This window comes from Rattus norvegicus, chromosome 15 (genome assembly GCF_021556685.1).
Source record: "Rattus norvegicus strain SHRSP/BbbUtx chromosome 15, alternate assembly SHRSP_T2T, whole genome shotgun sequence".
In the NCBI taxonomy this organism is placed as follows: Eukaryota; Metazoa; Chordata; class Mammalia; order Rodentia; family Muridae; genus Rattus; species Rattus norvegicus.
Window position 1 is genome coordinate 24,084,187 of NC_141548.1, and position 288,358 is coordinate 24,372,544.

A 288,358-nucleotide genomic window follows, 5' to 3' on the forward strand; every position below is an offset into this window, starting at 1 on the left:
TTGGGAGGCAGAGGCAGGTGGGTCTCTGTGAATTCCTGCTCACCCCGTCTACATAATGAGTTCTAGAGAACTCAGGCCAGTCAGAGAGATACGATGTGACAGCCTGTCTCAAGACAGAAACACTACCTTCTGACTCTGGCCCGCAGTGGAGCAGACAGAGCTACACGGAAGCAATCCCCACGCCTAGAAAAGGCTTTAGTGTGTCAGTGGAGCAAGATAGTCCAAAGTGCGTTCCGTGCTGCAGCCGGAGCGTAGCCGGGAGGCCTGGATCTCCCTCCACCCTGTCATCTAGAAGCATCCTCAGTGTTAGCCTCCATGCTAGCCTGATGGCCTTTCCATGCTAGCCTGATGGCCTTTCCATGCTAGCCTGATGGCCTTTCCATGCCTTTGTACCAAACTGCCCTAGATGTGCCATTGCTTCCTGTGGAGGTGCCGTTTTAGTAACTGCAGTTATAGTAGTAATACTGTCCTATTTTTCATAGGGTTTTTTTTTTTTTTTTTTTTTTTGGTTCTTTTTTTTCGGAGCTGGGGACTGAACCCAGGGCCTTGCGCTTCCTAGGCAAGCGCTCTACCGCTGAGCTAAATCCCCAACCCCAGGGTTTTTTTTTTTTAATGGAGCAAAATACATGCCACATAGAATGGACCATTTTAAGCATCCGTGGCATTAAGTTTATTTGTGCTGTTGTATGGCCATCCCCGCCGTCCATTTCCAGAACTCGAATTCCGTATCCAAGCTCTAATTCTGTATTCTCTTAGCGCCAGTCCCACTCCCCCCACCCCCACCCCCAACCAAGTGTCACACTGTTTACTGTGACAGCCTTGGACTGGCTATCCTGGCAACTTTACACAACCGGAGCTACCCGATGTCTTCGAGGTCTGTGCTTGCTCAGTTAACTAAGAGGGTCTTTTAGAGGCTAAATCATAGTTCACCTCTCCACACCCATTTCCTGTTTATTTCTAAATGATTTTTAAATATAATTTACCTTGGTTTCCCTCCCTGCAGCTAAAGTTAATTGTTTGTCCTGCCCTCGGTGGTATGGGGGTATGGGTATGAGGAGTTCAGTGACGTAATCAAGTTTTTTTTTTTTGTTTTTTGTTTTTTGTTTTTTGTTTTTTTTTTTGAGTCAGGGTCTCTGTAAAGTCCTAGCTGGCCTGCACTTTGTAGGCTAGGCTGATATCAAACTCTGAGATCTGCCTGCCTCTGCCTGTGGAGTGCTGGGACTAAAGTCGTGCACCACAACATCCAATTACATTTATTTATTTATTTTTAGGGTCAGTTAGAGTACACCGCCGCTGTCTTCACACACACCGGAAGAGGGCTTGGATTCCATTACTGATGGTTGTGAGCCGCCATGTGGATGATGGGAATTGAACTCAAGACCTTTAGAAAAGCAGTCAATGCCTGCTGAACCATCTCTCCAGCCCCCAATTACAACTCTTAATAATGCTGGTACTTGAGAAATTTTGGTTACAATGTTGCAAATGTGATGTGCATTCAATGGAGGGCTTACTTCAAATGTTAGGTGGTCTACTTTCCTGGGTTAGGGATGCTTAACAAGAACCATGACAGGGGGGTTGGGGATTTAGCTCAGTGGTAGAGCGCTTGCCTAGCAAGCGTAAGGCCCTGGTTCGGTCCCCAGCTCCGAAAAAAAAAAAAAAAAAAAAAAAAAGAACCATGACAGGACAGGGCATCTGCAGGAGGCACAGCTCTTGGTCACACAATCATCAGTGCGAACCGCTGTGTGACACAGTTACCATGCTGACTGGAAGAGCTGCGTTCAATGCACGATCTGTGTGCAGCATTTTCAACTTCCCTTTGTTGACCCAGATAGAACTCCTCAGAAGGAACCTTGTGGGTGGTGGCCTTGTATTGTTAGTCTGATTTTCATAAAACTTCATTGTAGTAAAATATACACTACATAAAGTTTACTATTTTAAGCATTTTAAATGTAAAATTAGTGATAATAAGTATATTTATGGACTCTGGAGAGGCTTATGTCAGAATTCGCCGTGAACAATGACACTGTGTGAAAATATCTGTAAAAGCATTTGGTTTGAGTGCCTTATTAGAAAGAAAATATTTGGTTCTTTGATTCTGTGAAACCCCACCCCGGGGCCGTATGTGGGCAGACTTCACAGGTGAGAGCCGCTTCCTCATTCAGCCCCTCCATTCTTCTCGGCTTGGTGACCACTGAGAGTTTCTAATGTCTGAACAAACTCTCAGAAAGGATTGGAACTGTCTCTTAAGCACTGCACACAACCTTTGAATTCTCCCTCGTGGCGCTGGCCTGTTTCGTTAATGCCTTTTTATTAGTTTGAGAGTGAAAAGCTTTACTGAAGTTTGTCCTTGAAGCTCTTTGGGCAAGGTGGGAGGAAATCTCGTCAGACTCCTGCACTTGTTGTAACTCTGGCTGGCCCCGCCCCGCCCTCAAGAGCATCCTAAAACCATTTTCCAGGCCCTAAACACTTCGTTCCCTCCCCAGTGACCACAACTCTGTCTTTCTATGCCTTCCTTCTAAACTGCTTTCATCTTAAATCTTGGTCACCATGGCCTCTATTCTCTAGGCTCTCGAGTAACCTCATAATTCATTACCTTGCTCCTGAGTTCTCAGGTCAGCTGTACCAAATGTATCTTTTATCTTTGTTTCCCCGACCTGGTCACGTTCCCTGTCCTCCAATCCACAAACTAGGCTGAACTCAATTAACTCCTGTTGGTATGTATATGTGGGTAGGTGTGTGTGCCTGCGTGCCTGCGTGCCTGCGTGCCTGCGTGCCTGCGTGTGAAATGGGGTTTTACTTTGTAGCCCTGACTGACCTGGAACTCACAGTATAGCCCTACCTTTCCCAGACTTGCAGCAATCCTCCTTTGCTTCCTGGGTCCTGTAGATGTGTGCCGCCATGTTTTATTATTTTACAGTAGCAGGACCTGACCACTGTGAGGCCACCTTCTCAGTGATATCTGGACCCCCAGTGTGCTTGGCAATCCCCTCCAAATTCTCCATCGCTTCTCAAACCTCTTCTGCAGCTGTGTCCCGTAGCTCCAAACACTTCCAGCAAAGAACCTTCCCAAACTTAGGTCTGTCAGGGTTCGGGCCCAACTCTGCTATTATTCCTCCTGTATAGAATGGTACTAGATCTCCCCACAGGCTGTAGGGAGGCTCGTGCCAGTTAGCAGGTGTGAAATGTGTAGGCCTAGGCATACTGCAGAGCAAGCTACATGTGTCGGTGGCTTTCCTGGAGTGCAGTCATTCCCTCGTTCCCCTCAGACAAGGGTGTATTCTGTCTCCTTTAAGGTTAACTTTCTACTCGCCTTCCTGATCTCATCTGCGAGTGCTGCTGACATGTCACAGATATTCTGCCTTGTTTGGACATTGGCTATCATATAAGCAATGCGCATAGCGGATGAAAGGCCTGGCTTTATAGCCTGCATTCTAATAGAGAGAGGCTACATTCTAATAGACCACATTCTAATAGAGAGAGGCTACATTCTAATAGACCACATTCTAATAGAGAGAGGCTACATTCTAATAGACCACATTCTAATAGAGAGAGGCTACATTCTAATAGACCACATTCTAATAGAGAGAGGCTACATTCTAATAGAGAGAGGCTACATTCTAATAGACCACATTCTAATAAGGAGAGGCTACATTCTAATAGAGAGAGGCGAGCCAGTAGAGGCTGCAGTGGGCCAGATGGAGGCAGTGCCCTGGAGGAGACAAAGTGGAGGGTGAAGGTGGGGTCAAAATGTCAAACACACTGTTAGGGGGAGTCTCTTTGGGCCTTTTAGAAGGTACCTGAGGGTGGCTCAGGGCCATAGGAGAATGTAGGTGAGAGGCCGTCATGGTGACTAGGCTGAGAGCTGCAGATGGAGTCAGCTAGAGACCGAGCAGGTTTGGAGAGGAAGAATTCTGGTTCTGTTCAGATGGTAATTGGAAATCTAAGTGGAGACGTGAGATACACAGGTGAATGTGCTTACTGCTCTGTAGAGTGCAGAGGCACGGTCCATTCGAGGACAGAAAATTAGAGTCATTAGCGGGGCGTTTGAAGCCACACAGCTTCTGGGAGGGAGCACAGGCACAGACTGACTTGTGGTTGGGGTGTTGGGCACCCTAATATTTAAAGAAATTAAGGAGGAGCCAGTAGATTAAGAATGGAGAGAGGAGGGGTTGGGGATTTAGCTCAGTAGTACAGCGCTTGCCTAGCAAGCGCAAGGCCCTGGGTTCAGTCCCCAGCTCTGAAAAAAAAAGAGAAAAAAAAAAAAAAAGAGTGGAGAGAGGAGAACATAGGAGAAGACCTCTCCTATTATAGTTACTATTATAATATATATTGTATTTTATTATATATCCTATTATAATATACAATATAATTATATTAATAATATATAATATAACATTAATTAATATATAATAAAATTAGTATATAATATTATATATCCTATTGTAATATATAATATAGTTATTATCATAGTTACCTATTAAGCTCCACCACTGTAGGGCAGCGGGCTGTGAAAGGTACCCTGATTTCTGGTCGAGATAGGTCAAATCTCCAGGGACCCTAAAAGGGATGGCAGGCCCATTCCCAGTCTCCCAGGAGATCAGGGCCTTCTCACGTACCTGCAGCCCCCAACAACCCCTGTAGAAAGGTTTGAGACAGACCAGTCAGGTAGGGCAATGTCCACAGGTGAGGACATGAGCACAGGTCACATAAGCTCAAGACAGAGCAGTCATAGAAGCAGGACCACGCCCCCAAATATGTAGATGAGGTTTTCCCAAGCTCTCAAGCCAAACCAATAGGAAGTACCTGCTGTCAGACACTGACCCATCCAAAAACTGTATTTAAGAATCCTGTTCAGGGCTGGAGAGATGGCTCAGTGGTTAAGAGCACCGACTGCTCTTCTAGAGGTCCTGAGTTCAAATCCCAGCAACCACATGGTGGCTCACAACCATCTGTAATGGAATCCGATGCCCTCTTCTGATGTGTCAGAAGACAGCTACAGTGTACTCATATACAAAATAAATAAATAAATCTTAAAAAAAAATCCTGTTCAGAAGGATTAAAGGTGTGCAGGAATTATTCCATCATCGAGAGCTTCTGTCATAAGAGCTGTAACACTTGGGAAAGAGCTTGGGGAAGAGATCTGCTCTCTGGAAACCACTGCTAGAAGCTCCCCTGCACCCCTGGCAGACTAGTCAGCCTCCTGCTGGCTCAGCCCAGCCAGAGCAGGGGCAGTGGCTGAAAGGAGCAGAACCAGCAGCAGAGGAGGCAGAAGCAGTCCCCTCTCCCTGCCTGAGTTCTCTCCCCCTTACCGGAACCCAGCACCTAGCCTAGCCAGATATCTCTGGGGAAAGCCCTCGGCATGCAGCCCCACGCACCACCCACAGACTGAATTGTGTAAGACTTTCATTGTGCTGCCCTCGCAGATTCTGTGGCAGGGATTAGGAATGCTATACTGCAGATTGCCTTGCTTGGGACATCTTTCTCGAAGACTCGGGAGACCAGGGGTGATTTAAAGGCCAGGGACTAAACTCTTGACTTGTGGTGTCTCAGAAACCGAGCTAGAAAGTGTGGCCTCTCCATGCAACTTGGGCTCTGTTGTGCCTGGTGGCTTCAGGGAGGTCAGCTCTGTAAACTGGGACTAGGGCCCTAAGGACAAAGTCGACAATGATTGTTCTTGAAGTTGTAGGATCCTTTCTGTTTTGTTCATTAAAAGTTATGGAAATCTGGACACACACACACACACACACACACACACACACACACACACACACACACACAAATTATTATCAAGTATAATAGTAGCCCGGCATGCTCATAATGTTGTACATCCACTAACAATCAATTTCAGAGCATTTTCCATTACTTGCTAAAGGGAGCCATCTGTCTGTCAGGTCCATCCCCATCCCCCATCTTCTCCTAGCCCCAGGCAAACACATCTTCTTTCTGCCTTTATACAGTTGCCCGTTCCAACAATTTCATGAACAGAATCACGTGCAAAGGAAGTGGCATTTGTGGCCTTTTATGGCTGGCTCCCATCTTACCTATCACAATGTATTCAAGGTTCATCCCCGTCATAGCACGAATCGCTCCTACCCAGGTTCATCCCTGTCACGGCCTGAATTGCTCCTACTCACTGCTGACATACATGCCACTGGGTTCACTGTACCCTTTGTTTCCATCCACCCACCAGCGGGCGAGAGAGCACGTGGCCTCTTCCGCCTCTTACAGGGCGAGAGTGACGCTGCAGAGAGTACTCAGGCACACGCCGGTATGCGCATGCGCGTTTCCCTTCTCTCCGTATATGCTGTGCAGAAGGCAAGACAACTCTTTTAGGTTTAGTGTTTGGGGTCTGAATGAAATGACAGCTAACAGGGAGGGAGACATTTTTAATTGTATGCAGAGTGGAGATCACAAAGAAATGTAATTCAGGGCTGGAGAGATGGCTCAGCGGTTAGGAGTACTGGCTGCTCTTCCACAGGCCCGGGGTTCAATTCCCAGCACCCACATAGTGGCTTACAAATACCTGTAATCCAATTTCAAGGAATCCTAGGTTCTCTTTTTGGCCTCTGAAAGTTATATATATGCAGACATGTATGCAGGCAAAACACATACAAAATAAAGAAATGTGACCCAAAAGGGTGGTTTAAAACGTTGGGGTCATGGGGCTGGAACAATGTCTCACCCTTAAGAGTGAGTTCTCACTGCCCTTGCAGAGGACCTGTGGCTGGTTCCCAGCACCCACCTCAGGGCAGACATCCACTCCAGTTGTTGTCGATTTGACACCTTGGTCTCCAAGGGAACGTGCACTCATGGGCACACCTGCACACAGACATGTAAGCATAACTACAATTATAAAAAGAACTCGGGATTTGATAAATGAAGGAGACACAGAGAAATGTTCTTCCATGAAAATGACCTTCTTGTTTTGAGAAAGGGACTTGTGTAGCCCAGGCTGGCCTTGAACTGCTGATCTTCCACCTCTACCTCCCCAGGATTATCTGTGTTTAGGAAAATGGCTTCCAGGACAAGCAAATGCTCTGTGGTTGGAAAATATGAGAGAGATGGTTGTTGTTTTTTTAAAAAAAAAAAAATCTCTCCAGGTCCAGGAGACTCCCACTTCCAGTGATATCACCTTCCTCGAGATAGGGGGACTAGGGCCACTGAGGTCTTTAGAAGACTCTGTTTTCATTCAGGCAAGAGACCAGGAACTCATGATTCCTAAGAATCTTTTGTGCAACATGGTCAGGACACCTTAATAGTGCCAGCGATGTGCTGGGTCATATGGTAATGTGCAAAACATTTTGAGGTCTCTGTGACTTCCCAAGGCCATTGGGACACAGCAACACATGTAGGGGATGGGGAGTGTTTCAGTCTCTCTACGCCCTCACGATAATTGTTATCATTTCACAGTGCGACTAGCGTTATGCTTGTGGGTGTTAAGTGGCATAATTGTACTTTTTTTTTTTAACTCCAGTGAAAACAATGTGTAGCAGAACTTAACCACCGTAACTACTCATAGTGTGAAGTGTATTCACACTCACAACAGCTGGTAGCCAGTACTGTTTTCACCCCCGAAACTGGAAATCTATGCTCGTGAACTCTGTCCCCTACACGCAGCTCCGGACAACCACTGTTCTGAGACACGGGTGTGACTTTCTTATTTGCATTTCCCTAGCGAGCAGATGTTGAGTATATTTTCTTGATTTTTTTAGCCATGTATATCCAGACTTTTAAAAGTGATTGGGGGACTGGGGATTTAGCTCAGCGGTAGAGCGCTTACCTAGGAAGCGCCAGGCCCTGGGTTCGGTCCCCAGCTCCGAAAAAAAGAACCAAATAAATAAATAAATAAATAAAAAGTGATTGGTTTTGTTACGTGTGTGTGTGTGTGTGTGTGTGTGTGTGTGTGTGTGTGTACGAGTGAGGTACACGTGTGCCAGAGCACGTGTGTGGAGGTCAGAGGACAGCTTTATGAATTGGTTCTCTTTCCTTTGTGGTTCTGAGATCATGGATCATGCTCCTGGCTTGCTTGGCAAGCACTTTTATCTATGGAGTCATCTTGTTGGCCCTAGCCACATCTTTTTCTCATTTAAAATGGTGCTATTTGGCTTTCTGTTATTAAGTTATAAGAAATCTTGATTATTTCTGGCTTCAAATCTCTTATATACTATTTGAGTTATCCTTCCTTCATTTCTTTCCTTTTCTTCTTTTTTCATTTTGTTTTGTTTTTTTCTGAAACAGCATCTTTTTTTTTTTTTTTTGGTTCTTTTTTTCGGAGCTGGGGACCCAGGGCCTCGCGCTTCCTAGGCAAGCGCTCTACCACTGAGCTAAATCCTCAACCCCGAGACAGCATCTTTCTATGTAGCCCTAACTGTCCTAGAACTCACTCTGTAGACCAGGCTGGCCTTGAACTCATAGATTTCCGCCTGCCTCTGCCTCCTGAGTGCTGCGAATAAAGATGTGCCCCACCACCACCTGGCTATTTTTTCTTTTTCTTTTTCTTTTTCTTTTCTTTTTTTTTTTGAAAGGTTCTAAATTTTATTACTGGACAAATTAGTTCAGACACAAGTAAATCTCTAGGTTAAAAATGTTGAAATCCATCTGGTCGGACTGATCGATGACGGCGATTCAGTAGAAATCCTCAGTCTGGCCGTAGTGTGACTCCTTACAGACCCAGCTTCGTTCTCCTCCAGTGTCTTCTCTTAGAGTTGTACCTGATTTTGTTACCAGTTTTCATCCGAATCCATTGAGGAATAGGACGATTTTGCTTTTGTTTCTTTGCCAGGAATCGCTTGATTCTGAAAGTCTTGTGAGAAGACATGGCGAGGATCTGAATCAGGCGCAGAGCGCACGATGGCGGAGGAAAGGCTCTTTTTCTTTTCTTAATGGTGCGTTTTGAGCTTTTTGGCATACAGCTTTGTAAACTGTTTTTAAAAAATTTATTCCAGTTTATAAACAGTTTATAGTTAAATAAACAGTTTATTTTTTCAGTGCTATTATAGATGTGAATATCTTCTTTTATTATTGTTCTCCTTCTGCCTCATGTACCTCTTCCTTTCCTTCTCCCACTGTTTGTGTGTGTGTGTGTGTGAGTGTGTGTGTGTTTGCATGTGTGCACGTGTGCGCATGTGTACCTATATATGTTCGAGGCTGTGGAGACCAGAGGTGGGCTTCGGCTGTTGTCTCCAACTACTCTCCATTTTATTTTTTGAGATAAGAACTTATCCAACCTGGCATTAAAACAGGATCTGTCACTTTTGGCTAGTCTTCCTGGGCAGGGGACCGCAAGGACTCACCTATGTCTGCCCTTGCAACCCTATGCTGTGTTACAGATGTGTGCTGCTGTGCATAGCTAACGTGTGTGCTGGGGATCCGGCCTTGAGTTCCCCTGCTTTCACAGAAAGCAGAGATCCACCCAGCCACCTTCCCAGCCCTGAACCGCTTTCCTTATGGCACTCTCAACTTCTTCAGTGCTGGAGAACAGAAATGTCATTCATTTTGTATTGATGGCATGCCCCGCAGCTCTGTGGAACTTGTTTTGTGGCCTTAAGAGCTCTTTACAGCATGTTTATGCCTTTTGGGGCACAAGCTGTTCTCACAGAAAAGCAGAGGTGATGTCCCTTCTTCACCCCCCTCCTTCTCTCCCTCCCTCCCTCCCTCTCTCCCTCCCTCCCTCCCTTCCCCTCTCTCTTCCCTTCTTCCTACATTTTCTCACTAGATTTCTCCAAACAAACGTTAGGTAAAAGTGAGCAGAGGAAACAATTTTTGCTTGTGCCTGGTGTTCTGTGTCCCAGCTTGAACGCCACACAGAACCGTTCCCCTTGTTCCCTTGTGGTCAAAGCATACCCAGGTTCAAAGGGAAAGGCAGATTCCTCTTCATGGAAAGAATTTTAAATAATTTAAATAATTTTCAGTTATTTTTCAAAAGCTGTCACCGGTTAGTTTCCTAGACACTAAGTATAAACTCAGAGAGGAGAGAGATGTCAGGTGAATGCTGCTGCTATTTTCTGTGAGACCTACGTGGGTTTAGCACTGTAGAGCTCATTTGGGGACTGCTCTTGAGTGATGAGGAACTCTCTGGGATGGAGTCTGGAACATGGGAGGTAGAAAATGGAGAGAGCAAATATGAACAATCCCTCAGGGGACTGTGATAGTAAAAGTAGGAGGGGCGTGTGCTCGTGTGCTCGTTGGTGTTTGATTTTAGGTTAAGGGCAAACAGCCCCGCAGGTGAATGCTGGTCCCGGCAGAAGACATCAGTGCTGTGGGGCTGATAGGAACACTTCCTGGCTGGGAGACCTTGAAGAGCAAACACCAAAGCTTAACTCCTTCCCTTCCATGTACCCCTCTGCTCTTCCAGGGTTACTCATTTTAGTGACCGGTAGCATCTGTAACCTCATTCCCAAGCCAGAAGGGCGCCACCATTTCTCACGCTCTCCTTCTTCTGCCTCCTGCCTGCTCTCATCCCTAACAGCTAAACGACTTTGCCTTGGTCTGTGATCCCTGCCTCTACCCAACAAAAATACTTTGTTTCCACACCCAGCCAAGAATGTCTCAATTTGATGTTGTTGTTTTTACGTACCAGTGTGTGGTACTGCATGGATGCTGGAGCTCTTGAAGGCGGGAAGTGTCATCTCCCCTGGAACTAAATTATAGGAAGTTGTAGGCCACTTGACATGGGTACTAAGAACTAATTCAAGTCTTGTATGTGGGTAGTACACTTTCTAAACTACTGAGTCATCTTTCCAGTCATTGATTGATTGATTGATTGATTGATTGATATATTGTATTTCAAGACAGGGTTTCTCTATGCATTCCTCTCTGTCCTGGAACACGCTAGGTAGACTAGCCTGGTCTTGAACTCATAGATCTGCCTGCCTCTGCCTCCTGAGTGCTGGGATTAAAGGCCTGTGCCACCAGCACTCGGCCCTATTTTTATCTCTTAAAGCTACTTTTGACTAAAATATATCAGTGACTTCTTTTACCAAGGGAAAAAAAAATTCCAAATCCTACCTGATCTCTTGTAGATCCTTACCTCCGTTATCCTGCAGGCTTGTCCCCTCTGTTCTCTCTCCTTCACACCACATTCCAGCTATGCAGGGACCATTTCCATGTCCTCAAGCTCAGAATGACCCATACATGCTGTTCCTTCTTTCTGGCTAACACCTAACTGTCTCTCAGGTCTGGCTTCTGTCAGTTCTGGAACGTTGTGTCCCCTGTCCTTCCCTAAGATTCCCTGCGTAAGCTCCTCTCTGCACTTAGCACTTTATGTCTCGTGTGCTTGTTTAGGCCTCGGTGTCCTAACACACTAGAGCCGCTCGGGACAGGATCTGGCTCGGTTCTCTGTTCATTCATTGCTCTGCACAGAGCCCACCATTCAACAAGTATCTGTTGAATGAGTGAGCGCATCGTAAGAAGGAGCCTTGGGAACTCTTGCAGTAATTTTAATGGAGTGATACGACCAGGTTTGCATCTTAGGAATCTGAGCATGAAGGTGGCTCAAGGTATGACACGAGGGAAAGAATTAGGACTCATGATTATTTTTATCTGCACAGAATCTTGAATTTTACCAGTGTCGAATTGGCTGTGGAGATCTATATCTATATCTAATCTATATCTATATCTATATCTATCTATTATGTATATATATATTATATATATATATATCCTGGCAGAAGAGTTTAGTGTTTGAGTGTTTGAAGTGGGGGAGTTTGAGGATGAGAAGATTAAGGCTCTAAACATTTCATCGCTGACCCTGTAATGAGTGGTCTAATTTACGAACTGCCTTATTTAAGGATAATTATCTTAAAGACACCGTGTGCTTCTGGCTTGGCAGAGGAAGTGACTGCGAACTGGGAGCGAATGTCCATTGCTTTGGCTTGAGTATGGTTTGAGTAGCTCCCAACGTGTTCAAATTTAAGCCCCCAAAGGAAGGCTTTCAACGGACAGGGACTTAATCCAACTACGATATTTAAAGGTGGGGCCTTTGGAAAGGATTAGGACTCAAGAAAGTCATCAAGATGAATCCCTCCTGGTGGAATTGTGGTGGCTTTCTAAGAGAGGTAGGAAAAAAGATCAGAGGAGACACACACACACACACACACACACACACACACACACACACACACGCCCAGCCTTATACCATGTGATGTTGTGATGTATGTGCTGACTGGATGCTCACCAAAGCCGCCATCGGATGTGAGCCCTCAGAACTTTAGAAGCTGTGGGCTAAAATATTTTTTTACCCCCTACAGGTTTATTGCAGTGACAATAACAACAACAGAAGGACTGCTGCATACACTTCCCCATTTAACTGTTGGCCCTGGTGGTCAGGTTCTGTCCTATTTGTGTCTACATTTATTTACTCGGTCTTTCCATAACCCATCTATTGATTCATCAGATACTATACTTTGACCTATCAGCTGCTTTTGGAAGAGGACAAGATACCAGAGGCCTTTGCCCTCCTGAAACTCACTTGGGTAGATAGGAGGTAAAGGGAGATAATTATCTGAAACAATTATCTGAAACTATCATAAACTAATTAAACAGCAAATGAAAAAGAGAGGTAACACCATTGTGTGTTTCATGCTATGAGGGGAACAGTTGGGGCAACTACAGTCGCAGTGGTACCAGGGAAAGCCTTTCTGAAATCACTGAGCTCTGAGTGTTTAGAGACAATGTCCTTATAAGAGACAGGGCACAGTGGTTTGCATGAAGGACAGACAGCCTGAAGACCCAAGGGAAGAAAGCACTGTGCGGTGGTAAGAACAGAGAAGAGGCCCATGTGACTGAAACCAAAGGAACAGGAAGGAACAGCGTGGCTCTGGGCGGGCTCTACAGGCTGGCCCTGAACACGGGCAGGGGTGAGTGGGAGGAGTCTCCTCTACAGTGGGAAGGCGGGAGATCAGGGGGATGATGTACTTTGCGTTACACATTAGAAGCCTGAGGGAGGGAGATATTTGGGGAAGAGAAGAGAAGCAGGTTAAGAGTTCAGTCTTAGATGTTTTACACACGAGAGGTAATGTTTAGCCTGTTTCGTTTGCTTTGTTCAATTTGTTGACAATCCAGGCACTTCATCTACGTTTGTCTTACAGGAATTCGGCAGATAGATACCATGTACAGGACTGGGTCAGGTCCCGTGAGGAAGAATAGAAATCAGATAGGTTTTCTAAGCATTAAATGCTCTGCACTGTGCCATTGGTTAAACTTATTTTTCTGTACCAAGTCTACTCTTTCCCTTTCTTTTTTTCTCTTATGGGTCTGGTATTTTGTATGTGTGTGCATGTTTGCACGTGTGTGGGCACACGAGTGTAGGAGTGAATGTGTATGGAGGCTGGACACTGATGGGGAGAACCACTGCTCACTCTTCCACTGCACTCAACGAGGCAGGGTCTCTTAGTCAATCCAGAGCTTGCCCATATGGCCAGACTACTACTCTCCCTCGTCAGATTACTGTCTCCGCCTTCCAGGGTTGGAATTGTGCCTTAACCTCTGTGCCATCTCCCCAGCATCCATTTCAAGCTGTCTAACCTGGGCTACATGATTCTGAAGCTAGGACTCAGGCAACAGCATGTATGCAGTGCCAGCTACCTCTGTGAGGCTTCCAAAAACAGAGCAATTGCAGAAGACAGGAAGGGAGAGAGGATTTCCCCCTTCTTAGTTCCGTTTCCTGTTGTCCCGGTAGAGTATCCTGACAAAAGCAACTTCATGGAGAAAGGGTTTATTTTAGTTCACAATGTGAAGTTTGTTATAGCAGAGAAGCCAAGGCTGCAGGGACTAGAAGCCCCTAGTCACATTCAGTTCAGCGTGCAGAGAAAAGGATACACGCCCGCCTACCGGCACCCACCAGCTCTCTCTCGTTTTCCCATCAGTCCAGGGTCCAGTCTATGAAATGTCCACCTCAATCAACCCAATCAAGGTACCTACGTCCCACAGACCAACCTGACCAAGAGCACATCCCACTGAGACTCTCCTCCCAGGTAGTTCAAGAGTTCATCAAATTGACAGTTAAAACCAGCCACCACCAAGTCACCCCCAGCCTCTCTGTCACCTTCACTTCTAGAAGCAGCATCAACTGGGTCTGGAGGACAGATTTTCCCATCTCCCCCTAAGAAGTCCACAATCCCCCTCACCTACCCAACCCAGCAGCAAACTTCCTTCCGGTTGGAGATGTGACCATTTCATTCCGTAGAGACATTCGTCGAACTTCTACATCCCCATAAGGGCAGCTGCTTTGTTCTCTCAGCTCGATGGCTGGTCGCTGCTTCCTGGGACTGTTCCCAGTTTCCAGATAATGGTTCCATATTCATAATCTCTGACAAGGATCATGCCTCTTGGCTGGATTTCAGTCAATGTAATTAGATGTGATCTCATAGAATCCTGAGAGAATTTACTGTGGTAGACAGAAAACTGAGACGAGATAGGGTAAACAATTAGCTCCTAACGCATAGCTATTTGGTGGGGGAATCGGAATTTGAACTGAGTTCACTTTTGTCTGAGGCATGGGCTCCTAGATGTCCCCAGCCTTTTGACTTAGTCACTCCACCTTGGCTTCTGCAAAGGTCATGCTCAAGAACCGCATAATCAGGTTACAAATAGGGATCAACACACACACACACACACACACACACACACACATACACACATACACACACACGTTGTAAGTACATTTTAGGATCCTGTGCTAAGCGGCATTCAGGATTCCCTGGGATACCTGTGACCTGGGGACAACAGGTTAAACACACCCGTGCATCTAAACACCAGCAGCCTTTCTATGATGCCCGAACTATACATACATGTTGTGCTCCAACATGAAACTGTATGCACCATTTCCAAACTCCTTTTTATAGCTTTAATTTGTAACCTCAAAATACATGTCTGGCAACACCACCACCACCACCACCACCACCACCACCACCACCACCACCACCACAAGGCTTGGTGGCTTCTAGACAAGTAATTGCAGGAGTCACCACATCCTGTACTTAGCAGAAGAGTCCCAGTGAGCATTAGCCTAACAAAGGCTTGGAAAATCTTGCAAAAAAAAATGTCTAATATGGACTGGAGCAGTCTCTCAAACTCTCTGATGAGGAATACCTCAACAATGGGGCTGCCATGGTTTACGTGTCGCATCCCCGAAGTTCCAAGTGCTGGAAGCTTGTTCTTCAACCTGACACCACTAGAGCTATGAAACCTTTCAAAGGTAGGACCTGCAGGTTGAGGGGATGGCTCAGTGGTTAGAGCAGTTGGCTTGCAAGCACAAGGACCTGAGTTCAGATCCCCAGTAACACTGTTCATGCCAGGTGGGTGCCGCAGCCTGTCTTAGAAAGCAAACATGGGGTTGAAGGAGTAGCTCGCTCACCTGAGGTGAACAGATTGGCTATTGACGGAGGAAAACTCCTGATGTCTGCCTCAGACCTCAACACATACCTGTACACACACACACACACACACACACACACACACACACACACACACAAGCATTCTTGCAACATATCATACAAACATAAACTGGGAAAGAGGAGATTTTTAAAAGATTGTTTTTTTAAAGAAAAGCAAAAAAAAATGGTGGGTCCCAACAGGAAGTCTTCAGGCCATCTGAGTTGAGGTGCTCTTGGCAAGACAGTAGGGCTCTGACCTGTTCCTTTTACTTCCTGGTCAAGAGAAAACTGTTTTTGTCCTGCTTTAAGCTTTGCTGTGAGGGGCTACCTCACCACAATCCCAAAGCCATGGAATGGAGCCGATCAGTCACGGGCAGAGATCCCCGAAACTGTGAACCAAGGCAAACCTTTCCTTCTGGGAAGTTCGTCGTGTCATATTTGTCATATTATCTGTTATAACAACAGACGTCTATAAGAAGGATCGATTGTCATTAAATCTAACAAATCTCGTTACGTGGGGAGTGGGGGGTGGGGTGGGGAGTGAGGGTGGGGAATGGGGGTTGGGGGTGGGGAGTGGGGATTGGGGGTGGGGAGTGGGGAGTGGGGATTGGGGGGTGAGGGGTGAGGGGTGGGGAGTGGGGATTGGGGGTGGGGAGTGGGGAGTGGGGAGTGAGGGAGTGGGGGTGGGGGGTGGGGGTGGGGAGTATAGACTGTTTCCGTCATATCGGAATTCAATATGTCGTGTACTTGGATCCCTAGGTTCTAAAATCATAGCTTTAAGTTTGTTCTCCTGCTTTGGAGGTCAACTATCTAGAACTACAAGCATATTTCAACTATATGGAAAAGAGTCAGGCAGTTCTTTCTCTTATCCATTCTCCCGAGACTCGGTCTTGTCACACAGAAAATTATATCGCCATCTAGCAAATCCCTGGCCGGATTACCACTGTGCATCACCAGGCCCGTGCACCCGCCACTTGCTCAGGGGCAGAAGAAGGAGTTGGTGACGTCCAGTAGGAGCAATGTCTACTTCTTTCCTTGGTGCCAACCTAAGACAAGCGCTTTCCCACTTCTCAGATCCTGACCCACATAGATCCTGCGAATAGGATTCACAGTACTTACAGTTAACCTCCTGACTGCATTTCTCCAATAGTTTATGGCACATTATGAGATGTTCCGCAGAAAAATTATAATTAATGCTTCACACATTTGTTTATTTTTAAGAAGTGTGAATCTATCTGCATTTGTGTTGGAGATTGAATCCTCGTTTGCTTGTATTTCCCGGATTTGGTTAACATTACCAGTTAATTGGTTTGAATTATAGTGTTTACAAATCTGTCAAAAAGACAGTGTGTTTAAGTCTTTGAAGGAAAAATAGAGTCAAGCCTTCTCATCTGACTCTATTCCAGGGAAAGATGCTCAGTGCTTTTCTTCATGGGCTATACAGCCGCCTTGCATGTTGACTGCCTGTTGTCTTCAACTCTCTGAGCCTGGGGCTGGAAACAGCAGAGAGGAAGGACTGAGGGGCATGCCATGTGTTACAACCTGGAGCGCCTTATGCTAAACACACCATAAAAGACAAATATTGTTCCATTCCACTTACAGAAGATGTTTGGAGTGTTTGGGTTTATGTAGGTAGGGTGCAGAATGGCAGCAACGAGGGTTAGAGCCTTGAACTCAAGAACTCAAAAGTTTGCTATGTAGCGAAGATTTCCTGCCTTTACTTCCCAAGTGCTGGATTAACGTCATGCACCACCCTATCTGGCTTATGTGGCACTGAAAATTGAACCCACGGCCTTGTGTATACTAGGGAAGCACTATTCCAACACACACACACACACACACATGCGCACACACACACACACACACACACACACACACGCATGCACACACACACACACACACACAAAGTTTTTTTCTTCTTTGAGATGATTTCACTACGTAGGTCTAGCTGGATTAGAGATTTCTATTTAGACGTGCTGGCCTGAGACTCACAGAGATCTGTTGGCCTGTGCTTCTACAGTACCGAGATAAAAGAAAAGTCCCCCGCCACCAACGAGCACACTTTTTTCTCTGTGTATGTGGCGTATGCCTATGTATGTACAGAAATCAATATTGGGGTCTCCTTCCAGGCATTTCCACCTTATGTTTCTGCCCAGAGTCTCTCTTTGACCCTAAAGCTCACAGTTGGCAAAGGCTGGCTGGCCAGGGAGACTCCCCGAGTTCCTCCTGCTTCTGCCTCTCTGGGCTGAGATTAGAAACATGCAGACTTGCACCCAACTTCTCAACGTGAGGCTTGAGATCTGAACTCAGGTCTTACTTTGTCCACTGAGCCATCTCCTCAGCCCTTTCATAATACTTGCCACGAGTAGTGTGTGTACTCATCAGTGTGCAAGTGTGTGCATTTGTTGGTGTGCCTTTATATATAGACCTGAGGTAGATGTAGAGGTCTTTTCTCAATCACTTTCATATTTGTTTCTTGAGACAAACACCATGCCCCCTCACCCTCACCTCAGCACGAACATCCCTTAACAGAGAAGAGATGCTCTCTATAGCCACAGGGGCATTGGGACAATTATTGAAAGCAAGAGCAATGCCAATCTGAGCTAGTTCTCAGCCTATGTTCCGTTTCCCACCTGTCCCCAAAATGTCTCTTTTAGCTATTTTTGCAAATCTGAATGCAATAAAAATGTACACACTGCCTATGGTTGCTATGAGCCTTTTGTCTCTTTTAATTTACTATTCTTCTAGGTCAGCTATCTTGGAGCCTGTCCCTGTTTCTGGAGTTGTCTGATTTTTCTTTGTACAGTTGCATTCAACATTAAAACAAACACAGAAAGCCACTGTGTTCTGTGTTGTGCTCTTCTCTCCATTCCTTACATATCTGTTGTTGCACACATATTCACCGTTGCACACATATCCACTAATACGCACATAACCACTATGGCACACATATCCACTGTTGCACACATATCCATTGTTGCACACATATCCACCATTGTACACATATCCACCATTATACACATATCCACCATTGCACACATATTCACCATTGCACACATATTCACCATGGCACACATATCCACCATTGCCCACATATCCACCATTCCACACATATTCACCATGGCACACATATCTTCCATTGCACACATATCCACCGTTGCACACATATACACCATTGCCCACATATCCACCATTGCACACATATCCACTATTGCACACATATCCACCATTCCACACATATTCACCATGACACACATATCTTCCATTGCACACATATCCACCATTGCCCACATATCCACCATTGCACACATATTCACCATGGCACACATATCCACTGTTGCACACATATCCACCATTGCACGCATATCCGCCATTGCACACATATCCACCGTTGCACACATATCCTCCATTGCACACATATCCGCCATTGCACACATATCCGCCATTGCACACATATCCACCATGGCACACATATCCACTGTTGCACACATATCCACCATTGCACACATATCCGCCATTGCGCACATATCCGCCATTGCACACATATCCACTGTTGCACACATATCCTCCATTGCACACATATCCGCCATTGCACACATATCCACTGTTGCACACATATCCTCCATTGCACACATATCCGCCATTGCACACATATTCACCATGGCACAAATATCCACTGTTGCACACATATCCTCCATTGCACACATATACACTAATGCACACATATTTCTGATAGAGAAAGACACAAATCTTTAGCTCCTCTTAACTCCATCTTCTTTCAAGTAGTCATGATTAATGACAGTATTTTAGGCACCACTTTAAGAAATATAGATATACTGAGGACTTTATTAGTCATAATGACAACAAGGTTGGATTATTACCAATAAAGCTGGGGTTCAGGGTGGGAAATGTCTTAGGGCCACAGAGCTGGTAAGTAATGGGTCTGGGCTCCGAGATGGGATTCCCAGTCTTAAGCTGACGTTCTCTCTTCTTTAAATTTTTTCATTAGCCTACCGAAAATTAAACTCGTTATAGCATTTTTCAAGAATATGTTTTGGTTGTTTCTTTTCTTCCCGTCTTCCTGCCCTGCCCCTGTTTCTCTTGGGTTTCCTCTCCATCCCTCATTCCTTTCCATTTTCATGGTACAAGTGACAGTTGTATCTTTCTGGGACCAGCTCACCTTACTCAATACGATCCTTTTCGGTTACAGCAATTATTTCTGTAAATTCCATAGCTTCAGTTTTCTTGACGACTGAATAGCATCCCTTGTGCATATATGCCATGCTTTCCTTACCCAGGCACCAGCTGAGGGAAAGATAGGGTGGCTCCATTCCCATGCATTTGTGAACAGAACAGCAGAAAACATGGGCATGTGGGTATCTCTGTGGCAGGATAAGCTCGGGAACAGGGGATCTGGGTGGCATGCCAGTCAGTTACCCTTTTGCTACTTCGAAGGACCCCGGTCTGGTTTCCATTGTCATTGCATTAGTAAGCACCCTACCAACAGTGGATACGTGACCTGCGTACTCCACAAACTCTCCAGTCAGTCGACTGTTTCCTTCTTCACAGCCATTCTGCCGGGGTGAGACGGAATCTCACACTGCTTTTGAATTTGCCTGACACAGATGGAACGACGGCTTCTTTGGAAATGTTCAACCTCCTTACCCATTAGAGCTGACTTTCCTAATCACACAAAAAATAGAATTATAGAATAGATTTCGGAGGAATAAATTTTCCAGGCCATTTGTATACCACTGGCCTATTCCTTTTGAATCTCTTACTAGAAAGAATTCTAAGTGCTGAAAAGTTGGAAGAGTTAAATGGCAAATACAACCCATTCCTATACTCAATATTTTGGCTGTATTATTATTATTATTATTATTATTTTGTATATATGAAGTGAGTACTTGGCTGCACCTTTTCACACGTTAATTTACCTCTCTGTTCCTCTAGGAGTTCATCAATCTGTTGTATTTGGAAACACTGTTCTCAAATATAACTTACTTTTGAAGACAGGTGTATTGAGGTGGACGTTTGATAGTTTACTGACCCATGATTCTATTCTGTTCTTGCTATTTCAAATGACACCGAATGTCAATCTTGTACTTTAATACTGTTTGTCTTACACTAATAGTGTTTTTTACTTTAGTAGGGTAGAGTTCTAAAAATTGTATTACCAGGAAATCCAAAAAGGGATACTCCTCACTTAGATGCCACGGGGCTGCTTGCCACTGAAATTCAGTAGCAATGTGGAGGAGGGCCTCCTCTCTCCTTGTTTTACCTATTACTGCCAAAGTAAAACTTAAAACACACAAACGCAGAGTCCTCCAGATACCATATGGATACAAACAATATATATATATATATATATATATATGTATATATATCCACCTCTTGCTGGATTCATCAATGGTTAAAATTTTGTCCATCTCGGCTAAAGCAATTAATTCCAGTAACGCTGGCTCAGGCTCAGGAGGAAACATCCACAGTGCTTTCTTCATTTCCTGGCAGAAGGCCTGTCTTTCTGGACTTTCTCAACTCTGAAGCTTGCCTCGATGTAACCCACTTGATACTGCACATACTGTGCGTGCGGACGTGTACACCACCCCCCCACACACACATACATGTATATCACAAGTATATTATCTCAGGCTTTCAGTTAGAGAGTCAAAAGATCAATGTGTCTCCTACCTTCTTTGATCCTCCCTCTTTGACAGTGTAGTGTCCTATATTTAATAAGCGCCCCTCGTTGAACGAAAGAGCAGATTTATTGAAGAGAAGCTCAAAGAAACAGAAAATGCTCGAGTTCTAGTCTTTCTATGCCAACCTGAAGAATCTGAAATGTAAATGTTGTCTGAACTGTCAAGGAAGCTAAGAGCTGAGGTAGGAAGCCTGGGTAGATGGTAGGACAAGACTAAATGAAGGAGCCTGAGAGGCTCCCTATCAGTTCCTGGGATGTGCAGGCCTGAGATTTACAGTCCAGTGCTCCCTTCTCTGTGGTGCTAGGAATCCAACTCAGGGCCTTCCAGCTGTGGGACAGCGCTCTACATGAGCATTACCAGCATAGTTCTTAAGGAATCTTCTAACTTGGGGCAGCAGTTGTAAGCTCATGCAGTATTTTGTTCTCATTTTTAAGCTTCTTGTAGAAAAGAGAGAGACAAGACAATAATCATCAGAAATGCCACACATTTCTTTTTAGGGAAAATAATCACACTTTAGGGTAATATCGTACATTCTCATATGCCATGTATATATAAAATGAACATCGAATACCTATATTTTCTTAGCATGTTAAATAATTACATACTTTGAGGAATGTAGATTTTACTTATATATTTCTTCGTATAGTAAATACTCCTATATCATATAAGCTTCCATATTGGATGAAGATTGCCATCTGTCTTTAGTGTTCCTTCTTGAGGACCTGGCACAGAATAAGTATCCATACATACTTATTGAATGGTTGAAAGAAAAGCATGATGACCATATATCTTTATGCAGAGTTTTGCAAATGTTTCCCAGCCCACGAAATAAACAGCTCTAATGCTTCTATAAGTCTATGTGATGTGTATATCCCCCCTCTTGCCCCGTTGTGCATCTTATATTTTTCTCAACCTTATTTTTAAAGACAGGGTCTTTCTCTGACCCTGCAGCACACTGTCTAGGCTAGGCGGTCGACCGGCAGGCCTCGGTAACCAGTCGGGGCACTGTGCAGTCAAACTTGCAAAAGGCGCTTTATTTACTGGGCTGTGTGGTAATTTATCTTACTTCTAGAAGTTTCATTGAAATAACATAAACATAGGGTTCTCCGGGATACCTGTAATTAAAAAAAATACTTAGAAAGGCAACTGACCTTTTTGGAATCGATAATCTTTCAAACACACCCGAACATTTGAGTTGTTGTCCAGGGATATTATTTGCTAAGCAAACATCAGGAGAAGCAAAAAAATGCAAAATCATGCTGAACAGCAAGACTTCAATGATGATCTAAGTATGACACTGGTTCCTAGGTTAAAGACTGCCTTCAGAACCACGCTTCTCCCGTAGGTGGCACTATTTTCTTTCATCGCTGTGTTTGCAACTTAACTCTCTGGACTTAACCGTCTGGACCCCCTGGTTTACTAGCCCTATTTTTGTAGCAGACGACAATAGTTACGTTATCGGTGTATCATTGGTTTTCTTTAACAATAACAGCAACAATCCATTGGGGGACATCTAAAACCCTTGGCTGAGTTAGCACCGCGTGGTCCCATCTCTCATTGGCTTCCCTATTTTCTGGCAGAAGTACTACCAAGGAGTAGCTGACATGCTAGGGTGGAGGGTGGGGGACTCTACAAAACTGTCCTGCTTCTATGATAATAAAATAAATCAGAAATCAAACTCTGACTCCGGGATTAGTGTTTCCTAAATAGAGCAAGCTAGTCATCAAATTTTGCAGATACCTCCTCTGGGTGGTTAATAGTGAACTTTTAAAAATTCACACACTCAGTTGTGATGGAAACATTGGCAAAACATTGTGCCACCCTACAAGCCCTTTCAATACCCTAAGAGATGGGAGGTGTTGTTACACTGGCAGGACCTACACGGGGCAGAAATGAAATCTGAGCACTGGGGTACGAAAGGTTTGGAAATCCAGATGCAAGTGTGGGAGCTGAAAGATGGCGGAATAAGGCCTTGGATACTTTACCTTAAAAACTGTGCTAGCTAGAGCATGGCAGGCAGGCCCGCGTTTGTTTTTCCAGCACTCCTTAACAAATTCAAGTTCGAAGGCTCGGCCTTTCTCCCTGAAAACAGGACGGATTTTGGCCGAGTTCCTTTGTGAATGCTTACATTAGAGGGTGCAGAGAGGTTTAGGCTTTGGGGTATTTTTAGCCAACCCCCTTCTTTTGGGAAATTGACCCATGCATGCATTTTGTAGTAGGAGACCTAGAGCTGCCAGCCGCAAATCCCTGCCCAGCCTCCGGCCCCGCCCTTTCCAGGCACAGGTGAAAGCTGCGTCCCCCGAACTCCGCGGTGCTGACAGGTGGTCTCGCCACGCCTCCCCGTCGCCCAGGGCGCCTGGGGCCACAGCTCCCGGCCACCAGCCACAGCCGCGCGCCAAGCATAGCTTGAGATCAGGCTCCCGAAGTCCGCCTCCTCTTCCCGGGAAAGCGAGGCCGGAGGCGGGTGCCCGTGACTGCAAAAGCAAAGGGCATCCGGCGCCCGACTTGGGCCGAGGGTGGTCCACCAGGCGCTGCTTGCTTTTCCTGGACAAGGGCCTCGTGGAGTCCTACGACCAGGCACGTCCAGCCCTGCGCTGTGCCCTTCGCCGCCCTCTGCCACTTCCCGGGTCCCATCCCCCAGGAACCCATCCAAGCCCCCAGAGACAGTGACTCCGGGTGTTTACGGTCTACACCAGTCAGCCACCCACGGGTCCCAGACCAAAGGGTCACTGGACCTGGCGAGCCACATTCCCAAGGGCGAGCGGCGGGTGGCAGCACCGTTCCCGCTCCGGTCCAGCTCGGTTGGGATTCACTCCTGTCCCATCTCCGGCGGCTCCAGTGCCCTGGCCGCTGTAGAACACGCGGGTGGCAGCCGGGAGGAATTCGCCCGGACCCCTCCCCTTCCCCAAACTTCTGTGTTTCGCTACGCAGATCTTCCAATCTGTGCTCTTCCGCTCCTCCCACTTGGCTCCCTCCTCCTCTATGGTCCGGGCTTAGGAATCCGTCCCTCCCCCCAGCCCGCCGCCCGCCGGGCCCGGGGATCCTCCCCCCGACTCCCCCGCGTGCCGCCGCCGCCGCCCGGGTTCCTCTCCCCCCGCTCGGGCGCTCCCTGCCAAGCCCATGATGTAATGGTGTATGTTAATCAGTAGCATGTGGGGAGCTCCGGGCGGCTCAGTCCTTCGCGAGCCGACACTGGAGGCAGCAGCGGCGGCAGCGATAGCGCCCCGAACCCGCAGCGCTGCCCTCTCCGCGCGCCGCCAGCCCCGACGGCATGGCCGGCACCCCGCGCTCGGAGCGCCCTCAACCCCGTTGATTGCTGCTACGGCCCCGGACCCGTGCGCAGGGCCCCAAACCGCAGGGATGAACTGCGTGGAGGTGAGTGTCCCTTTTGCTTCCCCGGGAGAGGCACCCAGCGGTCCCTCCGACCCTTTCCGGGAGGCTTCGCTTTTCTACCCAGAAGTTCTGGGTGGCAGATGCTGGACGCGAGCGGCTCCAAGAGAGCCGAGCGGTTAGTCTCTCCTCGCCGCGCCACGGGAGCTGTATGGGACCATGGAACCCCTAAACCTAACTTTTCTTCTCTGAGGTCCTTGGGGGGCGTGTGCCGAAGGGAGGGACCTGCTTTTCCCTCGGGGACCGCCCTGCCACCTGGGAAAGCCGTGCTACCGGCTCCCGCGGTCTCCGCGTAAGGCGTGCGCCCCCAACCGCATCGCCTTGGGCCTGGGACCGGAGGGCGAGGACACTCGGGCCCGCAGGCGGCGGCGGGGACCGGGGCAGGATGCCTAAATCACACGCGCGCACACGCACATCTGATCGCCGTGGGCTAAGCAGGCCCAGGGAAACCTCCCGGGTGGGCTGGCGCAGCTCTGGGGAGTGAGGGCTCCGACTGAGCCGCGCCGAGCTTTGGGTAGGGAGAGTTTATTTTTGTCTCGAGCTGTCGCTGCGGCTGCTCACGGCCTAAATCCAGAGGGGAGCCTGGCGGCTGAGATGCTGGCTGTTGCTGTAGATGGAGCTGCAGCCGTACGGCTGCTTCTCCGGGAGGAGGAGGAGGAGGAGGGAGGAGGGAGGAGGGAGGGAGGGAAGGAATAGGAGGAGGGATGGGGAGGAGGAGGAGGAGGAGGAGGGGGAGGAGGAGGAGGAGGAGGAGGAGGAGGAGGAGGAGGAGGAGGAGGAGGAGGAGGAGGAGGAGGAGGAGGCGGCGGCGGCTGGAACCCTGGTTGCCTCTGTCACCGCCTCTGCTTTGCATTAGCCCCCACCCCACCCCCGCGCCCCTTCGCAGCCGCATTGCAAGTTTTCAGCGCGGGGAGGATCTGTTGCTGGTGCTGGCGTTCGCAGACACAGCCCCAGAGGCCACTCCGGGTGGGGCGTGCAGGGAGCACTTGCGGGTCACAGCCGCAGCAACAGGAAGCCGCGGGGTCTCCTCCCGCACCTGGGAAGGAAGCTGTGGCAATAGCTCAGCTCGCGCATCCGAGTGTGGAGGGGCCGGCTGGAATTTAGGGGACTTCCCTTCGCGGGACACCCCCCCCAGCCTCGGCTCCCACACACCCCCTACCGAGCTCCCGCTCACGCCCGGATCCCCCTAGACGCTCTCGTCTAGGTCTCTCGTGCCGAGGTCTCACTGCAGCTCTTTCTGTCCTTTCAGTAGTGATCGCCGCTTGGGAATGCGGGTGTGAAGGGTCCGAGCTGCCGCCCAGCGGGGAGGAGACCCCAGGACGCCGGAAATCACCATCCTGAAGCTACGAGAAAAGGGGAAAGAGCGTTCTTCATTCAGTTTTGTGCCTTGTGAGGGATTTACATTTTTAATCGCTAATTTTTTAAAAAAAAATATATCTCCATGCTACTGTCTGTCATCGTCTCTGGAGAATCAACCAGAACCACCGGAACGTAACTGAACCGATAGGGAGAGGAGAGCGAGGCAGGAGCAGAGTCAGTACCTGCAGCGCCCGGGCACCGGAGACCTTGGAACCCGAACGCGTCTCGGGAGGCCGCGGGGCTGCGGCTCCGCCAAACTTTGGGGCGGGCAGGAGCGCCAAGGGGCTTCGTAGACGGAGGGCGGCCCCCTAACCATGATGTTTCGCGACCAGGTCGGGGTGCTGGCGGGCTGGTTTAAGGGCTGGAACGAGTGCGAGCAGACTGTTGCGCTGCTGTCGCTGCTCAAGCGCGTAAGCCAGACCCAGGCCCGCTTCCTTCAGCTCTGCCTGGAGCACTCGCTGGCCGACTGCGCCGAGCTGCACGTCCTGGAAGGAGAGGCCAACAGCCCGGGTAAGTGCGCGGCCGTGGATCCCCGCGGCTCCCCGGGAATCCAGTCTCCCCGCCTCCCGCCCGAGCTCCGCCCCCCCCACCCCGCCTCCACTCCGCGGGGACCTGGTCCTCACTGGCCTCCGGGCTCTTGAGCATCTGCCTCGAACCCGGTCCCTCTTCACTTCCCCTGTCCGCTTTGGGGGTTTTGACCATTGTGAACTCCTTGGTCCATTCCGTGTGGTAGCTACCGTAGCATGAATGATTGATTTTTCTCTCCTGCGCTTTCCTTGGAAATAAGTAAGTCAGGTCACGTAGAGTCTGGATTTTCTGCCACCACCACCCCCCCCTCCCGCTTCTTTCGGGTAACGTGGCTCGTTGTGTTCAGCAATACACCAGGAAGCACAGGACTGCCTCTTCAGTCGCCAAGCTCAGACAGGCTGTAAGAATACCTGAAAAATGCGATTCTATTATTCATTCTCCTTCAACCCCCCCACGGATAGCACTGCTTTAGAGGTTTGTCTTCTGAATAATACGTAGGTGACGCTATAGGCTGTCAAAATGACATTTGCAGCATGCCTGTGATGTGGCTACACTTACTGGTCATGACGTTATCCGCATTGATAAGAGATCTTGTGGGAAGACCAGGCGTGGATTGGGCTCCGCGGCGTGTGGCTTTTGTTAGGAAACTTTAAGGAAGGGAACAGCATTGTTTATTAGTAACCCTTTGGCAATTCACAGTCAAAGCAACCATTACAGAAAGTAAATACAGTCGGAACACCCAGTGGTTTGACTTCTGCCTTTCTGGGTGGTAAAGGGAGGCCGGAGATGGGGGGCGGAGGGGTGACGTGGGAGAACCTGGCGATTTGTTGCGGGGGAGGCAGGGAAATTCTTTGGTTCCTGCTGGTGCAGGAGGGTGAACAGAGCCCCCAGTGTTTATGCAGAGTAAAGAAAGCAGGGTCCTCTTCCAGCTGTTCTATGTTAGCTGCGAGTCTGGATTGCCATTTGTTGACAAGGTCCAGTCCAGGCCAGTGGGGACTGAAGGCTGCAATGACTGAGCCTTCAGGACAGCAGAGAAGGGCCTGTGGCTTCCTCATTCTTCCAGCCTGATACAGCGCTTACGATGCCGAACACACTAGAATGAGATGTTTCCTTATATAGACTCCTAGGGTGGAAGTGGAACTAGAAAATCCTGCAGGCCTTTTCCTAACTGCGTCCAAAGGATCCTGAACTGCCAAGTATGGAGGGTCATTCCGAGGGGACTCCACTGAGCCCCAGCCTGGCAGCCCAGCCCAGTTACTCAGAAGGGCACAGTAGCTGGGCCCCCTTGCTGAAGCTTGAGTGCCACATTTATAAATAGCTGAGCCAGCCTCCTTCCTCTGGGTGCAGAAACATGACTGGTGGGGGGACGGATGATCTGCTCGCCTTGCCTCTGTCCTTAATGTCAGAGCACAGCTTTCCACCTGCTTAAACTTGCTTCCTTGGATTTGACAAACAGGATTATGTAAACTTTTCCTTTTGCAGAGTGCAGAGGATCCTAGTACAGTCACTTATGTCCGATGCTTGGCTTCGGGAAGCTCAGGGACCGGTTAAACTAACAATAATTTGTCTTTATGTTACTCAGATGTTGGTCTGACATTTCTTCCCTTTGAGTAGTGGAGAGGATTTTTCTCCCCAAGAAAGTAGCTGTCAAGTCAGTAGGCAAAGCAATTAAATGTACGATAGAGAAATAAGGGCCTTCATTCAGGCACCTTATAACTTAACAAACAAAGAGAATTAAAATTATGTCTGCTTTTGAGGCACATTTCATAATTTTTCTCTTTTAAACTTAATGGGGTTGGGGATTTAGCTCAGTGGTAGAGCGCTTGCCTAGGAAGCACAAGGCCCTGGGTTTGGTCCCCAGCTCCAGAAAAAAAGAACCAAAAAAAAAAAAAAAAACAAAAAAACAAAAACAAAAAAAACAAAAAATAAAAACTTAAAAACATTGTGCAAAACATCTACCAATTTGTGCTGCTAAATGATATAGAAATATAAAATACGAAACCGTTGCGTATGATAGGAACCATTTTCCAGCTTATGGGTTCATCTTTCCACCTAAATATTTCACCTACCTAGAGACCCTTTGCCCTTGATTTGCTGTGAGGCAGTGTGTAGAGGGAGGCGAGTGATGGTTTCCAATCAGACGGTGGAGGATAGAAAGTATCCAGAGGTGTCAAAGCAAACCTGTTGCACTTCTCTTCTCTGCACTTAGCCAGGGACCAGGAAGCAGAGGTAAAAGAATCTGGTTAGCAGCCAGAGAAGATGGTATAAAATAGGTAGAAAACGTTGGCTTTCTCGAAACACACCATTTTTCTAGGTACAACTCTTTTTTCTTTCTTTCCCTAACGTAGGACCTCTTTTAGCCTAGCCGAGCCTCAAACTTGCTGTGTTAGGCACCTTTAACTTCTAATCTTCCTAAGGACTAGGAGTAGAGGTTCCTGCTATCACACTGGCTTATGTGGTGCTGGGGATGGAACTCAGGGCCTTGTGTGTGTGAGGTGAGCACTCTGTCGAACTGAATTACATCCCCAAGTGCATACAACCTTTAAATTTTTTACACACTAATCCATGTCATCACATATTTAGAAGCGGTTGCAAAACTTCTCTAGCCGTCAGTGAGAAGTGACTCCAAAGACAGACAGAAAGGAAAGACAGAACAATGATATCTCTAGATATAGCCCTGAAGCCTTGGGATTACTAAGGCAAGCACCCTTTACCAACTCTCTCGTTTTCCCCGCACAATCATATAAAGCAGTGGTTGCTGTCTACAGTGTAAGCAGCTAAATATCACAAGGTACCTTTTAAAAAAATATTCCTTAAGAAGACAAGAAAATGTTCAGCGTACGTGAGGAATGTTTACAGCCGAGGTAATTAACCTCCAATCTGTTCTGGTGTGCTTCAATGATTCGGTTAGCTAGGCTGGGCCGAGTGACTCATTCATTGAGTGGCTCAGATTTCCCAGATCCTAGTTGTCCTGTGTTGTTTCTTTTGTAATCAACAATTAAAACACACACACACACACACACACACACACACACACACACACACACAGTTCTTTTAGTGCTTGGAGGTTTTAAAACTCTGTCGATGAGACTCAAATTTGTATCTGAGGCTCTTTTATTTTTTATTCTCATGAGAAAAATTTCCCATGCACTGACTTTGAATAGGCTGCACGTTGAACGTGGTTCCTTGAAGATCTGTGGGTATCTTCTGTTCTAGCTTCTCATCCCCTTAGCCTTATTAAGAATCTAGTGATTCACAGGTTCAGTCTTTACCTTAGGTTCAAGGCCACCAGAGATCCAAAGGAAGTAGCTGACTTGGTTTCTACGGTAGCTCTGCTGTGGAATGCCCCTGAAGGTCTAAAGGCTTGAATTCCAGAGTCTGGTGGGAGCCTTCAAAGAGAGGACAGTGGGGCCTGCCCCTTCTTCTCCTTGGCGCTCTGCCCTTCGCTTTGCCGTGATGTATCACCATGGGCCCAAGGCAACAAGACCAACTAACTGTGGACCGAAACCTCCCACTCTATGAGGCAGAACAAACCCTTTCTCTTTGTAAATTGATCACTGCTGTCATTGTGTGTTGCAGTTACAGAAAGCTGACTAGCGTAGTTCCCGTGTATTTGTGTGACTGTTTTGACCTTTTCACAGCAGACTTAGTCAAGGATGGGCGGTCACGTCCTCTCTTTAAGTAACAGCTTGTTTTCGGGACTCTTGGGCCCAATGTGAACTAGTTCAGGTTCACACAGAGGCTCCTCTTCCTTGGTAGGGTCGGCTTCTGGGACTATCCAGGTACTTCAATATTAACGTAATGACAAAAGTGGAATTCCACAAATTCACTCGAAGTTTTGGGGAAAAAAAGTCACGTCACACTGCTCCTGACTTTTTGTCATTTGCATTATGTTTGTTGGTGAAAAGCAGATGGTAAGTCAAGATCTACAAGCTAACCCATAAAGACACTTTTTAAAAAATTATTTAATGTATGAGTGAATGTTTTGCTGCATATACATCTGCCTGCCTGAAGGGGCATCGGATCTCCCGATAGATGGTTGTGAGCCACCATGTGTGGTTGCTGGGAATTGAACTCAGGACCTCTGGAAGAGCAACCGGTGCTCTTAACCGCTGAGCCATCTATCCAGCCCTCATAAAGACTTTTATTCACAAATTGCACATATTCTGAGGGGATACACTATGCACATATTATGGGTGCTTGTATAAGTTAATGTCTAAAAGAAAAATTGTTGCATGCCTCTAATCAAACAAGAGAGATGTTGGGGTCATAGGAAGTGGCGGTGCTTGAGATGAGACTGGCTGGCAGTAGGAGGGCATTGGTGTACCTGCTCACATTGGTCGGTGAAGATGCTGGTTCTGTGGGTTTCCACAGTGTGGCTATGCTGTTTTCTCTCCCCTCTTGACTTCTTCTATCACAAATGGAGTAAAAGGAGAACAGCAGAGGAGGTTTTCTTGATAATATATTCGTTACAGTTTTTCTGTTCATTTATTCATTCAACAAACACTTTACAACTGCCTGCCATTTTTCTGGCCCAATGTTATGCAGTGGGGATACAGAGATAACCCTCTGCATTCCAGTGCCTGGCCCATGATAGATATTTTCAGTGCTGAGTGAATAACTAGTTCACCAAACGTGCTGGAGCATAGGTATAGTCAGAAAACATATGGAGAGGCATGCTGGGGGCGGCGTGAATACAGCAGCAAGTGGTTCCGGCAAGGTGGAGAGGAATTCACTGAGCTGGACCTGGATGGAGCTGGATCTTGAATGGCAAATATGGTCGGCATAAAGACAATTATAATGAGAAGGCAAAACAACACTTCCACAGCAGAGAGGATAGCACGCGTGCGACTGTTCTGGTGAGGCAGTGCATGTAGAGTGGCTGAGTTCAAAGATGTGCAAGTTAAAAACAGAAATGGTATGTGTGCTTGGCGTGTCCAGCCAAGGGGGGACTTAGAATTCATTCTGCAGAGGTGACTAAAAGCCGTCGTGGATTCAGGGGCAGGGGGATGCTGGGAAGAAAGAGGGAAGGGAATGGGTGTTAGGAAGGATGTGTATGGTACAAGTACCATAGACTGCATGATGTGTTTGATGTGTCTGTGTGTCTTGTGTGGATGTGTGGTATGTGCAACATGCATGGTGTGTAGGCATGTGTGAGTAGTGTGATGTGTGGATTTGTATGTAGAATGGTCAGGGTAGTGTGTGTGTGTTATGTATATGTAATGTAGTATATGGACAAGTGACATTTTGGGGTATGGTATCATGGTGTAGCTGGTGTATTTAGTATGTGGCATATTGGTAGTATGGTATATATGTGATAAATATGACTGGTCTGTGCTATGTGTATGGCTCATATATGATGTGTGTTCTCTGTGTGTGTGTGTTATGTATGGTGCAGGGTGTAAATGGTGTGGCATTTAAGTCTGTATGTATGGTATGGGTAGTATAGGGTGTATGGTGGATGTATGTTGTACATATGTGAGTTCTGTGATGTGTGGTTGTATGAATGGCATGTAGGAATGTGGATATATATGTATATACACACACTATGGGTGTGAGTAGTGGGTCTGTGGGTATGCTAAAGTATGGATAGTGCAAGGCGTATGTAGGATGTATGTATGGTATGTGGATGTCAGTGTGGTGCTATGTGGCTATATGTGCATGGCATAGGTAGTATGATATGTGCAAGACGTGGGTATGATAGTGTGGGATGTGGGCATGTGTGTGGTCAGGGTTGTGCTTGTCTTTCTGTGTTGTTAGACTTGTGGGGAGAAGATGACCTGGAATACATGCTCTTCCCCCTAGAGACGGAAGTGTGGAAGAGAGGCAACTTGGTGCTGGCAGTTTCCATTGGTGCCATTGCTTGGGGCAGTGTGGGTGCTGTCGGCACCAGTGTGAAGGGAAGAAAGAAGGACTGAGAGAGAAAGAATAGAAAGATATTGTCTCTGAGCTTGTTCATCCATATCCACAGGCAGGTAGACATTATAGAGCATTCTTGGAGTGCGGATTTGAGATCTGTCAGACAGGACGACTAAGTCAATTTCCGAGCTTCAGTTTTTCTCGTGATGATGGTGATAAACCTCATTGTTCATTGTCTAGAAGTCCCTGGTTAATGACCCAACAAAGCTCTGTTTTATCCTTCAGGTTTGAACTTGTCTTTCATTATAGGGGAAAACTGGCACCGTACTGTTTTCCTCAATGAAGACCTTTGCATTTAAAAATTATCAAGGAGATGTTGGAGCCAACTGGAAAAGATTTCACTGTCATGAACGACCTTTTTAGCTTGGTTATTCAAAAAATTGCAACCCCCAACTTAATTTTTCCAAGTAAATGGTCAAGTTTTTTTCTTTAGTTGGTATGTGAGAAGAATTCATTAGGTTGAGCGACTATACAGACAGAGCTTCTATAAATACACAGTTCAGGTAGGACATTGACACACACTATCTTTGAGTTGGCCTGGAATAGACCAGCAAGTTACAACTGCTACATTTGTAGCCAGTGCTAAGACTCAACACCCTGTGCTGTGAATGACTTGAATTTGGTTGTTTACTGTGGGGGATCACTGGTGTCAGCTACTAGAATATGTTAGAGTCCACCCCATCAAAGCAGATACAGGACAGACTTCCCAGCAGTCAAGTTGGCTTGTTTGTATCTCCATAAAATCAAGAGAAGACGAACTGAAGGCTGGGAGGGCTGAGAAGCCACTGAAAGTTCCCAGAGTCCTGCAGAGGTGTCATTCCGAGGAGAAAGGGTAGGACCGAGGAGAAAGGGTAGGACCAAGAAGAGGAGGCAGAAGGTGGTCACTTATCTGCCAAGTGCCCATGTCACTTCATTTGCCCAGCAAAATGGGGAGCTCAGAACCTCATGTTTTGTTTGTTTGTTTGTTTTTTGTTTGTTTGTTTGTTTGTGTTTTATACAATCACTTCCTGAGTTTTTAGCCTGGTCCTGCCCTTTCATCCCTCATAATGATTTCTCCTGAGACCTGGCTGAACTCACTCTCCACTTACAGATTAAGATGCCGAATCAGGCATCTATCTCTTCTGGAAGCTGCCCCGGGGCAGAATTCTCCCAATGAAAGCAGAACTTTGAGAACTAGAGCGAGTGCTCTCTCTTAGTATGCCGGTCAAGATTCAGGCTCTGTCCTGAAGCCTGCAGTCTCAGAGCCAATGCAGAGTGCCCAGAAACTGACTTGCTCTTGGACTTCTTAGATCTCAGAAGCCAGTCCATGGGTTTTGTTCACTCTCCAAGTAACATACAATACAGTTTTACCATTCCAGTCTACCGGGTAAAGCCTAAATGATTCTTTGGCTTCTCCTGTACACTAGATATTACCATTTGGATGGTACCGAGACATGAACGCACTGTAATAAACTGTGGGGCCAGGGTTCATCGGGACATGCAAATTCTCCACCTACTGAAGAGCTGGGTGCTTTGCCAAGAAGTGGAGCCGTGGTAGTAATTTATCTCAAGGAGCTCCTACTCAACTTGCTGATGGAAAACAAACACAAATGCAACAGTTACACCATATACAGCTGCTCTGTGCTATGATTCGAGCGGCAGAACCAGACCAGACTTGACTGAAGGGGCAAGAGCTGGGTGCTTGGCATAGCGTAAGAAGATGAATGTGGATGGCGGTGGCTTGAGTCTAGCATTTGGAGGACGTGCCTTAATGTTCACGAGACACCGGCCTCTCTTATTATGTGTGATGCCAATTTCACTAGGGAACTCGCACATAGGAAGGGAGACTCCCTGTATGTGCCACATAGGGGGCAGGCATCACAGCCATTAATGGGTGACCGTAACAGAGAGGGAGTGGGTATGAGACAGATTGGGAATGGGTTCTGGGTCAATCCAGGCAGTCATTGTTCCAAAGATATTTACATGTAGGAGAACAAAACGAAACATCTGATCCTCTAGTACGTCTTCGCCTCTCCAATGGTCCATGAAAGTCTGACATGTTAATAGACCTCTTGGTTCCTCCCAGTGCAGCGCTCTTACAGGGAACATTGTTCAGGACCTCACGTAAAGCACCAGCTTCTGAAACATTGATTGGAAAAGATAAAGTAGTTTACCCTTGTCTCTCCCCAAGTTTCATGTACAGACAAATTTATTCTGGGGTCTTGACACAGACCCTCTGATTAAGGGTGTCATGGTGGAGCCAGACCCTTGTTTGTCCTGAGTTCCCCCGGCCATGTGGGTGCTGGATGTCTGTGGATCTGGCTTTGAGCAGAGGGAACGCAGGATCAGAGAGGTGATGTGATGCTGAGGCGATGGGACGTGGTGCCGTTCAAGCTGTGGGCGTGCCTCACGATATTTTAGTTTGCGAGCGTAAACTTACCCTGGAGTTTATGGAAAAGGGCTGCCCTTGTGCTAATGAACGTCTGAATGGAGGCTAATGGTGGTTCTCCCAGACTGCTAGGTGGCACATTGGTTGGCAGTCATGAGCAGCTGGTCTGGGACTAGGATTGGACTCTCCTAGACCCAGTTCTCATTTCACCCTCTCCACTTCCGCCCAGTGTCATTCGGCCTGCTAGAGTCTTCATTCAAGTTTGCTTTGTACACAGACCCCACGGCTCTGTGTTAGTTAGATGGGGGGGCCATCTTTCTTTTGACAGTTTGAACTTGCTTATGTGGGAGAAAGGTGATTCACTGGGTCTTTTAGGGTAGCTTCACCAGTCGAATGAAGGAAGTTCTTTTCTTTGGTGGCAGCCATCTTTGGAAGTTAAGGGCAGAAGAGAACGAACAGGATGCATCGCGGTCAACTGTAATTAGGAATCCACACCCAGCTAGCTCCCTAGGCCTTGAAAAAAATCCCTTTGGGTTGTTTTGCTCCAAGAGTATAGTACACCTACCGGTGATGTTAATGACTCTCATACAATGGAACTGCTCGCCCAAAATCCTTTTTAAGCGCTATTTAGACGCACGGGCACCACGCCAGGACTGCTTTCGTCTCTGCACTGTGAACACCCATTACGCCACCAAACTCTTTATATACGGGTTTCCAGCCACCATTCACCGCCTGATTCTTGGACACAGACTGAAGTGAGCCTGCCTTTGAGGCAGGCAGAGCTGGGGCCCTGTCATGGCACTGCCCCGAGCCTTTAGGATGGACCCTGCTGGAATTTCCGAGCATTCCGACGATCCTTTTCCAGGAGCCTCATTTTTTTTTTTTTCTTCACGATCCCAATGAGATGTATCGGGAATGGTTTCTGGGTCAATCCAAGCAGTCGTGGTTTCAAGGATATTTACGTGTAAGAAAACAAGATGTAGAACTCCCCCACCCCACCCCATTTCATCAGGGGCATAGGAAACAAGGCTCCTGAAAAGATACTGTTTTTCACATTGTAATTTTTCCTCATGCTGGGGGACTGCAGGGGCGGGCTGGAAAGACTAAGAATGTGAATTCCAGAGGCCGGATAGGGGGAACCTCGTCCCACTTCCTCCGCTTTCTCTCACACAGCACAGACACTGGAATTTCTGAAACGGCATATCCTGATCTGTCAGTAGAATCAGTTACATGTGTGCAGCGTAAAGCCACAAGCAGCATGGCCGAGCACGGTATACGTCCCTGTCTGTGCATGGGCACTGGTGTGTCAGTGCAGCGGTCAAGAGCATGACCACAGCGTCGGGAGGTTCTTTCCCATGTTTGAGGAGTCAGAGGAATGGAAACAGTTACAAAATCGCTAAGTTCAGTAATTTTGTTTCAGTTTGAAAAGGAGGAAGGAGAAGTTGGACTTGAAGGCACATACCTGTGATCCCAGCACTCAGGAGGCCGAAGCAGGAAGAATATGAGATTTAAGGCTAGCCTGGGCTACCGGGTCATTTCCTGTCTCCAAAAGAACAGGGGGAGGAGGATGAAGAGGGAGAAGGAGGTTCTGTGCACTGTGGGAATTGTTAAGGTGTGGGTTTTCTTGTACAGTATCCCAGAAGGGCATGTAAACCATGATTTGTGCAGTTGGAGAGAGGGCTTGGGCCATACAGTGATTTTTGAACAAGCATGAGGACGTGGGTTCCACCCAAAGCACATGCCTGGCATCCCAGACTGGGAGGTGACATAGATGGATACAGGGGGATCCCCAGCTCTCCGGGCTAGCTGAAAGAGCAAGCTCCAGGTTTAGTAAGAGGATCTGACCCCCTCTTACCTACACCCTCAAAAGGTAGAGAGTGATAGAGGAAGATATTACACATAGTGTTGACCTCTGGCCTCTGGCCTCTTGGGTGTGCAACGCATGCGACCAACACACACACACTCACTCACTCACACACACACACTCATACACACTCGCACACACACTCACGCAGACACACACATGCACTCACACACACTCACACATACTTACACACACACTCACTCAGACACACACATTCATACACACATACATACACACACTCACACATACTTACACACACACACACACACACACACACACACACACACTGTGATTTGCAAGCATTGGGTGGAGGAATGGGAACAGCCTGAGCCTTCTAAGAATGGGAAGGCTGTTCCATCCAGGGTTAATGTCCTTTTGCTGATTGTAAATTGGTGGGAGAGAGGGAGGGAGAGAGCTTTCTCTGAGAGGCTGCTGTGTTGGGGCAGTCCCAGGAATTCTGGTGGGCGTCTCTTATTTAAGTTTTCACAGAGCTTTGACAAAGCCCCTATGTCTTGATGAGTCAAATACAAAGTCTGGGGCTGGGTGATGCGTCTAGTGTGTGGCCTTAGAATGGCTTCAGTGATTGACAGGCTTGGCTCTGGTAGCTGTCATCGAAGGGAGGTCTCTGCTTCGGTGCCTCAGGGTACACATGTTTAGTATCACTGTTCTGCCAGTGGAGTCTGACTTAGCCCAGGGCCCCCAGGAAAACACAGCCCACGGCAATGGCTGGTCATGCAGATGTTTTATTTTGGGCACTAATCCTAGAAAACAGAAAAAGGAGCCAGGAAGAGAGAAATGACAGGGAACCTGGATGCCCTCTGATGGATCTGCTCCTTGCCTAGGGCAGTGAGGCCCTCTTCTCCCCAGATCAGCTCCCAGGAGCCAGGTGGCATGGGCTTTAGAAGCGACCAAGGGACAGGGAGTTTGGCTGGTATGCTGGTCCAGTTTTCCCAGATGTTAAGTCTCTGAGCCTCCAGGTTTGCCTATGTGAGTGCGTTCAACCGTGTCTTCAAGTGTCTCATGCCAGGATGGGAGAGAAGCAGAGTGGGACCCCAGAGTTTGAAATTTTCTAAGGGGCACTGCCGAAGCACTGTGCCTCCTCGTTAGGAGGGTGGCAAACTTTGAGGCACAGATGGGTGGGCAGAGAATCGTGAGCCCAGACGGTTCAGTGAACCCAGACATAGTTCCGCACTGGCATTCCCGAAACCTTAGGGGAGGCATCGCTCATCAATAGCAGCCGGGAAGGACTTGGACTTCAGTAGACTTGGAACCCATGGGTGAGCGGTGTCACCGTGTGACCACCTCCCGCTAAACTCCTTGATACAACTGTTATATTCAGAAAGGTTATGCCCCATTGGCCGGACTCTCCCCGGAGACTGAAGTGCAGTTCTGGATGCGTGAGTCAGGATGTGGCCAGGGGAGAGAGGGTGGTGAGAAAACCCACTCGGAAACCAAGGACACGGAGAAGAAGGTGAACAGGGAACTTGTTTGCGGTTGGCCCCTGGGGGGGAACTGGTTTGGAGTAGGGGAGTTGAATTCTCTATCTATAGAGCAGCCAGCTCAAAATAATGGACAACTGTCCTGATTCCAGATGCCCAGACACTGTGGGTACACGGAAGAGGTGACTGGGTTTCAACAGAGGAAGAAGAGACTTGGCCTGGGCAGCAAATCATACTTCTAACCAAGATGGGCTCTTACTTAATAAGCACCTGCTCCGTGCCAAGCATCTTCCTAAGTTACTCACCCACAGTATCTCAGTCACTTATGAGATGGGGGCCGCCATTGCTCCACTTAGAAAAAAGTTCAGAGAGGTTGGGGATTTAGCTCAGCAGTAGAGCGCTTGCCTAGCACTCGCGAGGCCCTGGGTTCGGTCCCCAGCTCCGGAAAAAAAAAAGAAAAAAAGAAAAAAAGAAAAAAGTTCAGAGGACCCCTACATCTCTCTGCTGCAGGAATACAGGCTTTTTCATTAAGAAAAGAAGCTGTGCCCTTCTGGGTGACCCCCAAAGTCCCTTCTGAGTTGAAGATTCTATAACTTTTATGAGTCATCAGGAGTGAAGACTAGAGGGACAGAGTTATTGTGGAGGAAGAGGAGGGCGGTGGGGGAGGGGCAGGAGCAAAAAGCTCATGAGCCTCGTTAAAAGACTTCCGGTATGTTCCTGATCTCCTGGGTGGTTTGGGTCACCAATGTGTGGCTTGTTGTTGGTGAATTACACCAATAGAGCAATTTTGTCCTCTTTTTGAAGTAGGCAGTGAGGTCAGCTAGGGCAGCTTGAGGAACAGGGCTGCCACATTTAAGGAAGGAGGTAATGAGAGGAATGGAACATTGTTGCTTCGTTGATGTCGACGCTCAAAGCTTTCTTTTGAGTTTTTGCAGCTTGTCAGGGTTAGGCTTCTGGATAAGGAATGCTCAACCCCAACTTGTGTCTCCCCTCCCCCTTCCCATCCTCTTTCCCATTTCTCTTAGCACTTTGTGTGTGCTGAGCAGCGGGTAGATACAAACCTCTCCAATTATGGAATGGATGAATGGCATCAGCAGCGGAACCAGTGGTGGGAAATTAAAGCAATCTATTACAGTAGATAATACACTCAGCTTGCAGACAGGACGCTTAGACACAGGAAGTGCTTAGCTGCTGTCTAACATTCCCATCGTGTAAACATGGAGGCTTAGGGTTCAAGTGGTTGGCTCTGTGGCTGAGGGGACCAGGATGCTTCCGATTCCCGTGTAAAATGTGCTGTCCTGTGAAGGCTGCAGGTCTCTCTGTTACTTAGGAGAAATAAAAGGATTGGGATTTAAAAGAAAAAAAATAGCAACCGGGTCTGGAGATGTAGCTTATCATATATCAATTCCCAGCATAAATAAATAAGAAAACCCCTTCAGAATTTGCAATGTCAGCCTTTAAATGTTTGCTGTAATGTGTTAGATATTTAAACTAGGGTTGGACTTGCCCACTTCAGGGTCTCTGTGTGTGTTCTTATTTTTTTTTTCTTTTTTTTTTCCGAGCTGGGGACTGAACTCAGGGCCTTGCGCTTGCTAAGCTAGGCAAGCACCCTACCACTGAGCTAAATCCCCAACCCCGTGTGTTCCATTTTTAGCCCATGTGCCTTGGTCTCTTTTTCAATAGTCTTTCTCCTTTTCTTCCTCCTCTTCTTGCTTCTTCTTCTTCTTCTCTTTTAATGTAAATGTATCCTTTTGAACTATGTCTTCCCTTAAGGAGGAAGGATGCTTCTGCTCCCTCTGCATGGGTGGCAGGACTTTGGGAGGGAAACAGGCTTCCCAAGTCTGAGGAAAGACTCAGGAATGTGTTACTCAATAGCGCAGGAGCCCTTGACTTTGACAGAGTAGGAATGGCTGGCTTAGATTAAGAACTCTTTAGGGCCTGCAATGGAAGGACCTAGCTCTAGGGTTGTTTGTCAAAATGGGCTCTCCTCTTGCCTGCAAAGAGTGAGGCATTTCTGAATATTAATTTACAAGACGTGTTACAGAAACAGCTGGGCAAGACCTTTCCTGCCACGGCCTTTTGTCGAAGATTTGGGAAGACAGACCCAGGTCAGCTATGCACACCTGTTTGTTGGCAAAGGGCTACTGTGAGTCCCAATTGCCTTCTAACCACTTGTGATCTAGATTTTGACGTCTGACCATGCTCTTCTCATGATCAACTCTTATCACACTGGACAACTGGGGCCTTCTTTGTATCTCTGTTCATAATAAATGGAAGGTGTGTGTGTGTGTGTGTGTGTGTGTGTGTGTGTGTGTGTGTGTGTGTGTGTACATGCATGCTTTGTGGTGTTATGTATACAGAGAGTTTGATGTCCGGTGTCTTCCTTCGCCTCTCCATCCCCACCCCCGAATTTTGGAGACAAGGTCTCTTACTGAACCTAGAGCTCACAGACTGGGATAGACTGGGATAGACTGACTAGCCAATGAGCTCCGAGGATTCACTTGTCTCTGCCCACCCCCCTACCCTCCCCAGCATGAAGATTGCAGACTCCCACCACCGAGCCAGGACTTTGATGCGGGTGCTGCAAATCTGGACTCAGGTCTTCGGGTTTTCACAGCAAGCTCTTCACCCGCTGTGCCATCTCCCCAGTTCCCGCAGGTTTTATTTTTATTGGATGGCAACTAGCAGTCGTATTTTGAATTTGCAGAGTGGTGTGTAGGAAGGCTTGGCTGGAGTTTAGCATGTTTTATCCACAGTTCCAGTAATGTCCTCCGGGTTTATGCAGAGTCTGACTCAGCCATTCTGAAGTTAGCCTAGATCCCAGCAGGAACTGGGTGTCATTCATGACTGCCTGCTGCTTGTGGGAGGGGATTTCATTCATCTACTGCATAGGCACATCCTGACTAGGGGTCCATCTGTGTGGGGGATGTGGAGGTAGTCGACCTCAGGCTCCTCCTCAGCGTGCCTCATATCTCAGGGGGCTGGCCAGCATCTTGCATGTAACTCTGTGTAGAACTCCAGGAGAAGACTGATTCTGTCCACTACAGCTTGCCCTCATTGGGCCCCAGTTTACCCCTATCCTCTCATAACATATCTGGCACGCAGAGGGTCTCAGTACCCTGCTCGTTCGTTTTGAGACAGGGTCTCACTATACATCTTTGGCTGGCCTGGAACTCGCTTTGTAGACCAGGCTGGCCTTGAGCCCTTACAGATCCATCTGTCTTTGTCTCCTAAGTACTGGGATTAAAGGCATGTTCCACCATAACCACCCTCAGGACATTCTGTTGTTGTTGTTTTAAGAAGGGAAAAAAGGATGCAAAGAAGTGTAACTCCTAGCTCCATTCCTGAAGAGACTAGTAGCCATTTAGATCGTAGCCGTTTAGAGGGAAAGAGAGAGGCTTACAGATGCCATAGCAGACAAGATGGGGTTGTTGTCAAGAAGTTTGTAATAAAGACCAGGTGAAAATACAGGCTTGGGACCTTGGCTTAGAACATGTTTCATAAGCGTGCTACCTTCTAAATTCTAGTTACACTTCTGGGCCTTCAGTAGACTCATCTGTGAGAGGAAGCTGTTACTGTGGAAGACACAGGCCTACTAGCAGGATTATACACATGCATGTGTGTGTGCACGCTCGCGCGCGCGCGCGCGCACACACACACACACACACACACACACACACACACACACACATCCAGGCCTTTGTAAACTACATCAAAGATTTTTTTTTAAACAGAAGGTTGACAACCATGCAGATGTTTAAAAGGACCAAGGCAGATAATTATATTTGGTTCCTCCTCCCCTCATTTAGCAAGAAGGGAAATCGATGCATGATTCTTTTGATGATCAACAATCACCTAGGACCTGGGTCCGTCCGGGTCAGCTGGGATTATAAACTATGGGAAAGGACCCCAGAAATCTAGCCTTTCTGTAACCCACCCAAGTTAATTTCGTGTCAAATTTTGTGCTTGTCGTTCATTACGTAATTGCACACTCTCCTTATGTACAAAACACACAGAGATCATTGCTAAAGAATTCTTTTCAAAGGAGATGGGGCTGGAGAGACAGCTCGGTAGTTAAGAGCACTTGTTGCTCTTATAGAGGACCTGGATTTTAAACATGGTGGCTCACAACCCTCTCTGACTTCGGTTGCAGGAGAGCCAACCAGCATCCCTGTGGCACATGTATTTAGGCAAAGAATTCATACACACGAAATAATTTTTAAAATATTTAAAGGGGAATGTTTTGAAGGAAAGTTACACAAAACCATATACTGTGATAAGTGTTTCTACCTATAAATACCCCAATATGAGCATACATGGAGCCTTTTAAAAGGTGAAGGCTGTACATTAGTAGTCTGCATTCTTGAATTTTTAATTATTGTTTAAAAGAATTGCTTGTGAAAAGATAACACTTTGCAAAGGCTGACGTTTTAACCTGAAACCCTTCCAAGAAGACCTTTAAGTCTTTTTCTTGCACACCTTGCTAAAGGAGAAAGTAATTGTGCCTTTTCTCATTACTCTCCTCAGTATTATTTCCACCTGTGCCTTCCTTTGGAGGAGCGGGAGGTTCCTTGTCCGAATTCTTTGTTGTTGTTTAACCAGGGCCTTTCTCTCTTCACATTCCTTTTGGGGGCAGAATGAGCGAGGTTAGCACATTTTCCAGATTTTTGTGGCATTTGCAGATAATCTGAGCTCAGTCAAAACTCTGAAACCCAGCACAGGAAGGTCAGACCCGACTCTCATGTGGTTCAGATGCTAAGCTGCTGGCTGCCGAGGTGACAGCCAGTATCGTGTGTGTGTGTGTGTGTGTGTGTGTGTGTGTGTGTGTGTGTGTGTGTGTATACTTAGCTTAGTACTTTCACCAGGGAGAGTTGGTTGAGGATGGCGGCTACTTTTTTTAAAGCCTCTCTCTTACTTTCCTACTGAAGGAGGAAGAGACTCCCCAGTGTTTAACATTTTGCAATTTCGCTGAACTCTGAGCTGGAATGGGGTGTGGTATTCATTAGCGGTCCTTGAATAGAGCAGAATAGTTCACCTAAGACAAAGAAAGAGGCACTTTGTTGTCTGTCTCCTGGCCTTCCCATGCCGCCTCCGTACGTCATGGCTGTGCACTTGGTATCTTGGCTAAGGTGCCAGGGTGAAGGAAGCCACCAAGATGTGCCAAATAAGAGTAACCAAGGATTCTAGGTTGGACCTTGCATGGGAAAAGCAAGACCACAGGGAACAAAATTGGAACAGTGTGTTGCATTTGAATGTGAACTGTGTATTAGGACATGTCCCGGTGTCAGCTATCGGCATCCTCGTGTCGTAGCCCCTTGGTCATATTAGGAAACGACATCATAGCGGTCACAGACTGATATTTGTGAAGGATTGTGGTGTCCCCAGACTTACCTTATCTCCAGCATAAAGTGACAAAGATTAAGGATTGATAATTTTTCCTGAAAGGTAGAATGAATTATACCACAGATTTAACTTTTGGTACAGTTTGAAAGACTTTTTTTTTTAAAGGAGAAAATTAAGCCGTCGTTATTTTAAGCATTTAGCTAGCCTCTCAGAACTTCTGGGCACTGGGTCTGGCAGAGCAGACCTTGTATGGTTTACTCTTCTGTGTGGATGCCAGAGAAACGGCAGGACCCTGGTTAACCTTGAACTGCAGATACCCCGTGAATATCAGGGCACAGTTCTACCCAAACAAAAGACGTTACTCATGGTGCATGTGTGAAATGAAGTTAACTGGAATGCCTGTAATTCCCTCACTCAATCTGGCAACTCCCTCTCTTAGTAGCAGTGCCTCAAGTGCCTAGGTGTAGGTGGCCCAGAGGTACATAAAGGACAGACCCTGATCAGGTCTGAACCCAGGGCAAGACTGTATAACTGGGCATGATCTCTTTGTCTTTCCTTTGACGGGTCATGGATCCGTGCTTCCTCCACTTCTCTGTAGCTGGAGGAGTGTTTTAAAGGATGTCACCCACATCCTGACACTCCTTGGCAATTTTAAGATCTTCTCCCAACACTCTGGAGTAAAATGGATACTGGAATCTATTTTGACAGCTGTTGAAAAGCGAAGCTGTTTTTACAAGGAGGTTAAAGAGGGTATTTGTAACACTCACTATTCAAGGAACCTCTTGGAAAAGGCGTGCGCCCCCGTTCAGGCGAGCCTTTTGTAGAATTTAAATGCCTTCGGCTTTCACAGTTATATTACACCTTGCACCAAATGTAAAGGCTCCGAGGATCTTATAGCTAGCGATGCTTTTGATTAATTTCCACCACCAATATGGCAATATATGTAGAGTATGATAGTTTCAACAGCAGTGCCATTTCAAACGCAAGCGTACAGTCTCTAAAAACAGCCAGCCTGTAATCAGCAGTCCCACCGATACCATCCCCCCAAAAGTGACCTTTGAGCAATTTCATTAGGAATGAATATTTATAGCATTTTGTTGTTGAGCTGCTAAAAGAGGGCTGGTTCAAGATACGTAACAGGTGGCTCCATTTGGCTAGCTTCCGCTGAAAGCTGATTCAGATGAAATGCCGCCCGCCTTTGCCATTGGACTGTGATTCTGTGCTAGACTGATGTCACTTTTGGCAAGTTGTGTTCCAGCGTTGAGTTCTGGATCCATCATGTGACGTCATATCATGTAGTGGTGGAAAAGAAAGCTTTTCTGACCATTCGTAGTGGCTGAGGGGAAAAATACCAGGGTCTTCAGGACAAGACAGAGGGGCCGACTCTCTTCTAAGCTGTAGGTTTAGGGCAACTGTTCCGATTAACCCTTTGAATTGAAATTTCCTTTGATCTCATGTCCTCAGCACTGATGAGTTAAATATCTTTAAAGTGATTTATCCATGGTAGGCACTCAAAGTGGGACTTGATAGACTGAACTAGATAACCAGTTAGGACTATTATTTAACTTGGGCATAATTTAATACTTTGAAACAAAAGGTCTTTATGTTACTGCCCTCTACCCGATTGCATGGCAATGCAATTACCACGGTTTTTTATTTAAAAAAAGATGTTCTGCTCTAGGTTTACATTAAATAAGAATATAGCATGAAGAACTTTAAGTGTTAAATGGATCAAGTGGGTTTTGGCATATGAGAGAATTCTTTTTTTTCCAGATTTTTTTTTGAAAAAAAAATCGAGATTATAACTGCATTTCTCCCTTCTCTTTCCTCTCTCTAAACCTGTGGTTCTCAACCCGTGGGTTGTGACCCCTTCACAGGAGTCACCTAAGGTGATCTGAAACACACAGATATTTACATTCCGATGTGTAACAGTAGCCAAATTACAGTTATAAAGTGGCAATGAAAATAATTTCATGGTTAAGGGTCACTAAAACAGGAGGAACTGAATTAAAAAGGGTCTCGGCCTTAGGAAGATGGAGAACCGCTGGTCAACACACACACACACACACACACACACACACACACACACACACACACACACATCCCTCCTCACTCTCCTTCAAATTCCTGGCCTTTTTCATGATTGTTACTGTGTGTTTATATGTTCCTTTCCGAGAAGATACATTAACTACACTGTCTCCTGACCCAACAGCGCCACAAATCAGATCCTAGAAAACTGGGTAGAAAGGGGTTTCATTTTGTTTCATTTTTAACAACCACATTCTTAAAGGAAGTATTTCTACTGCAGAAATTTGACAAAAGAGATAACAGCACAGAAATAGCATATTCTTTAGTTTGTTAGACATCTTTTTTCTTTCCTCCGAGTCCACAATATTCTGACCATGAGAATGTATTGCACAGAATACATGTGTATTGTGTAGTGAAGACTGTGTTAGAACTACCCTTTACACTCACGACAGCTCTGGTGTTTTGATGACTGTTGTAAATTCTTTTACAACAACATTGTAAGTGACTGTGTAGCATTCTGTGTATGACCGAGTGATGCTCGCTAAATCAAAACCCAGAGACTTGGCCATCCAGGTTATTCAACTGTTTACATTTTTAATAATGGTGTAATGAAAATCCTTTAAAGCAGTTATCACTTCCGAATGTATATCTATAGGTGTAATTTCTGGATCATGCATCCTAACAGTTTTGGATATGGGTTTGCTAGCCAAAGTATCTTTCTGCAAGGTTGAGCCTGGGTGTCCTGTAACACTTAGGAGGCTCACTCTATACTTTTCTACAGTGGCTCTGGATGTAAGGTCTCCCTGAAACTCGTGTCCTTACTGGGTTCCTTTAGGCATTTCCCATGTTTTGTGGTTCAGTTAGTTTGTGTTCATGCTCCAATTTTTTTTCTGTTCTAGCCTTCGTTTGTTTCTTGCTAATTTATTAGTTCTCTGTCATATATATCTTTTCTTTCATCAAGATTTTATCTATCTGGTGTCTGAAAATTTAAAATTTGTGTGCTGTCCGTCGGGAGAAAACAATGTATTTTTTTTTTTTTTTTTGGTTCTTTTTTTCGGAGCTGGGGACCGAACCCAGGGCCTTGCGCTTCTTAGGTAAGCAAAACAATGTATTTTTTAGGAGCAAGCGAAGCTTCACTTAAAAGTTGTTTTCTAGCTGGATGTGGTGACGTGCACCTGTAATCCAAGCAAATGGGATGCTGAGACAGGGGGATCACCATGAGTTTGAGACCAGCCTAGAGTACATAGAAAGACTTTGTGTCAGAAAATCAAACCAATCCAAAGAAAACAAACCAGAGCAACCAAACCAAACTAAAGTTTCCCCAAGTCCTGTGGCGGGTTTTCTGATCATAGGAAGAGGTAGTGGTTAAATTCTAAATTAATCCTCACATAAGAGTTTAAAAATTGTTAAATTTTACAATACCAGTGTGTTAAGAGTTATGAAAAAAAATTTTGTATTTGCATGTATATTTGAGGACTATATCAAGGAACCTAAGCAAGTGTTTTATCTTGGTTTCGATTTTACAGTTTGGTCTATTTAATACCAATTGAAGGCACATTAGTGATAAGACAAGAGTTAAAATGGATAAATGACTATGTATGTATGATGTATGTGAGTGGTGTACTTAAAAATATTTTCTGCATCTTTCTTCATCAGGGCTCCTATTCCTGCACAAAACATCATGACCAAGAAGCAAGTTGGGGAGGAAAGGGTTTATTCAATGTACACTTCCACTTTGCTGTTCATCACCAAAGAAAGCTGGGACAGGAACTCACACAGGGTAGGAATCTGGAGGCAGGAGATGATGCAGAGGCCATGGAGGGACGTTACTTACTGCCTTGCTTCCCCTGGCTTGCTCAGCTTGCTTTCTTATAGAACCCAAGACCTCCAGCCCAGGGATGGCACCACCCACAATGGCCCTCCCACCCTTGATCACTAATTGAGAAAATGCCTTACAGCTGGGTCCTATGGAGGCTTTTCCTCAGGGGAGGCTCTTTTCTCTGTGATAATTTCAGATTGTGTCAAGTTGACACACGAAACCAGCCAGTACAGCATCTACCGTAAGTTATCGATGTAAGTATTAAGACATCACTACTATGCGGGATTATTTAATTAGCCAAGTGATGTCAAAATCAGTCAGCGGTACTCGACAGGCAGAACAAGATGGCTGGCACTTGCCAGTCAGTGATGCTCTAAGGGAAGAAGACGACAGCTGGTGCTCACTCCTTTCCCAGGTCATTTATGTTTGGTTATTCCCACGCTTACTTATTCCTTTGTTTTGTGCATGTTTAGAGCTCTAGTTTTTCTAAGAAAGAACAAATTCTTGCTAGAAGTGACCTCCTTCCAACCCAGAACCTACATTTTTGGGTACAAGACATAGCTGCTTCCATAATTGGAAAGCAGATCCCCTGGCTATGGTTTGTTCTGCCCTGTCTGTGAGTCATGGTATCGACTTTATTTTTCATCTGAGGCAGGGGCTCGCCGAGATTTGACCGTCTGATGCTTGTGTGGCTCGCTTCTTGGGGCCCCTCCATTTTCTGCCTGTATATCTCCTCAAGAAAGCCATGCTGACCACCTCTCTACCCCCTGCCCCCCTTTAGAGTTTGGTCTGTTTTATACCAATTTGAATGAGTTAAGAATCCTGAATTCTGGGGTTGGGGATTTAGCTCAGTGGTAGAGCGCTTGCCTAGGAAGCGCAAGGCCCTGGGTTCGGTCCCCAGCTCCGGGAAAAAAAAAAAAAAAAGAATCCTGAATTCTTTACTTCACACTGTTCTTACTGAGTAAGAACTTACCTTTGAGTAGCTATAAAGCGGGTGCTGGAACTGCCAGCTTTTCTTCCCCCAGCCTTAAGGTAGTGGGTGGAATGAACCAATGCACTGAGGATGATGGTGGTGTGCATCCTGACACTGTGGCGCTAAGTCCATGAAGAATGAGGCAGTCTGAAGGGAAAGGAAATCCTGAAATCCATCTGTCTCAGTGGTGCCGCGCTATAAAAGGCAAGGGGACGCTGACCAGCCTTCCTCCCTTTTCTGTCTCTCCATGTCACCGCATCTTCTCTTCTCCTCCCCCTCCAGCGGGTCACGCACCTACCTGGTCAGTGGGGCCAGGTCCTTCCAAGAGCGGCGTGACATTATTTTCATGACCTTCCCATGAGTGACATAAAAACCCAGATGAGGACAACTCGTGAGCCCAGTGGGCAGCGTGCCGTCACAACAGGGCAGGTAGCTCTTTCCAGACATGGCTCACACGGACATCCCTACTTGGGATGCTGAAACCGATGCGCCAGTCCGCATGCGCGGTAATCCCAGCGATGTAGCCGATCTGGCCACTGCACCGGGTCTCTTAGAAGTTTCTGCCTGAATACTTACTTTCGTAATGCATTGTATAGTCTTATGAGTGATTTTCCTTTCCTTTACCCCCTACAGTGAGCTCACAATGCTTAGTTAAAATTATATGCTGATTTAGATTTGCTCCCTGGCTTTCGTCTCTGTCTAGTCAAGGGGGCGTGGACAGATGGGCGACTGAAACCTTCCACACGCCTGCATTCAGTCGTGTATCACAGGCCACTCTTCTTTATGAACTGTGCTCTACCAACTCTGTGTTCTGTTTTCTTCCCCCTCCATGTGTGCCTTGAACTCAACCTGCCTTTCCTCCTCCAGGTTCTTCTGTCTTCCCCTCTGAATCCCGCCCAGCCATCAAAGCCAATCTCCCTGGCAGCCTGGTGCCACCCTCTCCCCAGATCTATTGCAGCGCTAGTATTTTCTATTTCTTCCGAGCCACCCAGCATCTGTAGGAACTCCTCCCTCTGCTCCCATCTACTGTCTGGTAGCATTCGATATCACCCTGCAGTGAAATGTTCTCCTCAGATAGCTCACCTGAGAGCTGCTTACACAATCAGTCTCCTTTATCCCTCGTATCCATGGACTGGGTGCTCCTGTCTTGCCCACAGTACGTATATTTCTGACCTTTTATTGTGCTAGTTGCTACAGTGAACATTTTCACTGCTAAGATAGTTTTTAAGAATATCGAAGGGGGCTGGGGATTTAGCTCAGTGGTAGAGCGCTTACCTAGGAAGCGCAAGGCCCTGGGTTCGGTCCCCAGCTCCGAAAAAAAGAACCAAAAAAAAAAAAAAATATCGAAGTAGAAGAAGAAAACTGCCTCTCCGACCCGACTGCCCGAGCCAGTCTTGCCTATCATACAATGGCCCATACTTCTCGCTGTCTGCTCTGTGTTCACATTTGAGAAAAAAGAAATATTACACACGTTGTAGAGTTTGTATTTTACTTTTTTCCCCCTGACACATTTCAGTCAACACTCTATCAAGAGCATCTTTCTAGATCACTGGTGTTGGAAACATATATCTACAAAAACTGCAAAAGGTACGATGCTGTTGTCACCCCCAAAGTCAACCGTGGTAGGGGTGTGTCGTCATTCTATTCTTTCGAAGGTGCCTGACGTTCTCACGTCTTGGTTATTGAAAATTTGGGTGATTTCTAGTTTTCTCTAATTATAAACGCTTATGCTTTATTCCTTTTGGTCACAGTTACTGTCATTATACTTGTTTCTTAGAAACCTAATTAATTTCTCTAGAATTAAGTATTTCTTGATTATCATTAGTTTCATATCTCGAAGGTTTTTTTCTTTTTACTGTATTTTATGCCTAGGACTATTTTCATCATCATTCCTCTTTTCTCTATTGAGCAAGAGTTTCTTGTGTAAGTCAGAATGAGTTATAGGGTTCAGATGGGCCGTAATGACAAACTATAGTTTTCCATGCATTTTTCAAAAGAGAAGATTAACTCTGAAGACTGGCGAGGTAAGAAGGTGGCTTTGACCACCTTCTCTGTAGCTAGTGGGAGCGTGAGGAGGAGTGAGAAGAGAACCGGGGAGGGGTGATCCTCATTGACAGTAAGCTCTACCCTGCGGAAATTACAAATATTTAATTGTAACTGAAAAACGGTTTCCCTTTAAAGGCTGGAAGAGGGCCATCTAAGCTAAAGGCATTTGAAAGCAGTGTGCATAGTTGTTCTCCTGGGGCTGCTTCACACTTGTAATTTAACAGGGGTGCTTAGTGTTTCGAAGACCCAGCCTCCGAATGGAGAAGCCCTGTGTGCAGCTTCTCTTTGGAAGAGATGCTGTCTCAGACTGGGCAGATGGCGTCCTTTGATCTGGTCCGGCCTGGTGTGAGTCTTGGGAGGATGAACCATGTGGTGGAGGCAGAGCCTGGTGAGTTCACTAGTGCTTTGTGGGAGTTCGGGAAGGATGACCATTGTTCCAATTCTGATGGGATTTCTCCAGCAATACCTGAAGATTGCCTACCCAAGGGAGGATGACTGGTGTGCTCACCTATTGTAAGATGTCCACATTTCTTCTGTTATGCATAAAAGAAGCCCACAATAATGCTATTTTTAAAAGTAGATTTCCAGGAATGTATAAGAGAGACATGGAACACAGAAAATGAGTCTCCCCACAGTTCAGGGAGATTCGCCTTGTTTGTCAGTATCCCCATCATAGCACATTGTCTGCCTAAGGCAAGAAAAGAAATGCTACTTTTTAACTCTATGATGTTAATTGGATAACCATTGAGTGTTGAAGTATGAGAACATAGGTAGACCTCCTGGTTAGAACTAACACCCGGTGAGGACTTGTCAGGTGTGGAAAGCTGCAACTGAGGCAAAGTACAAGGGTTCAAAGCCCAGGTTTTTATTTTTACTCAAAGATGCAGTTGTGCTGGTGAATCAGTTCCACGTGTGTCTGTACTTGTCCTTTGGGAATGTATTCAGGCACCATGACAAGACGACTCACTCAAGGATGAGTTTAAGAGCTGGCTGGTGACATGCGTGCCTTTAGTCCAGGAACTCAGGATGCAGAGGCAGTCAGATCTCTGAGTTCAAGGCCAGCCTGGTCTACAGAGGGAGTTCTGGGACAGCCAGGACTACCCAGAGAAACCCTGTCTCAAAAAACCAATGGTGTGCATGTGAAGTTTAAGATGTTAAGTGTCTGGGCATAACAACGAAACAGTAATTCTAAGCTCACTCTTTGGCTAGGGAACTTAAGTATCAGGGGCATGTATGGTGGACATTTGACTCGTTTAATTATTTACTTAACACAAATATTTAACACAAAATTTATTTAACACAGCACCATCCCTGACTCCCAACTTGAAGGCAGAACTAGAAAGACAAGAGGTCACTAATCTCAAGAAACCTAGCTACCCTGTGTTGAGAAGACAAGATAATGTTGTTGCTATTGTTATTGTTATTTTGAGACAAGGTTTCTCAGCGTACTTCGGATGCCCTAGGACTTACTCTGTAGACCAGGCTGGCCTTGAAGATCTGCCTGCCTCTGCCTCCTGAGTGCTGGGATTAAAGGTGGGCCCCGTCACTGCCTGACTCCAGTCAGAAAATCTGACCACAGATTTTCAATGTATGATACTGGGAATGGAATACTTGGACTATGTAGAAAGCTAAAAGTATCTACTGATGTTTAACTTGAAGAAAGAGTATAGTTTAGCGTTTCCTGAATGGCGTAGCTCATTCAAAACTCTATGAAATTATCAATCTGTACGTGGGTGTTTTAAGAAAGTAAGTAACATGGCACCCACATTATTATATTTTTAGCAGGAGGACACTGTCTCCAGTTTTTTTATGATAATCACTCCAGAGAGAGGTTAATGGTTTTAGGGCCTTAATGACTCAGAAGTGTGATTGAGAATTTAGAAACCATGGGGTATTTTGAGAAATAGTATCTTTTCAACAGGAGAGAAAAATCAATCAAGGTAGCTGCACTCTGGGCTTTGTAGTATTGGGCAATTAGTCTCATGGGTCTGGAAGGGAAGGATCTTGGTTGGGCCTACTTCTTCTGGTAACTAGACCATGAAGTGTGGTTTGGACAGACTTTCCCATATCAGGGAGGTACCTTACAGAGAAGATGTGATGTTTCAAGATGGGTACACAAGTAGATGCTAGGCATAGCTACCACCGTGGTAGGCTGGGTTCAGAGAGCCCAACAAGGAGGCAGAAGATCCCATGCATAGCCATAGGAAAGGGGCTCTAGTGAAGTCTGGGGAAGACTAGATTATCAGAAGGAGCATCTTTCTTAGGGAAGGCTCTAGACAGGTGCCTGCACGACTGCCAGGGTAGGAAATACTCCCTCCTTTCTCCTTTTCTTTCCTTCCTTTTCTTATTGGGACCCCCAGTATAACCTAAAGGGACCCAGAGCATAGGGCCTGAAAGCTATAGTCCAAGATGGCTGCCTACCAGCGGACACAGCAAGATGAGAAGGATAGAGGGAGAACTAGAGGAAAGAAAGAGGAGGTACAGATAGGAGAGGAGGTCGTTGGGCTCCGAAGAACACCCTCCCACCATCCAGAACAGTACTATGTTCCCTCCAGGCTGATTGGTACTCTTCAGAATTCACGAAAAGGGCATCTGAAGTGGTTCAGACAGCAGTCTCTCCAAAAGGAAAACAAACGAACAAACAAAATCAAATCTAGTACCCAAACTACCTATTTAAGTTGGCTTTGGGGTCTTTCACTTTGAACCACCTTGAAACGTAGATTTGTCATGGGCATTCCCATGTGGGACAATTTGTTGTCATGGATATTCCCACAAAGGACAGTTTATTGTTCTCAGTAGGAGCTGAATCCCTAAAGAGCCGGGCACTCCCCACTCTACCCTAATCCCACCACTCCTTTTCAGAGTCTCAAATCCACCTTGCTTCCAGCTGTAGACATTCAAGGTTGTGGTCTCTGGCCTCAATAGAGCAGATCCGAGAAGGAAGGAGAAATGTGAACACAGTCTAGAGTCCAGACCTGAAGTGGCTACATTGTATTGTCCACCAAGGCTGGTCCTATCTTTCTATAGGTTCCTCAGTCGTTATCCTTTACATGTTATACACATTACACACAAGGACGCAACAGTGTTTCTAATCCTACTTTTCAATTTGCTATATATGAACAACAACAACAACAACAAAAAAAAAACCAAGCATAAACATTTTTCTAAGTATGAGATGACCAATCTTGTCGTCATAAATATCACCAATAGAGAGATTACAGTAGAGAATTGCTCCTTCTCTTTCGTCATTATAAAATATGACAACATACCTTTTCTATATACAATTAAACATTTTCTATTTTATTATCATCGTCAGTGTGTGTGTGTGTGTGTGTGTGTGTGTGTGTGTGTGTGTGTCTGCATTTGCAGGTGGTGGCCGGAAGACTATTCTAGCCTTCTATTCTCCTTCCACCTTTATGCAGGAACAGGACATTGAACCCCGGCCATCAGGCCTGTGTGGCAAGTGCCTTTACCCGACCAGTCATCTTGTCAGCCCTTTATACACATATTTTGAAACACTCATCTGACTCTTTAGGAAAAAGCAGAGTTGCTGTGTCAGAAGTTATCCTTCCTCTTTTTCACTGCCCTTAAAAAATATTTATTTTCCCAGTTTTGAAGGAAACAGGCTCGTAGTAAAAACAAAGCAAAATGGCAAAACAAGCGACCATAAAGATAAGGTGGGAGAAGGGAGCCGGTCTGTAATTTATGAGCTCCAGCACCACCACTGGGGACTTCCTGTTGCTCACATCTGTGTGGAATTGCCTTTATTTCTCTTAGCACAAATTCAAACTATAAAAAAATGGGGGAGGGGCAGGGCATACGCTTAAATTTTTAATAGATATCTGGAATAGTATCCTTATTTTTAAGACATTTAGTTCCTTTGACAAATTGCCATGCATATATGCAGGGACAGCCACAATTTGAAGAAAGGCTACTTGGAACACATATACTGCCCCACCTCTGTGTGGTGATCACAAACACTGTAGCTTGGCGTGGGACGCCCCCTTTCATAGGTGATCTCAGTCCTGGAACTGACTTTTATTTTCCCCTATGCATGTAATAGCTGAGGTCTGCTATTTTTCCCATGATTTTTTTTCCTTTGCACTCTAAAATAACGTCAACTATACTGTACTGAGTGTGTAACTTAGCAGATGCTTGCCTAGCATGCACTGAAGCCCTGAGTTCGAACCCCAGTGCTGCAGAAACATTCTGGCACTCACCTGCAGTCTCTGCTCTCAAGAGTCGACGGACTGCCAGTCCAAAGTCACTACTGCCTATATGGGGCATTCTCAGAGATTCTGAGCTCAGTGAGCACTGCCCTGCTCAGATCCCATTAAGACAGCAGTTACCAACCTGCCAGGCAGAACCTCTTTGGGATTCTACATTGTATCAATGGTTGTTTAAGACCATCAAAAAAAAAAATCACCCACAGAGGTTTACATTATAATTCATAAAAGTAGCAAAATTACAGCTAGGAAGTAGCAACAATAATCTTATGGTTGGGGGTCGCCACACATGAGGAACTGCATTAAAGGGTCACAGCATAAGGAATGTTGAAAAGCGCTCCCTGAGAAACTGTTTCTCATGTCTTCTGTGAGGACTTGAAGCTGGGAGGACTGGCTCTGTTTGACCAAGTGCTGGGGAAAGGCCACTTTGCCTGTTAGTCCTCTGTCTACTTAGTGGAGGAAGTATTATAACTGACATGCAAGCTATTGTTAACAATTAAATAAGATAATATCAAAGAGGAAAAGGTAAAAACCTATTAGAGGCTGCAGTGTGAGCTTAGTGCTCCTTTCCTATGAGCCTAGTGCTCCTCTCCTATGAGCCTGGTGCTCCTCCCATGCAGCCTAGAGCTCCTCCCCGCCGAATTCTCTGTCCTGATCACTCTTCATTCTGCACGGTGGTTACTTATGCAGTCAGTATCTTCAATCCCTGCATCCCTCCCCTCTGAGATAAAGATCTGGGGAGACTTTATAGTCTTTTGTAGTCTTGGATGGATCCTGGGGAAAAGAGCCATGTGTTCCCATATATCCCCATCACTCTGGGTTTAAATTCTACTCCAGACCTCAGACCTCATCATTTCTAACGGCCAGACCCGGGGGAAGAGCCGCACCTTTCAAGCTGATTGTATTTCCCTGATTATAATTAGAACCCAGGAAGCAAGGCTGGGTCCTGGTTTTCGGTTTTCTTTTTTTAATTATAGCAAAACACCTGTTTTCTGGCTAAGGGGGGGAGCAAGACACCAGATTTCTGCAGAGCAAACATGGCCCCTCCTCCTGAGTATGTCTTGGCTTAATCCCAGGGTAACCTGGTGACACAGTTTCTTAGGAAATATTTCAGCTTTGGACTTGGGATAGAGCTCAGTTTGGGGAGTGCTTGCCTAACGTGAAAAGGGTCCTGAGTTTTTCCCTCAGAACTACATAAAACGGGTAAGTGGCACTGGCCCGTTATTTCTGTACTTGAAAACTAGTGAGCTGGGAAGTGGGGGGTGGGGGTGGGGATTAGGAGTTCAAGGTCATTCTCAGCTACATAGGGAGTTCAAGGCCAGCCTGGACTACATGAGACTCTATCTCTTTTTTTTTTTTTCTGGAGCTGGGGACCGAACCCAAGGCCTTGCGCTTGCTAAGCAAGCGCTCTACCACTGAGCCAAATCCCCAAACCCGAGACTCTATCTCAAAAGAAAGAAAGAAAGAAAGAAAGAAAGAAAGAAAGAAAGAAAAAAAGAAAGGAAGAAAGAAAGGAGGGAGGGGGAAGGAGGGAGGGAAGGAGGGAGGCAGGGAGGGAAACATTACTGGACCCACACCTACAACTAGGCTCACTGGAAGGTTATTTTCTAAGACTCCATTGTTACTGAAAACGCTGATAATTTCATTCCGTTTCCTTCTTTTATTTGTTGCCTGAAAGATGTTTGTTAAGTTCATCTAATACACCCACTGATCCACTGCTGGGATCATACTGTACGAGGTCCACGGAACACCATTTCACTCTGAATTTGTTCTACTAAAACTGAACTACAGAATCTCAGAGACTGAGCCAGCCACCAGATAACCTTTCCCCTCAATTTTCTAGGCTAAAATGGTTTTCCTCTGGTGTCTGAAACGTCGCCTTGGTATCTTACACATAACCGTTTGGAATAACAGGCATGTTAATAAAAGTAATAAGAAGTAGTACGTGCCTTGCCTGTGCCAGCCCAGGGCGAAAGTCTCTTTCCCGTTTCAAACGTCTTCCCGAGCGCGTTGGCAGGCAGCTGAGCCAGGCTGTGCCTGACACTGGCCAGCAGTCATTGTTCAGTGTTTCTCCCTTGAGGAAGAAAGTCTCCAGGGCAGGTGAGGACTCCGCTGCTCTAGCTTCTCCGTGAGCGAGAGTCCCGTCCTAACTACTAAGCACTAGAAGGCCCACATGCGGCATGCTAACTGCGGTTGGGGAACTTTGGAGAGACAAGACCTTCTTGAATGCATTTCAGAGTTTGGACGTGACTCCCACCAGCAGTTTGAAGGAACACATTGATTCCTCAATTCTGCCGAAATCGTCCTTCCTGGTTTCATGGGGGGGGCACTGCCTTAGGAGTTCCTCTTTGACCTAAGCAGTGAGGAATGGTGGCCTGTGCTGACCAGTCCACGAGCTTCCTGATGAAACCAAGATTCCACTTGCTGCTGCGTTTCCTTTCTAGCTTGGGTTTCCTAAAGCCCCAGCCAGAATTAGTCTTTGTAACAATAGCGCTCTTGTCTGCTTCCTGGTGGCTATCCCTTCTTTTTTCCATGTGGATTAGCCCTTCTTCTCTTCGTTTCAGCTATCCTGTGCACGCGTTTATTTTAAGACATCTTAAATCCGTTATGGAAGTAGGTAGAGTCCAGAGTCTAAATAAAATGGCTGGTCTTAGTATCATGGTCACACGGCACCAGCTTCGGTGTCAGTCTCCCTCAGTCTCTCTGGACTTCTTTGTCCTTTGGGTTTGTTCGTGCTAGGACGCAGAGGAGATGGAGCCTATGAGCAGAGCAGGATGGAGGCGAGCCTCGCAGCTCTTTAAAGTGCTTAGCTTTCAACGCTTATTGCGCAAATATTTTCAGTTTCTTGTAGACCAAAGGTTATCCCTCTACTTGGGTACAGTGCAAGTGTGAGAGCAGTTAGTGAACCGACCATCTTGAGGTTGAACAAGTTGGCTACCTGGCCAAGGGCTTTCTAGAGCCTTCGGGGTCAGGGTTTGTAGTTGACGTTCGTGTTAGGGTAAAAAGAGGGGTCTTTCAGGTAGAAATCAAGAATGTCAATTTAGAGTGAAGATCCTGACCCTACCCCTACCCCATCCTCGACTTTCTTAGGTCATTATCCTAAGAACTGCCGTAAGTACCGGGCCGTGGAGTTATATCTGACGCATGCGTCTTAAGACTTCAGAGTAAGATGAGACCGTTAGGCCCCAGGAGAAAGAATAAAACTCCATAAATAGCTGGTGGTAATGGTAGGGAGAAAACAATATTAAAAATGGGGAGGGAAGAGAAGGCAAAAACCACACATCCATTTAGCAAACAGGAGTAGAAACTTCCCGTCTAAGGCAATATGGCCTCCTCGCCTGCAGGCTTTCGACCAGGTTTACTGTACCAGATGGGAATTGCCTCCTGCAGAGCAGGCTCGGATCCAACCAGGCATCAGTTGGCAATGCTGCTTATTTTAACTCTAGAGTGATGTGTTTTTTGCTTCAGGACCATCTGAAGACAAAACCAAGTGACAGCACCCAAACAGAACAGCCTGATTGTGGCTTTCAGAGAGGCAACTCCCTTAGTGCCTTCCTGGGCCTTCTTATGAGTGGAACAGAAGCCAGTACAGACAAGTTGAAGGAGAGGAGGACTTATTGCAGTTTGCCAAAATGTGCTCATGGGACTGACTGGAGAACCCCCACAAGTAGAGTCCTTCCCAGCCTCTTGGGAGTGCTGGGCTTGGGAAACTTTTGAGACACAAACTTCTTCTTTGTTCTTGGGCTATGGATTGTGATTGTCAGACCGAACGTCTGGGTCCTTGTAGGACAGACTGGAAGAGCCGGCAGTGTAGATATATCTGGGATCTTGCTGTAAATACAGCTGCTCTGTTTTCCTGTTGGAGTTTGAGGACCACTAGTGTGGGTCTCTCGCTGCCGTACTCACGTGTCCGCCCCATGCAGTCTTCCTGAGTAAGGAGGCTGGTCAGGGCCATGAACCAAGTTTGACCACAGTTAGTGCTGAAGGAGAAGAGGCGAGAGGTATATCTTACATAATGCCTAAGATCTTCGGGTTTTCCTTTACTATACAGTATCTGTCTCTTGGACTCCCCTGTCTAAGACAAAGCTGGTCTATTTAATAATAAGCCAAACTAAATGCATCACCACTGCTCTTTAAAAAAATATCGTTCCATTTAAATCTTACTTTTCATTAGCCCAGATAGAATTAAACTCGAAGGTGGGGTAGAATATGCATTGTGCAGGCACTTTTATGAGTATAGACTTTTAAACTCTGACCTGAGTGAGCTTGCTGGTGATTTAGTAACAGCTCCCTCGTGCTCAGAGCTGGCAGAAGCTGTCCAGTGTTGTCATTCTATAGCTTAGTGTCCAGGGTCTGTGTGTGTACAACTTTGGCTTCCACTATGCCCATTGGCCCATGAAACTGATTGGAAAGAAAAATTGTCTGAGCAGGCAATTGGCCCATAGCCACAGAATGATGGAGCAAGTGAGTCCTGTTTTCAGTATAGCCCTCTAAGTGAGCAGTGGGGCCATTCGGGACTGGTGTATGTGGACCTTTGGTTCCTGGGCCGGTTCTTCTGTGTTTTACGTAGTCAGCATTTTGGAAAGTTGAGAGAAAAATAGAAGATCCCTTCTACTTCTGTTGTTTGCTCTGACCTTCCTCCCTGCCACTGACCCTTGCTAGCCAACTCTGGTTGTTGATGGTACAATTAGTGATCTGTCTTTTCGGGGGATTTTGAGGTGCTGTTCCGTCAAGAACACTAGATTTCCACAATGCCTTTAAATCAGGCCATTTAAACACATGATGATTTTCTCTCCAGATTTACTATCGAAGCATAAATTAAGTCTGCGCCTATTCACAAGAAATTGAGGAGATTGAAAAGCAGCTCAGTCAGGAAGGAGAGAGGTCAGGAAGCGGGGTTTAGAATTGCTGTTATGAAATACGAAATGTGTGTTTAAAATGAGAACCCTCAGCTCTAAAGAAGTTCACGGGCCGTGTGTAAGACAGACTTTTATTTGTGGATCGCCACTAGAAGGCATTAGATTAGTCTAATTTAGAAACTCACAATCATTTACAAATCTAAAATGAAGAGAAAAAGAACTCTCTGACTTAAGTTTATGCTCTGCCGAATCCACACATTTTAAGTACAGTTTCTGCTGGACTTGTGATCTTTGTAACACATACAAAAATATGCAACGACTTTGTGCTATGAGTGTTAGCAAGATGAATTCCTCGTGTCTACAACAAGTCCAAGAAATCAACAGTACCAGTGACTTTGACGTGTCTTTGTAGACTCTCATTCTGGACCAGGGTAACTCACTGGAGTGTGCACCACCATGCTTTAGTTGTGGACATCAAGTGACAGTGGCCGAGGCACTTTTATGCCCAAATTCTCAGATTTCTTGTTATTCTCATTTGAACTTTAGAGCAGTCTGGTTTTACCCCTTATAAAGTTAATATTCAATACAACTAGATATTCTATCCACCAAACGGGTGCTATTTAAGAGCTTAAAATTCTCACTTTCCTCACAACTATGGTTCCTTGAGCACAAGGTGGAGAACCTTGCACGAAGCCTCTGCTATAGGGATGAGTGGAAAGCTGTCACCAGGGCAACCATCTTGGAGCCATTGCCATTAACTCTGGAGGCAATGGTGGCATTTCTGGGAGTGTCTACCAGGCTCTCAAGTTTTACTCTTCTATGTCTAGTGTGGGTTTTTACCGCGCAACATTCCAAAGCATCCAAACTGAGTGTTCAGCAGCTGTTAAATTGAGTTGTCTAAAACAAGTCAGGAAAGCTGGGTATGGTAGTGTGGGATATTTTTTTTCTTTTTTCTTTTTTTCAGAGCTGGGGCCCGAACCCAGGGCCTTGCGCTTGCTAGGCAAGCGCTCTACCACTGAGCTAAACTCCCAACCCTGAGAGAGAGAGAAGGAAGGAAGAGAGAGAGGAAGGGAGGGAGGGAAAGAGAGAAAGAAAGAGAAATAGAAAAGGAGCCAGGGCGGCGTATGGTGGTCCTGAAGGCTGACAGGAATGTGTAAAGGATACCACTGAAAGCTTACCTAATGGGGGCATGGCTTCATACCAGAGGCCTGGAACTCTTCTAGCTAAAATCATTTCTACATTGTTCAATTGTTTGGTTTTGACTATTATGATTAATGTCCTAGATACTTTAGAGTCATCCTGTATTTTATTAAAGTGGCAGTATTGGTGTATATGTAACTTTCAAAGACACAAAATGACCACTTTCCAATACAGACTCTCTCTGTGTGTTTCTGTCTCTCTCTTTCTGTCTCTCTCTCTCTGTGTCTCTCTCTCTTTGTGTATGTGTATATGTATGTGAGAGAGAGAGAGAGAGAGAGAGAGAGAGAGAGAGAGAGAGAGAGAGAGATGGGCATGTGTAAGTTGAAACACATGTAGAGGGCAACTTCTGGGAGTCAGTTCTCTTCTCACGCCTTGTGTTGAGGTGGGGTCTTTTATTTCTGCTGTGCTGTGGGCAAGCTTCCAGGTGGTTCTCCCATCCCCCTTCGCACCTCACTATGGGAGGCTTGGGATCACACATGTGCCCATGTAATCTGGCTGGCTTCTTTAAGTTCCAAGGATTGAACTTGTGCTGTCAAACTTGTAGAGGAAGTGAACCCTCTCAGCCCATGGCTTTGTTCCTGCTCTATAGATGTTTTAAGGAGCTCCTATGCTTCTAACATCCCTGTTGGGTGTTTAGAAGCAAGTGCCCTCATTGTTCTGGTTGCGCTGGTAGAGACGGTCGAGAGCACGATTTAAAATAAGATAACAGTGAATCTGTATTTTGACAGGTGCTTGTTAACACCCATTTTTACCTGTCCATGTTTCTAAGGCCTAGGGAGATGTAAAAGGTTCTTTTTGGTTTTGTTCTTGTTTGTTTTAAGCAATTTAAGGAACAGCCCTGCCTTTTAGGAAACACGAAACATGTTCTTTCTCCTCGAAGGAATAGTATAGACATGTGTGCTTAGTTCTGGCACCGTAGTGATAGAGGTGTGTGTGTGTGTGTGTGTGTGTGTGTGTGTGTGTGTGTGTGTGTGTGTAGGATGCCCTCCATCAGCTTGTCCATGTTCACTCTTGTTTTTTTTTTTTTTTTTTTGGTCTTTTTTTTCGGAGCTGGGGACCGAACCCAGGGCCTTGTGCTTCCTAGGCAAGCGCTCTACCACTGAGCTAAATCCCCAGCCCCCATGTTCACTCTTGTAATAGCGCTCCTGTGCCCCGGCCCCAGCCTCTGTAGTTGTTCCAGTTTGCAGGGCACATGGGTGGCACAGGTTTGGGCAGCCTTGATGTTTACAAGCTGTTTGTGTGTGTTGCTGGGAGCCGCTGCACCTGTGGCATGTGTGTGCTCCCAGCATGCGCCTCTGTGGGAGGCAGGCAGAGTTGGGAAGGGAAAGGAGTTTGCCCTGCATTGTCAGCCTGTGGGGGCGAGGCTGCTGGACATGGCCCCGTGGCAGGTGCAGTAACCTTGCAAAGATAAAGGGCACAGGCGCATCAGTTTCCCCGTTGTAGAATCAGCACCAGGCTCATGGCACGGCGGCATTCATTGAGCACCTTTCTTTGGGCTCTTCTAGGAAATCTTCACTTTCAAAAATCCGGAGACTTAATGACTTGGAAAGATTTGAAGTTGGCATGCTATAGTGTCCTTAAAAGGGCTCACCTCCCCATCCCTTTAGTGTGCGGCTAGGGAGAACCTGTGGGTTGGTTCTTTCTCTTCCGTGGGAAATGCTTTTAAAGGCATTCTGACTTGACGGCACCATCAAGTATTTCTAGCACGGAGTTCAGGATTCCCCAGGAAAAGAGGAGACTCAAGCTTGCTCCAAAGTCTGTGTCATCCTCCTGATGGATTAGGAGAGACAGTTAGGGTTTAGGGAGCAGGGAATAGCTGGCTAGAGGGGAGCCCACAAGGCCCAGGGGAGTTTCTTATCACAGTGAGAGGATTAGTACCAGGATAATGTGGCCTCAACAGAGCATGGCACAAAGGAGCGGTGGGGTGGTGAATTCAAGGTCAGTGGGTTACACAGTGGTGCCAGGGAAGGCGAGAGGGCACAGAGCTGAGGTCAGAGCAGGGCATACAGAGTGCAGATAACATCGCGTAGTGTAGGGGTTTGATTGAGAATGACTCTCACATGCTCATCTGTCTGAGAGCTTAGTCGCATGCTGACGAGATTGGAAAGATTGGCAGGTGTAGCCTTTTGGGGGGAGCATGTCCTCTGTCTCTGTCTGCCTTCTGCTTGCCTTGTGTGTGGAGTAGAATGCAAAGCTCTCAGCCACTGGTCCAGCACCCTGGTGTTTGGCATCCCTGTATGATGATCATGGACGAACCTTCTAAAACTGTCAGCAAGCCCATGGTTGTTTTGTAAGAGTTACTTTGGTCATGGTCTCTACAACACTAGAACAGTGACTAAGACCTACTGAATGAAGGCTTGAAAGTCCAGGGCCTTACTGCTGACTGCGTGTGACCTCGATCAACAGAACGAACTCTGTGGAGCCAAATTGCTCGCCTGCAGCTTGCGGGGAGATAGCACGATGTCTGGCAGGCGAGCCCCGGCTGCAGTGTGGATCTGAGAAACGTGGTGGGAAGCACTCGGACCGCAGGCGTCCAGGACAGAACTTAGTTGTGACTTAATCCACGCCCTCACCTGTCGCAGTGACCGTTCACTTTTGCTGCACACCTCCAGATTTAGTTATGCTCAAGAGTCTGCTCTCAAACAGGCACCTCCCAGGAAAGGGGAGCCGATAACAGAAAACAAGCGGCTTTGAAGTTACCCAGGGAGTATGGAAAGATGCTAAGAGCTGCTACCTCTGTTCAGAACCAGATGTGCTGGATCAGCACCTAGTAGGTGTTGCTATTACTTCCGATGCACGGGTGTCCTGCTACATTTCTCCTGCAATGGACTTTGCAGTTAGGCCAGCTAGAGGCAGGCAGCTAAGCCCAGGGCACAACACCTTTGTGCTTTTAGTACGAGATGAAGGCTGCAGCTTTCTTTCCTTTTTTTTTTTTTTTTTTTCGGAGCTGGGGATCGAACCCAGGGCCTTGCGTTTGCTAGGCAAGCGCTCTACCACTGAGCTAAATCCCCAACCCCAGGCTGCAGCTTTCTTAGGTGAGAACATAGCAAGAGTTGTAGACTAGAGGTGGGCGAGACACTGAGAAAAGCAGAGGGGGAGCCTTACTGCAAGCGCCTGAATCTACAGCTTCAGGATGGTGTTAAAACCACTTGGTGGAAGGCACCTTACAGGGCTCAGAAGATAATCATTCTCAGGCGACTTTAAACCAGGGCAACCATCCGGGATCATTCAAGTGGACTTTATATAGTCACGGTGACCTTACAAGTGGACAAGGAAGGTGAAAGAAGAATCAGTGTCAGGAAGATCCCATGTAAGAAAGGCTCGGCCGCCATTGCTGACTTCAAAGAGGAAGAAGATAGCCACAAGTCAAGGAACAGGAATAGCTTCTAGAGTCTGGGGAAGGTAAGGAAATGAATTCTCCCTTAGAGCATCCGGAAGAGGCCAAGCATGGCTGACGCTTTGATTTTAGTCTGGTGGGGCTCATCTCCGATGTCTGACATCCAAAGCTATAAGGTGACAACAGAAGGGGTTTGAAGCCTCTCAAACGGGGGTCATTCGCTTGTGTTGGATGCCAGAAGGAAATGAACACAACTTCAGTCTGACTGCAGAGGGAGACCGTGTCCCTGTGGGCCATTGGTCAGGTCCTGTCTGCACTCTGGTGCTTTCAAGGAGGGGTCATTTATGACATCTGGAGAGGGAGATGTACTGTCCAGGACATTAATGTAAACAGACAGACAAACAGACAAACAAACAAACAAACAAACAAAAAACCAGCTGCGTGGTGGACCTGCGAGTTAACAAGGGCTCTTCTGTGTCATGCTGCACTTCCCTCTCTGTCCCATGCTTATTCGGAGCAGAGCCTTCCTAAGTGTTGAGAAACTGATCTGCAGTTAGGCGGACACACAGCAAAGTTTGGCAGAATATAGAATGTCTTGGAGAGGCTGGACTTGTTTGCAGGATGGAAGCCATTAGTCTTCGAAGTAGAGTCACCCTGTCCTCGTGTAGTTTTTATTTGTGCTCTGAGGCATCCATTTGTTCTCCAAGAGATGAGAGCCTGCGGTAACTCCCCTGCCCTCACACCCCCTTTTTAAAAGACACATCCTTGCTATGCAGCCTAGGCTGGCCTTGAACTCATGATATAGCACAGGCTGACACTTACTGTGTAGCCAGGCTGGCCTTGTTCTTTTCACCTATGTCTGAGCCTGGTGAATGCGTAGAATATAGAAGTGTGCCCCCAACCCCAACCAGGCTAGACTCTGATCCTCTGATCTGGTGCTGCAGATATAAAGTGGGAATATCTCAGGTGGGTAGGTGAGGTGTGCGCTGGATTTTGGGTTTGGGGTTTTTAATCCCCAGCTGGCTGGTGGGTTTCTCTGTCTTTTTATCTTTTTCCAGCCTGGAGAGCATCTAGCTACAATATGACACCCCTCCTCCAGAACTAGATCCCTTTCCTTGCTTTGAATATTTCTTAAACGTTTCCAAAATAAACAAGGGTGTTTGTAGCATTTTCTTTTCCAAACAAACTTAAGCCCCGTTGCTCCAAATGGGGAGGAAACTGAAGTGCGGCCAAGTCACCAGGTCCACTTGAGGTGATGAGAGCCATCACTGCTGAAATGTGTGCCCAGCCTGAGCTTTCAGAGAGGGAACGGCCGCCTGTGGGAAGCCATCTGGCCTGAGTTCACACAGTGCCCAGGATAGCCCCAGAAAGGCCTTAGCTCTACCAGAGGATGTCCCAGCCAGCCGGGCCTGGCACCACTGTGGCTGACATCAGCTCACTCTTCTCGGTCCACTCCAGCTCGGAGAAGCACTTATTTTGAGGCATATTTCTTTGAACTTTGGTTCTGTGCTTGTATAGCTAGATGGCTCTCAGAGCTTGATGTTCCTTGTGATAAAACTAATTTCTGCAGCCTTCTCTTTTTTATTTTAAGCCAAATTGAGCTAAGTCCCTGTTAATAAAGCCTTACGCTATGAAAGTCCATTTTTGACTTTGTGCATCCCCAGACAGTCCCATTGCCAGCAAAACTCCAGATAGCCAGTGGTTACACAACTTGCATCTGCCATGGCTTTGAAATGGTTCAGATCTGATGCATTCTTCGGGGCTGAGTGTAGAAAAAGAAAAATCTATAAAAAGCACTTGTGGTCAAATGGAAAAAGAAAGTTTGGTTCCTCTCTCTCTCTCTCTTCCTCCTCTTCCCCACCCCAAATCTGTGGAACTATCGTAAAACAAAAACCTGCTAAGAGGTCCAGTGGTGTTATAGCTTCTCTAATGCCTTACCTAGGAGCAAAGCTGTAAGCCCAGCATGGTGATAATTAGAGTTTACAGCATATTTAATTTCTGCATCAGAAATCATGCTACTCGTGATTGCTCAGGGCTATATAGTGCAAAACAATGGTGGAGGAGAAACGTGCTTTATGAAGAAAGCCTTGGACTGTAGTTGGACACAGAAACCTTAAAGGAAGCAGCATCTAGAACACCCAAAGCTGGATTAATGAAGATGCATGTTACTCTCTTCGCTTTTTTACTCACAAGCCCCATCAGAACAATGCTGTCCATACACTCCAGCTGTCCCCCACAGGGGCCTTTGAAGTCTCCTGCAGCCCTTAGTTGGGTGAGTAAGCCTCACTCTGCACACCAGTGGCCTTTGAAAGTGGGCAGCCCCAGTCTCAGGAAACCATTTGACTCATCTGAACCTAACCCACGGCCTTGGGACAGCCTTAGGGGTGACTCCTCCTCCTGCTATCTTTCTCCCTCTTGTGAGACTTAGGGATGAACTTGGTGCTGGCGAGATGGCTCTTTTGATAAAGACTTTCCCACACAAGCAGAAGCACCAGAGTTCGGAACTCCAGCACCTACGTAAAAACTGGGCAGCCTGCCTGCAGCGCCAGCATTAGCAAGGCAGACAGAGCCCGGGGCGAGCTCTCCTTAGCGAGACAACTCTAATTGGTGAGCTCTGGGTTCGGGGAGAGATCATACCTCAGTAGATTAATAGAGAAGGTTGCTTGATGTCAACCTCTGGCCTCCACCCACACGCACACACACAGGTAAGTCTCCTCCAATGGTGGACATACACCGGTGACCCGCCTTCACCCTTGCAAGCCCAGAACCGCACACGCCTTTGCTGGGATGAGCTGGGTGAGAAGCAGTGGTGACTACAGGGGCGATGCTTTATGGGACTGAAACCAGAGCTTTAAGAAGCTGGTTCTTTATTATGTTCAGGGAGAAAGAATTAAATAAGAACATACGTGGAAAACTTCCATTTGAGAAAGTCGGCCAGGTTCTTATCAATTTTGCTTTCCTTCAGCCTGCCCGCAAACATCAGTTTTTTCCCCCCACATCAGGCTGCTACCGAGTTTGCTTTTGCTAGAAGGTGACAGACTGTTGGCATGTGTCGCCCCATCCCTTTTGAGTTCACAGGAGCCCTTTCCGGCTTGATACAATTTGGACTGTTATTAATTTTATCTCTTATGTAAAAACCTCATCTTTCCTTGAATGTGAATGTGTTCATTTCCCCTAATGCCTGTTCTGTCAACTCTAATTGCTGTTTCTTCAGTCCAGGGTCATCTTCATTAGTTTAATTACTATAGCAGCCTCTTTCCTAAGGGTACTAATAGCAGGAAGATGACTTATTTCCATTTTCTGTCATGTAATAAGAAGCAGAAGGGGGAGTCACACGAGAAGACTGAAGAACACTGGTTTTCTTGAATTACCCACTCAGGGGTGATTCCTTCCCAACCTCATACCTAGGTACCAGACTTGGATGTGGGGGCTAAAGGTGGCACACACCACCAAGCAGCGGTTACCCGAGGCAGCCAGCAGCGGAAGGAGCCACATCCTCATGGGAAGTCAGAGCTGAGACGAGCAAAGACACACTTCAGTTCTCATAGGAACAGGACCCCATGTGGCCTGAGAAGGCCTGCACAAAGACCAAGGTGGCATTTGGAGGGAATGGGGACCAGGTTCAAATGAAAGCAAAGCAGGGGGTAGCAGGTTGCCATGACCTAGCATTCCTGACCTCTCTATGTTGGTTATTTCTCTCCAAATATCTGACAGAAACAACCGAAGGGAAGGTTCTCTTTGCTCACAGTTTGTGGTTAATCCATTACATCATGGGCAACGTGGTTGTGTTTGTGGCTGAAGAATCCTGCCACTGGGACTTCTTGTTACATAGTAAACACCAGGAAGCAGAAGGCTTAGACCAGAAGGTGAAAGGACCCAGGATCCCATTTCCTCCAGCCTAAAGGTCCCATCAGCAGTGTCGCCAGGTTAACTGTCCGAACACAGGAACCTAGAGGGAACATTTCACATGCTTAGCCTGACAGTAACAAATTCCTGGTGCATGACATGCACTATACACATATGTACTAACTGAATTTCCCTAACTTAAATGTCCATTGTAAGTATTCTATAAACATGTGGGAAACATTCAGTTACTATTTACTCTTTTTTCATAAAATGGTTCAGGTTGCCGATAATACTTAATAAAGGCAAGCAGCATTGTCCTTTATGACTAAGGAGCACCAAGCCTTATAAACATCACTGCATCGATTCTGTGAGTCATTCCTTAAAATACAAGCATCCTGACATCAGCCCAGCAGAGGAGATGCTGCATGGCTTCCCCAGTTGAGAGATCCAGTGACATGGAAACTGGCTGGCTGTGTTTGATGACACCCCAAAGTCAGAGGTGAGGCCTGTCATGGGGCCTGATAATCTTGCTTCAGCCCAGTCATTGCTGAATGTATTTATTTCTGTCTGGAGATATGACAGGTATGGTGGTTTGTAGAGAAAAGGGTGTTTCAGATGTGAATCTAGTGCAGAGGGAGGTAGACCAGATGTCCAGGGTCTTGACTCCTCCCATTCCTCCCCCATTGTTTCCCTCCTTTTCTCTTTCTCTCCTCAAACTCTGATTCATCACCCAGCCTTACTGGTCCTTCAAGGTCATTAGTCATTGAAGAATTCTTCACCTGGGAGGTGTGTGTGTGTGTGTGTGTGTGTGTGTGTGTGTGTGTGTGTGTGTGTGTGTGTGTCTGTGTCTGTGTGTGTGTGTGTGTGTGTGTGTGTGTGTGAGTGTGTGTGCGCATGAGTTACAATGTAACTTTCATGTACTTTCATTCAATTCAAAATAGTGGACTCTGGGGTAGAGATGCCACAGGTATCTTAGATCATGGGATGAGATTTGCAACATCTCGTTGTTTTATTCTGGTTCTTAGCAGGTGTGTTATGGTCTCTGGCCCCAATTCAAAGCACTTTCACTGGAAGATGTGCTTTACTCCTTAAGTTGGAGCTCTGAAATATTTCTTGGAAGCTGGAGTACAGTATGTTTCCTGATCACTGTGGGCCAGGTGCATATTATGGGCTGTCCCATGTCCTTGGTTTTTCTTACAGCCTTACTTCTTTAAAAAACGTCTTTCAGGTTCCTCACACCCTATTTATAGATGAACTTTTAGAACACGAAGCCTTCTGTAATCGGGAACCGTCTGTGTTCTATTTTAGTCTATGCCATTTTTATTGTTACTTCCTTGAGATAGGTGGCATTGCTAGTATTTGAAGTGTTCAAATATTACCTGACACGCTAACATTAAAAACATACTGTGGCTTGGTGTGGTGGCTCACACCTTTACTCCTTTGCTGGGAGGAAGAACCAGGGAGATCTCTGCAAGTTTGAGGTCAGCCTGCGCTATGTAAGGAGACCCTGTCTCAAAACCAAAACCAAACAAACAAACAAAAAACAAATCTTAAACAGTTTTGTTGCCGTCTTTTATTACATATAGGGGGCCTCCCCTGCCTTCACTACAGGCAGATTAGTGGCGACTTTTTTTTTTCTCTTATTAGGAATTTCCTGTACAAAAACAAAATCTCCTCGTATTCGAGTCCTACGTGAAATATACTTGTTTTTACAGTTCATGGTGTATCCCATGAGACACTGCTTACAGAAAGGATCGTGGTGAGCAGGCAGCTACTCACTTCAGCTGGAGAATCAGAGGAAAAACTCCCCATCGAGAAGAGGATAAATTACTTTGCTCCCTCTGCTCTTACACAGTTGTACCGGCCCTGGCCCTCCAGTGTTACTACAGGTCCTTAAATTCTGTAGGGGAGGGGTATTCCTGTAACTGTCTTACATCTCAAGGCCCCTTTCTTACTTTTGTTTTGTTTCTTTGGGACATGGTGTCACCTGGAGCTCAGGCTAGCCTCAGGCTTTGTCTGGGGTAACCTTGAACTCCTGATCCCCCTGCCCTACCTCCCGAATGCTAGGATTGCAGATGTGTGTCACCATACAAGCTTTATGCGCCTCCAGGGTTTGAACCAAGGGCTTATTGTATGCTCACCCACTATTCTACTGACTGAGTTACACCCCCAGCCCTTCTTTTTTGATGGTTAGAACTTAAGGCTTTGATGAACAGGCATGTGTACATGACCACACTCAGGGAACCACCGACACGCACCTGTCTTGCAATGGGGAAGTCTGTCCTGCCACGCAGGACTTTGCATCTTTGTCTGAAGTTCTGTGTGTTCTGGAGCTTATAGAGCTACTGGGCCAGGCAGAGCCTGTGATGTGGAAAGCCTCGCTCCTGGTTAAGCCCTCAGGCTGGCAAGGCAAAGACCCAGTCGCCGAAACACATCTTTTTGCAGCTACGGCCAATACACTCTCAACTATTAGCTCATTTCTTCATCCCCACCCCCAATCACCATCCCATCCCCCATCCCACCCCGGAGACAGGGTTTCTCTGTGTATAGCTTTGGCTATCCTGGAACTCAGTTTATAGACCAGGCTGGTCTTGAACTCATAGATCTCCACCGGCCTTTGCTGTCTGAGTGCTGGGATTAAAGTTGAGCCCACCACTGCTTGGCTCATTTCCTCACTTATGATTGTGAAAATTTAACTATTCCGGGTTCCTTTGCTTAAGTTTTCATTTTATCAATTTTTGTCTTGTTTGGACATCATGTCACGTAGCTCAGGCAGGCCTTGATGCTACTACATAGCCAGGGATTTCTTTGAACCCTGGTCCTCCTGCTTCTACGTCCCAAGATCTTAGATTACAGACCCTTGTGAGGTATTTTGTTTTGGCAATTCAATTTAATGCTTGTCAACAACCTTATAATTATTTTTACTCCAATTCTCTGAAGTACTAATACACAATGAAACAATTCATGATGATGATGATGGTGTGTGTGTGTGTGTGTGTGTGTGTGTGTGTGTGTGTGTGCGCGCGTGTGCGCATGCGTGTGTGCACGTGCATGAGTGTGTTTAATAGTGCGAATGTAGATGCCGGAGGGTAACTTTACAATTGGAGTTGGTACAGAATTCAGACGCCTAGACTTGCCCAACTAGCCTCTTTACACATTGAGCCATCCTGTAGGCCCTAGCATTTTTTTTTTAAAGAAAAGTTTTCATTTTAAGAGGCAGAAATGGAGGAACAGCGACTTTTAATTTTGAAAGTATTTGAATGTGAGTTCATAAAGGATGAGAAAGCCAGGATGGCAGTTTGCTCCCAACCAATATGCCTTTGAGGGCAAAATCTGCCCTTGTCCCATAATGTGTCAAACAATTTATTCAAGACCCTGATGAATAGCAAAAATATATTTATAAACCAGGGGAGTTTTAAGGGCTTCGAAATTAAATATTTAATTAGCGTGATGATGTTTAAATATGGTAATGCTCTCTGCAGCACTTTGAGGACAGAGGGAAAGGATTCTGTTTCTTGCTCAGATGCACATGAAAGGGTTGTGACTCCCACACTTGTACTGGGCACACTTAACAAACACAATCCGTCTATGAATCCAGCGACACAGATAACCAGCGGATTCTGTTATCAGAACACACAAATGCTCTTTACGAGCGACTGGACTGAAAGCTCCGGCCGTTTTCTTCCCTCGGTGACAGGGGTCCAAGCTCGACTTCTTCTTCTTCTTTTTTTTTTTTTTGGTTCTTTTTTTTCCGGAGCTGGGGACCGAACCTAGGCAAGCGCTCTACCACTGAGCTAAATCCCCAACCCCCCAAGCTCGACTTCTTAGAACGTGTGTGGAAAAAGCTGTAAGGGACAAGGGACCCCTTCCTTCTGTTTTCCGAGGAAACAGGGAGATGGCGTAGATCTGGCCAGTTCCCTGCAACATCACTTTTGTCTTCGAAGTTGAGAAAGTGAACAAATCCTGGTATGGCAGGCATAGAGTCATTTTGAAGAGACACTGGATTTTAATGATTTAGCTCTTAAAAAGGATTTTAATTATTTAATGTAGTAATGTTGCACAATGATACTTTTCACTATGACTTTTGCATGTATGCATTTTGATCATGTATACCTCCCATTATCCTCTCTTGCCTCGTTCCTCTTCCCAACCAGCCCCCATCTCCCCCTTCTAGGACCCTGTCTTTCTTCCCCTCCTCTCTTTTGGCCTTTTTTTTCTATGAACGAATGAGTTCAAGTAGAGTTATAGGTAAGCGGACGTTCACGGCCGCACGGGCAATTCGGTGGCTACACCACTGAAGAAAACATTTCTTCCTCCCTCAGCAGCTGCCTGTAGATCCTCAGAGAGCCTCATGAACCACCATGCTCCCAGCCACTGTTAGCTTTCACGATTAGTTTTAAGAAGCCGTTTTGTCACTTTAGCTCCTCAGCTGCACCTGACACATGTCACCAAGAGGTTTGCTCATCAGGCCTGGTGGGGCAACGGCTCACTGAGTAAAGTGTTTACTGTGCAGCCGTGAGGACCTAAGTCTAGATTCCCAGCACCCATGTAAAACCCAGGCATAACAACGGAGTTAAAACCCTGGAGCGGGTAGGGAGAGAGGCAGATGTATCACGGGGCGTGCTGGACACCTAGTCTGGCCTAAACAACTAGCGCCAAGTTCAGTCAGAGACTTTGTCTCAAACAAATAAAGTGGAGAGATGTTGGCCTCATGTCTCCCCGTGCACACACATAGGGGAGCATCCCCACCTTTACACGCATGCATGCGTGCGTGTGTGCACACACACATGCCCATACTCATGCACATGCGCACATGCTCACATGCATACACACCAAGGGAACATGAAATTTCAGCTACAACAAATCTGAGCCCAAATACCGTGCTCAGTGAGGTTTAAATAAAGGCCTACAACTTAGGGTTACTAGCTGTAATGGAGCACCATGACCAAAGCAACCTGGGGAGGAAAGGCTTTCGTAGGCTGACACTTCCTCATCACCATTGATGAGAAGACGCCAGGACAGGAACCCAAACAGAGCAGGAACCTGGAGGCAGGAGCTGATGCAGAGACCATGGAGGGGGGCTGCTTACTGATTAGCTCCTCATTCATTGCTTGTTCAGCCTCCTCCTCCTCCTCCTCCTCCTCCTCCTCCTCCTCCTCCTCCTCCTCCTCCTCCTCCTCCTTCTTCTTCTCCTCCTCCTCCTCCTCCTCCTCCTCCTCCTTCTCCTTCTCCTTCCCCTTCCTCTTCTTTTTCCTCCTCCTCCTCTCCCCTCTTCTTCCTCCTCCTCTCCCCTCCTCCTCTCCCCCTCCTCCCCTTCCTCCTCCTTCTTCTCCTCCTCCTCCTTCTTCTTTTTCCTCTTCTTCCTTCTCCTCCTCCTCCTCTTCCTCCTCCTTCATGATGTGCTTCAGGTTGTGGTAAACCTCTGCTTCAATGCACATGGCTTCCCGGAAAGAGGATGCCCCCACAGGCAGGATCATGAACTCTTGCATGGCCAGCTTGTTGCCAGCGTGAGAACCGCCATTGATCACATTGAAAGCTGGAACCCGCAGGATGACTTCAGGGTTGCCGGCCAAGTCAGCAATGTGATGGTAAAGGGGCACCCCCTTCTCCATGGCACCAGCCTTGCAGACAGCCAGGGACACTCCCAGGATGACGTTTGCACTGAATTTAGATTTATCCTCCATGCTGTCCATCTCGATCATCAGCTGGTCAATCTTCTGCTCCACAACATTCAGTCTCTTGCTAACCAGAGCAGGTGCAATAGTGGTATTGATATGCTCAACAGCCTTTGAGACACCCTTCCCCATGAAGAGGGTCTTATAGTCTCGGAGTTCTAGGGCCTCGTAGATGCCAGTGGACGCACCACTGGGCACCACAGCACGGAAGAGACCTTTTGCGGTGAAGAGATCCACCTCAACAGTGGGATTCCCATGGGAGTCAAAGATCTCTCTGGCATGGACCTTGAGAATGGACATGGTAAAGTTCTGGCAGTAGGATCGCTGCGGAGGAAGGAAAGCTCAGCCTGCTTCTTATAGAACTCAGGACCAGCAGCCCAGGGGTGGCCACAACCATAATGGGTCTGGCCGTCCCTCATTAATCACTAATTAAGAAAATACACTGCAGGATTCCTTACAGCCCAGTCTTATGGATGTATTTTCTCAACTGAGGCTCCCTTATCTCTAGGGACTCTAGCTTGTGTCCATCCTGTTGACATAAAGCTAGCCAGCACAAGGGTCTAGGCAGATGACTCAGTGTATGAAGTACTTGTAGAAGCGTGAGAACCTGAGTTCAGATCAAAAGCACTCATGTAAAAGGAGTCAGGCATGGCTTTGCACTTCTGTAATACCAGCACTGGGAGGCACAGACAGGCAGATCCTGGGCCTCCCTGGCCAGCCAGTCCAGGAGAAAGGATGAGCCCCAGCTTCAGTGACCAACCCCAGCCTGGAAAATAAGGCGGAGAGTGATACACAATAGTAGTCAGATATCAGCCTCTGTGGTTTTGGGCAAGCAAATGTAGGACATGAATACATGTATGTATGTATGTATGTATGTATGTATGTGTGTATGCATGTATGTATGATCTATCATCTCTATCTATCTGTCATCTGTCTATCATCTACCTACCTATCTTTATGTCCAGTGGAGACCCAAAAGGTCACTGCAGCCTTCCTTCTCAGTCACCTGGGACTGTAAACAGACTCAGAGAACGAACAAAACAGGCAAGAGAACTGCAGTTTTACTTATATTATTACATAATTACAAAGCTTCTTAATCACTAAGTTCAATGAACAGTTCTTACAGCTACTTCCCAATGTACAGGGAAACCTAAGAAAACAGACGGGTGTGTGCGTGTGCGTGTTCATGTGTGTCCGCGTGTGCGTGTGGCAGAGTGACCCTAAATGACTAAAACAGGGAGGAAATGACAAAGACATGCAGGAAAAAAATGTTTAAAGGCAATATAAGATTTCGGAATGCCTTTCGAGTGCTTTACAAGCGTAAGGATCTTGTCAACCAATAGAGTCTGAGGCAGACATCTGGAGCTGACAGCAGCCGTCTGCCTGCTCTGTCAGAAGAAACCGCACAGGCCGAGTCTCCCAGCATCCTCTGCACACACCACTAGCACCAAATGATGGCTTCTTGCCTTGTAGCTTTCAGAGTTATGGGGCCTGTTTCTTTTTTATTAATTCCCTTACCTCCAGCCCCTGGCCTCAAAGATTTCACGGGGTTAGGCACCCCTGCCCCAAAGGGCCAATGATACTCCATTGCTAATTTTGGAAGTATAATCTCACAGAGTGGAGTCCTGGGCTTTCCCGCTGTCATGTTGGTGGTAGATGGGCTTACTGAGCAATTACCTTCCTTCCCTAGTCCTCTCGCAACACTCCAGTTACCAGACTCCTCTTTACTAGATCTGAGGTTGTAGGGAACAGAATGTAAATGTCACCCTTCTGAAATTAGCTGCGGGACAGTTCAGCAGTGAGCATGGCAAGAATGTTTCCTTTCAGAGAAGGCCAGTTTACTCCGTGAGTCCAAACAGACCTTGGTTTTTTAAGGATACTGTATTTATTTTTCTTTTTTGTACATTGGTGGTTTGACTGCATGCATCTCTGAGTGAGTGTGTTGGATCCTCTGGGAAAGGGGTTACAGACAGTTGGGAACACCATGTGGGTGCTGGGAATTGAACTCAGGACCTCTGGAAGAGCAGCCAGTGCTCTGAACTGCTGAGCCATCTCTCTAGCCTCTGCAGATCCTGTTTTTTGACAAATGGTGACTCTTCTCATCAGGTGATATTTACAGAATAAAATGGTAAACCCTTTCATATATATAAACAAAAGAAAGGAAGAAAAAGAAAGAAAGAAAAACTATTCCCTACTTGCAAGTATTCTTAGGGAGAGAGGCCCATAGTCAAATGCATGCGAATGCCAAGTGTAAAACACACAGAAAGTACCTAATCTCTTCAAACTCCAATGCGCGGCCTCATCTCTGTTCCTAAGATGTTTAGCCCATGACTACTGCTCGCTCTGGCTTTTTGAAGGTTTTCCCATATTTATGCTCTAAGCCTAGCGTCTAAGGTGACCCACTACAGTGTGATATCTCTTGACTTCTAGTTTAAAAATCCTCTAGCCATTTAAAAGCCACACTGAACAAAGCCAACATTAGCATCTAACCATCTGTGGGGGAGCATTGGGCCATCCTTCATGGACAACCATCATACCGCTGGTTGTATATTTGTGTGTGTGTGTGTGTGTGTGTGTGTGTGTGTGTGCGTGTGTGCGTGTGTGTATGTGTGTGTGTGTGTGTGTGTGTGTGTGTGTGAACTGTCTTGACCTTAGACCCCAGTTCCAGGAGTTCCTCCATCGGTTATGGGGTCATTACCACAATAGATGTTGGCACTTGGCTCTTGCCGTCAGAACCTCCCCTTTATAGAGCACTGCGTTCCTCTCAGGACGGTCTGTATGCTGGTGATCTCTAAACTGCCAGCTGAGATAGTAAGTGGTTCTAATTCAGTTCCAACACTATGAGCAGGGGTGGAGAGGCAGCCGGTGGGTGGGGTGAGACGCTGCTTGTGAATTCTCAGTGATAGTGTGATTAAGGAAGCAGTTACGTGTCCTGTAGGGTGCTGTGCCTTTGGAAGGCCGTCAGATGGTTTGCTGACGGCTGATTGCATTGGTTATCCAGGCTTCTCTGTGAAACCTGCTTTCAGAAAACTGGTCAGACATCTACGTGCATAATTGTTTAATATGTTTTGGTTCTCAGGTACACGTGGTCTCGGTGGCAGATAGAGGAAGTCCAGGGAAGGCCAAGGTGTTTACACATAGCAGGAGACATCCATTCTGTACAGTCAAGCTGCGAGCCAAGGAGAAAGAGCACTGTACACAGAACAGTACTTCATAGTTTACAGACGCCATTCAGGACAGCGGTTACATCTATCCTCTTCCTAGCTCAGTTCAGGGCAATGGGGCTTGATGGAAACACTGGGCTGATAAAGTAGCAGGGCCAAGTAAAGGCCTTGAATCTTCTGCTCCATGGGATTCTCTCTGATTGCATCTTATTTCTCCCTTTTGTCCGTATAATTTCATATCAGTTACTTTTGCATTGTTTTTCTAAGGTGTATCTTCAGTATTTTTAAGTGTGTGTGTGTGTGTGTGTGTGTGTGTGTGTGTGTGTGTGTGTGTGTGCGCCTGAGTTTCACACCATTGTGAGCCATCTGATATGGGTGCTGGGAACCACTGAGCCATCTCTCCAGCCCCTACTTCTGTATTATTTTGGTGGCCACACCTGGACAAAACATTAAATTTCGGCGAGAACAACTGTATTTACCCTCACAGCTTCAGAGGGGCTCAGCCAACCATTCTGGGCCGGGCACAGTGGAGTTCTGTCAGTGGAGGTATGTGTTGGAGGCTGTTTACCTCATGATGGAAGGGAAGCAAAGCAGTGCAGGAACCGGGACTGGGCTTGAACTTTGAAAGGCCGCCCCACTGACCTACTTTCAGTGGCCTAACCCAAGCAACACCACTCACTGGGGAAGCGGTGGGGGGCACCTCGGCGCCGACCACAACAACATCTTTGTAGAATTCCTTCTTTTACTCTTTACAAATCAGAAAAGAAAACAGAAAACTTCTTACCATTTTAGCCAAGCAACACCTTTTACCTCCTGGTCCCCACACCCTGGCATTAAGTTTACTCTTTTATATTTTCCCTACCTCAAGCTTTGAGGGAATGTCATAGGAAAAGAGAAAGGGTCAGAAAGTAGAGAATCAGGCCAAGCAATGTCTGGGGGTTGGGGGTGGGGTCTGCTTTTTTTTTTCTTTCTTTTTAGTTTTCTCAGACAGGGTTTCTCTGCATAGCCCTGGCTGTCCTGGATCTCACTTTGTAGACCAGGCTGGCCTGGAACTTACGAAGATCCGCCTGCTTCTCTCCACCCCACTGGTCAGATTGTACACCTTCCAAGTGTGTGGACACAGCCGTAATCTGTGATTTGCATCGCTCAACTGACGTTTACCTTGTGGATATATATCCCTTAGAGCTCCCCCAGAATGTCCACAGTGGCAGAGTCTCAGCGAGCTTAAGGAGCTAGTGTTAGTTCCTGCACAGATGGGTGGAGCCTCCTCTGGAATATGGGGTTGTTGGGGATTTCCGGGGCCTGGGTTGTCAGGGTTGCCAGAGTTGCCTGGGTTGCGGGGAGGGGGGTGTTCTGGGGGTTTCTGGGTATTGCTGGGTGGTGTGGGGGTGCTGCCGGAGGGGACTGCTGGGGGTTCCCAGGCAGTTTCCATTGCCATTCTTCCCTCCTGTTCCTTAAACCAGTCAAAGAGAAAGGCCCAACTTCAACTTGTGCCTGGCTGCTTGCTTATTTGTAAACTGCAGGTCAAAAAAGAAGTAATCTGTATAAAATCCAGACTGGACAATTGCTCATTTCATGCCCAGAGGGGGTAAATGGGAGCCAGCCGATTTCCTGACTAGCTGAATGAAGTGTGAATTTTAGTTTCTGTCCTCTTAGGAGATGGCATGTGAATAGAGTACTTGTATAAGCAGGCTTTTCTTTTTTGTCAATGGTTGGAAATTTGTTAAAAAAAGGAGTCTGTTTATTTTAGCAAACCAAGAGTCTCTTTCTCTCTCTCTCTCTCTCTCTCTCTCTCTCTCTCTCTCTCTCTCTCTGTGTGTGTGTGTGTGTGTGTGTGTGTGTGAGAGAGAGAGAGAGAGAGAAAGAGAGAGAGAGAGAGAGAGAGAGAGAGAGAGAGAGAGAGAGAGAGAAGCAGAAATAGGCATCTTGGAGTCCTTTGGTGGTCTCCAGTCCTGAAATTCTATTCTCTCTCTCTCTCTCTCTCTCTCTCTCTCTCTCTCTCTCTCTCTCTCTCTCCCTCCCTCCCTCCCTCCCTCCCTCCCTCTCTCTCTCTCTCTCTCTCTCTCTGCCCAAAGTTGTTGGGGTTGCCATAGCAACATGACTCCTCCCCCACAACCGTGTAAGATTAACTGGATACAGATTTAGCAGCAAGTCAGGCCAACCAAGCAAGTCAAAATCCAAATATAGGACCCTGATCGCAGAAAGTGGGAGGCCGATGGCTCAGGCCTGCGCACACCTCCCTCCGGCAGTGCGTGCAGGGCCAGGCCTTTTGACTGGATGGCTTAGGCGGCCTTGCATACTGTGTCTGGATGGGGAAGGGAGCTGGATACCTGTGCGGAAGAATATTTAACCCTGTGTCTGTGAAATCACTGAGGACATGGAGTGCTTGGCAAACAGAGGAGTCAGTGGGTGAATGGTACAGAGATAAAGGTGCCCAGTCACCGAAGCTCCCTTCCCTGATGCCTTCAGTGACACTTCGGTAGTTGTGACAGCAGTTGTACATGCTGAGTGCTTGCCGTGTCTTAGACAGGCTTCTACCTACTTTGTAGCTCATTTCTTTCCAACAACCCTTTGAGTTCCATAGAGTTGTCTGTATGGAGGTGGAAACTGAGGCACAAAGAGCTTAACGAGCTTCCTTGAGGCCATCGTGTAGCTGGCAAGTGGCTGAGCTGGGAGCTGTCGCACTGCCTCCTAAGTGCAGGCTCTTGATTGACACGCCACTGCCCGTAACCGCTAGGCTGGTGCTCTTTAGGGCTGATCCTTGACTGGATCATACAAGGAAGCGGAACTGGACTTTTTAGTTTTATTTTCTTGGGTGAAGACTGAACACAGGACCTCACCTATTCTTAGGAATCACCCTACCACTGAACTATATCCCTAGCTCTGACTTATGTGTGTGTGTGTGTGTATGTATGCATGTGTGTATATGTATGTATGTGTGTATGTGTGTATGTATGTGTGTATGTATGTGTATGTATGCATGTGTGTATATATATCTATGTATGACTGTGTATGTATGTATGTGCGTGTGTATGTATGTGTGTGTATATATGTGTGTATGTATGTGTGTTTATGTATGTATGTGTATGTGTGTATGTATGTATATGTATATATGTATGTGTGTATGTGTGTATGTATGTATGTGTGTATGTGTGTGCATGTGTGTATATATGTATGTATGTGTGTATGTGTGTGCATGTGTGTATATATGTATGTATGTGTGTATGTATGTATGTATGTATGTGTGTGTGTATGTGTGTATGTATTTGTGTTATTCTTGAGTTACTATCCACCTTATTTTTTTAAGATGGAGTCTCCCACTGACCCATGGCTAGCCAATTTAGCCAGCAAGCCACAGAGGTCCTCCCGTCTCCACCTTTCCTATGCTGGGGTTCCAAGCACATCCCATCATGCCCAGCTCTTTTCAGTGTGGATTCTGGGAATTGGACCCCCTATCTTCATGCCTGCATGGCGGCAAGCACTTTACTATCTTTGTAACTCCAGGAGTTTCCTTATAGTGTGTGTGTGTATGTTAATATGCGCATGCGTGTGTATATGTAGGTTCGTGTGCATACAAACTGAGGCCAGAGGCTGACATGGGCGTGTGTTTCTCCATTGCTTTACATCTTAGGTAATGAGGCAGGGCCTCTCTCTGAGCCTTGAGCTCCCTGATTTGGCTTGAGTTGACTTGAATGGCTGGCCAGCAAGCACCAGGGCTTGCCTGTCTCTAGCTCCCCTCCCCTCCCCCAGCACTGGGGTTATAAACGTGCCCCTTCATAGCAGCTATTATAACTGTGTCAAGGATCCGAGCTTGGGTCCTCACACTCACAAAACGAACACTTGACCAACTGAGCCATCTCCCCATCACATTGTCATTTGTTTTGTTTTGTTTTGCTTTGCTTTTTTTGAGACAGGGTTTCTTGGTGTAGCCCTGGCTTTCCTTGAACTCCCTCTGTAGACCAGGCTGGACTTGAACTCAGGGATCTGGCTATCTCTGCCTCCCAAGTGCAGGGATTAAAGGCATGTGCTACCGAATCCAGCAATAGATTTATTGTAAGAGGAGTACCAAGTGCAAGCACAAGGCCTGGAGTTAAATCTCCAGAACGCACATAAAAGCTGGTGTGTCACGGTGTGACTGGGAGACCTGCCCTGGGGAGGCAGAGGCAAAAGCTCCTTACGGATTTTTGAGCAGCTAGTCTAGCCCAACCAGAGAGCTCCAGCTTCCATGGGAAACCGAGTTTCAGAAAAGTAAGACGGACAGTGATTGAGGAAGTCACCTGACTTTAACTTCTCGCTTCCATATATGCGTATGATGCACATATATCCATGCATGTGTGCACGCATGCCCTTGTGTATACACACATATGCATACACATACACACATGCACGCACATACACACATGCATACACAGGCACACACATGTACACATGCACACACACATGCATACCAGGCACACACACACATACATGTGCATACACATGCACACATGCACACACACAGTGCATGCACAGGCACACACACATATGCATGCACACACACATACATACACAAGCAAGCAGATACATCTGCACACCCACGTGCATACACATGCTGACACACGCATACATGCATACATGCACATGTACACACACTCGCACGTGCACACATACATTGTGGAGATGCGTGTGCACATTGCTAATGCCCTATAATCAAAGTGACCACAGAGACTGAGACTGGACTAATTCAGCTGTAGGCTGAAATTCCCCAAGCTCTGGTGGCCATCAGTAGCAAAAATGCAAGGAAGGATTCTGTCCTGAGTCTCAGAGAGACTAGGTCCTGGTAAAGCCTTCATTTCTTCTCGCACATGCTCAATGGGACTCCGCCTTGATGGAAGACCTGGGTCAACAGGAACATGTTTGTTATTCTCTCTCAGGGTTGCTGTAATCAGGCCTCCCAGGATTGGGAGGCAATAAAGGTGATTGTAAAGTTAATCTTATATTGTGTGTGTAGGCATGATGTATGTGGGCACACATGCTATGATTCTCATACGGAGGTCAGAGGACAACTGAGGGTTGGGTCTCTCTTTTCACCTCCATGTGGGTAGTTTCTTTTGTTTGTTTTGCTTGATTGCCTGATTGATTGATTGTTTTTTGAGACAGGGTTTCTCTGTGTAGCCCTGGCTATCCTGGAACTCCATCTGTAGACGAGACTGGCCTTGAACTTAGAGATCTGAATGCAGGGATTAAAGGAGTGTGTCAGCAGCACCCCACATTGTGGTAGTTGTTTACAGAAGGCTTGAGAAACAATCATGTCCCTGTTGACCCAGGTTCTGTCAAGACCGAGTCCCACTGAGCATGTGCGAGTCATCAGCTTTCTTTCTCGGCTCCCCTGTAGCATGGCTTGCTAGGCACACTCGAGCTCCTTCCTGTGTCTAAGCATCCACGTTGTCTTTTTATCTGATGGGATTCTGAGCATCTTCTGCAGCATTGGTTTTTTTTTTTTCCCCGAAGTTCGTTGGCATGTCTTGGAGCCAAGTTTCTAGATTGAAAAGCTTTAAGTTGCGATAAAAGGCACATAAAATTTACCAGCTTGATTTTATTTGCGTATGCAGTTCAGCAACTCGAGAACACTCACACGGCCGTTCAGCCACCACCACCGTCCCCGTGCGGAACTCTTTGCATCTTGCAGAACTGAAGCTCTGTTTACACACTAAAAATTAACCCCAGGGACGGGGTAGAGAATGCGCCTACTGGGCAAGTGAAAGGACCACAGTTGAGCTCCCAGAGCTTGTGGAGCCAAGGCAGGTCGCACGTCTGCAACCCCAGCACAGCTTCATCGAGATGGGAGGTGGAGGCAGCACAATCTTGAGAAGCTCTTGGGCCAGCTAGCCTAGCATCTGAAGCAGAGAAGGGCAAGAGACCCTGCCTCAAACAAAAAGGAAGGGCAGGGCCGACACTTGAAGACACTCTCTGGTTCCTATGGGCTCATGCTCACACACAGAATCCCTACGCAGCCTGGCAAGCATCGTTCGCTTTCTGCCTTCACAAACCTGACGGCTCTCGGTACCCTATAGGTAAAGTCACACAATACTGCTTCCCGGGTGTCTTATTTCATTCTACATGGCGTTCATTCATGTTTTTCATGTATAAGAATGCTTTCAGGGCTGAGGGATATGGCAGTGTAGGTATCTACGACATTACCTTTCCTTTGCCTGCTACCCACCGGTGGACACTTGGGAATAATACTGCTCTGAGCCTGGGTGTGCCACTGTCCCAGGTCTGTTATATACTGATAGGTGGGATTGCCAGATTGTGTATCTGCCTTCAAACATGGAGAGCTCTTCCCATTACTGAGCCAATCGGTGATCATTTTCAAAACTGCAGACCGCCTGGATACGACTGCATTTGTGCACGCATCCAGACGACATTTCTAAACTTGTCCGTGTCTAAAGGCTCGAGTTAAGTTCTTTTCGTCACATACCCTTCTCGTTTATCGATATCGTTTCAACAGCTTCTGGATTTTTGAGTAGAGCTGTCCCTTAGAGTTCTGGGCCTGAGATTTTAACTTTTCATACCATAAGAGACGTATTAGATCTCACATCGATCACTTTTGTGCACTTTTAATCCAAAAGGTCCTGGTGCCGTTAACTCTTGGCTTATCTCAGCTCTCAGCACTTGCTACTCTTTCTCTGGGGCTTCAGTACCCCGGCAAGTGTTGGCACTGGGCCACCGAACTGTGATAACCCTGCCCCTTTCAGCTTAAACTGTACTACGGTCTCCTGAGTGTGCCCTGCTTCTCAGCACTGCAGAGAAAACCCAAATAATGTTAAGTAATGATTCTAGTGGAGACACAAGTGGTTACTAATAAACAAGCTATTTTCTGTTAGACACAGAAAGAAGAACCACAGGCAATATGGTAGTGGCTTGCACATATTCTTTTTGCTTTTGGAAAACTCTCAACTTAGCCATCTGTTTACTCTTCCTTGTTTGAGCAGGCAGTATGCGTATGTTCGTGGACAGGCAGTGGAAACCGGGCAGCAATCAATGGGTCTTCCCCAGACCTCGACCTTCACCCAGAGTGTCTCTTTCTGGGGTAGCCGTCTTCTCTTTCTTTTCTTACATTCTCACTGTTTCTTCTTAGGCTTTACTTAGTCCTACACAACATACATATTTGGGTTCTCTTTAAAAAAAAAAAAAAAAAGGAAAGCAAAAAGCAAAGCTCCAAGTGGTTAAACTTGACGCTCCTCTCCTTTTGTGACTTAACTGCCTGTCTTGGAGAATAGCCCATGAGGAATAGCCCTGAGGTCAAAGGGTTCCGTGAAGAAATGCATATTGGAAGGTGGTTTTACATAGAGATCAAGAGTGTGGGACCTGATCTCCCAGCTTACCGCTTGGCAGTTATGTATGTTGGGCAAATACCTCTATGCTCTCTATGCCCTAGCTTTTTTTCATATAAAATAAGGTATGTGATGGAATTTAGCTCTCAGAAGTTGTAGTGAGATGTGTAGAAAGTGTCTAATGAGTTTTCAATCCTATTTAAGGAGGCTCTGTGAGTGGGCATTTAGGGCATGGCTAGAATTTTGTAACTCAGCAGTAAATAAGGCTGATATATAATTTCACACATGTACATGTTTATATTTAGAATTAAATTTTTGAGGTAGAAATTCTGGCTTAAATGAGAATAGATGTGCATTCAGGTTTTGTTAGGTCTTGCCATTTGTCTGTTCAAAGAGTTGTACCAATCTTAGGGTCTTTATTGCTGTGAAGAGACACCGTGACCACAGCACTCTTATAAAAGAAAGCATTTAATTGAGGCTGGCTTACAGTTTCAGAGGTCTAGTCCATTACTGTCATGGTGAGAAACTTGGCACCACATAGGGAGACATGGTGCTGGAAAAGGAGCTGAGAGTTCTACATCTTGGTCTTCAGGCAGCAGAAGGAGACTGGAGACACTCTGGGTGTAGCTTGAGTATAGAAGACCTCAAAGCCTGCCCCCCAAAAGTGACACACTTCCTCCAACAAGCCACACCTCCTAATAGTGCTACTCCCTATGGGCCAAGCATTCAAATACATGAGTCTATGAGAGGGTGGGGGGAGTATGCCTATTCAAATTACCACACTACCATAGTGTATAATTCTGGATATGTGGGAGGGAATACTTCAGCTTGGGTGGTCACAGAAGTACACTCTGTGGATGTAACATTGACATTAAGTCCTAAACGATGAAAGAAAACTAACTACATAAGCTCTGGGAACACAAAAAGCTGGGTTTGACTCTTGTGTACTCAAAGATTAGAAAGTAGGCCAGAGCCAGTATTGGACAACATACTTAAAACCCAGCATTGAGAAGCTGAGGCAGGAAAGTCACTGAAAGTTTGAGGCCAGCCTGGGCTATGTAGAGAGGTCATGTTGGGAGAGGAAGGAAGGAAACAAAGAAAGAAGGAAAAGCAAAAAGGAAATGAACAGGCCAGAGGAGCTGTAGGTGGGTGATGAGGAGGCAGGTGAATCCACATGTGGGTGATGAGGAGGCAGGTGCAGCCGCAGGTGGGTGATGAGGAGGCAGGTGCAGCCACAGGTGGGCAGTGAGGAGGCAGGTGAATCCACATGTGGGCAGTGAGGAGGCAGGTACAGCCACAGGTGGGCAGTGAGGAGGCAGGTGCAGCCACAGGTGGGCAGTGAGGAGGGAGGTGCAGCCACAGGTAGGTGATGAGGAGGCAGGTGCAGCCACAGATGGGCAGTGAGGAGGCAGGTGCAGCCAAAGGTGGGCAGTGAGGAGGCAGGTGAATCCACATGTGGGCAGTGAGGAGGCAGGTGCAGCCACAGGTGGGCAGTGAGGAGGGAGGTGCAGCCACAGGTGGGCAGTGAGGAGGGAGATACAGCCACAGGTGGACAGTGAGGAAGCAGGTGTAGCCACAGGTGGGTGATGAGGAGGGAGGTGCAGCCACAGGTAGGTGATGAGGAGGCAGGTGCAGCCACAGGTGGGCAGTGAGGAGGGAGATACAGCCAAAGGTGGGCAGTGAGGAGGCAGGTGAATCCACATGTGGGCAGTGAGGAGGCAGGTGCAGCCACAGGTGGACAGTGAGGAGGCAGGTGAATCCACATGTGGGCAGTGAGGAGGCAGGTGCAGCCACAGGTGGGCAGTGAGGAGGCAGGTGCAGCCACAGGTGGGCAGTGAGGAGGCAGGTGCAGCCACAGGTGGGCAGTGAGGAGGCAGGTGCAGCCACAGGTGGGCAGTGAGGAGGCAGGTGCAGCCACAGGTGGGCAGTGAGGAGGCAGGTGCAGCCACAGGTGGACAGTGAGGAAGCAGGTGTAGCCACAGGTGGGTGATGAGGAGGGAGGTGCAGCCACAGGTGGGCAGTGAGGAGGGAGGTGCAGCCACAGGTAGGTGATGAGGAGGCAGGTGCAGCCACAGATGGGCAGTGAGGAGGCAGGTGCAGCCAAAGGTGGGCAGTGAGGAGGCAGGTACAGAGCTGTGGTTAAGATGGGAAAGCAAGGTTTGTATAGACTCTACATAGGATTGTGTTTTAAGTACAACAGAAATTAGTAAAAGTCTATTTGTATTGTTGCTTTTATTTTGTTTTGAGACAGGGTCTCTCTTTGGGTCTGGGCTGGTCTTGAACACATTAGCTGAGAAAGACCTGCCTCTGCCTCCAAGTCATAGGATTAAGGGCGTGGGGCACCACATTTAGTCCCATTAGAGAATTTAAGGTTTTTTGTTTTGTTTTGTTTTTAATTATTTCTCATCTTAGAGAATAAAAAGTTGGAGGCAAGAAGAGGGGACAGGAAGATGAGTTAAGAGGTACTTACTGACCAGTTCCAGAGGAACTGGAGATGGAGGGGTGGAGCCTGCTGACTTGACTGATGCCTTGGGTATAAAGGCCTGAGGGAAGGGCAGTGAGACAGAAGAGAGAGAACCCAAGGACTTTGCTGTTCTCTTGGCTCTGCTATTACTAGAGGTGTGACCTTGAACAGTGGTCCTTCTTATCAGTTCTTTAATGTTCATGTAAAATGAAGAGTCATTCCCCTGTGGTGGTATGAGTTAAAGGTGATGTACATATATACATACATATTCATATATATGTGTATATATGTCTCTCTATATATACATGCATGTATGGATGGATGGATGGATGGTAGGATGGATGGATGTCATGCATTGAGCTGGGGAAGGATGGAGACATGGGGTGAGCCATTCTTATCTGCTTTACTACTCTGCCCTTAGTTTACACAGCAGTATTTGCATGTAGTAGCCATTCAGTACTGTTGAATGAAATGATTGAATGAGCAGAAACAAGACCCATGAGAAGCAGAATGGGACTGGGCAAATGTCAAGAGAGACATCGCACTACAATATACATCCATACTTATAGTGGAAAGCACTTTTGCTATTTGTATAATGAAGACTAAAACTTCGAAAGGATTTAAAAAGATACGGACACATTACCATAAATAGTGGTGTCAGCAGAACTTTCGAGTGAAGTTTTTCCTGTAGGCTTCGGATTTGCAGGAACCAAGAACCAAGGTTTGACACCTGAAGCTCTTCTGTGCTCCCTGGGCAACTCCACGACATTGTTTGGACCCTGGAACTTGTAACTCAAGAACATTTATAGAGAGAAATAAATCTCGTTTCTTAGTAGCTCATAAATGCCTTTATAATTAAACGTAGAGTGAGGAAGGCATACAGAAATCTTAGGAATTAAATAATCCGAAAGAGGTGAAATAAGTCAGGGGTGCTTCAGCGCACTTGAGGGTTTGTGAGAGCTGCAGGATGCTGAGGGGAAGCAAACGGGCAGGCAGAAGACTGCGTCTGGAAAGTTAGAAACCGTGTGGTATGAGCCTCACAGGAGAAAGGGACTTACAGAGAGAGATTCGTTTGCATTTGGGAGAAGGTTGCTCTGTGTACCAAGAACAGCTGTTTTCACATCCTCAATCATGTCTGAGCCTTATTTTTAAAGACAGGGTCTTTCAATGAACCTATAGCTCACTGGTTGACGAGACTGACTGGCCAGTAAGCCTTGGGGATCCTGTCTCCGTCTCAGCACAGGGATTATGTGTGCATGCGGCTGCCACGCCTGACTTTTTATGGGGATGCTGGTGGTCCATGTGCTGTATAGCCAGCACCCCGATGATGGAGCCATCTCCCTGCCTCCGTGACTTAGACATTAAAAGTGGAATTTGGCTTTTGGAACGAGAACCAACTCTTCTGAGAAATGGGCAGACCAGTTAGGAAGTTGGAGGAGTAAGACAGATAATACTGGGTCACTCTGGACTGACACGTTCTGTGGAAATGGGTCGGATCTCCCTGGAAGGCAGTCATCAAACTTTCCTCACACTGGATACAGGTGTGAGAAAAGTAGTGAAGAATTACCCCACCACACCCCCAGATCTTTGGCCTGGACAACTGAAAGGGTGAAGATTTCATCAACTGAGGCAGAGGGCCTGGGGTGACATCCAGAAAAGCAGTCTGGGGCATGTCATGGATGGTAGGTACGTCACCAAGCCCTAATGTTGAACAAGTGATTGGATATGTAAGTCTGGAGTTTGAGGGAGAGTGAACATAGCAGATAAATAAATCTGGGAATTATTGGTCTATGACCGCCTATATGACAAAAGACACATGAGCTCATGAAGGATTGAGGGAAGACAGAGTGGGGTCAAGGAAGAGGGGGCCGGGTAGTGGACTAAGAAGCAGGAAGAGATGTAGGAATTAGCAGGAGTGTAGCTGACACAAAGCCAAGATATGAAGAAAACCTGAAGCCAAGAAAGAACATTGAGAGGGAGCTGTATCCTGTGAGATGGGGGACAGTCAGGCTACTCCTGTCACCCAGAGAGACACCAATGGTGACATCAGTACTGGAGTGGCAATGCAGAGAAATGGAGAGAGAGGCCTCAAGGTCCTGGAGAGCACACCGTCCACCACCTCCCTTAGAGAAGGAAGCCTCTCTCTCGTACCAGCTGTCCGGCTTCTCCAGGCACAGAGAAAGGAACAGGCTGGAAATAGCATTTTGAGCGACACAGCGACGTGCCTTTGACCCTTCTGTGACACTAGTTACATTAAACCAGTCCTAAATGGCCCTTGGGGATCCCAAGCAGATAAGATTTCTTTCTCTTTTGTTTCATGTGCCACTCAGGACCTCTTGAATGCTTGCACTTTTTATTAAGAATCCCTTATCCACCAATAAGCAACACACAGCCCCTTCCCCCCCCCCCCCCCGCCTCGACCTCTGTGGTACCGGATTGCACTGTTATTTAAGGATGGTCTGAGGCACCAGGATGGACCGGTCATTGCCCAAAGCCTCAATCGTATTAACCACTTGCCAAATGGTCAGCCTCTGTTCTTCCTTCCTTCCTGGAAGCGTTCTCAATCCCCAAAGCTATTTTTGTAGCAAAGAGATTATGACAACATATGGAGGCCTCACTCTGCTCTCCCCAGAGCACAACAAAGTCTTGTCTTTGCTTCAGCCAGCCACTTGGTGAATGCCGCAGGCTTTGGGCAACTGTGAACCCTCGTGATTTGTGGGACTGTACCAGAGAGCCACGGCGCACACAGCAGCTGGTCCGAGGAACATACTAACCTAATGCTTCCCATTCGTGGACAGCATGGAATTTTCTCCATTTGTCAAGCAGAGTTGGTTCTGTCAATCCCACAAATCCCTGGGTGCATTCATCGCTGTGCCTTGAACAAAGGCAGTACAATTCTAGAAGACTGGCATGCGGAGAGCAGTGGAACGCAGCGAGGGCCGTTGAAGACTTTTTGCTTTAAATGTATCTCTCTTTTCAAATAAGCATAAAAGAAAAGGAGACATTGTTTAAAAGTGGACTCACCTATAAGCAGAAACATTATTATTCTTTGAGCAACAAGCAAACCGGAGTAGGCGGTTGTCAGTTGTTTATTAGAGTGTTCTCTCCTGTCTCAGGATAGAGCACACTGCCGGTTACAACAGAATCCCCAAACTAATTTATATCATCGTGGCAACTAGTTACAGTAATTTCTAGCCAGGCTCGCAATTGAAAAGTTCATTTTGCTGTCTGGATCCATGGTCGTTCCACGAGAGCAGACACTTGGCAGCTCAATTTTTAAATGTTGTCGAAGAAAAATCCCTCCCCGTACCGATCACATTATTTTGGCTTTGGGGAACTTACTCCTTTTTAAAGAAAATCTGACCTCGTTCAGGTTTCTTCACCTTAGGGCACAGAAGCCCTCTTTCTTTTTTTTTTTTTTTTTTTTTTTTTTTTTTGGTTCTTTTTTTTTTCCCAGGGCCTTGCGCTTCCTAGGCAAGCGCTCTACCACTGAGCTAAATCCCCAGCCCCAGAAGCCCTCTTTCTTATCTTACTCCAGGCCTGAACACTCCAGGCTCACTAAGCGCCAAGGACATAGCTGATCAGATTTATGGCCCATGACCCTGAGTGCTAACGGACCCCAGCACATTAATACCTCTTGCCTCCTGTTTCTTCATCTCTGTCGTTGAAAAATGGCCTTTGCTGTAAATCTATGTGAAGTTGTCAGGAGTGCCTGTTGTAGTCACTGACGTTATAATGCTTTTACCACAGGCTTGACCATGGGGGAAATATGATGTAGGTTAACATCAGCATGCATTCCTCATCTGCATCCTCTACCCTATGAAGACTTCAGGTCAGGGGTGAAAGGGCCAGATAAGAACTACAGGGGTGGTCAGCTACATGTGTAGGGACACTCTTCATGGCCACCATCAATTAGACCACATAAAGCAGCAAGTAGCCAAGCGGTCTCTTGGGCAGGGCCAGCACCACCCTTTTTGTGGCTGTCAGTCAGCTTTGATTGAGTGAACATCTTTTGCTTAGGGATTTCAGACTAAACAGAACACTCACTCTGTTACTTGCCTATCTCAATGAGATGTCCCAGGCAGCAGCTGGTGTGTGTGTGTGTGTGTGTGTGTGTGTGTGTGTGTGTGTGTGTGTGTAGAGTAGTCGAAACACACATACACTCAGCCTTTCTACTGATTCTTGATTCTGCATCTGGCTTCTCAACAAGGAAGGACGTTGAGAGATCTGACATTCTGGTATTGACTTTCCCTTAAAATACTAGCTCCTTAGAATTCTGTTTCTTTTCAACAGACTGTGTTTGGCCAGAAAGTCTAAGTGAATCGAAGAACTGAAGTAAAATATTTGGGTTTGATTGAAAATAGATATAACTTTAGGACTTTGTTTGCGATGTGATTTCAGAACGCTGTCTGAAAACATGACACTGGAGGCAAGCCAGGGAAGGGTCGCTCCTGTCATTGCTCTTCCAGGGGAACGTACCAAACATACCACCACTGCCTTTTCTCCTTCTCTGGAAGCCTACAGCCCAGCCCCCAGCACTTGACAATTTGGTATTTGTTCTAGGGATTTCCATCTGCACTCTGGTTTTTCGACTTTGTTTTTGCAACCACAGAGATCAGTGGTTAACCTGTGAAGTATCTTACCTGTGTTCGGAACGTAAGGGGTCCTTGTCGATGTTGGTGGTTTTCTCAGACAGTCCTGTGTGGGACCCTCCCTCCAGAGATGCCCGTTCCCCGTGGAAAGAGCCCCTTTCCTGCATGGAGAGGGCTTTGGCTTAACTGGGGGAGAACCTGGCCATCTCGTCTGCAGACTTTTGGTTTTTCATTAGCAGTCTGGTGGGGACAGCGAGTCCTAGCTGTGTCTTCCTGTCACCAGCTCCCAGGAATGGCACTGAGTGCTCAGAGCTGGCAAAGAGAGAGCTTCAGGGATGGCAGGGGCTTCACCAACGTGCCCTCCCTCCAGCCCTCAATGGTCACAGAAACAGGTCCTGCCTCTAAGAGTGAGAACATTGTTGATTAGCGTGCTTGGTGTATTGGGGCAGGCTGTGGGGGAAAAAACGCCATGGTGTGTCTGCACCAATTTCTCAACAATTACGTTTTCAACTGCCTACTGACCCCTTCCACACAGGTGACTTCTTCTTTTTGTCTCCACTACAAAGAAATCCCTTCTCACAATAGGATTCTCAAAGGTTTCTTCTCCACCTCTGGTGATTCCTTCCACCCTTGCTCTCACCCATGTCTCTGCACTCTTTCAGTCTTGGTTAATGAAGACTCCACCCCCTCCTTTTTTTTCTTACAGACACTTTTACCATCTGAGACAATGATTTCTTCAAAGGAAAATGCACGCTGAGGAGATCCCCCTCAGTGAGGGCTGGAAACACCAGCCGTTGCTTGCTTTCCTGCCTGTGGGCTCTGAAGTATTGTTTACTTCACAGCTATCTTTAGGACGGACAAGACAATGTGGGTAGGGTGTGGTGGAGGGCTCTGTTGGTAAAGCACTAGCTATTCAGGCGTGAGAATCTGACTCGGAACCCTCGGAACCCATGTAAAGGTGAGTGTAGCAGCTTGTATCTGTAATCCTGGTGTCCACGTGTCGAGGAGGAAGGTGGAAACAGGAGAACCCCTGGAGCCCCCAGGTCCAGGTAGCCTGGGAGACACAGTGGTGAATAAAAGAGAGGCCCTGTCTCAGACAGGGTGGATACGGTCAGGGCTAACACCTAGGGCTGTCTTCGGGCCTTCTGCGGGCCTGCTGTCTGTCTCCCAGTTACCTTTACCTTTCACATGAGCACAAGAGGCAATGTGTGGTAAATATTCCAAATCGATGTGCCATAGCCACCCGATAAAGGCCCCATTGCCAGGGTCCCTTTCATCACCGATGTGTCCAGGAACATACCAGGTCTACAAGCAAGATCCTCCTGTGGTTTTTAGGCCACCGTTTCATAGCTGCTGCAGATCGCAACCCATGTCGCCGTAGAAACACAGCTAACGAGATAATGATTTCTTCTTCTTGTGTCTCTCCTCCAGTTCTTGGGATTAAACCCAGGCTTGGTGTTGTTAGGCAAACATTACCACTAAGCTGCCCCCCAAGTCCCCCTCTCCCCACTTAGGGTCTCTCTAAGTTCCTCAGGCTAGACTTGAACTCACTCTAGCTCAGGCTAGCCTTGAACTTGAAATCCTGCTTCAGCCTCCATAGTAGCTGAGGCTACAGGCCAGCGTCACCAAGCTCGGGTCCCCTTCTCCAGAATAGCCTTTTCGCGCTTTCTTCTCTGGTACGTTTTACTCCACTCACACGAGTTTTTAAAAGCTGTTTTCTAGAGGTTCTCACGTTGGATCCTTGCAACAGCCCTGTGAGGCATGGCTCTCTCTCTCCTCTACTTACATTTGAAAACCTTCCAGATCAGAAAGACTACCTGTTGGGTTTAACACACTCAACCAGTGAGAGGCTAGCCCAGTTCTCAAACCCGAGGCTTCTGACTCCAAGTCCAGTATAGTTTTGTTTTGTTTTTCTATGTGGGGTTGTGTGTGTGTGTGTGTGTGTGTGTGTGTGTGTGTGTACGCTTGTGCATGTGTGTGTGCACATGCATGTGTGTCCCCAGCAGACTTGAGTCTTCTGATATTTTTACCAAAAAGTCAACAAGTTCTAAGTCCCCCAAGTGGTAGATACTAATTCTGAGTCTCTCTCTAAGAGTGTATGTCTAGTTTCCCTAGGCCTTGAGTTCCTTCCTGACCTCTCACTAAGGGCAGAGCCAAAGGTCACGGTAATGTAGAAGAAGCTTTACTGAGACTGGAAGTCATCCTGTAGGAGGAAGTACAATACAAGGGCACCCTGTCTACTGAGAGCGTGTCCTCTGGGATTAAAGGGAGCAGGTGTTGCTGCCCTCATCCTCCAGTCACCCTGGCAATGCCTCTCCGAGGAGAGCCCTTTCTGATCCACACGGCTCTGAAGCATCTTAGGGGCCTGACCTGGATCTCAGATCCCCAGATAAGCCCCTTACCCCGTGATCCCCCAGGTACCCTTTGCTCTCTTCAGCTCACCTCATTCTGCCTTCTCAACATCCCTGAATGAAAAAGAACCACGGGAACACACGAAAAGGCAGGCTCCAGAAATACTTAGCCTAGTTGCAGAATTCATGGAGTAATCGTGTGCTTGGCGGAAGTCAATACAAACAGTGAACATTCTATGTCAGCACCCCTGACAGTGTAAACCTCACACCCTCGACTGGCTGTGCTTTTAACTGTCACAGTGCCACTAAGCAGGATGCTGGCACGTGATTGTCCGCTATGGAAATACCAGACTTACGCAAGAGAGTTTTCTGGGCTCAAATAGATGCAGGTGAGCGCTCCGTACATTGTTATCAGTCCTCGTGACCTGTTCAAAATATTCTGGAAATGTTTTGACCATGTGCTTAACCACTTTAATTTCCAGTTAGGCTGGCCGCAGGGATTAGCATGCTCTTGGGAGTTTTGTGGTGTTAAAAGACACTGGAGAAGTATGTGCGGTCAGGTATTCCCGGTATGTTTAAACCTTCGGTTCCTGCCGAGTCTGTGTGTGACATCAAAGAATGTTTTGTTAAGCAGGTCAGAGAGATTTGATTACTTCTTGTCTGCTGAGACAAGAGTGGAAAACTACTTCCTTTAGATTTGAAAGAGAATTAATCACAGGGTTTTTGTTTATTTCTTTCTGTCTCTTTTCGCTTTCAGCCTAGAGAACTTTCAGCCTCTGTACCGAAGAGTAGGAGAAAAGAGGGTCTTCATGGAGGCCTGGGAGGCTGCTTGACACTGAACTGGGAGTGCGGTAGGGTCAGGAAGCAGTATCAGGACAAATGCTCCCTGTGGCATCTGCGGTGGGGAAACAATGCAAGGTCACTTGTATGATCTGGAAACTGGAGCGCCGACTCCTGGGATGTGTGTTTGATTTCCAGGCGTAAGCTAAGTACAACTTTTGTGTTAGGGAACTTTGTCATTCTGTTAAGGAGAGAGAGAGAGAGACCAAGATGAGTGCTTTGCCTCAGACTTGTGAACACAACTCTTCTCGAAAAGGGAGTGTCATCAGATATTGAAAAGGATGCCATAGCTGTAATTGTGCCACGTCTTAACTTAGATGCTGGTTGATAATGGGTAAGGTTTACTGGGCACCTACTAGGTACCAGGTCCTTGGCTACTTCTCCGTATTGATTATTCTATTTGATCGTCAGTGCTTTAACAGCCAGGCATCGTCTCTCACTGTCATGTCATGAGGGGAGGACTCAGCAAGACCCACAACCGATCACTGGAGGTGCCAGACTGGGCAGACAACGCTCACGTCTGTGACCTCATCCGTCTATCCATCTGCCAACCACAGGCCAGTCGTGATGACATCCAACTTTGGTTGCAGTGGACTCCAAAGTTTACAAAACTGTACTGTGCTCATGAGTGCAATCCGGATGGTGAATTGAGTGTGAATGGAGTGTTGCTGCAGGAACGCAGGATGGCAGGCAAGACGATGTGACTTTTAACAGGGCAGGAGCAGAGACAGCAAACGGTTGAGGATGCCCATGGAGTCTGCTGTAATGTCAATGAATCATTCCACATGAGAGTAAGGTCATCGCCTTATGCTCTGTGTGTACCACACTGGATGCGATGCTCACTTGAGCTGTTACCTAAGGGTTTATCTGTGTGTGAGTCTGTGTATGTATGCGTACATGCATGTGTGCCAGAAGACATGTACAGGGAGGCGGGAAATGAATCTCGAGAGCCATTCCTCGGGTGCTGTCCACATTGGTTTCTGAAACGAAGTCTTGTTTGCCTGACTGATTGACCAGTGATCGCCAGAGATCTTCCTGTCTCCTCCTCCCCAAAGCCAGGATTACCAGCACACCATCATGCTTGGATTTCTGGGGATCGGACTTGGGTCCTTGTGCACTTTACTGACTGCCTTTTCTCTTTAGGCCCACCTGAGCTTCTTGTGTGACATTCTGTGTAATGGATACCAAGGTTAATGACCCTCAAGTGCAGTCTTATTATTTTAAAAGTGATTTCTGGTACAGCTTTTAAAATTGTACAGAATGTCTATGACGTTATATAAACTGTCAGACCTGAGGTTTTAAGAGACAAAGGGCAAACTTGTGCTGTGCCACCCTGGCTGCCCAGACCTGAGAGTTACATTTTCCCCTCGCAGAAACTGCCTGGCCTTCAACTCTTTCAGTATATATTTTTCATAGATTTATGAGTGACTCCTTATGTTATCTTAGTTAAAAAGAGCATAACAATCCTCTTTGGAAAAAAAATCTCTAAACCGTGTTTTTAAGAAAGCACAAGACATAAAATTTATGCATATCGAATTTTATTTCTTCCACTAAAAATAAATATGACACTCTGCTGGGGAATACGTTTGAATTACGAAAATATAACTAACTGTCAACCTGAGAGATGCAATGGAGTATTAAAAAGAGCTTTCATTTTGTTTTGGATCTTTCAGCAAAATACAAAAAAAAAAATGACATCAGAGGCCTTCTTGCTCACAAGTCCTTATGTGTGACCATTTGAACTTGGTAGTCCAGTGAATGAGGTTATTCTTGAGTTTTGACTGTTAGAAATATCACATCTTGGAGCTGGAGAGGTAGCTCAATGGTTAAAGCACCGACTGCTTTTTCAGAGGATCCAGGTTTGATTCCCAGCACCCACATGGTGGCTCACAACTGTCTGTAACTCCAGTACCGTGGGATATGATGCCCTCTTCTGGCCTTTGAGGGTACCAGGCATCCACATGATGCACAGATATATAGAGGCAAAGAACCCAGGCGCACAAAACAAAACAAAAAATAAAAAAAAAAACATAGAAATGTTATGTTTTGCAAAACACCTGCAGAAGGGTCCCTGTAGCTCTCTTTTTTCTTTGTCATATACCCAGTGGGGTTTCATTAAATAATAATAAATTCAAAAGGGCTTCTGAAAGAGGTTGATGGAGCTTTCTTAAATTAACCAGGTTACTCGGTCCTTTATATTAGCCCATCTCTTATCATAAATAAGTAATTCTTATCATAAAGGCCAAGTACATTAAACCATATCATTTTGAGCCAAGTTTCCCCTGGCTTCATTCTCAATGATAGACAAAATAAGTAATAGCAAGATTAGCTTTCTCCGTGCAGCCTACCTTTGGGTGCCAGAGACTGATTATAAAAGTCCCGTTACCTAGGATCTGCTTAACATTACAAATGTTAAGCACAACACAGAGTCAAGTCTTCGTTACACAGACTGAACCCGTTGTGTGTCAATATAGGTAAGAAGCAGCTGAAGGCGTTTTCAACACCACCCGAGGCCTAATGACGTCACTACTGGAACTGCCTCAAATACGGAGCACATGAACCTCAAAGAGAGGGCAGAACTGTACTCCCACACTGGGGCACCAGGAACCCTTTTGGGGTGCTGTGCATATGTGAGAGCCAGGGGCAGGAGATGATGTTTTGGTGCAGCAGGTCACAGCTGCTGCTGCTATTGGTGGTCTAGGTTGTACACATGGAGAACTTTGGCTCAGGGCTTGCAGAAACCATAGCAAAAGTTGTCCTAAACAAATATATCCGACTCTGAATCTTAGCTATTGAAAGCAAGGAAAGAGGAACTCTCCAAGCATGTGGGGGGCATGTGCCTATTTTATTTTCTCTATGAGATGAGTTTAGACTCATTCGGTGAAGACAAATGTTCACACACTTCAGATTACAATCCCCCTGCCCGACGGCCCCTTATTGTTGCAGTTCCTTGGGATTTTTCTAGAAGACCTGCGCGGCGAGCTGGACCCTCCCTATTCAGCCTCATTCCGTGGGCATTTCACTTTTAAAATCAAATCGCCCTTCTAGCATTTAAGGCATGGAAACTTGTTCAGCTTGCCAAGCATGGGTTCACCATTCCTGAGACGAATTTTCCAAAGGTCTGGAAAAAAATCTACATGCTTCATACAGTAGACGGAATGGAAATGTTTGCATTCGTGGTACTCTAAAACGTATTTTCCAGGCCTCGATATCGAGGGCATACAGATTACAGTGCACCTGAAGACATTCATTTAACCCTGTCTGGCAAGAGATTGCATTCGACCTCCTCCTGTGATATTTAAGTTTATTTTTGTTTGTTGCTCTTCAGTGTAATTGATGTACCACCTACAGCTTCGCTGACAGAAGCCACGTAAAATCTATGGCTAAATGATTTACAGGTATACACTCATTTAATTATCACTATAAGAAAAACTTACTGTTTTTTAAAATAGAAGCTTCTACTGAGAATTCTAAAAGATTACGTAACCCCAAGGCTAACAATTGGCAACATAGATTTAGGCCTGGAGAACTCTGAAGCCTGAATGCTTCCCACTGTGTTAGTGTCTTTATTAAAATGTGTTCTTTAAAGAGGCTTCTATGTTTGGCACAGAAAAGGCCTAACAGCCAAGCCAGCGTTGAAGACATATAAACTGGCTGTTAGTTTGTAAATATTTACACAATAAATAAGGCTATGGGAATAAACATCAAGTTTCTGTAGCATAGGGCATACAGTCTAAGTGTTGCTTGAAAATCGGGGGGTGGAAATCTCAGGCGCTCCTTAAAATGAAAAGCTGAGACCCAAAGAGAACAGGTTGGTTGGAAGGGCTTGCAGGGTGTGTGGTTTACTCATTATTGGGTTCTGCTGGGGGAGGGTAGTAAGTGGTAGCACTTTCAGGAGACTTTGCTGTGCTGATAGGACAGGAGAGCATAGCGGCCCATTAACCGCGTGTAGGTAGCCATGGTTAATACAGCCGAGGCACGGAGGTTTTTAATTTTAAGTAGCTGACATTGAAACAGCCACACGTGGATAGTGGACACCCGTACTGAACAGCACACACCATAGAAGGCCACAGGAAAGTTGAGTACCCAGAGATGGGGGGAAGGAATGGAAAAGCCAGTTGAACTTTGTGAATGGCCACTCTGAATACAGTCCAGAGGAGGCTTCGGTGAAGGAGTTGAGGAACGGTGAGTTCTTGTTCCTGTTGCCAGAGAAACAGTACCCAATGGGGGGACCGATGGGGGGACATTCTTTTCTTTTTGAATTGGTTGATACATATATATATATATATATATATATATATATATATATATATAATATGATATGATATATATATATATATATAATGTATACTGAGTGAGTATCCAAGTTTTCAACCAAGATCAAGTTTTAAGCACATTAAGTTGGTTTCCTACTAGGTATTCGGAACGGAGGATGGGGTAGGGCTGAAGGTGTGGTCCTAGAGTTCTCTCCTGGTGTGGTAAGACACGGTTTAAGGCATTGTGGAGAAGGGAGGGGCCAGAAAAGAAAAACAAGCCGAGCGATGTGAGAACTCAGGGTGGGACAGAGGTCCTAGAGGGTAGAAGTCACAAGCTCTTGTGACCTTGGAGGAAGGGAATCAATCCATCTTTGGGGAGAACGAGCTCTCCTGGACATGATGTCATTAAACCTGACAGCAGAGACTGGTGTGGTGAGGAGTATAAAGGCAAGAACACGCTCAGGGTCCTCAGAGTGATTCTGGGTGGAGGGGGAGTGTCGGTGAAGAAGTCTAGGCTGAGCGACCTGCAGACAGAGCTGCAGAAGTTGGGTGACTTCTGCCCCCGACAGGATGACTTTGTCACGGGGTAAGTCGGTTGTTGCCTGCCCCTGGGACATAAAGGTGTTTGTGGGCCATCTAGTCAAATTTCATGCCTCAAGGTTGGATAACAGACTTGGAAGTGTTGGCTTGAAACGTTTTTCTAGAGACAGTATAAATGTCAGAATTTAGGAGAAATGCTTGCTGAAAAATATTAGTTTATTTCAGAAAGGGGAACTTTTTTCTACTTTTCCTCATTTGCCTGTGTTCATCGCACATAATCAATCACCTTGCCTGCGTTTTTATAAATGTACGATTCCCATTTACATGTCACTTCCTATTTTTTACATATTAAAAATAGCCAGGGTTGACCCTATTTGGCATTCATTTCTAGTCCATTTAAGCTTTCAAATGTTTGCTTTAAAAAGCAAGATTATTTTTTTTTGTCATCGTTACCGACTTCCAGTGTGCCAATAGGGTCTATAAGGAGCTCTGGAGAAGCCTTACTTGAATGATTATCCCAGAGATAATTCTGCCTTCTCTCTTTCTGTTCTCTGTTCACTGACCGTCACCTGACAAAAATCAAAAGGACTATGAACAATGAGACCTAAATCCATCAGAGTCACAAGTTAGAAGCACTGATCTGGTTGGGGAGGGAGACATGGGGATAGTTACTCTGCAAACCTGAGGCCCTGAGTTCAATCCCCAGAGCACACACGCGCGCGCGCGCATACACACACACACACACACACACACACACACACACACCCACCCACGCTCATACAGCACACACACATGGGGCACGGGCATAAATAAAAATAATAAAAAGTAAGTCTTAAGAAAAGTTTATGCCTGGTGGCGTGTACTTATAATCGCAGCCCTGGGGAGATAGAGACAGACAGATCTCTAGAGTTTACCTAATTGCCAGCCAAACCTACTTGGCAAGCTCTAGGCTGAAAGATCCTGCCTCAGAAAAAGATGGACAGTGGTTGCAAATGATCACAAATTATCCTCTGCCCTCCACACACATGTGCACACAGTTGTGCACGCCCCCTTACGTAGCACGCAGACATAACTACACTCACTCACATGCATACAAACTCTGCCCTTCAAACAGATGGGGTAGTGGGTTGCGTGAGAAATGCCTCCCATGGTCTTGGGCACAGGAACACTTGGCCCCCATTGGTCTTACTGTTTGAGGAGGCTCAGGAGCTGTAGCGTTACTGGAGGAAGTGTGCCATTGAGGGTAGGCTTTGAGAGCTCAAAGCCTCGTCTCCTGTTGGCTTGGTATTTATGCTTCTTGCTTGTGGTTGAGGGAGTGAGCTTTGAGCATCCCGCCCCTGCCCTGATGCTGGGCCATCATGATGGAGTCACTTCATGGGAGCCATAAACCCAAATAAACTCTTTTTTCTATAAGTTGCCTTGTTCGTGGGTTTTTAACACAGCAGTAGGAACCGAATACAGAAGTGTTGCTTTAAAGAGAAAATACACGAACCTCTATATCAGTTATAAAAATCACTAGTTCCTCATCACGTTTCTGTTCTAACATCTCAGCCAAAACATTCATTCGCCCATTGAAGGTGTTAAGTGTACCCCCAGCCTGTTCCTGAACTGTCTATAATGGTTGCCTAAACGGACACAATTAGATTTCCTCCCACGAGTCCCATTGCTGAAAGAATTCCGATGCCACTGGCCTGTGACTTCTCCTCTCTTCTATATGGGTCACAATGTCCCCACTGTTGGAGATCTCCAGGCATCACTACTAAGTGTCAGATCAGGCAGATGAATAGTCAGGGTCAGATCACACTCAAGTTTCGCCTCACGGGTTGGTAGCAGGGAAGAGGCTTTCCCTTCTGACGCTTCTGCTCACGCAGTTGCTGCTTCTCCCCAAATACCCCTTACCCTTACCAGCTCCCAGCTGCTGCTTTTGTCTGAGAGGCCAGAATATGTCAATGGCACCTCAAGACGCAGTTTCTTCCTTAGCACCAGCTTTTATCCCCCTAAGAAGTGCTTATGTGATCCTCTGGCTTTCTCTGTCCAAGGAAAAGTTCCACCCCCTATGCCCCACCCCACTCCCCAGCCCTCGTCTCTCTCTCTCTCTCTCTCTCTCTCTCTCTCTCTCTCTCTCTCTCTCTCTCTCTCACACACACACACACACACACACACACACACACACACACACACACTCCACAGAGCCAGGCGCCCTGAGTCACACACTTGTACTGAGTATTTTTTTCAAGTCTCTCACTTGCCCTTTTCATCCTGTCTTTCAGTCTTTTAACCCATCAAGAGCTCCAGACTACAGGGAGGTCAGGGTTTAAAACCCTGCCTGTGTGCATGTGACCAGGGGCTTTTCTTCCGAACGTTAACTCCTTGATCGTTGGGTGTCACAGAGGTCGCCCTGGCTATGACCCTTGCCACAGATTCTGTCACTATTTTAGGTTAAGGTTTAAGGAATCCTGTTGATTGTCCTAAACACCGTGGCCTTTTCTCCTGGTGTAGGTTTCCTCCAGGGCTTCTGCAGTTAGGTGTCTTGCTTGCCTGGGGATAACTGGGGTTCGAAGTTCCTTTGGCCACTTGTAGAGGAGCATTCCTGATTAGGGGATCTATCATACTGTTTCTTGTAAAGCACAAGGTGAAAAGGAGTTGACAGGCTCCCACTTAATGATGCTGTACGGACACAGCGATTGTGCCCGAGATCAATGAATGCTTCATTACTCATCTTGTGAAGTAAGTCCTCAACTTCTCTCTCATTTGACAGGCTCGATTGGCATTTAACAGATTTGCTTCATGGGAGGTACACTTCTGCTTTCTAAGGATAAATGAATGCTTCGGGATTTAACGGACAAGATGTTAGAATTTGAACGCATTGAAGAGTCAGTGGTTTTAATGAACATACTAGCAAGTGTGTACCACACACAAAAGATTTAGAAAATCAGCTACTCTGAATAATTATTATTTATATGGAGTCACACTGATATCTTATTCAGAGGCTTCTGGAATCCATAGCAGTTTCCTTATTAAGGAGTTATCCACACACTCTCATGTCAACTTATCTAAGACATTCATCACAGAGTAATTCATATCTGGCTTGGTCTTTTCTGCTCCTCGAAGGCACATCTTACGTTTGGAAGAATCACCACGGTTTCACACCAAGCAACTCTGTGACCATAGCTGTCACCCAAACATCCAAGGACGTGACTTGACAGTCTCTGGCCGCTGCTTTTAGCGGCTGCCCTCACCGTGGCTGCCCTCACCGCCTGCAACGTTGGCCCTTGTGTGACTCAGCCTTCCCCTCTTCGCCCCTGTCGAAAAGAACCCGGAAATGCACCCGATCCTCTTCCCACAGCATCATATCACAGCTGTGGAAGAGAACCAGAAGCGGGGTCCCCCTCACCCTTCACCCTCACTCCTAACCTGTGCTTAAACCTCTCTCAGAGTATCCCCCACCTCCTCAGACCATCTGGAATCCCTCTGAATGCTCTCATTTTGGTAGATTCCGGAGACTGCTGACAGCTATGCTTGCTTTTGTGGTTTTTCAGCCAGAGAATAGAAACAGGTAAAGGGATGACCGAGGCTGTCAGACGCGAGCGTCCCTGCTCTTTCCCTTCTAAATGAGTCACAGCGACCTACGGATGGAAGGATGGAGCTCACCAGAGTCCTTTGGGATTTTCTGGAGTCGTATGGAAACTCCGCATTCTTCTGACTAGCTTGTGGCTCGATAGCACATTCCTCTCCAATGAGGTGGAGGAATCCTGGTGTTCAGGCCGGGATTTGATGACCTGGGGTGGGGAGAGCTGCTGTTTAAAAATACACTTAATTATATTCCTTTTCTGCTGTAACACGGATGCCACTTTTGCCTCACCACAAATACTGTGATTTTCATTTAAATCACATCCATTATCTTATTGACCTAGATTTTATTTGGTAATCAAAATGTTCTATTTCTAGAAAGCTTAGCCCAGAATCTTTTCTTGTTGTTGTCGTTCGTGGTGGTGGTGGTGGTTTTTGAAAGGTTATGAACCCTTTGTGCAGTCTCTCCTCCTTCTGTATCTGTGCACAGAAGAACTACATCTGAATTCACAAAATATGGTATGATACTGGTTTGAGAGAGTGGGTTTTTTGTTGCTGAGCCCTTATACTTCATGGGGACAGGGTTAGTCATGGGACCTCATTTCTGTCCGTTTTCTTGAACACAGTGGGAGGGTTGTATTCTATTTCTATTTAAAAACTCGATGTAGAAAACCCAGTACTCCTTTGCTCTTCCCTTGTATGCTGCTCCTCTTTGGGAATTTCTCCTCTCCCTTCTCCTGCCATGAACCATCTTGTGGCTCATGCTGACTCTTAAATCCTTTTGAGGCCTGGAAGAGCCCATGTATATTAGGCCTGAACCACACCCTTCCCTGCCTCCCTTCTCCCTCTTTTCCCTCTCTCTGTGGCCCTCTAGAAATGTCCCCGGGACTCTGTTCTATCAACTCCTATTCACCCTCATCCAGTCAGGCTCTTGGCAAACTTGCATGTTCTAACTTTTCTTTGAGACCTTTTTTTTTTTTTTTTAAGGTATGTATTTTATCTTGGGGGCAGGGCAGCATTGCCATGGTTCACAGTGGAAGTCAAAGGATGACTAACAGGACCAGGTTCTCTTCTTTCCCCCCCACCCCCCCACCCCCCCACCCCGGGGACTTGAGGCAAAGTATGTTTACCAGTCAAGCCACCTCTTAAGACTGTCTTTCTCTCTCTCTCTGTCTCTCTGTCTCTCTGTCTCTCTGTCTCTCTCTCTCTCTCTCTCTCTCCCCACTCCCCCCAAATTGGTTTCTCAAGACTGTTTTCTGTTTAACTCTAGCTCTCCTGGAACTCGATCCATAGACCAGGCTTAAAGGTGTGCACCATCACCTCCCAGCTTTCATATTGTTTCCTCCTGTCCTTCTTGAGTTAGGAATGTAGCTCATGCTTTCTCCTCAGACGCTGAATTGAGTCTGAACAATTCAGGGTTCAGCCTCTGTGGCTTCTTGTTTGGCGAACTTGAAACTGATTCTGCCTAAGATCCTAGGATGCATTAGCGGCTGAACTGAGCTCCCCACCCCAGAGCTCGACACCTCTTGGGGTCCACTCTTCCTAACTAGGAATTGCTGCAGACGCCATGTCTGGTTTCTTGTAGGGTTCCCCTCTCTCAGTCATTAGCTGTGTGGGGTTTGGAAGCCTGGTGCGAACTTGTTGAACCCCAGCCCCGAGGAGGCAGAGGGAGGTAGATTTCTAAGAGTTGAAGGCCAACCTGGTCTACTGTAGTGAGTTCCAAGCCAGCCAAAGCCTCAGCCAAAGACGAAGAAGGAAACTGTTGCGAAATGACGGGATTGCATGCCATTTTACGCGTACAGAAGACACAGGCGATGCTGCTCTCTGTTGCAAGCCCTTGCCGCGGATTTTCCCAGGAACCCTGTTTCGCCCTGGTTCCTCTCTGTTGATGTTTTCATTCACAAGAAGTGGTGGGTGATGAGGACATAGACTATTCTAGCCCGAGTTCCTTCCTGCCTGCCGGAGTCTCCCTTTTAATCAGGAAACCACATTCAAAGCTGTGTTCTGAACTCTGCCCAGCATGACAGCACGGCTCGGAAGGAGAGGGAATTCCTACTGGTAGCAGCCCTTGGGGAGCAGGGGAGTAACTTGAGGTCAGATCCATCTTCATAAGGACACGTTTGAGCCCTTTGGGGGCTGCCTTTTAATTTGCTGAATCTTTCCTGGTTGAAGCAAGATGAAACCCAAGAATGCATCCCTGGGCTGGTGTTTGCATACTGTGGGAATTTACCATCTAACAAAACCAAAGCCACGTTTTAGGGGAAAGGGTTTTTTGTTTTTTTTCTTTTGCCGTTTTCATTTTTTTTTTTTTTGTCTTATGTTTTCAAGACTGGATCTTACTGTCTATATCTGTCTGTGTAGACCAGGTTAGTCCCCAGCTAACAGAGGCTGACCTCTGCCTTCAAGTACTGAGACTGAAGGCAGCCACCACTAAAGTTTGCTAAAAAAAAAAAAAAAGAAAAAAAGAAAAAACTGGAAACAAACAAACAAACAAACAAACAAACAAACAAACAAACATGTTCGGGGCCCTGAAGAGATGGCTCAGCAGTTTAGCACTCGTTGCTCTTGTAGGGAACCCTGGTTTGATTCCCAGCACTCCCATGGTGGCACACAACCATTTGTAACTACAGTTCCAGAGGCCCTGTTCTGGCCTCAGACCAGGCATGCATGTGGTATACATACATACATACATGTAAGCAAAACATTCGTAAGCAAAAAAATAAGTCTAAAAACAATATTTAATCCTATTTTCAATTGAATAGGCTCATTGCAATGTTAGCTTTTATCTTGAAATATCAAGATATTAAAGATATTAAGATATTAAAAGCATGGTCATATCACAAGTTTTGAGAAAACATAAGAGAAAAAACACTTGAGTATCAGTATGAGGAAGATTCCAGAAGCCCCTGCCACAGTGACTTCCAGCGAGCGTGCGGAGGATGGATGGAGGAGGTGCTGTGTGTAGTGGATGCCCCAGCTGCTGGCTGGGGATGTCCTTAAGTCTCCTGGGAAGTCACAGGGCCGAGTGCCTGGGGACAATCAAAGCCAGGGTCCTATGCTTGCCACTCCCAGTCCATGGTCATGCCTAGATAGGTTTGTCTTGATGTCAACACAAGTGAAGTACTTTCAAAGAGTGATTGGCATTGAATGGGCAATACTGACTATGGCTACAATAGGGTCCAGTTAGTTTGTGGTGGAAGTGGAGAAGGACTAAGATTCAGACAGGCAGAGTGGGCCGCAGTCTTTGATTTTGTTTGTTTTTGGCTTGGTTTGTTTGTTTTTAGAAGCAGGGTCTCTTGTATCTTAGGCTGTCCTAGAACTTACTGTGTATGCAAGACTGGCCTTACACTCCTAATCCTGCTTCCACCTCATCAGGGCTGGGAGGAGAGGTGTGTGCCATCAAGCCTAGCTTAGAGTTCTATCTATCTATCTATCTATCTATCTATCTATCTATCTATCTATCTATCTATCTATCATCTGTCTATCTATATCTATCTATCTATCTATCATCTGTCTATCTATCTATATCTATCTATCTATCATCTGTCTATCTATCTATCTATCTATCTATCTATCTACCTATCATCTGTCTGTCTATCTATCCCTATCTATCTATCTATCATCTGTCTGTCTGCACACACACACACACACACACACACACACACACACACACACACACTTAAAGGCTTGTTTATTGGGAAGCTGCTCTTGGGTGAATTCACTAGCCCCAAGGATTAAAGTCAGGGGAGTCACCATCGGGAGGGATGGGAGAGAGAAGAAAGAGAGAAAGGACATGTGTAACAGAGAGAGAAGAGGAGAGCAAGTCTTATCTTTTTAACTTTCCTTGTCGTTAAATTCAGCTCTCCACTAACCTTTGGCTTCTATACGTTACCCTCCGTCTTTTCAGTAGATGACAGCATCCTTCCTTTTACTTGCTTTTTACTTGGTTGCATTTTCCTGGTTGCCTACGGGAGAGGGACACGTTGACGTGAAACTTTCAAAGGTGTCTCTCTCCAGGTCACGCCTCGCTCGGACAGAGGCAGTCCGAGGCGTGTGCTCCTGCTCAGGTTTCCCTTTTAGAGGTCACCATTTTCTGGCTTTTGCTCCTTGAGTTTGGTCTTTGGCTTATGCGGTGGAAACAGAAGTCCTGTCACTCCTGACATAGGGTGCATAGACCTCTCCTGGGCACAAAGATGACGAGATGCATACACAGCTGACCTCTAAGATCGGTGAGAGTAAGAGAGAGATGGAAATGGGCTTCTGTGCCTTCCTATATTCTGTCACTCCTGGAGGACAAAGCAACAAGTACCCAGCCTTTCCCCTGGAACAACTTAGCAATGATTTTATGGTGGAAGTCAATGGCAACTTGACTGGTATTCAGGATGCCTTCTGGAGTCAAATGACCCGTGTGTCCCATCTTTGGATGCTTCTGGTGCCTGCACTTCGATCACCTTTCAGCTTCCTCCCTAATCTGACAGTGACAAACTGCGTTTAATGTTGACTGTTAAGACAGTCCAGGCACGTTGCCACTGCAGCAACCAAATCTACCCACCACCTATCCGTGGTATAATGAGAAGTTACAGTTGCTAGCCCATCAAAGCTTTCCTTCTGTCTTGCTATCATTCATGCTTTAAAGGATTTTTTTTTGCTCACAACTCTGCTGCCTGCCCATCCCTTTCACAGGCTTCCTCCACTGAATACCTTCCACTTTTCTAGGTAGCTGGGGGAGCAATGTGATTGGCTGTGTGCCTATCTTGTTGGTTCATTGCCAGTAGAGGAGGCAGATAGATGCATGGTTTCTGATGGGGAGCAGGAAGGTGGCCGGAACTACTGATCTGTGTAGCTCTGTAGCTGGTGAGTAATGTCACAGCCCAATGCTGGGGTTGAGCTCGCTTCCTGCTAAGACTTAGGTACCCTCGTATTTTTCTGCAGTGATGCAGCCCACACAAAATGACTTTCGGGCTCCTTCCTAAGGGGCAACTGCTCTAGTGACATGGGTCAGCTGTACCCAAGCAAGTGACCATCTCAGGAATCACATCCTGAGAGCTGGGAGTTAGATAAGGCACACCTTTAATCCCAGCACTCTAAAAGCAGAGGCAAGCAGATCTATGTGAGTTCCAGGTCCATCACAGAGGGAAGTCAATGCAAGGACTTTGAGCAGCTGCTCATGGACATAGTCAAGAGCAGAGGGAAATAAATGCTTATGTGCTCACTTCTCTAAAACAGTTTGGCCCCATTGCCTAGGGAATGGTGCCACCCATATTGGACTGTGTCTTCCCACATCAATTGAATTAAGACAATCACCAATGGAAATACCAGCAGGCTAGGCCAATGTAGATAACCCTTTAACGAGATTATTTTCTCAGGCGATTCTAGATTATGTCAAGATGACTATTAAAGATAAGATGACTATTAAAGCTTAAGTGTTACCTGGATGACGGCTGACTGGGCACCTCTGCAGAGACTGGTGCAAAAAACAGGATTACTTTGGCCAAGTAACTTGCCTTCTTTGAAGCTCAGTTTGCATACCTCTAAGTTGGGGATGCTAGCCTATGAGGCACTCGTGAGAATTTGACATCAGGAGCAAGAAACCAGGCAGGATTAGTGGTACCTGGTATCCAGGACCACCCCCTTGTACTTGATTGTGATGCACAAAGAAGACTTTCATGGTTGTAGTTCTGCATGGCCAATTCTTGGTGTCTGACAGGTTTTCCCAGCCTTTTTATTACCCAGGTATGTGGTAGCGTTTGTTCCATATCATGGAGTAGCTCAGGTATGCTTGGCCTTCCTCAGCGGTTTGAAGGCTGGTGGGTCTGCCGGCTTGGATTGTGTTCAGAATGAGTTGCAGCCAAAATTGCTGCTTGGAGCCTCATGACTCAGTGCCTCAGGTCCTAGATGCTAGTATCTTCCCAACCGGAAGCCTCTGTGCATTCTTGTTAGGGCCATCTTGTCAAATCTGAGGGAGTCGTGTGAGGGAGTTGTGTACTTTGCATTTGGACTGTGTCTTCAGAAGCCTTCCTTTGCCTGGACCGTGAGTCGACACCCAGCGACTTAGCCCATCTCCTCCCGCAAACATCGCTTGGGGACATTGCACTTGGTTCCCTCAACAAAGTCAAGAGCCCCAGAGGTCAGTGTGAGAAGCACTCGACTCTGGAAATTTGGCGTGCAAAGTACTCAGGCTGTATCGCTCGCTCTGCCTGGTTTCCCTCAAAGCCCTTTGGCACTGTCTCAGCTCAGGTGTGTTCCAATTCCTTTCGGAAGAACATGGCTCTCAGAGAAGAATTCCAGAAGGGCCCTTGTTCTAATGCCCGTTCTCTCATTGGAACTTGGCAGTTCTAATTTCTAAGACCTTGCTAGTATGGAAACTCACAGATCAACCCCTCTTACCTTTCATCCTTGGGTGATCATGGGATGGGGGATCTACTTTCTTTTCTTATGTTTTAATTGGGGAAACCAGACTCCTATGAGAAGCTGTGCCATTTGTTTCAGGAAGGGAAGGGCTGGGGACCAAAGTCCAGGGAACTGTTACTAACGGCTTCTCCATGATGACGGTGCAGAACTAGTGTCAGAGAGAGACTATCTTGATCTGCCTGTGGAAAATCCAGTCATTACAACCCATTTTTCCTGCCTGCTGGCTCACCCACTTTACGTGCTTTTATGGAAAGTGTGGAGAGTTACAGTTTTCTTGTTTAGAGTCTCATTATGTCTAATAGCCGTCCCAGGGAACAGCATTTGTACAGCCGTTTTGTAAGCAGGACTCCTCTATGATTCTCCCCCTGCATCCTTGAAGGACTTAACCCAGACTGGCTATGCAGGCAGATGTCTCCAGTCCTTTCAGTTACAAAATCACTTCCCTGTTGAAACCCGAATTTCTGTGTGCACACACGGAGAGGTCATGCAAGCCAAGCGATCTCGTGCTGTTCAGATCTCTTGTGAGCCCCACGAGGGCTTTCTCTCTCTCTCTCTCTCTCTCTCTCTCTCTCTCTCTGTAAACTCAGTCACTCTTCTGCCCCAGGAAGAAGAGAGTGAAGAGCACTGTGAACTTCAACCCAAACATCCAAGATTTAGGCCCCAGGAAAGCAGCCCCCACCCCTACCACAGAACCTTGGCATCCTGGTCTGTCCACGAAGGTTGTAATAATGACGGCTCTAAATTTTTGGAAGCTCATTCATTATTTTGTTTGTTTGTTTGTTTCAGTGCTTGCAGTGTAACCCGGGGCTTTGAGCATGCTAAGTAGACGCTCTAACATGAGCTCAATCTTCAGTTCTAGGGTGCCTCTTGAATAGCCAATTAAAACCTTTTGGTCTGAATAGATACTTTTATTGAGAAGAAAGATACAAATTTACTTACACTGTCATATTAGAAAACTATAGAAAGGGGCTGGGGATTTAGCTCAGTGGTAGAGCGCTTACCTAGGAAGCGCAAGGCCCTGGGTTCGGTCCCCAGCTCCGAAAAAAAAGAACCAAAAAAAAAAAAAAGAAAACTATAGAAAAACATTTCCTTTTCCTACTTACGTTTCAGATCTTCAGGGTGTTTTTTTTCCCCTCTGATGACTTTTTATTTCTGTGGAATTAAAATCTGTGCCTGGGTGCATCTGCTGTGTTTAAAAGTCTGTAATCGGTTAGCTAGCTAGCTAGAATGGACTGCTAATTAGCAGAGAGAAACAGAGTATGACGTAGACCCTCTGGGAGTCTATCCTTGATTTTTCTCACCTTTGAAGGTCGCTCCCACCCCGGTCAATAGCGACACTTGGGTCTTGTCTGGGCACTGACCTCAGTCTTTATTGAACCTGTATGATTTATGAATTCTTTCTTTGTACAAAGATTCAGCCAGTTGTTCCCAGATGCTGGTTCTTGGTGTCAAAGGGATTTGTGGATGGTGCGTCTCAAATATGTCCCTGCTAATAGCAAAACATCTCCAGCTAGCCCAAAGCATCGCCGTTCGGAGGGGTCAGCCCTTTACCTCAGCAGCCGTGAAGAAGGTACCAAACACATTTTCTCTCAAAGAGAAGATTCCCAGGCATGCTCGAGTTATGTGAGCATATTACATGATTGCACGAAATGCTTTATGGGGGGAGAAGAGAGACGACATCAAATACAAATTGAGATTGGCAGTGACTATTCACATAAGAAAGAGCCAAGACCAGGGGTTTGGGGAGCCAGAGAAGGTAGAAGGAAGTGACTCCCAGGCACTAGGACACTTCCGGCCTTTTATTGGCAGCCACATGTGGCAGGTGCCACCCGAGGTTCTTTGAAGCCATCACCTGGCAGGTAATGAGTTGTGGCAAAGTTAAATTAGGTACCTATGAAACCCAGAAGGGTCAGCAGTACACTGAGATGATTACTGTGGGTTTTCTGCACCCCGAGTTGGACTTGACAGGAGTGCATATACATAAGAAGAGACCAAGCCTTGGCCTTGGTCCCTCTGCACAGGTGCGGCTCTGCTAATGACTCTGTGACCGGTGGGCGATCTTCATACTCTACACCGCCTCCAGAGAGGCCTTGCACACCAAAGGGGATGCCCTGCTAAGTTCCACCAGGGTTTCCGGTGCTTCCTTACTCGAGGAAGCTAACCAAAGGTCACAGACTCTGCCTCTGTGCAGCCTTTCTTGTCAGCGGAAGGTCTGGACCACAGGAGTCCAACTTAATTGATCACACTGGGGAGACTTCTCAATTGACGCTGGACCTAGCAGGATGAGAGAGGGATGACTGAACTGATTAAGGGCGAGTTTAACCGAAGAGCTATGCTGCCTCAAATCCTTCATGGAAGGAGACAGGATGTGAGTAATAACGTATAAATCAGTAAAACTCAAGAGCTCAACGAAGGCTCTTTAAATGTGCAACCCTCAGAGCTACAAGGGACTTGAGATAGAATTGGCCAGTGTGTACTCAAGGCTGACACTAGATCTGTCCTCAGTCTGTTTTATCCAAACATTTTTCTCTGAGCTCATGTCGTAGCAGTGGTAGGTAATCCTATGGTCTGAGGTCACACCCACTGAACTAAAGCAAGGAAAGCTCGTTTTTCAACTCAGCCAGAGTTTCAGAGATTAAAGTTTTTAGTCAGAGAATCTCAAAATACAACATGAACCTCTACTCTGTGGGAAGCACTAGAAACACAAAACCAAAGAGAGAAGTCTGTATTCTGCCTTTCGGCCTCTGCTCTGTTAGAAGCAGGGTTGCTGCCTTTGAAGGTCGGTAGTCTATAACATAAAAATTGACAGACAGAATCACTCAGCAAGCTTATAGTAAGCCATCAGGTTAGAGACCAGTCTATAAGCCTTCTATGGTTCTGGTAAGCTCTCTCTCTCTCTCTCTCTCTCTCTCTCTCTCTCTCTCTCTGTATGTGTGTGTGTCTCCCTCTCTGTCTCTCTCTATCTCTCTGTCTCTCTATCTCCTTCTCTCTGTCTCTCTTTCTCTCTCTCTCTTTCTCTCTCTCTCTGTGTGTCTCCCTCTCTGTCTCTCTCTGTCTCTCTGTCTCTATCTCCCTCTCTCTGTCTCTCTTTCTCTCTTTCTCTCTCTCTCTGTGTCTCCCTCTCTGTCTCTCTCTGTCTCTCTGTCTTTCTATCTCCTTCTCTCTGTCTCTCTGTCTGTCTCTCTCTCTGTCTGTCTCTCTCTCTGTGTGTGTATGTGTCTCCCTCTCTGTCTCTCTGTCTCTCTGTCTTTCTATCTCCTTCTTTCTGTCTCTCTGTCTCTCTCTCTTTCTCTGTCTCTCTCTCCCCCTCCCTCTGTGTGTCTGTCTATCTGTCTTTGTCCCCAGTGTTAGAATAGATCACTAGCTATTTCTTTGAGTCTTAGATGTGGTGCGAAATAAATTCACGCCATCCGTTTACCAATCCACCTGTGCTCTCCCTTCTCTCTAAGGGACATGTCTACCAATCTCTATCTACGGCCCACTGAGCTCAGTGCTCCCTAGGGGCCCCTGTACAAGCCCGCCAGCCGCACTGGAAGACTGTGGACAGTTGTGTGCTCCTAAACCTGTTTAGGACAGTTATTCTTGCTCTGTGTAACACGTGTAACTGAAGAGCATTTGATCAAACGAAGTGTTAGTGTGGAGCGAAGACTCATTTCTACGAAAGCCATCGTTACCTCAGAAAGACTTGTTAATTAACAGTGAGTTTGCTTTAAAACATGGGGCCAAATTAAATATGAACAAGCTTATAGACTGAGGAGAAAACCATTAAAATCTAGGCGGATTATGCATGGCTCTTGGGTTTATTTAGGAGAGGTGACTAAGAGTTCCAGGCAGCAGAACCTTCTCCTAAGACAAGGTTTTGTCACTAAACCAAGCTGTTAATGAGTAAATGCTCCTATATTTGTAAGTATGTGCATGTTTCAGGTATGAGAATAAACTTTCTATGGTCATAGACTTCAGACATTGTTTTAAATTAAGTGACATTGAACCCATCTTGATTATATTAAAGGATTGCTCTTTTTAAGTTTTTAAAAATTTATTTATTTATTTTTATTGGATAATTTATATATTTATATTTCCCCTCCCCCTCCTCCTTCTCCTCCCACTACTTCTATGAGGGTGCTCCCACTCCCACCCACCCACTCCCACATCACTACCCTGACATTCCCCTACACTGGGGCATCAAGCCTTCCCAGGACCAAGGGCTTTTCCTCCCACTGATGCCTGACAAGCCATCCTCTGCTACATATGTGAATGGAGCCATGGGTCCTTCCATGTGTACTCTTTTGTTGGTGGTTTAGTCCCTGGGAGCTCTGGGTGTGTCTGGTTGGTTGATATTGTTGTTCTTCCTATGGGGTTACAAACCCCTTCAGCTCCTTCAGTCCTTTCTCTAACTCCTCCACTGGGGTTCCCGTGCTCAGTTCAATGGTTGGCTGCGAGCATCCACCTCTGTATTTGTCATGCTCTAGCAGAGCCTCTCAGGAGACAGCTATATCAGGCTCCTGTCAGCAAGCACTTCTTGGCTTCAGCAATAGTGAATGGGTTTGGTGCCTACAGATGGGGATCCTCAGGTGGGGCAGTCTCTGGATGGCCCTTCCTTCAGTCTCCGCTCCACTCTTTCTCCCTGTATTTCCTCCAGTGAGTATTTTGTTTTCTTTCTTTTTTTTTTTTTTTTTTTTTGGTTTTTTTTTTTTTTTTTTTCGGAGCTGGGGACCGAACCCAGGGCCTTGCGCTTCCTAGGCAAGCGCTCTACCACTGAGCTAAATCTCCCCCCCCCCCCGTGAGTATTTTGTAATATTGGCAACAGCCAGCTGTGCTGTCCAAGAGCCACATGACTGCTGACCAGCACATCAGGACACTCGCACTGTGTGTGTGGCAGAGGACTGAGCCAGGCAGAGGAGAGAGCCCACTCCCAGCCTCCTGGTCCTGTTCAGTGGGGCCTGAGCAAATCCAGGGAAGCTGAGCAGAGCTGTTTTCACAGGCTCTCACACAGGCACGCTTCCTCTCTCCCAGCCCTTCCTCTCTTCTGCTTCCTCTCCCCTCCTCTTTCCTCAAGCGAGGACAAAGAACTGAAATACTCTTCCGAGCCGACCCTGAAATAAACAAAGGAGAAGCATATGGTGCAGCGGACCGCATTTTGCAGGCCCTGTTCTAGAGTAGAGAGATGTTGAAAAAGGGCTTCCAGAATGAACACGTTCTTATTTATTTATTTATTTATTTATTTATTTATTTATTTATTTATTTATTTGGCAGCGCTGGGGATCGAACCGAGGGCCTTGCCCTTGCCTGGCAGTCGTTCTACTACTGAGCCACACCCCCAGCCAAGCTTTTACTTTCTTCCTACATGTGTGCCTCATGGAGTGAGGTTAGGCCGTAGCGAAAGAAACCTTGCAGGAAATATGGTAAAGTCCGGCGTGTTTCAGATGGGCTTCCTGTCTGCTTTGGAGAGTTCATGGTCTTTTCCTGTCCTGTGTCTAAGCTTTGCATCTGAGCGCAAACAGCGGTAGGGGGAGATGTACGGACGCCTGCAGACGCGGGAACCCGTGGACAGAAGAATTTGAGAACCTGCAGGCAGGATACGATCTCACAGTGAGGTGGTTGCTGTCTCCCGCAGTAAAAGCCATCGGAATGTACGGTGGCTTCTGCGGGCGTGGCACGCTTGCAATCGTAGAGTGGGTATGATTGTTCGATCCCTGTTTACTCAGAGAATGCGGATCCCAAAGATAAAGAGGCCGGAGGAACACGAGCTTCGTGGGAAAGCTTGCTCCCTCCACTCAGGAAGACGCAGCCGTCTAGCACTCCTTGTGGCTTTAATCTGGACTTTCTGAGGTGCTTTTTTTCTAGAGCATAAAAGATGATTTTTTTTTTCTAAGTAATGGGGGAGTGACCGATGGATGGCTACCGGACCAACTAGAAAAGATTCCTCTCTGGATTTCTGTACAACCCTGTAACTCAGTAGCACTTCATCTGACCCGGCTTTCAGGATTAATGGTTGTGTCTTCCATCCCGAGGGTTCCGTCTCAGTTTGGAGCAGAGGGCAGAAAAGATGGGTAGCTATGGAGGTTTGCAGGTGGTATTGGCTGCATTCGGTTCCTTGGTCCCTACTGATTCTTGACTGATCACCATCCCCCTTGATTTCTGAGGATCTTCTGGGGCCACAACCATGAAGGGGTGCCGACCGAACTCACAACAGGCTTAAAGAACTAGCTGGGTGGGGTTTCAGGCTGATGGAAGAGTCTGGCTTAACCCGAAGTCTTATTTCCCTTGCTCTGAGTGACAGCACTGTCCTCTATTCTGCTAATAAGGAAACAGCGTCAGAGTTTGAACCCCCAGATTCAGGGAGAAATTGCTTCCACTTTTATTCAGTTAAACTTTGGTTTTAGGTCCTCTGGTGGAGACTCAGCCGATGATGTCTGAGCAAGACTGACCCCTTGCTCATTACCGAAAACGGCATAAAATAGCAAATGACTGTAGGGCACCCCAATCTGATTGCTGGCGCGGCGGGGGGGGGGCAGGCCAAGGAGAGAGCTATGGGAAATGCCATGTGCAGCAGCTCCCTGTGGTAGGGTTTCCCACCCGAGCTTCCTGCTCAGCAGCCAAATCTCCTCAGCTACCACTTAGGGCAGCCTCGGGAGTCAGCCTGATGGTTTCTGCTCCTTTCTGGATGTCCCTCTGCTAACCGATTGCATGACTATTGTGTTTATTATCGTTGAATTAGCTTCCATTCCGAGGCAGATGCCACTGGCGTACAAATAGTACGCATTGTCAGAGGCACTTCACCGAGAAGACGAGTGACACCCCGGTGTTAACCCTTTACTTGCCACTGCTCTACAAGCATGTGGATACCCGACCTTGGTGGAGTAGGATAAGTTCTAAGACCTGGGAGAAGGTATTCAAGAGGTAGACCATTAGTTTTAAGAAAAATTGAACAAGTGTGGCATCTTCCTTCCTTCCTTCCCTGCTTTTTTTTTCAACTTTTTCAATAAGCAGCTACAAGGGGTTCAGCGTACGGATGCCTGCTGATATCGGAACATGTTAACAGAGTATTTGAGAACTTTCGGACAGAATACTATCTCACAGCGAGGTTGTTAAGAAAAGCCACACGAATGTGCTCTAACTTAAGTTCCCTGCACCCCTCAGTCTACCTGCAAGACAGGATTTCTCTGTGCATAGCCTTGGCTATCCTAGAACTTGCTCCGCAGACCAGGGTGGCCTTGAACTCAGAGTGCCCCTGCCTCCCGAGTGCTGGAATAAAAAGCGTGTGTCACTACCACCTGACAAATGTGACTTTTTTTCCCCAGTGCTCTTTTTTTTTTTTAAACTTGTGCAGAATGGCATTTTATAAGTTGACTGAGAAATAAATCAATACTTAAGCCAACTTTTCACCTTTCATGCAAGGCCCAATTTCAGTAGTCATTATCAATGGATAATAGGACTTAGAGCCGGAGCTGATGACCAAGTGGGGAGAGAACTTGCTGTGTAAGCTCGATGACCTGGGCTCAGATCTCCAGGACCCAAGAGTGGGGGTGGGGAGGGTGGGAGGAGGGGGTGGAGGGTGGGGTGGGAAGACAGATGTGGAGGTGTGTGCTGACAGTCCTAGTGCTGGGAGGTGGAGGCAGGCTAATGGTCAGGGCTTGCTAGCTAGTCAGTCTAACTATTAGCAAGCTCCAGACCCAGTATAAAACCCAGCAGCTACCTCTGGCCATTATACCCTCTTGAATAGGTGCCATTTGCACACACACACACACACACACACACACACAAGCTCGCATGGACGCACACACTCATTAATGATGATGATGGTGGTGGTGGTGGTGGTGATGATGATGGTGGTGGTAATGATGATGATGGTGGTGGTGGTGATGATGATGATGATAAAAAATAGAACAAATGAGATTTGGACAGATATTGAAGCTTTATTTCTACTTTCATGCTCTATATTTTGAGGTGAAATTTTAGACCAGTCTGTTAAAACCAACTGAGGCAAACCAGCCCAGAGAACACTTGGGAGTGAGGGTCAGGTTTTCAAAGCCAAGAAGTCCTTGACCATGAGTTCATCTGTCGCACGCTCACCCAAAGACCTTGACCCAGTTTCCTTATCTTGGAAATGGGAATGGTGGTGTGTGCAGACCGCTGTAACAGACTCAGGCTCTGGAACCAACAGTAGGTAGATCACTCTCTGGCCTTGGGCTGGAGTTTAGAAACCAGGCGTCTCTTTCTCTGGGGACTCTGATGTTTGTAGGTCAAAGTTCCAGGCACAAAGTGGAGTTGGCTTTAGGCTCTCCCCTGTCCACGCCTGAAACACGGTGACCGGGATGGTCATCTGACTGAGGAGCAGGGAGAGACTCGCTCAGTTACCTGTGTGGGAAGACTCCTGAGGCTCGGCAGCACCCCTCCCTCTCTCTTGCTGTCACCCGCTGTCCATCTCACCAGTGACTGACTCTCAGGTAAACAGTGACTGTTCTGTCATCGTTGTCTCATGACTGTCACCTTGTCTCCTGGGTCACTTGGCAGGCGCCTTAGCATGTGTTGGGCACTGTCTCTGTGAAGCTTCAGTGGGCCTCATTCGAAATGGAGACAGCTACATGAGATCAGGAAGGCTCTGGGAGTCTGGACAAGGCCAACCTGGCCTCTGCCTCTCATCCCCTCTGCCTCTCATCCCTGATGATGTCCTCTCTCCCTGCTGGCAACCGCCACCAGATTCATCTCCCACAGTGCCACTCTGATATGGCTTTGAATTCAAGGACCGCCCATCATTTTACCACATGCCCCTTGCAGTTTGCCCTCCTATTCTCCTAATCCTTCTCTCAAATGGGACTACTAGAATGTCCCATTTGCCAATACCCAAACACCCACATGCCTGTGGACACAATGCTTCCTCCTTCCAAAGCCTCCTCTGTCACCCACATCACTCGGTCTTCAGGGGGGGAAGCTACCCTGCCTTCTGAGATGGCCCAATGTCAAAAATCCCCAAAGAGGTTGGTGACACCCTTGCCACAGCAGGGGACAGCAGGAGAGAAGAGTATAAAGGAGCCATTTCTGAAGCATCAGTCCTAGGAGACAGGGAGATGATGGAGGGGAACCTTTCTTCATTCCTCCCACAGATACCCTAGGTACCTGGACACTTCTACTGCCCAGCCTGGTCACTGTGTTTAGTGAAGGCATGGGACCAGGGTCTAAGTTTCCCCCGGATTCCAGACCAGTAATTATCTTCCTCTTCTAGCTTTCCCCACGTTTCCTATCACCAAACTGTAGCCCGTAACTTTGCATAAATGATGTTTGAAAGAAAGTGAAAGAAGATACAAAGGAAGCTGTAGAGCTGGCTGACATTTCTAGGGCACTTTGTTTTTTTCTCTGAAGCACCCCTCTTCGTTCCCACCTTCTAATATCCGTAGGAGGTAGCATATTCAGCAAGGCTGCCTGGCCAGTGATTCCCCCAAACGTTTCTACCTCCTCAGCCCCGAGATTACAGATATGCTATGCCGAGCTGGGCCTTTTGACGTGGGTTTTGGGGTTGGAACCCAGGTCTCCGTGCTAGTGTGCCACACGCTTTACCAATTGAGCTACCTCCCCGGGCTTTGAGCGTACATTTTGATTAGGTCATGGTTTGCCTTCTGTCAGTTTGAAGAGAAATGGAGTGGGGAAGTGGGAGCTGGCGAGGCTGCACCCATTGTCGTAACTACCCGGGTTTCTGTTAGATCAGAACTAACAGGACGCTCCCCGAACCCTTCACCTACATCCCCCCTGCACGTTCTGTTCATTCCAAGAGCCTCAGCAAAAGGACTCTGAAACAGTCAGTTCCCAAAATCAGAGCCTCTCAGAGAAGTCATCTTGTTGCTGTCCCCTGGGGTCCATCCCAGACTCTCAGACTCTCAAGGAAGGATGGGGCAAGCTGATGGACACTGACCAGAACGGGGTACCAGTGTCAGGCTGGGCTGAAACCAGCTGACCAAGAATATCCAATGGGGCTTCTGGGCTTCATTTAATCCTTTGTCGATGATGCTGGGTCCCAGCCTCTGTAGGTGTTGATGAGAGTCATGGAAACAAGGCTGAGGACCCGTCTGGAAGACGGACACTTAGCAGTCTGGAAGATGACTTTGCGACTGCGTCCCCAACACTGAGACTCCCAGAGTGAGCAGACTGCACTCCAGGCGTGATGAGTCAGACTGGATCGTGAGGGAGGAAGTGTGCTGCCGCTTGAGGGATTCCCTGCCTGTCCCCTTCCCTAGGTGGAAGGAAACCACTTTCCCTGTGTAAAGAACGTATGCAGTTTACGCCCAGACCACAGACTTGGCTTTGTGGCCATGTTGTGGGTGCCTTGAATGTTGTGACCCAACGAATCTTTACAGGTTAATGAAGCGCAATAAGCCTGTTTCTTTTAAACAAAACGTTGTGCTTCTCTCTGCTTGCTTGACTCCAAGTAAGTCTCTCTGAGGGCCTCCCATCCCTGCCTGCTCCATGATCTCGTGACTGTCTTGGTGTGCGTGTGTGTGTGTGTGTGTGTGTGTGTGTGTGTGTGTGTGTGTGTGTGCACGCGCATCTTTTCACTTAAAAGGCCAAGCCACAAAGGACATCCAGGAAGTGCAGAATGAATGGTTTCAGCTAACTAGTCTTTTTTTTTTTTTTTTTTGGCACAACAGGAGCCAAAAGAGATACTGCCATAAAGTGAATGCAGCCAAACTGATCTTGGCGTGGCTGGACTCGGTTTCAGCCTCCCTGCTGTGTTCTAACAGCTCTTAACCTTGGCCAAACGACTGCATCCCAGTTCTCATCTGTAAAGTAAGAGTGATGAGGTCACGTGCGCAGGATTTCAATACAGGACCGAAGTGGCTAGTCTGTGCCGAACAATAATTGCAATTGTCACGGCCATGGCTTTCAGCCCTGACATTCTGTCATCGCCACTACCCCCTGTGTGTGGAAAGAACAAAAGGGTGACTGACCACAGTCCTGCCTGTCTCCTAAGACACGGCTCTGTGTGTCAAGGCTACCTGCTATTGTGAATGAAAAATAGCAAGCGTATAAGGGTGGGAACAAAAGATGGGGTGGCCCCTCCCGCCAGGTGAAGTCCCAGAGCTGAATGACTCTCTCCCTTCCCTGTTTCCTTTTCTTCGCCCCTGAATATAGATGGGCATACACCCAGAGTGATCGGGGGTAGAGTGAACCATGAGAACCAAAGTAGAATCTGGTGTGTGGATTCCGTGTGTGGGTTCCATTTCTTAGGAACGTCATGCCTATCAGGAAAGATGAAAAACCCACAAAAATCAAAATACCGAGGGCATAAGAGATACAACCAAAGGCATGGGACTCATGGAGAAGAAGAAATCAATGAGGAAATGAGAGGGGGTCCCCATGCTTCCCCTTCCTCGTCTTTCAAGCTGGTCTGAGGGCTAGCATGGTCGCTCAGCATGGACAGGCACTTCCTACAAAACCTGATGGCCTGAGTTTGATCTTCAAGGCCCACGAGTCCTCTGAGTTCTCCATGTGTTTTGACACGGAAGTGTACTCGAGGGCAGAGACACAAACATACAACACAATGAGCCAGCAAGCGGATCAAAGCACCATGGGGCTAATAACAATACCTGAGTTGTACGAATTAAGCGGGACATGAGAAGTTCTTGGAGCAGACTTTGTAAGTCTTTCCGTGTTCATTGAATTTGTCAAAATGCCAAGTACGGGGTTGCTCTTGAAGTAGAGATGGGCAGTATCCTTCCAGACTGAAGGGCAGAACGAGCCAAGGCAGCGTCTACACTGAAGTATACAGTTGGGGAAAGCAGCTGGAACAAGAAGTAGCTTAGGAAGCCGGGACAAGATTGTGGAGTCTCGAGTGTCAACACTGGAGTCCTAGACTTTACTGAACACGTGACATGAGCTTAGTCCCCTGGAACCAGGCAGTCACTGGGATTGAAGCTAGAATCCAGGCCGCTCTCGGGGGAAGTCTCTCCATCTTAGTGTCATGAGATTGAAGCTTGGACCATCAGGGCTTAGACTTGAATGGACCCCTCAGGGAAGGGTCCCGCAGAGTCCAAGTTGGAAATTAGACTGTAGGGCAAATTAGACTGTATATTAGGGATCCAGGGGTGTGGTGGGAAGAGGGACAGAGAGAGGGAGGAGAGAGTAAAGAGCATCACCCCTGTCACCATCTGCCGCAGCTTCTCAGTGATGGCGTTTGCCTTTCGTCAGAAGACTGTTAGCTTCGCTGGCTTCGTGTTTTCTCTTCTGAGTCTTAGAGTGTATAAATACCCCTTAAATGCAGTTACCTTTATTCTCTATAAGAGTAGGCAGAGGATGCACTGGGGTAGACAAAGGCGAAGGTGAACGAGACGCTATTATTGTCTATGCACCTGGAAACCTACGCCTCCCGGTCTCTCCTGAACATCGGCAGATAAGGTCCGGGAGGACACCACAAAGGGCTGACCAGGCTCACCGTGTCCCCAAGAAGATTCCCTATCAACCTTGAGATGTACTTGAAAATTTAGAATTAGATAGTTTGAGCAATCGATTTGATCGTTTTTTCAACTCCAGCTACCTACAATTTTTAAAAATTACCCAAGGGTCACATTGGCTTTGTGTGTGTGTGTGTGTGTGTGTGTGTGTGTGTGTGTGTGTGTGTGTGATTTAATATTAATGGGGCAATGATATTTAATGAAACAGGGTAATGGGAGCAGTTCCTCAGACCTTGTGTATGCATTTAAAATTCTTTTGGGAGTGAGAAAGCACATAAATAAATCTATGTACAAACCAAATCAAGGCCAATTACCGTAAAACATCTATGCAGCATGGCAGCCATAAGCAGACTTAGTAAGAGTTTCAAGTCCTCTGTTGCTCTGAAGTCAGATCTGCATCTTCCCAGGAGACAAAGGGGAGCAAAGTGACTGCATTACTGGAGGGCGAGCTCCTGGTCCACACCTGCATCCGAGGTTTACAGAAAGAATTCTCAGATGGTCTCTGGAGAGGAGTCTGTCTGGTATGCTTCTCAAAGGCTCCATGCTGCCATCCCGGAAGGGAGAGCGGCTACGTCTCCCAGAATGAAAAGTATTTGCTGGTTAGGGCTTTAAAAACATTTTCTTCATACTCCTCCGGTGGCTCATTTTCAGAGCTCTGTTTTCTAGGCTGGGAAGCCCTGACTTACCCGTTGCATCCTTGCTCAAGGGGGGTGGGGGGGAAGCTTGCCCTCAGCTGTGTGAGAGCCAAGTCACCCTGACTTCAATGGGATCAGCACATGTTTGTCTAAAGGCTCTTTCTCTTTCAGACCGAAGAGGTCTGTTTGTTATATTATGTAAGAAACAGTGAGGTCATATAAATACTCATGGCTCCTACCTTGAACCAAAAGCCATCCTTATTTGGTGCTTCTTCCAGAGTTACAAAACGATACAGGCACGAGAAACATTCTCGGGGTCACCGAAGAAATAATGGCTGCCTTGTACTTGACCATGGGTTTGGAGGCAGCTTCGGAGGCAAAGTAGGCCGCCTGCTGCGTTCAGTACTTGAAACCTGGACTCACTTCATTAACCTCTCAGCTGCTAAAAAGAACACTGGAAATACAGTCTTCACCTTTGCCAGGATGCCCAGGCGTCACAGGGGGTGGGGGGGTTTACCAAGGCCCCATGATGTGAGGCAAAAGGCTCCTTGCAGCCCTTGAGAGTGAAACCGTTTCCTATCAGCACCGCCACTTCAAAGCACCCTTGGTCAGCTGAGTCTACAGAGAGTCAGCTTAACTCTCCTCTTGACATCACGCCGGCTGACCTGAAGGAAGCGCAAATGTCGGTCTTCAGTCTATGTAAATATGAACAGACATTAACCCCCAGTTCATGAGTCTGGATCACATTCCTTCGGGGACCCAAGCACCAAAGGCTACTCTCTCCTGCTTCTGAAGCACCTGATGCCTGCCTGAGTCATAAGAGGCCAGGCTTGGGGACATTCAGTTAAGTGAGAGGAGTGCTAAGAATACGTTCACTTCTCCCTGCCGCGACCTAGATCCATTTTAACATCCTACTTAGGTCCAGCTGGAACCACGAAGGTGAAACGGTGGAGTTCCTGTTCTATACCTCTCAGGAGTTTATGCAAAGGAAGGCCAGGCCTCTGCCATGGCAGGCAGGAAGCTGAGCAGGAAGCCTGTCTCCTTTGGACAGTAAAGACATTCAGTGGCAGCAAGCAAGCTACTAAGGAAGTTTATCCCATTTTTAGGAAGAAAAGAAAGGACAGAGCCTTTGCCATTCCTTCATATTGTTTTCCTGCTGTGGATTTTCTGCATAGGTTTCTTCCTTCCTTCCTTCCTTCCTTCCTTCCTTCCTTCCCTCCTTCCTTCCTTCCTTCCTTCCTTCCTTCCTTTCTTTCCTTCTTTCTTTCTTTCTTCCCTTTTTTCTTTCTTTCTTTCCTCCTTTCTTTCCACCTTTCTTTCTTCCTCTTTCTTCCTTCTTTCTTCCTTCTTTCTTTCCTCCTTTCTTTCTTTCCTTCTTTCTTCCTTTCTTTCCTCCTTTCTTTCTTTCTTTCTTTCTTTCTTTCTTTCTTTCTTTCTTTCTTTCCTTCCTTCCTCTCCATCTCTGTTGTTCGTCTGCCTGTCTTTCACATACTAGATGCATTTATTTTTACTTTACGCATATGGTTGTTTTTCCTTCATGTATGTCTGTGGGCCACATGAATGCCTGGTGCCCACAGAAGCTGGAGGAGGGCATCGGATCCCCTAGAACTGGAACTGTGGGTGATGGTGAGCTGCCGTGTGGATGCTGAACCTCGAACCCAAGTCCTCTGGAAGAGAAACCAGTGCTCTTAACCACTGAGCTGTCTCTCCTCACCTGCATGGTTTTTCTTTAAAAGTCACACTGCAAATGCAGCTTTCTTAAGACCTGAGCTCACTGTGTGCCCAGAAGTTTGTGCATCAAAGGAGAAAGCCACAGTTCTTCTCTCTAAAGCCCCTCGCATGCTGCAGAGAGCCGGAGTTCTTACACAGGGACATGACTTCTGCCAACACAGTGCCAAGTCTTATCTCCTGCGGATATCTTAGGACGACAAGACAATGAGGAGGAACTCCCCCGACTCATCAGCCATGGATCCAGTAACATCTGTGCAGCTGTGCTCTGAGTGACTTTGGAAGGCAGACAGACAGACAGACACCCCAAGACCATGGCCAGTAGTGTTTATTATGACCCCCCGAAGCCACAAAAAGTTTGCGAACCTTTTTGCTGGAGGGCAGCCTTTGAAATCTGTTCCTTAGCCGTGCTCCCGTTTTGATCACACAGTAACGTGAGCATGCAGGGACCCATGTTTCAGCAGCAGAGAGCTTCGGGTCTTCAGTTTGTGAATTCTAGGAGTGCTGTGATTTAATCAAAATGATTGCTTCTGGTAGCAACTTAGTAGAGGTGTCATGTCAAATTAAGTTTTCTCAAGTTTCACTAGAGAGAGAGGCTCAGTCAGGACACCAACACAGCCTGCACTCCCTGTGCTCATGAAACCAAGGCCGGAGACACGCTTTGATGCCAAGGCGGTCTTAGTGGACCTGTTTTGATGCTCTGGGTCTTGGGGGACATCGGAGTGCAGTGAACCTATGAGTGACTGTTCAGAAACCTCAGGGTAGAGTCCTTGCTTGCAAGGTTCAGAAAAGTCAGGTTTTTACCTTCATCTCCATATGAAAAAAAGCTAGGGAAGATTTGGCAGAAGGTCCCTTAAATTAGGTCGTGTGATCTATTCATCTGTGTAGGCCGAGTCAAGCCTAAGCATTGGAGGCTTCTCCATCCCTTCAAAATGAAAGAAGGGAGGGAGGGAGGGAGGGAAAGGAAGTGGAGGGAGGGAAGAAGGAGGGAAGAAGGAATAAAAGAAGGAAGGAAGGAAGGAAGGAAGGGTGGAAGGAAGGAAGGAAGGCAGGCAGGCAGGCCAAGCCAAGCCCATGACTCAACACTGGGAAAGACAGACCACTGAGTGTGCCCTAGGAGAAGATGCTGTTGCTTGCCACAGTAGGTCCTGTTGGAAGAGAGCTGCACAGGCTCCTGTCAGTTGTCTCTGTAATTACCTACTCCTGATGGCTTTAAACATCTGAGCAAACTTGTTTGTCTCCATTTTTCATGACGGGGCTTAGTTTCGAAATCATCTTAACAGTTTCAAACCGCAGTTGTTAAGTTTCAAACCCAGGACGAACGGCTGAGGCCATTGTTTGGCCTTCGGGTTCTCCCAGCATCCTCCAGTCCCCACCTATGACAGAGTATGGCTGGTGCACCTTCACCTCCTACCTGGAACTCTTCAGCCCAGGGCCTGGGCTGCCCTCACCCAGGAGGCTCTTCTCTATATAATCCAGACATTTTGGGCTCTTTTGTACCCTTGACCTCCTGGCTGCAGCTCCCCCATTTCCCTGCTCCCTTTCCCTTCCCATTTCCCCACATGGCTCAGGGTCCTGTCCATTCCAGACTTTCCCAGATATGTCTGCCTCTGTAATATATATTATAATATGAATATAATATATCCACATGTTTATAATAAACCTTCTCCCCCACTATGCTTAAAAGTAGGCCTGTCTTTTTTATCTTTCTTCCCTTCAGTAGATACATTCACCGGTTCTGAAGACAAGCTAACACTTTGTTTCATTTCTTCTGAGACAGGATCTCATTTTGTAGCTCTGGCTACCCTAGAGCTTTCTATGCTGACCAGAATGGCCTTGAACTGATGAGATCTGCTTGTCTTTGCCTCATAAGTGCTGGGATTAAAGGCATCCCAATATTTCAAAATATCAGGAAATTTCTAGGCGTATGAGGTATACTAAATTCTTTAATCTATGGTCCTGGATTATAATGCTCTAAACCTTCATATCTTATGCAGAGTTGAGCGAATTCTCAAGACAGAATTGAGCTAAGGAGATATGCATCCAATTTACCGGAACTAGAATGCAAGAAGGAGCCTGACAGGGCGTCAGAGAGATCACCACAAGCCAGAGTCCTGCCTTACACCTGTGGCTTTAAATTTGTAGCTTGGCTATGCTTTCATTCTGACTAATTAATAATGTAAGAACACGAGAATCCTGTAACCCTGTTAGGGAGGCTGAGACAGGAGGACCCCAAGTCAGGTCCCACCTTCTCTACAGAGTAAGGTCAAGGCTAGCCTGGGCAACTTTGTAAGGTCTTGTTTCAAAATAAAAATATTTTTGTTGTTGTTTTTAGTTAGTTTGTTTTTAAAAGGGGGACTGAGACTGTAGCTTACCCAGCACACACAAGACCCCATTGCTTCCCCAGCACCACATGTAAATGAAGTTAATGGTAATTGGGTTGAATTTTTCTTTTGCTATATGTGATGAAGTGGATTTTGAGAGTGTTTCTATTTAAAGACTGCAAACCATTAACAAAAAGCCCAGTCCATGTTACCCCAGGTCCTCTATGCACATAGGACACTGCCCAATCCCTGTTACCCAGCTCCTCCACAGAGTAAGTCGATGTGGTTTTTTTCTGACCCTGAATCATTCAGCTTTTCTCCTGGAAGTTGTCAGGATGGATGCCTGGTTAATGGAGAAAATCAGTGCACTGCCCAGACTACACAATGCCATGACTCATTCCTGGCATTTCGGAGGCTTTGTAATGGAAATTGTGGTGCTGGGCCACGGTTTGTACCAGGCGGACGTGTGCATATTAATGAAACAAGGCAGAAGCCTCTAAGGGTCCTGCATAATTCTCACCCCAGATTCCATGTCTGTGTGACGGAAGGAAGATGTTTGTGGGGTGGATTGTTCCTTGCCGTAACCCACACATGGCTTGAACACCACAATATTGTTTTAATTGGGCTTATAAAGCACAGTAAAATATTTGTCCTTGGTAGAAGAAGGAAATTCTCTCGTAGGTTGGAATGTTTTGTTGAAAGGGTATTTGTGTCTATTGAATTAATCTGTTGGGGATTACTCTAGTATTTGAATGCTTTTTTTAAACAGTCTTTAATGTTCTGCAATTCACATCCTATCAGTCAATCTATCACCTTCCTTCCTTCCTCTCTCTCTCTCTCTCTCTCTCTCTCTCTCTCTCTCTCTCTCTTTCTTTCTTTCTTTCCCATCATTGGGCTCCCAGTTGAAGCTCCAATTACAAAAGGTAGTATTTGGGCCAGAGAGATGGCTCAGGGGTTAAGAGTACTTACCACTCTTATGACAGACCTGGTTCAGTTCCTAATACCTACATGGTGTCTCACAAGCATCTGTAGCCCCTATCCCGGGAATCCATTGCCATCTGGCCTGCCAGGACACTAGGTGTGCACATGACACACATGTATGCATGCAGGCAAAACAGTCATGCAAATAAAGTCTTTTTAAAACAAGGATAGGATAGAAGTTGGTGTGCCCACATTTTAGATGACACAGAACAAAGCCACACAGAAGAAGAGGAACTGCTGTGTTTTGATGCTTCAGGTTGAAGAGAGAACAGAACAGTGTGTAAAGCAAAACCTGGGAGAATGGTCGTGGTTTGGCAACGATACGCGGGATGGGGACTTCACATCTGTCTAGCTCCTTCCCGGCACGTCTGTGTCTTCAAGGATGGCCAGGTCTCTTTGCTCCACATCAGTTCCTTTGGAGTGAAGTTCTAAGACCTGCCTCAGGGGAGGACAGGGGTCAATAGAGTGCCCTTCCTACCTTAGCCATTTGCTTGGGTGCCGTCAGCCCGTGTTACGGGAAGTCTGTGGGGACACTGTGGAAAATGTGAAATCCTGGACAATGACAACTCTTTATATCACTTTTTTCTCTTTGCCTAACACTGACCAGAAACTTCTGTCAAAGGCCACCCCCTTTTGTGCTATGTAATGTAAATAGCCAAGAGGTAAACCACAGAAAGCAACAGAGGGTAACCAGGGCAGACCATTCTGACACACGTCTTCTGTAAAGTTGCATTTGAACTTGGATGTGACGGGCCAGCAGGACGCCTACAGAACTCACGGATAAGACTTCCCCATTAGTGTTTGAGACAAAAAGTCAAATATTTAAAGTTGGGTTTGGAGGGGTCGCCATGAATCTATAGCGCCTTGGAGCAAGGATATTTTGGGGTAGCTCATTGGAAGTCGGTGTGTAGAAGGCATTTTCAGCAGCAGAGAATGCCCATTTGCCTTCTAACTCAGACACTTTATTCCACTCCTGTCTCCTCTAACAATAGCTCCCTGCCTCGTGCTCTTAAGACGCGAGTGCTAATATTACGAGGAATGAATTGTATGAGAAACAGTCTAATCTTTTCTAAAAGTGCTAAAAATACCCATCTACCACCAAGAATGCTTAAGCATGCTCTCCCACTTCCAGAAGCCGTGGGATGTCAGGCCAAGTTGCACGTCAGTGGACACGGTGGAGTCTGGGCAGGAGTAGACGTTTAGCCCACAGAAAACTGAGAGTCCCAGATGAGGATGTTCAGAGCAAATGCCAGCCATTACACCAGAGCTGGGTAGTTAGGTACACGAACCGTTCTTTTCCAGAACATTCCTTGAAAGTAACTTGTAGTAGAAGAATCGCTCTCTCTCTTTTTTTTTTCTTTTTCTTTTCTCTCCCAAGGAAACTGAGGAGTAAGCCATTACATTCCCAGAGTTGAGGGAGATGTCTCATTCACCACGGTCCTTAGACCGGTATTCAGATCCTCACCACCTGTGTATAAAACTGGATGTGGTGGCATGTGTCTGCACACAGTGACTTGTGCTGTCATCCTAGCACTGAGGGGGTGGAGACAGGAGGATGCCTAGAGCTCCCTGGTCAGCCAGATCTGTGGACTCCAGTCTCAATGAGAAACCTTGTCTCGAAAAACAATGTGGAGAGTGACTGGAAAAAAAATTCCACATCGACTTCTGGGCTCCACACTCATACACACGGGAATGAACATTTACATGCATGAAGGAGGGAGGGAGGGAGGGCGACTGTGCTCGTGTTACAGACCTAGAACCTTGTGGTCCCTGAGGTCCTGTGTGGAGTTAAGAGACCAAGCAGAACCAAACACCTGCCATCTCCTCATTGGCTCCTGCCCAGTCCCCTCCCATCCCCTGAGCCACATCCAGTCAGAGCCTCAGAACATCTGAAGGGCAGTATTTCCTTCTGCTTGATAGTCTTCAGGTTTGCCAAGAAGGCCTCAGACAAGACCTGGAGTGAACTGGAGGATATGGAAGCAAAATGATTAAGGGACAAATTGTGCGTGCGTGCGTGTGTGTGTGTGTGTGTGTGTGTGTGTGTGTGTGTGTGTGTGTGTGTCCCCAAACAAGAAGGAACGATAGGCTTACAGTTTCCCAGAGCCGCACCCCGAGTCTTGGGTTCACACATGATGTTCGCTCATCCCGGTGTACCCCTCCCCCAATCCCTTCCTATTCTATATGTCTGCTAGGAAATCTCCCAGGCCTGCCTCAAGTCAGTCTGTCTTTTCTTTTCTTTTTTTTTTTTTCTTTTCTTTTTTTCGGAGCTGGGGACCGAACCCAGGGCCTTGCGCTTGCTAGGCAAGAGCTCTACCACTGAGCTAAATCCCCAACCCCCAGTCTGTCTTTTCTTAATCTTTGTAAAGTTGTAGACACGGAACTATGAAAGGAAGGTGTTATGTCGCTCTTAATAAAAACAACAAGATTTTCTATCTGGGGGCGGGGGGGGGGAAGACACAACTTTTCAAAATATAAAAGGCAGTAAGATGTGAGTGCATGGTGAATGATGCCTTACCAACAAACGTTTGCTTTCTATTTTTTTTTTTTTTTTTGGTTCTTTTTTTCCGGAGCTGGGGACCGAACCCAGGGCCTTGCGCTTCCTAGGCAAGCACTCTACCACTGAGCTAAATCCCCAGCCCCCACTGAGCTAAATCCCCAACCCCAAACATTTGCTTTCTAAACGTAGATTTCATTGCAAAATGGCTCACTGCTGACACCGTGTGAGGCTGAGGCCTGCCTCTGGCACTCCAGTTGTTTGTATTTCTGGACTGATTTGCTAAGGTGATATTTAAGCTTGTAATGCATTTGAGTTATGGTTGTTGGTTTTGTTTTTTTCTTCTTTCTTCTGTGTGATTACTCTTTGATGTAGTTATTTTAAGGGAGAAGCCAGCTTACCTAATTTACATTTAACCAAACACCTTTTCTCCAAAGAGCGAAAAGTGACAGTTGAGACGAGACCCTGAAATCTCCACTCAGCATTTCTGCTGGCTTCCAGTGTTTCAGTTCCAAGAGAGCTTCAAGCCACTAGGGTCGCGGACAGATCATGGAGTCATTTGTATTTTAGCTTTATTATTTCACCTCAGGAACTTGCCGAGATGGAGAGGGAACCTTAAGGCTTTAGTCTCTTCAAAGGGCTTTGCCAGGAAGAGCACTGTTATTATTAGATAATCATATTGGTATGTTCTAGAGTCCTTCTCCTCATCTGACACACCCAGTTCCCTCACAGCCCGCCAGCAGAGCCAGAGAGTGGGGAGTAAAGCAATGGCTTGTTTGCTCTCGGAATTTGATTCTGTATTGCTCTGGAGGCATGCTGGGATATGCTTTTTCACCTGTGATTAAATTTCTAATGTCTGTCAAGGTTTGGATTTCCTACCAAGGGGAAAACCAAGAAATCATAAAAGAAGCTAGGAGACCCCTCTTCAGCTGGTGACGGCTTTCAGCCTCCACGAGGGAAAGGCAGGGGACATCGGGGCTGCTAGGAACATGAGTGAACCTTAGTTTCACTGCCAGCTGCCAGGCACACTTATTTTGGAAATGAGAAGTAATTGTACTTGGGAAAAAGATTTTGCAACCTTTTGAAAACACGACTACACACTTAGTAAATGCCATCAGCCCGCCAGACACAAATAGGGGATTGAGCAGGTAAACGTCGGCTGCGTGTACCCATTGTCATTTGGTTGTAGGGAGGGGATGCCTGTAATTTTAGAAAAGTTTGACTTCATGCAATGTGAACGGAGTGCCAAATTAAAAAAAAAAAACGTAGAAGCCAGTTTAGCAGAGCTTCTCTGAGGAGAGAGAAAGGGGGAGGGGAGGAGAGGGGAGAGGGAGAGAGAGAAAGGCGGAGGGGAGGAGAGGGGAGGGGAAGAGAGAGAGAAAGGGGGAGCAAGCGCTGGAAATCTCCCAGAAGCCAAGCTGTAGGGGTGAGCTGGAACACAAACACTGCTCTCAAGTGGGGCAGGATTTACGATGGATACAGTATTCCTCTTCAATAGGAAGTGTGTAGCTATTGAAGAGAGACCACAAAATCGTTACGTTGTCATAACATGCAATCTCTGGTCATGGGGCCGGTCCGATGGGGACGGTTGGGGTGAATAGCTCAAACACACGCAGAGATGGAAGGGGTCTGTGGTTTCACAAATCTCTCATGAAAGAAGGATCGTGGTGACAAATGGCCGTATCAGCTTTAGTGCTTAGGGATGTGGGAAAGGGTCTGGGGAAACGGATCACAGAGGGAAAAAATCCTAATCCAATACCCAGGGCTTGGGAGAGGCGACAGAAATAGCCGGGCCTTGCTCAGTTCGCTAGCACCTTCCTGCTCCTCCTGTTCTGCTCTATCTTCCTCTCCTACGTGGCCCTTGTGTCTTCCCCGGCCATGCCTGCATACAGGAAAGCTGCAGAGTCTTCCCTTGGGCCAATTGTAACCAGGTAACAAACACGGAACTTACCTGGGTCCTGCCTTCTGAACCCAGCTCGGCTTGCACACAGCTCCTGGAGTCTCTTTTTTGTGACTCTCAGGTATGTCCCCGATCTCAGAAACCTTATTGATCGTGCCTGCTGCTCAATGGCTGTATTTTAAGCATCTGCTTATGCAGACCCTGGTTCTATGGAATCAGGTCTCCGTGACGTTCTGCTCTTGGTATATACTCAATGGCTTCATTCTTTCAAACAATAATTTAAAGAAAAATGATGCAGTGAAAAAAATAAACACACGCTAAACTAAAGGGAGATAAACTGAGACAAAAGTTCCTCTTTACCAGCAACACAGGACAGCCAGGGGTTTTGTGGCTTATACTTGACCAATGCTGCCTTGTATGTAATAGGGCTGGACTCACTGGTACTTAGAGCCAGAACGATGGCTCATTGGTTCACAGCCCTGGTTGCTCTTTCGGAAGACCCGGGTTCGAATCCCAATGCCCGTGTGATGATTTATAGCACTCCTTAACTCCAGTCTCTGAACCTCTAATGCCATCCCCTGGCCTCCATGGGCTCTGAACAGACACAGTGCCCATGCACACATGCAGGCAGAACTCTACCCATACGCATAAAATAAAAAATAAATCTTCAAAAGAAATATTTCTGGGGTGCAGACTATCAACCGAGTTTTCTCTGTAGCCTGCATGCTGACTTATTCTGTTCTCAGATGCCACGTGATGCTCCCCAGGGCAGCCACGTCCCGGAGGAACAAAAGTGGCAACTGGTATTCTGACCCTCCAGAGATGGGTTCTGTTCTATCTGCAGAAGACTAGGAAGGCCAGTCATTTCCCTCCCCAAATCATCTCTCCAGGACACCTCCAAAGGGACTGGAATGGAAGGCAAACGGGATTTTCCCCAGGGTAATCCTTGTGAGGAAGCTGAAAACCCAGGTATAAATGAGTTTGAGGCCCAGGCTCGGGTTCAGGGAGACTGGTGCAATCCCTCCTTCTGTCTCAGGAGATCAGTGGATGACAGGGAGATCTCAGAGCCGCCATTTGTGACTCTAGGTTCTTTACCGAAAGGGCAACTTCTAACAGGTTACAAGGGCTGCGGTAGTGAAGGGACTGGGATCCTGGATGACCTTTTGTCTGTCTTTTGCGATTCTTCAACCAGAGTACTTCTTGACTTAGTTTATTCCCACCTAAGAGCCCACCACCCAGAGACTTAACTTCGTCCCCCGTACAGTGTTCCAAACCTCCCTCTGTCTCTATAGCGCTCGTAAGAAAATGTAGACTCCTATGGCCGGCCTATTTCACGGAGGTGGGAGAACAGGGACCTTTTTTAAAGGGAAAAGTGATCATGAAGGAGTTCAGTTTTTATTCTTCAGAGTGAAGGTCTCGTCCCGGGTGACCGAAGACTAAGCTGTTGCACACAAGAGAGAAAATCTCCTGCTTACCCAAGTGTGGTCAACACAGGGGAAAGGTGGGACCGAGGCTCATGTTGCGGGCACAGACTTCTGGAGATGGCAGGTTCTTAAGAACCTCTCTGGCAAGTTCCAAAACCGAAAGATTTCCAGAAAGGGTAGTTTTTAACTCCGCCATTTTAAACTCCAGACAAAATACTGCCATTGGAAAAAGTTTTCCAAAGCCAACCTATTATTGGCTCCGATATTAACAGAAAATCAGAAGTGAAGAAATGAAGGTAGAGAAATTAGTCAGCCCTATTGATACTTCTTTGTCCAGCTAGGAGGCACACATACATGGTTACACACACACACACACACACACACACACACACACACACACACACACCTTATACATGCATACATGCACATACATACCCTATCATACATGTATAAGCACACACATCCTATACATTCATGCATGTAAACACACACACCCTATACATGTATGTACACACACACACACACACACACACACACACACACACACACACACACACACACACAGAGCTTTTCCCAGGTATATAACTCACCTGCTAGGAATTAATTTTTAAAGGTTACCCCATGAAGGGTCATTCATTTGACAACTAAGTGACACCCCTTAGAAAAGCTGCGTGCTGTGTTGTGAATATTTACTAAGTTAGCAACACTTCACATGGCACCCCCAAATCACTGGTCCACTTCCAAAGGGTGGGCAGTTCACTTTCAAGAAAATGGCTGACTCCCATGGAATGAGACCAACACACAGGGTGTTCATGTCAACTGATCTCAAAATGCAGAAACAAATTCTCCTGCCTCAAACTTTACAACCTTTTTCAGATGGCAGAGGGTCTTTACACACAGTGGGGTGCAATCTGCTCATCTCTGGGGGCAACATGCACTTAGACTTTTCTGAACACCCTGATCCTGCCCCGGCTTATGGTAGAGTACAGAGAAGCAGCCATCGAGACCCCTGCCCATTTCCGTTTGCCCAACACCCAGAAACCATCGGAAATCTCTTGAAAGGCCCGTGTGTGCTGAGCTGAGCCTCTCCCATTGCCTTCTCTGGGCCAGTTTCTCAGCTGCAACTGGCCACAGCCATCTGGGGAACAGAGCCAGGTCTGGGACAGTGGGCGGTGAGGTAGTTTCTTGTTTTTAATTCCTAGACCTTTGTCCTAGTAGCAGAAGCAGGGAGTCAGGGGACCCACTCTGTGCAATTCTAAGTGTTGGGGCTAAAGGGGTACCTCAGGACAAGACCCTACAGAGAGGGCAGCTGAACCCAGTGCAAGGCTCAGCTCTGGACACCTGGTTTTCAGTACTCGGAGGAGGGAGGCCGAGAGATGGGAGTGCCTAGAAATCACATCTCCAAGATTAATTTTCAAATGCCGTGAGCTTTAGGCTAATAAGACAGATATGGGGGAATAGCTGTTTTGTGGAAAGAAAAGCAGATTTATCTTTCTATATTTTTACTGTCATAAACTCCTAACGTTAAATTCACCCGTTTTAACCATTCTAAGTACTGTTCTGGTATTAATCACATTCACGATGTTGAGGGGCCATCGGCGCACTTCCGTTCTAAAGTTTCTTTGCCGTCTTAAACAAGAGCCCTGTACCAATTAAACGGTGAGCCCTCTTCCTCTTGTCCCTGCCACTAGCGACTTCTATTTTGCTTTCTAACTCTGAGAAACTGATTCGTGTAAGTGGAACTGTACATTATTCACCCCCTTTTAATCTAGATTAATCCACTGGGCATAACGTCCTAGAAGCTCATGGATGTCACCTCCTTCCCTATGAAGGGTGAATACTATTCTGTGTACGTCCCCCATTCTGTTTATCAGCTGAGAGACCTTTGAGTCCTTCCTTGCATGTTGTATGACTACTGCAAACAACGGCCTGTGAGCGTCATCGATGTATTCTTCACCGCTTTAGGAAAACGGATCCCAGTTAACTGGGTAAATGTTCCAGAGGCCAAGTCTGGCTTTGGAGACCCAGTTCTCTGACCGTGGAGGAGATCATCTGTCCAGGTGACTCTTAGGCAAGAATTCTTTGATAGAGAAATGCATATCCAGTAAAGGGGGGCCCCTTCCAACTCTATAATCCCGTGATTTAAGACAGAGTTTGTAGTCCCTAAAAGCCAAGTGTGGAAAGAATTGTAGCTATGTCAGAGGAACCTTCATCCCCAGAGGAATGGGAAAGAGCTGGGATGTGAGAATGAGAAACAGGATCCATCACTGTTTCCAGGCCGAACCTGGACTCACAGGCTGGTACACTGGTAAGCTCAGATGGAGATTCTGCACCGAGCTGAGGAGCTCTGTTCAGGGCGTGGCAGGCAGTTTCCTTGGACCATAGCATGCTGGGAAGGATGTTGAGTCCGGTGCCCTTAGCACAGTCTTTCATGTCTGTGTGTCTGCTGGGAAGAGAACACTTTCCAGGGAGGCCCATCCCTGACCCGATTTCCTCCCAGACCATGAGACATCTCAGGGTGAATGGGGACAAGTGGATGCAGGACCCCCTTGGGGATTTCGGGGTGGCTTCTCAGCCTAGGTGGGAATGCCCTGGGCTCTCTCCCAATTGGTTTCATCCTGCTACTGTTGGGGGCGGGGTGAGTTCTTATCATTGGTTGAGACGGTCCTGCCAGAGAATTCCAGTATTCCGGAGTAAGTCTAATTGTGACTGATTTCATACTGTCCTTTTTATGTTGAAGACAGAGGCTTGTATCATATGATGCAGCTGAATTCGGGGAGGTTTTTATTTGCATGTGAATCATAGCTTTTCCAGCTGAATGTCACTTACTTGGAATTTTCGTCTGATTTTGTTTTTGTTTTTGTCTCTTGGTGTTTTTCCATCGGGCTCTTGGCTAACCAGAAGAAGAAGAAGGGGGGGAAAAGTAGGGAGGGCTCAGTCTGCCTGGAGCAGGGTTTGAGTTGGCAACTCCAAGGGGGAGTATTATGAATGTGAAAATAAGAAAACGGATGCTTTATTTTGCTTTGAGGAAGGAACCAAAGCCAAGTCAAATTGAGAGCTCTAATTTGGGAATAGTGTTATTACAGGTCATTGGGAGTTGGGTACGCGCTAAATTGGGAGGCCAGTCACATGAGGAGGCAGCAAAAGCAGTCACACGGGGGACAGCCGAGGCTCATTTACAATGAAATTTTATTTTATTTACTACGTGGCTAAAAGCAATTTATGGCAGATTCAGAAACCCAATCACCTCGGTTGTTGCTGTTCTCTCTGGCTCCTGGAGAATCAGTTGTTTCATACCCAGGGCAGAAGAACTCCCTCTGTGTGTGTGTGTGTGTGTGTGTGTGTGTGTGTGTGTGTGTGTGTGTGTGTGTGTGTGTGTGTTTGCTTTCTGGGTGGGGCTTTATTTAGGATGTGGAATCTGTTCTTTGATGAGTTGAGCAGGCCATGTGCTAAAGCTTCTGTCTGTTCCCCACCTCAGGTGGCTTGCTTCCTTTTTCTCTGAAGTCCCTAGGTATTTTGTGCATGAGGATCAAGGTGCCTTGATATTCTCTCTCTCTCTCTCTCTCTCTCTCTCTCTCTCTCTCTCTCTCTCTCTCTCACACACACACACACACACACACACACACACGGATAGACAGATGGACAGAGAGGCACACCCACACCACCTTCCAATTTCATTTCTTTCCTCAGCACTAATGCTGCAAATGTCAGATTGAATTTAAAAAAGAAAAAAAGAAAAAAAAAGAGGTAAATCCCGTCCCTACTATGGAGTTATGGGTAGAACCCTCTTCCTACCTACTTCCTCCTGCCAATTTTTGATGTTGTCGGCATCCTGGGAAGGACCAGGGTTGTGTGAACTAAACTGCTGGTTTTTCTTGACTCTAAGTTGCATTTCCAGATGTTCTCATCTGGGCTTAGTTAGCTGCATTGGGGAGAAGATGTAAACAGCTGAAGACACTCTAGACCCAGAGAACTGACATCCAGTGCAAACACGTTGTGGGTCACGGTCCTAAATGGAGTGCCTTACTAAGAGTGTGACAGTCTGCTGGTGCCACCGAAGCACATGGGCCAGCAGTACTTGTGATCACCGTTAGGAATAGAAGGTGTGTGGAAACTTTCTATAATAACAGCCTGGCCCTCCAGTCTGGCCTGGACAAGTGATCAGGGACTCTGGCACCATCCGCAGTGGTACCAGGGTATTGGTGTGTGACCTCAGGCAACTTGCACGGACACCTTGGTTTCCTGCGTGGGTTTGGGAATAGGGAGGATAATTTCAGGAGGTTCGAGAAGTGGAGTGTGGTCAGGTAAACAGAGAGCACGGGGACATGTTCTGAGAGCCCATACCACAGTCACACATGTGCCGGAGCAAAAGCCCAGAGGGCTCGCCCCCTCTTAGCATTGCTCTCTATGGCTGACGCCTCTGACATCACAATACTCAGGTGGCCACTCAATAATGGTGAGCTTCCCCCAGCAGACACCAGAGGAGGGGAGAAAAAGGAGGAGGACGAAGTGGAGAGGGAGGAGATGGAGCAGTCCCTTAAGTGATCATTCCATCCACGCACACGGCTTTCACCTAACATCTGGTTCAAGTGTAATGTTTTCAGCTCCGCACCACCTGGACAGCGTCTGTGCCCTCCCCTTCAAATGCAGCTCAGTATTATGGTCCTCTAACCAAGAGAACCGTGCTCCCCTCGCCGCATGTCTCGTGGTTCACCGGCAGACCAGTGAGTTCACACGTCTTCACCAGACGACTCTCCGGAGCAGCTGTTTAGAGGTAATGCTCTTGCTGCCCTGGCTTCTGCCAGACGCATCCGAGCCCTCCTCCTGGGAGTGGGGCTGCACTCTGTAGACTATGTAGAGGCCACGAGGGTCGGAGTCTGGGGCTTGGGTGGAGACAGTGCTGACAGGTTTGCTCCATTGTGCCTGTGGCCACCCCAGGCTGGTTCACACCTTACTGTGCAACACACTAAAATCCGAAGAAGTAGAGCCATCCCGTCCCCGCCCATCCTTAGAGGGGCTTTGTATCCCTCTTCACTGAGTAGACTAGAAAACCGGGGAGGTCTGCCCTGCCTTAGAAATATGGTGGCATTTCCATGACTTGTTTATTGTTTTAAACTTGGCGACTTCTTAGAAGGAAGGAAAGAAGGAAGGAAGGAAGGAAGGAAGGAAAGAAGGAAAGAAGGAAAGAAGGAAAGAAGGAAAGAAAAGAATAGAAAAAAAGGTCCACGCCACTCTTGAAGCAATTCCTCCGAGCCTTTCTCCTGGCAAGAAGGCTCCCCCTTTCTCCCCTGGCTTCACACTAACGTTCCCTGGGGATTATACTATTAAAACATGGAGGCTATGCTTCTCCTGGTTCCTCCTGTCAGTCATCTTCAAACATAAAGAAGCCTCGATCTCAGTCGTCTGGAAAGCTAGTCAAACAGGGTCTGCGCGTTCAGTACCAGGGGTGGGATGTGGGGGTGGAACCTGCATTTCTAACAAGTTCCCAGACACACACACAGGCTCCTGTCCCTAAGCAGCTCTTAGACCGTTTGGACCAGTCCTCCCAAGTTCTTAGAGCCCAGTGGAGATTTGAGCTCAGATGGTCCTGTGCTAGGCCTTGAGTTCCATCTTCTTCGGTCCCATCCCACCTCCCACTGCATCACCTAGAATCTCCAGCCATCTTCCGTAGCTCTTGGAAAGGAATGTCTCCAGATGCTGTCCCTAGAGTGCAGCTTGGGTACTTACACTAGTCCCCAGGGGACTCAACCTCTCCTGTGTGAGGAGAGGCAGGACTGATCTATGATCCATGGTACGGAGATCTATGGAGTGTCTGGCTTAGGGGAAACTGGTGCGGAAGCTGCTGGGAGCACGTTTGTAGGCAAAGGCTGGTCTGTCTTCTCCTGGGCCCCACTCATTATGGCAACTGTGCCTTGGTTTCTACTTTTGATGCTGAGCTTTACTGTCTGGGGTATCTGAGGAGAAAGGACAGACTGTTGTCAATCAGCTATCACAGAAAAATTAACGTGTAGCTTCCGACCCGCGCAAGACTGTGTGGTCAGCCCCAATTTAGGGAAGGGAGTAGCGGACTGCTCATGGGGCAGGGCTATGACTAAAGAGAATGATGTGGCCAGGTCAGCGATGGGGCTCAAAGGCATATGGGCTGAAGTGAAAAAATGAGCTTAGGGGTGGGAGGCAGAATCTTCAGATGATGGCACGGGTGACGGAAGGGACAGAAGAGAAGAGGGGAGAATTTGGAATGTATAGGAGGTACATCTCCAGGGGAGAGTATCTAAGTCAAAAATAGAGCTCTCCTAAAGGATTTAAACCGCTGATCGCCATCCCCACTAGAAGAGCAACTATAGACCCAGATCCCAGTGGGTTCTGATTCTTGCCAAGGAGTGTGTTGGTTGCTGGCTGGGGATCTCCCCCGAGAGCTGAGGATCTTCCACATCGGAGAGTAGCTGCTTTTGACAGCAGTGCGTTTGCTTCCAAAGATGGAGGCCTTCTCAGAGTCTCTCTCTACTCCTGTAGTCTGATTCCTCCTAAATTAGTCTCACTCAAGACATTTCTATGGTTTCAGCACTTTCTCCAAGGTCTACCAATTGTATGGAAAAGGGTAGGTCCCAGTGCCAGGCTGCGCACCTTGACGGAGACTAAAGATAAGTAGCAGAGAGTTTAACAGGCACATCCTTGTCTAACGGTGGCTGTGTAAGCCGTTAAAACGAAGCAACACAGTATTGCTGCTGCAGCCTCAGCTCACGACCAGTGAGGTTAGAGCTTCACATTGTCTCTCTCCTCACAGGGCCGTGTCCCCAAGACCTGGAGGTAAAGATGGGGCCAGTCGGCGAGTTTTAAAACCCCTGGACTTAGAAGCTCACCCTTCCTTCCTCCTACCTCCTGCCATAACCATCAGGAGATTTATCTCCTGGAAGGAGGCCCTCCCACCCAGGTTTCGCCTCTCAGTAGTGAGATGGGGCTCAGAGCGTAGCATGTGAGGCTGCTGGACCTGGGCTGTTTAAAGTGGATGAAGAAAGATCACTCATGTCTGGACCCTGCTGCCCTGGGCCTTTTCTTCACCCTCTGTCCTTCCTTGTTCCCCATGACTTCCCCTCCTGCTTGGGTCTTGTCCCTTCTTATAGAATTCCAGACAGCATCCTTGACTTCAGGAAGCACGCGTCGCATTCTACCTAGGTATGGCCTCAGTTTTTGTCTCCTGCAGTCTCTCACCAAGTTAACCAAAGCAAGAGGCCCCCACCTGGTCAGCCCAACTAGCTCTGCTCTAGCCATTGACCTGTAGCCTTGCTTAGTCCTGGGCTCCAAAGAGAGGACATGGCCGTGGCCATTTCATTCTTTACCGTCACCTTCCCTGGTGTCCTTGCTGCTCTCTGGTCCCAAGACTGAAACCTGGGTCTGACCACGTCATCAAACCTACTAACCTGTGACGCTGCAGCACATACAGCAGCAGTTTTCGAGCCAGCTTTTACTAGTAGCCTCTGCACAAATTCCCAGGGTAATAGCTTGGGAGTGGAGCAGGAAGGGAGGCCTACCTCTAACTCCCTCTACAGGGCTGTGCTGGTACAACCCAAATGCGTGCCTTCCGGGGTCACCTAGCTCTGTTCTTGTGGTTAATCCAGGCTTTCTGTCCTAAGGCAATGCAGGGTTAATTTGCAAGAGAGATTCAAATATCTTACATCAGGAAGAACCGTTCGTTTCTTCTCCATAGGATGACTTACATGTGCAGTGCTTCAGATGTTTATGCCGAAATGCAAAACATACAAACTTCACCATCAGCACCTTCGATATAGCACGCTTTGGGAAAGTCACCGTGCTCTTTCTTGATGACGGTATTTACATATCTACACCCCATAGCAGAAACTCACACATTCATACCAATGCGCTAGATCCCCAGCTCTTCAGATGAAATCGTTTGCCTATCCGTGAAGAAACTCTGTTTAGTTTAGGAAGTGTGGGACCCCGTGGAGGAGCAGTCTGGGCTCACTTTAGAGAACATCATTCTGGTGCTAGGGTGGAAGCGTTGGCTGTAACTCTCCTCACACTTCCTAGGGTTAACTCCTATTGGGTGAATTAGCTGCTGTCCACGTTGGCCCATGTGATCAAGCAGGAACTATCAAAGCTCTTTTGTGAACTGCTAAGTTCTTCAAGATACTGGCCCCGGCTCTCCTCTCCAGGCCGTACCAAGCACTTAGACCTTGGCATTGTCTAAGTCTACTTTACAGTGCAGTGGACATCGTAGAGCACAGATACTATGGGATTCTGTCGGGATCCTCATTTCTTCTTCCCGTGGGACAATGACCAATGCTCGTGCAGTTTTACCAAGCACGAGCTTTTATTTTCTTTTATCAACTCAGCACGAGGATTGCTGAGTCATTGTTTTATTAAGACTCAGAGCTTTACTTCCTGCTGTAGAGGGGTTGGGGCTTCGGTGGGGGTGGGGGTGGGGGTGAAGATTGACAAGTGCAGAAACTCAAGCCTTCACACACTATGTGCTCTCCAGAAAGGCTTCCAATACTAGCGGTGATGTGAACGGCACTTGTAAGGTTGCGTCATGTGGTTGTCAAGAGCAAGGGAATGGTGTTTCGATCTCCAATTTCCATAAGTTTTTGGGGCCCTGGCCCTAGGACATTTTATTAAAACTGTCACCATTTTGACATAAACCATCTTGACACAATGCCACTGGGATTGCTTTTCTTTCGCTCTTCAACAGATGTTTGCAAAAGAGTTGTATTAAATACATTTAATTCTGCTATCTCAGCCCCCCCTCTCAGTGTGTGTGTGTGTGTGTGTGTGTGTGTGTGTGTGTGTGAAGATTTCTTTAATTGGTGTCAGGACAATCAGGGAGAGCACCCAGAATGCTTTTGTTCTGCACCAGAATTTTCCACCCTAAACAGAATGTTAGGAAGGGAGTTCAGTAAAGACCTGGAAATTGAACTGTTTTGTCTTCTGTTAGACACCCAGCAGGCGATGCAGGGAGAAGCACTGTGAGAATAAAGCAGGGATGGGCGAAGGCAGGGTGAGGTGGCGGGGTGAGCAGCTGAGTATGATCGAGGTTTCACTGGAAGAGTGACATTTGCACAACAGTGAGCTGATAGGTGTGACATGTGACTCGGGGGGGGGGGGGCGGGGAGTGTTCTAGGAAGAGAAAACACCAAGGTTCCAAGAGAGGTGTGCTTCTGACATGTTAAAGGGACCTAGACTGGAACAAAGCAAAAGGGACAGTAGCAGAGTGGGACTGAATTATAGACCCAGGAGGACGCTGGCTTTTACTCACGATGAGACTATGTGTTGGTCCATTTCCTACCACCCTAGCAGAATATCAGAGACATGGGTTCCCTACAAGGAAAGGAGGCTTTTTTAGCTCATAGATTTGGAGGCTAAAAGGCTAAGCCCCGACCTAGTCCAGCCCAGTTGGTCGAGCCTCTGGTGAGAACCTCATGGTATCGCAGTGGGAAGAATCTATGCAGAAGGGAAGTGTTGATAAGACAAAAAGCCAGAGACAGTCAGGGGATGAAGCTTGCTCTTTTTTGCAACTCACGGTCATGGCACCTAACAAGTGTCCACTCAGTTCCTTCTGAGGACGGTCACCTATCATCTGATTAGCTTCTGACAAAGCCCTACCTCTTAGAAGTTATGTCATCTCTGTATTACCACATGGGACCCAATCGTCCAACATGTGAGCCTTCGGGGCATCCTCTCCCCATCCCTAGATCATTGCAGATGGGTAGCACTCCAGTCTTTAATCGGGAGAGCAATCAAGCTCATTCTTGCAAAACGATGGTTATGATTCCTAGACCTTCACTGATGATGGAGTGGGATGTCTAAGCATGTTCAGACTCTGGGTATATTCTGAATGCGCTAACAGATTAAGCACATGACAACGTCTGGAGGGAGAAAAAGGGTGGAGTATACTCTCTTTGGACATGGAGCTTTGAGACCCTGGAAGTGGAGATAAGAGTAAAGTTGAATCCATGTCTAGAGATCAACAGAGAGATCCGGGCTATAAACATAGATGTGGTAATTTCCCTGCGCATTCATGGCTCAGAGGTCAGAGCCCAGGCAGGTGGTTGGGGAAGTCAGCTTGTTTTAAACACTTTCTGGGAATGAGTGCCTCACCTACAAAAGTTAAGCAGAGCCAGCAGGGCTCAGACACTGAAAGAGAACCACAACCCTGACCAGAACTCTTGGCCAAGAGACTTCAGGATGAAATCCCAGCACTCCTGGGTCCTTCAGGAGCCAAGGAACCTTCCTAGAGTACCCAGCTCTGCCAGAGCCTAGGGAAAGTGGCTGTAGATGGAAGGTCCTGGTTGAAGAGACCACCAGACTACTTTTCAGGGGTAGCAGGTCTTTACTGGGGATGGAGATTCCTCATAGCTTTGAACATCTGTATAGTAGAACCATGAAGCCTGACAGCCTTCTCTGAGGGCAGGAAACCATTTGGTGCTGGCCATCCATGGGCACCTGGTGACATTCAAAGCAATCAGCAGTTGACTACCAATAACTCCTCATTTAGGGCTGGAGGCTCATGACTCCCTTCTCTCATCCATGCTGGAATTTTGGTTGGCTTGATCTTGTGCAAGTCTTGTGTCTTGGACAGTTGCCAAGAGCTGTGTCCTGTCCACAGCAAGCCCCTCTTACATTCTTCCCACCTCCTCTTGCAAGATGTTCCCTGAGCCTGGGCAGGATTTTTCATTTGTCGTTTACTAAATATACAAAAGCCCTTGTCTTAGTTAACTGTTGCTATGGGGTGGGGGCGGTGGTTGGAGGGATGCCTCAGCAGTCTAGAGCTTTGCTGCTCTTCCAAAGGACTGGGGTTCAATTCCCAGCACCACATGCTGTCTCACATCATCCATAACTCCTGTTCCAGGAAATCAGATACCTTCGTCTGACCTCCAAGGGTACCAGACACTGGTGGCACACAGGCACACATATAAGCAAAACACTCATACACGTAAAACAAAATAATAAAAATTTTAGAAACTATATTTTTTTTAAAAAAATACCTCCAAACTTAATGGCTTAACAGAACAGCCCACTTGGGTAGATCAGGTCCAAAGTGTCTGACCACATCACTGTCACAATATTAACTGGAGCTGGAGCAGTACTTTCAAGGCGGCTCAGCGACGTGTCTGATAAGCCTGTTCTGACTGAGCAGAGGGCCTGAGCCTTCATCTCCTTCTCTGGAGATGCCCAAGTCTCTTCATAATTGGTATCACTGGCTTCCCCCACAGCAAGGGAATAGAGAAAGCAAGATAGGAACTGAAAGCTTATCAAGGCCTCTCTGCCACATTCTGTTAGTCGCACAGATGTGTGATTGGTGTAGGAGAGTACATAGGGTGTGAATGCCAGAAGAGAGGACTAGTGGGCACCATTTGACAAGGGAGAGACTCCCTGACTCCCTCAAACAAAGCACTGGTTACAAAGGACTTTAGTAACTCCAGACATTTGGATCTCGCATGATAAGTGATATGTCAACACAATTTGTAGACCCCCCCTCCAAGTTACCCAGATTTTTCTCCCAGCTGAAGAAGATACCTTGAGAGACAAGAGGCAAGAGTAGGTACCTACGTGGGAGGCTCACTGCTCGCTCGCATGCTGCATTTGCCACATCAGGGGATTCCCTGTGTCAGCTCATTTCCCATCAAATGCTTGCTATATGATGCTATCGTTTGTTTTGTTTGCTTGTTGGTTTGTTTCGTTTCTGTTTTTTGAGTTGTACTAAATTTAGAAGCCTTCTGTCTCTGCTGCGCCCTGGACCGAGTTTGTAATGTAAATTCTAACCAGGACTATTAACCATCAGCTCCCACTGGTGTTACAGCCTTGTAGCAAGCACATGTATTCAGCCAGTGCTTCACGCGAGTGTGCACGTCATTCCTGGCCATTTCTTGCATGAACGAATTGTCTAAATGCACTTGTGAGAAAGCCTCTTTATGGTGAACGTCGTTAAACTGAAAACAGGGGTATAATAAGATATCGATTTAAGGGTAATTTACTAACAATTGCAGCCTTTAAACACTGACATACGACTGTGTGGCGATGATACTGAACTCGTCACCCCGAGAATTGTGGGACGGTTTTCTAATCCTCGTGGTCTTTAACAAGAACTTTCGATTTTTCTTTTACTCTTCTTATGTCATTGGATTAAAATTGGTAAATCGTTAATGTTCTCCTCCATCGAATCCCCAGCACGTCTGGGCTCCTCACTTAGAGAAGGCGCTCAGAGGATGTTGAGATGGGTTGCATCATCAAAACTCATAGATTTTGGACTTTAGTTTCCCGTGTTTAGTTCTCATTCCATACAGGCTGATGCTGTGGGTGAGTCAGGAAGAGATTAAGGGACCTAGACACCCCAAAGAAGGCTGGTGGCATCTAGTGGGATTTAGCTAGCTGACATCTCCTAATCTCCTCGTGTAGGATCTCTTCTGTTTGATGGTAGAGACGTTCACTCCTGCGGTATTGTCACAGATGCTCTTGCCGAGAGGCTAACTCGCGCCGTCTGGAAAGCAGGGAGGTAGACCCTGCAGCATTGGCTTGGTAATTTGATTTGGGGAGCTGTGGTTGGCAGGATGTACTGAAAATCCAGATGATCAGCACACAACTTCCTGTGAGCAGACCACCGCGGGAGGCCAAATTATAATCAGAAACCATTTTCTAAGTCGCCCCGAAAAATCTCACCCCTTAATGTGGGCATAGCTCCAGGCTCCATGATCAGTACATTCTTATCCTGAAGGCACCTAGGGAGCTAACTCATGGCCTATCTTTGTTGGTGAGCAGGAGGTTGGGGTAAGGGAGGTGACAGAGGTGTTTAGTAGCAGCAGGTTAGTGTCCTGGGTCTGTTTCAGAATAGGAACAGCAATGTCAGATGGACTGAACATTCGAAGCCAAATGGCTAAAGCTTCCTTTTTTCCTTAGAGGCACTTGGATAAACATTAGTTATCTTTGGCCGTGAAACAAATTACTCAGGGCTTGGCTGATTAGAACGATACATATGTAATCACACACTTTCTGTGGATCTTGAAATGTGTGGCCATGGCTCAGGGTTCCTCAGAATGCTTGCTGACTGGAACTCTCTAGTCATGTGAAGACTCTGAACAGGGCTGAGATTTCCTTTACAAGGGGGCTAGCCTTACATAACCAGCATCTTTGAGGTGGAGATTGACAGAGGACCCCTGGCTGGTGAATCTTATGTCACTCTTAAACAAACTAGAGTCACCAGAGAGGGAGCTTCAGCTGAGAAAAGGCCTCTGCTTGGTGGTGGCGATGGCACACACCTTTCAGTACCAACACTGGGGAGGCAGAGACAGGCGGATCTCTGAGTTTGAGGTCTGTGTGGTCTACAGAGGGAGTTCCAGGACAGCCTGGGCAACACAGAGAAACCTTGACTTGAATAAACCAAGCCAAGCCAAAACCAACCAAACAAACACAGGAGAAAATGTCCTTAGAGGATCCAGCTGCAGGCAAGCCTGTTGGGCAGTTTCTTAATGACTGATGGGGGAGGGCCAGCCTTTAATCCCAGCATTCAGGAAGCAGAGACAGGTAGATTTCTGAATTTGACAACATCCAGGTCTACAGAGCAAGTTCCAGGGACAGCCGGGACTACATAGAGAAACTCTGTCTAAAACAAAAAAGCAAGCAAGCAAGCAAACAAGTAGCAGCCCTCCACAGGATCTGTATCTCAGGTTCCTGCCTTGTGGGCATTCCCGCCCTGACTTCCTCCTCAAGTTGCTTTTGCTCATGGTGTTTCATTGAAGCACTAGAGTGACATCCTTGGTTCCTCACCAGAATAACCTCATTGGGTGGCTTCCTGGGTGAAGAGTGACCTCTCAGTAGGACTGCTGACTTTCCTCAGAGTGAGCCTTCAAGAGCAGAGAGCAAGGCAGCAGCTTCATTTTTTATACCCAGAACCCTCAAGACCCTGAACCCTAAAATGCACACTGCCATCTCTACCACACTGCTTCAGGAAACTCACTAAACATCCCCGCCCCCATAGACCTCAGAGAACAGCCTGAAGTTCCCTTCCAAAGACAAGTATCAAAAGAAACTAAGAGCACCCGAAGACCACAAAAAGTATCATCTCCATTGTCTGCGAGGCTCCTTTTGCTACACTTCCACAGCTTCGTTACTATGGCTACCCATCTATACACAGTCCATGTAACGACTACATACCACCACAAATACTAAAATATCTAGCTTATGGTCTTTTCTAGCGTGATAACCATCTGTAGCCAGAGCTAATTTGTCTGCCTCCATTCTGCCTGTTCACTAGTCAAGGGACCGATGGCAACTTAGTTGTTCCACCTACGTCTCTGTCTCTCTCGTCTGCAAAAGAAGGCTAGTTATGAGATCCGCCACCCCGCCCCCTCTTGCTAAACTCCTTGAGAGCATTCAATGAGTAATTAAATGCACAGGGCTTACAAGGAGAGCCCGGCCCACAGAAACCACTCAATACTGTTAGCTGTCAGCATGACAGCTAAAGCAATACAAGTTTGAGCCAGTAGGTGTGGTTAGCTTCAGAAAGCAGCCTTATAGCTGAGCTCCCAGGAGGGGTAAGCAAAAACCACGTTGCTTTTTCATGTCTTTCTAGCTACACCACAGCCTCAAACCAGCCGATGTTTATTCCCACAGATAGTGCTATTTCAGCCCTAGAAGGGACCAGGGACAGAGACCTCTCACCCTCCCTCTCTGTCATACTTCTTCCTCAGAGTCCTGGGTTAATCCTTGGCAGAAAGTCGTTGCTGAAGATAACCTGTGTCACTAGCACTCTGAGTCCTATTTACGTTTTATTTTCGTCCTGACATTTTTTTTTATAAGATCGACCTTTTGTGAGGGCAGAATATCTAAACAGGGAAGTGGCCTAGCAGGAGTCTAGGAAGTTCTTTAGCCTCGTGCACTTTTATTAAAAGTGCTTCCCGAATTTAATTGTAAGGATATGTGTGTGTGCGCGGCCTGCCCCAGCTCACTGCTGGCTTATGACACCTCTGTTCTTCCTCTGGGTCTTTTTGTTTCCTTCCTGGGACTCTTGAGACCCTTGGACAGACTGACTAGGTTTCTTTTCCTCCTAAATATAGCCATCATGTAAAGGATGCCAGGCGCATGCCCCGGGCCTGCCGTCTCAGCACAGAGCCTGATGCAAAAGGGTTGCTATGAGTTGGAGGCCGGAAGGAGCCGTGTAGTGAGACTCTGTCCCCAGACAAATGAAAAATACCTCAGAGTGCAGGAAAAAACAGAAACCGGTGCTGACAAAATATGGGTAGGATGGAGATATTATGGAGGGTTTTTATACATCTCCCAGACCCTGTTAAAAAGAGAGGTTCGGTCTAGTGAGACACCTGAAGTTCTTGTATCTGGTGGCAATCAAATATATATCATACCTAGTGGCAACTAGCCAAATCATCAGAGAGCTGAGAAGGACCTCCCGGGGTCACCTGCTTCATGTCCACCTTCTTTAGAATGCCTTTAGCCTATGCTGACATGCTCACCAGCCACGAGCGTGACAGCATAGCTCATTCAAATGCGGATGTGTCGGTGGTAACGTAAGCCCTGGATTTCAAAAATTTAACTCAAGTCCAAAGAGGACACGTGTCTATCTCCCTAGTGATCTGTAATAATTGCATGTTGAAATGATATTTTAGTGTTGGCTTAAATCAAATAGCTCGTTGCTTTTTTTTTTTTTTTTTTTGTAATTTGATTACTGCAAAGTTTCAGGTACTGTACATGGCTCGTGGTATTTTTACTAAGAATCTGTGCTGCTGGTATGATATCTAATATTAGTGGGGGTGTAGATGTAAGAGTATTCAGATACCTCACCCCCATCCCAGTGCCCCACCCCCATCTCCACCCTCTATCCCTCATGCCTCGCCCACCCCCCCCGCCCCAAACGCCTGTCACTGCCCTGGGAACAAGGATTTTAGACGCTTCCACCACAACTCTTCCGTGCCTTTTATGCTTCTGGCTTCCCATTTCTTCCCTGAAGTCTTCCTCAGTCTTAAGGTTAGCGGCTTTTGCTTCACACAGAAAAGCCCACATGAAGAGAGTCCAGTCTTGCTTCTTACTGTTAGAAGGGCAGTCCTAGCTCTCTGACAATTTAGCTGATTGCCACCAGATAGAAGAACTTCACCTGTTCCATCAGGCAGGGCCTCTTTTTTTTTTTTTTTTTTTGGTTCTTTTTTTCGGAGCTGGGGACCGAACCCAGGGCCTTGCACTTCCTAGGTAAGCGCTCTACCACTGAGCTAAATCCCCAGCCCCGTGGGCCTCTTTTTTAAAGGGGGCCTGGGAAGATGAGTGAGACTCACCATAGCACTCGCCTCCCTCGCTCCTGATCTTTTTTCCAGCTTGGTGATGTTTTTAATGACTTCCTTAGTGTCCTCCCTGTTTGTAATAAGCTGCTTACCTCATCTTTCTGTGGGTCTGACTGATGTAGAGCAAAGGGAGAGGGTGGTTTCTACCATCAAATACTCAACTGGTCCTTTCTTACCTCATCCCATTTAATCCAAGGAAGGCAGAAGCTACTGGTACCTACTACCCATGACTGATGTGACAGTAAAGGCTCGAACAGGTTAAGCAATTCCACCAGAAATTAAATGGCAGGTCTGGGATTAATTCCCACGCCTGGCTCCAAAGACACCATGTCCCCAATGCTAATTGGTTAACTTTGTCACTGTAACACAGTATCCAAGAGAAAAATCTGCTTAAAATGAGGGAAGTTTTATTTTCACTCACAGTTTGGAAGACTCCAGTCCGTAATGGTTGGTTAAGAAAACTGTAACTCGGGGTTGGGGATTTAGCTCAGCGGTAGAGCACTTGCCTAGCAAGCACAAGGCCCTGGGTTCGGTCCCCAGCTCCAAAAAAAAGAAAAAAGAAAAGAAAACTGTAACTCGTGAGAGCCAAGAAGCAAAAAGGGAGAAAGATGAGGTATACACCGAAGTGATCAGGAAATCTCCTACTAGACACCACTGTGAATATCTCCAAACTGGGGACCACGCCTTCAGCGTGGGACCTTCAGGGAACTCTAGATGAAGGCACAATGCTGAGATTTTTCTTTGCAAGTTCTCTGAAAAGGCCTTAGTGCATGCCTATGAGTTCGTAGCTTACAATTAACCCCTCTGACCTGAAGACACCATGTGAAAGCCATTGGGGTTGCCCCACTCTGTCTGTCTCCAAAACTCAACAGGCACCATGCATCACTTGTCATTCGAGTGGGACAGGGAGGGACGTGTTAAGGAGCGAATCTTCGCATGCATGAACCTGGAGGAAACTAGAGAGGCATGAGGCATTCAGTGGTAATACTGGGCAGGGTGCTTCCTGTCTGCTGTCCCAGCATCTGGGAGGCCAAGATGGAGTCAACCGTGAGTTCGAGGCTAACCAGGGCTTCAGAGTCTGAGACCTTGTCTCAAATAATGAAAAGACAAACACCGAGGCCCCCTTGTCTGAGGTACCTAGAGCAAAACCAGGTTCTTGGGGACAGAAAATGGAATGGGGGCATGCCAGAGGCTAGGAAAGGGGTGAGGGGGGTTGGTTTGTTTTGATGAAGACAGACTTTTGATTTGGAAGTTAATGAAGGACTATAGCCATGGTCCTCAGCCCTCCTAAGACTACGCCCCTTTAATACAGTATCTCATGCCATGATGAGACACCAACCATAAAATTGTTTCCACTGCTATTCGTAACTGTAATGTTGCTACTCTTGTGAAAAATAGTGTAGGGGCTGGAGAAATGGCTCAGCGGTTAAGAGCACTGATTGTTCTTCCAGAAGTCCTGAGTTCAAATCCCAGCAACCACATGGTGGCTCACAACCATCTGCAATGGGATCTGATGTCCTCTTCTGGTGTGTCTGAAGACAGCTACAGTGTATGCATACATAATAAATAAATCTTTAAAAAAAAGAAAGAAAAATAGTGTAGACATCTGTGTTTTCCAGTGGCTGTGGGCAACCCTTGTGAAAGGGTCGTTAAAACCCCCGTAGGGGTCTCGATCCACTGGTGGAGAACTACTTTTCTACAGGCAATTACATGCTATTGTAAGTGTCCTTAGTGACACCAAAGCACATGCTTAAAATGCCTAAGTATGAGAACCCATGTAAAATGCCAGGCATAGGGGTTCATGCTTGTAATTCCAGCCCTGCAAGGCAGAGGCAGGAGCATCCCTGGGGCTCACTGGCCAGCCAGCCTAGTCTGGTTGAGTTCTGGGGAGACGTCATCTAAACAGATGTAGGCGACGTTCCTTAGAATAGCATCCAGCGTGCTCTGCTGTCCTTGCACACACACATGCACATGTGCCACATTCACTCATACATCAAAACCAATAAAATTTTTAAATTAAAAACGAAGTGTTAATACAACCGCACACAGAGACCTTTGCAGAAAGATGAATAACCTACCATTGTGTGGCTTCCAGGGCGTCCCTGGAGCTGTACGGCTCCTTTGCTCCGATATTTCCTTATAAGGAGGCTGCAGCTCTCAACACTAAGATTCGGGGACCGTGGTGTTGGGTCCCTTTTCCTGACATGTTCTTCTGTGTACGAAGTTGAACCAGCTTCACACACATCCCTTCTCCAGCACTTGCAGTCGATGTCTGGAGTGGAGAGGCAGCTTCGCTCCAAGAATTCCTTCATGCGGACCCTCAGTTGATGCAAATTTTATCACGCTCGGCCCCTGTCTATCTAGGGTTGTGCCTAGTCTTGTCTAAGAAGGAAGACGGGGCTGTCGATTCTCGTTGGTTGGACCCAAGTAGTCATCTCTTTGACAGTTAAGCATTTGTTAGTTTTAAGATTTAGATTTTTTATTTTATGTTTTATTATATATATTAATATATTATATGTATAATACATATGCATAATAAAATATCCCATATTTTATTATAAAATGGAGATTGAGTCTATTCTATGGATATGTGTGTGCCTGCATGTATGTCTGGGCACCATGTGTGTTTATGGTACCTGAGAGAGTGAGAGGACAGTGTCAGGTCCCCTGGGACTGGAGTTATTGGCAGCTGTGAGCTGAGTGCTGGGAATTAAGTACAGGCTCCCTGGGAAAGCAGCCAGTGGTCTCAACCACTGAGCCGTGTCTCCAGCTCTAAGGATCTGAGAGGAGGTTTTATGTAGTTCATGCCGCCTCAGACTTCCTAAGTAGTGGTGGATGGCCTTGAACTTCTGAGCCTTCTGTCTCCACCTTCCACGTACACCAAGAACACCTGTAATCAGTGCTCACTGTGATAGTCAGATTTTATTCAGTGCAAAGGATCACGCATTCTCCCGGCTGCCCTCTCTAGGAAGTCTTGACCTGTACCTCATTGAAGTCCCCGGCCCCTACGAGCCTTTAAGCCAGTGAACCCGAATTGTATGCAGCTGAAAACATTCAGCCAGGGTTCCGAAGCAGGGGCCCCGAGCCACAGAAACGTAGAGTGCGGTGTTTTGTGTGACCGTGGGTGTATTTGCTCATGTGTCATGTGTACTTTCCCTTTCAGGAATCATTAACCAATGGCAACAGGAATCCAAGGATAAAGTGATTTCCCTTCTGCTAACTCACCTGCCTTTGCTGAAGCCAGGAAACCTCGACGCGAAAGTAGAGTATATGAAACTGCTGCCCAAGATCCTGGCACACTCTATCGACCATAACCAGCACATTGAGGAGAGCAGGCAGCTGCTGTCCTATGCTTTGATCCACCCTGCCACTTCCCTGGAAGACCGCAGTGCACTAGCCATGTGGCTGAACCACTTGGAGGACCGCACATCCACCAGCTTCGGTAGTCAGAACCGAGGCCGCTCGGACTCTGTGGATTACGGACAGACCCACTACTATCACCAAAGACAGAACTCTGAGGACAAGCTCAATGGCTGGCAGAACTCTCGGGATTCTGGGATTTGCATCAGCGCCTCCAACTGGCAGGACAAGAGCCTGGGCTGTGAGAACGGCCACGTGCCCCTGTATTCTTCCTCGTCTGTCCCCGCCACGATCAACACGATTGGAACCAGCACAAGTACGAGTAAGTCCCCTGGAACCCCGTTAACGCATTTCTGGTTTGGTGATTTGCTGTGTGTGGCACGTCCTGCTGACATGGTCTGCTCTGAGCACCCTTGTAACCCTGGGAGAAGGAGGGCTGGTGGCACTCGGCTATGGGAGAGGGCTCTTTGGACCCGGTATTTGCCGCTCTTTGGCTCTGGAAAGATGAAAATTCTGGGCAGGTTAAAATGATGGATGGTCCAGATTTGAGGTTTAGACAGATCAAAAATAAAAAAATGAGAGGAAAGAGAGAGAGTCAATGGTGAAAGAAGGAACCATTCTGTTTCCACAAATAAAAATGCCTTTCACCCTGGGGCTCAGGGATTTGCAGACACTGAGTTACTGTGTGCTTCTCAGAACCTGATGTTAACCCATGGTAGACCAGACAGCTCAGCCTCACGGCTTCATGCTCTGTCCTCCTCCTCTTCCCACTCCTCCTCTCACTCCTCCTCCTCCCTCCTCTTCCCACTCCTCCTCTCACTCCTCCTCCTCCCTCCTCCCACTCCTCCTCCTCCTTCCTCCCACTCCTCCTCCTCCTTCCTCCTCCTCCCTCCTCCCACTCCTCCTCCTCCTTCCTCCTCCCTCTTCCATGTTCTATCCTCCTCTTCTTCTTCCTCCTCATCCTCTTCCTCCTCTCCTGCTCCTCCTCCTTCCTCCTCATCCTCCTCCTCCTTCTCCTCCTCACTCCCTCCTCCTCCTGCTCCTCCTCCTGCTTCTCCTCCTCCTCTTCTTCCTCCTCCTCCTCACTCCCTCCTCATCCTCCTGCTTCTCCTCCTCTTCCTCCTCCTCCTGCTCCCCCTCTTCCTGCTTCTCCTCCTCCTCCTCTTCTTCCTTCTCCTCCTCTTCATCCTCATCCCCCTCTTCTTCCTCCTCTTCCTCCTCCTCCTCCTCCTCACTCTCTCCTCATCCTCCTTCTTTCTTTTTGTATGTATATAAAAAAAATCACGTGGACTATCCTCTTGCATTTTCTGGTTGAACCCAGTTGGTTGGGTGGCCCCCAGCAGGAGGAGCAGGTTTGCTGACTGAGAATCCTGCTTTGTGCTGTGAGCTAATGTGAGTGCTGTGGGTCTCTTCTCACTCAGTCTAACATGTTGTGAAAAGAGGGTCAGGAGATACCCTGTGGAAAGAGAGAGCAAATGACAACCTCCTCACTCTTTTGACCACTCTATACTGGGCATGAGGGCTTGGAGTCCTTTCTACGGTATCTGACTTAGGCCAAGCAAGGTGGCCAACCTTCACTCGTGCCTGTATGTAGCAGCGCTGGGGGTGGGTGACTCCCATCGAACAGCTTTCCCTAGTGCTGGCTTGCACATATCTGAGACTGTTGTGGCACTTCCAAGATAACTAACTCTAAGCTTTCTTAGGGGAAAAGTTTTGCAATTGAACCCAATGTACCTGCCAACACGCAGGTAAACCAGAAGAGGAGCTGAGGGTGTAGAGAGGCCTAGCATGTGTGAGACCTGCACCCCAGCACCATAAACAGATTGGAGGGGGGATAAGAGAAGCTTTAAAATGAGCAGGGATGCCTTGGCCTCTCCTCAAATCTTTTGGCTGCTAGACCTTTTTAAAATAGCTTTTTCAAATAGCTAAGAACAAATCATAGCTGCGTTAGTCCGACAGCACATTGCTAGAATATTTCAACATAGAAGACCATACTCTTCTTGGAGCACAATCTAAGTCATTCTTTGTTTTTTTTTTTTTTAACTTTTATCTATAAGTAACTTGAACAGTTGTGAGATGGGAGGGACTTAGGAATCTCTTAGTGTCCTTTACAGACCGGTGATCCAGCAAGAACAACTTCGACCAGCCTCTGTGTACCAAAGAATGGCTGAGACTACAGCTGATGGGAAGGTCTGTTAGCCTGGGTTTTCTGGGTGAGTGACAGGGTCCAGTTATGGTCACAAAAGGCCTTGACGGCCTCAAGCAACCCGTCATCGTCTTTATCTGCTTGTATAGTCTGTGCCATTCACCCTGAACTCAGTCTCAGACCCTCGCACATTCCCTTTTGCAGATTGACCTACTCAGGGTCAGGTCTTACAACCTTGACACGTTGAACATGCTCAGCGGATTGGAGTTGGTAATCCCACTCCCTCGCTCAGTGACTGCGCAGACTAACAGGGAAGGCATTATAGATGGCTGCCATGACTGTCTTGATGTGGGAAGCCTTGTGTACTTGAGCTGCAAAGGACTTGGAGGCTTAGCCAGATGATGACATAGCACATATCTAGAAGAAGACAAGAATTTTAGAACATCAGCAGAGGGCTGGAGAGAGGGCTCAGCAGTTAAGAGCACTGACTGCTCTTCCAGAGGTCCTGAGTTCAAATCCCAGCAACCACATGGTGGCTCACAACCATCTGTAATGAGATCCGATGCCCTCTTCTGGTGTGTCTGAGGACAGCTTCAGTGTACTTAGATATGATAAATAATAAATCTTTAAAAAAAGAAAAGAACATCAGGAGAAAATATGAAAGATCTCAGATCTATCCCACAGAGTATTCCCTCCAGGCACTTAGACCATATCAACTTTGAATTTTACTGTGCCCATGGTGGGTCGGTTGTGTTTTTCCAAACCACAAGCTCATTAGTTTAGTCATGAGTCTATATATTACACACTGAGTCCTGAGAGGGAGCCTGACAAAGTAGAAAGCTCATAGACTAGAGTTTCAGTGCCCTCCAAGGTCTAAAACTAGACCTCAAATTTGCTATCTACAACTTGCTCAGGCCATTAAGTCCTCTGAACAAAGCTCCCAATTGTAAAGTGAGAAGATTCTGATGCCCCCTCTCTCAGTCCGTGGGAAGACCATGTCTTGGCCAGAGTGACAGAGAGTGCACCAGAAGTATGTGCTGGATGGATACCTGGGAATCTGGTGAACCTAGAAAGGAGCTAGGTTGATGGTGATGTCCACAGTCTGTAGCCTTGCTTTCAGTTCTGAATGCCTCACAGAGAAACACCTTTCCCTAAGTCTAAGTCTACAGGCGCTCATTGACTCAAGTGACCTTTGTCCCAATAAACCCATTAAAAATGTCATAAGCTGGGGTTGGGGATTTAGCTCAGTGGTAGAGCGCTTGCCTAGGAAGCGCAAGGCCCTGGGTTCTGTCCCCAGCTCCGAAAAAAAGAAAAAAAATGTCATAAGCCAAGACTTCACTTGACAGACCTAACCTTCTGAGCATCGTGACTTGACCTGTCCTGCCTTAGATATGTTCAGAACACTTACATTAGTGTGCACTGGGGACATCATCTGACACAAGGCGATCGCTTACTGAGTATTTAAAGGCGGAAAATGGAAGGCTGTGCACATGTGCTTTTAGACAGCTTCAAAGTTAAGACATCGCTAAGCCCAGCCACTGCAAGTTGGTGACCAAGTGTAGTCCAGGGGACTGGAATTGCACCATGACCTTGGCTACTCCCCCGAAGTAGAAAGTGGGCACAGTTTCTTCCACTGTGCTAAAGAGCTGCATTTCTTCTTTCAAAGTGGGAAACAGCAGCTCTCACAACATAGCATATTTTAAGACCTTAAGCAGCGATTGCTGCCACGTTAACGACAGGCAGTGCAGAGTAACTCATTGCAAAGCCACGCCCTTAGAATTTTGTTTAAAACCTTACGTAAAAGACTTTAAAGATTTGTGTATTTTTATGTGTGTATGGGTGTTTGGCTTGCGTGTATATCTGTGTGCCATGTGCATGCCTGGGATCCATGGAGGCCGGAAGAGGGTTTCAGATACCCTGGAACTGGGGTTACAGATGCTTATGAGCCTATGAACCTGGGTTCTCTGGAAGAGCAACAAGTGCTCTTAACCAATGACCCATCTCTCCAGCTCTCTTACTTTAGTTTTCAACTTAATCTGAGTCCATGACTTTTTTCTTATATCCTGTAGGTCATTAGACCTTCAAGAAATCTCTCAGCCTTTGTGGTTTCTTCCCTGTACAGGTTCCTAGTCCTCTAGCCACTGTACAGATACTTTCTGTCTTTTTTGTGCTGAGGCTGTTGGAATCTATGGGAAACATTAGCAGAAGGCCTTGCTCCTTGCTTGCAGGAAGCGAGAACCCATGACAGTGTCATAATTAAAAATCAAAGATGTCTTTCTGTATGACTTATTTTCCAAAGAATGGCACGTTTCTGAATTATGGAAAAGCAAAGTCTAACACAATTGGTAGTTCCTGTTGCAATGCTTGTAGTTTCCGTTATTTGGATGGACGGCTGTCTCAGCCTGTTTTGTGTAGCTATAACAGAATACCGTGGGCTGGGTAATGTACACACCAGAGAGGTTGGTTTGGCGTGTGGTTCTAGGGGATGGGAAGGCTCAGAAAGAGGAGCCACCTCTGGGGAGTGTCTTCTACTGCATGGTAACATGGCAGATGGCGTCTCATGGCAAGAAGGATAATTGTGAGTGTGCAAAGGAGGAGTGAGCCCGCTTTTGTAACCAAACATTAATTCATTCATAATGGCAAAGCCCTGTGACCTTTTCAGTTCCTCAGGGGCTCACGGCTCAACCCCGTTGCCTTGGGACCGGGTTTCTCATTCATGAGCTTTGGGGAGCACATTCAGACTGCAGTAGGCTGTACACTGTAAGGGTTATGAATGTCTGGAATGGAAAGATTCTCGTGATCTGGGGGCGTGGACGGGGTCAAGCTTGAGCAGAGGGAATGAGAAGCGGGGCGGAAAACTGGAGGAGGGCTCAGGGAGGAATGTCCACTCTGAGCAAAAGGATGAAGCAGCGGGTGTGAAGACAGGTTGACAGAAGAGGAAAAGGACAGCTCACGAAGGGACGGACAGAGTGAGGGGCAGCAGTGAACAAAGACTGAAGGGGGATCGGCAAGCCTAGAGCTGCTGGACAGAGTATGAGCAGAGAGGAGCAGGGATTGGTCATTTACAGGCAGACAGCAAACAGTGGGTGTGGTCAATGAATCTCAGAGCCTGTGCTGTTAAATCACACGAGCGTCGTTGGGATGACAGTAGGAACAAGGCACCAAGGAAGGTCTGGGTGGTCACCCACAGCTGATCACAACGTAGGCTAAACCATGTGAACTAATGCAGCCACCATGGAGGCTTCTCAGGAAGCTGATGACAGGGGCTGGGGAGATGCCTCAGCAGTCATGAACTTGCTGCTCTTGCAGAGAACCCCCACGGGGCAGCTCACAACTGCCAGGAACTCCTCCCGGATGAGGGGAATCCAGTGTCTTCTTCTGGCCTCTCTCAACACTCACATTCGTATGCACATGCCCACACATGGGCACATAACTTAAAAGTTCTTAACTAAACAAACCGGACAATCGTTATTCCACATAACACAGCTGAACCACTGTGGAATGTCACGGCACCATTTACAGAAGCTAAGTTATAGAACGAACTTAGGTGTCCCCGAAACAGGAGAATGGCCGAGGAAAATGTGGACAGTACACAAGGAAACCTTCCTCAGTCATTCATACATATACAGTTATATATGAAACTTCAAAGTAGAAGGAAATCTGTCCAGGGTGGGGGGTGAGTGAAGGGGGGAAAGAGAAAGGGATGATGGGAAGCGTTCTCAGCATACACACACACGAAAATTGTTTTAAAGGAAAACCTTTGTTCCTAGGAGAACTCATTAGATTAGGATTCAGTATTGGTGTGGATAAGCATTATTAATTGATTCATTTGGTCATTCATGTAGAAAAATTTTATTGAAGCTTCTGTAGGACCTAGGCTGCCTGAGGAATCTTGGACACCATTGGAGAAGCCCAACTCACTTTTGCCTGGGGAGATACACACACACACACACACACACACACACACACACAATCAATTAGAGTATGAAAGTAAAGCATATGGTTCATTAGAACTTGGCAAGTCATATGGCGGGAGAGTCAACTACATAGAAGTGGGCTCAGATGGTAAAGCAATTTGGGTATGAAGTTAGTTGGTTAGGGTAGGCCTTATTGGGAATTGATGCTGGTCAGGAAGTAGTGAGACATCCAAGGGAAAGACCAAAAAGCTAGGACAGAGATCCCTAGACCTCATGACCAATGTATTCATTGCAAGGCAAGAAGGCTGTTGCCTGAGGGAGCACGAGGCAGACAGGCTAGGATTACTGAGCAGAGGGCACGGCCTGCTGGGACAAAGACTTTGACTTCGACTCTAGGCAAACCAGGAAACCACTGGGAATTTTTGGCAGATGAGTGGCCTGACCTGCCTCACAGGCTAAAGGGACTCATTGGCTGCTATATCTGTAGATAGATTGTACCAGGGCAAATATGGATTCAGAGAGATCATTTTGGAGGCTGACATCATCATCACCCAGGCAAGAGACCATGATGGTTGGAACCAGTAATAGTCACAGTAGAGGGGTGAAACCAACTGGTGTACCAACCAATCCGTCTACTCCAGAAGTAAAGTCCTCGTTATTTCTCATTCACGTTGCAACTAGTGAAGGGGATGAGAGAGAGGACTCCAAGGTAGCTCCAGTGAGGTTTGCCTGAGCCACTCCTGGAAGGATGGGGTCACTTCCAGTTGAGATGAGTAAGTCAGACTCGGTCGAGCAGAGGGGCTTTAGGGTAAGAGGCTGAGCTCAGTGTCAGAGCTTGTGAGTCTGACCAGGGTGGTGGAGAATAAGAGATGTTAGGGAGGAGGCAGGACATGTAGCTGTGTAAACCACACAGCTTGGGAAAGAGGACGGACCTGAGGCTTTGTGACTGGGTAGCCTTTCAAGCAATAAGATTAAGTGATATTGCAAGGTGGAGACATCCAGGGAGTCACAGCCTGGGCTCTTAAACCTGGAGGCCAGAGGGACAGAGGCAAAGGAGGGGCTGGAGAGATAACTCAGAGGGTAAGAACACTGGCTGCTCTTCCAGAGGTCCTGAGTTCAATTCCCAGCAACCACATGGTGGCTCACAACCATCTGTAATGAGATCTGATGCCCTCTTCTGGCACATAGGCAGACATGTAGGAGAATACTGTATAATAAAAAATAAATCTTCGTTAAAAAAAAACAAACAAACCCCAATTGGATCCATTGGGAAGCTCCCCAGTTAGAGAATTAGAATGCCTTACCAGGCAAATGAAGAAGACCCTTCAGAAAGAAAGGAATAATGAACTGAGTCTAGTGTATTGCTAGGACCAAGAGTTCGTCATCAAGGAAGGATGACAGGGATAAGTCGAGAGCTCTTAGCACATGATGAGCATTGAGGGTTAAGCCAGTGATTGTCAAGAGATAGGATGTGGAGCGAGAGCCAAGCTTGGCTTAGGGTGGGCGATGGCTTTTAGAAGAGGTTGTAACATGGAGATGGAGGAAAATGTTGTCTACTGAGGGTATAAAAATGGCTGGACGAGGGGTTGGGGATTTAGCTCAGTGGTAGAGCGCTTGCCTAGGAAGCGCAAGGCCCTGGGTTCGGTCCCCAGCTCCGAAAAAAAGAACCAAAAAAAAAAATGGCTGGACGAGCCACTCAGGTTTTTGAAGGAAAAGAACAGGATAAGGTCAGAAATAGTGGCCCCAAGCTAAGTCCCATTCCACCTGGTTCCTCCTATCCAGGGGCAGATGCTGAGTCAAATGAGATCTCAGGGATTTGACCTGGGGATTTTCCCTCCCTAAGAAAGTGATGTGTCATAGCTTGCTGTCAGGCCGTTCAGCTTGATGACTAAGTACGAATCTGAGCCGGCCAGGGGGTGGCAATGCATGCCTCTAATCCCAGTCCTTGCAAGGCAGAGGCAGGCAGGGCTATGAGTTCGAGGCCAGCCTGCTCTGCAGAGTGAAATCCAGGTCCAGGAAACCCTGTCTCTGGAAACAAAACAGAACGTGCAGGTCATTTTACTGGGGGCGGGGAGTTGCCTGGGACCAAAAACGTACAAAGTATTCGTTGTCACAATCTGGCACAAGGTTTAGTCAACTTTGTTTCATCCACCGAGGGAGACAGAGTCTAAGGAGCTGAGAGCCTGGCTTAGTATCCCCGTCTGCTTCCTATCTGTGGTCTGCTGTAGGAAAGGTAAGCTTCTCAGGACAAGGATGAGCATTTCCTGGCTTAGGTGCAGGTCGATGTTAGCCTTGCTTGCCCCAGACTGTCTGATCGGTTTCTACTTTTGGCTGGTCAACTTAGACCTGGCTTAAACAAGCAAACAAACCAGCAACAAAACTACAAACGGCGTGGAATTGTTCTGTTCACATTACAGTGGTACTTGATTCCTGTGTGTGGGAAGGAAGGGCCGGTGACTGAACCTCAGGCCTTGTGTCAGCACTCAACTTCATGCCTGCCTCTTTCTTTACCTCGGTTTTGAGATGGAGTCTCCTAAGTCGCCCAGGCTGCATTTGAACTTGCGATGTTCCTGCCTGATCCCTGGGATTACAGGCGTGGGTCACCAGGCATATCTAGGACTAGCTTCGCTGGGGCTTTGTGGTGTTTGATGCTTTTTTGTTTTGAGACAGGGTCTCACTGTGTAACTCTATCTGGCCTGGAACCAAGCTGACCCAGGACTCACAGAGATTTGCCTGTGTCTGCCTCCCTAGTGCTGGGATAGAAGGTATGTGGCACCACCGCTCCTTTTGACGTTCTTTACATTTAGTTTTGGAAGCTTGCTGGTCTTGCTAGCCCAGCATGAGCCAGGAACACAGGAAGTCTACACATTAAAATGAACTACTGGCCCCATTTGGTCACCTCCCCACATCCACAGATTCATAGTCTGGTTTAAATTGTTATGATTTGTTTTATTAATCCTAATTCATGTTTTCCTGGTTGATAGGATACATTGGAATAATTCATTGGCACCCAACACACACACACACACACACACACACACACACACACAAATTTATAACAACATTGCATTTACTACTTAAAACTCTTCACAAATGTTAATTCATTTGTGATCCTCCCAAGTCTATAATGTGGACATGTTGGTTCTGCTCATTAGACAGAGTAGGGAAAAGGTAAAAAGGGGTTAAATAACTTAATGAATGGCACAGACTAAGTTAGCTAGGGTTTCAACCCAAGTGGGGAGGTTCCAGAGTCTTTCTCTGTCTGTCTGTCTCTGTCTCTGTCTCTGTCTCTGTCTCTGTCTCTCTCTCTCTCTCTCTCTCTCTCTCTCTCTCTCTCTCTCTCTCTCTCTCTCTCTCTCTCTCTGTCTAACCCTCATCTTCTGCGCTTGACTGAATAACCAACACCAATAGGCACTGGTTTGTCCTACATCCTGGACCAGCCACACTTGAGCCTTGTCAGTCCACAGGTATAAGACCCCACCAAAACTGCTGGTCTTTGTCGAATCCCCAAAGTTGAGGGACTGCTCCCTCGTTGGGCCCTACTGTACCTTACCATGAGCTCTTAGCATCTTGGCTCACAGTCTTCAGTCAGCATGCTCACCTCCCCCTCCCAATTACAAACTCTCAGGATCTCCTAGGAACAAGGACTGGTTTTTGTTTGGTTGGTTTCATTTTGTTTTTCCAGACAGGGTTTCTCTGTTGTAGTCCTGGCTGTCCTGGACTCACTTTGTAGACCAGGCTGGCCTTGAACTCACAGAGATCCACCTGCCATTGCCTGCTAAGGGCTTGGGATTAAAGGAGTGAGCCACCACACCCTCTATGTTTCTTTATCTTGCTTTCCCAGCCTCCAGAACACTGTGCAGCTCAAAATGTCTCAGGAATTTTAAAGATGGAAAGTTTCTGTTTTGTATCAGGCCGCCACTCTCCTGGGGCAGAGCATCTCAGTTAGAGAATGTCCCCCTCTCAGTAAGCCCAGATGTGGCCTCTGAGTCCTCCTCCTCCTCTGTATGCCCCGGCTAGGCAGCCACTATAACTCAATAAGACACGGCGTGTGCCCATCTCGGCTGAGTTGTTTGCTGAATGGTGGGGACTTAATAAATTCCTGGGCTCACCAGGCAGATGTTCACAACAGTAATGAATTCCCAAACTGAACAAGAGTGTGTCTGTCGGGATTCACTAAATATTTAGCAATGATCATACAGGTCCTCTCAGGGACCTTCATTTTCACTCTTGTGTGTGTGTGTGTGTGTGTGTGTGTGTGTGTGTGTGTGTGTGTGTGTGTGACTTACGTTAACAAGTTGGTTTCAGTACCAAAGACTTCTTAAAAGCGCAGTGTGATCTTGACTAGAGATGGGGTTAGTGGTGTGAATTGATGGGTGTAATCCGAAACCATCGGCTACACAAATTCATACTGAAAAATATGTACATAAGAATTGCCAAGATCGGACCAAGGCGTGCTGCTATCTGGCTGGGTTCCTTAGTTGGCTTGTGTTAATGTCAGTTTAAAGGTTTTGATAATATGGCGTGGGTATGGTATGTCACTTAGGGGAAGTTGAGTAATAGGTCCATAAGAACTGGCTGTTACATTTTTTGCAATGTCTTATAAGTCCGTAATTATTTCAAACTTGATATTTTAAAGACGTGAACCAATCAATCAGGTTACCCACCGCAGTGCCAGCACTTTGGATGGAGAAGCAAGAAAATGAGTTTGAGGCTTGCCTCAGCTACGTTGTGAGCTGGAGGCCAGCCTGGACTACCTAGTGAAACTTTGTTTCAAGGAAACAAAAGAAAAAGATAAGGAACCTGACTTGGGAGAGACGGCACCTGTGTTCTCTTGCTCGTGGGTGAGGGGAGTGGTGGTTCTTGGTTGGTTTGTTTGTTTGTTTGTTTGTTTGTTTGTTTGTTTGTTTGCCTTCCAGGATGATGGAGGAAGCCCTTCCATCTGTGGCTGCCAAGTTGTGTGGAATCATCACTTCAAATAAAACACTGGTTGTAGATGAGATACTGGCTGGGAGCAAGGCTCATTGGAAGCCCCAAAAGCATAAGAGGAAAAATCCCTCTGTTAGAGTCTGACCAGCAGGCAGCAGGGCAGGCTCTCAGGATTGATTAACTCTTACCTCACAAAGCCATTCCTTTCCCAAATCCTGCCATCTATACTTTCCTCCAGATCTACAAGACATTTGGGGCTTATTCCACTGAGCCTATGAGAGCACGTCAGAAGGAAGGTGGAGAGATCACACTGCAGAAACAGCCCAGGCGAGCCTGAAACTGAGGCCAAGACCCGGCTCACCTTTGGTCCCTGGGCTGTCTTCACCCTTAGTCTTCTGGGCCACTAGAAAATTTGGAGGACCCTTATCCTTATACATTCTTATATTATTAATATTTTTTTGTCTTTTACCAACGGATGGGGTTTTTTTTGCCCATGGAAAAATGTTCCCCTAAATCTAACCAGCTTAGCATTACTGAAAAATTCCACAATTTCCTTAACCCCTTATTTGCTCTTCAAAGAGGTAGCTAAGGAAATAGTTGGTGTGCTTCCTGTGAGAGGCATTTGCAACAGCTGCCATGATGTATTTTTAGCTGTAGCCTCCTTCCCCTTTGGGGGAACTTTTTTTTTAGTACAGCATTGGCCTTCCCAACACACACGGTGCATTATAAAGATGGCTGGGGAGGTCTCTCAGAGGACCAGTATCGCCATTGACAAATCTCTCCTTTGCTAGAGTCCAAAAGTTTTACCCAGCCCCGTTTTCCTGCAGGATGCTTAGCGTTTGTTTTCTGGGAGTAACAATCAGAAAAACACCTTAGTAAGCAAGAAGGCTGCTAATGGCTCCAGCATCAGAGATCTTGCTGCCCTCGATGAGACCAAGACCTCTGTGGCTGCCACACACCTTAGGTCATGAGGGTGAGCCATTCGTTCTCATCTGGGAGGATTATTTTAGACTTTAATGACAGCAAGGATTATTAAACGCTAGATGAGCCACGAAGGAAGATAGGCATGTTCCCATCTCCTACCGACACTTTAAAAATAGGATGGGTTCTGGCTGCAGTCAGTGCCTTGTGTTAGGCCCTGAAGAGATAGGCGGACTCAGAGGGCATCTTTAGATTCATTTTGAGTCATATCATCTTATAAGGTTCCAACTTATCCCATTCCACCACCAGCTGCCACACCCACAGATGGAAACCATTTAAATTTGCATTTGCTTTTTGTTTGTTTGTTTGTTTGTTTTGGTTAGGTCTCAGGGGTCAGGGTGGGGGACATCAGGCTATGCTGGAGAAAGATGTATCGTGAATGTAACTTCTCCATAACTCTGCTAGCTTTGATGTCAACGAGATTAAACTTCCAAATGTAATGGTTTTAGGTGCCAGATGAATGTGAATCCGAGAGACAGACAGATAGAAACAGAGAGGGAGGGGCGAATGCACACATTTGGTGGGTGCACACAAGGCTTTGGAGGACAGAGGACACCTTAGTTATCTTTTCTCAGGTGCCATCCACTTTGGGGTTGGAAAGTGCGTATCCCTGGCCTGGGGCTCATCAGGAAGTTAGGCTGGTTCACCAGCAATCCCCAGGGACTCGTCTGCCTCAGTCTCCCCATTCAGAGGGTACAAGATGGTGCCTACAGGCCCAGGCTTTTGCTGTGCTCTGTTGTGTTCTGCATTTTGTTTTTTGTTTTTTGTTTGTTTTGTTTGTTTGTTTTTTGTTTGTTTTGTTTTTTTGAGATAGTTCTGGTTGGCCTTGAACTTGTTTTGTAGACGAGGCTAGCCTTGAACTCAGAGCTCCTGCCTCTGCCACTCCTGGCTGGACCCTGCTATTCTGTTAGGTACAATGAAGCATCAGGCAATGTAACATTTTAGTCAATAAAGAGAAGGCCATGAAATAAGGAAGCATGGAAATGAGAAGCAGAAGAAGCTTGAGCTTAAGCCCGGCCAAGGACACACAGTGAGACTCCAAGAAGATAAATAATAATCCTCATTTTTTGCTTAAAGAATAAGCAAGATAATAGGACTCTCACAGGTTGATGGGTCCCAAGTGTTCAGACCGGACCATTTTCTTAAATTCCATCCCTCTAGCTAGGGAACAGAACGGCAAGAACCACATAGAACTAAACATTTTTTTTAATTTATTTATTTAATGTATGTGAGTACACTGTAGCTGTCTTCAGACACACCAGAAGAGGGCATCAGATCTCATTACAGATGGTTGTGAGCCACCATGTGGTTGCTGGGATTTGAACTCAGGACCTCTGGAAGAGCGGTCAGTGCTCTTAACCGCTGAGCCATCTCTCCAGCCCTAAACATTTTATTTGTGACATGTATGGGTACAGGTCAGGAAATAAACCTCTGGAGACAATTCTTTCCAGATGGTTTGTGGGATTCAGGGATCAAACTCAGAACATGAGGCCTAAATGCAAAGGCTTCTACCCACTGAGCTATCCCACCTTTGCATACCTACGGGAGTCGGAACAGACTGCTCTCTGCAGTCAGTCACCTGATTCACTTAGTAAGACACTGATACCGATGAGCTCTTCGTTACCAATGAAAATATGTGAGACGGGCTCCGTTTACCAAAGACGTTCACTCAACGCCCAGTTCGGGAAGCTCAAGGGCTTGGCACCTGCATGGGCTCGGTTCTGGGAAGATCCACTTGGCTGGCCCACATCATGGCGAGGGCAGTCTCAAGACTGTGTGTGCAAGTGATCACATGGGAGACAGGAAGGGGAGGAACTGGGCCAGGCTCGGGTTTCTGTGACAAGCCTCCATGGGAACTACTGAGGTCTTCGTGAAAACCTCCCTAATCGATCTCAAGTGACCTAAAGGCCCCCTGTGTGGCCCTAAGGGTCCCATGCTACACTAGAGGGCACCACTAGTCCCTGAAGATGTTGTGAGACAAGCCTCACACGGTGTCACATAAAGGGAACTATAAGGCTGTGTGTGCCATCTTGGATAGTCAAATTTAATATAAACACCAGAGGGATTTGTGTTATTTTATTGTTTTTTTTAGGTTTCTTTAATTTACTTATGTAGGTGTTCCTCCTGCGTGTGTGTTTGTGCACCACATATGGGCCAGGAGAGGGCGTAGGATCCCTCAGAACTGGAGTTACAGAGAGATGTTGGCTGTCATGTATATGCTGGGGTTTGAACCTCCATTCTCTGGAAAAGCAGCCAGTGCTCTCAGGGACGGAACCACCTCCCCAGCACCCACAAGGCGTTTGATCAATAGATAGGGGTACAGCCATGGATAAGTTACTTGACTATTAAATCACCTTTATTCATCTATAAAAATGGGGATCAATTTTATCAGAAGACCTCTCAGTTGACCTGCTCAGGATAGGAAATTGATGTTCTCGTGCTAATAGCCATTTAAATCATCGAATAATAAGGAATGAGACCGTAAGCACTTTAACTTAAAACTTGAGTATCTATACACCCTTTCATCATCACTGAATTTTCAAAAGTCATCTTACCTTGTATGTATGGGTGTTTTGCCTGCATGATTGGTGCCCACAGAGGCCAGAAGAGGGTGTGAGATCCTCAGGAACTGGTGTTACAGATGGTTGTGACTCATCACGTAGATGCTGATAATTGAATTCCATCCTTTCACTAAGTCAACTCTAGGGCCCAGAGCCCCATAGTCTTCTATTGAATTTTATTACTTTTCTGCTCTGTGTGATAAAAGCCCTGACAGAAGAAACATAAGGGAGAAGGGAATTGGGGGTCTCATGGTTTCAGAAGGTGGAGTCCATCCTGGTAGGGCAGAGGGGAGGAATGATGGGATCATGTGATGGTGTCTTGCTCATACCATGAGGACCAAGAAGAGAACAGGACAGTAGCAAAGCCTGGCTCTGACCTTCACCCTCTCACCCCTGACGGCTTCCTCCCTGCAGATGGACCCCATGGCCTAGGCCACCACAGCCCTCACAACAGCACTACAAGCTAGAAACCAAGCATGTTCAGGACATGAGCCTGTGGGGGAGTCGATCTTCCACCCCTCTTCTTCAAGTCAAAACATATATAGCTGTGGGGGGTCCTGTTACTCAGTTGTTTAATGAGCAATACACACAACCCCACACCCCAAAATTTGGTCTATCCTCTCGATTAGAGCTTGTAATTAGTCTCTCTCTCTCTCTCTCTCTCTCTCTCTCTCTCTCTCTCTCTCTCTCTCGTGTGTGTGTGCATTTGTGCACTTGTGCACATAAGGAGTTTCTTTTGAGTGCATCTGAAATATGGAGTCATTATAATGATACAACTACAGTAACTGCAGATTCTTCCCCGGTAGCTTTGGTCTCCTAATTGGATGAACGGTTATAATGATTCCACCTTTTCATCTGTCTCGGTATCGTTTACATTCCCTTCCTCTTTCTTTTATTTTTGAGATTATAATGCAGTTACATCATTTTCTCCTTCGCTTTCCTCCCCCCAAACCCTCCATGTGCCCCTCCTCGCTCTTTCAAATGCATGGCCTCTTTTTCTTACACACTCGTGTGCGCGCGCGCACACACACACACACACACACACTCTCTCTCTCTCTCTCTCTCTCTCTCTCTCTCTCTCTCTCCTAAATACACAAATACAACCCACTTCGTCTGTATAATGCTGCCTGTTTGTATGTGTTTTCAAGGGCTGACCCCCAACCGCTTGCTCTTCCCTGGGGAAGACCATTTCCCCTGCTCTCAGCATTTCTCAGTCGCTGGAGTCCTTTGTCTAGAGCTGGGCTCCCTCCCACCGCCACATTAACACCTTTATGTCTATTGGTGCCTCGGGTTTTCTGTTTGTTTAAGGCTAGGCAGGGGCTAGGGGAAGGAGTTGGAGAAGCAGGAATGAGGAGTAGGCTTGACCAAAATACATACACAAGTATGAAATTCTCAATAAGAATTAGAAGACTCTTATAAAACCTTGAAAGATCCAGTATTTGTCTGGAAAAATGGCTGAGTGGTTAAGAGCACACAGTGTTCTTGTAGAGAACCTCAGCTCAGTCCCTAGACCTCACGTCAGGCAGCTCATACCTGCCTGGCACTCCAGCATCAGGGAGCCAAGTCCTCTCTCACCGCCTTGGGCACATGCACTACATGCACGTAAATTAATAAAATAATAATAATAATAATAATAATAATAATAATAATAATACCTGGTATCCTGTAAATACTGGTTGTCCCAGTGACATATTAAATCTTAATACATAACTTGAAATTTATCTGATTTTTTTTAAAGGAAGAATAAATAGTAAGTAAAGGTAGCTATTAATGTTCTGATTCTGAGCCCACTACTAAACAGGAATAATTTGTAGTAAGTGTAAGAGTATTATTTAAATATCGAAATAGCCCTTACGTAGCACAATGTCACTCACCAACATACAGATCCATGACACACGAGTGTGACCAGTCCTGAGCATGCAGAGTGTTTCCAGGAAAAAGAATGCATCATAGTGAAAAGGGCAGTGGGTTAGTAATCTGCCCCCTGTGCAGCTCTGAGGAGCATAGACTCCCAGGGATTCCCAAGCCTTTGGAAAGCCTAAGGGTCATTCTTGGCTCTTCATTCTATGTTTTCAAGGCGGGAAAGTCTCCATCCCAGAGAGTACTGGGGAGTACTCAATGCTGCGATCCTGAGGGTGGGAAGGAGAGTGGCAGTCAGAGCTGTGAGGGTCCCCTGCCAGAATCCACCTCTCTGCACATTTGGGTGAAAGCTCTCATGGGACTTTGGCCTCCTTCACATTTTTAAAAAAGGATTTGAAAACAAGGAAATGCTACCTGGTTGCTGGAAGCAGGAAGTGGGGGCTGTGATTAGGGGAGGCGAACACTCTCCGCTCTAGCACTCTTGCTGTCTACTTAGTAGAGGCATGAAGATTCTTGGGAAGCGAATAGAGGGAAGAAATGCATTCTAACAGAAAACAGCGATGGTTGGCCTGGAGCAGGCTCGCTGCGGGAGCAGCCCAGGGATAATGAAGAAAACTACTGGAGTCTCTTAGTAGAAGGACCTCTGTGCATTACAGTTTCTGCCGTTTAGAAAGAAAAGGACATAGGCAAGAAATGCTGGTCCAGGTCTTAGTGGGGGGAGGGGTTGGGGGAGAGAATCTGGGCCATGCTCCAAGAGACATACGCTGGTAAGGGGTGAAACAAAGTCTCGATGTAGCCCAGGCTGGCCTAGAACTCCTATGATCTTCCAGCTCAACCTCCCAAGTACTAGAGCGATAAACTTACTACTAACTTGTGCCACCACATTCGGCTTTCTTTCATTTAAACAGACAGATGGACAGACAGACATTTGAAACTATTTTTATAGGATTTCATCCCACATGATGGATTCTTTTGGAAGCCTAGGGAACCCTTTGAGGGCTCTCTGTTTTTTTTTTTTTTTTTGTTTGTTTGTTTGTTTTTTGTTTTTTGTTTTTTTTTTTTTGGTTCTTTTTTTTCGGAGCTGGGGACGGAACCCAGGGCCTTGCGCTTCCTAGGTAAGCGCTCTACCACTGAGCTAAAGCCCCAGCCCCGAGGGCTCTCTGTTTTAAGGCAACGATTCTCAACCCGTGAGTCTTGACCCTTCTGGGAGTTGAATGACCCTTTCATAGGGGTCACATACCAGATATCCTGCATATCAGATTTTACATTATGACTCATAATAATAGCAAAATTACAGATTTGAAGTAGCAACGAAAATAATGTTGTGGTTGGGGGTCCCCACAACATGAGGACCTTTATTAAAGGGTTGAAGCATTAGGAAGGTTGAGAGCCACCTTTGTTTTAGGGAATTTGGTGACTTTGACACCATTACCAGTCCTGTCCACGTTGCCACAGTGGAGGCAGAGACGTGCTATTTTCAACCGTAGATTCAAAACAAAACCGAAACAAAGCAACAGTCTGCGCCAAAATCAAGAGCTATCCCTCAATTCTAGGTTCCCCAGATGGTCTGTGATTAGCCTCCGTGGGTATCAAGGCTTCCAAACACTGCCACAGCTGGAACATCAGCTTCCTTATGAGGAAAGAAGGGAAGTGACAAAGAATCAGAGTAGATTTCCGTGTCTGCTGTCAGCATCCAAGTGAGGCATCTGACAGAAAACACAGAGACGGCATCTCACATCGTGCCATACCCCTACGAAGCTGCCTGACACCATCTGTTTTAGTCAAATCATTCCCCATTGACTAAACTTGTGATTTGTAGTATAGATCGTCTGGTTTTAGTTCATTAATCTTTACCAGCAGGAACGCTTCGAATCTGAAGATTCCGGTTTCCCATCTCCCGAGATTCTCTCTCACCATTCATAAGCTGGAATATATTTAAGAGAATTTATGGAGTGTTTTCCTGGAGATGCTGATCTCCGTACGTTGGGATGATTGAGGGGAACTTTTTTTTTTTCTGTCGTAAGCAAGTCCCATTATATGATGATGGTTTGGTCTGGCCTCTCAGCTGTTCTTGCAAATGCGTAGAAGAACAATCATCCCAAGTATGGTCAGGAGCTGGAAGGAGAGAATGTGTTGACACAAGCCCACCAGTGCCGCCTGGGTCTGCCTCCACTGGCTGTCCTGAGAGAACATTGAGATCACAGCGTGCTTCAGGAGTTGGAGGGATTTCATTGGAGTCGTTAGGCCTTGGGGAGCTACGCTGTGCGGAAGCTGCTCACACGTGCGTGTCTTTAGTCAAGATGTCGTTTTTGCACTTGGTGACACTGTCATTAACTCTGCTAGGCCTGGCGGCATCGTCTTTGGCACATGGACTAAATGTTACATACAAATATTAACCTGAAAGTCAGAGCTTACTCAAGAACAGTAAAGCGGGGGGAGGGGGATGGGAGAAGTTAAAAAAAAAAAAACCCACAGCTGTTTACTCATGGGAGCCCAGCTCCAAACTCAAGACTATCAAAGCATTGTTGGCTAACCCTGAGTCTTGCTTCTCAAGAGCACCCCTCCTTTGAGAATAGTACCAACTGTGTCATTCCCACCCACCATTGCCTAGAGGTGGATCTGAGCTGCATGCACATCCCAACATTAAGGTAAGCATGGGTGCTTAGCTCAGCTGTTCTCTGGGAGCGAGTGCTTGCCCACACTCAGAGAAAGTAGCCACCTCGCAGGCAAATGATGCTAGCCTTGGCGGTTTTCGTTCCATTCAGGCGTATCTGCAAACGGGAACGTGGAGATTTGTGTAGCCCTAGCCCTGTCCTGTTTTCCGTTGATGACCTCGCTGCCCCTAGAGACAGCTGCATATTTTTGGCTTCTTGGGGCTTCTGTCGTGCCTCTGCCCTCACAGTTCGCTCTGCGCAGCTGAGACATGGTGGCCAGTGGCAGACTGTTAGATGGTTGCCCACTCAAGCAGTGCTCCCCACGTGCTCAACCGGAAGCTCTGAATTCTGTCATCCTCTTGGTGCCCAAGTTCTTCCTCATGGCTCCCAGGCTGCACAGAAGCATCTTCCGAGCCTTTGAGGTTTCCTGGACAAATGTTTAAAGTGGACAATACACACAGTTAATTTTTCTCCCTTAAAGAATAGAATAATAAGGGATTTCATGTTTATATCTTGGATTTTCACTCCTGAAAAGGACCCTCAAAACCTGGGCAAGAAATAGGAAATGTTCTTCGATCCTTAAGCGAGGCTCTGTCATTCTGGCTGACCCCAAGGCGCTTAGGATGGAGAAGCCGAACACATCCAGGAAGCATCCTCTCAAACTGCCGTTACTTCAGGCTAAGTTGCTACTCAAGTCCAGCATGGGAGACAGCTTTGGCCTGAAGGTTGTTTTCTCAGCTCCACCTCTCCAGAGCTTACCTCTGAAACACCGGTTCTGTGAGGAATAGTTTGCTATCCATAAAAATATCGAAGATGAATGATAGCCAGCCCTCGTCTACGTACACAACCTGGAGCATACACTGCCAGACAAGTATAAGTTTATATCAAATATCAGAATCAAATAAACGGTATTCAGACTGAGTAGAATACTGACTACCAAGGAGGAGAAGACTTCCGTGGGTGAGGACTTTGGCTGAAGGTAACTGCATATGTATAGTTGCAAATGTATAGACAGTACTGAGTTCAGAGCCGTGGTTCATGTCCAAAAGTGGAGGGTCCCACGACCTGTGAGGTACCAAACAGTGGCAGGCAGCTAACGAGGAAACCACAGACACGAAGTGCCTTCGCCTGATAAATCCCAGGTGGAGACCAGGCAAAACTGGTTCTGGAAATCTCAGCAACAGACAGTTAACACTCCCTGCCATCCCAGTTTCCGCTGTGCTTCATGTGTGGTGTAAACATGGACTCCTCAGCTTGTGGGTCCTGCAGGCTATAACCCCACGAAGGCAGAAATTATCCCCTGTCAATCAAGCCTTTTGTCGGCTCTTTTGTTTTTTAATGACATTGATATGACCAACTATGAAGACACCAAACACAGATATTCTAGGCTTGACTTCAGTGTCCAGGCTTCTGAGCGATCTTGGACGCTCATGATACCTGAGGCCTTTGATTCCTTAGCTGACCAAGTGCTAGAAGGGGTGGGATAGATGCTCCGTACTTAATCATGCGTATTTGTTCAGTGTTAAAGGCTCACACACAGGACGTTACAAGTCCTCTACACCTGGCCTACGTCCTCAGCCTATGAGTCTGCCCTGTTGTGACAATTCAGGAATGAACGAACAAAACAGGGGAAGCAAATCACACTGTTAGCGACACTTTCTAGTCTTCTAAAGATAATGTTTTTGGCCGAAGTGTCTAAAAAAAGAATGTAGCACCACCATTAAAATCCCATCAGGATGACTCAACTGGGCACACAAACAACATTAACACTCACCGTTCAGTACAACCTTGGCATTGCCCTCTCCTGGGTTTCTTGGAGTCTTGACTGAGGGATGTAAATCCCTGTTCTGCGCCCATCTGCTACCTGGTGAGTCAGAATGTTCACTTGAGGGAACCCAACCGTTCCTGAGGCACCGATTTCCCTTCAGGAAAACATTCTGGTTGTCTTAACATTTTTAAGGCTGTTTTTCTTAATTCTGATGGGTCCTCCAGGACCCAACTTAAAATGAAAAGGTCCTGGTTTGGCTTCTTGTGTGTACATGCTCTCTTAGCTCAGCCTCAAAACTCACACAGAGTGGACCCATCGTGACGTCTGGGAGCCATTTGGGGAGAACTCAAGTGCAATGGGGTGCTCTCTGTGTGGTTGGGTAGGCGACGGCTAACTCAAGTTACAGAGTCTGGGCTACGTGGATTTTAAACAGTCGCATAGCACAGCCACTTGAGCCAAGGGAAAGAACATTGCCACAGAGGCGAAGGAGACATGTTTCTAGACTCTCACACACTTCCTTAATCCATTGTCCATAGAAGGGAGGGCCATGATGATTCAGAACCTCCTCAGAGATTCTCATTAGTCCTTGAGGTACTGGGGCAAACTGATGGAAATGGAAATCGCCTGATTTTTTTTTTTTTAACCTTCTTCAGCAACCGCCATGCAGTGTTGTTTAGAATATCAGTGCTGCCTTAAGGCTCCTGGCTACTGTGTGCTCCCAAATGATGAAAAGGGGTGGCTTAATAAAGGATAAAAAGTGCTGTCTGCATCTGTGTAGCCCTCGTGTCTTACGGATTTGTCTTTTGACATCTGCAGTCCTAGTCACTAGTGCATAGAAACGCAGTTTGTGGAGCTGAAGAGGTGGTTCAGTGGTTAGAGATTCCTTGTCGCCATTGCAGACGGGGTGGCTCTCAACTGCTTGTAAAGCGAGATCCAGGGAATAATCTGATGCCTTCTTCTGGCTTCCCAGAAAAACAACCTCCCTCCCTCCCTCTGTCTGCCCCCCATCTCTAATTTTAAAATTAAGTCTTAAAAAAGAAAACAATACTATTTGTTGAGTGTATAGATGAATGAATACATGGATGGATAGAGGGGTATATAGATAGATGGATGGATGGATGGATGGATGGGTGGATGAATGGATGGATGGATGGGCAGATAGAAGGATAGTTGGATGGATGGATAGATGAATGGATGGATGGGCAGATAGAAGGATAGTTGGATGGATAGATGAATGGATGGATGGATAGATGGATGGATGGACAGATAGAAGGATAGTTGGATGGATGGATAGATGGATAGATGGATGGATGGATGGATGGATGGATGGATGGATGGATGGATGGATGGACAGTCTAACCCTGAAGTTATTTTTGTTATTGGGTTGGGTTTAAGAGCACTGGCCTGAAAATCACATAATATATTTTCTTTCTCCACAATCAAGTATTTAGAGAGCGTCAAGGTTCCAATGTAAAGAATAAGAACGTAGATCTAAAGAATGGAGATAACAGAAAGAAAAACTAGAACAAAGGTGTCTTTAAACCCTGACTCTTGTCGCCTCTTCGCTGTCTCATCGTTGCTCCTTAATCTCTGCCCTCAACTTCCTGTCTGTGAAGTGGGGGCATAGGGAGAGAGATGATATCGTCCACCTCATGAGATATCATTGCCCGGAGAGCAAACGGAGCAGTGTGTAAACATAGCGAGTAACGGCTGACACTGTGCTATTTCCCTGTCACGTGGCCTATTCTTCAGAAAATAAAGGACTGAGAAAAATATCCTTCAGGGGTGAAAGGCTGTGCACTTGGGAAAATGGCAGTACAGTCTCCCCAGCCTAGGACAGGTAAGCAGAGCAGAGAGTCTTTACCCATGATGTCCTGAGAGTCTACACGTGCAGAAGACACGAGAGCACTGGGACCAGGCAGGAGCAGGAGCTAAGGATCAGCTTAGTGCCTCCTGTCCTCCAGCATCCACCCTGCCGAGAGCTGGCGGCTGCTTTCTTCTCTTCCTCAATCAGCATTCTTCGTGTGTTACAAGGCCAATTTTCATTGATATAGAGAAATTTAAAAAAATGGGCAGAGGAAAAGAGTATGTCGAAATGAGCTAGAGTGTTTTGGTAAGCTAATAACATCCTGGAAGATCCATTCTGGGAGGGGCTGAGAGATCCTCTCCTGGGCATCATGGCTTCCTCAGCATTGGACCCTCAGCTGTTAGAGCCTGGTGCATGGTGGACAATGTCAATAAATGCCTGTTGAATTCACCTTCGCTAACTCTTTGTTTTGTTTATGGGGGACCAAATGTCACCCAGACTTGTAATAAGTTCTCAAGCTGATTTCTGAATCTAGTGGAAGGATTTAGAATTTCCAATAGAACTTTATTTCGTCGGTCAGCCTTGCTTATAAATGTTAGGACAGACAAGGAAAAGGAAGTAGGTCATAGTCTGTAACATGCCCCTCCCAAATAAATGTGAAATCTGAACACTTTAAAATACATGGAAATTTCATTGGGGGTATAACACAGTGGTGGGGCTTTTATTGAGGCTGCATGAGACTATCCAGTCCTGAGTATAAAAGCCCCCCTAAAGAGTGTTGGAGAGAAGTAGAGGCCAAGTTGAGGCACAATCAAAGAGGACAGAGCAGAGCTGATAAGCATTCACCAGTACACAGACCAAGAGTGGGCACTGCCCCTCTTACGATCTCATGTCCATGCCCATGTCCTATGCTGAACGTGCTTCGTTGGGTGTCAGAACCATCAGGTTAGCAGGCAGAGTTTATTCTCCCATAACCAGCCTTGGTTTCTCCGGCTTTAATCTTACTCTAACAACTCAGATAACAGTTTTTCTGTAGTGCTTCGAAAATTTCTAAATGCCTAAGTGCATAGTAAATATGTTTCCCCCACAAACTCATGGCCTTGCTTCTGGGAGCTACTGATGGGGCTTGAGGCAGGAAAGGATCCTGTGAATTCCAACTGAATTCCCAAGTTCTTTTCACTGCAGCAGGATGTGTTGGCTTTGGGTGACCCCTGACGCCAACGTCAGCAGAACAAGTACCCAGCAAGCCAGAGTGGGGTGTGTGTAGCTGGTCTTTGACTACTTTATGGGTTCTTCTTTCTTCCACCCTTCCCCGACCCTTTCTCTTTCACCCTTTCACCCACTAACACTAAATGAAAGAGGAAAAATGAGGGGAAAGGAAAAGAGATCCCTGAACAAAGTCAGGGGTTGAAAAGGGGCAATGTTATCGTTAGACTACTCCCTGCTGATTAAAGATGTCGATTTCCTAGGGACAAGTTTGATCTTCACAGTCAGGATATCTAATTTCTTCTTGTTTATTCTTAGTGCATGACTGCTTAACAAACCACAACCAACATTAACCAACAAACCCACCGACAAACCACCATACTACTCCGGGACCTAGCACTTATAGACCCTCTGAAAAATCCCCAGAATTCCAAACATCACATAGTCGCAGAAACGATCTGTAGCTGGCACGAGTCAAATCACAGTCAGCTGCTGCAGAGGATCTGGAGCAGCCCCGTTTCCCACACTTGGGAGTAAAACGAAAACATAACCTCGTCATTCCTGGCTCCACTTCCCTCCCTGCTCCTATCAGTGTGATAGCTGGAGATTACAACCATGGATCCCGGAAAGGGCAGGGCAGGAATGCCTGGGGGACAGACACATCAGGTGTCCAGTGAGCACACGGAGGACAGGGGGACAGACTCTTAAGAGACAGATTTCGATGAGACAGCTCATTTAATTGGAGAACAGGGGCTATTAAAACCTTTGGGGAGTGGGTAGGAATCTTCAGAGAGAGTGTACGTCACTGTCCAGGACCAGGATGCCTCACATAGAGAGAGGAATTGCAGACACTGTTGGACATAACCTTATAAAGGAGAGGAAGCCCACCTTGGCTACCAGACTACATGACCTCCTCTGAGGGGCAACAGTCAGGGTGAGTCCAGGCTTCATGGGTCAGGATATGTGGGTGGGGAGGGGGGAAGGGGTGACCCTACTCCTGTTGATCTGGCTTTGACATGCCTCAACCCCACTCTTGCTCCAGACTGCCCCCTCAGTCCCCACATAATGGCTCTCCCTGGCCCCACATATTCTTACAATACTTCTGTGCTTTTTTTTTTTTTTTAAGAAACCAAAATTTCCAAAATCTCACTAGCAGTGTATAATCAATGTGTCTTAAGCCAGAATGGGAGCTCACATCTCCTGCTGCCTTGCAAAAATACAGATTCTGATTCAGTAAGCCCAGGAGAGACCTAAGAACCAGATTTTCTGCAGCAGGATGTGTCGGCTTGGTTGATCTCTCACGGTCCCAGGAGGTGCCAGCCCTGCTAATCCCTGGGTGCAGAACACTTGGGTTCTGATTGAGAATCACTTGTGCGTTCAACAGCTGCGTCTCTGGGCTAGGGGAAAGTGTGTCGTGAGGTTTCAGCCTGCGACTCGTGTTCAGAGAAGCCCTGGGCTGTCCTCGCCCTGCCTCCTCCTGCTTAAGAAGAGCAAAAATGGCCACAAGAGAAAGCACGATTGTCTAGGATTCAAAACATTTGTCTAAGGATGATTGTCGTCAGAGCCTCTATGGCTGTGATAAAATGCCATAGCCAACGGCAACTTGGAAAGGCAAAGGTTCATCCAGCCTATAATTCCACCTCACGGTCCATCAGTGAGGGTAAGGACAGAAGCAGAGACCCTGCTCTTCGGGGTCTGCTCAGTGTTTCATACACAACACAGAACCACTTGCCCAGGGATGCCCAGCACAGTAGTCTGGGACCTGGACGATGCCCCCTTCCACATCAATCATCGATCAAGAAAGCACCCCCACAGTCTTACCGTTAGCCAGTTGATATTGGCAATCCCTCTTCCCAAATGACTCCAGGTTGTATCAAATTGAGAGAAAGCCAACCAGCACGTCATCACGGGCTCTTTGCACTCAAGAACGACAAGGTAGCATTCAGCGCCACCTCTTTTTAAGCAGTGACCATCCCAACAAAAACACATGGACACCTGCTCCATGTGGAAGAGCTAAGCAAGTGTCTCCTTGCCCAGCTGGGAGTTGGGATGACTCAGCTTTAGCCATTCCTGTCTGTGAGTGGCTGTGAGATGCCTGTTAGTATCGCTTTGGTGGTAATGAGCAGCGTTTTAGCAAACAGGGAACTTTGCAAGTAGGCAATACACAGAGAAAGAAAACAAAATGTTTAATAGATCATGGCTACTTAAATATGTTCCATTTCCTAACACTTCCCATCTGAGAAATTATTACATGGCCTTCGTATATAAAATAGTTGTGCAAATCAAACATGCACTGATATTAACCATGAAGAAATTTATTTTAAAGCCATTCTTTAGTATACACAGAATTTTATCACCTATTAAAGATAAAACCAAACTTGCAAAGTGATAGGATGTATGAGTATGTTTGTTTTATATTAAGAGTCAAGTATTCTTTTGTGACGCTGGCTTGTAACTCCGGTTACTTGGGAGATTAAGGCAGGAGGATCGCAAATTCAAGGCCCGTCTGGGCTTCACAGTAAAATTAGGGCTCTCTAGGGCTCTGAATTACACTCTGTGAGAGCAGAAACCCTGCACATACAGGGAAAACACTGCCATCCAAAACCTACAGTAGCTGTGAATCTGAGCCAGGTGTTCTGGGCAGTGTTTGGTGGCATCGTGTGGTGTCGCGTGCGTGTGACGCTAATTGCTCACGTTATGTGCTCAGAACGGAGGCCACAGTGAAGTCATCTGACATAATATGGTTGAGTGTTGCCAGAAACCCCTCAGATGTGTTACAGGCTCGATTTTGAATGAACTTTTGGTAGTTGTATGTTGAGAAAACTTTTAGTGCCACTAAACCTCTTTGCAAATCCCCACATTCCGTTACAGGACCCCCATAGGGGGTGGCGATCACTGATAAGAAACTGTTAAATAGACACAACTTGTCGGGCAGGTAGAGGCAGTGGGAGCAATAGACAGGGAGCAAAAGGAGCCCCTCAATTCCTAAGTCAGAGCAGGCATCTGGGCTCAACTGCGCTCCAGTGACCATCCAGACCTGTTCTATCTGTTGCCAGGATCTGAAGGCTCTCGCCAGCCTTCTCTAGCATACTATCCAGTAAGAAGTAAGGATCTTCATTCAACTCCTGCCCCTGCCCTGGGCACTGAGTTATGCCCTGGCTCTGGGAGTCTCTTATGGTAGTAAGGATTGCTATTTCTCAAGGAGACGTGTTGAGAGCAAGTATGAGAAGAAGACTGTTTCTCTAGGGTAGGGAAGAGGAGTACAGTTTAAAAGATGAGGGCAGCCCCAAGTCAAAAACCCCAATCGTTGTGTGTAATCACAGACCACAGCCAGTCAACGGCATAAACTCAGTACCACTCCTGTCGTGTCCCAACCCACAGGGGCAGATTGTGATGGTTCAGCATTCAGGAGAAGGACAAAGGTGAGGGGAATGGGCGCTGGGATGCAAGCTTGATAACTCGTCCAGAATCACGTGGTGATTCTGCAATCATATGCAATCAAGAAGCCAGGAGAGGCTAAAGCATCCAATTCTTCTTAATTAACAACAACAAAAAAAAATTCATCTAATTATCAGTATAAGCTCCAATTGTGGTTCTTTTGAATGGCCGTGTATGTGTTACTGTTGAATTTGACATTTAGATGGAAACAAGAACCAATTCCCTAATCAGTAAATTGCCCTGCTAGTGCCTTGCTGGGTCTCTGGGTCTCATTCTCCTACTGAGAAGCTACATTAAGAATTAGAGCTACATAATACATTTCTAATTATGTATAACCCTTCTTCTAACACTGGAAAGAAGGAAGATGGTAGTTTGAGCAAGGCGGGCTTGAGTGTTTCAGACTCAGAGAAGTGGTGGAACTTCTGGTGCTTTTGGATGCCCTGTAATACGATGTAGACATGCTCTAACAATGGCCGACTCCACCTGAATGCTGTTCAAAAAAGAGCCACCTGTCCCTATTACTTATGAGCTGTGCGGCTCTTGCGGTAGTGAAGACTTTGCAGTCAGATCAAGACAAGAGCTCTTTAGCTCCTTTCAAGCAGTTAGCCGGCTTCTCTTAACATCTGGTGCTGGTGTTGGCACGATATTAAGAGAGACCCTGTGATGTGTTCGGTAATTCTGACCAAGCGTGGCCTTGGGACAGATGCTCAATCAAGTCCTGGCTACTTGCAATAACAAACATGGATTGTCTTGCTGGGTCCCACCCAAGAAGATGAGATGTTTTAGGATATAAAATGGTAAAGCACTCCTCCCTGGATCAGTGTGCGAGGGGGTGGAACAGGGGGTGCAATTTGAGAGCCTTCTTCAGAAAAAGGGTTTAGAGGAGAAGGTTGCCTTGAAGGACCTCTCTGAGTGTTCCCTATAAACACGGTGATTATTTTTTTCTCTATGCAGATGAGGGGAAATATAAGAGAAATGTCTGGTTAAATCTGCTGACGGTCACTGTTTTCTTTTCCTGGTGTCATAAACAAAACAAGTAGAAGCCTGTCCTTCTGTCCGAACTCATTTCTGGACATTGCTTTGTGTGAACAGGAATTCTTGGGCAAACTTGAGGATGGCAATTGTTGAGTGAGAAATGTAGAGGGGCGACCAGAAAAGTAAAAATGAATCCGGTGTGCACATTTGGGAAAGGCTGGACCAATTCCACGGTCCCTTGAGTGTGCTAGGACACCTGCTTAAGTCGTGTCACGTGACTCCCACTGTCTTTGGTTTTGATGGAACCGCACGAGAGGCTCCTGGATGAATCCTTTCACGGCCACATGATTTGAAACAAAAATTGTAAATGGGAATCTACTGATTTTTGAAAAATGTCTATGTTAGGTTTTGGTCTGATTTAATCCCTGTAATGAAGTTGTGATATCGGTTATCCGAAATAGCTTGCCTACCAGATGATACCCAGTCCGGCCATTATAGAAACTGACAATGAAATATTCTAAAGATGAATGCTGTAACAAAAGTCTGCAGGAAGATTCTAATTTAGTTCTTTAAAACCCAAATATTTAAGTGGTAGCACGAAGGCAAAAGCAGATGTGTCTGTTCTGCTCAAGGGCTGAGTCGTCTGCAGGTGACAGGAGCTGACACCGTGACAGGGAATCATGGTATCAGGAAGGCTTCTTTGAGAAGCTGACCCTGCATGGAGATGGTTTCATTTCAGTATCGTATGAGGAAAAATGTCATGAGCAAAAGGGTTAAGCCATAGCCACTTGCCAACATTGTTGTAGTGTTCTCTGCAGTGTTCTCTTCTAGAGTTTGGTTTGGTTTGGTCTGGTTTGGTCTGGTCTGGTCTGGTCTGATCTGGTTTGGTCTGATCTGGTCTGGTTTGATCTGGTCTGGTCTGGTCTGGTCTGGTCTGGTCTGGTCTGGTCTGGTCTGGTCTGGTTTGGTCTGGTCTGGTCTCCACAGGCACTTTCTCTTCACAGAAAGCATGCAGCTTCTACCCCTGGCTTGCTGGGAGCACCCCCTCTACTGCCCGCACCTCTGCTTTGTGGCATGCTCTCTCTTTTCCCTGAAAAGGAAGTGGGGTTGGGAGACCCTCTTCCGGTGTCCACGTAATCCAAGCACTGGTTTTCTAAATGTTTGAGCAAGAAGCAGAGAGCAAGCATGTGGAGTTGAGGCTTTTGACTGACTGGATGCGCTTGTGATCCTGGTTTCTGAAGCAATGGTGACAGTGCATGTGAATTTCTACCTAGTAACTAATGATCCTCTCTTCTCTTCCCCCCCTACTTACCCAAATCTGTTCATGACCATAAATGTGAATCCTACTGGGGCTTTTTGCATGATGTCATTGATCAAATTCTCTGCCTTTGTATTTTTCAAAATGTATTCTTGAAATACTGTGACTCTTTTTCTTTCCCAAAGCTTCCCACTACAGGGCCTCTGACCACAAATCCAAAGAGGAATAATCCAGGGCCCAAAGTCACCTAGCCATTTCACCCTCAAGTCTTATTTAAGGTTCTTAGCCTAATAATCCCAGCTCTTGGGAGGATGAGACAGGTGAATCTCTGAGGGTATGAGGGCAGCCTGGGCTACACAGTGAGAGCCTGTCTCCGAAAAAGGAAAGAAAGAGAGAGAGAGAGAGAGAGAGAGAGAGAGAGAGAGAGAGAAGGAAAAGAAAGAAGGAAGGAAGGGAGAAAAGAAAGAAATAAGTGCTTAGAATTCTACATCCAAAACAGTGTTAGTAGAACTTCATTCTTTAAGCTGGAAACTTCTGGTAGTAATGCTTAGATACACTGAAATTCTAAAGACAAATCACAGGATAGAACCCTCACTATGCACTATAAGCAGATTTAGACCTTTGAGAGAGGGGACAGAAGCACTGCACCCACCCCAATTCCTTTCAAACAATAGCCTTTCTGAAACGCAGCATGGGCTGAGCTTTTTCTGCTTTAAACTTGATGCATACTGACCAACCTCCTTCAGTAAGACTTCAGAATAAGGCGTTTTGTGAGCCCTGAAGTGGTTTCATCAAATGTTCTCCTGATGCTCCAACTGGGGTGAGAGAGCAGCTCTAGGGATATTTGTCAAAGTGCACTGTGGACAACAAAAAGGGGGTGCTCTTCTGCCATGCTTTGTCATGCCTAAGGGCATACAACGTGTCACCTGAGTCCTTTTCATTTGTGAAATAAGTTATTATCTTTTAACAATATGCAGACATTTGGGCTCCTATTCTACCTTTTCAATCCCTGAATTAGAATGACTTATATTTTAAGTTTTTCTCATATTTTAATCACACATAGTAAAGCATTTCAATGACTTTTTCATATATATATATATATATATTTAAGTACATATATATATACACATATATGACCATATCCCACAATAACTATCTCTTATAAAAGTGACTTTTTTATAGCTTAATTATGTTATTGGATTGCACTCTAATATACAAACATCTAGAAATTCTAGGTTTTAGCAAAGGGGGCTGGGAGCGATGGCCTAGCAATTAAAAGCATCAGCTGTCTTTCCACAGGACCCAGGCTGCATTTCCTACACCCATGTGGCAGCCCGCAACTCTCTGTGACTCCTGTCTCACAGGACCCAATGCCTTCTCCCAGCCTCTCTGGGCACTGCACACACATAGTACAGGGACCTACATGCAGATAAAACACCCATACACATAAATAACATAAAGGGATGAAGTTCAAAGTTAACAGATTTCTGCGAGAAACAGGCAGTTTCTGGAGTTTAAAATGTAGGTCACTAAAATGCTGAGAGCTGCCCCTGGATCTCTGTACTCATGGAAGCTAAGCTTGAGATGAGAACTCAGATCACCTGGTCAGATAGGGGAGGACCATGTTACTTAGGTGGGCATCCTTATTGCCTTTATTGGAACATTAACACCCAACATCCTCAAAAGTCAAAACGCTAAATGCTAAGCCTGACGTAGACTCCCGATGGTGGCAAAGGGAAGTCCTGGCTGGTTTGAACTTGGAACAACAAGCCTAGAAGGTACTCTGACAGTTCCTAAAACTTCCTGGATTACACAGGGAAGTGTCTCTCAAGAAAGACATAAGCATGGGTTCGGTCCCCAGCTCCGAAAAAAAGAACCAAAAAAAAAAAAAAAAAAAAAAAAAAAGAAAGAAAGACATAAGCAGTCGTGCCTGCCAATTGCTGGTGCACGGGGTTAATACACAAAGGAGCTAGGTGAGTTAATAAATAAACAAAAAGGGTGAGGTCCCCGTTAAAACAAAAATGCCACCTCAGATCCGCTAAGGCAAATGAAAACAGAACCAAGAATAACTGCATACCTAGCATAGATCTTTTTCGTTTATCAGTAGCCACCTCAAATTAATTCCAAAATTGTCCACGTGCTTATAAAATTCAAAGCACAGTATTTCGTTCACTGACATGGTCCTGGTGTGCATGGAGATTTTTCAGGGGCTCATGCCTCTCAATTTTGAAATTATTGAGTGATGTCTTTCTAGAGACTTCTACCTCTCAAGAATTAGAATTCTGTCCTCATAAAAATGTCTTTTAAATCCCAAAACTAAAAAGAGCTGAGAAGTATTCGACCCACAACAAAAGGCCTCTGTTAGCATCAGGACAGAGTTTCGTTTCCTCCGCGTGGCACTGTCAGACTCTGGCTTGCATCCCTCATATAAGAGCCTGCCTGACCGTGAACCAGAGAGACAGCAGGGGCAGTATCCTCCGCCTGCCTTTCCCCCACAAACCCTCTTACTTCTGCCAGGAGGCAGAAACGGGAGTTCTACTTAATATTCTCCAATGAGTCCTAAATAGGCTGAAAATTTTTTTGCCTGCATTTCATCTCAGTAATTAAAAATGAAGGCAAAGTCAAAGTTGGTTAAAGGAAATGAGAAATAAATCTAAAGGCTGAGGCCAGACTCCATGGACAACTATCACATGTTTCCTTCCCAAGGTGTTGAAAGGGGGTCAGACCAAAGATGCTAGGAGATGAAAAAAAAAATCGTGAGGTAAGATGAGGCTAGAGAAGCTGGCTGGCCCCAAGGGGTATGATGGAGTTTATCATGGGGTCAGGATCCCCTCAGTGCTGCTATACAGCTTGGCTGTCAGAGCAGACTGGTTTTAGCTGCTTTTTTTAAAAATTTCAAATAGACGTGCTCAATATCTTCTGTTTACTTTCAGGTCATTTGAATTTATAAACGCTCCCCAAGTTCTGACATCCCAATGGCAAGTGTATGTAAGGCTTCTCATACTGACGAGCACAGACTTGAGATTTCTTATAGAGATTCCTAAAGCTATTGGTGGAATCGGATCCATACTATATACAATCCCGGGGGTTTCATTTCAGTGATTCAGGGGCAAAAGAGTCATTGACTGTGCTCCCCTGGACAGATTGTAATGAGAGTTCTCACGTGACGAAGCCATCCGACATCACGAGGCCCCTCCTACATTGCTGTCAGCGTCACAGATGCAGTATAAATTTGGGGCTCGAGTAGAATTTGCCAATTCCTGATCCCTGTGGAGGTTTTGTAAAGGCACACTTTATTCTGCAGCATTTAAAACGTGACTCTGGGACAGCCCTCTGAAGCAGTCATTAGCCGCTGGTCACCACACAGCAGTCAAAAGCAAGTGCATTCTAGAGCCTTTTGCCAGAGTCCTTCTGGGGCAGCAGCCTCCAGCCAGGCTGGAAGACTTCTCATAGTCTGCTTTTACTGATCTTCCACCTTAACTCATAAGCAAACTATTATTATTATTATTATTATTATTATTATTATTATTATTATTATTACCACCACCTATGAATGCCCTTATCGTCTTTCCCCGTGGGTCACTGTTTCAGGTGAGTTCTAGAAACAAATGCAAACCTGGCGCCATGCCAGCCACCTAACTAATCCTGTGGCTATGTACTCGTCTCACACCTGTTTAGAACTGTAGTTACCCCCTCTGACACTTTAGACCCGAGTACTCCAGAATGAGAGTTAACACCAAAGACTGCCTAGACCTATAGGTTTGTCTTCACCGTAAGTCATCTCTCATCTTCTGTCTCCTCCCTACAAGAGGATAGACCTGGAGATATGATGCCTCAGTGGTTAGAGCACTTGAAGCTCTTGCAGAGAACCCAGGTTTGGTTCCCAGCACTGATATCAGACAGCTCACAACACCCTGTAACTCTAGTTCCTAGGGATCTGGCACTGTCCTCGGGCCTCCAAGAGCATCAGACATACACATGGTGCACAGACATGCAGACAGACAAAACTCGTACACTTAAAATAAAAATAAATAAATCTAGAAAGAAAAGATTAAGAAGAGAGGCCCGCACTGGTTATGTGTCTGTTCTTCTGGGAAGAAGAGGGCATTTACCCAACATAGTCTTCCTTTGGTTTAAGTGTGATGGTCAGCAAAGCTTTCTGTAAGGTTCTATGCTTAGCTGTCCCTGCAAGATGACTTCAGAGAGACCTGAGTGTGGGCAGCCCAAAGGGTCAGAGGGTCCCCTCTCAGATAGAGAAGAGGTGGCCTTTGATGGAAAGTCACCAGGACAAAAGGCCCTGGCATCTTAACTACAAGTGATTTATTAGAAGCAAAGGCCAAGTTCATGCCTTCTCCCCTCTGACTTCATTCAAGCTCAGGAAAACAAAAACAGTTTTGTAAGTATCTATTCAAATTCCTATAAGCCAGTTCAGTGAGGAAAACATCTACCTCTAATCCCAATCACCAGGGGCATTCTGGGACACTGGCAGCCTCCCAAGTGTGCCGTTCCACCAGGATTGAGAAGCAGCATGGAATCTGAGGAACTTTTAGGCTCAAGAAAATAAATTGGCTCCATTCAATAGTGTGATCCAGCTACTACATACACAATTATATTAATCTGAGCATCCAAGTCAAAACGAGGGGCCCATGAGATGGCTCAGAGGGTAAAGGCTCTTGCTGACAAGCCTGACAACCTAAGTTCAATCTCTGGACTCACAAGTAGAAGGAGAGAACCAACTCCTACATGTCCTCCTACCTCCACATACATGCTGTGGTACATACATGCATGCACACATGCACATATGCACACGCACCCTAAGTAAATACCATACTAACAGCTACCATGAACCATGAGGCATAGATATTGCTTATCAATTTTGTGATTGCCTCTAAACGTCCTAAGTACCACAGGTCCCACCTGCTCTGGTCAGTCCCTTTTTGGCAAGTCCCATTCTGTGGCTTCAAATTCACTTGAATCGCAGCTGGGCAGAGAGAGCTGCATCTGGAAATGTAGTCCTGTCTGGCCAGCGCCATTTGAAGTCCCCACCAGAGGTTAAAAAAAAAAAAAAAAAAAACCCACAGAGCTGAGTCAGAATGTCCGGGTGCTCCAAGGCTTCAGACACGTCTGCCCAATTTTACATAAATGCTTAGACAGGCATGAAATGAATTTTCTGGATGTCTAGCTTTTCTCTCTTCGTTTTGTTGCTGTTTCCTATTTTCTTATTTTTGTTTTGTTTTTCTCTTGCCAATGCTTCTCCAATTGGGAAGAAGCGCATTTTCCAGGAGCCTTTTCTGTTCTTTAATCTAGTGGAAAGGCAAACCTAATGGGATTTTTTTTTTAAGTTATGTTCACATATCTTTAAGGTAGATAAAAATTCTGTGTCTTTAACAGGATCTACTCAAATTAGAAATTTCCTAAGTAGAAAACAAATGTTAAACTCAAAAGCATCCCTACCCACCAACAACACACTTGATTTGTTAATAAAGAAATTTTTTTTATTATTTAGTCCTTCTGATTGCACACACAAGGTCAAGTGGGAACCTTGACCTCTCCTACCGCCCAAGTATTGAACCTTGTTGTTCTTAGAGGGTTGCCAGCTAACCATCAGACCGTACCATTACTGTCTCGGATATGCTTTTTGGCAACAGTCTGCCCTTCGACTCTGGCCTTTATTTTGTAAGTGGGGTCATGTTAATCACCTGCTCTGGTCCTTACATAGGTACTATCCCTCCAGAAATACAGTCTAAAAGCAATGCCTTCCACTATTTGAGCCATCTGGTCTACCTACTGCAAAACACAGAAAGTTCTTGCCGGTAATGAAATACACGGCTGAAAGTAGGGACAGCAAATGCCTCACTGGAGGGGTTAGAGCTAGAGATGGAATTTAATGGCTTCCCTGGAAAATGTTTAAAAATGTGTGTGGCCCAGTTCCACATTAGTACAGCAGCAGTCAAAATAGACTGAGGGAAAAGTTATGAATAGACTTATTTTGTAAAGTCACTCTACACACCCATCAAAGCCAACCAAGGGTAACATCGGCTCCCTCAGCATTGATGTTGCTTGAATCCCTCCTTTGAATGCCTTCAATTTAATTTGGCCAGTGATGTGCATTCTGTTGCTTTTTCCTAGTTTTCTGGGAAATAAAAAAGGAACCATGAAGATGTTGCCCACTGTGTGGAAGGACTGACCATACTTACTGGGAGCACTCTAGTGGCTGCTGAATGAAAGCCTTGTCACCTGAGGGTGTTTGCCAGATAAAAGTTGACATGAACCCTGAGGGCAAGGAAAAGAATTAGCCCTTTCAGTGTGCCTGCCAGTGCCCCATACCCTGAGGTCATGTTAGTGCTGGCTTGCTTCCCTCCTAGAGCCCCTACCACCATTCAGAGATGACAGTTTCTTGACTCCTGTTTAGACTATGTAGTTCAGCTTCTAGATCAGCCCTCCAAAGATTTCCCAATGCCAACCAGCCTACCTGTCCCTCCAAGCCCTCTGTACCAATATGGGTAACCTCATGTGTGGTGTTTAAACCATAAAATTGTCCAACACATGCTCTTTTCCCCTTGGTCAGAAGCTGTCAGCCTTGCCCACTGTGTAGGTCCACTGCTCCAAAGTCTGATTTTGTAGGTTTGAAATAAAGCCAGATCCAAACTCACAAGACCAGATGTGTGAGCACCATAGGCTTGGACCAGACAGCCTCCTTTTTAACCATGCAGAGGCTAGGATAGTCTCAGGCCCAATCAGCCCACTGTGATCATCAGTGCAGTGGAGTTAGTCATGGTATCTCTGAGGGTTCAAAGGTATTGTGGGTTATTCTGCGTCCCAGGCTAAAGTGGGGAGAATAACCTATTTCATTCTATTTTTTTTTCCAGTTCTCTCAGGCCAGGCACACCACAGCCCTTTGAAACGATCTGTGTCCCTTACCCCACCCATGAATGTGCCAAACCAGCCTCTAGGACATGGATGGATGTCTCATGAGGACTTACGAGCTAGAGGACCTCAGTGCCTCCCATCCGATCATGCCCCCCTGTCTCCACAAAGCAGTGTAGCCTCTTCAGGAAGTGGTGGGAGTGAACACTTAGAAGATCAGACCACTGCTCGTAACACATTCCAAGAAGAAGGTAGTGGTATGAAAGGTGAGTGACCACATGAGGATCTGAGAGGCCCTCCCTTGGTTTGGAGTCCAAGAGGGAAAGAGAGGTGGTCAACAGGAGAGAGGGAGTCCAGCCCCTCACCTTAGGCTCCTCCTGCATTCAAGCCATGCCTTCCAGAACTCCAGAGCTGGCACTGGAGGAAAGGCCTTGGAAAGTCTCCTTCCAGTTGATAACAATGTTAGCTGGTGAGACAATACCCAGGCAGGCTTTGGGGACAATGCCAAGGGCAGGCTCCAAAAGTGCCCTCGAGCTGCCGTCAATACACAGTCCTGACCTTTCTATTTCTGATCCTAGATCAGTGCTCAGTGATCACTTGCCCCAACCCAGAACCCAGAGCGAGAAAGGTCAACATCTTCCTTTGTGCTTTCTGTGTGCTGACTCATGGACAATGAGGGCTCCTGCTATCCTGGATAGGGTCATCTGAAAAGATGCCAGGCTACTCCACCTCTGCCTTGCTGTGGCCAGGGACCCATAACTAATTCAGAAAGAAAAACCATTGATCTTTTATTACTTTATTTTTTCCTAATGCGGAATTGTAGTGATATTCCATTTTTGTTTGAAGTCCAAAAAAAAAAAAAATCTTTAAGCCCTTTTCTCTGCATCTGCTTCAGGGACATGAGAACCATCAATGTTTTAACCAGGGTAGTAGATTTGCACATTGATGATAAAGGTCTATTCAACCTAAATAAATATTCCTCCATAGCCTATCAATGGACCCTCTCCTACAGACCCTCCTCGGGAGACAGAGATTTCTGAATTACCAATGATGAGCTCACAGAGGATGCATGCATTCTGTGCTTGTAGATGCCAGTTGTTAGAGGGATAGAAGTCCTTAGGGGAGCATGCTCATCAGAGACATGCTGATAACAATGTTAGCTATTGAGACAATAACCAGGCAGGCTTCTGGGACAGTGCTGAGGACAGGCTCCGAGAGGGGCCTCCATGCTGCTGTTGACACACAGTCCTGAGGTTTGCCGATTCTAATCCCCTTGTAAAAGAGTCTCTTGACCTCATCCCTTCCCAAGATGGGACCCTGGCACAGAGTATATGCCCACATCTTCTCCGGTGCCAGATCTAAAAGGAAGCTAGGTTGAAAAGTGGAACCGGGCAACTTAGGGAGTGAGGCTGGCCTCCAGCCTTCCTCTGAGCAGTGTATGGTTTTCTCCCTATCCCAGCCCCTCCCCACAATGGGCGTGTGCTGAGAGACCCTTGGAAGTAGGATGTGTCTTGAAGTGTTCCTCTGGGGATAAACATGAGTCTTTAAAAATGGCTAATGCAGTGGGTCATTTTGGCATATAGTGTGTATAACCCTCTTCCATGGGGCTCTGGGGACTGAAGATGTTGGAGGATGGGCAAAGCCCGTTCCCAAGGGATGCTACATCCGTGTGAGGTTCAGTGTCTGTGCAGCCTGATTCCAGGACAGTGTATGTTGTTCCCTTGGTAACTCGAGAGAAGCATTGTTTGCATGTTGACCAGCAAGGTGGACCCTGAAGAATAGGCCATTTGCTTGGAGGAATGCCAACTTCACTGCCTAGTGTCTGAACACAGGCTTCCTTCCTTCCTTTTACTTTACTTTCCTGTTACCCCTTCACTTGTTTGGAGGGCTGATACATACTTACACATTCTCCCAAGTGGATAAATGTTTGCTTTCAGGCTTCTAAGGTAAGAAGTGAATAGAGATAATGTATCATTTTTTTAAAGAAACATGAGCAAAGGGGGAAATTGAAAATGAGAATCCCACTGGTTTGGGTTTTGTTTGCTTAGTTCTGTTTGTATAAAAGTTAAAACACTTTCTTGAACTCGTGGGTTATCTATGGAGAAGTTCATTTGACCCCTTTCTCTAGAGTTCTTGAAATTTTGTCAATCACAGAAACCCACAGACAAAGCGTCACATCCCAGATTTTCATTGCTAGCACATAGGTATCAATGAAAAAGAAGCTTTTTGGTGGCTGGTTGGAATGAAGGACCTTTTGCACGTGTTTCTGCCTTCTTTGACCTGTTGACCTTACCTTTTCTTAAAGAAGTGGATGGAGACATCCATGTATACGGACACTAGCAAGTAATGGGAAATCTCAAGGGAAGGAACAGGATTGATAATAGAGAATTCTATTTATAGTGGATACGTTTTCAATTCAACTGACAGTGTCAGATGATAGAAATGTCCAAGCCCCAAAACACCAGCCTTCTGAAATGGCATAGGGCCAGTATTTGTTGAGCACAAATGTTCCTTAGCCAGCCCTATTGTAAAGTGGTCTCTAAGAACTCCTCTACAGCAAAGATTACTCAGCATAGCCTCTTAGAGTTCTATCTAAGAAGCAACCCTTAATATACCAATCCCAGGGATTTGTCATTTGATCTCTAGGCCTAAGAGCAGATGATCATGTAGATTTCCAAATCAATTCCCACTTTCTGAGCAGTGGACTATGGAGCTGACTGATGCGAATCATCTGAGAAGAGCCTTCCTGTGGACGCCCCCATGCCTGCATTCCTGTGCCTTGGGTCCCTTGGCAGGAACAGAGACACTTGGGCCAACACCAAATGGCTGTTTTTCTAATTGGCAAACACCTGGTCTGCAAGAACAAGGAAAGCTGGAATAGAATTTGAAAGAGTCCCAAATCCCCTGGGGATCGCCGTCACCTCATGTCTTGGGAGGAAAAAAAAGCAAAGTCACCATAATTGCATTCATTTTTCTGGCTACCTGGTGTTCATGGCTGAGATAGTGGGCTTGTTTATGCCCTACCTCTCATCTGGACAGACCAGCCAGCTTGGCCACCATCCTCCCTTGGGAACATACCTCTTAGGTCAAGCATGCAGAATAAACCCTTAGAGGATTAATTGCTTCCTCCTGAATCTCTGGGCTTTGCTTCTTCTAGTAAACACTTGTCCTAATGGTTTGGGCTGGCTGTATGGAATAGGTAGGGCTTTAGGCTAAAGGGAAAGCACTGGATTGAGTATCCACTAGAAGCCTCAAAGAGCAACCTGAGCCGGAATATGGAATTTCCCTGTTACCAATCCCTTTAGGAGGCAGCTCCTTAGAAACGTTTGGACTAACTGTGCTGGCTATGGTTTAAATCCAGGTCTCCATGTTCTTTTGAAAAGCTTCCCTGAGACTTATCTCAGGGGATAGACTCTTGATTCTAAGTTGGTACTCAGTTATAATATCCCTTCTCCCCAGGTAGCTGATGAATTGAATGTACTCTCTCAGCTCTTATCTCACATGGGAGAGAGAAGAAAGTCTCATATGACTAAGTCATTTCTTTCCAAGAAAGAAGGCAGCCTGTTGGTGGAGGAACAGATCTGTTAGTCAGAGTAGCATGGTGAGCCCTCTGAGGTGATGAGGGGAGAATCCCTGGCTCACTTTTGTCCTTATGTAAGCCATCAGGCTTCTGTGCACCTACAGAGCCCTGGGGAGACAGAGGTGAGGGGTCCTCTAGGTCTAGGGGACTCACATAACATCAGACCTGATGTGAGGACTCTGTTGTGGAAATAGGATCTCTTAAACGTTTGTCCTGACTTGAGACACGCACCAAGACCATCCCCGATTCAAATGGGAGGGAAGTCTGTAGTGTGGTGAGACCTGGATCTGAGCCTCAAAACATGATTACAGGTCAGCCAGAACAGATGGACAGAAGGAATTCTGTGCTGAGGGAACGGCATTGTGAACTTGTGTGAGGCAGGGTCACAACCTATGACTAGAGTGTAAAAGGAACGTGGGAAACAGGTCTGCAGAGGAAGCTCCTTGACCTTTAAAAGGATTGTGCCTCCCATTCTGAAATTGTTGAAGGGACTTCTAAAATAGGACCACCTGCTGAGATCTGCATATTAGAAATGGAACCTTCTCAGCAATGTATTCGATGTTCATGAAAGTAAAGGAGAGGAGATTCTGGATTTGAAAGCCAATGGAGAGGAGGAGGGCTGTTCAGGATTGGACGAGGAGAATGAAGCTGGACTAAGATAAGTGCCAATAAGAATGGGGAGCAAGGAGTGTGACACAAGTCCTCCGTGAGAAACTGAACTGTAAAGACTTGGTGACCACTAAATGTGAACAGTAGTGAGCAGGTGACATTTAGGATGGTCCCCAGGTTTCTGCCTGGGACACCTAGAGATGTCCTATGGGAATTAATGAGGGACAATTTGAGGCATGGTAAATGTGGGAACCTTCAATGAAAGTACTCAGTGGATCCCACAGGAGCTCCATACTCCTCCCCTGCCCAGTGGAGCAGTTTCAGTGTTATTCGTACATGAAAGGGTGTCTTGAAGTTCTGCTGAATTCCAGGAGTGGGAAACCCTGAGAATTTGGCTGTAGCAAGAATGGTTGCCCAGATGAGGAAGCAGAGGTTGGAACTATATACTTTTGGTGGAAGCTGTAGTTTATTGCAGAACAACATCGACTGGGTCTATCTGTGACTCGACACTTCCCATTAGCACAGAAATACGGAGATAGCAAAACCTGATGTATTACGTGTGTATAGATGTAATAGAGACAAAAAGGGGAACCCCTGGCTGCAGTAACCTTGACAGACACACAGTCGTTAAGAACAGAGAAGGCCATTGACTGTGGAAATTGTTTGTCTTTTCAAGAAAGTCTCTCAGCTGGAACTTGAGTAAACTTTTTCTCCACATAGCAAATAAAATATATTGTCTCCTAGCAAACAACTGGCATAGAATTTGGAGTCATTTTTTGACATGTAAGCCATTGAGCCTTGGCCTCTCTCGGATTGGAAATGAGAGAAATTATGTAGAGGTGAGCTCTGAGGGGAGAGAAGTGGGGGAGGAGGGAGGAAACTGTGAGAAAACCTTGTAGAAGAGATTTTTGAATGCAGCACCTCTGAGGGCCATAAAAGTCTGAGTGATGGAGTGGGCATGTGTGGCACCCTAAGTAGCTGGGACACTTTTTGGATCAGCCATCATGAAAAATAATTTAGATTCAGAAAGTTGCCTTTCCAGGTGTTGTATTGAATGCATTTAACTAGAGTAAATTCAATGGCATGTGTGTGTGCATGAGTGTGTGTGAGTGTGTATGTGTGTGTGAGTGTGCATGAGTGTGTGCATAACTGTGTGTGAGTGTGTATGTGTGTGTGCATGAGTATGAGTGTGTATGTGTGAGTGTGTATGTGTGTGCATGAGTGTGTGTGTGCATGAGTGTTGTGAGTGTGTATGTGTGTGTACATGAGTGTGTGTGTGTGCATGAGTGTGTGTGTGTGCATGAGTATGTGTATGTGAGTATGTGTGTGTGTACATGTATTTTAACTCCATGATGTCGGCATGTGACCTGCACTGCACAAGTGGATCCTCATGGCCATGGATCTGTGCTAATAGCTTCTGATAAGCTAAGACCTCTGATGTCTTTAAACAGCAAATCCCAGGACTCTTCCTAGGTCCTGAAGGTCTCAGGGTTTCTAACCTCCACTCCTTGATGAGTGGGTGTCACCTTCAGTTAGGGCCTTTAAGAACTTCCCTCAGCAGTTCAAAGCAGGCTGTTTAAAAACAGCACTGAGGGGCTGGGGATTTAGCTCAGCGGTAGAGCGCTTACCTAGGAAGCGCAAGGCCCTGGGTTCGGTCCCCAGCTCCGAAAAAAAGAAAAAAAAAAAACCTGCTCATCCATGTTCTTCCCTTCTAGACAAAGCCCCGCCTTAGTCTCTCCCCCTCCGGTGCTTCTCTCATCAGCTTGCTCTCATTTGGAGTTGGGTGCAGTGTGGCTTGTTGACCCGGCATAAGAGGCATAAGAGAAGAGCAGCCCACGTCCTCACTGGAACTCAGCTTCAGTGTGAGCTAAAGACATAACACACAACCTCCCTGTCGTCAAGGTGTCCAAACTCTAAAAGGAGAAAAATGGGCAATAGTGCGAGACTTTGGTCCCACGGCTAAAGACCTGTGGGTGTGCATAGCACATATGCAAGGTGGATCTGTTCCCCAAAATGGCCGGAAGATAAACCAGTGTTACCCACAACAGGAACTGGAAGGAGCTTCTGGAAGGAAGGGAAGCCCATAGCACGAGGCATCCTACTATGTATATGAATGACTCTTCCTAAACCTCTCTCCTCAAAGCCTGGCACCCCAAAGCTTCATCATGGCTCTATTCTGTTCTCACTCGGTGTCCCTTGTCTGTGTAGCCATGTCTACTTCCATGATTGAGCTCGTAAGCATGCGCATTGTCAAGGCCATCTGCTCTCCTGAGGTCCTGGTCTGCTGGCTCTGCACTTGGTTTCCCTCTCACCAAACTTGAACCAGAGGAGCCATCTTCAGTCCCTGTGTTTCCATAGGAACTGTTCTTCCTGACATCCCAGCACCATCCATCAGTTTGTACTCTTTCATTCCCCTCCCGCCTTTCTCAAGCCCTCCTCACGGTTCCTGAACTCGCAGCCTCCAGCTCCCCTCCCGTGACCACCGTCATCCTTCTGATACATCACCTGGGTATCCAATGCTCAGGTTTTGGTGGCACAGGACAAAGATCTACTTTCCTCATTTCGACATTTCATATCTCAGGTACCGGACTCCCTGCCTGTGGGTCCCCACTTTGCCTCTCTCTGTCTCCAGCATCCACCAAGTGTTCTCTCTACCCTAAATGTCCCCATGGCTCTGGCTTTTGCTTCTGATGCTCCTACCATATGAAATGGCTTCTACAATGTGGTTTGCCCGTTGGGCTCCAAGTTGTTGCTCTCCCAAGCATGGGATGTAAGGGGCTTCCTCTTACTATCTTGGCAAACCCAAGTATTCATTGTTCTGTGCTACCCCAAGATTTGGGTATTCTCAGCCCTTATACTGGAGCTGTTATAATTTTTGCACGAGATTCAGTCACGCCTTCTGGATCTCAAATTCCTTGATGATAAGGACATGTCTTCACAGAGTCTGACCTCTACTCATGGCACCTAGTAAATGTTGAATAAGTAATAAAATTCCCTCGGTTGGCAGGGAATTCTCCCTTAACTTATAGCAAGAGTCTCTCTCTCTCTCTCTCTCTCTCTCTCTCTCTCTCTCTCTCTCTCTCTTACATCCCATGAGAGGATCTCTCTCTAGCTTGGATTATTGGACCTGCATTTCTATGTCCAATGGAAGTCACCTAGATTAAACTAAACTGTACTCTGAAGATATATAGGCTGAATTTACATTTCAGCTTCTCCACCAGACACCCTCTGTGTCTCCCATGTATTGACCCTTCCAACCATAGCCACAGCTTTTCACACAGAAATGAGAAGATCCAAGCTAAGAAGTTCAAATGGTTCTCAACATTGCCTCCAACAGACTGGCATCTACACTTTCCTCAGAGTTCGACCCTGGCTAACTTCTTAGAGAATCCAGCATCCCAGTCATTGGAATTCTTGCATGTGGGAACGAAAGTCAAGACTCTTATTTCTCTTGCTTGTTTCCCACTTAATGGAGTTCCGTTTTCATTTCTGGCAAGAGAAAGGCTTTCCCCCACCAACCAGAGAGAGAATGGTTGGTAGGCTATGTTCTTCTCTGTTGTTCTTTGGGGATTCGTTGTTGTTATGGAGACGGGGTCTTACCATATAGCTGGGAGGTTGCATTCCTAAGGACTGAGATTTCTTCCTCATTGTTTACTCATCCTCCCTGCAGGAAGGGGAAACAGCTCCTTAGATGCATGGCACTGAGCTAGACACTATGCAAGTAGGCTGAACCCCTTAAGGATGTACAGGTCAAAGGAGCCTATGTTTCCCAGGGATGTGTCTAGAAATAAGTCTTCAGGAAGGCCTAGTTCATCCTGTTGACACGGTTGTAGGAAGCTTTTCTAGGAAAACTTCACCCACTGACCCACTGACCCATTGACCTGCATTTTGAAGAAGTGAGTGAGGCTTGCCCAGTCCTGCCTATCCCAAGAGACCCTAGTTGTCCAAGTTGCTTTCTAGAAAGGAACTAGCACTTAGTAAACTGAGAGTTGCCCCTCCTGCTTCCTGACTTAAATCCTATTGTCACTTTGACTTTTAAAACACCCAGGTCGCAACTTAAAGTCTATTTTCATCGTACTATCAGTGGATTTTGCATGACTAAGCTTTAGGGTGCTTGGTTGAATTAAAGAAAGAAAGGGGAGAGAGAGAGAGAGAGAGAGAGAGAGAGAGAGAGAGAGAGAGAGAGAGAGAAGAGAAGAGAAAGAGGAGGAGGAAGGGTTCATGGAACTGCTCCATCCCTCTTGTGATGAATTGTATCCAAGCTTAGCACTGGATTACCCAGCCTTCTCTGGATCATGACCGTTGTGTTTTCTGAGCAATGGTTTGGGATTTTACACAAAGCCTGGTGACCAAGTGGTCAGAACTCCAGAGCTGTAGTTAACGTGGTTACCCATGTCAACCCACGGTTAACATTGTCTGCACAAGTGTTACCATTGTTTCCACAAAACAATGACAGAGAATGAAGTCTGGTAAAAGAGCACCAGGACATTATACCAGGAAAAGTACTAGACTCTGGGCTAGCATGTCCAGAAATGGTGATCCAGAGGTGGTTTGTCCTGCAGATTATGGTAGGAGTTAGCACTGTGCACCTGGAGAAGCCTTGTCTGAGCTTAGCTAATGATGGAGCTAGAGGGACTCTCTTTTTGTCACAGTAGATTGAAGGCCTTCCAAGGACAGAGTCAAGTAATTTCTAGCCTGAAACGATGGAGTCTGTTCTTAATTGAATGTTCAATTCTAATTCTCAGAAATCCTCCATTTTTAGTCCACACAAGATCGCTCAGCAGGCCAGAGGTCACCTGCTATGCCTGACTTTCTTTAAGGAGACCAACCCTGTCCACACTCCCTAAGCCTGGGTTTGGTTTTCCTGGGAGGCAAACTGTCTTCCATCAGCCCTAGCTGTCTACTCTGAACATTGGAAAACCAGAAGTACCCACCTATCTTTGAATGTGTGTGGCTGGCAGAGTAAAACACTTTGTAATCAACAGTACAAAATCTTGTGACCAATACGCTTAGCAATAAGACGATGCCCCACAGAAAGCATGAATGACATTTACCCAGTGCCTTGGACTCTGAAACTACTCACGGTCTCAATTTATTTAGCTCTATGGCTGGTGATCTCTGCAGTCTTTGTTGCAATGTGGCAGAAAGCTGAGATGCAGAAGGACCTGGGTTCTAATCCCCCCTTGAGCACATTCTTTATCTGTGATCTAGACTTACTGGCATGATGCTGCCATCTGTATGGTGAATAGGGTTAGGGAAAGATGATTCCAGATCTCATCGGCTCAGAGATTCTGACTGGAGACTTTGGATAAATGATTTATTTTGGCTTGCAAATAGCAAAATAATGACTCAGTAGCTTTTCAATCCAGTAATTTTCTTGACTTTAGAACACCAATCTTGGGATTTGCTTCAGTTGTGCCTTGAAATTTCCTTTATCCTGTGGTCTAGGCAGGGTTTGGATCCTCTGTGTTGTGACATCTCTTATGGAGACATGACTAGCAGCTATCCCACAACAGTGACAATAGTGGCAGTCCAGGATGCCCTTTATCCCAAAGGAGCTGGGGAAGGTGAAAGAAACACCAGGTGGGGAATCTATAACTATTGCATATGGTTCTGGCTTGTAGAAGTGGCTGACGTAGACTTTCCACTGAGCCTCAGAAACAAAAGTGTCTTGAGGGTATAGACTATTATACGTACTTTGAGCATTTTTCTAAGTCGGTTCCTACCAAGACAACAGTGAATTGGCCGAGCTGAAGCAACAGCCTTTGTGTTTTACTTTATTGTGATGAACTCTTTTGATAACTTTAAAGGTGCTGTGGAAAGCTACCTAGAAAACTGTACACACACACACACACACACACACACACACACACACACACACACACACACAGAGTGGCATTCTAGGGGATTCCTGTTTCTTCTGAAATACTTAAACCCCAAGTTAGCAATGTCTGATCTGAGGTAGAATTTAGGTCCCAGTTGTCAGGGTTAGCCCTAAGCTTTCTGAGCCATTGTTTGCTGCCTGAATTAAGTAATAACTATTTTTTTCCTTCTTTTCCCCTCCGGCCATCGCCCTCCCACTCCTCTGCCCTTCCGTCTTTCATCGTCCCTTCTCGTCCCCTCTTGTCCCTTTCATTTCTGCTTCCATTTTTTTGCACGGCTTGCACCACAGATGTTCCAGCTTGGTTAAAAAGCCTTCGCCTGCACAAGTACGCTGCGCTCTTCTCACAGATGACTTACGAGGAAATGATGGCCCTCACGGAGTGTCAACTGGAGGCTCAGGTATGTGCCTGAAGGGCCCCTTCCCTGAGACAAGGCCTCGAGGTTCAGCCTCAGACAGACCTCCTCCACCCAGTAGCTTGCCTGGATCTAGGAGCCGCCTGGTGCTGGCTGGTGTCCCTTGGTGAGTAAACCAGCTTCTTGCCTTGACGGTTGAGTGGGAGTCATGGGGTAATGAAAGGGAGAGGAAGTTAGGAAAAGGCAGAGCCAAGTGCACCTTCAAACACGTGGGTGCTAAGGAAGACCCTGTGGTACTGCCCAGACATCAGTGTTCCAAAGAGTCTGCCCCCGGCTCATCCCTTTCTGCTACCAAGCCAAGACTTGTTTGGATAGGGACAGACTCCTCGTCTGTTTATCCAGTCTGGTCACATATCCACTAACTTCTAACTGGACCCACCAGTGGGAACACTAGCCATTCCATGACGTTTTTCCAAAATCATTCATACTGGTCTTAATTGCGATCAGAGTAAATTGTTTAAAATGCTTTCTTCTGACCACCTCAAATGGCGTGGGACAGCGGTGGCAGGTGAGATACGCAGGTCTTAGAATTTATTTCCCTTCCGAAGTCATAAAAGAACAGAATCCCTCCTTCCTCCTTAGGTCTCTCCCACGTCTGAGTGCAAACACCAGTCAACAGCACCCCCAAAACTATTTCTGCCATGCCAGGCTCTTGCCAACAGATCTAATGTGTGTTCTTGCTTCTCTTGTTTAAAGTGCTATTTGCATTTTTTTTTCAAATTGACCCCAGCTTCCTGTGAGCGATGATTTGAAGACACTGGCGGTCTAAATGAGTTAATATTTGTCCCACAGGAAGGAGAGATTGGAGCACGCGGGGCAGGGCCTGGCTGCCACATGGCTCCCCACCGATCTCGGCTTTTCCTGTTGCTTTATTCAGTACCCTCGGATCCCCTTTTGCAGGCCTGGCCAAATACCAGGACTGAGAGCAAGACAAAGCCCAGAGTCACTGCACACTCTCAGAGACTGAAAAGCACTAATTTCAACTCCCTAACATTTCTCCCACCACTTTCTGGATCTCGACCTCGGCTTCAGATCCCAGGGGTTGGCAGGAACTATTTCAAAGAGCAAACTGTGCTTAGGTCAAAGTTGAGAGAAAAATCCAAGTCATGAGTTGTTCAGATTTTTAAAGAGAGAGAGAGTCCTGCTAAGGAGGGTAGCGTTAGAGCCTGACATGAACTTTTCAAAAACTTTGAATTCACTGGGTCCCCAAAGTACAGCGAAACAGAAATACATCCCCGGTGTTTGCAGGGACGTCTCTTTCCCTGCCACCCTCTCCCCTTCACTGGTGACGGAAGAACTCTGGCATGGTTGCCAGGGAACAGAGATGGCTGGAGCTCTGCTCAGGAAAGGGGACCCTTGACTGGGAAGCGTTCAGTGACTATAATCAAGGACACTAAGGAAGTCCTCCCACTGGCTGCCAGTTTAAAAAATAAAAAGTCCACAACTCTGCATGTTTACCTGGAGTGAGGTAAATTCTACTTTTCATAATGGGAAGGAAAAGGAAGGTTGTAAAGGGACAGAACGTCCCTGTGTGGTGGTGCAGTACTGGGCTTCAAGTCCTTTGCCCTGAGAAAGCAAAGAACAATACTGCAGCCTCCAGGGAAACCAGGAGGGACTGAAGTAATACCGCCTGAGGACAGGAGTGTCCTGAACAAAACCAAAAAGGTCATTTATCGTGGTGAAGGCCAAGACATCTCACATTGGGTGGGATTATCAGCTGTTATGTAGCCCTGTGTCCTAAAGGTCACAGGCAAACTGGTAGCCAGACGGAGTCAGTATATTGACTAGGAAGGGGTTTCGGACAGTGGTAGCAACAAGAGAAAAATGCTCACCAGCCTGCGGGTGAGGGTGGAGGAGCAAAAGACTAAGCACAGCATAGCCTCTGAGTCTCTAAGCTGATTTCTGGACGTGATACACTCTAATCCATTGTTGCATCTGATTACAGAATGTTACCAAAGGGGCAAGACACAAAATCGTCATCAGCATTCAGAAGCTCAAAGAAAGACAGAACCTCCTGAAGTCTTTAGAAAGGGTAAGTGGTCAGTTGGCCCCGGGGGACATTTCCACCCTCTTTGTGAGAACACAGACTAAAAGGAGCACAATTTAGAGTGTCACTTACTAGATCGTAGGGTGCTTGTGTGACTTCTCTGTCTGTCAGAGAACAATGACCAACATGAAGGTTCCTGGTTACCCATCCTGATGACGTAATGAATTCATTCCTCTGGGTCCAAGCTGCTGCTGACCTACTGTGCCCCGCCTTGGGTGAGCTGAAGCCAGTGCTCCCTCTGCGCTGTCTGTCGCCTTGGCCTTGTAGGCAACTACAGAGTCTGGTGAGGTATCCTATACACAGTGACAGCAGACGCAGAACAGCACATGAAACACCAGTGTGCCTGTGCCTTCTGTCTACCCCCGGCGTCTGGTTTGGAGAAAGCCATCCAGGAGGAGCAAACATCAACAGTCATACTATAGGCTTCACGGGCGTGGGGGAGGGGATCGAAAAGTATTGGCACAGGCAGAGTTGGCCTCAGAGTTCAGTGGAACCTCAGGATCCGTCTCCATGACTCAGTTAGGAACTGCCACAAAAGTGCGTAACACCAAAAACAGCCCTCACCTGTGAATCCTGACCCCACCCAGCAGTGATGAGTGAATTATGGATCCCAAGTTCCTTTCTTTTTTTTTTTTTTCTTTTTTTCTTTTTTTTTTTTTTTTTTTTTTTTTGGAGCTGGGGACCGAACCCAGGGCCTTGCGCATGCTAGGCAAGTGCTCTACCACTGAGCTAAATCCCCAACCCCCCAAGTTCCTTTCTGCACCGATTTTCCTCATGGAAACAAAAAGACGCCTGCCTGCTAACAACAGTTCCGTGCTTGTGAATCTGACTGTGTCCTCTGGTATCCAGAGCAGTTTCTAGGTGCCTGGTGTCTCACTAGCCATCAGCACAAGCTGTAGACTGAGTTTGAGCCTCTTAGTAAACCCAGGGAACCTTCGGGAAGGGGCAGAGTACTGAATAAGGCATGGCTCCCACAAGTTCCTAAAGCAGGCATTTTAACGGAGTGGGGATGTTAAATTGTTCATGAAGATATACGTGTGCTTAATTTTATATGTATATGTTAAGTTGCATTTAATAAGTACCATAAGACATGTCATTTATACTCAGAAAATATACATATAGCATCAGGAAGATCTCTTTTTAAGTCTTTTCGGGCTCTGATTAAAGAGCGCCCCTAAACAAAGGGAATTACACATTACGCGTAAGCTCTCCACTTAAACCCGAGGTTTGGGTGCTGTTCTTAATTTTATGCTAACTCCTCTGCCGTGCAGCTTGCCTAGCGGAGTGATTACGGCTATTTTTAATCTAAGAAACTGTTCTCTTTTGGAGAACATTCAGAAGGCCAATTTACTCCGTGTCCATTGGAAACTACAGAAAGCGTTCTGAATGAAGATGATGTTGTAAGCCTGCTCCCTCTTGTTTCTGGAGCTTCCTTTAGGAATTCATTAATAGTCTCTGTGGATGAGAAAACACAGCTCCCTCTTGCCCTCATCCTTGAGCTCACATCCATGTATCTCCCATGTGTGTGTGTGGGGGGTGTGTGTGCGTGCATGTGTGTAGTGTGTGTGTGTGTGTGTGTGTGTGTGTGTGCATGTGCTTGTGTGTGTGGTAAGAGGGTCATGTTCTTTTGACTCGGCATCAGCTAAGTCAGGGATGTTCTGTGTTCTAGAGTTAAATCTATAGTTACATTGACTGTACAACAATGCTTCCACCATGGTTTCCTGAAATGGAAAAGATAAAAAGATGCCAAGTGCGTGCACAGTGGCTGCAACTGAGCAAGACAAGAACAAGCTCATTGTCTTTGACGTCCCAGAGAGAGGAAAGTCATGCCGTTGGACAGCTGCATTAAGCTCACCACGGGTCCTCATACGCTGAGCTTGGGGCTCTCCTTTGACACTACACATCCTCGAGGACTGAGCCCCAGCTCTTTCCTTCGATCTCCTGAAATCTTCCCAGGGGTTTTAGGGAGGGAGCTGTCACCTACTACGACTGGTGGCCCAGAGACTCAGCTAATGTCATTCTCCCAACCCCAGCTGACAGCACTGTTTAGAATGGTCATCACCATTCCCCTGCCTTCCTCTGGCATTCTTACCTCACATAGAATCCGCATTTCTAAGGAGATGGCTGGGACCCCGCCCGTCGCTAGTTCATAATTCCTAGAAGCTGCTGACTACGTGCTCCAAGCCCTTTCCGTTCAGTTACTGAATGCTTGCTGAACAGATGTTTGGATACACTTTGCCCATCCTTGCAGGATAACTGAGTGGTACGTGGTTCCTGGCCCTGGGTCTCTTGGACTGTGCACTGGGACAGAAAGATAAGGTAGCTGCTGAGCGCATAGCCCAGGGTGATGATGTCATCACCAATGAGAGAGAGAACGTCCCTAGTCGCCTGGGTAGAGGGTAGACTGGGGACAGTCAAAGAGACCACGGCTGTCATGCTGGGACTTTAAACCAAAACAGAGACAAAGAAAAAGGAAACTCAGAGCTCAGGTAGAGGGAGTCCAGCAGTTGTTAGAAGGTTCGGGTCATACGATCTGGCATTTGGGGACATATAAGTCATAGTACTTATTGGGGACCTGAAGAGGAAAGGAGTTGAGAGAGGCTTGGCTGTGAGCCCTGCCTCAAGGGACAGGAGAGGGAGCAGAGCAATCCCATTAAGTTCCCTGAATGACCCGTGTACTTCGAAGACCCAGCATTGCCCCTGCACTGGCGAGCAGCTGGGCACGTCGGCCATAGTGAGAGAAGGTCTCAGGAGAACAGTAGAGATCAGAAGCAGAAAGCCTGGCATCACCTCATGACTGTATGATGAGGCATAAACACGGAACCGTAGGCTTCGTGAGCTGTTGGAAAGGCAAGGGGAAAAAAGGAAATTCAGAATGGAAGAGATTTTTTAATATTAATATCTAGTAAGAAAATATCTCCATGTGCTTTTATACATTGACCCTTTTCAAAACATTCCCAGATTGTGAAACATATCCATTTTCTTAGCATGCAGCCTTGATGTTATCAAGTATCTAGGGAGACATATTTATGCACGTGTGCATCCACGCACACGCACACGCACGCGCACACACACACACACACACACCACACGTTCTATTTATTGCTATTCAAAGACAGAAAACTGCCTCTCGAGATGTCTATGCCTTTTCTCACATAATCTAGATCTTGGCCTTTTGAGGTTACGTCGGTGACCCTGTTTTTAGCAACTCCTGCAGAGAAATAGTAATCCAACTTGATAGCATTGAGTAGTAAGTATTTCTAGGTAATAATGCTGTATGCTAGCAAGACACATTAGGTGGATACAGCCAAGACAGGCTTTGTGCACACCATTGCATCTGGCCCTACAATAACCTCCTCACAAGGCAGGCAGGACCCTGATTTCTTATGAGAAAATGGAACTCAGAGGACCACCCCCTCACCAGCAAGTCACTTCATGGTTCATCTTCAAAATCACCTCCCTTTATCCCTTGGTACCCCTCCTTCCACCCCAATGTCCCTTGCACTGTTTGCTGGCCTTTACTATAAGTGCCACACACACACACACACACACACACACACACAGGAGGCAGGGAGAAGAGACAGACAGACAGACAGGTGGATAGACAGATGGACAGACAGAGACAGAGGAGAGATAGACAACAGAAGAGAGAGGAGAGAGATCATGAATTTGTAAGCCAGCAGGCCCACCTCTCTGTCCCCCAAATCCCTCATAGTATCTTGCCATATGGGTCTGAGGAGCCCTTAGCCTCTCAGGGCAGGGATAAGGACATGTTTTTCTATTCCCAGCCTAGAACCATGTCCAGCTGCTGTGGAGCTCAGCTGTAGACCGGTGGGAGAAGGAAGCAAGAGAGGGCAGATGTAGGTAGAGACAGGAACGCTTCAAATGACCACCACCTGGAGGGAAAGGATGCCCTGACATGTCGCATAGAATCGGGGAGCACTGTGATGCCCCAAGCTCTCTTTCTGATGGTTTACACCTTGGTATTATCCTAAGCCCAGGAAAGATACCAGTCTTCCTCCCTCTGGGGATTACAACTTATGAAACGAGCACTTTGCCAACTGGCCTCCTTGAAGGCCAGTGCTGGGTTGACATTACTATAATTTCTTTCCTGCTTGTCCCCGAGAGGTCTCTGAGGTGCCACCCATGGGCCCCACTTCCTGTCATTTGCTTTCCCACAAGTCCTTGCTTGGTGGCTCTGAGTCAGGGTCATTGACAGCATCCCTTTGCTTTTGTATTTATAATGTAGGGTTATATTTGGGGCAGGAAGGAGCAAGAGAGACTTGTCAGTGTGGAAAATTCATTCCCACAGGGTTAAGGAGAACACTAGACTGAGTTCCATTCAGACAGTCTCCTGGCCTGCCTGTCAACATGGCACTCATGTGAGATCTGGAATGTGAACTTGATGGTCACAGGGTACTGAGACAGGCTGTGCCACTAACTAGCCTGGAACTCACCAAACAGGCCAGGCTACCTAGCCAGTGAGCTACAAGCATCTACTTCTCTCTGTCCCTCAGCACTGGGACTACTGCTACACCTGACTTTTTATTTTTATTTATTTTTATTTTTGCTGTAACTTCTGGGGATTCCAACTGACAAAACAAGCATTTTACTGGCTGAGACATCTGAGGTATCTTTTCTTGGCATGGTCGCTCCGCCACCCTCGTAGGTTAACTAACATAGGAGCTAACCTTTGCGCTTATCTGTTTCCTGGCAAACAGTTTAGCTCTTAGTATAACCAAAATCTCCCTCACAAACCACGAAGTCCTGTTGTGTGGCATAAACCAAAAAGGGCTCTGGAGCAATTGACAGTCTCACCTGGGTGACACTGGCCACCGAGATGGCATGGCAAGGCCGCATGTGGCCCCTGGCTGGTCCCACCTGTCTCCCCCTCCCGCTATACAGAACCACATTTCTTTTCTCTCTGTTCCCTCCCTTTCTTCAGAGATGTGCTGGACAGGAGGGAAACACTTAGAGTAGAAGCACTTCTCGGGTGGCTGAGTCAGGAGAGGCAGTAGGTAGTCTTCGAATATGACTAATTTAGCTAGCTTGCCCTGCCCCTTTCTCAGATCAAGTCAAGGCCCAAAGTCAGAGATGCCAGTTCCACAGTGACCCCGGACTCCAAGGAAGTTGGGAGCAATGAAGAACACACATTGAGGACAGCTCAGCAGGTCACCCAGCTCCCCATACCACTGTGTTCCCAATCAAGGGGTCAGACTTTCTCCTGAAGCCCTCTCCTCAGAGGCAAATGGATGCCTTGCTCTAGGCGTCAGGGTACAAGATGGAGACTCAGGCTGAGGCGAGAAGATTTTGACTTCCAGGCCAACCCAATGCATGGAGGGAGAACTTGTATCCAAAACCTAAGAGTCAGAGAAGCAGAGGGAGTTAACTTTCTCTTCAACTGAGACTCTAATGGTGGCTCTGAGATGGGTTGGGATATTTCTAGGGCTAATTAGAATTTCACTCCCTTTATAAATAAGACTTGTGGCAACCAGATCAAATCACAATTCATGCCTCATTTCCACATGCACAGCCCACCCAAAGAGCAGCCTCCAGGCAGTTGAAAGAGTTTAGCTTGCCAATGTCCACTGCCTTTCAGAACTGAGACGCACCCCAAGCCTGTCCCCAGCAGCTTCCCTTTGTCCGCTCTCGGAAAAGGTTGTGGTTGGAAGTGCTCGAGCTCCTTACAACTGCAATCATTGACGCCATCAAGCCATTTTCTCGATACAAGAGGATCTTAGAAATGCTTTGGAATGTTGTATGTCAAGCTTTTAAAATTATGTTCTTGCTAATCTGGGCTCTTGGGGTATGAAGTGCTTTGTTTGTAATCGAGACCCTGATAGGCAGTGTTCCTTCTAGATCCCAGAGAGAATGAATCAGAGATGCATGGACATTGGCAAGGCATGGTGGTGGTACTGGGAGAGCTGTAGGCCTTGAGGGGCTCATCAGACCGCCCAGCTAGGACCCCAGCCACCTGGGCTTGTCCAACACCGTCATCCCTGCCAGAAATGCTTTCATTCCTTTTTCTAATAAGTAATGCCCAGAATATCAAAATATAGGCACTATATTTGTGAGTGTGTATGTGTGTATGTGCTCAAGTGTGCAGGTCGATCTGTGTGTGAGAGGGGCAGGGGAAGGGGGAGGGAAAGAGGAAGGGAGTGGGAGGGAAAAGGAAGAGAGAGAAGGAGAGAGGGGGTAGGGAAAGAGAAGTGGTGGTGGGGAGAGAGAGATGGGGAGAGAGAGAGAGAGAGAGAGAGAGAGAGAGAGAGAGAGAGAGAGAGAAGAGAAAAGAGAAGGGAGGGGAGAGGGAAAAAGGGACAGGGAGAGAGAGGTAGAGGGGGAGAGAGAGTGAGAGTGTGTGTAGACCAGAGGTTGACAGTCAATGTCAGTTGTCTTCTTCTATCACTGCCCCCCCTTTTTTTAAAAATGGGGTTCTCTCATGAGCCTGCAGCTAGCAGGCTCTGCTAGGCCAGCTGATTAGGGAACCCGTCTCTCACCGGCACTGGGGTTAAGGTGGGCATTGCTGGGTCCAGTTTTACTTGGGGACTGGGATCTGAATTCAGATACTCGTTCCTACACCACAGACACATTAACAGCTGAGGCATCTGCCCAGCCTTAGACATGTATGTACACACAATTATCTATCCATCAGTTCTGTTATACATTAAACATGTAAAACCATCTATCCCCTATTAATCGGTTCCCTGAGCTTTTATTTATAATAAAGTCCAGTTACCCTGTCCTTTCCTGTCCTGTCTTGGAGCAGCTCTGGGAGCAGAAGGCAGAGAGAAGGGCCTGGAGGGAGGCAGTTGCCCTAATCTCACAGAAGTCCCCTCTCTCTAACCCAGGACATCATCGAAGGAGGCAGCCTGCGCATCCCCCTCCAGGAGCTGCATCAGATGATCCTGACGCCCATCAAGGCCTACAGCTCTCCCAGTACCACCCCTGAGGTGCGACGCCGGGAGCCCTTGCTGATGGAGAGCCCGAGTCCTGACTGCAAAGACAGTGCTGCTACAGTCACCAGCGCCACAGCCAGTGCCTCAGCCGGTGCCAGCGGTGGGCTGCAACCACCCCAGCTAAGCAGCTGCGACGGGGAGCTGGCTGTCGCCCCTCTGCCGGAGGGGGATCTCCCGGGACAGTTCACCCGAGTCATGGGGAAAGGTACTGTTCTCTCAGGGAGCCCTAGCCAGAGAGAGCCGAGAGTCCTGAGGGCTGCAATGAGGTGGGGGAACGTTGAATGCGCTTCTGTAACCAGTAGGTGGCGTTAGCACCCCTACAAAAACAAAAGGTTTGCGCATTGGAGGTCTCAGCTCCAAGTCTGTGGACCACTCTAGGCATGCTGGGCCTTTCCAGTACTGGCTCTATTGGGCCTTGAACCTTCGGAGACAACAAAGTGGGACAGGCACTTTCGGAAAAAAGATGCTTCAAAGTACAAAACCGTTGCTCGACCAGTGGCCCCTCCCCCAAAGCACAGTGACTTGGAACTGGGGAAGCCCCAGGCTTGGGTCTAAAGCCCAGAGAGCGCTACCTGCTGGGCCCCTAGTCCCTGTGCTTCCTGGCCACTTACTAATTCAACAGAGACTGGGCCTGCCTTGGACAACTCACAGTACAAAGCTCTTCTATTCAGGCCCCTAGGTTTACACCCTCCTTTCACCTTTGGTCCGCCTCACAGGATGCTCTGGTGGTCTTAGGCTGTTGGCTTGTGGTTGCTTAATAATTCTTGTGCACCAGAGGCTGTTACATCCATGGTTTACCTAGGTGACTTAGGTGAGCCCCGAATACCCGGCTTTACAGAACAGGAATCCAGGATGAGATAAGCCGTCCACCAAAATGTATGCAGTTCCTGGCAGAGTTGGGATCTCAAACCTCAGCTTCTCCACCTCCCACCCATGGTTACCTGGAGACCTTCTTGGTACCCCAAAGACCACAGCTGAGTTCCATGAGATGCCTCCCCTTTACCGTGTTGATAGACCTCAACCCCAAAGAATCGCCACCCCTATTCTATACTGCACACAGACTGACTGAATCCCCAGACACATGAGCATCCATCCTTGCCAGTGAGTGCACATATGTTCCCTGTGAAGCCAGGGCCCTACTAGCCTGAGAGAGCCTTAGAGTTACATCCTGCGTGGGTGCAGGACAATGGTCTCTAGGCCCAGCTTACTCAAGCAACGCACGGCACACCCTGCGTATGTACATGTGACAGCTTGGGCTGAAGCTCTCCTCCCCCCCTCCAGTCTTTTCACCTTTGCTCTACTTCCTAACCCTCCGAATGGCAGCCAAGTCTCCCCACAGGTGAGAGAGTCAGCAGGTCCTCGGGGCTGCATGAGGAGCCCTTCTCCTGCTCCTTGCAGCCCCTTCTTCCCCTTGTCTTAACCCAGTTCATACTTCATTGCAGCCATCTGCCTGCTTGGCCTAGCCCCATTCATTAGCCTAAGGCTAGTGGGCCACATTTAATAGTCACAGGGTACTCAGGACTCGGTGCCCTGGTACACGAGGTGAGAGGTGGTGCTCACACACATAGCCTAAGGCTGAATTGTGAGCACAGGTGGAACAGAGCTAAGTGGACCCTGTGTGCCACACCACCTTCCTGCCTGCACTACCCTCAGCCTTCCCTACAGTTAGACCTTTATGGCCACGTTTGGAAAATGCACCACCTCTGAATAAATTGTGCCCCCAACATCCTTCACAAGACATTCTGATTATTAAAAGAAAAAGTAGTAAATATGAGTCCTTTTCCTTTAAGAAAGAGGGAGCCATGTTTTGTCCTTGAAAGAGCTAAATTCTCGCCCACAGAAGTGGACCTGTGCCTTGTAAATAGTGAGGGGCTCCGCTCTGGTACAAGTCTTCCACAGAGATCTAAATCTGCTGAACTTTGGCACAGAGCGACTTGCAGCTTCCCTGGCAGCGGCGAGGGGGAGCTGGTGTTCAGAACAGGCGCTCCATACCCATCCCTGTATGTAGGGGATCAAGGGGGAGCTCAGTCTAGGGAGATAGCAATCCTTAGCACCACCTCAGTTTAAACTGTAACTACTGTGTGAGAAGCCACAACCCCCGGGGACACGATACACCATATAAAACAGTGGAAAGTGAAAACCAGTGACCTCCTTCGTGCTCTCACCGAACCCGACATCTCCTCTCTTGGGATGGCTACTATTGCATGTGGGGTTGCCCTTTCAAAGCCTTCATCCTCATGCACGTATGCATGACTCTCTGTTCTTACACAGGTTTTAAGATCCTTTCATATTTATTTCCATAAACATTGCGTATTTGCATATCCATGTCAACACAAAAAGCACCATTCTTTAAGGTCGAATACCGATCAGGTGTGTGTGTGTGTGTGTGTGTGTGTGTGTGTGTGAGAGAGAGAGAGAGAGAGAGAGAGAGAGAGAGAGAGAGAATGTGAGAGAGAGTGTGTGTGTGTGTGAATGTGTGTGTGAGAGTGTGTGTGTGTGAATGTGTTTGTGTGTGTGTGTGAGTGTGTGTATGAGTGTTCAATGTGTATGTATGTGTATCTGTGTGTGAGTGTGTGTGAGAGTGTGTGTGTGAGAGTGTGTGTGAGTGTGTGTGTGAATGTGTGTGAGTGTGTGTGTGAATGTGTGCGAGTGTGTGTGAATGTGTGTGTGTGAGATAGAGTGTGTGTGTGAATGTGTTTGTGTGAGTGTGTGTGTGTAGAGTGTATGAGTGTTCAATGTGTATGTATGTGTATGTGTGTGAGAGTGTTTGAGTGTGTGTGAGTGTGTGTGTGTGAATGTGTTTGTGTGAGTGTGTGTGTGAGAGTGTGTGTATGAGTGTTCAATGTGTATGTATGTGTATGTGTGTGAGAGTGTGTGAGTGTGTGTGAGAGTGTGTGTGTGAATGTGTTTGTGTGAGTGTGTGTGTGTGAGAGTGTGTGTATGAGTGTTCAATGTGTATGTATGTGTATCTGTGTGTGTGTGTGAGAGTGTGTGTGAGAATGTGTGTGAGTGTGTGTGTGAATGTGTGTGAGTGTGTGTGTGAATGTGTGCGAGTGTGTGTGAATGTGTGTGTGAGAGAGTGTGTGTGTGAATGTGTTTGTGTGAGTGTGTGTGTGTAGAGTGTGTGTATGAGTGTTCAATGTGTATGTATGTGTATGTGTGTGAGAGTGTGTGTGTGAGTGTGTGTGAGTGTGTGAGAGTGTGTGAGTGTGTGTGAGAGTGTGTATGTATGAGTGTGTGTGAATGTGTGTGAGTGTGTGTGTATATGTGTGTGAGAGTGTGTTGTGAGAGTGTGTTGTGAGAGTGTGTGTGAGTGTGTGTGAGAGTGTGTGTGAGTGTGTATGTGTGTGAGAGTGTGTATATGTGAGTGTGAGTGTATGTGAATGTGTGTGTGAGTGTGTGTGTTGAGTGTGTATGTGTGAGTGTGTATGTGTGTGAGAGTGTGTATATGTGAGTGTGTGTGTGTTGAGTGTGTATGTGTGTATATGTGTGTGTGTATGTGTGTATGTGAGTGTGTGTGAGAGAGTGTGTGTGTGTGTGTGAGAGAGTGTGTGTGAGAGTGTGTGTGTGTGTGTGTGTGAGAGAGAGAGAGAGAGAGAGAGAGAGAGAGTGTGTGTGTGTGTTATTTAACATTTATATGTACAACTTACTTACCACGGTCCCCATGGGTAGGCACTGAAGCCATTTCCATGGTGGTTTACAAACGCTGTTATTCTGGGAGCTGTGGGTGGGCATAGCACTGAATTGATGGGCATTTATGTCAGCATCCTGACATGGGATGAGAAAAAGACTCAAATATGATCCCCAGCATGTGAGATGGCTGTGCTTTGAATGACAGATACCCAACTCTCTGACTCCTTTTGCAAGTCGCCTTCATGGTAAGGGCAGAGCGGGCCATGAACATGGCCATAAAAACTGTAGTATGTTGCAGGGCAGTGACAGTGCGTGCCTTTAATCCCAGCAGTGGGGAGGCAGAAGCAAGCAGATCTCTTGAGTTCAAGGCTGCCCCTAGTTTACAGAATGAGTTTCAGAACAGCCAGGACTACACAGAGAAAGTGCGTCAAAAATTAAAAAAAAAAGTGTTGGGGGAAACCTGGTACATACGTGTCCTCTACCCACAGAGGAACAGTGCCCCTTCTTTTCTGGCACATGCTTGAGTGTGTAGGTGAAGGCGTGTGTGGATAAATGTGTATCACATTGAGAAAATAAGCCTGCAGATGACTGAGTGGCAGATTTCTTGTGCTCCATGCACGCCTACATGCATCCCAGCCAAAATGTAGCTCCAGTCTCGTTCCTCAACACACACAAACAGCACTGCCTTCCCACCTGCTTGAGGGGTGTGTGCTTCATTCATAAAACGGGGTTGCTCCCCCACCGAGGGCTCAGGAGGCTTTTGACACTCCCTAGCTCGCTCGGTGCCACCTGCAGACACAGAGCCCAAGAGCCCTGTTTCTCCTCTCACAGAGCGTCTGTCTGCAGGCCTGTGTCTGAGGGCTTAATATAGAATGCTGTGACAGGAACAAACCCAAGGAGTTTCTGGAGGTGAGGGCTCCTGTGGCAGTTGAGCATTTGACTTCAGTGGAATGATGATCCTCCCCAGTGCTTTCTGTGAGCCTTACGAAACGTCACAGGCCATGGTCCTGAAAGAGACAGAGCCCAGAGGCTGGAGGAGTATGCGGTGTTCTGATTCATATCTTCTTACTTCACAGTGTGCACACAGCTCTTGGTCTCCAGACCCGACGAGGAAAATATAAGCTCCTATCTACAGCTCTTAGACAAGTGTCTCGTTCACGAGGTGAGTAGCAGCTGATTTAAACCTGTTCCTCTCTCACTGCTAAGAAACGCTGCTCAGAGTTTCTGTGAGGCGATCGCTTTGGTCTCTGGCAACTTGTTTCTGACGGGTATGTGGCCTTTAGTAACGGCTTCGACAGAACTGGGCTGTGGCCACCTCTCTGACTAAGACTCCAAATAGGTGTCCCCTTGACATCAGAATTCACCAGACAACAGAACGCTGATGTCATAGGGTGCCTGGGAAGAACTTTGGGCCCCAGAAGAATCCAGGTGACCCGATCTGGGCTAACACTTGGAACTGCTACCCAGCTTTAGGTGAAGTCTTCATAACACTGCGTGATCAGACATTGTGTCTTGTAGTGTAGAGAAACTGGGAGAGAGAGGGAGAGAGTATGTACCAAAGAAAGAATCATGGATGCTGCTGGCTGCTGGACTGTTTGGATTTGAAGCTGTTATAGAACTTATCTTTGCCATCTGACCTTTGGAAGGAGGCTGAGGCAGGTAGACTGCAGACTCTCTGAGTGCAATCTTCATGTAAAAGCTGTAACACTCCTGGGCATGACTAGGTTGGTGGGTATTCCTTGGCAATACACAGGGAGCGGAGCCGGGGACTCAGGCCCAAGTAATCAGTGGCTCTGTGGGTGTCCTGTCCTGATGAGTCATACTATAAGATCTAAATTTGGGAAAACATGGGGCCAGATAAATATGGAGTGAAGTCTTCTGTGGGCTTTTGATGTCAGGGTCAAATGGCTAGACCCTCTCACGTTTACTTGTTGGCAGTCAGAACCCTAAGAGCTGAGTGGACCCTGGAGACAGTAGGTGGCCAGCATGGAGGCCTGGCTCTGCCTTTCCATTCAGTCTCCCAGTGGCCCAGGCATCTCTTGTCATTCCTAGAGCCTTCCTTCTTGCAGTCTGACGCTCTCCACCTAGCTTATCCTCTTCACATTCTCCTGGGGCGCCACCCCGACAATCATTCTCTGCTTCTCGAGACTCTCATCTTGATGGTGTCTTCTCTGCACAGCACGGACTCATGTAGCCCATCAGCCCAGCCAGAGCTCTCTGCCACTGTGAGCGCAGCAATCAACCGTCTAGGTCATGAGCTCAGTCATGCCGCCCCCTGAAATAGTTTACTCCAAAGTCCTAGACGTTCAGCTGAGCAGAAACAAATATTTCTCAACTCCCAAGAACATTGTTAGGCCTCGCCTCACAATGACTGAAGGCTTTCCCTACCTGTTTATTTCAGTAAAGGACAAGACCATGCCCTGGGAGTCCCAACTGACCCTTTGCTGGTTGCAGTCCTGACGTTACACTTGGTTTTGTCTTGGGAAAATAGAAGAAAAGGCAAGAATTCTGTATACTTTTAGGGAGCTGCTAGGCCCTGCCCCTGGGCTGAGAGGCTTACATTATGAGGGCACTGGGGAGGATAAATGGAAAATATGTGTATAAGCTTCTCTTCTCTTCCCGGGATCAAATCCCTAAACAAAGGTGACCTTCAAGAAGAAATGTCTTTGTTTCCACATGGGAAAGGTCTGTGAGGCAAGAGCAGCTTCTTCTAGTGGAGGCAAGGAACCTGAGGTTTTCCATTTCTATCTCAGCACTACACCAGCAAGCCCCAGGGGGATGCTGGGTGAGAACCAGGATGGGTCTATAACCCATAAAGCCTGCCCTCCCTTCTACCACTGAGGCCATGCCTTCTAAACAGTCTACAACCTTTCGGAACGCGCCACAGCTGCAACTAGGAGTTCATGAGCTCGTGGGGACATTTTCTACAGAGGTTCCCTCCCATGGTGCCTCGGAGCCTGAAGATGGAATGGTGGGCGTCTAAGCTAGAGCTGGAACTCAGGGCACTTCCTCTCCAGCGGGACTAGAAAGGACTGTCTCGAAGCTGAGGCCAGAAGTCCAGCTGTGGCTGTGTGGTCCAGGTTTGACTTCTGAAGCTGGGGAAGCATCTTGGGGCTTAAGAACAGTTGCTCCTCCTGCAGAGGGTCTGAGCTTGGTTGCCATTACTCACATTAGGTGACTTGCAACTACCTGTGATCTTAATTCCAGGGGACCTGACTTATACACCTTCTCCAGGCCTCCATGGGCACCCACACAAATGGGTGCATGCTAACATGCAGGATTCACACAGGCATACACACACACACACACGCATGCACACACACATACTCACACATACACATAAGCACACACACTCGCACACACACGCATGCACACACACGCATGCACACACATGCATGCACACACACATACACACACACAGGCACACACACACGCACACACACATACACACACATGCACACACGCACACAGACATACTCACACACACATACACACACACAGGCGTGCGCACACGTACACACACACACATACACGCACACACACAAATAAAAACAAAAATCTTTAAGGAAAAAACAAGGCACAATTGCTGAGGATACAGGTGTTGAGGTGGACTCGAGGCTCTGCCCTGGGGGAGGGCCCTTGTGAGTGGGCTGGGGTAAGTGGGTCAGGAAAAGAGCTGTGCTCTGTAAAAGCACACAGGGGACTTGTCTCCATCCCCGTGCCCACTCTTAGCCCTGAGGCTTTCAGACTTGAGAGGAAAAGACGGTTTTCACTTCAGCTCAAGTCTTTTGAACCCATAGACCAAATAACGAGTCCAGCTGCCTCCATGGAACTGTGCACAAGCCTCCTGGTTGGTCTAACCTGGCCTTGAAGCATCACCCTGACCCCTCCCCCACCCCATGTGCCCTCCCCTGACCTTTGTCTCTGGCAGCCCCAAGTACTGAGCGGAGAGAGAATGCCGTGCCATCCCATCTTCCGTTTACTGAAGAACGCTCCCTACGCAGGCTAGACGGGCCTCAGGGCAGGTCTTTCCGCCTGAACTCGTATCAGATAGAGGGGTCCGCACCCTGCTGTGGAAGGAAAAGTGTTGCTTGGGGCTTTGATTGCTGCCTAGCTAATTCTCCACAGCCAAGGAGTCCATGTTGGTACCACACACTTGTCTTTCGAGGCTAGTACACAGGGCGGGAACGACAAGGCCTAGACCCAAGCCTCAGACAGGGGCCCTTCTCACAGCGAGACCTCCTGTTCCCCAGCAGGCTTGAATCGGGAGCTGTTCACTAAACGGGGACACCTCCCTTCTGAAGGAGAAAGGCCTCCTTCAGACTCCTCCCTAAGGTAGAAGGGTGAAGAAATGGAGGTTCTGAGTTTTGCCTGTGATGCCAATTCACTTTGGTTCCTGAATCATCAGACCAGGCTTCTCCCCTTCACTCTCCTCATATGGTTTGGGGGCAATGGGCTCTCTTCTCTTTGCAGACTTTGCACTCAATGTGTAAACTACAGGACCAAGGGAGGCCATGTCTCTCCAGACAAGCGGATTGTTCTGGGCCTGGTGGTGTCCTGGGCCTGGTGGTGTCCTGGGCCTGGTGGGGCAGAAGCCTTGAGCTGGGTGAATGGTAGCATCTGGGAAATCAGGAGGCCTCAAATCTTCCTTCCCTGCTCTGAGCATTGGGCTGACAGGAGAGGAGGTTGAAATGAGACGGCAGCCATTGGAAGGTCCCCTACAATGGAATGCTAGAGACAGAACTCCATTTCAGAGGCCCCTGGAGCCAAGTGTGACAGAACTTCAGCTCGCTTGCTAAATGCCTCCCAGCTGGGAAGAACTCACTGAGCACCCATCACAGGCCATGGTGATGTCCTGAGGATGAGGGTGTCCACACTGTACCTATGCCGAGTGCCACCATAGGCGATGCCATCTTTGTAATGGTGTCCTTGGGAGGACATCTAACCTCTCACTCCTTTGTGACCTGGATAGTTGTTCTTCAAGCTCACTGCAGCTAGATCTTGTGGTTCGAAGACCCTGAAGCCATTTGATTCGTGCTACTATTGGAGCCAAAGGTTGTCGCTGAAGAACTCACAGAGACCACCCCATAGGGTGCATCTACCCTATAGGTGTAGCCGAAGCCACCTAATTAGGACATTGGAGAGCAGCATGTGCAGACCTGTTTAAGTGAATCTTCAGTATCTACTCCCAACGCATTTCACCCTCACAGGCCCCTTTTGAGTTGACCCTCAATTTCCAAAAAAGTACACCAACTCTTCAGTTGAGGTTGTGTGAGTGGATTCATGGATTCCAGCCTTTCTGTGCCCACCGGGCTGAGTCACCATCCCCAAGGCCTCTCAGCCAGCACAACTGTGTCTTGTGTCCTCAGCATTTAGCTGGACCAGCTAATCCAAATCAGAGAGTCCATGTCCTGTCTTTATAAATGCAACGTCAGTGTCAGCCTTGTGCCCAGTCATAAGCATCAATGAGCATTCAATGATCATCGCCTACAAAGGAGAAGGACCATGGAGAGGGGCCCCATGCTGGCTTTCCAGTCATCAGAACACAGCCACAGGGACCCAACCATGTCCTTTAGTTAAGCAGCTCTTCTTGAAGATCCTCAGTTCTGAGGAGAGTGTTTGCATGGCTAAGTGGTATCCTTTTGCTTTTATCCACAAAGTTCTTCAGGAGTTACATCCTTAAAAGATTAAGCATCCCCAGGAGAAAATTAAGCTGTCTCTCTCTTTTTTTTAATCGTCAAGAAACCTGTTTTCTTTATAGCAAGCAAGCACTTAGTCTGTTACTCTAAGTAATACTTTGTTACTACTTAGAGGATTCCATGCCTTTTTGTCAAAATCACTTGGGAATGTTTTCTGTCAGTGCTACTGCTAACCAATCTAACTAGACGGTTTTCCCACACTCTATGTTCCAAACCTCAGCTCAGGAACTTGTTTGGGGACTCATATACGGCTTGTAACCCCTACCTGCTGGGACACCATGAATCCACAGTGCTTGACCTGCACAATTTTAACAGGATACTTTCTATAAACTGCCTCCTGGAAACCTAGATTATTCAGTCATGCTTCCGAGTATTGGAGGGGGACCCCTGTCACCTACATCCAATGTTTTCCTTGGATGATTTTTGATGTATTTGAATTTGAAAGTCCATGCATTAGGCACTTGGGACCCTAGGCTATGGTGAGCGCAAAGACTATACATCATAGTGAGCATAATATAGATGTGTGCTCTGTGCTCTAGATTGTATAGGTGAGTGCTATAGACTGCATAGGTATGAGCTACAGACTGCATAGGTGCGTGCTATAGATTGTATAGGTGTGTGCTATAGATTACATAGGTATGAGTTATAGACTGCATAGGTGTATGTTCTAGATTGTATGGGTGAGTGCTATAGACTGCATAGGTGTGTGCTATAGACTGCATAGGTGTGTGGTATAGGCTGCATAGGTGTGTGCTCTAGATTGTATAGGTGTGTGCTCTAGATTGTATAGGTGTGTGCTCTAGATTGTATAGGTGTGTGCTATAGGCTACATAGGTGAATGCTCTAGACTGCATAGGTATGAGCTATAGACTGCATAGGTGTATGTTATAGACTGCATAGGGGAGTGCTATAGGCTAAAGATGAGATAGATATGTGTTATAGACACTAGGAAAAATGTCTACCTACACTCCAATATTACCAGAAGGCTTGAGAAAGCATCAGGCCTACCTTCTTCCCTCAACTACAGGCAAGGTTAAGGTCAGGGCTGGTATACATGGGCGGGGAGTGGGGGTGATGGTTCAGTTCATAAGGCACAAGGCTGTTTAACTAAAGATCTCTCAGGGGAAAAGCCCTAAGCTGCAGAATGTTGCCGTTCTCCGTGGCCCTGCAGCCCACTCCAGAGTGGACCACACACCATCAGGCAGATTGATTTTTGGACTGGCTTAGAGTCTCCATTGATTATGAAAATGTGGGGGGTCTGCAAAGCTAGAATATCTTAACAATCGATTGTGCTGCTCATCCTCAGTTAACAAATAGGGTGCAGGAAGGAGTCAGCCAAGGGGAAGACAGGTGTGAGCCTTATGGAAATACAGCCAAGAAACCAAGGTTGTCAAAAGCTTATTGCCTGAACCAGGTGCTCCCGGTGCCAGATTTCTCGAATCTTCAGCACAGATGGATCCAATTTAAGCTGACTGCTGTCTGGACCAGGTTGGAAGCAGGTGGGGGGAAAAGGCTACTGTAGAGACATTGGCGTTTTCCTTTATTCATTCTATGTTTTTCCCTTCTAACGCCAGGCTGCGTCACCCATTTAAAAGTCCTGTTTGTTTTCGCAGGCATTTACAGAGACACAGAAAAAAAGATTGTTGTCATGGAAACAGCAGGTGCAGAAGCTCTTTCGGTCTTTCCCTCGGAAAACCCTTCTAGACATATCAGGATATCGACAGCAACGAAAGTACGTTGGGATTTTGTTCTTTGTAATACACGGTGGCTCCCTGTACCTTGCTGCCTGCCTCAGTTCTAGGCGGGAGTATAGCAGGGCATCACTCCTCCTTCATGAGGACACCCTGTGGAGAGTTCCAGATCACACTGCCTTAAACAGGCTGTGTTGGGAGAAAGGCTGGTAGGAAGAGCATTGCCACAGGAAGAGCTGAATCAGAACAGCTGTACCTCGATGTTCATGGTCAGAATGGTGATACTGGTCTAGATGGGAGAAGCATGAGCTCATGATGTAATGGATGCCAGCAAAACTCAGGGGCTCTGAGAGGACCTGAGCGGGCTCTTCTATCAGTACCTTAAGTGGTAGTGTAATGCCTTTCTCCCTTCTAGCTGCAGACAAGCTAATTATAGTTGGTGGCAGGGTGAACAGCCCAGTGCTTGTCTATTTTGGTCTGAGCTGCAGTCTAATAGCGGGGCAGGACCATTCTTGATTTTTTTTTCATCGTAGCTCAGCTCCTTGGATGCCGTCAAAAACCAGCCTGGTCACACTTGAGAACGTGTCACCTTAACGTGGCTGGGGCATGGGAAGTCTGAAGTGAAGGTTACGTTGTTGTCGTAGAAATGTCGGACGGGGGGGGGGGGCGGGGGGCTGGCTCAAGCACGAGAGGATTGGAGAATGTGATCATGCCCATATCCTACAGAGAACCGCCATTTTGTTACATCCCCAAACGTAAACAGATTAAATATTCATTTCTCCCCTGCACCTAACAGGTTCCGAAATTCATTTCTTAGTGCCTGTCCGGAAGCTGTGCTGTTAAATTGGGGGTGGGGGTGGGGGCTCATTTGCATAAGTATGCCTTACCGCTTGAAGGAAATAAGGCCAGCTGGAGTTTGTGAAATGTGACAGATTTACTTAAAAATTAAGATGCTATCACATTCTACTACGAGGCACTGTTATTTATTATGCAAACATTTAGTTAGCCCAGTGGTTTCTGAGCACTAAAAATATATTCGTTCATTCCAGCTTCACAACAGCCCTATGAAGCAGAATTGCTATTATTAACCTTAGTTTACAGATAAATGGATAGGCAGAGGCGCCCAGGACGTGGAGCAAGCTAGCCAGTGTTGGGCACCAAATCAGCGCTCCTCACCACCGCAGAGCCAGGCGACCGCTCTGGTCGCAGCCTGATGTATAGAGAGGATAGGCCTACTCCGATGGGCTGCAGGTCAGTTTTGCATCAGCTGCCTGGATGCAAAACAAGACCCGCTCCTCAACTGCCTTGGGCTGCCACTGCCACCAAGCTCTCCCATTTCTGTGGGTGATAAATACTCCCACTCCCAGGCGAGGTGGTCTCCAGATCCAGTTGCCCTACCAGACAGACCCTAGAGGAAGTCATTCTGAAGTAGAAATTGAAGATATGGCTTTTAAGCTCCTCTCACCAGCAGCTCATCCCCTGCCTCTGTCTGCCTTGTGGGAGAAGCCTGATCAGGGCTTGAGCCTTTACAGACTTATCAGCCCATGCTAGCTAGGTCGGGGCTAGCCTGAGGTCTGCCACATCTGAGTCTTTTTATTGACTAGATAAGAATGAATTCATCGACCAGTTATGGATGTGCAAAAAGGTGGTGCCAAACCCATGAAACACATTCTGTTCCCTGCACCACCTCGGGGATATTTTTACACTGTTAATTTGTTTTTGAAAAACAGTTTCTCCCATACAAGAGTAACCGCAGGCAAGCCCCTGCTTTAAATTATCTCTCAAATCCCAAATTAATTGCTTCTTACTAATGTTATTTTTATCAAAGACTTTCCATGCGTTTCAAGGAAAGGAAATCAGTTAGACTCATAAAGGGGAGAAGGTGAGGCATCCGGGGCTCGGGGGAGGGGGAGGGGAGCGGGTCTGAGGATGGGAGCTTCATTTGCTCTTTGGTTTTCCTTGGGAAGCAGAGCAATCTCCTTCCTTAAGCTGAGCGCTCCTAACTGACCTCAGAGTTCACTCCAGCTCCCAGCAGCAGCAGCAACTCTCTTGCCAAACCTGGCTTTGTAAAAGTAACCTTTTCAGGACCCCACAGCAGGACTCCACCACCAGGAAAAAGATGGCCTCTTAAATTCTGCCTCCACTGTGCTGTAACCACCACCACCCCAGACCCTGGAATATTCTGGGCTTTCCTCCCTTCTCCCAAACAGCTGAGTTAGGAATCTCAAGCTTCTCCATTCTTCAATGGCTGCCCCTAACAGAGCCCCTCTGCCCTTTATGTAGCTAGGAAATACAGTCTTGATCCAGGTCTGATTTTCTGGGTAGTCCCAGACACTTGGGTGGCTGAGACAGGATAGTTTGAGGCTAGCTTTCGTTACCTAGTGAGACCCTGTCTCAGAAAATTTTTTTACAAGCTACATTGTTGCTTTCGTGGAAGAACAAATCATTTTAGCACGACATTCATCCACTACTGTTTTGCCTTCTAAAAATCCAGCCAAAGAGGGAAGTGAGAAAAATCTATTCACACTAAATAAGGGGTTGGGGAGTCTTAGCAGATACTGATCGTCTATCTGCCAGGAGGCCCAAATTCTGACTTCCGAAGCCCGAGGACCAGTTCTTAACAGCTGAGAGCCGGAATCCCTACCTGCTGCTACTTTTTCAAGTTACCTCCCTGGCGTCTCTGGTTGCATGGAAGCACTCTTAGCTCGCCTCACCCTGATTTTCAGTCTTCAGTGAGGAAAGGGGAGATGAGATTAAACAAAGAGACCAAGAAGCCAAGAGAAGAAGAACCTCCTCTTCAGAATGGAATCTAGAACACCTTTCTTGGCCACAAAAGCCTGGAAGAAGATAGACTCCCTGGATTCCTTTCCTGAACCTTCTCTCCCTAAGAAATTTAGAAACTCTGGGAGTTTTTACACTGCCACCTCAAGCACCACCTCCCCCACACCCACACACAACCGGCTCTGGCTCAGGAAGTGACTGCTGTGAAGGGCCCCCTGGACCTCCACCGGCTAAGCTAAGTCAGCTCATCGACAGGGGCTCCTCACAAGCTTAGAGAAAACTCCCCAGCTTGGCAACCAAGCGACCCTGCTCCATCTAGTGGCCGTTGCCTGCAACGCATGTCCTCTCCACGCTCCCGAATAACTAAAGCTCCCTGACTCCCTTGGAAAGAATGCGCCGGTTCCTGAAGCCTCCCAGAAGCCCGGGGCTGGTGGAGGCTTCTCCGCTGAGCTCATCTGACCCCACTGGGAGCAGTCTCCTGTGTGGACCTGAAAAGCGAAGTCTTGCCAGCCCTGGTGAGGCCCGCCCTGCAGGAAAGGTCTGGGGAACGATGAGACCGGACTATCCTGGGTGTGTGTGAGTCAGCCACACACACCAGTGGCCTCTCATTTGGAGAAATATCACAATGGCCCACTTTCAAACAGCATATACTGTGCAAAACGCTGTCTCCTTGCCTCGGGGCTGGGCCTTAGGGGCTGAGGAAGACACACGCAGTCCTTTCTTACAGAGCTCATATTTCAATCGGGCCCTCCATCCAAGACTGCTCACCGACAACCTGATAAGAAATGAACCATGCTATAGGGGAAGAAGGAGAAGATTACAAACGGAATCAGATCCCATTCTGATACTGATTCGACTATTTTTGCTTTGTGGCTTCTTGAAAGGCGCCATGCCCTCATGCACAGACCCACAGGTTGGCTGAGACAAGAATAGGAGAACGCAGGAGAATGGTCTCCCCTTTTGGGTTCATATTTGAGTGCTGCCCCCTGCTGGCTGTGTGGCGATGTCAAAATTCTCAAGCGTTCTGGGTTTTTCTCTCTGTGAAGATTAGGAAGCTTACTTCCTAGGGTTGTCGTGTGGACTAAGAGTAGTGTGCAGGCTCCAACATCTAGCATGTGCTGTTGTTTTAGATATGAGGTACAGTTTCAATCATAGCCTATTATTGGCACCCCCAAGCCACTTAACTGTCAGTCCCAAAGAGGCCCCCACTGGCAGGCAGCCTGGGCTGTGTAGGGCTAGAGCATGCCTCTGGATCCCTTCTCTTTGCTTTCACAGTCGTGGCTTTGGACAGTCCAACTCCCTCCCGACGGCCAGCTCTGTGGGCAGTGGCATGGGTAGACGGAACCCACGACAGTACCAGATCGCATCTCGGAACGTCCCTTCTGCCCGCCTTGGTCTCTTGGGCACCAGTGGATTTGTCAGCTCCAACCAGCGCCACACTGCTGCCAACCCCACCATCATGAAACAAGGAAGACAGGTTTGTTCTGCTCTGGGGATCAGGGAGGTTGACAGAGCTCAGGGGTCGAGGCTTTAAGATGTCCCTAACCTGGACAGTCTCCAGATCGAAAGAGATGACCCCAAGGGATCTAAACCAGGGGGATAGCCGAGTCTATGCTTCCTAGGTAACCACTGTTGGTGTTGTTTCCCTGGAAACTGAAACCCCATGGCTGTTGCTTGGGAAAACTAGTTCTACATGGGCCTTTGTAGACAGGCATGAAAAGTCTACTTCTGCTTGATCTGTGCCCTGCCCCAACATACCATCACCTTCCCAGTCTGGTTGGGCATTTAATAAGCTTTCTTTGACCTTTTCCTCACAGTCCCAGATGCAATGGTGAGTTCACAGGACTGTTGGGGAGGCTGTCCCTTGCTGTAAGATTGACAGTGTTCTCTCTGTCCCCTGAGCCCAACCTTGTCTTTCCCTAAGTGTTCGTTCCCTAAACCCCATTGGGACTGGGGACACACAAGCAGGCCTGATGAAAGGCTGGCTTTAAAACAGAAAGGCTTCACCAGGAGGTGGCTGGTGGCATCCTCTCCCAATGGGAAGGACGTGTCTAAGAAACCCCCAACCCCCACCCCCACCCCCCCACCCCCGCTATCAGTTCTAGGCGAGGTCGCCGCAGGACACATGAGCTGCAATGACACAGGCCTGTTGCCAGTACTGAGTCCTCTTTTCTCCTCAGTAGAGAGTAAATTTGGGGAGTCTCAAAAAGAGCCTTAAACTCATTGTACTGTTTGCTATAAGCATTTCTAAGAACACACACACACACACACACACACACACACACACACACACACACACTCCCTTTAAGCAACAAATGCAGTAAAAAGGCTTCTGGAGATGGGGAGAAGGAAAAGGTGGCCAGGAGAAGCTCAAGCTTAAAGCAAGGCCTGGGGATGAGCATCAGATGGGCCGGTCTAAACCATCTCTAAGTCCACGGTGGGTAGCATGGCCCTTTCCAAAACTCTGCTGGGATACCCCTCTCCACTGGAACTCTGCTTCCCCGCTTCCCCTCAGGGTCTGGACTAACGCCCCCTCTTGTATGTCCCTCCCTAGAACCTCTGGTTTGCCAACCCTGGGGGCAGCAACAGCGTACCCAGCCGCACCCACAGCTCCGTCCAGAAGACCCGCTCGCTGCCCGTGCATACTTCCCCACAAAACATGCTGATGTTCCAGCAACCAGGTAAGGCCTGGCTAGCTCACACTCCTCTCTCTCTCTCTCTCTCTCTCTCTCTCTCTCTCTCTCTCTCTCTCTCCTGACCTCAGGAGGGAGGCTAGCAGGAAAGTGCTGAGCCTCAACTGTCACCACACATTCTTTAGAGCTACTTTTCCTTGCCAGCTTGAGCAGAGGCTGCCCAGCAGGGAGCCAGAGCCTGAAGTCCCAGAAGTCCCAGCACCCACCAGTTGCAATCTGATGGGACATTTCTGATGCTTGTCAGATATCTAGATTTCTAGACTGATTAAACCAGTGATAGCTATCCCTGGCAGCGATCCTCCATGTGGAAGGAAAGAGGAAGGGGGAGGGGAAGAATATGCAAAGAGAGGATAAAGACAATGAAAGGAGGAAGAACTTGACTGTTGGAGTCCCTGCGGAATTGCATTTGGGAAACACCCATTGTCCCTTGATTCAAGAGTAACTTGACATGGTGGATTCAAGACCCCGTGGGGAGACATGGTCTCAGTCCCCACGCTTCCTAATACACACTGCCTGAATTGCATACAGCAGACAGATCCTTGAAGCCTTTCTCTGGGCAGGCACTGACTGTAGACTCCAGACTTGCACAAAACCACCGAAGCCATGGCTACATCGATCCGGATGCTCCTCATGCCAAGAAACAAACCAGAGATGCACCCTGTGTTTGGGTAACCTCAGCCACACCTCACAGTCTGGAGCCCTGTGTCCCAGAAGCGATTGTTTACAAGGCTTTTGATTCCAATGTCCCTGCAAATCTTTGAGTATTAGAACTCTAGAATATGCTGGGCTTTGCTTTTCCCTTTTTTCCCCCCACCCCCCATAAAGATTTTTTTCTTGGATGTTGCAAACCTCTCCTTAAGGCCTTAAACCCTTCATAATGGCAAAAGCATAGCCGCAGTGCCTACTTCCGGTTTCCTCATTGCTGAGCTAACCAGAGCCCTCCAGGCTGTGCCCACTCACACTCAGTACCTTCTAGGTGGCTCCTCTGTGACACAGCTACGAAGGGTGAGGCAGATCAGACCCATGACCCACATTGCCCGGAGGTGGGGTTCTTTCCCATCTGGAAATCGGACTCGGGAATTGCTTGGAGAGTGATCCTTTTGGAAACAGTTCTGTTTCTGTTGAGCCAGGCCCAGTTGCCCTTGGGCTCCAGTCAGAGAAGATCTTAGGACGTCCTGATGTTTAGAGGCCATTTTGAAGGCTCCTTACTTGCCCAAAGGACCAACAAGAAGGAGCCAGACAGGGTAGAACTCACAAACCTGCACTCTGGAAATGACACCCTTCACTTGCACAAAACCACATGCAAAGAAAGCTCTCCTGAACCGGAGTACCTGTGTGCAAGACAGCAAGATCGTACCTTTGAACAGCGCCGTTTCACCACGTGACACCTGCCTGATACAGCAAACCTCCCTAGGTACTGGAGTCCTCCGTCCTCGGAATGCTGTGCGTATCTGGAAACGCAGCCCTCCCATTTCCTCCTCGGTATGATGCCTTTACAAAGACTGGGGACAGGAAGGATGTCACTAGTGTCCTGAGTCCCCTAGGGGAATAGAAGGGTCTGCTGGGCAGAGAGAGGCCAGATTAAGGACCGTTCAAAGTTGTGGTAGATATTGTCCTCCACCTTTCTAATAAACCTAAGGAAACAACTTGGCTGGGGTCTAGGGGCATTAGAAGTAGGGGAATTGGTCAGTGGGTCAGCTTTACCCCAGCCAAGAATGCAGTTGGGCAAAACCCCCTTCCTACTGAGAGTCCGCCTGGGCAAAATGGCCCTCTGCTAAACCATATGAGCTAACGTTCCGTAGTTGTGTGTGGGTCCCAGAGGATAGCCGCAGCACAAGCGTCCCACCCATATCCCCCACCACTACCAGCAGCACCGATGTGAGGTGCAGCTTGTTACACTCTTCCACTGACCACAAACATTTCCTGTGATCGCCTTCCCACCCCCGCTGGTTCTCTGTGTCCCACCTGAGCTGGTCTTTTCCTTATTGCCACCTCCCCTTGTTGGGAGTCCCCTGTCCCTCCAGCAGTGAGGGACACGCTTGTAAACACACAAGTGAAAGGCCCGTGTAGCTGCGTAGCAAGCAGGCTAGGTGGTCAGCCTCGAGGTGGGTCTCGCAGGTTTCTTTGAGTGCCCCCGCCTGTTGCGTATTCTTAAGTCACGGTGGAATCGTACCTCACAGACCGTGATGTAAAACCCGCATGTGACACTCAGCCCAGCGGCCGTTTCTGCCTGGAACAAGCCAGCTAGGTTCTTAAAGGACTCTGACAGAAGTCCCCTAGAAGAGATATCCAGTGGCTCCTTTCCAGAACCTTCTGAGATTACAGTGTTCGGTATGTGCGGGACTTCTGAAAAGGCACAATTCAAGTCACAAGTTGGGGCTAGAGAGATAGATGGCTTACTGGTTAAGTATTCCTACTGCTCTCCTAAAACACTCAGGTAGGATCCCACCACCCCACCAACCACTACCACCACCACCACCACCACCACCACCATCATCACCACCATCATCACCACCATCACCACCACCATCACCACCACCATCATCAACAACAACATCAGGTGGCTCGAAACCTCCTGTATGGCCAGCACCAAGCCATCTATGCCCCTGTCTGGCCTCCATGGGCATCTGTGTACACGTGCCATACACACACACATACAATTTTAAAATAATCTCTTTTTCTCCAGTTTTAAGTCCACCTTAACCCTTAAGCCACAACCTTCAGAATCCTCACCAGACCCTAGATGATGCGAGAAGAAAGAATTCCTAGTACAGGTTCAATATTCATTACCTGTTGTTGTAAAAATATAAAAATAAAAAGGTACTGTTGGTCTTTTACCCCGCTAGGTCTACACCTCGGTGCCCCAAGATATCTGCTAGAATATCTTGGCGGAAACACATCCCAGCCGCACACTTTCCTACACTCAAACCCTCACATAAAAGAACACACAACACAATAATCTTTGACCCAATTGGTAAGATATAATTGCCCACTTAAACATACAAAGCCTGGTACTGTCCATCCCTTAGGAACATTGATAACAACCTGTAAATACACAGAGCAGAATCTTAACATCACCTGCCATCTTGTCCTGCCACGGCTTCTCAGCCCCTCTCCCGTCTCCTGTCTCTTCCTCTCTCCCCTCTAGTCTCCTCCTCTTCCTTCAAACTTCTCTCCTGCCCATCCTTCCTTCTCCTCCAATGATAGGCCTCCTTCTATCCTGTACCTGCCCCTCACCTGTACTTTACAAATTCAATGGCAAGGTTCTGGTGAAGTCCCCTGATTCCTGAGTACTGACTAGGCAGCTGTCCTTGGGGCAGTGGAATTAGCATCAAAATACAGTTAACTTCAGGGCAAACCCCAACAATTACCCAGGGTGTTTAGGACCAGATATGTTTCACAAGTCAGGGTTTTTCAGATTCCAGAATTTTGCATAAACTTCACCCCCAATCTGAACATCTGAAATGCACCCAAATTCAAAGTATTGGTGGCAATGTGTCCGCATGGAAAGCTTCCAGATTCTGGCTTTTCCCAGCAGCTCCAAGCGGTGGTCCCAGAGGGGAAGAAACAGACTTCCTGGAGACAACAGTGAGAAGGTTCAAGCCAGTCCCTCCTTTTGCCTTACTGAGCGCTCGCAACCCTCTGATGCCTCTGAGACCTACGTGCTAACATGAGCCTACCAGCCTGCAGCCTGCGGCACAACTGATTGTCCTTTGGAGCTAAATGTAAGGAGGGCTCTACCCACCAAGCAGCACACGACTGAGGGGTGGCAGCTTGAGCCAGAAGCCCCCCCCCCACATCTATTCAATCAGCCTCTCTATCTGGTGTGTTCGGCAAGACGCCATCGGTCTGTTTTCATCAAGCACACAATTAAAAAGTCACACTGTTAAGGTTCTCTGCAGTGAGAACATATGGGCTTCACCAAGACTTGGAATTCTTCAGTGCTGCTCTGTGAGTGGCGGGGGAGCGAGCATGTCAGAGCGAAGAGTGGAGACAAAGATTCAGGCAAACCAACTTCCCACCTAAAAGAGCAGCCACGATGATGACGGCGGCTTGGAGACTCTGGAACTGAGAGCCCTGTGTTTTTCAGCCTTCTTCCTGGAAACACACAATCCCGGGGCTTGGAAAATGGCATTTTGCTGCGTGTTGGCAAGAACTCCTGCAGCTGAGACTTCTCTCCAAATGTCGAGCGTCTTTATTTATCCAAATCTCTCCACAGTGTTTGTTTAAAGGGGAGCACTAGCGCGTAAACGCACTCTTCCAGTGAGCATATGGGTGGCTATAATTGCCGGAGTTTGTTTTTTTTTTCCCTTTCCGTATTTGCTAACTAGCTATATATAAAATTCTGTTTCTATTTTATCAGTTTCACACCCCCAAAGGCTGCTAATTTTTGTGCGCATATGATTTTCACATGAATGGATGAAGATACAAAAATACTCTTTCCCCTGGGATGGTCTAATCGCTCCAGCCCTTCCCTTTACAGCTCCTAGGTGGGCTCAGGAGAAACTCCTCCCACCCTCTCTGCCTCCCACCTCCCCTAGAAGCCTCAGAGGACTCCATCCACTCAGGATTGGGCCCCATTGTCTTCCAAACCTCGAGGATTCTGCCACTTGCCACAGAAAGGTCACTGTCTTGGTGCATTCCTATCGGCCAGTTCTGCAAGCCCTTCTCTGAGAACTTGATAAAAATGGCACCTGCCTCTGAATCGGCTGACGGAGGGAAGCGCGATTTGCAAGAGAGGAGCTTTAAAAAAAAATAATGTTTTTTAAATGATTGCATGTGCTTGTGTGTGGGCTCGCATGGCCCGGCATGAGTGTGTGGAGGTTAGATGATCGCTCTCGGGGATCAACTCAGAGTGCAACATGCCCCTGCGGCCCCTGAGCCATCCCGTCCACCCGAGCCAGGAGATGTTGCTGTATCACTGGTCGGATGGAATACACGTTCTTGTTTAGCCATTGATTCCGACTCATTTCCTCACCAATCACTAGCGCTTGTCCCCTCAACCATGTGCACCTGTTGAAAGGAGTGAACAAGCAAGCAGACTACAAGCAGACTACCCTTCCCCACACCATCCTTTCCCCACCGCCAGTCACATAGGGAAGTAGGGTGGCACTGAGGCGTCCCAGACACTGGGACACACCCCTGCCAGTACGTGCTACAGGGCTTCTTTTCTGCCTCGGTCTATTGGATGTCATCATTTTGGGTGGCCGGTGGCTGAAGAGAGCTCTAGATGTTTTAAGAGAGGCAGATCTAGACGGTCAGACCACTGTCGCCGTCTGCTAGATGCTTCTAGGTGCTTAGACGCATCCCAAACTTCCACTGGAGTAGGGACAAAATGGAGTTAACACTGAGACCCAGCCAGAAAGAGGAGGCCCCCAGAGCTGGCTTCCATAGGGGAGAAGGAACAGTAGTACTTGAAGATAGAGGACACCCAGAGACTCGAGGGTCGTGCATTGTCTGTGACTATATGGAGCTGACCCCTTCTTGCCATAGAGGGAGGCTCTCAGCTCCTCCAATCAATGTGCTTGGAGACTTGAAAGTGGTGAACAGTCATGGCAGGCAGGAAGACATGGGGCTTCTCCTTCCTAGTGTTGATCAGCTACCAGTATTCTTGAGCACCACTGGGGACCATGTTTGTTGGGCAACAAAGGAGCTGGCATTGCAGAAGCATCAACGTAGTTCCTCACTCAAGAGGGGAATGTGCTGGGTTGGGTGTTTGGTACCCGCTCCTAACCACAAAGCAGAATTTCAGAGGCTGGGTTCAAATCAGTGACTATTGCTAAGCCATGCCCCTAATCTAGGAGGGATAGACGCGTGAAACATTCCGTGTCCACGATACAAAGAAAGAAAAGAGGAAATGAATGTTAGGGGAAGGTGCTTTCAAGAAGACAGTAGAGGCTGCAGTAATGGGTTCCTGGTTAAGAGCATTTACTGCTCCCTCAGAGGACCTAGGCTCAGTCTGCCGGGTCTTTTTTAGGCTTCTAACATGACCTAACTCCAGCCCCAGGGATCTGATGCCCTCTCCTGGACTCTGTGACCACCGAATGCACATAAACAAAACAAAACAAAAACAAGCATAAATCTTTGGGGTTGAGGAGAGCTCAGTGATTTAAGAGCACTGGCTGCTCTTCCAGAGGACCTGGCCCCCACGTGGCAGCTCACAACTGTCTGTGACCCCATTTCCAGGGGATCTGACACCCTCACACAGAGATACATGCAGGAAAACAAAATGAACACACAAACAAAAACAATGCACATAAAAAACAAGAGGAGGAGGAGGAGGAAGGAAGAAGAGGAAGAGGGGGAGAAGGAAGGAGGAAGAGGAAGAGGGAGAGAAGGAGAAGAGGAGGAAGAAAAAAGGAGGAAGAAAGGAAGAAAGGAGGAGGAGAAAGGAGGAGGAGGAAGAGGAGGAAGAGAGGGAGGAAGAAGAGGAGGAGGAGAAGAGGAGGAAGAAAAAAGGAGGAAGAAAGGAAGAAGAGGAGGAAGAGGAAGAGGAGGAGGAGGAGGAGGAAGAATAAATCCTAAATTATGGAGTCAGGGAAAGACTAAGCCAGGGAACACTTGTGGGGCTGACACTGAGGCAGAGAGAACAGCAGTGCAAAGGCTCAAAGGCTCTGGGTAGGAGAGATTCATGATGGAGCAGAGGAAGAGGGAACGTTACAAGGAGAGGCCTGTAAGGAGGTCTTGCAGACCATTGCTGGGGCTGGCACTTATTTTTGTGGGAAAGCCATCACAGGGTCCGAGGAAGGGTGAGGGCCTGTGACTTGGGTTGGCTATTTACGTCATGAGTTTGCTTCCAGCTGCGTATGTCTACCAGGGGCTCCCCATCTAACTCATCACCCTGGCCCTGATGGGCCCCTTCAGTTCTCCTAGGGAAGGCACACTAGACACCTCTCCTGGAACCGGATGACAGCATGGATACTTTTTTCTTGGGAGTCCCCGTAATTATCGTACCCTTTTCTTCCTGCAGAATTTCAGCTTCCCGTGACTGAACCTGACATCAACAATAGGCTGGAGTCCTTGTGCCTCAGTATGACGGAGCATGCCCTGGGAGGTCAGTATGTCCTCCTCACATACCCAGGGCAGCTTGGGGAAATGGGAAGGAAGTAAGGTGGTCTGACAAGACAGGAAAAGAACAGCCATGGGGTGCCATGAACTCCCTCTCTGCAATCTCTATGCTCCATTCCTTTTCTGGAAGATGAGTCAGGAAACTGGAGGCCAGAGAGAGCCAACACCATCCCCCAAGCCCTGGAAGCTCCATCCCTCAGTGCACACTGGAACCCCATAGCCGTGGTCCCAGCCAAATGCAGAGCTGAAAGCTCACACACACAAGGCATGGCTTCCAATGGGAGCATCCCCCAAGGCATTGGATATGTTCCCTCTCAGCACTGGATGCACCAGTCTGGGCCAAGCATATCCCAACGTGCTCTAAAAATAGAAGTTTTGAAACAAAGATCCCTGCTTGTTTTTCTAGCTCCCTGTCGCAAGTGGCTTGTGTGACGCTAGAGCTCCAAGCTATCCAAGTTGCCCTTTGCCACATGACAGGCACAGGCCGCATACACTCACATGCCCACATTGGAGCCAGGAACATGCTCCCCTTAGTCAGATGACCCCCTAATCTCATCAGTCTGACCTGCAGTCCCCGTTATGCCTGTCCTGGAGGTTTCAATGCCCTCCTGGGCCCAAGCTCAAGAGACTCTTCCCAGTCCTGAACATTTATGGAGAATTGGCAGGGACAGAAGAGTTGAGGTGTCCACCCTCCCAGCCACCCATTTCTGTCCTCTTCCTCATGGAGCCTCTGGCTTACAGAGAGGCTATCGCGTGGCTGTCGTGAGCCTTTCCAGCATCCCTCTTCTGCCTGGGTGTACCTCATGGCCCCAGAAGTTGTCTGAACCGTTGCCACACCTAGGGCCCAGCATTCCCTGGCAGCAGTGAATAGAGAAGTTGATGTCACCTACTGCTCCTGAAAGCTTTGTCCCCAAGACGCTCCACCTTTGACTTTTAGATGTTTAATCTCCGTATGTTATGGATTGTGCAAAATACAGTTGTTTCCTGAAAGCAAACAGGAAATAAATGATCTACATAGAACAGAGAGAAGGATTGGAGCTCTCCCAGCTGACTTAACTGTTGGGAGGGAGTTCAAGGGCTGTGGGTCTATCATGACTCTACAAGGCTTCAGACCAAACGGAGAAGGCCCAGGAAGCCGTATTTGCAAACCACTGTTCCATCTCTCTGGTCACTCTGATCCTAGCTGTCTCACAGCATCTCTAGGAGCTGTCCTCCAGCTTCTCTTCCTGCTGTGTCAGCAGCCCCTTGGTAAATAATGGGAGACCCGCCCCCCAATATAAGGACCAACAAACTGTGGTGTAGCCATTCAGTGGTAGAAGTGCCTTAAACACACTGGTAGGAAATCTACAGCCCAGCGTACTGCCTGGGGAGCCTGCTGCCTCCCACTGCCTCTGAGAGTCAGTGAGGAAAACTGACCTTCCCCTGCAGGGCCGGATGGACCTGAGATAACTGGCATTTGGAAGCTCTTATCAAATGACCACCATTATCGTCATTATCGAAAATGCCAAATAATCTTTATTCAGGGGAAGCTTTCATTGAACACTTTTGTTTTGTTTTGTTGTTTTTTAAAGAAGGTTCTTCTGTTCTCACAGAATACCTCTTGGAACTGATGAGTTTCCACTAATGTTCTCATCCTGTTAACCTCCTAAGCCTTTGTATTGTTGTGTTGGTTTCCCTCCCCCCCCCCCCGCCTCCCCCAAAATAATCCCCTCTCATGGATAGCCGCCTCCTAAGCCATTTCCAGGGGCAGAGGATGCAAATCAAGTTGAAGGTGGCCCAGCCTTCATTGAAGGAGCACTGTGGTCTTCAGCTATGGTGGGGTCTCTATGGGCCAGCCCTTTCCAGGTCCCAGGGAAGATAACCTCGCTGGGGACATCACGCAGACAAATTAAGTCAATTTTACAGGAAGACCAATGGCAAGAGGAAACGCACAGTAGCAGTTTCTCTGGGGCTGGAGAAACAGCCCAGTAGGCAAGGTGCTTGCTACACAAACATGAAGGCCTAAGTTCCAGTTGCCAGAATCCATGTAAAAAGCCACGTGTCGTATAGCATGTGCATGTAGGTGCTAGGAAGGTGGACACAGGTAGCTCCCTGGAGTTATCAGGGTAGCCAGTCTAGCCACATAAGTGACCTCTGGGTTCAGTAGATAGTCTCAAAAATAAGATGGAGAGACACTAAGGAAGACAGCTGATGCTGACCTCTGACCTCCAGCACACAGGCACACTCACTTCCAGTGCACACAGATAGGAGTTATAAAATGAAGGTGGGGAGATTCTCCCGTGCTGTCACTCAGGGATGCAGGGGGAAGGCACCACGTCATCTGTGTCCCAGATGACTGTCCACCATGGTCCACGGTGCCAACTTGGAGACGCTTCTGATGTCTCTGCTGTTCTCTGTTTCCTTGGTAACCGCTGCCCTTGCTTGCTGAAGCCCCCTTTTCTCTTAGCCATCCTTTCCTCTCTTTTTTTTTCCCCCTGAGGCCCCTGCAATAAAAACACGAAAGGACACCCAGGTAGGGAGTTGTGAATCTTTCATCAGCCTCTCTGGGTTTTACCTATGGTATGCGACCTGTGGTGTTCAGAAAAGACGGTCCTCCAAGCCTCTTATAGAAGGGACCCAAGAGCCTCAGAATGAGGCTCCACTGTTAGAGCCCGAGGCCTGCGCTAAGTGAAAAGTATGCAGCCCTTCCTCGGGGTTCTGAAGCTCACACTCCCCCTCCTCTCTGTCTCCTCACCCCTTTCCTAAGCCTTACTTACCACCCCCACTGTCGCAGATGCAGAGTCTCTATGCAAATTATTTTCTCAAGGCCCTAGGATGGCATTTATTGCAGTGGTAACTATAAAACCTGTGGTGCTTGCCTGTGCGTGGCACCCACCCCACCCCCAGGTTCTCAGGGTTCAGTTTTCACGGCTGAAAATCAGTAAGCCTGGCTTTCCTCAGAAGACACATCACATGGTCGAAAGTCAAGCCTTAGGCTTGAGCTAGCTGAGATTTTCACACTCCTGGCTCCCCACTTTCACAACTAGGAAGATTTAGCATTAACGAGTGGGCCAGAGAGCTAAGCAGGGGTGTGCCCTACTTCTAGAGACGTTTCAGACATCCCCACAACAAAGGGACCTCTACACACACTCCTTCTCTCCTAGACCATTGAGCCCCAAGAACAGCTCAGGCTGACACCATAGAAAGTCGGTTATTGATTACAAGTTCATACCTCCAGCCCCCCAAACTGGCAGGGGCCACTGTTTCCTTTCTGAAAAAAAAAAACCTCTCCCTTAATTGCCATAACTTGCACTTGCACACATATGGTTGCCCATTCTTACATGTACACACACACACACACACACACACACACACACACACACACACACGCACGCAGAGAGAGAGAGAGAGAGAGAGAGAGAGAGAGAGAGAGAGAGAGAGATCAATGGATTATATCAACGTCAGTTTCTTCACTGTAATGTCCTGTTAGACCAAAATTGTCACCAGTATAGGACCTGACAGGGTACCCCTGTGATCTCCTTAGATCATTATTTTACAAATGCATGTGAACCTATAAATTATCTCAATGAAAATTTCAGTTAAAAATGTCAGCGTGACACTACAGCATAGTGGCCAGGAAATCCCTGTAAGTGGGCTCACTCCCTTTCCATGTCACCTAGGTCCCCAACGTCCCCTGGAATGATCAGGCACTCCTATCTTCCCCTTGAGTCTTACATAGTAACTAGAGATGCTCCCTCTGCTAGACCTGGTAGGCCACCGTGGGAACCGTGCTGGCCACACTGGCTGGCCTCTAGAGCTTGGCAAAGCCAAAGATGTCCTCCATAGCTAGCTCAACATTACCCTCATCCAGCAGTTACTGGATACCATCTCTACCTGTGATGACCAATCTGTGCCTCTCTCTGCCTACGGCATGACGCGCCATCATCTCCAGCATGCACCAGCATGGGTACCTCTTCACTGCCCTCTGCCACACCATCTTTCATCAAACCATCTGACGCTTGCCAGGGGAGCCAATCAAAAGTGATGTAGCATGGTTCTGCTGTGTTTAGGTCCCCCAGTACCCATCTAAGGTCCTTTGATGGTTGAGCTGCTGGGGGCTGTGTTAGAACCCTTGTGAAAACGGGCAGCAGAGGAGCGCCAGGGGCCGTCAGCAGCTCTGTCTCACACATAGCTTCCTGTCTCTGGAGCACATGTCCTCCCACAGACACACCCTTTGCAGCCTGACCGATTCTCTAACGTTTCAGAGAGGCATGGGTAATTAAATTACCCTTCTGCCACCTGAAGCTTCCAACTCCGGATACACACATCATCTGCCTTTGCTTTTCCTGCCTTTACCCCTGTTCTTAGAGCAGAGAGATTGAATCAGCTGTATCTGTCCCTCTGGCTGCCCAGTCTGGGCAGGAACAGGTCTTTGGCCTTTCATCAAGGACTTGCAGTAAGAAATAATTCCAAAGAAACAGGTGTGAAGGCCACATTTCCATTCACATTTATAGTAGAGCCTTTCTCTCTTTCCAGGCCTACCCTTGCCTCTCACCCTACACCCTAGGATCTACCATCAGCCTCTCCATTTGAGAATCTGTCACCCACCTCTCTTGTCCCTTACCATCCTCCCATCATCCTCTCCTGAGTCCTCCTTTGCACTCCTACCAGCACAATCAACAAGCCATTTTGTGTCTTTATGAACCCATCCTTGACTTCCGATGCCAAGTTATACATTCCTCCTCCCTCTGAGTTCATTCCTTCTTGGAACACAGTGGTTGGGGTCATCATCACTCCAGGCATCATTGTTGACTTACGTGTCTGTAATGTAAATTCTAAAATGTGATTACTTAGGAGGTAAGGACAGTTGCATCTTGGCTCCTGGGCTCAATATGGTTCCCATTTTTTTAAAAAAACTCTCTGGATGTTAGATGATAAATGGCAGTGAGTGGGTGGGTGGGTGGGTGGGTGGGTGGGTGAGTGGATAGGTGGGTAAATGGGTGGGTAGGTGTGTAGGTGAGTGGGTGGGTAGGTGGGTGAGTGGATAGGTGGGTAAATGAGTGGGTAGGCAGGTGGATGAGTGGGTAGGTAGGTAATGGGTGGGTAGATAGTTGAATGGGTAGGCAGATGGGTAGGTGCATGAATGGGTGGGTGGGTGGATGGGTGGATGAGTGGGTGGGTGGGTAGGTGAATGGGTAGGCAGATGGGTAGGTGCATGAATGGGTGGGTGTGTGGGTGGGTGGATGAGTGTGTGGGTGGGTAGATGGGTGAGTGGATGGGTGGGTGAGTGAGTGAATGGGTGGGTGGGTAGGTAAATGGGAAGGCAGATGGGTAGGTACATGAATGGGTGAGTGGGTGGGTAGATAGGTGAATGGGTGGGTGGGTGGATGAGTGGATGGGTGGATGGGTGGGCAAATGAGTGAGTGGACAGGTGGTCAAGCATGAGAACAAGTGAGTGTGCAAATAAAGCCTTCATCTCAGAGACCAGTATATGCAAGGTGCTGGCAGTGCTGGCAGAGAGCCAACCCAGACTGGTTTTGCTCAGTAGTCCTCTGGTTTCCTCCACAGACGGGGTTGACCGGACCTCCACAATCTAGAAACTGAAGATGACAGTGACCGCGCTGGCCGTGAAATGGACTGCTGCGGGCCCAGTGTCAGCCATCTTCAGGGCTGCAGAGACTCTTCCAAGACACTTTGCAGCCTTTTCCCCCTGGTCCCTCGCCCATTTTGATTTTGTGAGAGCGTAGGTCATCCTTGTAAACATATCAGTAGACCTGGGGTTGGTTATGTTGTCATTTGTTTCTGTCATGGGATGGGACGGTATGCAGGGTGGGGAGGGGACTCTCGGGGAACGTGGGGCTGGGAGGGGGTGGAGGGATGCTAGTGGCTTCCTGGATTGAAATGGAGTGGGGAAGAGTATTGCTAGGAGAGTTATGCAAGAGACACACGGGAGGGAGGGAGAAGCCCTGCCCTGGGGAGCCTTCTCAGTGCCCAGCTTCGCAGTCAGGCCGCAGAAGACAGAGCACACAAGCAAGCAGAGCAAGATGGCGGCTGGCCTGTTTGTGTCTCCCCTGACTGGTGTTCCCTGAGGAAAAAACAACCACGAGAGAGGGCGACAAGGCAACAAGGGCAAGAGGAAGAAGTTCCCTCCAGCAAACTTTCAGATAAACTTTGATTTGTGTATTGTTTACATAAGAATTTTAAAGGGTACATAAAAGTGTCGAGTGTGGGTAGAACTTCCCTTCACACTATGGGTTTTTTTTTTTGGTTTTTTTTTTTTTTTGTAAAAGACTGATTCCTGTTACAGATTCATTTTTGTCTCATCTATATTTTTATAATAGTAGCAGGGTTGTCTTTTTTTAAAATGGCTGCCAAGCTCTGCTTCTCGAGAAGACGATTGGGCCTCAAGGCTGCCGTCTTCCACCATAAGATGGGAGGAGCGCGTGGACGGGTTGGAAGGATAAGGATGTGGCTGGGATGAACGGAGTGCTAGGCACAGACACGAGGATGGTGGCGCCGTGTGACCAGTTATGGATTTACTCATAGGTTTCCCTCAGAGATGATAAACTCTGCAACCTCTTTCTGGGCTGGATTTGCAACCCACCCAAGGCCTGTCTTGCTCCCCACCCTCCCCACCCCATCCTACCAGCCCTGGTCTCACCCCACAGACACACCCATAGGTACATGTCCCTCTAGAGGAGGAGAGACACGGTAGATGGTTTTCTTTTGCACGAAGCCCGGCACTAGAACATTTGTGACGAAGACTTTGCAGGAACCTAGACCCGGGAGCTGTATCTCTTCTCACTCTTTCTCTCTGCTGAAGAAGAATGGCCCAGCAAATAGTGTCACAGAGAACATGCAGAGAGGCATTAAGTCCTCATGGTCCAGCTCCATCGAGGGGGCAGGCAGATGAAAGCAGAAGCAGGAAAGGTCACACTTACAAGAGAAGTGGTGGCTCTCCCCAGGCCTGTGAGTCAGAGATTCTCTGTGTGGCGGGATGGCTTATCCAGCCACGCACAGGAAAGAGAAAACACACGCACATCACACAGCCGGAAATTTACTGTGACACCGTGCTGTCATAGGTCTGTCTCTTAAGGGCAGCAAAGAATAGCTCAGAATTTAATGCATCGGAGGATGTTAGAGGGAATCAAAAGGAAATTGTGTGCTGCACTGGGGAATCGGTCGCATAAATGTGACGGTATGAGCGAGCAGCCAGAGGCATGATCTGGGGCATAACATAAGGCCTGTTTATGTGTGAGACTGATTCCTCTTTTAAAAAAAAAAGAAGAAGAAAAGTGAAGTTTAAAACCAGACCATGCAAATGACTTTACCTCTGGTTTTTTTTTTTTTTTTTCAAGTTAATGAAGTGCACACAGACTCTAAAGGCCTTAATAAAAAAATCCACACAACGTTGCCTGTCACGATTACAAACGTACAACCTAGCCCAGCCATGGATGCCCTGACAGAGATTTAGGGCAGGGCCGAGGGCACCTTAAGAAGATAGCGCTTTTAGTGAACACAGAGGACTTAGATACGCTGTCTGGTGTAGAACTTCACAACACAGAAACAAAAGGTTCAGGATGTACCTAGGAAGCGCAAGGCCCTGGGTTCGGTCCCCAGCTCCGAAAAAAAAGAACCAAAAAAAAAAAAAAAAAAAAAAAAAAAAAGGTTCAGGATGCTCCGTGGGTGACCAGGTCTTGAAGATGCAAATTCACGTGCAGAAAGAGGTAGCATGTTTAGCTTTTATATGTGTATATATATATATATATAGAGAGAGAGAGAGAATTTTTTTTTTAACCAAGTGCCATTAACATTCATCCCTCATGTCTCTTTTCCAAACAAGCAGTGTTGGGGAAGGACCTGGGATGGAGCATGTAAGGCAGAATAGGTTAGGATGCCGAAGGCCAAAGGTAAGGCCGAGAGGGTCTGAGGAAGTGTTTGGAGGACGCTGGGAAGGTTCACGGAGAAGAGCCTCAGGACTCCACGTCCTGTAGGAAGGAGAAGGTGTTCGAGTCTGCTACACGCAGCGCACGTACCCGTAAGGACGTGGGCTGTTCAGAAACACAATCACAGGAGCACGCGTCTTTTAAGAGGAAGAAGACCATAGAGTATATTTGCAAATCTGAATTTCTATTTATTCCCTCATGGAGTATAGAAGCAATGGTTATCTGATTATTAGAGATATTATTTTGGATATGTTACTTATTAACGCGCTATGGCTGGTAACCATGATAAAGTCTGTTATTAGTAACAACATAATTCTTTTTTTAAAAAAAAAAAGGGAAAAAAAAGAAAAGCTTATTTTTCATTGACGGTATAGATTTTTATCTACTTAGTTTTGGTTTGCTATGTTAGTGTTTTGTTTTTTTGTTTTTTTAAGGTTGTGTTCTGATGATTTTTTTTAAGAGCCTCTCCCCCCCCCCCCACCTTGATTTGAATCCTGTGTTGACTGCAGGTATACAGCTCAATTAAAAAAAAAATCCTAAGGCGGAGAAATTTTATTTATAAACAGAGTCAAACAGTTGCATGCCTGAGGCTGTGAGGTCAGACACAGGAATGAGCTGCAGTGCCTTTTTTTTTTTTTTTTATTTAACCGTCAACCACCCCGCCCCCGCCCCCACCGCTCTGATTTAAGCAGCATGTCTGCACTGTCTGAGGCACAGTGCCGGTCTACACTATCATGGGTGATGTTTTATTGGTGCTTTTCTGTTCATAGTGTTTTCTTAACCAGAAAACAGTAGGAAGAGACACAAACCGTACACGACACAAACGATGCTGCTGACGGTTTGTTGTGTGTGTCCCCCACCCCACCCCCTCCCCACGTGCTTTTGAGTTTCACCTTTTTATACACAAACCCAGCAAGCCAAGTAGCTGCTGGCGAGTCCTGCCTGCCAAGGGCTGCTGTGTGCACCAAGCTCTCAGCCCAGGTTGAGCTGAAGGTCTCTTTCTGGTACCCAGGACGGATGGGAGCTACAGCTGGGCCCCAACCTCCCATTCTTCTGAGGCGACGCTGAGGGAAAAACCAGAGTTTCTTTTGAGGTGTCGCTGCCTGCCTTTTACAGAGTGGGAGTCTTCTCTGGGCCTTGCGTTCTTCTGTGCCTCTTGTAGCTAGCGAATGCTGGTGCAAGGTTTGTAGATCTGTGCACCCCGGACCTGGGATGAGGGCTGAGCTAAGGAGGGGAGGAAAGTGGATTCTGTCCGGTGACCTTCCTCTTTAGCCCAGAGTGGGGGCTAAACCACCCTGCCCAGGGTGCTCAGGTGTGCCTATGGTAAACAGAACCTGTAGAAGTTGTACACAGAGCCTTGATGCTAATATTGGCTTTGTTTTTTTTTTTTTTTTTTTTTTTTTTGGTTCTTTTTTTCGGAGCTGGGGACCGAACCCAGGGCCTTGTGCTTCCTAGGTAAGCGCTCTACCACTGAGCTAAATCCCCAGCCCGGCTTTGTTTTTCTGTTTGCTTTTTCTTTTTTTTTTTTTGCAACTCATCAGAGATGTTTGCAAAGTGACTTTTTTTTTAAATTCCTTTATCTTGACTTAAAGGTGAATGTGTATCCCTCTGGGAGGAGCAAGAAGAAAGCAGGAATGTTAGTCATGGCGAACAGAAGACTTCCTCCCTTATTAATATATAACCCTCACATATTTATGCCTAACGCAAGCGGACTTTCAAAAGGCGTCCTTTTGTTGCATGCCCTGTGCAGGCATCTGTATTGTACATGCATGACTTTTGTCCTGTTTCCCTGTATAAAGTCAGTGAACAAAGAAATATTTTTGCCTAGTTCATGTTGCCAAGCAATGCATATTTTTTAAATTTGTCATACATGGAAAGAGCATGTTTGTTACATGTAAAAGCTCTACTGATGCAGACACACTAATGTTTGAACATGCTGTTCTTCGCAAGTGTACAGTTTTCAAATGTTGTTACCAGTGACAACGCCCTCGTGGTCTAAACTTGCTACAGTGTATTTATTACTCATTTCCTCCCACAGAATTAAGAATCATGGCTATATTTCATATGGTTATATTGAGAGTGAAGGGAAATGATTAATACAAGGTTTTGTAACACTGGCGTGTATGCGTGTGTCTTTTTACTCTCTTCTTTTTTGTAAACATGATTATTTAAAAAAAAAAAAGACTCAAGTCTTAGAAATCAGCCCTCAATGGAGAACCAACGTAAACACATTGGTTAACTTTGCTCGGATAACCACACCACGTGATGCCCCCCATTAGCACGATGAACGTGGTTTGATCAGTGCTGGGGAAATCCAATGAATGCTCTGTCCAAGGTAAACTCGAACTACTCTGTGGTCCAAAGCTTTCTCCCACACATGGCTGCCTCTGACACATCTTGCACTTTTACCATAGCTTAACGAAACAGCCGCCTTGGAGTCTTGGAACTTCACCTTCACATGGTTTGGACCCCATCCTAACCCCTGTGACTCCAGTACGATGACATAATTTATGCTAAGCTCTCAGTACTGTGTGACTTAAGAGTACGACTACAGGGGCAGACTTTAGATGGAGGTCCGGCTTCAGCGTCCTCCAGCCGTGTGATGAAGGCAAGGCTCTTAACCTCTCTAGGCCTTGTGTTTGTGTTTTTTTGTTTTGGCCTACGATGACTCGACCTTTATGTCTTTGGACCGCCAAGCCAAAGAGAAGAAAACAAAACATGAGACAGAGGCTATTCCCACCTGTAACCTTGCAACCCCAGAGGTGGTCTAAGACCGATGAAATCTTGGTGTTCTGTTGCTCTGAAGAGATACCACAAACACGGCAACTCTTACACAGGAAAACATTTAATTGGGGCTGGCTCGTGGGTTCAGAGGTTTAGTCCACTATCATCGAGGCAGGCAACGTGGCAGCACACAAGGTGCTGGAGAGGTAGATTCTCATCCGGTTCCACAGGCGGTAGGAAGAGAGAGATTGGACCTGGCTTAAGCATCTGAGACCTCAAAACCCACTTCCTCCACAACAGGGCCACACCTCTGGTAATGCCACTCCCTATGAGTCTATGGGACCATTTTCATTCAAACCACTACAAATGACCACACAGTCACCCCCTTTTCTTCAGGCTCAGCAGTTTAAGACACATTAAAAAAAAAAAAAACTAATTGGTGCTTGAAAACATACAAAAATGCCTCATACCCTAAGATACAAAACAAAATTCCTTGTAAAGATAAATCTTTATAACCCAAATGAGCAATCAGACAGACACACAAGAGAATATTGGACCTTGCTTTTAAAGTGTACAGAATGAGAAGAAATGCAAGATTAAAGAGGAGGGAACAGGGGAGTGCGTGGGTAGCACTGTGCCTGGAATGAAGCTGTGGTCACTGGCCCTGGCGGTGAAGCAAGTGCCCTCTGGCTCTGTAAGGGAATGTTCAGTCCTGGAGAAAGGACTACATAGTGGAAAGCTCCCAGGGCATCCCACAGCCCCTGCACCAAAGAGATGTAATTCCACGTATTGAAAAAGGAATTAGGCCAGGCATTGATGGTGCATGCCTTTAATCCTAGCACTTGGGAGGCAGAGGCAGGCGGATATCTAATTTTGAAGCCAGCCTGGTCTACAGAGCGAGACACACACACACACACACACACACACACACACTTAAAAACAACTGCTAAGAATGATGGAACACACCTTTAATCCCAGTACTCTGGAGACAGAGGCAGATGGATCTCTGGACTTCAAGGTCAACCTGGTCTACATAGTGATTCCGGACCAGCTATGCCTATTATATACAGAGAAGTCAAAAAAGCTAACTGCCACGTTTATATTATAATGACATAGAAGGGGCCACAGGTAGATTTAAGAATCTAAAAGGCCCCAGGCAAGTTATCAACTCATAGCCATTGAACAATACTGGGGGACATCCACACCCTAGGAAAGCCTCCTGGCTCATCCCGTTGGTCAATCACCATGTCTATCGCCCATGGAAGAACATTGTTTCCCACAGACAATTTGCCTCCCACTACAGACCTGCAGGGAGTATTTCACAGATGTCACTGCTACTGTTGACAGACAGAATCCTGAATTACCTGGTGGCCGCCTCTGCGCACGGCTGTGAGAGGTTCCCTCTACCGCATTGGGTTTGCCCACTGTGGGCGGAACCATCCCTTAGCCGGGATCTTAGACAATAGAAGTAGATAGAGGAGCTGAGCAGCAACACACATGTATCCTTTACTCTGTTCTGATTGTGTTCAGCTGCTTGGAGCCGCTGCCTCTCTAACTCTCCCATTATGACGGACTGCAATCTTCAAACCGTAAATTGAGATAAGCCGATAAGCCCTTTCTCCCTTAAGTTACCTTATTGGAGCATTTTTATCACAGCAATGGGAAGGGAAACTAAGACAAGACAACAGACATGTGCAAGCATCTCTGCTCTATTATTTCTGCATACGTATCTTGACACAAGCCCACCCCTTCCTTGCCGGTTTTAGCCTCTCAGCCCTGAGCAGTAGCTCTGGAACCCCCTAATCCATTCTTCGAACTCCGCTTGTGGTTACTGGTTGGCTTTTCCGATTTAACAGAATCCAACTCTTGTCAGGTACAATAAAAATTAAACTTACACTGGTTCCCCGCCACATTTTATGAAATCAAGCAGGCAAAATTAATCTAGCCAATTCCTGTAAAGCTACTGTGTTCTGCTTTGCTAGGCTCTGAGGACAACCAGCAGGAGGAGATAGGTGGTAGGGTTCTGGTGCCAATATGCCACTAAGCCAGGCTAACGACACCCCCAGAACAGAAGTCACTCTTAGGGCCCAGAAATACCTAGAAATTGACCCAAGAATGATGACCAGTTGGACTATTAGTCATGTCTCAAAGCTGCAAACAAAGCGGATGGGAACAGGAAGTGGGTGTATGGGCCACAGGTGGGAACAGGAAGTGGGTGTATGGGCCACAGGTGGGAACAGGAAGTGGGTATATGAGCAATAGGTGGGAATAGGAGGTGGGTGTGTGGGCCACAGGTGGGAACAGGAAGTGGGTGTATGGGCCACAGGTGGGAACAGGAAGTAGGTGTATGGGCAATAGGTGGGAATAGGAGGTAGGTGTGTGGGCCACAGGTGGGAACAGGAAGTGGGCGTATGGGCCACAGGTGGGAACAGAAGTAGGTGTATGGGCATACCACACCTTAAACAGAAGTCTTTGGAAACAGTCTGTTATTAGAGCAGTGTTCCTAAGCCACCCTCCACATTCTCATCCTTGGCTTCCGGCCTTTGTGAATTGAGAGAGAGAGAGTGTGTGTGTGTGTGTGTGTGTACTCGCGCACGCGCCTGTGTGTCTGTGAAGCAGGAAATATAGACTAAGAAAACTGGGAGACAGGCATGACATCACTGTGGCTGAAAGCTCTACTGGAACAAGTGATTGGGCAGCGTGTGTCCTCCAGGCTCCAGCCTGGCCAGTCCTTCTCTTGGGCCAGCCTCGCCCAAATGGCTTCTGTCCACAGACACTGACTCCTCTATGTCTTCAACTGTGGAATATTTTAAGCTCTTAAGTGGCTCCTACTTCAACTTTAAAAAACAGCCAGGAAGCATTTTTGGAAACTTTATAAAACTTGAACTTTATCCATAAAAAGACACTGTTTTCTGTTTATATTTGACTCGGGGAGCACGTTCTTTAAATATTGTATTGCACTTTTATTTAATTTTTTTGGTGTTTGGTTTGTTAAGCCAAAACAAAATTGATACTTGGCCTCTCACCAGACTTGGTGGGACTTCAAGCAAACATCCACAGGTAAATGTAAGCAGTACACAGGAATTAACATCCCTTCCCTGGACCTCCCAAGCTTCTAACACTGACCTGGGAGTCCTTGACTCACAAGATGAAGCATCTACACGTGTAGATGAGAGAATAATGACACGTATTACAGATAGACCCCCTCTGTTCATCACTCAATGCATCAAGCCAATCTGCCTGAAGAGCAGAGAGCCAACAGCCTTCTCTCACCCCTGTTCTCTGAGGCTGGGATGATGCCAGCCCCTAACAAGCCTGGATAGTTCTGTTAGGTCCAGAATCCGAGCGCTCATTCACCTACAGTTCAGTCCAATCTGTCCAGGTCTGCCTCTAAGGTGTCCATGGTCAACCAGCTCTAGATCTGGGCTTTGACGTCTCCCCTAGACATGTGACATTCCAAGGTGGGGATGCCAACCAGAGGACATCAGCACCAAGGTTCTCTCGGACTCACAGGGGAAGTTCAGAGTCACAGTGAGGTGGCTACACTTCACCACAGGACAAAACCTGAGTTGCTCGGAAAACCTCCACTCCCCAGGCGCCTTCAACCTCAGCTTGAACTCTATGAGCCTAGGAAGCGGTCTGTCAGAGGGTAAAGAAAATGGGGCCCAGCTGCCCCAGGACATGATGCAGTGAGCCTTACAGTTCAGGTGAGACCAGAGACAGAGCTCTGGTCTCTGGGGTCCCTGGAAAAGCCTCCTCATTCACCACAGACAGAAGCTTCCATTCCTTGTCCCCTGGAAAAGAGTGACACCCAAATGCTAAGAGCAGGCACCACAGTTAAGGGCTGGTGACTCGGTAACAGTCTCCAGTTGTCGATGGCTCACGGAAATACCAGAACATGTATTCCGGCACAAGCTCTCTCAGAGGAGCGAAGGAAATCAGACGAAAGGGTTCCAAATCTGGATTTAGCGTAAAAACGAAGGACACACTGAAGAGGCAGGAAGGAGAGAGGTGCCCTAATTATTCCTCCTCAAAGTCCTGGAGACTCCTCCCACCCGGGAAGGAGAGAAGAGAAAAATCCAGGCCTTGCACATGAAAAGCAGAGCCAAGATCTGACCAAATCTGTGTTGTTAACCAGGTAGTCCCGGGTCTGTCTCCATCACTGCTCCTCAGTGTTAGCACAGGTACAACAGAAAAGAAAGTGTAGGCCTCTGCCCTGGAACCCAGTGTACAACACTACCATGTGCATAGTCTCCGTCAGGAGCGCAAAAGCGAGGCAGAATTCCATAGCCTCTGACTACAGGCCCAAACTGTGCCATCCAGACCCACTCAGACCCTTCTTAGGCAGTCATTGAAAAACACCAAGTGTGGATTTGTAACAAACTCGGTCCTCTTCTAGTGAAGTGCTGGCAACGTGCGGACCACACCAGAGACTCGTGACAGACCCATACTTAAGGTCCCATCTGGAAATCAAATGGCAGAAGTGACCACAGGCTCTGAAGAAAGATAAGCATCCTGCCTTAAAAATTCCTGGAAAGCAAAGCCACGGACAAGTCCAGAGCTGAAATCTGGAGGAAACGGAGCCCTTCGTTGTGCAGAGAAAATCTGACACCAGCAAACATTCCAGTCGCCCAGAGAGGAACCTTTAATCCGGGGACTCGGGACGCAGAGATGAGCTCAAAGGCAGCCTGGTCTAAATATGGATGCCTCAAAAAAATTTAATAAACAAACAAACATGTCCGGGGAGGAATAGAGATGATTCAGATTCAAGCTCAGTTTCCAGTTTCCAACGCTTCTATCGGGGGCTCACAGCTACTTCCAACTCTAAGGGATCCAACGTCTCTGGCCTCTGTAGACATCTGCACCCACACACACACACACTCATACCCACATTCCAGAGCTCTGGGGGATCAGGCACCCTCTTCTCTGCACGTACTGAACACTCATACACAGCCCGCACGCTGACACAGGCCCCTCAATAAAAATAATTAAAAAAAAGAAAAAGAAGAAGAAGAATATTGAATGAGACACATGCTGCCTGTGAGAAACTCACTTCACCTCTAGGGATGGCACACGTTGCCCTGGAGGATGTTCAAGGAGAAGAGGCAGTCCGTGCAAATGGAATCTGAAAATGGCGGAAGTAGCTCGTTGTATCAGACAAATCAGACATTAAGTCGAAAGCGTAAGAAGATGCAAGGACGGCCAGTAATGAACAATAAGTGAGTTGATTTAGCGGGAGGAAATACCACTATAAATGTATGTGTGCCTACATTTTAGACCTGCATGCATAAGGAAAGCTAACGCACCCAAAAGAAGGAATAAGTGATATCCAGGGACCTGACATCACACGTTAGCATTGTCCGCGCCACACAGACAGAGAAGGAATAGCAAACTTGCACCGTATCCTAGACCAAATGGACCGCTCAAGACTTCTACAGACGGCTCCGTCCAAATCTACAGAACACATAGTCTTCTCGATGGAATGCGGAACACTCTGTAGGCTATATCATACGTGGTGATATTAGCTGAAGAGGGAGTTCGGGACACGTGAGGCACAAAGAGGAAAAGAGTGGGGGGGTGTGCTCAAGGAGGAGACCAGTAGAGCATGGAGTGTGGCGGAATTGGGAGGGAGAGCCGCAAGAGCACGCTTCGTTCAAAGATATCATTATGGTATGTGTCCAATACCATAATGATATTATATGCTGTTTTCTTAATTATAATACAAAAAAGAAGGGAGCTTTTAACAACGATGCCTACACCAGAGATAGCAGATTTCAAATGAGTACTCTATCGCTCAATTCCAAGGAACTAGAAAAGCACGAATAACCCAAGAGAACGATAGGTGGCCATTGGCTGACTTTGTAACAACCCTAACAGCCACTAAGCAACTTATTAAAAATCCTAGATGCCTCAGAGCTCAGATCCGGGTGTGTCTGTCCCAAGTTCTGCAGGAAGAGACTATGGCTGGTCGTCTGAGGCCCCAGGAGTGTCATAGAACACTGGTTACAGAGACACTGTGATGAATCTCCCAGCCTCCCCTCCTCCCGAAGCCTCTCCAACTGCCATTGCAGCCTGAGACACCAGAAACTCTGCAAGGTGCCTACCTCGGGGACATTTGGTCAAACACAGCCCAAGGTGATGGAGGGAAGCCACCTAGCTGTGGGTTCCACTTAGCTGATTCGTTCAAATGTGACCCTCGCTGATACTCAGGCTCTGTCCCCAAGGATTCTGGCTTAATTGTTCTGGAACATAGGGGTTGGGCTTCCAGGCAACTCTAATAAGCAGCGAGAGTGAGAACCAGGCACCCTTTAGAGCAGTGGTTCTCAGCCTGTATATCACATCCCGTGTATCAGATGTGTATGCTGTGGTTCCTAACAGCAGCAAAATTACAGTTATGAAGTAGCAATGAAATGATTTTGTGGGGGGTGGAGGGGGAAATCACCACAACATGAGGAGCTGTGTTAAAGAAAGGTTGCGAATTGCTGCTTCAGCGGAAGAGACTTCTCTCTACTGAAGTGGTCTGCGAAATGTGTCTCTGCAGCCTCGATAGACGCAGGAGCAGAGGAACCACCTACGGTTTTGTTTGAGAATAAAGAGCAAGTTTGTAGGGGGTTGGGGATTTAGCTCAGTGGTAGAGCGCTTGCCTAGGAAGCGCAAGGCCCTGGGTTCGGTCCCCAGCTCCGAAAAAAAAGAACCAAAAAAAAAAAAGAGCAAGTTTGTGCCTCACACTACTCCAAGACAGCATCCCCTGGGCCAAGCAGAATAAACTGGACTTTAAGCATGGCCACTCCTCAAGTTTATCTTTCTGCTGACTTGCAATGGAGCTTACAGTACCCACCACAAGGACTTGGTTGGTTGGTTGGTTGGTTGGTTGGTTGGTTGGTTGGTTGGTTGGTTAGTTGGTTGGTTGGCTGGTTAGTTAGTTGGTTGGTTGGTTAATTGGTTGGTTAGTTGGTTAGTTAGTTGGTTGGTTAGTTGGTTGGTTGGTTAGTTTCTCTCTTTCTTTTTTTTTTTTCTTTTTTTCTTTTTTTTCGGAGCTGGGGACCGAACCCAGGACCTTGTGCTTGCTAGGCAAGCACTCTACCACTGAGCTAAATCCCCAACCCCTTCTCTCTTTCTTTTAAAAACATTGATTTACTTATGTATAGTTTTCTGTCTGAATAAATGCCTACTCACCCGAAGAAGGCACCAGATTTCATTACAGATGGTTATGAGCCACCATGTGGTTGCTGGGATTTGAACTCAGGATGTCTGGAAGAGCAGCCAGTGCTCTTAACCTCTGAGCCATCTCTCCAGCCCAAGGACTCTGTTTTATAAAGTCCATAATTTTAATTAGCTTGGTGAATTTGTCTCCTGCAATGCCCAGCACAAGGTACTTGGCTGATGCATTGACTGGAATTCCCTAGCCTGGTTCCTTCCACGCATCTGATTTAAATTAGGTTCCTGTCATCAGCAGACACTCCTAAAGCATCAATCAGTGCCTTAAAAGCACAAAGGTTTGTCTCTCTCCTTGGGCAGCGAGTACTTGACATGGCAGCTGGGACCCAATCGGTCATGGCTGTCATCAATGAGACCATTGTCATTTGTGTAGCAGGTGGGGAGAGAAGGCTTTTTTTTTTTTTCATGAAAATGAGGTGCATTTCTGCTCACACTTCAACCACCAAACATCGTGAGGACATAACGAGCACTGAGGGGCGTGGGAAGTACAGCCCTGCTTTGCCCAGAGAGGGACTTTGAGTTTTGGGACAGCATGATACCTTCCTCTCAGCAGAGAACACATGAATGGTTCAAAGGGTTTGAAGGCCCAGGGTCCTTGTCTGGCTGAGGCCCAGTCCTACTGTAGTGGACATTGTCCTATTAGATAAGCTGGTCTGCTGTGTCTCTGAAGGTCCTCGGGTCTGGAGGAGTGTGCTGTGACATTGGATGAGGTAAGAACCTGACTCATCTGTGCCATGCTGTCCTATCGCCAGGGTCTCAGAGTCAGGTCCCTGTTCACACTCACCCTCGCCTCTGTAAGAGCCCACCAGTCCCTGGGCATCGATCGATTCCCTTCACGGCACCTCTCCAGCTAGCCCACAACCTGTAGCTCACTCTGCTCAGACACAGCCCAGGGTCACGCACTGCCTGCAGGTGTGCACCGAGAAGCTACTTCTGCCTTCAGGGCCCTTTGAGCTGCTCCGACTCAAGTCTTCTGTTCAAAGGCTGGTTCACTGCAGAGCCTGCAGGAAGCCAGCCAACCTGAGCCTTTGAGGACTGCCCGCACAGCTACAGTGAAAGAGACAGCAGAGAGTGCAGAATGCTGACTACTGCCTCTCCCAGCTCCCACCAGCTGTGGGGAGTGACACCGCCTCAGCAGAGACACCACGCCCCACACGCGCACATGCGTGTGCACGCACATACACACACACACATACTCCTACTACACTATACATACCACACCACAGCACATACAGTATCACACCACATACCACTATACCACATATATACAACATATTACCACACACACACACACACACACACACACACACACCCCACATATCACACCATATCCCACTACACCAACATATACACAATATTATACCCTCATTCCATAGACTCATACAATATACAATAACCACCTCAAATATACACACATCACAACACACACACACACACACACACACACACACACACACACAAGCCCCTCCTGCTTCAGCCCAGGTAGGCTGAGCTTCTCCCATCCTGCCCCTGTGACTCACTAGCACTGAGGAGGAAGGAGATAATGCATTTGGCCTTAGCTTCTCGGCAGGAGAGACTCCACCCTGCCTAGATGTGACCCAACTCCACCCTGACTCACAGACACTATCAAAGTGGTTTGCTTTCCACATTTCTGTTGAACATTAATCCTGGGCCTGCCTTGGCCACTTCAGTCAGATAAACCCTGAAAACCAGACGGATTTTCTGTCTGTGCTGGAATCTGGCTGCTTCCTCCAGTATAATGAGGACTTCTCCTCGCTGTATACCTCAGAGAAGAGCTGTGCGTCTGCAGGACGTGGCTTTGAGTCCCTTGTGTCCAATTCCCTTGTTCAGGTGCCAGCTCCGCTGCCTGCTGCTGCGTATCTTTAAATGGATAGCTCCGCCTTTCTCGTGTCTTCATATGTGAGGCAAGAGCACAACGGGGTGGGTGTTCTGAGCTCGGGTATGCTGAGTGCCTAGAACGGCAAGGTACTGGATGTATTTCTGAATGCGAGTGACTTGTATCAGTCACACATCGATAGCGGGTGGCAGAAGACACAACCCGGGACCTTTCCAGCACCCTGCCCGTCTCCGAAGCACTCACGAAGGCCAGGCGTCCTGTAGACAGACCGAGTCTTTTCTCAGAATTCAAGGCTGTTGTGCTTCCTGCTTGTAGGCTGGATCTGAAACCCAGAAGCGATGAGATAACTCCCTTGATAGTGTCGCATTGGAGTGGCTGAGAGGAAAGTTCTGTAGCCCCCACCACCACCCTGTGTCAGGCTATGAATGGCGGGAGGGCTGGGACATGATCCTACAGAGAGCGTTTGAGACGGGTAAGCCTGGATTGTGCCAGGGAGTCCTTCCTTCTCCTGCCATGGAGAAGTACTTCAACAGCAGCAGGAAGGTAGGCTAGGAGAGGGAGAAGCAGGATGAGCTGCGATATCAGTCCAGAGTGAGATGGGGAGATGAGGGGTAAGGCATTCTGCAGATGTAAGGCTGGGCTTCTTCAGCCTGACCACCAGGACAGAGAAAGCTGGGCGGCCTGATGTGTTCCTGAAAATCACGCTTCACTGTCAGGAACGGGCAAACTGACTTCACCTCACAGCCCAGGCTTCTGCACAAGCTTGCACAGATACAAGTGTAATAATCAACAACAACAACAACAATAAACACACACATACAACCACACACACACACACACACACACACATGACCATACCATACACACACACACATATATATACACAGATACATATGACCACACACACACACACATGACCATACCATACACACACACATATATATACACAGATACATATGACCACACACACACACACACATGACCATACCATACACATACATATATATATATATACACACACATACATATGACCACACACACACATACATACACACACATGACCATACATACATAACAACACACACATACACATGACCACACACAAACATATACGACCACACACACATGACTACACACACATACACACACACAACATACACATACACAACCACATACACATACACATGACTACACACACACACACAAACATACATATATATGACCACACACACATGACTACACACACACACACACACACACACAAACATACACATACATGACCACACACACATGACCACATACACACACTCATGCACGCATGTCATGTGCTAGCATTTACCTGCTAAAGGAAAGATGATACAGCCCTCGCCCTGGTGGCCACACAGGCCTACTCCCCATCAATGCCCACGGCTGCTGTACTAGTTTTGCTTATAGCAGCTCCCACTCTCACCCCGACAGGACTGAGGAAGGACCTCCAAGCCTCCTCTTGCTGAGCAAGCTCTCTGTCACTGAGCCACCGCCCAGCCCTTCAGTTCTGCATTTCTTCTTTTGACGATAAGGACCTCCAGACCTAGTAGGGACCAATTAAGCAAAATATTTAGTGGCAAATGTCCCAGTTGGACACTGTAAGAAGTTCCAAAAAGAAGGGAAGCCATGCACCCAGTGCCTGGTGGACAGTTTGGCCTGGCCCCTCCCCAGTTCCTCCAAGAGGGGGCTGCAAAGGGCTCTGCTAGAAGCTGACTAACGTTGTTGGGCTCCGTTCCACTTGCTGCTCAGGAAACCAAAATGAGAAAGATGTCCTTGCCTTTGAGACATCACAGTCTCTCAGACCACGGCGCTGTTTGGTTCGCACTCCTGTCCTGGTATCCCAATAATAACTTAAATAAGAGCACTGAACCGTCCTGGATACCCACTCACCAGATCCCTTACCATGTCCACAACCTGCACCAGTCACTCCCTGATCCCTGTTCTCCTCCTTGCATTGACTTCCGTCTTTCTTGATTTTACAGCTGCAGCTCAGAGATGGCATGATTCCCATCACACCATTTATAAATGTGGGTGATGGCCTTGGATTTTTTTGAAATCCATACATATGTCACACATTCAAATTTTCCAACAGTCTATGTATACTGCAAGCACGTCTTCCCACCCTCGCTGCCCCTGCACCCTGGTCACCTCAGCGGCGACCCGGTGTTAATTTTTTGTCAAAATTTCTATACATATTTTATGCATACAGCAGTTTGGTTTTACTTTTTTTTTTTTTTTAAACCTGAAGGGTAGATACCACACACTGTTGACAACCTCTCTTCTCTACTCATTTACATCATGGAAGGTCAGTCTGCAGCCACGAGTGGCCGCAACTGCCTCGTTCTTTCAGAGCATCCCCTGCACAGACTAACCATGTGAGCTGTGTCCACTACTGATGTTGTGGGATGTCTGCCATCACAGACACGGCACTGAGTGAGTCTTCCTGTCCCGCCACCTTCCACGTGGTACAGCTGGCGAGCTAAAGCATTTATGGTTTGTGATTTTCCCTGATGTTATTAAACTTCCCTTTCATCATTGTACCAATTAACCCTCCCCAGGACAAAGAATGAAACCTGGAACCTCCTGACTCTGAAACCAAGGACATCTTGACTCATAGCCTTGCCAAGCCCTTGAACTCATGACTGGGACTTTACTCCCCACGGAAGACAGGAGGCAGCCTTGGGGCCTTCACAGAATGTGGAACGAGTAGCCAACAGAGCCCATGTGTCTCATCCCCCAGCAGCCTTGAATTCTGGGTGTCAGAGTACCCTAGCTAACTCCCAGTCAGCATCTGGAGCTGGGAAATTGGGATCCTGGAGTCAGGGTAGAGCCTTACACATGTGTCCGTGAGCTCAGGGAGGCAGGAAAGCTGGTGGTCAGTGCTCACGTGCCCACTGTGCGTCTAGCCCACTGGTGGGTGTGACATCCCTTGGCCTTAATTCAGGTAAAGACCTTCGAGAGCTCCATGGGGCAAGTGTCCTTATTTTTATAACACTGCCGTGGAAACTACAAGAGGCCTGAGACAATCAACTTAAAAGGAAATGACTGGGAATGTGGTCGTCTACACCTGTAATCCCAGCACTTGGGAGGCCGAAGCAGGGGTTTCAACCTCCAATGCTGCAAAAGCAAACGAACAACACAACCCACTTAGGTCTCAGTTGTCCCTACCAACATGTCTGGGAATGGAGCAATCATATATTTGAGATTCAGCTCAAAATACTACAGACGCAGTGTGAGCTGCTCTAGATAGTCTCATATCACCTCAACACAAACCTAGAATCACCTGAGAGGGAGGAACCCCGGTTAAGAAAATGTCTTCATGAGACTGCGCTGTACACAAGCCTACAGGGCATTTTCTTAATTAGTAGTTGATGTGGGAGGGTCCAGCCCATTGTAGGTGGTGCCATCCCTGAGCTGGTGGTCCTGGGTCCTATAAGAAAGCAGGGTGAGCAAGTCACGGGGAGCAAGCCAATAAGCAACATCCCTCCATGGCCTCTGCATCAGCTCCTGTCTCCAGGTTCCTGCCCTGCTTGAGTTCCTGTCTTGACTTTCTTCAATAATGAACAGTGATGTGGAAGTGAAAGCTAAATAAACCCTTTCCTTCCCAACTTGCTTTTTGGTCATGGTTTCATCCTAGCAATAGAAACCCTGACGAAGACCTGAGAGGCAGTAGAGATGAAAAGAGTCTATCTGTATCTTAAACTATTAGAGCTGGACAGCACACAGAGGTCCACCACACAATTCTGTTGACTGTCGTACAGGCCTACGAGGTTTTGAAATAAAGAGGAGCAGAAGAAGGAGGAGGAGGAGGAGGAGGAGGAGGAGGAGGAAGAGGAGGAGGAGGAGGAGGAGGAAGAGGAGGAAGAGGAGGAGGAGGAGGAGGAGAAGAAGAAGAAGAAGAAGAGGAAGAAGAAGAAGGAGGAGAGAGAGAGAGAGAGAGAGAGAGAGAGAGAGAGAGAGAGAGAGAGAGAGAGAGAGACGCCTGCAGAGAAGCTTAACTCAAGGGCCTTTCCAGGTGAGGCAGAATGAGGATCCAAGAAGAGCCCAGAGCTCCTATCAAGCTCTGAAGTTCAGCTGCAGGATCCTGGGTGGACACAACAGACACTGGGACAACAAGTTCCCCTGGAGCAGCCTCCAGGGAAGCAATCTCTGTCCGTGTCAGTGCTGAGGTCTGGCTGGGCTGGGCAGTGTCATAAATGTGATTTCCATCAGAGGAGTCTGTTCATTCTTGCCCTACATCACTGTTGGGATCATAATAAAAAGAGTGGCAGGCTTGGCCAGTTCAATCTTTATTAAAATCTTTCTCTTTTTCTTCACATCGTGTTCCCAATTTAGTCCTTTGTCCCTGGTATCTGGAGTCAGGCAATTTCTGATATTTGTCTCTAAGATTGAATAAGTTTGACAGGCGGGCCACGGTGAAGGAAGGGTGGTATTCATTTCCTAAAGAATGTATTCCATCCAGCAAGGACTCCCCCACACACCTGGGGCTGCTGCACCCCTCCAGTTAGGATGGTTTGGGCGGAGGCTTCCCTAAACGTCTGGAAGATATTGTGGTTGCTACAGAGCTTTGGGAACTCATAAACATCCCTAGTACTAAAACTAGCCTGGTCTAACAGGACCTCAGTGGAGAGCTGTCATCTCTGGCCTGGTTTCACCTTTGTTCCCGGTCCTTTGTCTGACCAAAGCGACCAGAGCTTCGTGGCCCACAAAACTCCCAACCCTTCAAAGCAAAGTATGTTCCCTCTTATCTCATTTGTCTGCTGGGGTAGGCTGTGAATTACCATGTTTACATTTTAAAGTTGTTTCTGGCTTTTTATTTATTTATTTGGTTTTCATGTCTGGTTTTCTCAAGATTGGATCTCACTGTGTAGCTCAGGCTGGTCTGAAATTAGTAATCCTCCTGCCTCAGCCTCCGCAGTGCTGCAGTTTCAGGTGTGCAGTGCCAGGTGCACACGTGTTCACATACGTATGCGCACGCATGCGCGCGCACGCACACACACACACACACACACACACACACACACACACACACACTTTTCTTGAAGCTGAGTGTGGCGTGTATTCCTGTAATCCCAGGAGCCAGAAGGCCAGGAGTTCGTGGTCTGGAAGACACTGTTCTCTTAGCGTGTTCTATCCACTCTGACTCTAACAGTCTTTCTTCTCCCACGTAGCTCCCTGAGCCCTGAGGGGAGGGGTTTGATGAAGGCGTCCCCATTTAGGACTGAATGTCCCAAAGTCCTCTCTGTACATTGTTCAGCTGTCCCGTCCACTGCAGGAGGAAGTTCCTTCAATGATAACCGAGACAGAGGTCTGTGGAAATAGCAGACTACCATTAGGAGTCATTTTAGTGCTGTGTTCCCTTAACAGAACAGTTGGGTTTAGCTTTCTTCTTGGTCCTTGTCGTTCCGGTTCTTGGCCACCAAAGTAGTGTCAGGCATGAGTTCTATCTCACGGAGTGGGACTTAATTCTAATCATATCGTGGTCGTTCGGTTACTCCCACAATGTTCTCACACAAATGTATCATTCAGGCAGGTTACTGTTGAAGACTGGGGAGTTCGTAATTGGGTTGATGGTTACCTTGTTCCTTGGTATCGAGCGTAGTACCTTCCAGTACCATGACCATGAGTCAGTTCAAGTGAAGGCTCCACTTCTCCATGTTCAGTGAGTTAAGTAGGTGTTGTCTTCAGCAATAGGGCCTTGCCATCTGTTTGTGGGGAGAAACCAGTAGCCTTGGCAACAGCCTGAACTGTTTGGGGGTTTCCATGGGGCCTCTTTGGCCAACGACTCAACTAGATGTGAGCCATTCCTGACAGCGAAGGTGGCAAGAGATGCTTCGTTGTGTTGCCTCTCCATTATTTGATGTGTATATGTTTCTGGTGCTGCTTCTTTGTTCATCGTCATCATCACCATCACCATCACCACCACCATCACCATCACCATCATCATCACCACCATTATCATCATCACCATCATCATCATCATCATCACCACCATTATCATCATCACCATCACCATCACCACCACCATCATCACCACCATTATCACCATCACCACCACCACCACCATCATCATCATCACCATCATCATTATGTTTTTTTTTTTTGTTTTTTTTTGTTTTTTTTTTTTTGGTTCTTTTTTTTGGAGCTGGGGACCGAACCCAGGGCCTTGTGCTTCCTAGGTAAGCGCTCTACCACTGAGCTAAATCCCCAACCCCCATCATTATGTTTTTATTTGCCTTTTTTTTTCTACATAGAGAGAGAGGAGAGAAGGTATGGAGTTGGATGGGTGGAGAGTGAGGAGGACCTGGGAAGAGATTAAGGAGGGGAACCATGATTAGAATATATTATATGAATCTGTAGACCCCAAGAGGTTGGGTATAGAGGAAAAGGCGAGGGACACATGAATCTCCCTGGGAGGGGGAATAGAATAGATTTTATGTGTGGATTGGGCACAGCAGGGGTGAGGTGGGTGGGAGGGACCAGGTGAAGAGGAGAGGAGAAGCAATGGAAGGAGGGGATTGGAAGGGAGAGGCAGAATTGAGGGGTGGTATGAAAACCTCATACAAACAAGACTTCTTGAAACATGTGAAAGTAATCCTAACAAAATCTCCAAACAATGAAGGAGATGAAGTCCCAACTGGCCGTCCCCTGTGACCAAACAAAGCTTCCAGTACTGGGACTGGGTTATAACCAACTAAGTTATTGGACATAGGAGTTCCCTGGAGATCTTCAAACCACCCAGGCTGTTGCCAAGACAATATGTTGCTCTCCATGAATGGGAAGCAAGGCTCTGCGTTGCTGAAGACCCAGACATCTCACTGGACATGGAGAGGTCGAGCTGATGCCTACACAGAACCTTCATCCGCAGGTCCCACTGTCTTTAGTACAGGAAGACACTCCGTAGGCTACCAAAAGAGAAATGTAGACACTAAACCAGCCATAACACCCAAGGCCTTTGATCTACAATCTGTCCTGCCTGCAAAATTTGCTAGGGCAATGGCGGCCCAGAGCTTGTGGGACTGACTAGCCAAGATTTTGCTTAAGGCTCACCCCACAAGATGGAACCCATATTTGACAATGCTTGGGTGACCAACACCTGAGACTAAGCAGCCCAGACACCTCAGGTAAAACCAAATACAACTGGTCTTTAAAAAAATAAAGTTATAGCCTGGCATGGTGTCGCACACCTTTAATTCCAGCACTCGGGAGGCAGAGGCAGGCAGATCTCTGAGTTCGAGGCCAACCTGCTCTACGGAGTGAGTTCCAGGACAGCCAGGGCTACACAGAGAAACCCTGTCTCCAAACAACAACAAAAACCAAAATGGCTCCTATCCAGCCACCCTCAGAGAGGCTTCCCCCTACAGCAGACGGAAACACATACAGAGCCCCACAGCCAGACATTACGCGAAGAGCGAGAGACCTCAGAATGCACAGTTCTAATGGAGGCGTTGCCATCAAATCGCTCCCTTCAGAGGTCAGGGAACCCCAGGGGAAAGGAGGCATAAGTAGTGTAGAAGCCAGAGGCAAGGGAGAACATGAGGAGAACAAGGGCCCCTAAATCAACTGAGAGAATCTCCTGTGAGTTTATAGAGGCAGAAGCTGCCAGCACGGGGCCTACACCAGGTCCTCTGCACGTGCATTATAGCTCTCGGCTTGGTTCATTGTTGTTTGGCTGGTTTTGCCTTGGTTTTTTGGTTTTTTGGGTTTTTTTTTTTTGTTGGTTTTTTTTTTTGTTTTTTGTTTTTTTTTTTGGTTTTTGCTTTTTTTTAATGGGATTCCTAAACATGTGAACAAGTAGGTCTCTGATTCTCGTGCCTCCTCTTGGGGCTGTTTTCCTTCTGCTGGTCTGCCTTATCCAACTTCAATGCAATGGGTTTTGTTTTTACCTCATTATATTTTATTTGGTTAAAAAAAGAGGGGTTGGGGATTTAGCTCAGTGGTAGAGCGTTTCCCTAGGAAGCGCAAGGCCCTGGGTTCGGTCCCCAGCTCCGAAAAAAAGAACCAAAAAGAAAAAAGAATATATTGTATAAAGTTTTATTTTCAATTTTTAAAAACAAAAGACTTCAAGGTCACCCTCAGCAATAATCATAAGCCCAGGGCCAGCCTGAGCTGCATGAGATCCTGCATCAAAAAGAAAAGAAGAACGTTTAAGCTGAAATGCACTGATTTTAATACTCGGAGAAGAACAGAAAAGGCCAGGGAGGCTATGGAACTGGAACTGGTGGGGATGAAAAGTGGTATTTGTACATTAATAACCATTGGCGTTCTCTAAAACCCTTAAGTACACACATGCCTCAACACCTGCACCCCGTTCCCAGGTGACTCCGTTGTCCGGGAGAAATGAACGCTCACATTCATAGGAAAATGTGTCCATATCATAACGGCTTCTTTTATAACCCCCCAAACAGAATGAAAGCATCAGCCAGGTAAATCCACGATCAAACTGGCAAGCAGTGCCCGCTCAGTGGAATACTTACTCAGAGGTAGAAAGAGAGCAAGCTACAGATTCACAAAAGAGCGCAGGTGAATCTTGGAATGGTTGACGGAAGCAAGAGACGTTGGGCAAAAAAACAACGCAGCCTGCGACTCCATTCCCACGTGATTTCAGAACGTGTGTACTCAATCGGTGACAGTAAGCTAGATTAGTTCGGGAATTGGAGGAAAAGAAAGAAGAATTGTTTGGGGTGAAGGTTGTGTTCCCTATCTCAGACTTAATAGTTCCACAGTCTTTACGTAAATTAAAATTCCCCAACTAGGTATCTTAAATATGTGAGATTTACACCAACTATATTTTAACAAATTGGCAGGGCTGGGGGACAAAGGAGAAAAACTAGTCTTAACAGGGGTAGTCAGGCAGAGGGAACAGAACAGCTTTTTCTAGGGACGCTTGACGCCCCCAGCAGCTCTGGCTGAGGCAATGTTCAAGGCCAGAGGAAAGGCTCCTCTCTCTGACCCGCCTTGCCTAGGGTCTGAACTTATCTCGCCATCTCCTGTTTTTATGCTTTGCCTGGGAGCCCTTCCCTGGACCAATCCCTGGAGCCAGGCTGACCCAACACAGCACGAACTGCGCAGCTCCCCGTGGAGTTGAGCGAGGGTGGGGGTGGGGGCAGCGCAGGGGGTTGTCAGTACCGCACAGCTAAGCCCTGCAGGCCATGGGGTTAGCGAAGTCAGGCATCGCTTTCCCCTCTTCTGTCTCCGATTTGGAGAGTAAGGGAATGTGGATTAGGCTGACGAGGTGTGTGGTGGTTATGGGCATGACTGGAAATGACTAGGAAGTGCTGGGAAGTCCTAGGGGGGTGGGGGTGGGGGGACTTGGGTTTCCTGTATCAGAAAGAAAAGGAAAAAGGAAAAGGACAAATGTGAGTTGTGCTCCCTTCTTCCACTCGCGCTGCTTGGAACCGTGAGCAGGGGGCAGGAGACTCGGGGTCCAGGGGAGCAGGCGCCCACCTTCAGGCTTTCTGTCCGGTGAGAGAAATAACTGCTCTGCCCCAGCCACTCTGCCCAGCTCTCTGATTAGGTAGCTGGGTGCATTCCTGAATCACCCTCTCCTCAAGGGACGTCTGGATGCCACAGCAATGGGGACAAGAATTCAGGAACTAGGTAGGCAAGAACAGTTAATCTGCAAGGGGCGTAAGGCCGAAGCGGAAGGACACAGGAGGGGAGAAGCCACTGAAGGCAGCTGAGGCCATGACAAACAGGAATACATTCGAGAGAAACTGAGAACGAACGGCTAGGGAGAGGGGACAAGCCAGCAGCAAGGAAGGCTCCCGTCAGGATACTTGAAAAGGCTTCCGAAGTTTTGACTGTGCAAAGCAGTCAGTACCCACTCCTCCGACTGTAGACACACATCAAGGGACAGACGGTGGATGAAACGTCTGTCTTTCTTGCTGAGCCCAGAGGGGAAAACCACCAAAGTCAGAGTGTAACCAGGGTGCGGGATTTCTGGGAGTGTTGTCTTTTGACAGAGATCACCGCTCAACCCCCATGTGTTGTAGATTGTAAAGGGGGTTCTAGCAATAAGAGCACTTATAAAAAAAAATACAGCGGTGGGCTTTTATTGATCGTTCTCTTTTGCTTGTTTGGTTTTTGTTTGGTTTGGTTTTTGGTTTTGGGGGGGTTGTTTGTTTGTTTGTTTGTTTTTGGAGACAGGGATTCTCTCCGTAGCCCAGGCTATCCTGGAACTCCAGGCTATCCTCCTGCCTCTGCCTTCTGAGTGCTGGAACAATGGGTATGTGCCACCATCACCCAGCTATTATTGCTCTTGCTAAATGAATCACAGATACCGTTGCCACTCTATTTGGTTTTATCCCACTTACTTAAGGAAGCTGAGGCCCAGAGAGGTTAAGGAACTGTCCCCGGCCACACAGCTTTGGGGCAGCAGCACGGAAGTAGAAATCCATGCTGGGCCTTTCCACTCCTGGAGTCCCACAGGAGAGGCAGTTGGTTGAGAGAGGGAGGTTTGAGGAATTCTCCAGGTCCACTTTCCCACCCGGCCTATTTCATAAAGCCACAGGCTGCATTATCTTTCCAAAGGATCTTCTGGGTACAGTAATGCCATCTTCCCTTACGCTCATAGCGGATTTCTGGCAAGGCGGGCAAGAGAGGTACAGGCACACCGGTCAACAGGGAAACTAACCACTGAGGCCCCCTCTGTCTAGGAACTCTGAAATTCATGAGCGCTGTCAGCATCACTGTCTCCGTAATGACTAATGTGCATTGAGTGTGCTTTATTAATGGAGCAATGAATCTTCACACCGTTCTTGATAAGGATGGTGTTATTATCCATACGGTCTGTAGAGCTCAGAGGACCCGCCACAGCCCACGTCGTGAAGACAACAGCTTTACACACAGCTCCTGGAACGGAAAATGAAGCCTTGATAGCACTGAGGTGGGCTGGTAGATCAGTCCTACGAAGGTGCCTACCAAGGTCCGAGACCCTCTCTCGGCCACAGCCAGACCATCTATGGCCCCACAGTGCCCCCACCGGGACTAGGGTTCCACACCCAGCTCCAGAACCTTCCCACTCCAGCCTGCGCTGCTTCACTGTCTCCACATACCTCTGATGAAATACACTTTCCCACGATGCTGAGCGGTTGTTCCAATCCTGAGAAACTTAAGTTCAACAAACCTGTGGGAAAATACCTTATGAAAATAAACCGGCTTAGGAAAGAGCACTATGAAAAGCACACCAGCCACTTGAATGTAATTAATAATGTGTCAGCACACCGTAAATCCAACCAAATTCCTCCAAACCCTTCCACAGCCAGCTTCGTGGGCCACCCTCTCTCTCCCCTCTCTTGTCTTAGGTAGGTAGGGTTTTGCTTCTGTGAACAGATACTATGACCAAGGCAACTCTTATAAAGGACAACACTTAATTGGGGCTGGCTTTACAGGTTCAGAGGTTTAATCCATTATCATCCCGGTGGGAGCACGGCAGCATCCAGGCAGGCATGGTGGGAGCAGGAGGAACTGAGACTTCTGTACCCTGTTTCAAAGGCAGGCAGAAGACTGGCTCACAGGCAGCTAGAGGAGGGTCTCAAAGTCCACCCCCCCCCCACAGCGACTCACTTCCTCCAACAAGGCCACACCTATTACAACAAGGTCACGCCTCCTAATAGTGCCACTCCCTGGGCCAAGCATACTCAAACCACCACACCAGCTAAGCATACCTGTAACCAGGTCAGTCCCAGGTCTTTCAACTGAACAAACGACACTAATGACACTTTCATATGCATCGTTTCCGGGTCTAAGTGCAGACAGTGATGTCAGCGGGAATCTGCAGGGCTCTGGACCGGCCCCTTGAGGTCCTGAGTCAGTGGCAGGTGGCAAGACACATCGGGCAGCTCGGCCAAGGCCAAGACCACTAAGCAGAAAGTGGTGGCTTTCAGGCTCCCACACCTGACTGGTTGGTCAAGGTTGAGGTCCAGCAAGGAAAGAACTCTTCCCTGGAGAGTTAAACGAATGTGTGTACTTCATTCCTTGCAGACAGGGCCTCATAAACATTTGAGGGCGGTTGGGATCTAGAGGAAGATGTTCTCTATTGGCTTGGTGTGAGTTGTTAAGGATGCCTCATCTGCATGTAGAAGGTGTCAGGTGTTGTCCCTTCGTAAATGATTGTCACAGTCCTGTCAATGGGGTGCCGTGGTCACATGCTCCAGGACAGGAACCTGGTCAGGAGTAGATTTAAACGCCATTCTCAGTTATGAGACTTGTTGGGTTTCCTGAACCTGCTCGACTCTACCAGGCTTTCTGTCTGGTGGCAGGGTGCACTGCCCCACACGTCATCGAAGAAGCACAGATCACCCACTTGCCCTCAAAGCCCAGCACCGATGGCTGCCTCTCCCGAAACGGCGAGTATCTGCATGTCTAATCCAGAGCACATTCTAGCCCACGATGCTCACATCAAAATCGGGCTCCCCTGTTCTGCCCTCTCCCCTATCCTCTACAGGGTCTCCACGCCTGAGAAACAATAGTCACGGAGTAGTGTTTACTAAGTCAATTGTCCCCCAACCTCAGACCTAAGCAGCATCACCGAAGAGAGCAGCCCCACTAAAACCCAGTGGGAGCTGTGGCCATCTGTTTGTCTGTGTATGTGATGGGGAGAGAGAAGCAAAGGCTAGAGGTACAGAAAATCCACCCCTGAGCTGGCCAAGCCCATGACGGCAGCCCAACCACCAAGCCTGTTGAATCCTGCTTTTCCTGCCAGCTACAGGCCTGGCCCAGCAAGACAGCCTCCGACTACAAGCCCCACTCATGCATGATTGAAAACAGACACTTAGGAAGATGAGTCTTAGGCTCTGAAACCCAGTAGTAAACAGCCCTCTGCTGCCTGGCAGCCCACCCCAATTTCATCTTTGTAAGTGCTAACTAACAGCATTTAAGCTCCACCGTCTGGAAACCAGGGAGCTCGAAATAGCCCTGCCAGCCAATTCCCCACAAGGAGGATGATCAGCCTCACATAATCCAGGATATTAACAATGAAATGCCCATCTCACCGTTCGCACTGACAAATATATATATGCATGCATGTGTGTATACATGTATGGGTGTGTGTCTGTATATGGTGTGTGTGAGAGTGTGTTTGTATGTGGTATGTGTGTGTGTCTATGTGTGTCTGTTTGTCTATGTCTGTGTATCTGGTGTATGTATAGGTGTCTATAGGTATGTGTCTGCTGTGTGTGTGTGTGTGTGTGTGTGTGTGTGTGTGTGTGTCTAACTGGTATATGTGTGTCTATGTGTATCTGACTCTGTATCTGGCGTATGTATATGTGCCTATATGTGGTATTTATGTATGTGTCTGTTGTGTGTATGTGTCTGTACATGGTATGTGTCTGTCTGTCTGTGTGTGCCTGTTCGTTGTGTCTGTATGTGTGTCTCTGTCTATGTCTGTCTATGTATCTATGTCTGTCTATGTGTCTATGTGTGTGCATGTCTGTGTGTCTGCTCTGTGTATCTGGACATTCATCTGTGTGACATGTGTGTATATCTGCCTGTGTATGTGTGTCTGTCTGTCTGTCTGTCTGTCTGTCTGTCTGTCTGTCTGTGTCTATGTATGTGTGACTGACAGGGTCTCATGTGTCTAGGCCTCAAACTGACTATGTAGCTAAGACTGACTTTGAACTCCTGATCTTCCTGCTTTTGCCTCCTACCTGTTGACACTACATGTGTGTGCCACCTCATCCACCTTTATTTTTATTTTATTTTATTTTTTTATTTTATATGTGGAGTCTTTACTTTCAACCCTTCCCACCTTGAACGTGCAATAATTTCTGATCAGAATTTTACACCCTTATTATCTACTGCCCTTCCCAGTTAAACCTGCCTACCCATGTCTCTCACTGGTCTTTGTTTTATGGAAAATGAAGGCGGATGGGAGTTTTAGACATATCTAGTACTCAAGTTGCAGAGAGGAAAACAAGTCTGAATTGGATGGACTGTCCCATGGCTACAACATATTACTGCTCTAACCTGGGAGCTGTGCCTTCTGTGGCCCTCAAACAATCATAGTGTCAGGAACTTTACCTTCCAGGAGACCCGGCCAGTGTAGCCATGTTATCCCTCGCCCTTGGAAGAGCAGCACATGACTGTTCCCAGCAACCAAGACAATGAAGCTAGAACTGACCATCTTAGAATCGGGCAAGCGCAGAGGCCTGAAGATCTAAGTGCATAGCAAGACACCCAGATTTTGAGTCATTGGGGGTGAGGCTGACTCACCCTTTGAAAGTCTTTTCAACAGTGAGACCATGAACAGTAACATCAATCCGAGGAAGGGACATATTCAACCAAGCAAGTGATGGCAGCCCAGAGAAAGAAAATGAGTGATGTTTTTTCAAGATTTATTTATTTATTATATATAAGTACACTGTAGCTGTCTTCAGATACACCAGAAGAGGGCATCAGATCTCTTTACAGATGGTTGTGAGCCACCATGTGGTTGCTGGGAATTGAACTCATGACCTCTGGAAGAGCAGTCGGGTGCTCTTAACCGCTGAGCCATCTCTCCAGCCCCCCCCCCTTTTTTTTTAAAGATTTATTTATTTATTATATATAAGTACACTGTAGCTGTCTTCAGATACACCAGAAGAGGGCATCAGATCTCTTTACAGATGGTTGTGAGCCACCATGTGGTTGCTGGGAATTGAACTCATGACCTCTGGAAGAGCGGTCGGGCGCTCTTAACCACTGAGCCATCTCTCCAGCCCCAAGTGATGTTTTTAACATGGACAAAATTCCTTGCGTGGTAAGAGTACTGGACACAAGTGGGATCCTGCAACTCTTCCCTGAAGACTCTAGTCGGAAACAGCCTGACTAAGGGGCCACTAAAAACCCAAGTGGTAGCCAAATCATAGTTCACAGCCAGCCAAGATTTGCAAAATACATTGATGACTTAAAGACTGTCAGAATCTAAAGAGAATGCATTGTTAAGACAAAAGACACTGAAATCTGACCTCTGCTGGTCTTGTCTCGTCGGGTGTGTTACTCTGCATGTGATATCAGACCTCAGGAAAAGAGGGAATCCCTCAGGACAGTGGCCAGCCTGTGTCCCATCAGTTCCAGCAGGGCACAATATTCCCAAAGGAGGTGAGCCCAGGCCTGCATTAGATGTGCAAATTACACAGCTTGCCTTTGCCAAGAGAAGGCTTGATTTGGAAACAGCCTGCCTCCAAGAGGCCTTGTGCTCTCTGGGTACTGCTACGTCTCTCTTCACACAAGTGTTACAGACAACTCTAAAATTCTCTTCCACTTTCTGTATAGTAAAAATTAGGAGTTTTGGGCCAGAGTATTAAGAGCTACCAGCTGATGGAGCTCAGATATGACCTGGTCTGGGCAGGACAAAATACACCCACTGTATTTGTATATACAAATATATACAAAATACACCCATGTATGTATGTGTGTGTGTGCGTGCACACACACACACACACACACATATATACAACTATATAAACATACACACCACACACACACATATATATACATATACATATATAAACATACACCACACACACACACACACACACACACACACACACACACATGGCATGTCCCTATATGGCCCACAGCATGGCATTCAACCTGCCTGAGTGAGTCTTGAAAATACTTGAAAATAGTCCTCAGTATTCTAGACAAGATGTGATTAAAGACAGATTTAGTGTGGTTGGTGAAATCCTTGCTGGTATTCAAGCCCTAGGTTCAATATGAATAAAACATATTGGTGGTTTGTACCCATAATCCTAACACAAGGTTATCCTTGGCTACCCAGAACTGCAGGCCAGCCTCGGCTACATGAAATTCTCTCAAAAAGCAAAATAAAGGCTGAGGAGATGGCTCAGCCAGGGAAAGTACTTGACTCAGAAGCACACAGACCCAGAACCAGATCCCCAGCCCTCACAGAAAAGGCCGCTGGCAGTGGAGTGTGTCTGTGTCTCTCCCTGGTACTAGAGAGGCAGAGCCAGGAGGATCCCTAGGGCTCGCTGGCCAGACAAGCTGGCTCCAGCTTCAGGGAGAGAGCCTATCTCAAAAAGGAAAGTACAAAGTATAAAGGAAGAAGACACTTGACCTGGACCTCTCACCTACACACACACACACACACACACACACACACAACCATCACATGCACTCATAAATACACTCACAATACACACACAATAAAATTTAAGGAGGCTGGATTTTACTTTCCGGGCTACCCCACTCCCTGGAACCCAGAGAATTGAGCTAGAAAGACCCATGGACTCCAAATGTCTGAGCCCCTGGCTACCTGTGAAGTGTAACTTCAGGGGTCACAGAGGAGCCATCCTGGGAGAATAACACACACTCTAAACCCCAGCCTTCATGGGTGCAGCGGCTAGTCAGCTACTGTCCCACTTTTTGGAGCTGTACCCCTAGGTTCTGGGCCCATAAGGTGTCAAGCCTAAATGGCTACCAGAGGGCCTGACTAGGAAGAAGTAGGGAAAGAAAGCCACCCTCAACCCCAGCTCATCAGTTCAAGTGTCTGGGGCCCCTGAGGGAGAGAGAAAGTACCTAAAATGGTCTCCCTTCCCAGCTTTGAATTTTCTTCAGAAGAATCTCAGGCTTAGAAGAGACAGCAGACAGTCAGTAAACACCTCTAGGGTGCTAGGTGAGGGACCCAGAGGTAGACTGGACACTGGACCTCCCAGGCCAGAACCCAGGATAGGGATGGCAAGTGTCTCTGATCTCCTTCCATTTTTATTGACCTTGAAGACGGAGCTGTTGGATACGTGCCACATACAAACCCACACACGTGCACTTGCACACACACACACATCTAGGGAAAAAAAAAACTCCGTCTCTTGCTTATAACCAAATTATCCCATTTCCTGACCTTAAAAAAGAACAGCAGGTTTCCTTAGAAGATTTCGAACCGTATTAGCCACAGTGGGAAATGATGCTTTAATGGGACTGTGATGGTCTCAGCCTCGGGTGTCTGTGTACGCTGCCGTATTACTTAGCAACACCGTAGCCGTTTAGGTTTAATTTCCGAGCTTGCCTGATAAGGAGGCCGCAAATGTAATTTGTGAGGCTGCAAGCTGGGCAAACTTGCAGGGCTATTAGATGAGTCACTGGGTGAGCCAGGCCACTGTACCCAGCTCTGCGGAAGAAGAGAGATGAGCTCTGATCCACCCGGCTGATACCGCTGAGGCAGACACAATTTTCCAGGTGTCTAGGAGCATGCCCCACCCCCTCCCCTCCTGCTTGCTGGGTTGTTGCCACCTTTCATTAAGGGACACTTCTCTCACCTCTCAGACCTTGTCACAATCATCTTCTAGCTCTCTGGGCTCTGCCTGAAAGCTCAAAGCTTGGTGAGGCCAAACAACAAAGGCAATGGCAACAATAACAAAGGTGAATTAGCCTGAAGAGCAGCAACAGTAACATTTTAAGCCCTTGGTAAACATTGTGTAGAGGCTTTAGGTAAACTATTTCTGCTGTCTCCCAGGCATCCACAGAACGTTGGCATTACCATGACTCTAATTTTCCACTGAGGAGACCAGAGTTCAGAGGTGTCCCCATTGAACCCACTTGGTCCAGATTCTCCACTCAGAGTTATTTACTGCCTCCCATCCTGCTGAGTGGAAATTCCCATGTTAAATGGCCACAAGGCCCCTGGGAACCCCATCCCACCTGCAGAGATTCATCTTTCCTACACCCCAAACATGATACCTCCTCTTGGCTGTTGTCATCCACCCAACACCCTCCAGCCTCACATCCTAGACACTCACTATTCTCTTGGAAGCTTTCGTGTATGTACCCTCTCGGTTCTTGTTATCTCCTTGATGGTCAGTCTCCATAAAGTTAGAAATAGCTTCCTGGACAACGTAAGTAAATAGCAAATCTCCCCATCATTCCCCCTACCTCATCCTTCCCGGTTCTCACTACTACCAGCCTTGTCTCTTGGTTCATATTATCTCTTCTCCAACTACAGCACGAAAGTAGGGAGTTTGATTTCTTCTCTGCTATATCCCCAGTGTCGCAGAGCAGGTCTGGCGCCTAAGCCCTGTTCCTTAGATATTTGCTAAATAAATGAGAGAGTGAATGTTCCCCCGGGATGCACTGCTATACGCCCTGAGGGTAGCACATACATGGGCTTCACCTTGGCCTCTTCACCCATGTGTGACGTAGAAGGCCTGCCATCTGGTTATGATCACCACCACCTCTACGACAGCCACTCCTTAACAAAGTGAGCTCAGTGTTTCTTGCCTGATAATCCGTGGCTGAGAAAGGACAGGAGCTGCTGAATCACCAGTAACTTGTGATCTGTGTGTGTGCTTTGCCCTAGAAGAACTGGGAAACAGCTCAGTCACAATGCTGATTAATTTAACAATTAGCCTTGATGAGATATGGAGGCTCTGTGCGAGGGTAGAACATTTTAATCCTTGATGACAGAACTAGATAAAGGTGCTTTGCTCATTAATCTACAGAATTTGTGGTTGTACTTTGTTGGCCTTGGCATTATAGTTTTACTTGAACACTTATGTACTATGGTGTCTTGCATGGAGATTGACCCCATAAGATTATATGTTTAATACTTGGCCCCTTGTTGGTGAAACTCTTTAGGAAGGATTAAAAGGTGTGGACTTGTTGGAGCAGGTGGGTCCCTGGGGACAGGCCTTGAAGTTTCAAGGGTCTCACCATTCCCAGTGTGCTCTCTGCCTCCTACTTGTAGTTTGAGATGTGAACTCTCAGCTGTTTCTACCACAGTGCCTTTGCTCACTATCATGGACTCTAACCCTCTGTAACTGGAAGCCTAAATAAACACGTTCTTTTATAAGTTGTGTTGGTAGTGGTGCTTTATTACAACAGAAAGTAACTAATGCATATACCATAGGAAAATAGACACAGCCTAACCTTTCACACAAACAAGGGCTTCTTTTTTAAATGGGCCAAATGATTCTAACTTCATCCATGTCCTCAAAAAATGTATAGACAGAACAACAGTGGTTAGGCACGGGTTCCCTTTATGGATGACATGTTTTCCAGAGGCCCCTCTGTCTAGGGCAGGACCCACTTTGATAACTATATGCCACATCCTAGATGTTCGCTCTCTGTGGCCACTAAATCCTGCTTGACCAAGAAGGAAAAACAAGGTGTGAGGATGGCCCTTCCTAGTGCTGAAACAACTCAAGAAAAGGGCTGAGCCTAGAACCCAATAAGACACATGCTTGCACAGAGGAGGACAGAGCTTCCATGCGGGCATCGGCACTAAAGCTGACAGAAAAGGCTAGGAGGGTTGACAGAGGTGCAACCCATTTCTCAAGGGGCAGGTGAATGAACCTCTGGGCAAATTGTTATTTACTGAGTAACCCAACGCATGAAGAGGATGCTTGCATTAGACTCTTGCTCTCTCTGAATCTTTCCTCTGAATCTTGCTCTCAGGTTGATATAGTCCTTCAAAGATGCTTCACCAGCATCCTCTCATGGTTACCCTTGGTTGTCACCCTCCACTCCTCTTCTGAAGATGTGGCAGAATGCCATCATCATAGGGTGTCCCCTGGCAGCCTGTCTAATTCCCCAGCCTAAGAAGAAATATTCTTTTTCTTTTCTGAAGAGTCACAAATTACAGGACATAACAGAGAAACTCACAGAGAATGGAGGGTCCCAGAGAAAGGGAGCTTGGATTATACAGAATGTTCGAGGCCAATGGAGGCATGCTGTAAGTGAAAGGCAAAGGCTTCCTTTTTTATTTTTTTTAAGATTTATGGGATAGGATGCATATCATTGACCTAGACACATTTAAGCCAGAGTGAGAACTGCAGGATAGCAGAATAAGAAGCCATGGTCTTCTTTTTACCTCTCAGACACACCAGTTCAGCAGCAGACCCCAGATAAACGTCCTTAGCGAAGAATCCGGAAGCTAATTGAGATGGTGCTGAACCCCAGGTGAGTACAAAATCAGATTCCCTGAAGCTGGTGCGGAGATGCTCTGCCCCTGGCACAGAGCCATACCATTAAGAAGGTTCCCTACCTCCCCACGTCTCCAAGAACAAGAAAACAGTCTGCCTCTTTGTCTGTCTAGAGCTCCTGTTTTTCTGAGGAGACCAGAGGTCTAGCTTCTGCCTCACCAAGCTTCAGTTCTGATAAGTTTAAAGCAATTAAGACTCAACGATTTAGAGCCTAGGGGAAAAGAAAGACAGCAGTTTGGATTGAAAGATGCTAGGATTTTTTTTCTCCATGCTCAGTCCAGAGTGGACAAAATAAAATGAAAAAATAAAAATAAAATATCCCGGTTATCAGCTTCTCCCTGAGAAGGAAAATATTCAAACCATGAAACCAATGCCTCCATTTGCCCAGGCATCTGTCTTGCCCATGGTGAACTCTGGGAGGCCTGGTATACCCTAGCCACGTGGAGAAAGCAGAAATGGTGGTTTGGCCTGTGGCTAGAGTAGCCTGCTCTCCCAAGCTCACTCGCACAGCAAACAGACAAAGCCATAGCTGCCTGCTCTGCTGTAGGAGGGGAAGGAGTTGCAGAGGACGTTAGAGTCTCTGGTCAGGCTGATGTACGGCAGACAGTCTGGCCATGTTATTTTCAATGCACAGTGGAAGCTGGGAGAGGTGCTTGCTTCCTCTAAGGAATGAGCAGCATATACTCTCTCTCCTCTTTGTTGTTTTGGTTGGTTGGTTGGTTGGTTGGTTGGTTGGTGGGTGGGTTGGTTATTTTTTGTTGTTGTTGTCTTGTTTTTTCTTTTTTTTTCTTTTTATCGGAGCTGAGGACCAGGACCTTGCGCTTGCTAGGCAAGCGCTCTACCACTGAGCTAAATTCCCAACCCCGTCTTGTTTTTTAAAACAAGGTCTCTATCTAGCCCTGGCTGCCCTGGAACTGAGACTAGACTAGCCTCAAATTCACAGGCATCCGCCTACCTCTGCCTCCTGAGTGCTGAGATTAAAGGCATACACCATCACACACAGCAAAAAGGGAAAACTTCAACAAAGAAACAGATAATATCAAAAGATAGGCTTTCATTGCTGTGAAGAGACACCACGGCCAAGGCAACTTTTATAAAAGATAACATTTAATTGGGGCTGGCTTACAGGCTCAGAGGTTTAGCCCAGTATCATCATGGTAAGAAGCATGGTAGCATCCAGGCAAACATGGTGCTCTAGAAGAAGCTGAGAGTTCTACATCTGGATCTGAAGGCAACCAGAAGGAGACTCTCTCTACTTGACAGAGCTTGAACATAGAACCTCAAAGCCTACCTACACAGTGACACACTTCTTCCAACAAGGCCACACCTCCAAATAGTGCCACTTACCAATCATATTCAAACCACCACAGATATCAAACTTAAAAATGGAACTGAAGCAAGATATAATATTTGAATTGAGATTTTTCACTAAGGAGGTTCAACAGATCAGATCAAGCAGGAGGAGGAGGAAGAGGAGGAGGAAGATGAGGAAGAGGAGGAGGAAGAAGAAGAAGAAGAAGAAGAAGAAGAAGAAGAAGAAGAAGAAGAAGAAGAAGAAGAAGAAGAAGAAGAAGAAGAAGAGGAAGAGGAGGAGGAGGGGGAGGAGGAGGAGGAGGAAGAGGAGGAGGAGGGGGGAGGAGGAGGAGGAGGAGGAGGAAGAGGAAAAGAAGATCAAGAACAAGAACTTACAAATGCAAACATACATCTAAGAATGTTTGAGTCAGGAGAACAGGGAGAAAGAGTCGAGGGAGCATCTTAGGAGATCCTAGTATATCGACCGATGGACACGTTATAAAAACAATATTAAGAGGAAATGTTCTGAAAGTTTACTCTTAGAAAACTCCCGACACCTTAGAGAAGGAAATGTCCATATCTAAGAAGACATTAGGATCCCCAAATAAATGAATACTAAGAAATCTACTTTGCTTTGTGAAAATACGTTGTAATCAAACTGTCAAAGACAGAATTTTGAAAGGAAGAAACTACAAATGCCTTGTCCCCCTTAGTTCCTCCAGCTGTTTGAGAGTGTGTTAAATTGTTCTAATTTCCTGTACTGTTCACCAGTTTCATCCCTTGGTGGCCATAAACAGTACTTGGTTTAACTTTAATCTCGCCTTGTTCAGATTTGTCTCATGATCTAAGGTTTCTCCCAAGGTACTTTCCTTCTCATGACGTGTCTGTGAAACACCAGACCAAAAAACAAACAAACAAACAAACAAACAAACATACAAACAAAGCCTCTGTCAACATAAGAATGCTATGCTCAGCAAAAATATCCTTGAAAAATAAGCGGGAGCTGGGAGTTGACTCAGTGGGTTAAGTGCTTGCCATGCCAACATGAGGACCAGAGTTCAGATTCCCAACACCCATGTAAAAGAAGGACACAATGGTACCCACCTCTAACCCCAGCAGTGGGGAGACAAGTGGTTCCTACAAGCTCACTGGCCAGTGAGCCCAGCCAAGCTGGATATTCTACATTCAGTGAGAAACCTTGTCTCAAAAAATAAAAAAATCAAGGAAAATACATGATCACTACCTATGACCTCCATATGTACACATTACAATATGTACATGTGCATAGACCCACGGGAACACATACATATCACACACACACACAAACACACACACACACAAACACACACACACACACACACACACACACACACACACACACACACGAGTTTCCTAGATAAACAAAACTAAAGGGCTTCATCAACCGGACTAGCCTTCTAGTCTAGAGTCTAAAAGGAGTTGTTCAAGTTGAAATGAAAGGTAGTAACACGTTTGCATGGGAAAGTACTAAATCCATTATTATAGAAAAACATCTAGACATGTACAAAATATGGTGTCACAGTAATGGGAGTAAGGAACATTACTGTTTGTGTACAATAAACACTAAAATATGAAAATAGTTATATCCAAAGTATGTTAAAAGGTGCGTAGTATGAATTGATGTAAATTGCTAAGTCAATAAAATATATCACTTTGCAGGTGGTTGTAGCTACATTGTCACCAGCTGATAGCATACTGTTACATTTTATGTGCCTATCAAGAAAATGCTTGTAGAGGTTATACAAAGAGAACAGAATTGAAGCTTTTTTTTTTAAGTTCTCTAGAGAGACAAACCATAGATATATCACTAGTTGATTTTCTCATTAAATGTTGTCCTTATAAGAGTTGCGTTGGTCATGGTGCCTGTTCACAGCAGTAAAACCCTAACTCAGACAAATACCCACAGTCAGAAAACAGGGAGCAATGGATGCTGGTGCTCCACTCATTTTCTGCTTCTTAGTTAGTCTGGGACACAGCCTATAGGATGGTGCTGCCCACATTCAAGCTGGGACTTCTCTGCCATATTAAACCTTTCTGGAAAGAACCTCCATAGACACGAAGGTCTGCTTCTTTGGCAACGTAAATCCCTTCACGCTCGCTGATCATGAGGAGTAACCATCACAACTCTACCCAACACATCACTTGAAATCCTAACATTCCATCCCACTCCTGGTCCTTAAAGTCTCATTTACATCTCATAATGCAAAATCCATTTAGCCCATCTGTAAAAGTCCTTGTCATCTTTAACAGCCCAACACTATCCAAAAGTCCTAGGTCTCTTGAGGCTTAACGAAGTATATTAAGTGTGAACAATTTTAAAAAAATAAATCGGGAGCTGGAGAGATGGCTCAGTGGTTAAGAGCACTGACTGCGGGGCTGGGGATTTAGCTCAGTGGTAGAGCGCTTACCTAGGAAGCGCAAGGCCCTGGGTTCGGTCCCCAGCTCCGAAAAAAAGAACCAAAAAAAAAAAAAAAAAAAAAAAAAGAGCACTGACTGCTCTTCCAGAGGTCCTGAGTTCAATTCCCAGCAACCACATGGTGGCTCCCAACCATCTGTAATGGGACCTTGGCGTCCTCTTCTGGCGTTCAGGCATATATTCGGGCAGAACACTGTACATAATAAATAAATAAATCTTAAATAAATAAATCTTAAAAAATAAATAAATAAGTAAATAAATAAATAAATAATAAACAAATAAATTGGGAGGTGAGCGTATGGGGGCTTATGGACAGGAAACCAGGAAGGGGAACGTTTGAAATTTAAGTAAAGAAATATATCTAATAAAAAAAATCAAAAATAAATAAATAAATAAATTATGGCATTCTGTTGCCAGCTCAAAAATGCAAACTATGACTTGGCAGTTAAGAGCACTGGCTGCTCCTCCAAAGGACCTGGGTTCCATTCCCAGCATCCACATAGCAGCTCATCACCACCTATAATTTCAGTTCCAGGGGACCTGACAATCTCTTCTGGTCTCCATGAGCACTCCAGGTATGTGGTATGCAGACATACATTCAGACACAATACCTATATCTGTTTTTTAATCTTAAAAAATAAGAACAAAGGTAAATTACATAATGCCTATATGTAATAGCACAGAATAAACATTTTCACTCCAAAATGGAGAAATGGAGGTATAAAAATCCATTAGGAAAAACACTAAATTCTGCCACTCCATATCCAGTGTCTGGAGCTTTGGCCTTGACTTCAACAGCTTAGGCAACCATAAGCACCCATCTCTCCTGCCTGAAACTTGGGCTGGCTTCACCCTGTGCCTGCGACGTTTCTCCGTGGGCATCCCATGGTCCTGGGGTTTCCACTGAACCTTAGGCTTCACCTTCACAGCTTCATACTATGGCTACCACCACCAGAGAGTCCACCGTGCCACACATCGCCTGTTCTCACTGGCTCTTGAGAACCATGGCATGAGACCCCATGACCTCAGTTGTGTAACTTTCATGCTTTCAAAACCAGGACCATGTGGACGATGCCACCCAGTTCTGTTGCCAGCTCAAAAAATGCAACCTGGCATCCTTGGACCAAGGTGCAAGTGGCCTCTGAGTGTCAACGCAGTTGCTTTTAAGCAGGGGACAATTTTCAGCTACATTCTCAGTTCAGGTTCTCTCCTTTCAAATACATTTTCATGTTTACAAGTTGTAGGTGGGAATGGGTAGGGTTTTGCCTCTGGGGTGTTTTTCTCAAAGCTCTAGGTTTCCTTTTAATGGGGCAAATCCCTCTAACAATTTCAGTTGAGTTTGCAACTTGAAACTCCATCCTCTCCCTGCCAAGCGGCACATTTTCCTCGTCTTTCAGCTCCACTTGTTGCTGTCTCTCACTGTGGGCCTGGATAACAGCATTGAACAGGGATCGGGACACAGCTTGAATGTTCTCCTGCCATGAAATTCCCTCTGCCAAATATACTAATCCATTACTTTTGAATTCAGTCTCACTCGGGTTCTTAGAATGCTGGCAGAGTGCAGCCAGACCCTTAGCCAGAATGTAGCACAAATGGCCTCCAGCCCAGTTCCTGATAGAATTCTTGTTCCCCTCCATAATCTCATGAGTTGGGCCTCTACTCTCCACATATCTCTCAGCCTCTGGCCTTCCAAACCCCTGTGGTGATAGCTGTTAATCTCTGCTTCAGTGTGGTAAGACTTTTCTAGCCTGAAGTTCCAAATTCTTAGACTTTCTTTCCACAAACTAGTTCTGAAGACCTAAGAGCCATGTGCTTAGTTTACAGTAGCGACGAACAACTCCTGGTACGAATTTTCTGTTCTAGTTTGTAGGCTTGGATTTTTATCCAAACCAATTTTATTTAGTGTTCTTAAATGCTTCAACCTCCCTTCTTACCCACCTACCGGAAGTAGGGGGGAAGAAGAAGGTTAATAGCAAAAGGGTGTTGTGGACGTGTTCAGAAGTAGTTCCTTAGGGCGATTCCACTCTTTGTTGTTAGGATACCAGCAGTCCAGTTCAGTAGCAAACGACAAACATGAATTAGTAGGTGTCACATGATTCAGCAGAAACAGCAAGGCTCCACCAAATCCGTACAAGTCATTGGGAGTGGCCAGAGTCAGCCGGAATACCATGAGAAGTTCTTTGGTGCATTTCTCTCTACGATGTGAAGACTAACAAAGGCCAGCAAAGCGTTTTGTAGAGGAGCAATGAAAGAGCGTCCTCTCAGTGTTTGTGGGCGTCTTAGTCGGTGTTTCTATTTCTGCACAAAACATCATGACCAAGAAGCAAGTTGGGGAGGAAAGGGTTTATTCAGCTTACACCTCCACATTGCTGTTCATCTCCAAAGGAAGTCAGGACTGGAACTCAAGCAGGTCAGGAAGCAGAAACTGGTGCAGAGGCCATGGAGGGATGTTCCTTACTGGCTTGCTTCCCCCGGCTTCCTCAGCTTGCTCTCTTATAGAAACCAGGATTACCAGCCCAGGGATGGTGCCACCCACAATGGGCTGGGCCCTTCCCTCTAAATCACTAGTTGAGAAAATGCCCTACAGCTGGATCTTATGGATGCGTTTCCTCAACTGAGGCTCCTTTCTCTGTGATAACTCCAGCTTGTGTCAAGTTGACACACAAAACCAGCCAGTACAATGGGGTTCCATTTATATTCTTTCTAAACATCACGCATCCTTCTCAAGTGTCTGTTTTCAGCAAAACATCACATGTCCTCTCACAAGACAGCTTCCAGAAAAACATCAAGTGACACAACTGAGTTGTTAAAGAAACCAGAAATTTCCACTTCAGTGTTCTGTTTAAATGCCTGCCAAGAAGCAACTTAAGGGAAGAAAGACTTATCTTGGCTCACAGTTAAGAGGGAACACAGTTCCTCATGGCAGGGACAGCATGGCAGCAGGAGTGTGGGGGTGATAGTCACACGGCATTCACAGTTGGGAAGCAAAAGAGATGAATTCTGGTGCTTGGCTCAACGTCCCCGTTTTTATTCTGTCGAGACCCCGGCCTTTGGGATGCTGCTGCCCACATCCACACCCAGGATGAGACTTCTCTGTCCAACTAAACCTTTCTAGAAATACTGTCATAGAAACTTTCAGAGGTACGTTTCCGTGGAAATGCTTAATTTTGTCAAATCAACAATGAAGATAATCATCACATGTGCACCATTACCACTCCTAGTAACCTCATTAACCAGCCAAGCCCCATTCCAAAGGTCCCACTCCACAGCCTTTAAACCATCACCACAGGCAGGTGACTAAGAACTCAGAAGATTAGTCAGTGGCAGACATTTCTAATTTAAATCATAACAGAGAAGTTGGAGTGGGATGTGTAATTATGGAGGATGAGAAGGTTTATTACCTGCTCTGTACACGCGTCAAACACACAGTGATATAACTTACTGTGAAAACTTGAGAGCCAGAGTTGATATGGAGTGGTACATCCTAGCTCAGGCAAAGGAGGTTCACTAATTCCCGCTTCTTCCTCCTTTTGTTATATCCTGACTCTCAATGGATTGAATGATGCCCAAGCACAGTGAGGAAGAAAATACTTATTAAGTCCACCAACTCAAATATCCTCATCAACACACCCCAAAACAAAGTTTATCGTGCGCATCCTAAGACCCGCTGAAATTGACACGTAAAATTAAACACAAGGCTTATCAATGTTAATGCCTGCAGAATACAAAACACCCAAAGGGAGAGGCCAGACAAAAGGGTCATCAGACAAATACGAGACAGTTAACAAAATAGAAATAGCAAATCCTTCCTCATCAATAATTACCTTCAAGGTAAATGGATTAAACTCTACCACAAAAAGCCATGTTATAGCTGAATGAATGGAAACAAGCTTCAATTATAAACCGTCCGCAAGAAGCTCACTTTAGATTCCAGGGCACATAAATGTAGCAAAGGCAGTGGTGAAGCAGAAGTTTACCACAGTAAGTACCTGCATAAAAGAGAAGAAAGATGTGGTCAGAAAAATGTCTATGTTCAAGACAATTGCCACGAAGAAGCCTGATGCTGTGAGGACCCATGTAGCAGAAGGGAGACAACTGTGTTCAGAAATCATCCTCTGACCTCCACGCACATGCCACAAATGCGCCCACATACCCCTACATGCACATAATAAATAAATGTAATAACTTTTAAGAAGAAATATAAAATAAACAATTAGCTTTATGTCTCAAGGAATTAAAAACAAAGAGCCGTGCTGGCTAGTTTCACATCAACTGGACGCAGTCTAGAGACATCTAGGAAGAGGAAACGTCAATTGAGAAAACGCCCCTCCCGTATTGGCCAATGGGAAAGCCTGTGGTGCGTTTTCTTAGCTGATCGATGTGGGAGGGCCAGGCTCACTGTGAGCCATGCCACCCCTGTGAAGGTGGTCCTGGGTTCTATGAGAAAACCGGCTGAGCAAGCCATGAAGAGTAAGCCGGTAAGTTACATTCCTTCATGGCCGCCCTGCTTGAAGCCCTCCCCGGACTTCCCTCAGTGACAGATAACCCGGAAGTAAAAGACGAAATAAGCCTTTCCTCTCCAAGTTGCCTTTGGTTATGGTGTTTTATCACAGCACCAGAAACCTAACTATGGTGTTGTTGTAAAATTATACAAATGATGGAGTATTTTAATCCCACACTAGATCCGGCACTGCAGTGCCCCAAGATACCTGCTAGATATCTTACCAGAAGCGCACATCCCAACTCCGCGTCGGCCCAGTGTCTCTGCCACACACTCTCCCAACCCAATTGTCCACAAGAAAGAACACACAACACAATAACCTCTGACCCAATTGATAAGATATAATTGCCCACCTACACATACAACGCCCTGTACACATCCATCCCTTAAGGACATTCATAACAACCTGTAAATACACAGAGTGGAATCTCAACATCAGCCTCCATGTTCTCTCCACAGCTACTCTGCCAGTCTCCTCCTCTTCCCTCAAACTTTTCTCCCGTCCATCCTTCCTTCTTGTCCAATGACAGGCCTCATTCTATCCTGTACGTGCCTCACCTGTATGACATGCTACACAAACTAAGCCCGAAGTTAGCAGAAAGAATGAAATAAAGATCAGAGAAGGAATAAATGAAACAGGGAAGAGAAAGACAGTTTTAAAAATGATGTAGGGCTGGAGAGATGGCTCAGCGGTTAAGAGCACTGACTGCTCTTCCAGAGGTTCTGAGTTCAAATCCCAGCAACCACATGGTGGCTCACAACCATCTGTGATGGGATCTGATGCCCTCTTCTGGTGTGTCTGAAGACAGTCACCGTATACTTGCATAAAATAAACAAATAAACAAATAAATGATGTAATAAACTGTTAAAATTCTGAAAAGATGAATACATTGAAAATTATTACCTAGACTAAGTAAGTAAAAGAAAAATACTCAAAGTTAGAAATGAATGGAAATAATATATAGCTGGTGTCACAGAAGTTTTTAAAAGATCATACAGAACTATGGTGATCAATTAATTATACACCAACAAGCTGGATAACCCAGCAGAAATGAATAAATCCATTCCCGGAGACACACTATGCCTGAAGCATGAGAAAGCAGGAAAGTGTATACCATTCACGATGGTTCGGTATAAAGACTAAATCATTGATCAAGATCTCAAGAAAAGCTCACTAATAAAGTTGCACAAAGTCAATGCCAATCTGTGGAGCATTCTTCCAAAAATTTCAAGAGAAATGAAGACTTAAGAGGTCAGTACTGTTCTGATGTCAGGGCCAGACAAAAATTCCTCAAGATAGAAAACTACAGATCTGTATCCCTGAAGAATATAGACACAAAAGCCTCGATGGCAGGCACTCTTAGGTTTTCTGGTTCCTTTCTGATATTTTTTTTTCACTCAACTGTAAACCTGTTCAACTGGGTGATGTTTATCCTGGGGATATAAAGATGGTTCAGTGTCTTGAAAACATTGAATAGCTCTGACTAACTGGCTAATCATTTCCACCTTACAAATCCAATCGGCTCACTTCTGGCCTCTTACCTGGTCAGATGGATTTGCTCACTGCAGGTTCACATGCTAAAAATTGGCTCCTGATACAGTTTAGAGATGGGGCATTGGGAGTTACGGATCCTGAGTGCTGTGATCTCTTCATGGATGGATCCACTGATAGGTTCAGAGATGATGCAAACACAGAGGTGGGGTCTACTTAGAGGGAGCAGGTCCACGGAGCCATGCTCTCAAGTCCTAACCCAACCTTCTCCCAGCCCATCTCTCTTCTCTCTGCTTCCCTTCTACCTCTCTCCCTTCCTCCTACCTGCTTTCCTGCTGGATGCCCTGGACTAGCAGCCTCCTGCTGCCACACATCACCAAAACCGCCAGCCCTGCCTTGTCTCAGGCCCAAAACAATGGAGCCAGGAACTAAAATAGCAAGACAAAGTAAAATCTCTCCTCCTTTAAGTGGAGTTTTCTCAATTGATGTTCTCGAAGAAACAGAAAGTTAACACCGTGATTCAAGATTATTGCACAGATTTTGAGGAAAGAAAGACAGCAAATAAGAAAACTTAACTTAATTAGTTATAAATGAACATTAAAGTAATATTTTCTCTTACTTGGGTATTTTGCCAACCAATGTAGAGTCTGACAGAAGTAACAATTCAGTAAGTACTTTCTTTCTGAGTATTTCTGAATGGTTTTCATTTACTTTTTTTTAAACATTTTGACAGTTTGATAGAGTTACAGTGTACGCCATGCCATGAGATTTCCAGTGCTGCCTGATTTTGTTATTTCAAGTCCTTAATATTATACATTTTAAAATAAACATCTTCATAGATACACAGGTACACACACTTGCCCCTGAGTCTCTCACATCCTCTTCCCCCTGGGAGCCCACTGTGATTTTGGACAAGTCCATCTGCCTCTGTCTCCTGAGCCCTGATTGAGTATGATCTTTGGGACAATATCCTTTCTCCATTTCGTTGCTCTTCATCCTCTCCTGGCTGACTTCAGCTCTGGACACATCTTGAGTTGGTCTGTGTCTTAGTGTCTTACTGCTGTGAACAGACACCATGACCAAGGCAACTCTTATAAGGACAGCTTACAGGTTCAGAGGTTCTGTCCATTATCATCAAGGCAGGAGCATGGCAGCATTTAGGCAGGCATGGTGCAGGAGGAGCTGAGAGTTCTACATCTTCATCTGAAGGCTGCTAGGAGAAGACTGGCTTTCAGGGAGGTAGGAGAAGGGTCTAAGAGCCCACACCCACAGTGACACACCTACTCCAACAGGGCCACACCTTCTAGTAGTGCCACTCCCTGGGCTGTGCATATACAAACCATCACGGTCTGCACCTAGCCCAGCCCTCTTTCTTCTGTGTCCCACAGAAGCCCCAGGAGCAGGTTTGAAGCTGATGGCCTACTGTGCACCCTTGTCCAACTTGTCCAACATCTCCTTGACATCCACTGTAATAGTTTGAATATGGAATGCCCCTGACAGTTTCGTTCCTTTGAATACTTGGTCCTCCACTATAGGTACTGTTTGGGAAAGTTGAAGAACTTTCTGGAGTAGGTGGGCCTTGAGGTTTATAGCCCAGACTCCCCTCCTATCCCGGTTCTACTTCCTGTTTCTCCAAGACATGATGAGCTGAGGAACCCCACCCTCATGCTCCAGTTACTACCAAGGGAGTGAAGCCTGGCTAGAAGAAATGGGTATCGTAGAGCGAGTGGCTATAGCTTGTTCAGACTCCAGCCTGAGCCCTCCAAGTTGCAATATGCTGAGATACAAGCAAATTACTTCACGCTTTTGCCACCACAGGTCCTCATGAGCCTTCCAGGCTCAGTGGGCTAGGCTAAGCCTCTTCTCTCTTCAGTTGCTTCTTTTTTTTTTTTTTTTTTTTTTTTGTTCTTTTTTTCGGAGCTGGGGACCGAACCCAGGGCCTTGCGCTTCCTAGGTAAGCGCTCTACCACTGAGCTAAATCCCCAGCCCCTCTTCAGTTGCTTCTTGTTCAGTATTTGGTTTCAACACTGAGAACAGGGGCTACTCCGCCCACTTCTGCTACTGCCTCTCTCTTTGTGGTTAGTGCTTCCATAATCCCCAGGTACCCAACCTCCCCAAGCATGATGAGCCCTCACCAGGGGGTGAACACATTCATTAACTCTACCTTTCAAACCTCTCTGCTGTGCTGTCTCCTCTTCTCAGCCCCAGGCACACTGCCAAGCTTTATGCCCTGAGTTAATGCCCCTGAGATGTCCATCCTCCGACTCCCAGAACAGCCCAAATCTCCCAGCTTGCACACCTCCTACTAGCCTTTCCCAGCTCTACACTGGTTCTGGATCTGTTCTCCTGAAGGGCCTTTGAGGTCTTCTGGGATCTGGCCCTTGGAGAATCTCTCCAACCCTCTGTCTCTAGTACCCCACCTCCACTGTGGGACCCACATACAGGGAAGCTCTTTATCTAATGGGTCCCAAACATGAGTCTCCATTGCTCACACCCAGCCTGAGTCTAAAGACTGGACTGTCCTCCTCGCCTTTGTGTGCCTACATACAGCACAGCTAAGCTTAAGCGAGAAAGCACAGAGTCATTGCAGAAAAGTGCAGTGGGACGGGAAGGAGACTGCGGTGTTACTTCTCTGGGTAGGTGGGACCTCACTCCCGGTATTTACCTGGTCTTTCCACCTGTGAATGGAAAGGGGGCTGGCACTCAAGAAGCCTTTTCTAAGTCCATACCATCAGAAGTTTCTGGGACCAAGGTGCCCAATCCAACCTCTTGCACCAGAAAGCGCACGATACCACCTGTGTAACCTTCAACCGTGTGATGATTAGTCTTGTCCACTTGACACAAACCTGGCCTACCTGGGAAGAAGGTAATCTCAATTGAGTAATTGCTTCCATCAAATATGGATGTCACTGTGGGGTATTTTCCCCGACGATCAATGTGGGAGGACCCAGCCCATTATGGACAGTGTCACCTGTGGGCAGATGGTCCTGGATGATATAGAAAAGCCAGCCATGGAGAGCAAGCCAGTAAGCAGTATTCATTTATGATCTCTGCTTTAGTTCCTGCCTCCGGGTTCCTGCCTTTAGCTTCTGCCCTGACTTCCCTCAGTAATGAACTGTGATAAAAAATAAATAAATAAATAAACCTTTTCTTCCACAAGTTGTTTTTGTCCACAGTCTTTATGACAGTCACAGAGAAGCAAACTAAGGCAGACTGTATCTTTCCCTATGTGAACGGAATTAAGTACTCACTAAACTGTGGCTTCATTTGCAGGGATGTCTCCAAACTTAGACAGTTAGAAATACATTAGAGGGACTAGGGAGATGGCTCAGTGTAGAACACGTTTGCTGTGCAAGCATCAGGATGTGAGTTCAGATCCCTGGTGCCCATGAAAAGCTGGTCCCACCCCAGTGCTGGAGACAGACAGGTATATCCTAGCACTCACTGGTCAGTCAGTAGAGATGAATCAGTGAGTTTAAGGCTCAGTGAGAGATCCTTTCTCAAAAAATAAGGTTGAGAGGAAGAGAGGAAGACACCCAACATCACCTTCTGGCCTGCATATGAGCACACAGGTACATACATCTGTACACACACACACACACACACACACACACACACACACACACACACACACACACACAAAATTGAGGACAAGTTAGAGAGAAAAGAGAAGCAAGATTAGTTCTATAGTGTCCAAAAGGGGGCCTCGAAGCCCTCTAAGACAATCCCCATAGCTGTGACTGCTGGAAGAAATGATGCTTGCCAGTTCCACAGCAGCTCCCCTAGCAGCCCAGATGGCTACAGCTCTTTGCTATGCATGTGAAGGAACCACACAAATGGGTTGGACCCAGAACTCGGGTCTGCCAATGTCCAATCCTCCATCTGTTAATGCTTTTTACATTTTTTAATAATTGAAAAGAGCAATATCTCATGGCACACAAAAACTATACAAGGGTCTGGAGAGATGGCTTAGTGGTTAAGATTACTTGCTGCTCTTCCATAGAATGTGAATTCAGTTCCCAGCACCCATGGCAGGGGCCTCACAACCACCGGTAACTCCAGCTCTATGGAATCTACGCTCTCTGGCACATTTGCAAATAGATGGTATACAAAGACACACACACACACACACACACACACACAGAGTAAATTTAGAAATAATTATATGAAATTCGAATGTCAGTGATCATACACAAAATTACATCAAGACACAAAGACACTGATTCGTTTGTAGATTTTTTTTTTTGTGTTGGTTTGAATAAGAATGGCCCCCATAGGCTCATGTTTAAATGTTTAGTCACCAGGGAGTGGAACTGTGAAAGGATTTCAAGGAGTAGGAGGCGTGGCCTTGTTGGGCTTTGAGGTTTCAGACGCTCATGCCAGCCCCAGTCTCTCTTTCTGCCTGTGGCTCAGGGTGTAGTGATCACAGCTACTGCTCCAGTGCCTGCCTACAGGATGCCATGCTCCCTGCCATGATGATAACTGACGAAACCCTGAAGCTGTAAGCCAGCCCCAGTCAAACGCTTTCTCTTAAAAGAGTTGCCTCAGTTGTGGTGTCTCTTCACAGCAAGAGAACACTGACTAAGACATTTTCTGTGGTGAATTTCACACTGTGATGACAGAGTAGGCAGAAAACACGAGTCAAGAATATTTACTACCAGCAACTTTCCAGAAAAAAAAAAGGTGATGGTTTTTTTTTTTTTTTTTTTTGGTTCTTTTTTTCGGAGCTGGGGACCGAACCCAGGGCCTTGCGCTTCCTAGGCAAGCGCTCTACCACTGAGCTAAATCCCCAGCCCCAAGGTGATGGTTTTTAAAGATTTATTTGTTTTTTAATATATAAGTACGCTGTCGCTGTCTTCAGACACACCAGAAGAGGGCATCAGATCTCATTACAGATGGTTGTGAGCCACCATGTGGTTGCTGGGATTTGAACTCAGGACCTCTGGAAGAGCAGTCAGTGCTCTTAGCTGCTGAGCCCTTTCTCCTGCCCGATGGTTTCTGATCTAGAGCTCTCAAAGACTGTGAGTTACAGAGAAATAAAGATGCCAAAATTTAGGCCAGTAACATTTTCACTTCAACAGAGCAAATAAAACTGAGGTGTGTTGTTGGTGTTGTTTAATCAATGGTAGATGTGGGGGCGGCACATGAACGCCAGTGCCCTTGGAGAGCAGACAAGTGCACTGGGTGTCCCGGAGCTGGAGTTACAGGTGATTTAGAGCCATTTGAAATTTCTCTGGAATGGCAGTCTGTATTCTTGACTGCTGAAACATCTCTCCAGCCTTGTGTTTTGTTTTTGAGGTAGAGTTCACTATGTCTCCTAAGTTGGCCTCAAACTCATAATGAAGCCCCAGGCTATTCTCAGACTATGTGGTACCAGTCAGCCTCAACTCACAGCAATCTTCTGGCCTCCTGAGTGCTAGGATTATAGCCACCTACCTTTTGATCATCGAATTGTGACAGATAAAAAAGAAAAAAAGTGTCTACCTGAAGGGGTCCTTTATCTCACATGGCTCTACCTCCTCTCTGAAAAAGATAAGTACCAAGGAGACTTTCAGCTCCCTATATAACAGTTACTTTAACCAAAAATCATCCTCTAGTTGCTTTTCTGGGCTGATCGGTCTGGATGTTATCCAAATGCTGTTGTGACAGTCGACAGTGGACTTCACACCAGTCTTCCTCCCCAAGATCAATTGTATCTGTGTTTGGTTAACTCAGCTACTGGTGTTCACATGGTAGCTATGCATGTGTTTCTCCCGACAAGTACACGTGAAGCCCCAGAGAACTCTCTCTTCTCTTTTCGTTCTTCTCTGTGCATTTGAAAGCTTTCATGAGGGAACTCTGTGTGGCAGAACTGTGAGAACTTCTAAATCTCCAGCAATAACTTTTATATCGTACTACAAATTCGAGGCAATTATGTATCTACAGTGCAAATTACACAGCCCGGATGTCTCTCTAAAGAGGAGCAGCCACAACCTCTTACCGTTTGGAGAACACCTTGTCCAGATGCTCCCCAGCCTTCTCTGCTCCGGTCTCTGAGAGTGACAGAAAAGCAAGAAGGAAAACAAGGAGGCTCTCCAGTCCACATGTGACCATACACAAAATGGTGAATGCTTTGAGGGACTCACAGTGAGAACGAGCCAAGCCCCTGCCCAACTCAGGACTTGTTCAGCATGAGCCAAAGCGAGATAAGGTGACAGTGGATCAGGAACTAACCTGCTTCTTGCTAGAAGGACCCTAAAAATCAACCCAACCCCCGTGGGATCATTGCTCACACCTTGGGATTAGAACTGACTTATAAACAAGAATTTTTAAATGCCACAATAAGTGACTACATTTACAGGATCACACACACACACACACACACACACACACAGAGTTGGAACAAAGTACCTATGTTTTTACTCACATGGACATGCAACATACATACATACATGTATGTACAAAGACACTTTTAGGCTCTGATCTTTGTTCATACTCCATCTATAATTTTTATAAGAATGTCTGTGGCTACATGGCTAAAATTAAAGTGTATCTTCAATGCGTTCTGCTAATTAATTCCACCAGGTTAACTGGGGGATGATTCGTTCTAAGCTAAATATAGGACCAGAATACTTCCCCACAGGGAGGCAGAACACACTACAAACTCCAGCGCTCAGGAAGGATCAGAAGTTTAAGGTCCATCCTCAGTTACATAGTAAGTCTGAGGCCAACCTGAGCTACAGAAAACCTTGCCTAAAGAAAAGAAGAGAAAGACAGGAAAGAAGGAGGGGAGAAAGGAGGGAGGAAGGGAGGGAGGGCTAATGAATTGGGAATATCATTGGTAGCATGTGCTTAGCAAGAGCTTAGCATGAGCTTAGTGTGTATAGCATGTGCTTAGTGTGTATAGCATGTGTGTATGCAGTCTATGCAAGGAACCAGTTTGGATCCCCGGCATTAAAACGTGAAGCACACACAGATTGCCTCAACCCCTCAAGCAATGTTTCTAAAACGTACAGCACTTTTGTTCAAATGAAAAGCCGCACACAATTGCCTTTGGCAGCTTCCGTAATTTGATTTTCTCTGAGAACAATCCTTCTGAGTATTGGGTAAGTAGAGAGGTGACGCACCTGTCCCTTCCCTAGCAGGAGCAATACACTCTGGAA

The 288,358-nt window shown here is 47.0% G+C and overlaps 1 protein-coding gene, 2 long non-coding RNA genes and 2 pseudogenes across 17 annotated transcripts; 1 reads left to right on the plus strand and 4 right to left on the minus strand.

The window, feature by feature from the left end:
- Positions 8,518-8,865, minus strand: Rpl39-ps11 (ribosomal protein L39, pseudogene 11; annotated as a pseudogene).
- On the minus strand, positions 19,201-19,642 carry LOC102548367 (uncharacterized). The gene is made up of 2 exons (XR_015638728.1): positions 19,555-19,642; positions 19,201-19,384 (listed from the first exon to the last, which is right to left on the minus strand). It is a non-coding gene; the product is annotated as an uncharacterized LOC102548367 (long non-coding RNA).
- A 4,607-nt stretch (positions 19,643-24,249) lies between these two features.
- Samd4a (sterile alpha motif domain containing 4A) lies at positions 24,250-241,843 on the plus strand. 13 transcript variants are annotated; one of them, XM_087585546.1, is made up of 13 exons: positions 24,250-24,451; positions 25,716-26,335; positions 152,187-152,705; positions 188,753-189,016; positions 199,112-199,221; positions 201,182-201,268; positions 208,132-208,444; positions 212,949-213,034; positions 219,185-219,303; positions 223,319-223,520; positions 224,598-224,724; positions 231,707-231,790; positions 237,352-237,561. In XM_087585546.1, the coding sequence occupies exons 2-13, from the start codon at positions 26,140-26,142 to the stop codon at positions 237,378-237,380; spliced, it is 2,136 nt and encodes a 711-aa protein (XP_087441672.1). In that variant the 5' UTR covers positions 24,250-24,451; positions 25,716-26,139; the 3' UTR covers positions 237,381-237,561. The 13 variants fall into 13 exon arrangements, with proteins under 13 accessions (XP_087441672.1, XP_087441674.1, XP_087441673.1 ...); XM_087585548.1 differs by having other exon boundaries at positions 152,187-152,699; XM_087585547.1 differs by having other exon boundaries at positions 25,719-26,335.
- On the minus strand, positions 24,976-26,337 carry LOC148000905 (uncharacterized). Of its 2 annotated transcripts, none has more exons than XR_015638708.1 (3): positions 26,008-26,337; positions 25,626-25,809; positions 24,976-25,502 (listed from the first exon to the last, which is right to left on the minus strand). It is a non-coding gene; the product is annotated as an uncharacterized LOC148000905 (long non-coding RNA). The 2 variants fall into 2 exon arrangements; XR_015638707.1 differs by having other exon boundaries at positions 24,976-25,514.
- Positions 72,460-75,437, minus strand: LOC148000906 (alpha-enolase pseudogene; annotated as a pseudogene). Its single transcript, XR_015638705.1, has one exon. The product of XR_015638705.1 is annotated as an alpha-enolase pseudogene (transcript).
- Positions 241,844-288,358: the final 46,515 nt, after the last annotated feature.

Excerpts from the sequence above, each read along its gene's own strand:
- Samd4a (XM_087585546.1), top strand. The coding sequence starts at position 26,140 with ATGATGTTTCGCGACCAGGTCGGGGTGCTGGCGGGCTGGTTTAAGGGC. Across the intron at positions 213,035-219,184 it reads ACAAGTGTCTCGTTCACGAG|GCATTTACAGAGACACAGAA; the intron begins GTGAGTAGCAGC and ends TTGTTTTCGCAG. Across the intron at positions 223,521-224,597 it reads TCATGAAACAAGGAAGACAG|AACCTCTGGTTTGCCAACCC; the intron begins GTTTGTTCTGCT and ends GTCCCTCCCTAG.